Source organism: Squalius cephalus (assembly GCF_949319135.1).
Source record: "Squalius cephalus genome assembly, chromosome: 17".
NCBI classification, from domain to species: Eukaryota; Metazoa; Chordata; class Actinopteri; order Cypriniformes; family Leuciscidae; genus Squalius; species Squalius cephalus.
In genome coordinates, this window is record NC_137138.1 from 29,814,211 (window position 1) to 30,102,568 (window position 288,358).

A 288,358-nucleotide genomic window follows, 5' to 3' on the forward strand; every position below is an offset into this window, starting at 1 on the left:
CCAATGCAGTCGGAGGTCGCCCAGGCCTCCGTTAAAGCATGCCCTTTGTACGTGGCCCCTCAGTCGATGTTAATGGACCTCTTTCTCGGGGCTGTGACCCGGAGAAACAAAAGGACTGAACACAGACTGAGGGTTTGACTGCAGGCTGGGGTGATCTGTTGTCACACCGGGTATGCGGCTCGGCCACGGTCACCTCGGGACTCGACCTTAAGCCAGTGCTGGTCTCCATATGGAGGAAGCCATGTGGCTGCATCTACCATATGCCCCAGGAGCCTCTGAAAATGTTTTCAGTGGGACCCTTTCTCACTTCTGTGTAGCACCGACCATCTTCTTGAAGAGGCATGTTGGATCGAGTCCATCTCCTTACTGGAAAAGAGATACTCAGCCAGTGGGCGAGATTACTCTCTCCCAGCCGACCTGAAGACCCAACTGGCTATGGAGCACTCGAAGGGTAGGACTCTGTACTTGATACTTAGAACCCTCGAATGCACACACAGGATGGCCCGTGGTGCGGAAGGGCTAGAGATCTGTGATCAAGTACATGCCATTCAGGTTGAACGCTGCAGACCAAAGGCGAGACGCCTGACTGTGTAGTAACTTGGACGGGGGCTTTCGAAAAAGGGCCCATTTCAAGTGACACAGGGTCAAGTCACGACCCACCTCGTACTAGGTACATGAAGGACGAGTTCCTTAAAAACTGGCCTTCATATCGGCTGCAGGGAGCGGCACTATCGTGTCCTTCGACATGCGCGCACAAGACAGGAGCACTGCTCAACACTAGGTGTGATGAACATCACTGATTTTTCAGGAACACGTCTGCTCAACACCTAGTGTGATAATTATCACTGAACTTGAGCGGGCGTCGGCTATCATGAGTCTGATAGTCACAAACTGGTCCAGACTGGTTGGGAAGCTCTTTCGCCTCTACAAACCAGGCACAGGAGACCACAGACATACCTGAGGTGGGGCAGCGAGGTGAAAGACAGAGATGTGAGTGTGCAGTGCAACACTTACCTGTCTCCACCGGGTCCTCAAACCGCACCAAGCTGCCGGCTGGCAACCAAGAGGGGGCTGAGGGGTGCAAGGCTATCCAGACCCAGGAATAGAGAAGTTTGCTCTTTTTCTGAAAATGTGGGTACCGCTGGCCCAGTTTTTTACAGGAGCCAACGGAGGAACAGACCAACACAAAACAAAAAACTCCAACCGGCTCTCCACCGGCTGGAGGGAGTGGATCGTTGGCCACTCCAAGAGCAACTTTTCCATCCCTGGTTGGCCCATCCAGATTCAGCGTTTACGCTGTCGCTTACCACCTGACTTGGCAGCGCCTGTAATGGGCTGGGCAGCCCTCCTGCGGCCGGCTCCACGTCGAGACCTGGGTGGAGGCTGCTGCGATGGTCCGACGTGAGCGGAGGCAGCCGCAGGGGGACGCCCTCGGCGATGGGCAGGCGGAGGATCTGCCCCCGGCGGACGGATGAAGGCAGCAGCGGGCCGCCGGGGCAGGATGTGTCGGGTGACCTCCGTCTGCACCTGGGCGGCGGAGAGCTGTTGGGCACAGCTTTCCACCCTGTCGCCGAACAACCCAATCTGGGAAACTGGGGAGTCCAGGAACCGAACCTTGTCCGCATCCACCATCTCAACCAGGCTGAGCCAACGATGGCACTCCTGGACCACTAGGGTGGACATCTCTAGACCAACTGTGCACGCTGCAACGCTCGTGCCAGTGAGGGCGAGGTCAGCAGCAGTGTGGAGCTCACTCATGAGCGCACGGTCTAGACTACCCTCGTGCATGTCCATGAGTGTCTTGGCCTGGCCTGCAACAACGCCATGGCATGCAAAGAGGAGGCAGCTTGCCCGCAAGCTCTGTAAGCTCTGACCATCAAACCTGACGCGAGCTCACAGGCCTGCGAGGGGAGACAAGGATCCCCCATAAGCAGCGGCCGTTGGACACAGGTGCACCTGTTGTCGCAACAGACCGCTCCACTGGAGGGATAGCCTCATAATCCTTCACCATTCCTCCCTCAAGGGTAGCGAGGGGGGAAGAACCACTCAGGCAGTTTTCAGCAGTAAAAGGTGCCATCCACGACCTAGTAAGCTCTCCATACACTTCGTGAAAGTTCTGGATCCGGCTCAAGCAACGTTACACTCCCAGAGGGAGACAATGCAGTCGAGTCATCATCTCCAGAGGCCAGCTCACCCTCTGATGCTACAATCGGCGTCCTGTCCTCTGGGGGAGCCCCAGGTGAAACGGCCGGTCCACCCATCACGGATGGAGCAGCACGCTCCATGGGGGACTCCACCGGCTGCGGTGGAAGGGAGGAGTGAGGAGCCCACAGGGAATGGTTACCGGGCGAGACATCCAACATTGTCACTGATCCTCCTGTCACCCACCCCACGCGGCACCCGAAGGCGGGGTGTGGTAATGGGGACTCACGCTTCGCGGACAAAGGTGAGTCTCGACCTCAACACCGTTACAGAGAGACAGGGAACGAATGCATCCAGAAACATCTTTTTCTTTCTTTCTTTCTTTCTTTCTTTCTTTTATATTATTTATTTATTTATTTTGAAAAAGATGTAAATGCACCATGTTGCTCTTTTAGGAAACGTCACCAGTGCCTGAGCACAGAGGGAATGACTGCGGCAACACTGAGTCAGTGAACTGAAACAGTGAAGCACTCACTTCTCGCCCTCTAACCAACCGTCAAACACACAAACAAATAGAAATTTGTTGCTGTTAAAACAGCAGTTAAGAGCTCAAGAAGCTCATGATCACCGCTGCACTCACGCTGTAGAAACACCAACACTGGGAGGTCTTCCCGTCAGAACACAGACACACTCGCTTGCTGTGTAAACAGTAGTAACTTCAGAGACATCCGATCGGCTCCGAAGCGAAAGGCAACTGGTGCGAGCGTCCACGTCCGTGTTTATACCCTCGCGGCGGGGCGGAGCGTGTAATCACGCACGCCAATGTTGAATTGGCTTGATTAAATAGTAGTACGAAGAAGACAGGCTCACTAGGCGTAATCCCCATTCAGTCGACATTGACTACGTCTGACGTTCTCGACTGAAACTGGCACACCCTAGGAAACTGGGCAACACAGGGAAAACAGAACCACACAGAAACAGAAAAAAACTGAGATAAACTAATGCAGAACAACTGCGGCAACATTTCCAAGACTTAATGACTGTATGAACTATGATAACTTCATTTCATCAATCTGCATAGACTGTGTTATTCTTACTGTTGTCTTGTCAAGTTTTGTGGCTCCGCAAAACTCAGCCAGTCCTCCAGCCTCGCCGGATGTCTACAGCTCTTGGCCAGGGAGTCCCTGTGAGGTTGAGCCTCCAGCCTCTGTACTCTTCGCTCCATCTTGGCCTGTCGTCCTGTCGGCTTCGCCTTGGATCTTCCCGCCTGTCCTCCATCACTCCGGCTCCACCTCAGCCCTCGGGTACTCTGGCTTCGCCTCTGACACTTTTCGCCGTGGCATCACTGAGGTCTCCAGTGCCAGCGATGTTGCTCGTTTCCATCGGCTCTCCATCTGTGCCTGTGGATCCATCGACCTCATCTACGTCGGTCGTCCCCCAGTTGTTGTCAGCCTTTACACCATCTTGGCTCCTCCGTCCCTCTACTACGTCATGGACGGTTGACACTGGGGAGCTCTGGGTCTGTGCCATCGGGCTGTTCCCATCATCGCCGCCAGGTGATAGTCATAATCCTCACATCCCTCCTCTGTCACCATCTCCTGTCACCACCCCTTCGCCACCTCCTTGCCCACCTCTTAAACCCCCTCAATCCGTTCCTCTGCCATCTTTTTGTTACGCCGCAAGGTCGTGCCTTGCCGGAGGGGGGTGTATTGTTACAATTATGTTCAGTTTCTTTTAGTTTGTGGACTTTGAGTTTGTATTTTATCAGATCCTGTTTTCCTATGTTCATTTTCCCGCTCCTCCTTTGTTACCATGGTCACCGTCATTATGAGTTTATTTGGTTCAGCTGTGTGTGATTAATTACCTTGTTTGTCAAGTCAAGTCAAGTCAAGTTTATTTATATAGCGCTTTTCACAACATAGGTTGTATCAAAGCAGCTTCACAGTAATAAATTAAAACAATACATCAATGTTTGTTTCTAGTGGAACGTCCACGTTTGGTAATGCTGATCAATGGTATCGTTGATTGATTAATTCAATTAAATATCCCCAAATATCCCCAACTGAGCAAGCCAAAGGCAACAGTGGCAAGGAACCGAAAAACTCCATCAGGTGACCTAATGGAGAAAAAAAAAAACCTTGGGAGAACCCGGGCTCAGTCGGGGGCCAGTTCTCCTCTGGCGTTTATGAACTAGAGACCGGATTTAACTGTAAGATTAAAAGTATTATATAAATGCCTGGCTGAAGAGATGCGTCTTTAATCTAGTTTTAAACTGGGAGAGCGAGTCTGAGCAACGAACAGTATCCGGAAGACTATTCCAGAGTTTTGGAGCTAAATGTGAAAATGCTCTCCCTCCTTTGGTGGATCTGGATATCCTAGGTATGACCAAAAGCCTCGAATTTAGTGATCTTAAAGAGCGCGATGGATTATAGGGCGATAGAAGATCGGTTAAATAGACTGGAGCTAAGCCGTTTAGGGCTTTATAAGTCAGTAGCAATACCTTGTAATTAATACGTGACTTTATAGGTAACCAATGTAGAGATGATAAAATTGGTGTTATATGATCATATTTTCTTGATCTAGTAAGAACTCTAGCGGCGGCATTTTGGACTAACTGTAGCTTGTTTATTGAGGATGCAGGACAACCAGCTAATAAAGCATTACAGTAATCTAGTCTCGAGGTCATGAATGCATGAACTAACTTTTCTGCATCAGAAACTGATAGCATGTTACGTAGCTTAGCAATGTTTCTAAGGTGGAAAAAGGCTGTTTTTGAAACATATGAAATATGATTTTCAAAAGACAGGTTGCAGTCTAGTATAACACCCAGGTCTTTTACTGTAGAGGATGAAGTAACAGGACATCCTACTATGTTAAAGTTGTATTGTGAGAGGTTTTGTGGGTGGTTTTTTGAACCGATAAGTATTATCTCTGTCTTGTCTGGATTCAATAAAAGGAAATTGCGCGTCATCCAATCTTTTATATCTTTAACACACTCTGTCAATTTGGATAATTTAGCGTTTTCATCCGGCCGTGATGAAATATATATTTGAGTGTCATCAGCATAACAATGGAAACTAATTCCATGTTTCCTTATAATATTTCCAAGTGGCAGCATATATATTGAGAATAATAGAGGGCCTAAGACAGATCCCTGCGGCACTCCATAGTTTACTGTAGTTATGATCGATTTTTCTCCATTTAAATAAACAAAATGGTAGCGGTCAGATAAATATGATCTAAACCAGCTTAATGCTTGTCCTTGAACACCAGTATAATTTTGTAGTCGATCTAAGAGTATTGTATGATCTATAGTATCGAACGCAGCACTAAGATCAAGTAAAACTAGTATTGAGATACAGCCTTGGTCAGAAGCTAAAAGTAAATCATTTGTGATTTTAACGAGCGCAGTTTCAGTGCTATGATGCGGCCTGAACCCAGACTGAAACTTTTCATAGATGTCATTTTCTTGCAAGAAAGAGCCCAGTTGAGAGGACACAACTTTTTCTAGTATTTTAGACATAAAGGTAGATTTGAAATGGGTCTATAATTTGCTAGATTATGTGGATCTAATTGTGGTTTCTTAATGAGAGGTTTTATAACTGCCAGTTTAAATGTTCTTGGAACATAACCTAATGTGGCATTAAGAGGAGTTACTAAGGATCTAATGTAATGACTACGCCACCTGGGAATTCTCAACCCAGGAAAACCAACCTAAGAATTAGGCTGCACAGATTTATTCCCTTAACAGGACAAGAGACGTGGATGAATAAATAATTACTTTTTTTATTAGAGGACACAGGTGTAATAATTCAAGACAAGGACAAGACAAGGACAATTGTTCAAAATAATACTTCCACGATAAGTTACACGAACTTCACAACATAAATACAAAATAAATACATTAAACCAAAAACACAACTCAAATAATCAGACAACAGGACTGAGTGAGGCCAGCAGGGGGGACACTCAATGAGCACTACAACACTCCGTAAGTAACACCAAAAATGCAAAAGAAAAACCAAAGCAATAACCACATCAGTATCACCTTCACACCGGTGCACATCCACAGCACAAAAATAATCAAGTCAAGCCCCGCCCCTTTGCTCTTGGACACTCAACTCCTAACGAAATCAAAAACAGAATATACAGAGAATAATTACATACAGTTCACAGTAGAAACAGATACAAAATAACAAAATAACTAAACAATGAACCTTAGAAAGAAAACAATAACCAAACACACAACACTCTCCTTGTAAACATTCACACACTCGCACGTTGCCTACACACACACACACACGCACACACACACACACACGCACAAACACGCTAAAACTGCAGGGCGGCGATATTCCTCCTGTCAACCTGCATACGCCATTAAAGCACTAACAGTTTCTTGTTCGGCCGCAGCCAGAGTGGAATGAAATTGACGCGAATCCTTTCGTTTTAATATAGTTGAGACAGCAGCAAAACAGCAGCGCTCCGTAATCAACGAGCGAACGTCGGGTAACCCCAGCAACGGAATCCTCCCCGCTACTCGGCAGAATACGCTGCGCTTCTGAAACGACAACTTTAATTAAAAGACATATCAGAGCATGACGCACATATACAAATAACCTGCATACTTGGGGTACGAGGAATCCCAGTCACGGCAGTCCGAAGTGCCCATAAATCAACGTGCACGCTGTAACATAAAACACAAGGCATTTCAATTTACCCACTGCCCTATAAGGGAAGGAATGACGCTACAAACGACCGCGTTCCTACCTGTGAAGAGGCTGCAAACACATCAACCATGGGAGACAGTACTCGTTCTCCTATATGCCATGGGACCACACAAACAATTTTCCCGCATGCCTCTTCACAGCATGCGGAACCGGAAAAGCAAGGAAGCTTCGTGACGGGACTCAATACAGGGCAGGTATATATATGCTCCGCCTTTAGCTGTGATAGGTTTAATAAATAAACCTGAAGCAACCAATAGTAGCCTGAAGTCAAACACCTATACTGCCACACTAATGATAAAGATGAGTTAATAATATTGAGGAGAGGCTCTTCCACTACAGGTAACACTTCTTTCAATAGTTTAGTTGGCATAGGATCTAATAAACATGTTGTTGTTTTAGATGAAATGATAAGTTTATTTAACTCTTTTTGTTCTATAGTTGTAAAGCACTGTAATTGTTCTTGCGGGGTGATAATTGAGGCCGAATTATAAGGCGCGATTGAGGATTGAACGTTTACAATTGTGGTTCTGATGTTTTCTATTTTCTCAGTGAAGAACTTCATGAAATCATTACTACTAAACTGTAACAGAATATTTTGTTCAGGAGACATCTGTTTATTTGTTAGTCTAGCGACGGTGTTAAATAAGAACCTAGGATTGTTATGGTTGTTTTCTATTAGATTGCGGAGATGTTCAACCCTGGCCTCTTTTAGGGCCTTTTTATAACGTGACATACTGTCTTTCCATGCGATTCTAAAGACCTCTAAGTTAGTTTTTTTCCATTTACGCTCTAAATTACGGGTTTCTCTCTTTAGAACATGCGTAGTATTGTTGTACCATGGTGCTTTACTTTTCTCTCTGACCTTTTTTAGTCTAATGGGTGCAACAATATCCAATGTACCAGAGAGAATGGTGCTCATAGTGCTAGTTAATTCCTCAAGTTCATCTGTTTGTTTGGGTTCACTGAGCAGCTGAGACAAATCAGATAAGCTATTTGAAAAATGATCTATGGTGGATGGAAGGATTGTTCTGCCTAATCGATAACGCGGCGCAGCATGATATATTACAGGGGTACGTAATATGCAAGTTACCATGTAATGGTCAGTGACATCTTCACTTTGTGGAATTTTATCTATATCGGTTGGATCGGTTCCATGTGATATAATTAAATCGAGTGTATGATTAAAACGATGAGTTGGTCCGGTAACGTTTTGCTTAATCCCAAAGGAATTTAATAAATCTGTAAACGCAGCCCCTAGCGCATCATTTGAATTATCTACGTGGATATTAAAGTCTCCAACAATTAATGCTTTATCGAAATTAACTAATAGGTCTGAGAGAAAATCTGCAAACTCTTTTAGGAAATCCGCGTAAGGCCCAGGCGGTCTATATACGGTAGCCAAGGCTAGAGATAATAGGGATGTTTTTCTAACATCTAAGAGCGTAACATTTAGTACAAGTGTCACAGGTCGGGGTGGAGCGCCAGCGGGCCGCCCACCCCTTCGCTTGCGTGCCGCCCCTGAGGAGCCGGCCGTGGACACAAAGGAAATGGCGGACACAGCATTCAAAATAAATATACTCTTTATTAAATAATAAAAACAATGTTAAAAGTCTCTTCAGTTCAGGTTCTCTTCATGTATCTCTTCGCATTTCTCAGCACCTTCGGACAGAGAGAGGAATGGACATAATCCACAGCTTCCGTGTTCTCTTCAGCGTTCTCTTCGCGTTTCTCAGCACCTTCGGACAGAGAGAGGAATGGACATAATCCACAGCTTCCGCATTCTCTTCAGCGTTCTCTTCGCGTTTCTCAGCACCTTCGGACAGAGAGAGGAATGGACATAATCCACAGCTTCCGCATTCTCTTCAGCGTTCTCTTCGCGTTTCTCAGCACCTTCGGACAGAGAGAGGAATGGACATAATCCACAGCTTCCGCATTCTCTTCAGCGTTCTCTTCGCGTTTCTCAGCACCTTCAGACAGAGAGAGGAATGAACATAATTCACAGCTTCCGCGTTCTCTTCTTCAGCGTTCTCTTCGCATTTCTCGGCACAGCATTAGCAGGCTCTTCACTGGACTCAGACAGAGAGAGGAATAGACACGTGTAACTCACAGCATTAGCAGGCTCTTCACTGGACTCAGACAGAGGGAGGAATAGACACGTGTAACTCACAGCATTAGCAGGCTCTTCACTGGACTCAGACAGAGGGAGGAATAGACACGTGTAACTCACAGCATTAGCAGGCTCCTCACTGGACTCAGACAGAGAGAGGAATAGACACGTGTAACTCACAGCATCAACAGGCTCTTCACTGGAGCCAGACAGAGGGAGGAATAGACACGTGTAACTCACAGCATTAGCAGGCTCTTCAAGCATTAGCAGGCTCCTCACTGGACTCAGACAGAGGGAGGAATAGACACGTGTAACTCACAGCATTAGCAGGCTCCTCAAGCATTAGCAGGCTCTTCACTGGACTCAGACAGAGGGAGGAATGGACAGCTGTGATTGCGAGTGAACAGCAGAAACAATTCCCACACTCACATTTCCACCACACCCTGTAAGGTTTCACTCGTGCTCATTTCCACAATAAAACTGCAACTCAACAGACCCACAGTGCACCAAGGCCTCCGCCCGCAATCCAGCCGAAGTTCTCTCTGGCTCTCTCATCTGTCTCTCTCATCTGTCTCTCTCGTCTGTCTCTCTCTCTCTCGTCCTCTCTCTCCCGCGGCCTCCCGCCACGGCCGCTCACGTACTGCACGCCTCACCTCTCCTCGTCCCGGGGAAGAACCACCCTCACTTTCTCTTCCTCTGACTTTTTATACTCTCATGAGCTAGTGTGGCCCCATTCAAACGCTCAGCGCAAATTACCCACACCTGCTGTCAATCCGCCACTAGGTTACCATAGCGACAGGCACTCACCCAGGCTTTGGGACGGTGTTTCGCTTCCCAAATCTCAGCGGGGACATTTCTCTAGCAGGGATAGTCCCGGGCTTATTTGTCACCCCGTGACACAAGTACTTCAAACGAAATAAACTTATAGCCCGTTTTCTGAGTAACATTGAGAATATCTCTATAGATTGTTGCAACACCGCCGCCACGACCAATCAGACGGGGTTCGTGTTTATAGGAGTATCCTGATGGAGTAGACTGTTTGTATCTGTACTTAAGTTCCGTTTTCTTCTCTGTTCATTGTTTGTTGTTGTTCGTGTATAGCACATTGTCTGGCATGTTGGCTTGACATTCTGAGTTTGTAATAAATCATATGTTATTTTATGATCATCTTCGACTTCTGTGGATTTGAGCGTTACAACCTGCACATGACCACATTAACACCGTCTGAGCAGGCCTGCAGCAAGCCAGGGCTGCGCCTCAGATTTAGTTCTGGCCAGTTCCCACTCTCCGCCTCCACCTGCTAAGTCCCCCTCAGTCCCCCTCAGTCCCCCTCAAGAACACTGCTCAAATCCTTGTGTTACTGTATGTCCATGGTTGGATTTGCATCGCTTTCAAACGCTACACTGAAATAGTTTGATCAATGTTCCCCCATAGATGCCACAAATTAAATGATTATTATGTTGGTTGAGAAGCCAACATATTATACTATTTAAATTTTTATAATTATTATTATTCCCTCTTCTTCTGAGACTTCTTTTTTTTTTTTTTTTTTTTGACTGCTACTCCTCTGAGAGATTTGACTCTTATTGACGGAAATTTCCTTCATTTTCGAGAAAACTCTTCCCACGTTATTGACAGAATTTTTCTGGCCTTCCGTGTTTTCACTGTTATACAGTAGGGGGCGCTATTATACATCTTCTGAAAGAGTACTGAATCTTCTGATCAAAACATGTTCGAGGAAGATGCAGAAAAAAGTGATATCATATTTAATCATAAGCATATGTAAAATAATATGATCACCAACATTAAACAGCATATAAATCAAAACTGCCTAATGTTACTGAATGAAATTTTGACCCAGGAAGAGCTATAGGACTGTGCAAGCTTTGGGGGTATTGATCGACTCAATCTACTCCCTCTATGTTTTGAACATTGTCCGATCTGGAGGTAGTCTTTGACAAAAACGTGATTTTCTCAGCTTTTTGCTCAAAATGTTTTTTTTTTTTTTTTTTTTTTTATGAAACTTGAAATGTGTTGATAAAAAAAATGCATTAAGCTAGAATAAAACTTCTTTTTGTTTGTTTGTATGTTTTTAAAGCAGAGCTTTGTTATTTCTATTGATATATTGCATGTACAGATCTAGAGGCCATGACATTTTTGTGAAAATTATCAAAAACGCAGGCGGTCGCAGGCAACTTTTAAAAAAAATGCTGGCGGGGAAAGAGTTAATACTTCAAGCACTAAACAGTTTTTTTTTTTTTTATTGTACAAGTAAGTAAATCACCATTCTAAACTAACACGCTGCTTCCTTGTAGCTCACACTCTACAAACAATAACTTGCACATCACGTACAGTTCGCGCGCACAGATCATTCACAGAACAAGCTCGGAATGTGAACCCAGAGTACTTCCCCTGTATCCTTGGTTTGGATAAGAACAGATAAGAGTGAGGAGTTGGGGTGGGAAACTTCATATGTCAGAGCAATAGCCTTGTGGACAGGGCTATGATGTGCCGCAGCAGTGCTTAAGGTTACCTGAGTTTGAGTCCTGCTCAAGGTTTAAGCTTCTCAAGCCAACAAAGTTTGCTCACCAACTTTAGCGTCTAGTGTAACTATAATTGCGTAGCTCGCTTTATCCTACGGCAACAGCCATTTGTACACATACCACATGCTGTTTCAACAAAATGCATCGTCCTGGGCTTCCGTAACATCTCTTCTAGAGTCTGTAGGTCGGTTGATCACTCCACCACATCCTGTTCGCAAATAAGCTCTCTAATTATGTCTTGCCCGGTTACAAATCAAGTTATATTTACAACCTAATGAGCCATATTTTAATGATCTGAAACGCAAGTAACTTTGTGGGCGGATCTCTCCCAATCTAAAATGGGTTGTTCTGAAGTAGCTACATTAGTTTAGTTTAGTTTTAGTTTTACCTTTATTGTCATTGCATGGTATACAACGAAATTTGACATCTCTCATAGAAAAACAAACTGTATTCATCCCATTACTCATAGGTGTGGTTTGGGCGTAACGTGCAATAAACCAATCAGAGCATCATCTCACATTCCCTTTAAAAGCAGGTGTGCTTGTTCCATGGCGGATTGCTATTATAGTGGCGGATTTGCAAGGCGCACGCCAGGAGCGGTTCACAGCCGAGGAGACCGACGTTCTCGTCAGGGCCGTAAAAGACAGAGAAGTGACATTGTATGGGGATTGGAGAAACCCACCCAAATTAGCTCCGGTTTAACAGGCATATTATAATTTTGGTAAATGTGTAAGCTAGATTTATGCCTATTTTTTCACATCTTCATGGACACCACGATGATTACGCTCGTGTGGAATATTTTTCCTTGTAATTATGTATGGTTTGCAAAAATGTGAACTGCTGGATCTGTGTAGATGAGAGAAGCAAACTGTATGTGCGTTGTGCACATGTTACATTATGGCCAAGCATGCGCCCTTAAAATAGCACCTGAATAACGTGCCACTGACTTTAGACTAGGTTTTTCCTGGTCTGTGGCAGAATTGTTCTCTGGAACTGCAAAATAGGACCAAGGAACGTTTGCGCCGGAACACGCCTCCTCTTTTCGCTGAACCATCCCAGGAGCGCAAGTTCATTCCCTAATTTACCGACGTGCGTCTGTGCAAGGAAAAGTCCTTTGTGCGTCAGGTGCAAAATAGGAATGATACATGCGTCGGTGTACAAAGTCAATTGCGCTGGGTGCAAGATAGGGCCCAATAAGTTAATTTACTTAATCCCGTTTATTCCAAACCCTCAGTCTCATGCTTAATTTCACATTTTGCTGGGGTTTTTTTCTCCCAGAAAGCAACATAGTGTTGGCCCAGATCCGGCCCACATCTGGTACGCGTGGAATCCACATGTACCAGATGTGGCCCGGATCTGGGCTGACATCTTGTTGACACATGTTGCTGTCTGGGCTGGCTGCTGTCCGATGTTCATTTAGCTTTTTTGGGGAGTACTCAGAGCCTTCCTCTCTGACAGCACGCGTAATATGCACACTTTATCATATCTGATCTGATTACATGTATGTGCAAACTTATTTAAAGTTCGATAGTGGCATGTTCATGTAACCTTAACCCATCCAAACATTCACTCCACCACCCCAACGCCTCTCTCTTGGCTGGTTCCTATCTAATCAAAGGATGGGGGAGTTCTCTGGGTTCGGGCCAAATTCCGAGCTCGGAGCCTTCCCCTCGGACAGCATGCCAAATATGCATACATTATCATGTATGATCTGAATACATGTACTTGCAAACTCGTGATTTTTTGGGTGAACTTTAACTTACGTGTTCTGAACACAGTACATCCCTTTAAATGTCACAGGAATTTCCCATGCCAATTTTACACCTGGAATTCCAATTTTCTTGTTATGATCAGATCTCAATGTCTTTTCACCATATGTCACATGAGAATAAAAGAATTACAGTCCATCTGCCTTGCATGTAAAGACACATGAGCAGTAGAGTGATCTTTTTGGCCTCATCCTTATGTTCTCATCATTAGAGCGATACTATGTGATCACTAAAAAGAGAAGCAATTGACATCTGCCTAATTAACAATATGCCCAAGAACACTGTAATTGCACAGCGAACATAGCCAATGATTAACCCCTTAGGTGCCCAGGCCTGTCATCATACTAGTTGTACCCTTGTACATTAGTGTGCATATAGATCAGTCAGTACTACACACACACACACTATCCAATTAGCTTCAGCTGATAGGCCTTAAAATAGACATGGAGGAGGTATTTCACGGACCACTTGCTCCTAGGCTCTGGATTCGTGAATGGACTCATCCTCAGTGAAGTGGTGACATTTCTTGGCTGATTGCAATCAATATGGGTGACCTCTCAGAAAAAAGAAAGCTCAACGCTCAACTGACTCACTTAGTACCCCATGACAGTTGGATGCTTATCAGGCTGCATCCAAAACGGTTTCTTAAACACGCAGCGGATGTGGAATTGGAGTTCCATTGGAGCAAATACCCTGTCAAGTGGCACACAATGATGCATGATTGATATGAACACCCCTAGCTTTACACTGGTGAGTCAACAACTGTTAGACCCCCACTGGATGATAGATCTATCAACATTATGTGACATTGAGTTTCTCTTAATCTTGGCTATGAGAAAGAGCAATGAGCACTGCAATAGAGTGTCCTTGTTAAAATTTTGTGAACATGAGTCTTGCGTAAATTTCTATAATTTACAAAACAAATCTATATTTTATATTTTGTTTATATTTGTAGCAGATTCTTACTTACCAAGGTACGAACAGCATTTCCGAACATTTCAAATAAAGGGTTGAAGAATATTGCAGCACACAAAATAATTTATAGTCAGCCATCTTTGTTTTGTGCTAAGAAAAAAAAGGATCACTTGACAGAGCCAATATAAGAGTAAACACAATGAAATACTTGACTATAAGAACAACTTGCCTCTGTTGGAACCATATGGACAAAAAAAAAAAAAAAGATGAACATTTTTTTTTTATTAAAAAATATGTGAAAGTATGGTACTTTTATTTCTTATTCTGAAAGACAACATTTAAAAAAGAATTAATGTTTAGTTTCTTTGTTTTGCATTTCTAAACAGAGTTATATCAAATGTTGTAACTCCGTTGATTATATTAGTCAAATGGAATGGAAACACATATGGAAAATATTAGCCACTTTTCCACCATCAGGCCAAACCGTTCTTGTTGCTTAACCATTCCTGTCAGAATGAGAGTCGTAGATCCAAGTGCAGGCAAGCAGTTTATTGAAGACAGGTTAAAACAGAGATAATACTCAAAACACCACGTATAACAGGCGTGCGACCAGGATACACATTCACATGAGAGGATGAGTGATATGAATAAACCCAGAGCGGATGCCAAACTGGAACTGGATGAAGAGAACTCCAAACGATCTCCAGAAGTCTGGAAACACAGGCGAGATCGATCCTATTCCATTATTCCTAGCTGCAGAAATAACTCCGCTAGGAAACTCAGACACAGGAACTAGGTGAGAGAACACAGACAAGAGTGACAAGAGTGATGACCCGACACCCAGCAATAATCACTCCCGCTAGATATAGGCAGCTAACAACAGAAGTAACTAGCTGGGAGGGGAGGGAAACCAGCCCGGTCAGTACCCGCCTAGCGGGTCAGAAAGTCTTAGGTGACCAGGGAGGGACGGGAGGGCTGAGCCAGGGTGGAGCAGGCAGTCCATCGGGCGGCCAGGGCGGAGACAGCCCCTTGGGCGACCACGGCAGAGAAACAGACACCGGCTCAGAAACAGGAACAGACACCGTCTCAGGCACAGGATCAGACACCGTCTCAGGCATAGGAACAGACACTGTCTCCACAGCAGCGTGCGCGGAGACCGCCTTCACAGCAACGTGCGCATGAACCCCCTTCACAGCAGCGGGCGCATGAACCCCCTTCACAGCAGCGGGCGCGGGGACCGCCTTCACAGCAGCATCATTATGATCTAGCCCAGGGATGGGCAACTTCGGTCCTGGAGGGCCATTGTCCTACAGAGTTTAGCTCCAACCCTGAAAAAATCACCTGCCTGTAATTTTCTAGTAATCCTGAGGACCTTGATTAGCTTGTTCAGGTGTGTTTGATTAGGGTTGAAGCTAAACTCTGTAGGACAGTGGCCCTCCAGGACTGAAGTTGCCCATCCCTGATCTAGCCCCACAAACATGGTTCAAAAGAATTGGGCAAAACCCCCCACCTCAAAGCCATCCTGACGAAGAGAAGTGAGACCACGATGACGAGCCATTCTCTCTCGCATGTTAGCAGGTGGCAGGATCTTGATGCTCATTCTGCTGAGTCCTGAACTGGCCCGTACATTCTGCAATTTCGCCATGCTGGCTGGATCTATTTATGGTCGGGTCGTTCTGTCAGAATGAGAGTCGTAGATCCAAGTGCAAGCAAGCAGTTTATTGAAGACAGGTTAAAACAGGGATAATACTCAAAACACCACGTATAAAAGGCGTGCGACCAGGATACACATTCACATGAGAGGATGAGTGATATGAATAAACCCAGCGCCGATGCCAAACTGGAACTGGATGAAGAGAACTCCAAACGATCTCCAGAAGTCTGGAAATACAGACGAGATCGATCCTATTCCATTATTCCTAGCTGCGGAAATAACTCCACTAGGAAACTCAGACACAGGAACTACTGTAGGTGAGAGAACACAGACAAGAGTGACGACCTGACACCCAGCAATAATCACTCCCGCTAGATATAGGCAGCTAACAACAGAAGTAACTAGCTGCAGCTGCGGACTAATTAAGTGATCAGCTGGTTACTAAGCAACAAACAAGCACTACACACTCAAAGCCCGCACCCACAACAACCAGCAGATACACAAAATGAACACATGGATCGATGAAACGTGACTATTCCATTCTGTACCGATCTGGCCCAGCCTGTAGGGAAATGGTTTTTCACTGTGGGGCTGATAACAGAGCTTGTTGGAATGTAAATTCATCAGCCATTGCCTTGGTAATACAAGAGTTTACAGACGGTATGAGTTGTAAATAGTGGCCACATTATGGAGGATGATCAGATATTTCTATTCATTTTATAATTAACTTGTTTTTACTTCCCTCAAATAGCATGCTTGGCCAGCTACAGAGAAACCCATGCACAATTAATGCAAGTCACCCTGGACTAAAGCCTTTAAATGTGTTCATGAAATCATTTACATTAAAATGAATAGAAAAGCACGTGTTTGAGGCATTTGTTATTACTTGTTCTGTCGGAGAAAGGACACTAAAGAGTTCATAAGAAAGTACTATCATAAATGATTCATTATGAAATACCAGCTTGAAACAATGTGATTCAAGTGTAAACCAAACATATAATACAATACCTCAAAACCAAAGTTGTATTTGTTAAACACATCAATACTTCAAACAGCGCTGTTGCAAAAAAAAAAAAATAGTGACTGGGTTGTGCTGATTCTAGAATTGGATCTAGAACACTCAGTGATCTGTTGTGATATAGAACCTCTCTAGATAAAGCCGTTCTTTCACATTGAACGTCTGACAGATAGAGAGTGCTGTACCAACAGTGTTTACAATAAAGGCCTTTCCATGGTCTTTAATGCATTCTCCCAGTTGCCTCGGGCAGTGAAAAGGGATTCTAAATGTTTCCAGAGCGCTGCTCCAGTGATTAAGTCAAACGCAGCACTGCTCAGCCAGCACTCAGAGGGGAAGAAGAGGAATAAGATGGAGGGGAAAACAGAAGAGGAGGGTAGGGGGATTCTCTGTGTGCCCCCTTTGCTACGTCATCACAGCTTTCTTCTCTCGCTTGCTCCCCTCTTTCTCTCTCTCGATTCGCTCAGCTGCACTGCCTAAGGTATTGCACTCTGGCAGTTAATTCCTTTATTTATGGTTTCGTCTTGCATTTCCTGAATTGCATCAACAGGAAGTGTAGTGTCAAACTATGCCTGCATCCAATGCCGTGCAAACCATCTTGCATGTTATGTTTTCCTTTGAATCACACTGCATAGAAACGCTGAGTATAGGAAGGGGGGATTGGGCGGTACTGAGTTTCCTTTTCTGTTTTCCTTTTTAATCGACTCCACCCTTCTTAATTCTTAAATACAATCTAAGTGTGCTTTGAACGTCAGAGCTTTCAGAATTGTACAATACTTCTGGCGCTATTGTTCTGCCTCTGCCTCATTCTCAGCAACCCCCCCCCACCACCACCACCACCACCACCACCACCCTCCTCCACCCTCCACCCTCCACCCTCCACCCTTGCCTGTGTGTACTGAATACAAGCTGCAAGCAGTCACGCAGCTGTTTCCATGGCAATATCTATCTGCAAGAAAGATTCATTAACCCTCTCTCACAGGCATTCCTCGCCGAGAGCCCACACTGTCTATGGCCAAAGCAGGGGCGCTGCTATTTACAACAGGCTGTGTTACATTACAGACACACATATGTCATCTTCTTCATGTGTTTTCTTCAAGTGTTTCTGTATACAAATGAAACACTTTGTGCACGCATTTCATTTGTGTGAAAATATGTGGTAGGGTTTCCATGGTTGCTGATTTATTAATATCCACCAGGTTTACTGTACTCTGAATACACTGAATGTTATTGAAGAAAATGATATTTGGAGTGGGGGGAGAGAAAGCCATTGCTGCTCAAAAGAGTTTTTTTTTTTTTTTTCTCAGCCTTATTGTGTGGAGGAAATCAATTAGAAAAGGCTACAAATTGTAATGCTACCAGCTGAAAAAGATACAAGAAAGAATGTAAAATGTTTTTTTAGATTAGTCAGGACTCAGATTGTACCAAAACTGTTCTTGAAAGCAAAAAAAAAAAAAGGAAATTAACTGATGTTACTATGCAGAAATAAACAAAATTACTAAAATGACAAAATGTATTTATTCACTAATTTATTAAAAACTTAATTTCTGTGGTTTCATGCTCTCAGTAGTCACTAATTCACCACATACAAAACATATTATGGTTGACACAAACCTTTTTGTTGCGTGCGAACATGCTTGTAGTGTTGTCTGGGTCACATTTTCTGTGGTTTTGTTTTGTATATGATTTTTGAGGATTAAGGCATGGTATCTGTCTTATTTTAATCAAGTGATGAATGGATATGCACACAATATTAATGATTGGACGCACATTTTCCCTTCAACTGTAACCCTCTCAAAACAGATGTTCCACCCTTTTTTTGGGATTGTGACCTATGCTACCTGTTAAGAACTGTGTAGACAAATATTGTTTCATAGGCAAGAGATATACAGAGTGATCACAATTAAAAGAGAGTTTTCTGGTCAGATAATAACATTACAATCATTACAACAGAATTTAGATTTATGATATACATTGGGCTATTGGTTGTGAAGGAAGCATAAATATAAACACAAATGTGTCTACATTGAACAGATACTGTAAAAACAGGCACACATTTTCATAATGTGCATGTTTCATACATGTGTCACGATTCTAAAATGGAGGACCCAGATGCAGAATGAGCGGGTGGTGATATTAACAATAAAAGACACAGCACAAGAATAGTGAGGCAGGAACAAAGTCCAAACAATAGGGGCAGGACACAATGGGAGAACTGGCTGGTCAGGGTTGAGACAGCAAAGATGTGACAGCCAATGATGGAGACAAGGCAGCCGCTCAGAGAACCAGGGGCTTGACAGTTGGTGATGAGACTAGACGTAGCACCAGACTAGCTGCCAGGCCGGGAGAGTCAATGACCAGGGGTAGAACAGGATACAGGGCAGGAATCAACACAAGACAACACACAAGACAAGACAGCAAGAGATAAACAGAAACAAGAGTAAAATAAAAACTGGCAAAACTGTGACTAGGGAAAATACAAATGAACTATAATACTGAAGTTAAAAAAAATAAAAATAAGAAATAAACACCTTATCTTTCAGACAAGACAAAAACAAAAGTAATTCTAGAAATAAATACTGGACCTAAAAACAAAGGAAATTAAAAACAAAACTGCAAACTTGCAGTAGAAACTAGAGAAAAAAAAAAAAAAAACCGAGAGAAAAAAAAATACGGTTAGGGGGAACTGGAACAAAAGACTTGACCTTGACTAGAGTAAAAACACAGGAACAAGGGAAACTTTAATTATCAAAAGAAAATGATCAAACAAGGAAACCTAAATCTAGCACTGACTGACAAGATCTGCAAGCAATGCATGCACACAATGAACGCACACAACAAACCAGCAAAGACATGAGGGAAAGGAGCACGATATAAGGGGAACAGAGCACATGAGGATCAGGTGAACACAATCAAGCAAACAAGGACTAGACAAGAGGCTTGTTCGACTTCATACCACGCTGTGCAGACCGAAGTAGTGCATGCTGGTTAGAAATTGTGTCCGACTTGAGACAGCGCCAACACCACGTGACTTTGACGTATGCCATCAAAATACTACGAGAGTGATTTGAGAGCAGCCGGCTGATTCATTCTGCGCAGCTTCTCCAGAGCGATGTCGAACACACCCAAGGGCTGAATCCCTATACCCTCAAATAGGGCATTATTTGAGAGGACAGCCATTTGTAGTGGTGTCCGAAACCATAGTGGACGTTATCGAGTGAACTCATTCTATACCACATTGCACCACAACAACGAGTGTATAGCCAATGTGCACTCAACGGTAGTCCGAATTCACTCACTCGTTTTCATTCACTCTTCAAGTGAACCGTATTAGTGGACTAACGTAGGGAATAGTGATTTAACGTTTAGGGGGGCGATTTCGGATTCAACCAAGGACTGAACAAGGAGGCGGGACGAGAGTAGCACATGGCCAAGACAAACAAAGACTGAGCCATGTGCTTGCTTAAGCACAAGACAAACAAATATTCATGAGTTCACACTTACATATAATGAAGTAGAGTAAGAGTTATGCGTATTTGTTGTGCTGTCCAGGGGGAGGGCTCCGAACGCTGAATTTTGGCCCGAACCCAGTGTACTCCCCCCGGTTGTGATAAGAATAGTTAGGACTACAAGTGAGGAGATGGGGCGCTGGAGGGATGCTAATAAACTGTCAACGAACTGAGGTAAGTCTGCTGTCGTTAATTGAGTTGATTGACTTAATGCGCTCCTCTCATGTTAATCAGTTTAATTATCTGAACGTGCTCCTCCCAAACTTTGTTAATAAAACATCATAACATTAAACAAAGACAAAACAGACAAGACTGCCAGGGCAGGACCCAGACAACATGTGCATGTTTTTTCTTTCATATGGACTTGCAGGTTCTGAAAAAATGCTGGGTTGATGATTAGATATTCATACAGTTTGTTTTACATTATTCAAGGCATGAAGAGAATTACTTAAATATCAACACCTATTCAAAACAATGTCTAACAAATGGGAATGAATGATTGTTGTGTGATGTTTTCCTCATAGATGAGTTACTAATTATCTTACTAAATGAGATAAAACAGAAATTATTCAATTTGTCAATTTTCTAATTCTTCTAAATCCATATAATATCTTGTTAACACTTTATTTTTATGGTCCCTTTTGAACATTCTGTTGACTATAACTTTGCAACTACATGTCAACTAACTCTCATTAGAGTATTAGTAGACTGTCTTCTTAATATCTGCCAACTCTTTATTGTGATGATCCTCCAACACACATTCTATTGACTATAAGTAACTTTGCAACTACATGTAGTTGCAAAGTTACTTATAGTCAAAAGAATGTGTTAAAGGGACCATCAAAATAAAGTGAACCCAATATCTTTAGGAATTGGCTGGAATTTATCAACGACGTCAAACAACATTGGAATTTGCGTGTCTCATGAGTGATGATCATTGACAAAAAAAAATATATATTTTGAGGTAAAATGACCCTTGATGATATTCACAAGGCCACTGAATTTGAACATGATGACTGCAGTAGGAACACTTCATCTTACGGCCACCCGTATCCCATAATGTATGAAGGGAAGGGGGTTGTGGGATTGGCCCTAGAAAACAGATGAATGAAATCCTTGCAGAAAGTCGTCAGCAAGATGATACGAGAGTAACGTCTCGAACATTCATCAGTTTTACAACCATTGATTTTCACATGCCGCAAGCTCTCCTGCTGTGACGCTTCCCATCAAGGTGAGACTCTTATATCGGGATGTATTTTTCAACCTTGTGACTTTGCTGTAGTCCTGGAACGCTCTGTTCCTTCTTGAGGCAAGAGGGGAAACAATTATTTTTTTTTTATATTAAGAGCAGTTTGGCCAGCTGTAGAAAAAAAAAAAAAAAAAACCTAACAAAAAAACTAAAATGTTAATGAGGATGAGTTTACAGATTAGATTTTTTAATTGGCTACAAATTGGAGAACCCTACAGCTAACTTAACTGATGTTTAAGCCACAAAATAAGGGAAATTCTGTCCTTAGTCAGTAAATTATTCACACACATCGTTTCAAACCAGTACAACTACTTCTGTGCAAAGTAAAAGTTTTGTTTTGTTTTGTCCATACTATAGAAGTCAATGGTAACCAAATCTTGTCATTTTTTTTTATATATATGTGCAGTATATGACGGGGGGGGGGGGGGGAACATATTTTTGAAGAAAAAAAAACCTAAAAAACAATTACCCAAGATTTGGTTAGATGTTAGAACTCTTAGTTACCATGAAGTCAAAATTGACAATTCATATTTGTTTGGAAAGCCGCAATGTTTACTATAGATGATTTACATTTTGTGTAATAAAAAAAATAAACAAATAAATAACTCCATTCCCCCTTGCAATGATATTACTCAGATGAGATTACAGCAATTAGCAAATGATCCAATCAATTCCAGATGACGGGAGGTCCTGCCCTACAACAAACATTAAACAATGTAACACCAATGTCCAATGGTGTCCAAATAAAATGTATTATTTTACAGTAAGGTCTCATTTGTTAGCATTAGTTAATGTATTAACAGATAATGAGCAATATATTTTACAGCATTGCAAACCTTATTGTAAAGTGTTACCGAAAGAAATTGAACACTTTTTTTACTCTGACCTTTGATATTAGAAGTATTCTTCCACAACTTTTTGTATTTTTCGCAGCTTTTTGTAAATTGGTTTTCAGCTTCCTTTGGCAGTCTGTGTGTCCTGAGGCTCTAGGGGCCCGTGGCAGTCCAAGGCCCCAGGGCAATGGTCCCACTCTCCCAGTCTATAATCCAGCCCCGGTGAAAAGTCTTATTTGATTGATTTACTGATAAACTGGTCAAGGAAAGACTGATTTACATGGCTAACAAACACCTGACTTACAGGCAACCTGGTTTTCTAATCAATAGCTTAATTGATCTTTAACAGTTGTAATATCTTTAAGGAAATATGAATCTGTACAGCAACCACCCGTATATTATGCCAACATTTGGTATTGTCTTGGTTGTGTGGTAGCACATGAAACCCTAGTTTATTAAAAACAATAAAACACATTTTATTGGAACTTTTGCACTTCTGTATTCTTATTTAGACACAAATATTTGTGAGCAATGAACAAAGAAATGAGTATATACAAAGAGCAGACAAGTGGCTTGAAGGCAGCAATGCATAAAGCATGTGATATTATTTATATTTAAGAAGTGAGAGTGACCTAGTAACTTGCATGCCTTATGCAACATGTGTGTGTATAAATACGTGCACGTGTTGAGAAATACATATTATTCTCAAATTCTAAATGCTTTTACCTTAAGAGTACATTGCACCTCAGGAATCCAATATTTCTGGATGAACATAGAGAGGGAATGGACTGTCTACTGGAATCATTACTCCAGTCTTGTGTCACACACACATCACATCCTTCAGAAATCATTCTAATATGCTGATTTGGTGCTCAAGTAACATTACTCATGAGTTTTGGAAACTGTGATACTTTTTCAGTATTTTCTGTATCTTTGATGATATCTAGAAAGATCAAAAGAACAGCATACAGGTAGAGGCATATAGAATTTGAGAATAATATGTATTTATGTTGAGAGTGCACAGACACTTATTTATACACACACACACACACACACACACACACACACACACACACACACACACACACACACTGCATAAGACGTGTGTATAGTAGTATGTAAAAGTCTTTACTGTCCTTGTTTTACCATCTATTTTATAAAAATTTTACCAAAAAAATCCTACTGACCCCAAACTTTTGAAAAGTAGTGTATTTTGAATAGTAACAAAATCAAATTATTGCTGGCAATATGAAATTTAGCAATTTTGGAATATCACAACAATTGATATTTTAATAATTTTAATGCACCATTTATTTATGAAATGGCCATGTACATATACAGTATAAAAATGACTTTTTACAGTATTAATCTAATTAATATAATATAATCAAATAATAGAGTCAGTTCTGTTAGATGAAATCAGAAACGACTCTAATATATTTATTTCGTAATTATTTTCTGCAAATGTGACTTTATTGGATAATGTTAAGTCACATATTTAGGCCTTGTCTGAGAAAACGTACATTTAGGTCTGGCTTTATGCTGGTATGTAATACACACTTTTCATGATCTAATCAATTCCAGGTCGATAAAATCAAGTCATGTCCTAATAAACTATGAAATGCATCAAATTGTGATAGTAAAGTTGGTTGCATTTAGCAGTTCGCAGTGACTTTGATGTGGGAACATTTGATGTAAGAAAGTTTTAGACATCCCTTACATTATACAGAGTTTCATGACCTGCATTTCTGGTCTGTTTTTCAATCAAATCTTTTTTATTTGCACATTTTGCACCTCTAAGTGTGAAGGAATGATGCAGTGTCTTTTTGTATTCTGCAGACTTTAAACATTCACTCTGAACTGTGTCACACTCAAGCAAAGTTTGAAATAATTGGTGTAAGCACAAATAAAGTGCTCAATAGCGCATTTTTAGAATTCAGCAACGGAAACAGAAAGAATGTCTATCTAAGCCATTTCAGGACTGCATTCCTACAGATAAAGCAATACATCATGATGTAAACCTCACACAGAGGGGGTGGGGTGGGGGGGACTTAATTAGCCTTCCACAACACAACTGAGTGACATTTTTAATAAGAGAATTTGCAACAAACAAATTCAAGTGCTGTTGCACTTCCAAAGTGCATGTGTTCAAGTATGCTTTCCAAAGCGCATTTTTGAATGAGTCAGCACTGGTGAAATTGCTGTAGCTATTCGAATTTACCTCATGATTGCCTTCAAGTTTCGAGATATTTAAATTGAGACAGATACACGTTTTATTTTCACAGCCTCCCCTGAGACAACATGCAACAAAAAGTAAAGTGCATAAAAAATCTATGACTAATGATAGCTGATTATGGCTACCCAACATTTAATAGCCTCACTATACGGTGTGAAGAAGGGTTATAGTGGATTTGTGGATTTTAGAAAATAAACTAGTACAGTTTGTCAACTAACAATGGCCAACAATTGGACATACACCACAGGAGAATGTTGTCCTTTTTTTATTTATGAAATGCATGGACAACATCTGAAATTATGTAATACAGTATGCTTGATAATATTCTGTAGTGGAAATGTCATTTAATTTGAAATATTTTTTTTTTGATAAACTATTTAAAAAGACCCCTTGAAAGTAATTGCATAGGACTGAAGTTTGGCGATTGAATGTTTTGTTGGGGCAAGGGTAAACATTTTTAAAATCTTTCAAAATAAATGATGATGGTATGGTAGCAAAAACAAATGGGTAACATTTTATTTTGATGGTCCACTGTTTTCAAAAACGCGCACTTTTGAACGCTGTTGTCATGCAAATGAATGGCCTTATGTTTTGGAACGACATGAGGGTGAGTAGCCTATTTAATGACCGAAATTTCTTTTTTTTTTTGGGTGAACTAATCCTTTAATATCTGCTGACACTTTATTTCGATATAGTCTTTGGCTACAAGTAATTTTGCAACTACGTCAACTTATTCTACTTACCCGAACCCTAACAGTCTACTAATACTCTAATGAGGGTTAGACATGTAGTTGACAAGTTACTTATAACACGTAGAATGTCTAAAGAGGACCATTGAAATAGTGTAACCAAAAAATGTGAAATTTCTATAATTTATCATTTTTTTCTATCTATCTATCTATCTATCTATCTATCTATCTATCTATCTATCTATCTATCGAGAAGATGATGACGGTGATGATCATCAGTCTACTGAAACTGATTTCAGTTGCATTTACAAATAAAAAAGAAGCCATCATAAAATCTGGTCTCTTGTGCCTGCAGCCATGTTTCTTCTATTGCTTGACTGTAGAGCAATTTAGATTCAAATAACTACGCATACAGTGGTGTCAAAGGAGCACTGTCATTTCCATTGTCATTATCCCAGTGGTCTTTAATATCATAGCTGTCATTCTAATTCATTAAAGCATCTAATGGCGTTCGGACAGCCTGGAGCTCTCTCTAAAGTACCTTACTTTAATGAGATGACTGCAAAGATGTCTTGCATCCAACTTGAAGTTGGATAGAGGGTGAAGCTTAGAAGTAACTAGGAAATTTGTCTCAATGACCTTCTTACTCTCTACATTCACTTGAAAGAGGTCTGTCAAGGTTTGCACCATTTTACCAGAGAATGCACTTATACTAGAGTAGGCTCATTCGACCCTTGGGTCAATGGCAATAGCAGGACTTTACTTGTACAAACATGCCTCCATTAGCTAATCATATGATACATTTGCTCCTTAACTTTCAAATGCAGAGGCTGACTAATGCATATTCATCATGAAACACATGTGCATTTGGGTGATGATACCTAGACCTAAAATGACCATTTTGAGGGCATTATCACATTGTAATTGCCATAATTTATAATTCATAATCTGCTCATTTAATGTGTGCTGATTTAAAGCATTTTATGTTGTTCCTTGTTCCTTTATCTCAGTTTAAAATTAAGAGACAACTATACGTTAGTTGTCAGTGAATTGATTTTCCTGATGCAGTTAGTTCACATGAAATAAAATAAAAATATTTTTTAAAGTTACTTTTGTGTTATATATTTTTTTCATAAATAATTGTAACCAAAGTTAAAATGCATTACAATATTTGATTGTTTATCATGTGTTTAATGTATTATTCTTTCTTAAAGGTGTGTTCAATTATTAGATAAGAATTATAATGTATTATACCTGTAGTTACAGGCATCCATGAGACTATAATGCATTATAAGGTGCATAATTAATGTATTAAAACTACTTTTATAATGCATTATACATAAAGGCTTTAAGTAAATTGTTACCAAAGTAAGTAGTAATGCTACTTACGTTACTTTTGCGTTACTTTTTCTCACCTGAGCTGGGTTTGCTTGTTTGGTTCATAATAAAAACAAAAATAAAAAGTTCTAATTTTGGCAAATATAAAGGTCCTTTCACACCAAAAGTGATATTAATAAGCCTCAGGCAGAAGGAAATACACATTCAGTCCTGTACAGTAGAGGGCGCAGCTCAAACAAACCTTTTAGCTGTGCAGCCATTCTGGATTGCAGAAGAATAGGATGCAGGAGAGGAAAGTTCTACGGTGCGTCCGAAATTGTGTGCTGTCTGAGTAGGTACTACATTTGAATTTTATTCTGAGTAATTTGAAGAAGTACGAAAACTTCTTTCGTACTCCACACAGATCATAAACCGTTGAAATTGGTTGAGAAATGTAAGTGTTATTGTGTTTTTTGTTGTGAAAAACAAAACAAAAAACACAGCTCCCAGTTTTGTCTTGCATGGACCAACATGACGAACTCGTTGATATATTGCAGAAACGGTCCAAAGATGCCAATGGGGCATCTGTGTATTTTATATGTCTATGACTACAACAACCATCATACTTACACAGCACACACCTCAATCCCAATTTCTCTCCACAAGAGGACATGAGAGCTGTCAATCAATAAATGGGAAAACAAAATAATTTGCGTTGCGTTTTTGAAAAAAGTAACTCAGATATTTTGATGTTAATTTAAAAGTAATGCGTTACTTGACTCGTTACTTGAAAAAGTAATCTGTTTAAGCAACTTGCGTTACTTGTTATGCATTACCCCCGACACTGGAAATAAGTGAATGAACTCAGCCATGAAATCCTAAATAAGGAACAACAACAATATAATACAATTCGATGAGTTTTATAACATACAACTCATCCGTCCTTTGGGATGAGACGTTAAACCGAGGTCCTGACTCTCTGTGGTCATTAAAAATCTAGGAGTCATTAAAAAAGATTAGGGGTTTAACCCAGGCATTCTGGCCAAATTTGCCCATTGGCCCCCATCCATCATGGCCTTCTAAACATCCCCATATATATACTGATTGGCTTCTTCATCACTCTGTCTCCTCTACACCAATAAGCTGGTGTGTGGTGGGTTGTTGAGGAGATTCCCCCCTTCAATGTAAAGTGCTTTGAGTGCTGAGAAAATCGCTATATAAATGTAATGAATTATTATTATTACTATTAATTCAGTTGAAATAAGAGGTGAAATAGCATTAGAGCAAGCTAATAAATAAATAAATAATAAAATGAAATATGAAATAACTAAATGAAACAGTTTGTCAGGTTTATGTTAATTTTGTTTGTGTTTTAGTTCTGTATTCACTAGTTAGTTTTCTTGGTTTCATGTTACGCACCTGTTTCAGTTTCTCTTGATTAGCTTCCCCTGTGTATTTAAGTCCAGAGTTTGGTTCTGTTCTTGGTCCGGTAATGTCTTGTCTTATGCTGCCCTTGGTTATTCGTGTGAGTTCTGGATTATTGTGTTTCATTTGATTAAAAGACTGCCAAAAATCCATTCTACTGCTCATCCTTACCTTAACGTGTCAATTTAGGCAAGCAATCTATTTTTTAATAATGCCAAGTTGTCCAAGTGAATTGCTAAAACCTAAAACAGAAGGATGTTTGTCATGGCGGGTGAAATGAAAGGAAGCGGAAGGTTGTTTCACTCGTTTTCCCACACTTCTCCACTGGAATTTCCTCTCCAGAACATTAAGCACAACAACAATGGACCAATGCACATTCAGCCCAAGTGAATGCCATGGAACATAAGCAGAAAACTAGTTTTAAAAGACAAAAGACGCTTGTAAAAGGTGTCCAGAACAGGTCGCACATACTGTATATATTGGTCTTTTACTTTTTCTACATGATCACTGGGGACTGTTCCAAAATGAAAACAAACCAGATTTAACTTTCAGTTTTTAGGTACAGTATTATGATGTTCTGCCATAATGATGAAAAAAAAGTATCATACAGATGTTATTTAAACAACAATTGCTAGCCCATTTCGTCTTTTAGTGCTGCATGTACTGTAAAATTGCTACATAGGACCTTGTCTATGGTCCTGAAGCCACACTTCCTCAGCTGAGCAAACATGATACTGTCCATGGTCCTAAACTTACTCTTCAGTCATAGCCCTCAGCAAATGTGCATCTGATGGAGCTTTCTTTCAAAGAAGACAATAATGAGCTGTCAAGCAGTATAAACTTAGTTGGATTTATATTTATTGTGATACATGAAAGAGCACTAAGGTTTTAATATTCTCAGAAAAGACAGTTCATTAGGATACCATATACCCAAGTCACTGGCTTGACCACAACCAAGCACACATCTGAATCCACTCCACATTACACCCAGTAAACATATGATGTAAAGTCAGAGGGTGTTACTGATATGGCTTGTAATGCCTCATTAAGCTAATCTTGTAAAGCACAGCTGAACTGCTGCAGATAGTGCTGACGGCCGTCGGTCTCTTCCCTTTAAATCAATGTTCCTCACGTTTGAGCGGGGACCGTAAAAGCACTAAATGGGGATTGAGGATGTCCACATCACCATTGGGGCCCTCCTGTCCAGGAGATGCAACAGAGAAGCTCCTTTAAATGTGCCACCGAAACACCACTGCTCTGCATCACTGCTAGCATGGTTGCCTAGCAACTAGACAGCAGCAGATGCCTGCATCCCTCATCTACTACGAGTAAAAATACATGGGAAAAATCACACCACTTATATATTTGTGCAATATGTAAAATGATTTTTATAATTTCATTTGTACCTTAATCTTGATATAACATCGCAACCTGCATGTTGGCGTGTGCGAAAAAGTGGCACTGATTTCAAAATCTTATTTGTCCGTCATTATTTACTTTTTTTTTTTTTTTTTTTTTTTTTTTTTTCGTTTCTGAGTTTGTGTTTGTGTTTTTGAGGGTGTGTTGAGCTGAAGAATGTGGAAGAAATGCATGAAAATGCGCCGGTATACTCTCGCAGCATTTTAATAGGTTGCAGCGCGCGAGCCGACAAGTACAGACGTCATTCCTCCGCGAGACAAGCGCGTGGACAGACTGCCTTTCCTCTTTAGTTCGCTTTCGCTTTTATTTTTTCAACAAACACCGGCATTTCATTCAGCACATTCAAAAAGGGACCATGTCTTTTACTCTTCTTTTGAAATCCAAGCGTGTACGACGGAGATTTCTGTTCCAGTCTTGATTATTTTTTACGATTCCTGGAGGTGTTATTGCAATTGAAGTGTGTCATCATTTGCTCTGAACAAGGGCAGGAACATGCTCGGGGATTCAATCGAGAGATAAGGGGGGTTTTCCAGTAGGCTAGACAAAGCTTGGACATTTGCAAGCGTTTTATTGAGATACATACGTTTTTTTTCACCCCGCTTCTGCTTCATATAAGGTTGTACTATGGACTACAAGCTCTGACGTCTGCATCAGATATTCTCTGCTGCATTTCTTTAAATGTGCATCTTTTCTCCCCAGTGACTTTGAGAGGAATATCTCGACCATCAGCAGTAGGGGATGCAGATTTAATTTTTTTTGTTTTCTTCGCCTCCAACCTTTATAGCTGAGGGGGGGAAATAAATAAAAATATCACTTACTGTGGAGCACCCCCCTCTTTGAAGGAGCATCTCTGGAGCCATGGCTTGCCCACAGCTTTGGACCTGGAAATTGCGACGACAGGTGTAGAAGAAGATTGATTCTCTTCCATTTTTTTTTTTTTTTTTTTTTTTTTTTTTTCATCATCATCTTATCTTTATTTATTTTTCTCCATGTTTTGGTTGAAGAAGACTTTCCAGCACTTTCCCAGAAGTCCAGTCGAAGCTGAGAGAGATGTCTGATCTTCTGGTTTTGATCGAGGGGGTCTCTGACCTGCACGGATTTCCATAGCTGAAGAAAAAAAACAACTGGGACCCATTAAACATTTTCTGTATTTTTTATTTATTTTTTATTTATTTATTTTTATTTTATTTTGCGGGGCCATCACACATGTGTGCATTGGTGCTTTGATCTCTGTCGTTCATTTGGCCTTTTTTCCCTCCCATCCCCTTCTGTTGGATTCTTTTGGATTATTTATTTTTTGGGGGGTTTGTTTGTTTGTTTGTTTGTTTTTGTTTTGCTTTGCTTTTTTGTTTGTTTGTTTGTTTGTTTTACATCAGTTTGGAGCACAGGCGGTTGGATTACTGAAACTGAATAAACGGATTTGTGGAAATGTTGGGTCCTCAAGAAGACAAATTATGTGGAATTGTTTCTGCTCTGGCGGCTTTGTCCTTTGTCTGCTTTGTACAAAGGTAAGAAAATTCTAAATATTGGAAATGATGACTATTGGATTGGATGAATGAGCCCACTTTTTGGGCAAATCCCAACAGACACTCACATGATTCACTGATAGGGATATAGCGTACAAAATGTTTAATTTCCTATGCCATTATTTTTATTTTTATTTTTTTTTACCTGAATAAACTGTCAAATTATGTGTGTGCAGTGTCTAACAGAGAGAGAGAGAGAGAGAGAGAGAGAGAGTGAGAGAGAGAGAGAGAGAGAGAGAGAGAGAGAGAGAGAGAGAGAGAGAATCATAGGCTATGTGTGAGAAACATGGTTATTTCAATTCTGCAGCGCATATAGGCCTGTTATTGAAAACCAACAATTTTTCTTTAGAATCTGTCATGTCTTTTGTTTGTCAATTATATATTATTCTCCTTTGAAAATCATAATAAAAAAATAAATAATAATTTCCCTGTCCAGTTAAACAGTAAATGATTTAATTATTAACTAATTGAATATATATATATATATATATATATATATATATATATATATATATATATATATATATATATTTCTAAATACTCATACTGCATTCTCCATCCACTTGGCCCAGTGATTTAACAGTGACATCTCGGTATTCTGGCATCAATTAAAATCAGGGCATGATGACAGAGCTATGTTTTGAATCACTTTTAACCAAAATGTTGTAACAACCTTCGGTTTCATCTGTAACAATATATATATATATATATATATATATATATCTTTATGCAATGATCCACTGAGTGAAATATAGCCTACATTTACAAATGATCAGTGCTTTTCTTCTGATCCACCCCCACCCATACCACCATGTCACTGGCGTTAGAAGAGATCCATCATCACTCAGCCAATAAGAATAAAAACGACGACGCCTATTAGTCAATAATGGTTAATGACATGTGTTCGCTGGTGATCATTGAGATGCGACGTGGATTTGAAGCCTCTGAGGCCGAAGACACATATATCTTTTCTCCATCTCATACTGTGTATGCGTAAACACCTGTGAGACAAATGACAAGCCTTGTTATATGTTAAACACTGCTGTCTTTACTCATCGCATGTCGTGATAATTATGATTTTCTTTAAATCTAATTGAAATCAACAGTGGTGGCTTAAAACCCAATGCCTTCCATTTTGAAGTTATACTATTTTCATTTCAAGTGCAGTGTGCATGGCTGAGGTATGGAATTTTCAAATGCATTAGTTTGAAGCCACATAAGCTTTTTCATGTGCAAATTATTAGTTGTCAAACACTAACATATGCCTCTAAACAGGGGTTTTGAACCTTTATAGACCTACAGGTTCAACAAGGGACTCCCAACACTTTCAATGTATTCATTTTCATGAATAATTTTAACATTATCAAACATAATTACACACACTGAGACAACAATTCATAATATGTAGATACATTTTTTCTTCATTTTTAAAGGTAACACTACATATTTTTCGTAAGCAGACATGTCCATAACGTGTAACGTTATACTACATTGAAAACTATTTTATTTATAAATTAGTATGCATACAGCCTTAATGACCACATATTAGTTGAGGCTGTGTAGAATATTTGCTCTTTTCAAAATGTGTCTGTCATACAACAATATTATCTACAATGAACTAGTGAAGGCCAAATTGTAAAAATGTGAACCTAAATTTTAAAATGTCTTCATATAAATTTGATCCTAAAATCTTGATGTTGCTTGAAAAAAGGAATATGTTATGCGTCAACTACCCATCTGTTGACAGAGCCTCAGGGGCCCCAGGACCCCGAGTCAAAAAACCCTGGCTCTGGACTGCATGTTTGAACCAGATAAACCCAGTCATGCCAGTTGTCAAAGTTACATGTTGACCTGACCACCCCCATATGACAGTATGATGTTTGAGTGTTTTTGTTATAGTCTCAGCAACAGGACACAGTCGTGCACAGTCATTATTAGATGTTTCTGTTTAAGATCCAATTGCGCTTTCAGTAACACTTTATGTTCTGTAAAACAATAAATTATTCAATCACATAGATTTATGTTAATGATTATGTGGTGGTTATATTGATCTAAAGATAAGTCTCTTCGGATTGGCAATTACGCCAAACATTCTCAGTCTGTCTGAATGAAAACAAAATGCTACATTGCTAATAAACAATCAAGGATATATGATTCAATTACATCATATGAATGAACAAATTTGCTATAAGCTGTATATTTGGTTTAGCTGAATTTTGACAAAAAGCGCTCTCAATTCTCTCTCTTGCAGCACCTCCACCGGAAATACCGGAATATCTGTGGCCAAGACGACAGTGGACAAATTGCTGAAGGGGTATGACATCCGTCTCCGGCCAGACTTCGGAGGTACACATGATCCTTTCTTAAAAACGTATTCCTATACTCTCACCAGTCAGTCGCTATCAGAGAAATCACTTATCTGGAGTCTAGTGATAAACATTATCAGTACTGCAGTACTGTATGTGTATAGAAAATATAGTTCTATGTTTTCCGCATTGCACATCTGATCATAAATCTCCTGTGTAGGAAGGTTTTCAAAACTTGCTGGTTTGTTGCTCATGATCTCATGTAAAGATGGAATATAAAGTGACTGTTTGAAGGCAGATATTTTCAAGAAATTGCTGAAACATCTCATGGTTTAATAGCATCAATTTCAAGGTTAGGCAAAGAAAACAAGGAGCTGTTTGGGATGGAAAGGCACTTTGTACTCTTGGATCCCGTATTTATTTATTTATTTTCCCCTGGACCCCTCCTTTCCTATAAAAAGTTGTGTGGGTACAGTTTTCACAAAGGCTGAGCACACAGTTTTAGGTTGCAGCTCATGGTCCATATTTCTGCACACGTTCACATTGTTGAAGGACAACGAGATGCTTTTCGAACCACAAAGTCGGGGGGAAATTTTGTTTCACCACAACTAGAAGTTGGCTTGTCTGGCTATTCATCACAAGCATTCTGTTTGACCCTGATAATGCAAAAAGACTATAAATTTGCTACAGAATGTACTTTTCAATTCAGCTTTGCAGCTCTCCTTCATCTATCTACTTGTATGTCAATGTTTGCCACTATTTAAATATCATATGTGTATTATTTATGTTTTTTGTCAATATTTGATAGATTCCCTCAAACTGTATTCATGTTTTTACCATAGACTTGCCTTTTTGGCCTTTTGGAATTTGCTGGTAGAGATGACAAGTCCGATATAGAATTCCTCTGATTTGCTGCATTTCAGGACACATTGACCAATTGACCGTTCGCAAAGACCCGCCCCCTTTAGTTACTGTTGCTATGTCCGACAAGCCACGCTGCTCTCACGCCACACCATGTTCTCACGCAGTGAAAAATACATCGCGGAGCAGAGAGGACACTAACAACGCACTGACAATGTACTGACAGACAGGACAGACCAGGTTACTTTTGATATAAAACAAAGTCTCACCTTTCAAATTTGGTCATTTTTTTAAAAGAAATTTAAACAATAAATAACGGTTTGTGGCTCTTCAATGTGTCTGACAGATCGCTGTAGAGCCTAAGTTAAAGCTGCTCATGAACTGATCATCTCTTCCTTCTAGTTAATTTATAACATCAAATAAACATGAATGAACATAGGAAGGAATGTTGTTTTTACCGCAGAAAGATGTCAGTACACACCGTTTTTCAAGTTCAAATCCTCCGACGTTTATCTACTAACTCTCCTGACTGCTTTGTCCGACAAAAATGGCGGATTCGGCGGATGGCGGATTATGATTGGTCAGATCGCCTGTCAATCAAACTCCCTGCGAAGGGTCAATTGGAGATCATTTACATGTTCTCTATTTTCTTCAACACCATTTTTACACCACACAAAGGATTTTTGAATCGTTTCACCAGGAGTGATGGCCCCTCCACAGAGCACTGATACAGCGCTGCACGTTTGTATTGGGAGCAGCATCCGCTCTGATGCAGGCCAGGGAACTGTAGTCTATCACATACTGATAATTCTATCATCAGTCAGAGCCCAAGTCTCTTGACACAACTGCTGACCAACTTCAGCTTTGGAGCACCGTGCATTTTAATTGGACCCAGACCGCAGCTACGCTAGCCAGAGAGAGAGAGAGAGAGAGAGAGAGAGAGGAGAGAGGGGAGAGGGGAGAGGGGGTGGGGTGGGGTGGGGTGGGGTGGGGGGGGGGGGGGGGGGGGGGTGAAGAGGGCAGAGAGGAGAGAGATGGAGAGAAAGAAAGAGGCCAGTTAGGTTGTCGGGAAACCAGGCTGCCCTAAAAGAGCTTCATCTCTCTGGCCGGCTAGAGGGATAGCCGCGGGGCTTGGCCGTGGTGTATTTGTGTGTGTGTGTGTGTGTGTGTGTGTGCATCCCAAGTCACATCACAACACACATGAAGGCAAAGCCTCCTCACACACACATGAATTCACGCAAAAACTGTTGCGCAACAGTATTGCTGCGCAAAAAAACCCAAATAATAATGCCATTAACAAAATATCCACAAGCAAGTTTAATGAACCTCTAAATGTACTGAAATTGCATTGCACATTGCGTTTTTTAAAGGCATTGTCATTCTTTTTTGTGCAAATGTCTTATTATAGATTGCACCTTCCAATTTGCTGACAAAATTAACACTGAAAATGCCAAATTTCAATTCCATTTAGCAGGCTTGATATATAGATTTGGTGCTCAAAATTTTTTGTTTAAATATCATAAAGGTACTGATTATTAAATGGTTATACAGTTTGGATATCTAGTTGACTTCCATGTGCCTCAAACAAAACTGACTATTATTAAAGTGCATATATTTTGCTCATTTAAATGAATTATTTTATGTTATTTATTTATTTAGTTTTTTTTTTTTTTTTTGGGGGGGGGGGGGGTCTGCTTGAATATATTTACATGATTTAAAGTTCAAAAATACATTGCCATTTTTCTCAGTCTCTATGGTTTCATTGCTCAGATCACAGTTGAAATTCTCAAAACTACTTGATCAAACTCCACATCATATAGTCACTTGTGCACATCATAAAAGCAATTTATCATTCTTTTGAACAAACTTCCAGTGCTTTGGTACGTTCATGCAATTGATTATGTACAATTGTCAGCTGTTTCCTACATTATCAATTCCTTATATCATGTTGATCATAATACATTATACTCTGTTCAATAGTATTATCCCTCAAAACATCTAGGCATTCGTTATTTGCGCAAGTCATTAAATGCAAAATGGTTGAACTAGTTGTCATATTCTGTCAAGCATATTTTCTATACATTTCTATTAGATTTTTTTTTTGTTTTAATGTGTCCTGAATTGATGAACTGCACAGATGAATCTTGAATTGAACTAATAAAGGGGAATGTAACGCATTAGATCAACCAGCTCAGAGGTGCATATCTGGTAGACAGAGAACAACACTGGTACAAATTCTGATAATAGAAGAACAACAGAGAAATGAACAGGGTCAACAGCCGGAGAAGAGGAGTATAAGGATGCTTGGAGGAAGGGTAGAGGCAAAACAGTTGAAGAGTTAGAAAAGGCCAATGACGTACTGTACTGTAGGCACATTTCCGATAAAATAAAGGCCACTATTGTGTACTATGTTCTCAATCATGGCGTTTCAATGGCAGAGGCTGGTCGAGCGGGGCAGCCAAATGTTGAGAGAACAACCGTGTCCTCGATCATTCAAACGTTCCTTAGACAGAACAGAACAGGTATGTAATCCAACAATGTGCACTCTTCTGTAATACTGTGCACTTACTGTAATGCTGTAATGCTTTATGTTACAGTAGTCCACTCACATTTTACATACAGTAAATAAACTTATACAGATACACGCATATATTATAGAGATACATACATGTCTCTTTCTTTGACATTTTACTGTAATTTGTTGTCAGAGAAACAGTAAAAGCGAAACAGACCTGTCTCTTGCTATCAATATCTTATATACGCTAAATTTGTACAGTTGAAATTAATCTTTGCCATACACAAAAAGTGCCGCCTTGTGCATTTTCAGTTAGTCATCAAAACCATCATCAGGAAATACTGTCAGAGTATTCACTGTTATTAACAACATGGCTAAGCATTTTGACTATCTTGTTTGTGACCAATGACGCAAGGACTTATTCTGATGGCACTGATAATGTTCATTGACATAAATTGATGAGCTATTGATTTGTTACAGGCTTTTGTAGGTAATCCATTGTGTGGTGACTGGTTTGCATAGTTACGGATGATACGAGGAAATTAACCAAAGCGACTGAGAAAAGCTGTATTTTCTCATACTATACATTGTATAGTCTGTATCTGTATAGTACAAAATAGTGTTGTTGTTTTTTTACTTTAAAGGGATAGTTCACCCAAAAATGAAAATTTTGTCATCAATTACTCACCAATTACTCTCAAACCTGATTGAGTTTCTTTATGTTTAACAAAAAAGAAGATATTTTAAAAATGTTGGTGACCAAACAGTTGACTGTAGCCATTGACTTTCATAGTATTTTTTCCTACTATGGGAGTTAATGGCTACCGTCAACTGTTTGATTTCCAACATTCTTTAAAATATATATATATATTTTTTTTTTATTCAACAGAGGAAAGGAACTCATACGGGTTTGGAACGACATGAGGGCGAGTAAATGATAACAACATTTTCATTTTTGGGTGAACTATCCCTTTAAATCATGTGAATGTATTCTAGCAGACCCACCCACATCCATCCATGTATTTGTTAGTTCCAGTCTTCCTATTGTAGCCATTCTCACCCTGTTAGGGTTCATTGTCTCAGCAGCAGTAGATGATGAGTCATTTTATTCAGCCTTGCTTTACACTCGACTTTGTTGCCCTTCATGTTAGCGTTATAGTTATTGGCTTTGGCTCCAGCTCTCAACAAGTAGCCCATGGGTGTGCTGTACGGTCTGAGAAAGCAACCTGTCTGAGCAGAACTCAAATCAGACTCAGCTTGAGTGGAATACAAAACCCTGCTGCTTTGCTGTCTACTGCCTTGTTTCTTAGGCAATAGCCTGAGTCCTGACTGAAATTTTACTAATACTTGATTTGAAACTCGTTGTAGGCAGCAACGCAGTGAAGCGTAAAAGACTTGTGACTCACAATTGAAGTCAGTATAAAATTAACATATTGCCAAAGCAATGTTTATGTTTACATGATTCCTTTACACTGTAAACATAATACATGGTGCAGACAAATCTTGTGTGACACAGTCCACTTTCAACCACAAAAAAAATCTGTACATTTGTTAATGAAAAAACTATTTAACTATTTAAATGTATCTGTTTATAATCTGAATTTGTATCTACTCGTTTCACAGTATTTTCTTTGCAAGTGTCAATAGTATAGTTAGATGTTATTCATATTTATTGCAAATAGTGGCAGATACTATTTGCTCTTCATTTGTTATAGTACATTATAAAACTGTATGTAATAACATTCAACGTTTATTATTATATGTATTAAAATCATAAATTGATGCTGACTTATTAGGATCTTACATCGCTATCCCTACATATACCCCTAACCATATTGAAAATTCTGATCGGTAAAGGTGTCCTCGCAGGTCCAGGTTTGTAGTAACATATTTGCACACATTGCGGTCAATGTGTTAGCCCGTCCAGTCAACATCAGGACACCACATCCAGTTTCAATTATAGGTCTATTAAAATATGTAATGAACTTTATATCCACTTTTCAAATGTTTCCTTAATTTTTGCTTAACTCGTTCTCCACCATTGACGAAAATGTCCGTCATTTGTGAGAAAACGCATTGACAGAATTGACTTTTCACTGTTATACGCTAGGGGGCGCTATCACGAATCTTCTGAAAGAGTACTGAATCTCCTGATCAAAACAGATGTGAAGAAGATGCAGAAACAAGTGAGATCTCTGCATGCATTAGGGGTGTTGATGGATTTACTCCATTTTGATCATCATTCTGAATATGATCCAGATGTACTCTTTGTTAAAAACTTGATTTTCTCAGCTTTTTTGCTTAAAATGTAGCTTTTTTATGAAACTTACCAACATTCAATTGTTGATTAAAAAAGAATGCATGAAGCTAGAATAAAACAGATTTTTATTTTATTTTTGTTTAAAAGCTGAGGGTATGTTCCTTCTTTTGATATGTTGCATGTCCAGGAATTCATACAACAAAATATTCTGGGGGCCATGAAAAGGGAGAAGAATGGGAATCGGAAAATGGTGGATTCAAACTCGAGCCGTTGCATAAAAAGTTTGTCTTTTGTCATTTTGTCTGGCTTAAATAGACAGTACTGGGCGGAGTTAGTGTAATAAGATGCCTCTGCCAACAAGATGGGCTATTTATGTATTTATTTAACATAAACCAGTGAGAGATACAAAGACTTGGATAAATGAAAACTTAAAATAGTGGAAGACAGAAACATTACAAATATGTTGAATAACTGGTCCATAGAAAGTTGGACATATAATACAGGATATAAATTAATATTGTAACATTGTTGCACAACCATCTTGTTTCCATGCCACTTGCTTTCTGCATAGTAATGGACTATTTTTCTTAGTGAAACTTAAAATATTTTCAATTCAGAACAATATTTAATGTATTTCCATGTATTTATTTATTAGATAAGCAGCCGTATAATAAGTGAGATAATGCACAACCAGTTGGTCATTGAATGTAACTCAAATGAAACTTCAGGGTTATAACGAACCTGTTGCAAATCCTGATCACCCTGTCTGGGTTTATTTCGCGATCGTGGCCAGCCGGCTGTACATGATCTCTTATGTATAAACCTGCTAAGAGTGTAAATATCCCAGTGGAAAAATGACAATGGAAAATGATCATTTTGCTCCATTCAAATGAAACCGAATTCCCCATTGTCTAGAAGAGGAAGACACAGGATTAATTACAGCCTGTGCTGGCCTTATTTACAACCTCAATAATCAGGGCAGCCTCTGAAGGTCTCTGAAGACCTTGAATTTACGAGATTGCTGTTTCTCATTTCAAGTCATCCTCTCTAACAAAGGATACCTTCATGTTCGCAGGTCTGGTTGAGTCTGGATATGTTGCCGGGGCCTGTTTATGTGCTGCCCATAAAAAACATGCTGAAAGTTTAATCAACAGAATGGAACATGAATACAGTTGCCTAGATACGCAACATGTCACACCCGAGGCCATAAATCAACTACATGTTTTTTTTTTTTTTTTTGTTTTTTTTGCAACAGAAAGTCTTCTTTTTTTTTTTTATAATTATTATTATTATTAACAGTTATTCACAGTATGCAAGTAAAATTACTCAAAAACTGATCTTCCTAGGGATCCTCATTATAATGTTAAGATAATTATTAACATAAAAAAAGGGATAGATCAACCCCCCCCCCCCCCCCCAAAAAAAAAAAAAAAAAAATATATATATATATATATATATATATATATATATATATATATATATATATATATTAAAATCTTTAAAATATCTTTGTTTGTGTTGGACAGAAGAAATAAACCCATACATGTTTAGAACAACTTGAGGGTGCGTAAGTGAGGACAACATTTTCATTTTTGGGTGAACTATTAACCCTTGTATGGTGTTCGGGTCTGTTGGACCCGTTTTCATTTTTTATCAAAAGAAAAATGATACAATTAATTATTTTTTCAAACTGAGACTCATTGGCCTTGGCTCATTTTCTGTGAGGAGTATATATCAGAACACATTTTCAATGAAAACACACTGTACACCCCCCCTACACATTTATATTACACACAGGATGTTCGGGTCCACTGGACCTGGGGCTAATAAAAGTGTGGAAATTGTAGGTCCTGTGTACCTTTACTCTGTCCTCCTCCTGTCAGGGCTTGCTGTTAGTGTGTGTATGTTCTTGTACATGGTTTATGAGGACACAAATGTGTATAATGACATGGGTATTACAACGTAAACATGGTTTATGACGACATCTGTGTCATCATACTAAAACATACTAAATGGTGTTTTTTGAAATTCAAAAAATGGCAAAAGTTGTCTGTGATTGGTAGGTTTAGGGGTAGGTTTAGGGGATAGATTATACAGTTTGTACATTAGAAAAACCATTACGCCAATGGAGAGTGACCGTACACCACATATCCAAGTGAGTGTGTGTGTGTGTGCATGTGTGTGTGTGTGGGTGGGTGTGGGTGTGTGTTTTGTGTGTGTCTGTGTGTGTGTTGTGGGTGTGTGTGTTGTGGGTGTGTGTATGTGTGTGCATGAGTGTGTGTGTGCGTGCGTGTGAGAGAGAGATTGTGTGTAAGTGTGAAAGAGTGCAAGAGTGAGTTTTGTGTTTCTACTCCTGCCGTTACCACACGAGGTTGCAATTCTTAAATGTGATCTAACAAAGGTAAAGAGAAAATATTAACCATATATGCTGTTTATATTGCTTGTAATTGGGATGAAGTAAACATCTGTTGAGTATTTTAATATAACATTTTTGATTGTGTTGAATTAAAAACCCCAAAATGCAGCGGGTCCACCAGACCCACGAACACTGGCTGAGTAACAAAAATATGAACACCACACAAGGGTTAAGGTGAACCCACTTGGTTGTGTAGCTCTGTAACACATATATATGTGTGAAAATGAAACACAATTACGTTCACATACCAGGGTCACACTTCTCTCATCCTTAAATATGTGTGAGCACAAACAAAATATTTACCTGTGTGTGTTTACATTACATAAGCAGTTCATGTTTTCCGGCACCCCTCCAGACATACATTTATGTAGCACTTAAGTAGCCCTCATCTCAGTATGTAATTTCATATTCACATCTATTGTCCATGAAATATGGTCAAAGTGTGCTGTTGAATGTACTGATAAGCATTTATAAAAAAAATGTAAATATATAATTTCATTGTAATGTCATTGTCAAACTTGCATGTCATGTATTCAAATATATTGGTACATTTGTAATGATGAGGTTGCCATGTATATCAAATAACAATGTAATATCAAATAACACACTACAGATAAAATTAATATCAAGTACTTCACATCTGCTTTTGTATGTTGATCAACACATCAACATAAGTGTACTTCATTAAAGCATGGCAAAAGACTATTAGATTATAATGATTTAAAATGTACTTTAACGTAAAACTTTTCATTTGATATTATTACAAATTGTACTTTAAAAGTGTACTTGAGTTTGTTAAGAAACAGTCATGAATGTACTCTCCTTTAAGTACACTTAAATGGCCTTTTATTTCATTAATATTATAATATATGTGAGTATTTTTTTTTATTTATACTTTTAAGATTTGAAGTAAACTAAAAGTGCACATTTAATATAATTTGTCAAAACAGTTGTCGTTTTTTTCTTCGCAAAGGATAGTTCACCCAAAAATTTAAATTCTGTGATCATTTACTTACTCCTTGCCACTGTCGCCTTTGGCCTTTGGCCTTTGACCTTTGGCTTGCTTAGTTGGGGACACTTAATATTCAACAATATTATTGATCTGCCTGCATTGACACCATTAAATGAGAACTGAACTAAGTTGGACGATGACATCACTGTTCACCAGAGTGGCTATATTTATATATACAGTGAGGAAAATAAGTATTTGAACACCCTGCTATTTTGCAAGTTCTCCCACTTAGAAATGATGAATAATTTCTGTTGTAAGTTATTTATTAATAAGTATAATATTATTTATTATATGTACGTTAAGTTATTAATTTAGTTAATTTATCTATATTAGAGATTGGCATGGAGTACTTTCCATAAGATCATCTCTCAATGCAAATCAAACTAGCTATTAGGCTAACTGAAATAAAACCATGCCAATCTCTAGGTATGGTGAAGGCTATGTGATGATGTGGGGCTATTTTAATTCCAAAGGCCAAGGGAACTTTATCAGGATGCATAGTATCCTGGATCCATGAAGAAACTGGCCTTTAAAAATAAAAATCTGCCTGCCTCTATGGGAATTTAACATAGGGGTGTCCAAACTTATGCACCCTGTATTTTAAGGAAAAACATTTATTTATTTACCATACATTATTCATTCACAAAGAAAATTGGTGTCCTTAAAGGTTGGATTTTTCCTAATTTTTTTAAATTAAGGCATTAAGTTTAATTTCCAAAAGATTATTTTTTATTCCTCTTTTTAGTCAACTTTAGCATGGGTGTCTAAACTTATGCATAGCACTGTAAGTATTTGAACACCCTGCTATTTTGCAAGTTCTCCCACTTGGAAATCATGGAGGGGTCTGAAATTGTCATCGTAGGTGCATGTCCACTGTGAGAGACATAATCTAAAAAAAAAAATCCAGAAATCACAATGTATGATTTTTTAACTATTTATTTGTATGATACAGCTGCAAATAAGTATTTGAACACCTGAGAAAATCAATGTTAATATTTGGTACAGTAGCCTTTGTTTGCAATTACAGAGGTCAAACGTTTCCTGTAGTTTTTCACCAGGTTTGCACACACTGCAGGAGGGATTTTGGCCCACTCCTCCACACAGATCTTCTCTAGATCAGTCAGGTTTCTGGGCTGTCGCTGAGAAACACGGAGTTTGAGCTCCCTCCAAAGATTCTCTATTGGGTTTAGGTCTGGAGACTGGCTAGGCCACGCCAGAACCTTGATATGCTTCTTACAGAGCCACTCCTTGGTTATCCTGGCTGTGTGCTTCGGGTCATTGTCATGTTGGAAGACCCAGCCTCGACCCATCTTCAATGCTCTAACTGAGGGAAGGAGGTTGTTCCCCAAAATCTCGCAATACATGGCCCCGGTCATCCTCTCCTTAATACAGTGCAGTCGCCCTGTCCCATGTGCAGAAAAACACCCCCAAAGCATGATGCTACCACCCCCATGCTTCACAGTAGGGATGGTGTTCTTGGGATGGTACTCATCATTCTTCTTCCTCCAAACACGTTTAGTGGAATTATGACCAAAAAGTTCTATTTTGGTCTCATCTGACCACATGACTTTCTCCCATGACTCCTCTGGATCATCCAAATGGTCATTGGCAAACTTAAGACGGGCCTTGACATGTGCTGGTTTAAGCAGGGGAACCTTCCGTGCCATGCATGATTTCAAACCATGACGTCTTAGTGTATTACCAACAGTAACCTTGGAAACGGTGGTCCCAGCTCTTTTCAGGTCATTGACCAGCTCCTCCCGTGTAGTTCTGGGCTGATTTCTCACCTTTCTTAGGATCATTGAGACCCCACGAGGTGAGATCTTGCATGGAGCCCCAGTCCGAGGGAGATTGACAGTCATGTTTAGCTTCTTCCATTTTCTAATGATTGCTCCAACAGTGGACCTTTTTTCACCAAGCTGCTTGGCAATTTCCCCGTAGCCCTTTCCAGCCTTGTGGAGGTGTACAATTTTGTCTCTAGTGTCTTTGGACAGCTCTTTGGTCTTCTTACTGATTGTATGGGGTGGACAGGTGTCTTTATGCAGCTAACGACCTCAAACAGGTGCATATAATTTAGGATAATAAATGGAGTGGAGGTGGACATTTTAAAGGCAGACTAACAGGTCTTTGAGGGTCAGAATTCTATCTGATAGACAGGTGTTCAAATACTTATTTGCAGCTGTATCATACAAATAAATAGTTTTTTTTTTTTTTTAGATTATGTCTCTCACAGTGGACATGCACCTACGATGACAATTTCAGACCCCTCCATGATTTCCAAGTGGGAGAACTTGCAAAATAGCAGGGTGTTCAAATACTTATTTTCCTCACTGTATATATATATATATATATATATATATATATATATATATATATAGATATATAGATAGATAGATAGATAAATTAACTAAATTAATAACTTAACGTACATATAATAAATAATATTATACTTATTAATAAATAACTTACAACAGAAATTATCCATCACTGAACTATACTTAAGCTGGACTATGACACTATTTTTTTTCTAGATCTGCTGCACAGCAGAAACAAACTTTGTTGCATTATTTTCCTGTTATCACTGTAAAGCTGCTTTGAAAATATCTGTATTGTAAAGAGCGCTATTTAAATAAAGATGACTTGACTCTCATTTTTATTTCTAACCATATGACTTTTTTTTTTTTTTTTTCGTGAAACGCTATAAAATAATTTTAAAGAATTGTAAACTGGTTGCTTTGAGACTTTCAAGATTGGAATGCTCAAGCACCATAAATGTATCGTAAAAGCAGTCCACATGATTTGTGCTACACTATGTCCCAAGTCTTCAAAAGCCATACAATATCTTTGTCTGATGAAGAGACAAAAACTGAAATTATGTCATGAAAATCTTGCCTTCTACCGCAGCTCTCAAATTTCATTTACATTTATGTATATTCAAATATGTTTTTTCTCGTGACTGATCACAATGCACCAGTGTTAATATGTGTGTATATATACGATATAAAACCCACATCAGATTACTGTTTTTAACACTATGCTGGATTACCTCTCTCTGTCGTCCTGGTACTGAAGCTTTGTATGAACAAGAGGGGTGTCCTGCTCCCTGAAGAATAAGGCCTATAGTCTAAGAGAGAGACCATTGAAACGAAACTATGAACAAAAGGCCACTAATTACATTATCTTTGAGGACCTCACCATTTTTCCCAAGATGTAAGTGGCCCCCATGGACTGCAGGAAATCTAATAAAAAGCAGTGGCCTGTAAATTGTAGCAGTAAGTGTTTTTCCTGTGCTGGGTTATCGGCATCTCCTTCAACTTTAGTACTGTGGGCAATGTTTTAAAAGCTTTCAGATCAACACTTTGTAAATTACATTGGAATTTAAAGAAATGTCATGAAAATATATCAGATGTGCTGTAACTATGTAATGAACATGTAATAGAAAACATTTCTAAAGCATGTATAGCTGCTCGGTATCATAATGCTGAGTAAATAGCCATTTTATGCAACTCCAGCTTTCTCCTTAACCAAAACTGAATCACAACCATTTAGAAAAATAAATAAATAAATAAATAAATAAATAATAATATTTAGATTAGATTAACAGGGCATATTCTTTTATAGTGCTCAATAATGTGTCAAGCTTTAGAAGCAAACATATAGGGTTCCTAACTCAAGTGCTATATGCCACCACATCTCATAAGTACATTTACATCGCAGGGCCGATATATAATCCAAATGGTTGCCAAGTCTTAGACAAATAGCAGTGCAGAGTAGCCAGAGGGCAGACCATCTCGTTAGCAGTGTGATTTACTGTCCCTGGCCTTAGACCACTGTGTATGTGTGTGTGTTTGATGATATGTATTCACTCTGATGGAACGTACAAGCTGACACTTCTCCTTCAAGCTTAATGTATTGCTGTGCATTACATGCAACTGTCATGGACGAGGTGCTTTAGATAAATCTTAACTTGGGAGGATGTATATGTCTGTACGCTGTCTTAACGCTGGACAGTATGTTACTGTGATGTACCATTTTCTGAGGCTCTCAGGGACTTTTCTCAGAAAACCATGTAAAGCTGGTCTGCGATATGATGTCAGATGCAATTTCACCAAGTTGTGGTTACTTAGCAATACAATGATTTCTTTACTTTTTCCATTTACTATCTCTCACATCTGTACAAGCTTAAAAAAATGGAGTAGTCAAACAGAGGTTATTCTGGGGGTGGGGCATCAGGAATGTGTCACAGCATATTCAAGGGGCTCCATTAAAATGCCAGGAAAATGGACAAACGTGCCTGCTGTGTTTGATTTGGGCATGGAAGGCAGGTTCAAAGAGTCAATGGCCAGTAGCAGAGCTCCCCCGACCTTATGAAGGGGAACCGCTCTGAAGGGATTTTGTACTAGATGTGCAAATGAGAAAACCTGGCCACCAACTATCTCCCATCCATCCAGTTTGAGCCCCTCACCCTGGAGACAGCACTTTACAGTAAATCTGGCTGTCATCGCCTCTGAAATGGGTTTTATGGTCTCAGATCCCACCGTTAACAAAGCTTGAAATGGTGGCGACACATCCGTAAAGCTGTGAACATGTACTCTTTTCCCTTAAGAGTGAGTCTAGGCCTTTGGTTCCCTTTCGAATGGGAATTCGCACTGCATCTGAAAAATATGCTATGGGGAACACCGCATAGCTTCTTGTCAGACACAGTGTCTCGTTCCCCTTCTCAGGGAACCATGGGTACGTTCGTAACCGAGACATTTTTCCTCGTGTCTTGATATTAAACCAGGCTAGAGTTACCACATAGATGCAATTCTGTTCTCTGCAGGCAAACTACATTTTTAGTGGTGTTTTCTAAGACAAGCATCACTACTGTTATTGCTCATTCTTAGGGTTAGTAATCTGAATAAACCTCAAACCTTAAAGATGCATTGATTATTGCTTTGCATAACCAGCTCCAGATTATTGCTTTGCATAACCAGCTCCATAAGTATGGCTTTTCTGATGTAGTATTTATCAGTAGTGTAGTACAGAACTGCACGGTCTCACAATAAAAGAGCTCAAAGAATTGTAGAAGCAAGCTATAATGGCAACGCAATGTAATGTCAATTAGCAACTATTTTTGGTGAATTGGTGGCTAAAACATAGGAATTTGTAGGATCTCTTTCATATGTTTTTGTACAATCTGCTTGTACCCAAGTGACTGTTTGTTTCGGGGCTTACTTTTCCCCCTAATAATCGTATAGGTACATTTTTGTATGAATTCACATCGTACGAGTCCATACGAAAATGCCACCTCGTAAAATAGTAACACCTGTAAGATCGGATTGAAAATGGCATGGCTGCTTCAGCAAATGCATTATTATCTCATTTATGCATTTTTGAAACACTCGGTTAGGCTTTGGGTAAGATTTAGTGTATTTGGTACATTATTTTCAAACATGATATAGAATTAACTTGGCACCACTCACCGGACATTTCATCTGCAATATCTCAGACTTTAAGAGAGAACTGAAAACCCATCTCTTCCTTAAATGCTATTCTTGATTTTGTGGATGATTTTGTGTGTAATGGCGTATTGCTGGATTGATTATTCGCTTGTTCTCTTCTACTTTATTGCTGTATTTTTTCCATTGTTGTATTGTGAAATGTCCTTGAGTTGGCAGAAAGGTGCTATATAAAATGAACATATTATACAACAACAAAAAACATTGCCAGAGTCATGATCATCTGTTTCTGACTGAACTGAACACACTTTTAGTGCCACTCACTTTAACTTTGAAGGTGTCATGAAGCATGGACATGTTTTTCCAATTGAGACTGGGTTGCAGTTCTTTCTCACATGGAGCACAAAAGAAGATATTTTGAGACACATTCTTCAAAACATCTCCCTTTGTGTTCCAGAGATGAAAGAAAGTCATACAGGTTTGAAATGACATGAAGACTCCATGAATCCCTTTAATAAGCAACCAGATGCTCCATGTAGAATAAAAATGTCTTTAATAGGCTACCGATTTGACTGAGTGTCTCCTGAGTGTAAATATATTCTTAAAAAATATTATTTTTAGTAATGATTTAATGAGGGAAAAATGAAGATGTTACCTCAAACCATGCGGCTCGTTGGATATCTGACTTATTTCTGCCTGGTGGATATGGTTGGGTCAAAACGATGGTGAATGACACGAATGAACGGCTTTTTTTATTGAAAAAAAATAATCATCTTAAAGTTGAACAATATATTACAATTTTAAAGTATGCTTAAATATATAAATATAAGTAAAACACAACAAATTTACATAAATTCACAATAACAGTTACAGTACTAATAACAGCAAAGTAGTCTGTATTCTTGGTACGCTACAAACCAGCTTTAAATTTTCAGCAATTCTTTTGTAGAAATATGACAACATTTTTGCCTTCTCTGGCAAAATACGACACCTCTCCGGACTTATTGCATGTCCTGCACAAGGTGAGCGTTATTTTAGAACGTATCACCTTAAATGCTGTGACGCAAAACCCCTTGTGGAAGAATAACGCCGTCATGTTTACAACCGCGACAATGAGCACTCATCAGGATCAACTGAATGCTGGATGTGAAGTTTGCGGCTCTATTGTTACAGTAAACTTGCGCAACGTTCTTGAATGAATCATTTATTAGATGTAAGCAGGTCTGTTATTGTAGGGACATCGACTTCACATTTTCACACTAAACACACTAAACACACTAAACTAAACTTGGAACGATCTGTGATTGGTTGCGTTACATGTCAGTCAGTCCTTGGCTGATATTTTTTATTCTTACATGTAAGTGAATGTATTTTGTCATTTAAGAAACCTTTATAATGATCATCATATATGTTAGTTGATCTAACGCACATTGTTCGCCATGTTAGTACGCCCTGCAGTTCAGAGTATTGTATCTATTGGATTTAGCCTACAACACGACAATTCATTCACTTCTCCCGAAATACATAAAAGTAAGTGACCGGTGAAATGTGAGAAGAACAGAGAAAATTTTATAGTTACCTAGCTAGTACCTACAATGTGTATCTAAATACGTCATCAATTTATAATTGAAAGGATTGTTATTGCCGATTCCATAGACATCAGTGTGTATTTTACAAACTATAAATGTATTGTTTTGCTACTTATGAGTATTTAAATGTCTGAAACCTAAAATAAACCTTATGTGGTTGAAAACACTGAATAGTTGTGATATATGACAGCACTGAGCGCGTCTGTCTCTGGCTCAGCGCCAGCCAACGTGCAAACGTAGATTTGAATTTAGCGGTTGATGATCATGCAATGCACTGAACGTTCTAATCACACCGGTGTGATCAATCGTACGCGTTAAAGGGTAAACTAGCGATCACATGCGGTAATGATGCTTCTTACGTCCGTTTTGGATAACCAGAGGGCAAATATTTCAACTGACAGCTGAGGCATTTATGTGGCACCGAAATGATGCACCGAAATCTGCATTTTGATTCGGTCCGGTTACATACTCGTTACTTGGGTACCAGTTCCATATCGGTACCGGTTTCGGTACCCAACCCTACTGGTGGACAATAAGGGGCCATTTTCGCAACATCATTTTCAACTAAAAACTGATTTTTTCAAAATGTTTTTGGTCGTTCATTTACACGACAATAGTGTTATGAGGGCCGGAAAATGCAAACTTTTTAAAACGGATTTCAAAGTGCAAATCTTTGAAAACAGTACCGTTTTTGTCTCTGTGTAAACTACAAAAACGCAAATTTGTGAATTGGTGACATCATGTGCATGGGCATTACGTGTTCAGTCTATAGGTGCAAAGTGATTCTTTACAAAGTGACATCGCCAACTACTGGCCAGGCATGTAAAGTATAATACAGTGCTTTAATCCCTGTGAAAGGGGATCGTTTTTACAATGTTCTCATCTTTACGCGAAACATGCAAAGGAAAAACTTTGATTTAATGTACCCTAAATCTAGCAAAACAATTCCATAGACCTAATCTGAAGGAGAGACACAAGAGACCAGCATGTCATATATATTTGGGATGGGCTTTTTTGATTTAAGCCACTAAGCAATCACCTACTGTAGCAGTAGCATAAAAACAACACAGTGCAGAGAGAAAAGTTGAAACACTCTGATATGTTGAACATTACATCATGTTGCTGCAGTGGGTTTGCTCCCACCTATGGTTTAGGTTGTCATGGACACCAGTGCATTCTCTAAATAGTTTGCACTAACTGCTAACACACTGCCATCTTGCAGACACTTGCCTTCATGAGGTCAGACTAGAGTCAGATGGCAAGAGAGGCTTCAGTTTTTGATGGAAAGTCTTCGAAAGAAGACTGGGTGGAAGTCTTAACCCTTTTGGTGCCTACAAGCACACTGGTGTGATTAGAACATTCAGTGCTATTGTGCCTGTGGTTTGGCACATGACCAGCTTTTTTTGTGTTGCCATGGAAATAATGAGGTGATACATTTTAAAATTAGGTTCACCTTAAAAAAGCACACTCTGGGGGCCTTTAGTTAGAACATTTTTGTGTGAAAATTGGTGGTTGGTAACCGGCCATTAATGTCTGCGATTAATTATTTTAAAATTCTGTGCTAAATGTCATTCGGTATTGTTTTGAACAACTGCCTCTGGTAGGATCAGTACAACTGCAGTGGCCAATCACCTGATAAACACAGTCACCAGTTATTAAATAAATAATGTTACAGTTTTTGAAAGATTGTTTGGCATGTGCTCTCATTCACAGTGATCATACAGGAGACACCTATTGTAATCTGTTGTCTTGTAGAAAGTAAATGATAAACAATTTATAGAGTGAATGACAGACATTTTTTATTTTAATTTATATATTTATTTTATGTATTTATTTTTAATTTGGGGGAGAAATATGGCTGGGAAAGGTTAAGAATAACCCTATAATTATGATTATTATGATTATTATTATTATTAGTAGTAGTAGTAGTAGTAGTAGTAGTATTAGTAGTTGTAGTAGTATTTGTGTCCACATTATGCCCATGTGGCCTGGGTATATTACATGAGAAAGTCAGCTCATCCTGGGAAAAGAGATACAATTAATAAAATGCAATGACCCCCCAACTGTTAAGCTATGAGTTTGATAAACCCGCATGACTCAAAGTGTTCTGTGACCACACTGTGCCTCACAGGGGACACACTCCCATATCCAAGGACAACTGCTCACCGCAAAATCTCCCCTAATTGCTGACATCTTTCCCAGCTGGCATAAAGTCTCTTAATTAATAATGAATACACCTACAATGCTTCAGCTAGTTTCCCTATTAATTAACTTGACTCCTGCAAGCAGCCACACGGTTTCTCTCCCATGTCCCGACGCTTTAAAGAAAAGGAGCTTTTTAGGCATGTGTGGGCTGAAAGAGCATCAACGCTGGATGCGAAAGTAGCGCGCATTCAGCACAAAAGTGTGGCATTGTCAGAGCTGGGCGATAAATGGACGAGCAGAGCACGGATGATCTCTATCCCGATGAGCAGAGAATGTCTTCTGATTTATGGGGGAAAGAGCCGGTCGAAGAGAAAATGCTTGAGGAGGCTGTTCCTTTTGCTTTATCTCATGCTGCAGTCCTCTTTTTACTAGATGAACATGCTATGTGTGTGTGTGTTAGGCAGTTATGCTTGAAAGGAGAATAAGGAGACCTATTAGCAGGCACGTAACCACAGAAAGCACACTTCATTGTTCACCAACAAACTGCATGTTTGACGAGACTCACTGCAGGTGAAGGCGCATCACAATAACACTCATCCCCACGGGACCCTGTTCGCACCCCCGGTGATGGATGGGGAAGACTAGTCCTTGGGAATCAGAAGGGATCAGTCAAGGACAGGATACGGCCCTGTGATCGTTTCAGATAAATACACAGTGAAAGACATGTCATTTACCGCAGGGCCTGAGATGGATGCGTCTGGCTCAGTGGCCAGGAAGCATGTTTAAAAACCCATTTCATTATTATACTTCTACAGAGCCTTTGGGAACCATTGACCTTCCGGGTGCATTTAGAACAACTGACACACCGATGACACTAAATGTACACTAGTGTTGCCATCCATCCGGTTTTAAGTCGGACGGTCCAGTTTTGAAATAACGTGTGCCTACCAGCTCAGCCTTGAGCTGTATACTCATTTGTCCTCTTAATATCATCATCATTTTATACATTATCCAATGGTATATGATTAATAAATAAATAATAGGTTACACTTTATTTCAATGATCCCCTTTATACACTTTAACTATAAATAACTTTGCAACTACATGTCAAAGACCAGTAATTAAAGTAGTATTGTTTGTAGACTATAGGTTAGGGTTCGGGTAAGTAGAATAAGTTGACATGTAGTTGCAAAGTTCCCTTTCGTTCAGTCAATACTTGGTGCCGAGGGCGCCCTCTCGCCCAGCCCCAGCAGCAGCCTCCACCCGCGCCACACCATGGAGGTGGCCGCAGGAAGGCGGCCCAGACGGCGCTCCTGAGACGGGCTGCTCAGAGATGGCAATCAGTTCTTTTCAGGAGATGGTAGAAGGACTACTCCTTACTCGGTATGGAAATCGACTCGGTTGCCATGTGAGTGCAGCTTATGAGCGAGTGTGCGCATTCACTGCTGACTTGCCTGAGACAGTTCGAGGGCAAGAGTGCAGTTCCACTGAAGTTATTTCAGAGGCTCCTGGGGCATATGTCACCCGCAGCCGCACCGCTCCTATTGCTTCATATGAGACTGCTTCAGCACTGGCCTTGTGATTGAGTCCCGAGGTGGGCATGGCAACCGGGTACCAGTTACTCCAGCCTGCTGTCAGACCTTCACCCCGTGGACGAACATCAGCTTTCTATGGGCCGGTGTGCCCTTAGAACAAGTTTCCAGTCATGTTGTTGTGTCAACAGATGCCTCCACCATGGGCTGGGGTGCCATGTGCAATGGACATGCTGCCACGGGCTCCTGGATAGGACCTCAGCGCCTTTGGCATGTCAATTGCCTCGAGTTGCTGGCGGTACGTTTGGCTCTGCACCGCTTCCGTGCATTGCTCAAGGATCAACATGTACTAGTCCGTTCAGACAATACCGTGACAGTGGCGTACATCAACCGACAAGGTGGTCTGCGCTCTTGCCGTATGTCGCAACTCGTTGACACTACATTGTCTTTCTGCAAATGTTTCTCCTGGCTTTGCAATCCTGTATTGGGGTCAGAAGAAGACGTTTAGAACACATTTGTGCTGCTAGTCTGGATTACTATAGACGGAGGTTACGTTGGAGAAGAAGTTCGACAATAACCCCGCCCCCAGCCCCCGACGTAAGCATGATGTGGTAATAGAACGGTTCTAGTCCAGCAAAGAGTTGGTGCCGCTCTGGAACCAATTTTCCTGGCCGAGAACCGGTTCTTTGGCTGTCGAAACACAAAGAACTGATTCGCGAGTAGGCACCAGCTCCGAACCGGCACAGCACTGCCTTGGTGGAAAAGGGGTAACAGTTTCAGCCACTTCCTGGAGAATGGAGACTCGGTTCAGCTGATTTGGGAACAGTTCGGCGACGCACAGGTAGATATGTTTGCCTCCCACAACTCTTCCCATTGCAGCCTGTTTTACTCCCTGACTGAGGACACACTCGGTACGGATGCTCTGGTGCACATCTGGCCTTGGGGCCTCCGCAAGTATGCGTTTCCCCCAGTGAGCCTTCTTGCACGGACTCTGTGCAAGATCAGGGAGGACGAGGAGCAGGTCATTCTGGTTGTGCCTCATTGGCCCACCCGGACCTGGTTCTCCGAACTAGTACTCCTTACGACAGCACCTCCCGGGCCAATTTCTCTGAGGAAGGACCTCCTTTCCTAGAGACAAAGCACCCTCTGCAACCTATGGAACCTACATGTGTGGCTTCTGGACAGGACGAGGCAGGTTTGAGTACCCTACCACCTCCGGTGGTGGCTACCATCACTTCTGCTTGAGCCTTGTCCAATCGACACTACTATGCGTTGATGTGGAATCTCTTTGTCACCTGGTGCTCTTCTCGCCGAGAAGACCCCAGAAAATGCCCGATCAGTGTCGTGCTTTCCTTCCTGCAAGATGGGTTGGAGCGAAGGCTGTCTCCCTCCACCCTCAAAGTGTATGTTGCCGCTATCGCCAACTCTCACGTGATCCTGAGACCCCGGCCTGGATACGTGCCCAAGGTTCCCACCACTCCGTTCAGAGATCAGGTGGTGAACCTGCAAGCGCTGCCCTCAGAGGAGGCACCTTCCGTGCTTACGTAGACAGAACGCAGTGTTCAGGACCTCAGACCAGCTCTTTGTCTGTTATGATGGGAAGCTGAAGGGAAAGGCTCTCTCCAAGTAAAGGTTGTCTCACTGGATAGTGGACGCCATTGGAGACATTACGTCCCTCTGCCACAACCGCTTTACCACTGGAATTGCGAGTTCAGTCTCTGCTCCTCAGAGAGGAAAAATAATGCGAGATTGCCACCGCTCCTCCTTTTATACCCACGCGGTGGAGCGGAGTCGTGGCATGCAAATTCCGCAGACCCAAGGCATTTTCATGCCATTGGCTCATTTTCTAAAACTCAAAGGTGATAGGCTTCTAAGCGAAACCCCCATTTCGTCATTCACTGACGTAACATCTCCGTTCCCTCCTCAGGGAACGAGGGTTACATACGTAACCGAGACGTTACTTATAGTCAGTAGAGTGTCTGTTGGGGGAACATTAAAATAAATTCAGATGAATCAATAGCCACTTAGAACAATAAGAAACGGTTCCATTTATATTTCCATTTGAGCTTGGTTCAGCACGGCACGATTACAAACCATTCTCGCGCCGGAATTCTATTCTATTGCATGTAGTGACGTCGCCACTGAGGATTGGTAAATTGTCTATTGCCTAGCTATCAGTTTCTCTGTAGCTGGCCAAGCGTGCTATTTGAGCGAAGTAAACACAAGTTAATAACAAATTTAAAATAAATATCTGAACATCCTCCATAACGTGGTGGCTATGTACGTTTGTAAATGCTTGCATTACAGATTTGTAAATGGCATTTGCTAATGCTGAATAGTTTAAAACAAATGCCGGAATGCAAAAATCCAAAATCTGAAATTTTTCCGGAGCAGGATCCGGAAGGATTCGGCTCAAATTAGCACTGGACACGTCACATGACTATGATGGCTGTAGTATGTCCGCATTTTATATTTATACTACACACATTCATTTACTATGGATGTACTTTTAGACTGTGGTGAAGTGATTTCTTCAAAAGAAGTGCCTATTCAGAGAGTAGGAAATGGCTGCCATCATGGTGTTTCGTTCCTCAATGATTCAGTTGTTTTGAACGAATCTGATGATTCTGAGCTATTTATAAAGACAGCCACTTTCTTCATTCCTTAATCAATCAGCCATTTTAAACAGTTGGTGGAATGAATCAACCAATAACTCACTCATTAAGATAGTGACTTGCCGCCACCTACTGGTGGTTTTAGTTTCATATATAAAGTATTTGCACTGCACTGTAAATGCATTCATGGCATCTCTGAGCTGCATATATCAGCCTCTGTAAATACATCTAAATGCCACTGCACTTGCAGCTTCTGTGTCACCTCTGCAGTGCAAAAATGGATTTTATTGAGACTGATTTGATTGTAACAGCCATATAGTGTCTTATAATTCTAATTGAAAACGAATAAGGATTTAAGGATTTTTAAGAAAGGGGATGCAAGGTTTGAAAGTTGGCCTTAAAAATGCCATTGGAAATCAATTTAAGGGGGCAAATGTTGCTCCTTAATGCTTATAGGTTTTGAATTATATTTCAGTTTTTATCCTGGCTTCACTGAATCCTATGAAGTATTCTCCTAATCGGTGTTGGAAATGGCCACGTCACTGAATACTGACACTATCTCTGATCCCAGCTTGATATGCAGATATTCATATTTTCACAAAAAGTGTAACACTGTGGCACTGCGACTGTATATTAACCGTATGTGTCCCTACACAGCAGCACTGGCTCAAAGTCATAGAATGATAAATGTAAGCAGTTATCATGAACAGCATTGTGCTTTAGTTGGTGAAGGATTATTTTCTGGGTTTTATATATATATATATATATATATATCCCAGAAAAAAACCCTGAAGATATACTGTAGGCTGACGCAGTTCAGCTAGGTGTTTCTTCTTGCTGATGTGTATTTCTGCAAATGTGCCATATGGCTGCTTGCTGAGTTTCCTAAAACTTGCAGAACTGTACACATTCATCTCTTTGTTCTGGCCTCTGAGTTTGAAGAGCACTTTAATTCATCAAAGACTGTCAGTGTCACATGGCTCTTTTGTTAGCCACGGACACACAAATTACCCACACCAAATGTGTGTTAATGTTGAAGTACTATTAATTAAAGAAAATAATTGTAACTATTTTGATTATTCTCATATACAACTTGACAAACAGTGTCACAGCAATGATTAAATAACAGTAAGAATCTTTGCATGATGCATACATTAATAACTGCAATTTTAAACGCTTCTATCGATGCAGGTGACACTTTCTATGAATAAGGTACAAAATAGGGCCTGAAATGATTTGAGCTGTTTTATTGTTTTTATTGTTACTAAAATATTGGTCCATAGTTTAAAACTCTGATTTGTGTGACTTGGTTCTACCAATATTCATTAAATTAAATTAAAATAAGAAAAATAATTAAGCTGTCAGGGTTCAGCAGAAAATGTGGAACAAAAATATGACATCATTATTATTTATTTTTTTCATACTTTAAACAAGTTATGGTATTGCTTGATATTTTATGTGCTTAAAAGTAGCTGCTTTTAATGTTAGGTTAATTTGATGTTACTTCTAACAAAATTCTCATAATTCTAACAAAAAATGCACACAGTTCTTGTGTTGGTAAGATTATGGAAAGTTCCAAAAATCCATGGAAAGTGTCAGGTATTGGATAACTACAGTAGATAAATTAATCTATTTATTTTTCTAAACTGATCAAAAATGGTAGGCCTATTATTTACATATAAATATGGAAATTGGTCTTATCATCTAAATCGATCGTATTATTCAATTGGGATTATCAATCTAATTAATATAAATCTCATACCGGGTGTCCTCTATTTAGTGTTAGTGTTCTTTTTTTAGTGTAGGTGTTTCCAATTGACTATTTCAGCTTATTAATAAATAAGTTGTTAGTTCTGACTCACCACATCCAGAGACTTTTTTAAATGTCAACGCTGTGTTAATAACTACAAATGTCAGGTAGAGCAACATATAAATATTCTCCTTTCATTCTGGCACATGCTAACGCTTCATGTTTTAAACATGTGGCTTAAACATCTATTAGTATGTTTATCCACTCCTCAGTGTTCCATCCATCTCAAATGATTTAACAGAGTCGCCGTATATGTTCCTCATCTGAGAAAGGGACACGATGCCAACATTTGGCCATTCATGAGAGGCAAAAATGAAGCATATTGAATACAATGTATGAAAAGCACCGTGTCTCTCGTTGCAATGTTAGAGTGACAATGCTGCCTTGTTGCTATGGAACCCCTCTGTTGCTAAGCAATGAGTTGATGATTAGAATTTTGAATCAGGAGGAAGAGTGGTATTTTCTTCGCCACTCTGTTTCTCCATGTATGGTGCTGTGCGTGACTGTGTTGATGAAAGGCATGTGGGCCTGTCCTTACTCTAATTTATATGCATTTGCTTTTTTCCACCATGGATTAAGCAATCATGTACTTATACAAATGCTTTTAGCTTCATCAATATAGCATTTAATTGATATTTGCCCAGAACACCTAAGAATTATACAGGAAATGATCAATAGATAAAATATATTCTACTACAATGCACTGATGTCTTGTCTTTAGAATAAAACAGAATGCTTCACAGCAAATGCAGAAGATGAAATAGCCCTGCAGGAACCTGTAGTGTCAGTAGAGGGAGCTCTAGGGCACCTCACATAATCACACCTTCGGAACAGGACTCCTGACCTGTGTGTATGTATTTGTTTAGCTCAAACTGAGATGTAGTTATATTATGCTCTGTTATGCAGTGAAAGCTCATCAACTTCTAAGCTAATTGGGGCAATAAATCCTTGGCAATCCACTGTTATGCCGAAGACTTGCAGCTATACATCATCCGGATCGACTGCTATGAGTTTCCTTCACCCCCCCACTAGTAAGCACTTTCAGCTCTCTCCTAAGGAAAGAGGTTCAACACAAACACAAGGCATTACCGTCATCATTACCTGCAGGAGAGATACATTGCTGTGTCAGTGAAAACCTGCTTAGGGAAAAAGCGGTGGCCCACGAGAATTCATCCCGGGACGCAGTATCCTTGGCACTTGTGTTCCGTCAGAACTGCTATTTTTGCTGTTTCCACCGGGGTTTTTTTTGTTGTTGTTTTTTGTTTTTTGCTGTGTTGGGCCCAGGGTCCTTGTGATCTGCCCACAGTTTTGCAAAACAAAGGCATTGGAGGAGCAAAGTGGTCCTCTGAATGGAGTAAGTGTCTCGAGAGATGCCACCTGCCTTACATTTGTCATTTAAATATGTACACAGATGATTGTGCCATCTGCTAGTGCAGTCGGAGAGGAAAAAATGGGTGGAAACACACTAAATTCTTGAAGTGGTTGGTGGTGGGTTTTAGGAAGGGGGATGAATTCAATGAAAAGCGCAAATTAATTCTAAATGACAGGGTATTCTAAAGGAGCAATGGCACAAAGAGCCATATTGAACAATTGACAGCTACTAATTGAAATGATCTGCCATTTTGTGCTTTGTGTGTTTCTTTAGAAAAGCAGCATCCTTTGCCTTGTGCAAGACGCAAGTGTCAGAATATGCAGTAGAAAAAAAAATCCTTATGAGTGGCCTTGTTTCTTTTTATTGTCAAATCGGATGAGAACGAGTTTGTACAAAACCAAAAGATTGTGTGGCATAATTTAAAAAAAGTTGCCAGCCACCGCCAGCATTTTTGATCATTTTCACAAAATTTTCATGGCCCCCAGGATATTTTGCTGTATGAATATCTGAACATACAATATATCAAAAGAAAAAAACAGAGCCTCTGCTTTTAAACATATATATATATATATATATATATATATATATATATATATATATATATATATATATATTTTGATCAAAAAAGCTGAGAAAAACATGTTTTTGTCAAAGCCTACATCTGGATCTTATTCAAACCGATGATCAAAACATAGATGGAGTAGATCGAGTCCATCAACACCCTCAAAGATTCACAGTGCTATACCTCATCCTGGGCGGCATTTCATTCAGTAACATTAGGTAGTTTTGATTTATATGCTGTTTGATGTTGATTTACATATGCATCTGCTTACATATGCTATCGCTAGTTTCTTCTTCCTTTTTATTGATATTTTACATAGTATAATAATAACAGCAATTTCAAAAACAGATTAAGATGAAATCAATTCTCGTTTTTCAAAAGGTTCCCCGTCCGTCATTGGCGGGGAAAGAGTAAAAAAAGTAAAATCAGGGCACTTACAGCAAAAGTGAAAGGGGCTATTAAAATACTCACTGTTTTAGTATTATAACAACCTGACTTAAACAGTATGCATATAAACATGATTTTAGTGTGAAAAAAGGCTTAATAATATTTCCTGTCAAAACTACCATTCAATTTTTTAACTTTGTTTTCACAACTAAAACAGAATTTAACACAACTAAAACACAAACACAACTTAAACACAACTATCCATCCATCCATCCATCTTCTTCTGCTTATCCGGGGCCGGGTCGCGGGGGCAGCAGTCTAAGCAGAGACACCCAGACTTCCCTCTCCCTAGACACTTCCTCCAGCTCTTCCGGGGGAATACTGAGACGTTCCCAGGCCAGCCGGGAGACATGATCCCTCCAGCGTGTCCTAGGTCTTCCTCGGGTTCTCTTCAGCCACCTGTATCCGGGATCTTGTCCTTTCGGTCATGACCCACAGCTCATGACCATAGGTGAGAGTAGGAACGTAGATCGACCGGTAAATCGAGAGCTTCACGTTGCAGTGCAGCTCCTTCTTCACCACGACAGACCGGTACATTGACTGCATTACTGCAGAAGCTGCATCGATCCATCTGTCAATCTCCCGTTCCATCCTTCCCTCACTCATGAACAAGATCCCCAGATATTTGAACTCCTCCACCCGAGGCAGGAACTCTCCACCAACCTGAAGTGGGCAAACCACCCTTTGCCGACTAAGAACCATGCCCTCGGACTTGGAGGTGCTGATTCTCATCCCAGCCACTTCACCCTCAGCTGCAAACCATCCCAGTGCACGCTGGAGGTCCTGGTCTGATGAGGACAACAGGACAACATTATCCACAAAAAGCAGAGACGAAATTGTGTGGTCCCCAAACTGGAGACTCTCCGGCCCCTGGCTGCGCCTAGAAATTCTGTCCATAAAAATGATGAACGGAACCGGTGACAAAGGTGACATCCCTGCCGGAGTCCAACATGCACCGGGAACAAGTCTGACTTACTGCTGGCAATGCGAACCAAGCTACTGCTCCGGGCGAACAGGCACCGGACAGCCCTTAACAGAGGTCCCCGGACCCCATACTCCCAGAGGACCCTCCACAGGATGCCGTGAGGGACACAGTCAAATGCCATCTCCAAATCCACAAAGCACATGTGGATTGGTTGGGAAAACTCCCGTGAACCCTCCAGCAGCCTGGAAAGGGTATAGAGCTGGTCCAGTGTTCCACGACCGGGACGAAACCCGCACTGTTCCTCCTGAATCCGAGGTTCTAAACACAACTAAATGATGGTAATTATGGTTTAAACCACTTTACAGCTCAAATAATACACAAGTTTTGAGGGAAGAATTATTGTGTTTTTTTATAAAATTATAAAACAAGATTCACATTTCTGCTCCACATTCTCACTTCCAATGTAAATGTTTTATCAAACAGTATGCTACCAATGCAGAGTCTATCTTTAAAGCTGAAGTGTAATTTCTGCATCACTTTCAAAATCAAGGATTGGATTCAGATACATTTCATGAACTTTTCTTGTCTTCTATTGTTAGGACAAACAGATTCAAACAGGACAAAAAGTATTTTAACATGAAGAAAAATGGCATACTTCAGCTTTAAAACACATTTTTGCGTTGCATGAACTGTTTGTAATATTTCTGACTTTGCTTAGTCTACCTTTTTTGTAGTGCCGTGGGACTTACCAACAATGTAAACATGAAAACAAAATTATTTATTATACGTTTCTAAAACCGCATCAGGACACTGGCTGGTTGCTTGCTGGCTTTCTACAAAAGTCTCACAATGTGCATGTGTCTTTCAATGAGATCATTTTAAAGTTCAACCCAGGTGTCACTCAAATCTTACAGGACTGTGCAAGGTTCAATACAATTTAAGCTCTATGAGCACATATTGTGACATGCTGTGGATTACAGCTGACAATAATTTTAACTCGTTTGTCAGTTTGTAAAAACAAGCAAAAATTGAGCTTACGCTAATACACTTGTCAGGGACAAGACACTGTACCAGGATAAACCATAATACACAATGTTACAAAATTGTAACCACAAAACCTAAACATTTAGGACCTGGTTTCACAGACAGTGCTTAAATTAAGGCAAGATTAAGCCTTAGTTCAATTAGGGCATTTAAGTAGCTTTTATAAATGTGCCTAGGAAAAAACATTACTGGTGTGCATCTTAAGAAAAATCAGTGGCACTGACATATTTTAAGAAAGGTCAGTGCAAGTTGCTTTCAGTTAATACAGCTCAAACATGCATTAGTCTAGGCTTAAGCCTTCTGTGTGAAACCAGGGGTAGTATGTGTTAAGACAAATGTAATAAAATCAATGCCTGCTTCCACCTTATAGTAAAAAGTTAACTGAGAGATATTTAAGAGATTAAAATAAATATAGTCACATCGTGAGATATGAAATTGCAATTATGAGATACAAAGACGCAGATATGAAAAATAAAGTCCCGGTTTTTAGATATTACATTTACTATTACTTTTTATTTATTTGATTTTTTTACAGGCTTCCATATAAATATTGCCTACTAACCTTCTAAATGTCATGTCAAGTCACATTTATTTATATAGCACTTTATACAATAAAGCAGCTTCACAGTAATAAACAGGAAAACAAGTGTTGATGAATCAAAATTCATCATGAAACATTCACTTTTAGCTGTAAAACAGCTCTACAGAAGGCAATACTGTCATTTTTCAGCACAAGTCAGTTCAGTGTTGATTCAGTTTAGTTCAATAACTGTCAGTGTTGCAGTTCATCAATTATGAAACGTGTTCAATTCAGATATGCAAAGTTATACTTTATTTAACTCTCTACACCTTATAAATGACCAGTAACTCCTCTCATGAGCATGCAAAACCAGTATTACCAGGATCCACCTCGATTGAAATCGCTTTCCAGGAGCAGGGCAGTCAGAGTACTGGCGACATGTGAGAAGTAAGGAAAAGTGAGGGCTTGCAGTACGCTACAGATTAAAGTTTAGAAGTGCTACCGGCCTCCTTCGAGCACTTCCTCCCCAAATTTTGACTCCCCTGCTTCTGATTGGTTCATTCGGTGGGGAGGCTGCCCCCTGAGTGGTCCCTATCTCTAAAGCCCACCACCCACACCTAAACCTGATCCTACTCTCATAGGAAAATGCAGGGGAGTCGGAATCTCACGGGGAGTCGGAATTAGATACCACACCGGAACTTTCTTTTAAGCTGTGGGAGCACAAGTGTTCATAAGGAAGATGGCTGACATTCACAGCACTTCCTAATGATCAGAGTAGTAGGAGAGCAGGCCGAAACACACTTTCACTCTAAGAGTCTCGGACACAGGTAAATGAAAGCTTTAGGATAAGTTCTGCCAGGAAGACTCAATTACTACGTCACTTATTACCTTCACATCTATCCGATCATGTCCTAATACTTGCTTTATAAAAGATCGTTACTTACATCTGTTTGAGTTCGCAGACGCTGACACAATTACCTCCACCCTCCCCACCACCACCAGGATGGTCCTGTCCATAACTCCCGGGGGGTTGGCTGCGCCCCTGCCTTCGTCTTCAGGCAGGAAATGCAGATCCGCTACTGCTCGGATTATGCACTATGGACACTACGCCAAAGAACTTTATAAATAATTGCTTGCTGGGCTGTCAATAAATTAATACTTTGTTACATCATTCTATCTCCCGAGTCTTTCTGGTAGAAGTGGTTTTATTTTGAGCTGTGGCATTGAAGCTGAGGGAGAGTGTATCCGGGGCACCTTTCTCCAATGTTCCTTAGTTTCATGGAATTCCGGGTTAAAAATATGTAACGGCAGGAGCGTGCGGGTGATTTCAGGCTTCGCTGTTTTACAACTAGCCAATGAATGTACTTTGACATCTCCTGGGAAAATTCTTGCTGGTTGCCTTCACAAAGCGCACAGGAAAATGGCTCCATTTTTCCCTTTTCTCCACGAGCGGCGTTTCTCTCGCTCTTTGGTTTTTATGAGGTGGGGTGAGAGATTAACGGAACTGCAGGCATTTAAGGAGTGAGGCGGAATGACATGCAAACATGTCAGCAGTGAAAAGATGGGGGTGAAAAAAGTACCACTGCACAAAGAAGATGGAGATGATACACAGAGAGATGGAAGACTGCACTCTCAGTCAAGTGCTCAGTTAGTAAATATTTCAAAACTGCAGTCAAAAGAATGATGTTTTTTTTTAGTGGGTCTGGATGGCATCTTAGAGATATTTTAAGACAGCACAGAAGATGGATGCCAAACAAAGGAAATGTCAGAAGGTACCGTGTAAAATAATCGTAAAGGGACAGACAAATGTACGATAGCAGAACAAAATTGAAGTCATAATGAATTGAGGTAAATAGACCATTTTTGTGAACTGAATTAACTGATTCTCTTGAATCAGACATTCCGTTTCTCTCAAGTACTGTGTGTCTAAGAGAACTAAAGTGGATGTCAAATTTTTTAGTATTGTGTTCTTCTAAGATCTTCTTGGTTTTATTGTGCATGATTTATTGGTCCAAATATATACTTTTTTGACTTTGTATTGAAATACTTTCTCTGAAATGATTCTTCTTTTCCGCTGATTTTGACACTTTTTTTTGTTGTTGTTAACTTTTGGATAACGTTAACCAGCTCTCATTCAGGTGTTTTCTTGGCCCTCATGGCTAAGAATACTAAATGTCACACCTGGTATGTTCTGCTCATAACCACGTTTCTGTATGTTTTATGGAACTAAAGAAATATTGACATGCACTGCAACAGCAGCCAATTTAGAGTGTCATGGTGTAAATGCTTGTCTCTGAAAATCTTAGCTAGCACAGTACAGTGGCTGAAACAAACTCGCTCTGCTATAGAAAATATATATTTTAAAATACTATATTATTAAATTTAAGTTGGTATGCTTTTCCATATTTACTTGCAAATGGTTAAACATTAACATTTTGAGTTGATTGATTAAAAGAGAAGTATTATTATCCACACTTGAGTCTGCATAAAGATATTATATCATAAAAGTGATTTAATTGATTTTTTTTTAATGCTTTATGGTTTCCATCCGCTTATAGCTTCTTTTACTCTCTCAGTTTTAGTACCTGACAAGTGTTTTTGTTGACTAGAAATGAAACCTAAAGTTCATTTTAATCTAAATTTTGTACTGATTGTAAATGATTTCCAAAGCAGCAAACAAGTGAAGTAATCTGACTAACTCCTCACCATCAAGGCAAATGCCATACTACTTTTAGTAGAAGTTTAAAACGTAAAACCTCAGATAACTGAGCATAATTAATAATAAACAATTCACAACTTCTATATGAACTTAGTAAAGGAAGGCACTTAAAATAGTGATTTTATTTGGGAGAAATGCTTTGGCTAAATAGTGAATTTCATGAGCTATTTTCATGTATTTCCTCTTTGTAGCTATTTGGTTTAGGCTTTATCCAGTTTTTGGTGCTTATGTAACACAAGGCGTTCTCACTTGCAAATTCGCCAATGTTTACAAGGTTGTTTTTCTCATAAATGTCTCAGTCTCAGACAGCACACCCACCGTCTGTTCACTGACCGTCTGATGCATATTGCAAAGTTTTTTGGGGGGCTTTTTTTTTTTTTTTTTTTTTTTTTTTTTGATCTACCAAGATCACTTTACTCTGATTGGTGAGCTTTACAGAACTTCCCGTAGTAAAGGCACAGGATTAGGTCTGTCTGGAAACAAAGATTGTTTGTGTTTACAAGTGTCCGGTTTTATACAATGAATATATCATTAAATAATCAGTGGATTTGATAAAGTTCGCCAGGTTCAAATGTACCCAGAGATTTGTTGGAAGATTTGTTAGATATAGAAGTGTATGTCTGTGAAAAAGTCTCCAGTTTTTACATTTCAATTTTTGTTTTTGTTCCTCAAATAGGCATCATAGATAAACCTCTGATGATGTTGTGGTACAATGATGTTGTAATTAACTGAACTTTTTTCTCTCTCTCTTTGTCTTTTCTGTAGGTCCTCCGGTCATCGTGGGAATGAGTATAAATATTGCCAGTATTGACTCCATTTCAGAAGTCAACATGGTTAGTAACACTAATTTGGCATTACTTTTATTATTAATGTTAATGTTGCTGATTGTTGTTAGACTCTCAAAAAGCTGAACATCATGAATTGATCAATAATATTTTAATTAGTATGGATAATCAATCAATTATCTTAAATTCTTAAGAAATGTTTAATTAGGAAAAACATCCAAATTAAGATAATTAAAAAAATTATTGGGGCTGACAAGTAAAGCACTAAATAAACAGAGTATTTAGTACTCTAATTAAGTTAGTATATTGTTTGGAAAAACTAAAAACATGTTGCTTTGTTTCTTGGATTTTCCTGTTTTTATAAAGTATATTTCTAGTATATATAGTATTTTTTGAATAACTAATTAACACGTTTAACATCCTAAGTTTGCCTATTATGAACAGTTTAGCTTTGGTTCCTGAGAAACACACTGTGTTTAAAAGCTGTTCTATTGAGTCTTCATGATGTTCAGTAAGGAAATGATCAGTATGCATGATTATGTATAACTGCGGTCATGACCAATTATGTAGCACCAGTAGACCTTTTGGCTTTGGACCATCACCTCAAGTTAAACACCAACCTGGAGCCCTTAAAAAGCAGTTTACTTAAAGAGCAGTCATCTAAATTTCTGCTGACAACTCCCTATACATACTTACTGTGGAGTCCCCATGCAGACTTACTGCATTCATCATTTCTTCATGCAGAGTCAGGGACTTTGGTTTTATTAGTGCCTCGGCTTCAATGACTGCGGCCTGAATCCATAAAGTACCCCAGAGAAGAAGTGCTGGACCTGGAACCGTTTCCCTCGGGTTACTGTCGGATAATAATGATTTGACAGCAGGAAATATGATCCTAGATTAGATTTCGTATTGAGAAACTTGAGAATACACCTAGAAAAAAAAACTGCCTGCTTGGTCTTAACAACTGCTTTTTGGTCCTAAGCAGAGTTCGAGTCCTAAATTAATTTAAGACAGAACCTTCTTTTTTGCAAACATACTTCGTAAAAATGTCACTGCAGACATTCTTTACAACTCAAATGTACTCACTCTGCTCTGCACTTACTACAGCTAAACAAATATGCACAAGTCAACCTGCCATACCAAACAAGACCACAGAACACTCCGTTTAGATCCATTCAGAATTACTAAACACACCAAAATACCAATGAAAAATAAAAACATCCTAATTGTGTGGAAACCCAGCGATCTGAAGGAGGGTCGATGTCATCAGTGAACAGTTCCTCTGTCAGAACAAGCAATCATGTCTATGTTTTGATTGTTTGTTGCCCATGTGTACATAAACACCACTGATTTAAATGTTTTCCAGTGTAGCAACAGCTGTTTACCACTGTAGCTCAGCTCAGCAAAGTGCTGTTGAAGTATTTGTCCCTTTGGATTTACCACCAGAACTTTATACAGTCTGCCACTGATGCAAAAAATGCCAGCTGCTTTCCGAATGTTTTTATTTTATTTTTATTTTTTTAAAGGAGCCCTATTATATCACTTTTTACAAGATGTAAAATAAGTTTCTGATGTCCCCAGAAGTTTTAGCTCAAAATACCCCACAGATATTTTTTATAACATGTTGAAATTGCCTATTTTTGGGGGTAAGACAAAACACAACTTTTTTGTGTGTATGCCTTTAAATGCAAATGAGCTGCTGCTCCCAGCCCCTGTCAAGAAGCAAAAGCTCATGCCACAACAAAACAGGACAATCTCACACACTGAAACTGTCAGTAGTATTGTTCAGCCTTATATGTTCGAACCGGAGTCGGACAATGATGCCAACAGAGCAACAGGAGATAGAAAAGGTATAGTTTAGTTGAACTTGTATAGTTTAGTTTAACTTGTGTTGTCATCTCGCTTTTATCCACTATTAGTACAAGCCTGGAGTAGTGGACCCCGTCCGAATGATGGCCAAAACTTTACTGATGAGTTTTATGAACTTTATTGTACATCACAAAAAAGATGAAGCAAATGTTTTCACTCCAGAAATCACCGTACGAGCTGAATAAAACACAGTAGAAGAAGTGCGCATTAAAGTCTCATCCATAAACTCTCTCTCTCCTTTTCATTATCATCAACATAAACAGTGAATTACTCAAAAACACTTGTTACAACTAACAGTAAAAACATATAAAGACATTATGCCTTTTCAGGGGGTGCTTAATACACTGGTAAACTATATTGTATTACCTTCAAAAATAAAACTAATCCACTGCGTCTTCAACGGCTCTGATGTCGGGAGTACACGAAGACTGTTACTCTTACATCCAACAACAAAACACCTGAGTTGCTTACAAGACATTCTTGTCGCTACAGCTGCTCTGGCCTGGAGAAAATGGCGGACAATGTACAACTCGCTCAGGGTGGGGTCTATGCGGCAGAGTCCATCAGAGTTGCTCTACTATCTACGTAAAAACCGGATGCAAATTGTAACAGCTTGCTGGATGACACAGTTTCAGACTCAGACAGCCCATAACAAACTGGCAGCATATTTTATTCTCAGCTTTTCTGAGCTGGCTGACAAACCAGAAACCAAACTAAATGCAAAAAAAAAGTTTTAAAAAAGTGAAAAGTTCATCCGATGTCCCCTTTAAGAGACCAGCAGCAATGAGAAATTCACGATATAGTAAGTGTGACTAATGGGAAAGTAAATTATACATCATACATAGCATTTTTCTGTCATAATTTAGCAATTATTAGGAGGGAAACCCAAGGCCACATCAACTCTATGGGTGGACTTGTGTGTGGTTCGCAACCTTAAGACCTTCTGTGTAAACTAGATGGCCGAACTTATGGCACTTCTGGGGACTTAAGTTCCTAGAGGCCCCTGAGGCATGCAGTCATCACAGGCAGCAGTCTTCACCTGACTAAAATAAACCCATTCTAGCAGATGTGTGAACAGAAGACACTGTGCTCAGAATACATTAGCTCCTTGTTTTTTCAGAAACAATTTCACATTTTTTCCCCCAGAAAAAGTCGTTACTAAGCGGTTCTTTCAAATGGGTACTTTGAAGAGTATTAAGCGAGATCATTTTACAGCTCTGACATTTCTCACTGTCCAGTTTTGCCTCTGAGAAAAAAACGGTTGATGAGACGTTCAAAAGGGATTTGAAAATTGTCTACTGGTTAAATATATGCTTTATTCAAGTGTTCCTAGGAAGTCCCTAGAACTCGTTATTATGCTGTGATGTGTGTTTGAGTGATTTTGGGCATATATATATATATATATATATATATATATATACATATATATACATACATATATATATATATATATATATATATATATATATATATATATATATATATATATATATATATATATATACATATTATGGCAAGCCGTTCAGGAAATAATTATATTTATAATATGAAGTCTGAATATATAGAATGAAAGTCTGAATATATAGAATGGAAGTCTGAATATATAGAATGAAAGTCTGAATAAATATAGAATGAATGTCTGAATATATAAAATGAAAGTCTGAATATATATAGAATGAATGTCTGAATATATAGAATGAAAGTCTGAATATATATATATAGAATGAAAGTCTGAATATATATATAGAATGAATGTCTGAATATATAAAATGAAAGTCTGAATATATAAAACGAATGTCTGAATATATGGAATGAAAGTCTGAATATATATAGAATGAAAGTCTGAATATATATATATAGAATGAAAGTCTGAATATATATAGAATGAAAGTCTGAATATATAAAACGAATGTCTGAATATATGGAATGAAAATCTGATGTTATCAGCGCCATCTTGTGTTATTCATCTACTATTTTTTATACACATTTTGAACAATGAGCGAGTCCGCACGAAATTTAGTAGCAGCAATTTTAAGTAACGATCGTCTAATTAACACCCTGGCGAAGGCGTGTACGGGCCAAAATACTGGCAACCGTACTCCACTTCGTTCTACTGATGAAGAAATGAATTCGCTATTTCATCGCGGAAGAGCGAATGCGGTGAATTCATAAGATTCGTAAATTCCTTCGAGAATGATGCATAATGTTCTTTCAGCAACATTTTGTTGAACATGACTGCCCATAAGCGCTAAGAATGTTGCAAGAATGGAAATATGATCCTCGAGATGACGTGATGTAGACTCTAAATTGTTTATGTTGTTTGGAGTATGACCAACTGTTGCAAAAAAGTCTTGTAGCTCACCAAAGTATTGGAAAATTTCAGGGAATGACATTTTTAAATGAATCACAATTCAAAAGGCTAAAACAAGCTACACATTATTCAGTGAGAATTGTCAAATGTACACTTTCTTTTCACATATTCACACTTTCACATACATTTAGACTTTCATTCTATATATATTCAGACTTGCATTCTATATATTCAGACTTTCATTCTATATATATATATATATATATATATATATATATTCAGACTTTCATTCTATATATATTCAGACTTTCATTCTATATATTCAGACTTTCATTCTATATATATTCATACTTTCATTCTATATATTCAGACTTTCATTCTCTATATATATATATATATTCAGACTTTCATTCTATATATATTCAGACTTTCATTCTATATATTCAGTCTTTCATTCTATATATATATTCAGACTTTCATTCTATATATATTCATACTTTCATTCTATATATTCAGACTTTCATTCTATATATATTCAGACTTTCATTCTATATATTCAGACTTTCATTCTATATATTCAGACATTCATTCTATATATATTCAGACTTTCATTCTATATATTCAGACTTTCATTCTATATATATTCAGACTTTCATTCTATATATATTCAGACTTTCATTCTATATATATATTCAGACATTCGTTTTATATATTCAGACTTTCATTCTATATATTCAGACTTCATATTATAAATATAATTATTTCCTGAATGGCTTGCCATAATATATACATATATATATATATATATACATATACATATATATTAGAGGTGGGCATAGATTAAATTTTTTTTAATCTAGATTAATCTAGATTAATTTTGAAATTAATCTAGATTAATCTAGATTAAAATGGCTCATTTGAATTCTGCCGAAGGCATTCAGAATATGTGTGCTACCCAAATAATGACTATAAAAGGAAGTCTTTGAGAACGGGTTTCTCAAGCCAGGTGGCGCATTAGACCAGGGGCTCATCCCCTGTTTCCAAAATGCATCACAAACTGCTTGAGAAAGCTGTTCTACTCATAGACTGTAAAAGGTTACTACTTTACTGTTACCGTCCGTAAGCAACATTAGGTAGGCCTATGTTATTATCAACTACTATAGGATATCAATTAGGGATGGGCGATATGGCCTAAAATCCATATTGTGATATACAATGCAGCCTCTTGCAGACCCTGCTAAACAACTGCTAAATGTTTTTTTTTTTTTTGTTTTTTTTTTTTGAAAGGGTGTATGTAGTTTTGAGAACATATATTGTGCAAAACTGTAAGTATACAACATAATTTTGCAGATAAATAAAATTTAAGTACACTAGCTGCAGATACTTGAGTAGGTCTAATGTTTATTATGGCTTGGAGCTTATGAAACCCCAAATTTAAAATTAGAATATTGTCTAACTGATGTCTTTTCAGTTAAAAAGAAACACAACAACGATTCTTAAAATTGGGTGCTTTTAATAAAAAGAGATTATGTGCTACACCACTCACTAAGATATATTGGGAATAATACGCGCTGGTATTCAGTGATATGTTTCGTTTTGAATTTGAGGTGGTAGAACGGATCACACTGGATCGTGTGTTAACTTACCGAACTGTTACACCTAGGGTGACCACCTGCTAATAAGCCCAAGGGGGGACAAGGGGTATGTTTCTGAGGGACAATGTGGGACACTGCCTGGCGCGGAGGTGCCCCCACCCCACGGGCAGACTCACTGATAGTGGTTTACCCATTTCTAGCACATACCACCGTACATGGTAATAATGCCCTATTCCCCTAAACATGAGTAATTGCTGATGTATGCTCATGAATAGGCCAACCAATGTGTATTTTTTTTCTAAATAAAGATTCATAATATTTTGAACATTCAATGAATTGACAGATGTACTTCCACTTAAGATTTACTATTTAATTTTATTTATTTTTCATTACAATTAATTCACTTTAAATAAATTATAATATAAAATTATAGGATTAACAGGAATTGTAGTTGCTCAACACCACAGGAACAGTAAAAAAAAAAAAAAGTATTTAAAAAAAATACGATTGACATCGTATTCCCCTCCGATGTCCGATTGAGAAGGACGTTTTGCAAAGGTCACAAAAAGCCCTCTCGGTATCCCCCTCAACACCTTTCAGACACAAATATTAATTTTCCCAGTCTTTCTTGTACCCACACCTTCTCTTTTTAATTGATGATGACGGTGCCTCTCAGTCTCTTTCTCGAATTTTTCGAATTGGAAAGCGCGCATCTAAAAGTTCCTTCCTTCCCAGTGTGTCTGGTATGCGCGTGTGTGCGCTGTCATGACAACAACGAAAAAGTTGACAACAACCTAGTCAGCAGTTCAACTGAGGGGTGGGTGTGGCAACAATAGCGTGCTGAAATGTCAAGTAATGTTCGTTTGTCTGCTTGGGGCTCGAGGATATAGAGCGACCAACTTTTTTTTGAGCAAGCATAGATTATGCGTGACACGGTCTCAATTTGCGGGACGCATGAATTGGGCTTCAAACGCTGTGCGCGCACGCGCTACGCGGGACGGGTGGTCACCCTAGTTACACCACACAGTCTACGTCGGACGGCTTAAATCCGAACCAAGTCCAAATAATGGATGTTGCACCGATCTTTTTCACCAGCTTTCACTTTCAGCCGTGTTTACTTAAGATGACGACGAATATGATGCGTTGCGGCCGGGTGTTCCTCGCGGCCGCGGGTAGATTGCGTCATCATAGCTTGTGTAGCTTGAGCCAGCTCCCAACCCAACTTGGAGAATAGATTAACGGCGATATTTTTTTTATCGCGCGATAAGAGTCTCGCGTTAACGCACCGATAACGGCCCACCACTAATATACATATATATATACATATTGTGACGTTTTGAGGTTTTTGAGTTCTGTTTTATGAATCTGTTTCTATGTTTTCAGTTTCTGTGATCCGTTTTCCCCTGTCTTTTGTGATTTTGGTTTAGTCCTGTTTTCCCCGGTCTGTTTAATTAGTTCATTTGTGTCAGCTGTGTCTTGTTAATCATCCTGTTTGCCTGTGTATATATACCCCAGTGTTTTACTCAGTCTTGGTCTGTCGTCGTCAGATTATGGTTGTCTTTGTATGGTTAATGTTTGATTTCCTGGAGTTTTGTCTTTTGATTTTGTAATCTGAAACCATTTCAGTTCTAATAAATAAATACTTTGTTTTTGAATTACTTAAACCTCGTCTCAGCATCCTGCCTGCATCAACCCTGACAGAACGACAGACCACAACAAAAAAGAAAATGTGCTGGGATCAACTCACAGGGATAATTAAGGAGAGCCACGACCTGCTGGAGTATACGGTGAAGTTCAGTGATATGGCTAAAGACTGGAATGTATGTGATGAAACCATTATCACAGCATATATGATCGGTGCTGTAAGCGTCGATCCTCGTCCACTCCCCGATTTCTCGGGGTTGAGCTGGAGGGAAGCTGTTGCCATCTGCTGGGAAAGTTTTACCCCCCAGTACGCCTCACATCCAGCCAACCCAACCGATTCAGTTCCAGTGCCAGTTCCAGTGCCTGAGCCGTTGGTGCCAGTTCCAAGTCTTGTTCCGAAGCCTGTTCCGAGCCCAGCACATTTTAAAAAGATCACCTGGCCCAGAGCACAAACTTATTTCTAATAGTGCTGATCTTGGGTCTAAAATGTTTGACCCACCTTGGGTATCCGTTCGGAGAGCACGCAAGTTTTTTCCACATACCACCAGATCTACTGATCCTCTCATCAGCCCAGCCGAACCTGAGCCTGAGCCGGTGGCATCTGTTCCTGAGCCTGAGCCGGTGACGTCTGTTCCTGAGCCTGAGCCGGTGGCGTCTGTTCCTGAGCCTTTGGCGTCTGTTCCTGAGCCTGAGCCGGTGGTGCCAGTTCCAGTGCCTGAGTCGGTGGTGCCAGTTCCAGAGCCTAAACCGGTGGCGTCTGTTCCTGAGCCTGAGCCGGTGGCGTTTGTTCCTGAGCCTGAGCCGGTGGCGTTTGTTCCTGAGCCTGAGCAGGTGGCGTCTGTTCCTGAGCCTGAGCAGGTGGCGTCTGTTCCTGAGCCTGAGCCGGTGGCGTCTGTTCCTGAGCCCGAGCCGGTGGTATCTGTTCCTGAGCCTGAGCCGGTGACGTCTGTTCCTGAGCCTGAGCCTTTGGCGTCTGTTCCTGAGCCGGTGGCGTCTGTTCCTGAGCCTGAGCCGGTGGTGCCAGTTCCAGTGCCTGAGTCGGTGGTGCCAGTTCCAGAGCCTAAACCGGTGGCGTCTGTTCCTGAGCCTGAGCCGGTGGCGTCTGTTCCTGAGCCTGAGCCGGTGGCGTCTGTTCCTGAGCCTGAGCCGGTGGCGTTTGTTCCTGAGCCTGAGCCTGAGCCGGTGGCGTCTGTTCCTGTGCCTGAGCCTGAGCCGGTGGCGTCTGTTCCTGAGCCTGAGCCGGTGGCGTCTGTTCCTGAGCCCGAGCCGGTGGCGTCTGTTCCTGAGCCCGAGCCGGTGGTATCTGTTCCTGAATCTGAGCCAGTGATGTTTGTTCCTGTGTCTGAGCCGGTGGTATCTGTTCCTGAGCCCGAACCAGTGATGTCTGTTCCTGAGTCTGAGCCGGTGGTGTCTGTTCCTGAGACTGAGATGGTGATGTCTGTTCCTGAGCCCGAGCCGGTGGTGTCTGTTCCTGAGTCTGAGCCGGTGGTGTCTGTTCCTGAGCCCGAGCCGGTGGTGTCTGTTCCTGAACCTGAGCTGGTGGTGTCTGTTCCAGAGCAAGAGCCAGAACCTGTCAATTTCCCCATTAAAATTTTGGGGGGGCGCATACCTGCTAGGGGAACAGCGGAGGGTTCTCTGACGCGGTTCCCAATACCACCATGGCCACCTGAAAAAATAGCTCCACCATGGCCGCCTGAAGGGTCATCTCCACCATGGCCACCTGAAGGGTCATCTCCACCATGGCCACCCGAAAGGTCATCTCCACCATGGCCACCTGAAGGGTCATCTCCACCATGGCCACCCGAAGGGTCATCTCCACCATGGCCACCCGAAGGGTCATCTCCACCATGGCCACCCGAAAGGTCATCTCCACCATGGCCACCTGAAGGGTCATCTCCACCATGGCCACGTCCACAGCCTGCTCCACCATGGCCACGTCCACAGCCTGCTCCATCATGGCCACGACCACAGCATGTTCCGCCCTGGTCTCCTGACCAACCTGCATCCGTCTGGATCGTCCTGGAGTCTAGGATGCCCACCCTCCCACCCTTTTGGATGTTTTATACGGCGCGAGGACGCGCCTTTGGGGAGGGGGGAGGTACTGTGACGTTTTGAGGTTTTTGAGTTCTGTTTTATGAATCTGTTTCTATGTTTTCAGTTTCTGTGATCCGTTTTCCCCTGTCTTTTGTGATTTTGGTTTAGTCCTGTTTTCCCCGGTCTGTTCAATTAGTTCATTTGTGTCAGCTGTGTCTTTGTTAATCATCCTGTTTGCCTGTGTATATATACCCCAGTGTTTTACTCAGTCTTGGTCTGTCGTCGTCAGATTATGGTTGTCTTTGTATGGTTAATGTTTGATTTCCTGGAGTTTTGTCTTTTGATTTTGTAATCTGAAACCATTTCAGTTCTAATAAATAAATACTTTGTTTTTGAATTACTTAAACCTCGTCTCAGCATCCTGCCTGCATCAACCCTGACATATATATATATGTGTGTGTATATATAAAATTATGAAAATTGTGAAAAATAAAATTATATATATAAAATTGTGAAAAATTGTGAAAAATAAAATTATATATATACATATACATATATATATATATAATTTTATTTTTCACTTCAGGCCAAAGAGTGCTCCCATTGTAATTACTAAAAAGCTGTCACTCATCTCAATTCATTGGGATTTCACAAAGTACAAAATAATCAATGAAGATGTCTACATTGCTTAATGAATCTCTTACTTTGTGTCTACATTTGTACAAAAAAACTCAAATGCTTAACTCAACAAAAAAAAAGAAGAAAAAAAAAAAGAAATGTCCCTTTTTATAAGGGCCTTATCTTACACCCGACGCAATGCAGCGCAAAGCGCGACGCAAGTGTTTTTTGCTAGTTTCAGTCCAACGCAGTTATCATTTTCACATCCTGCGCCACGTTGTTTAAATAGCAAATGCATTTGCGCCCATTTGTGCGCCCATGGGTGTGCTGGTCTTAAAACGAGGTGTGTTCTGTAAAAGATTATTATTGTGTACATAAAGATATGGTGGAATCCGGCTTGTCCTGTAGATGGTCTGCTTGGGCACTTTTACCTCGCACACGAGCTTAAATTAGTCCACCCCGCAAGATTACTGTTATGTAAATGAACCTCGTCTGAAAGGCAAAGGGGCAGGTGTTGCTGTAATTTATAGTAATATTTTCAGAATTACTAAGAAGTCTAGTTTAAAAAATTATTATTTTGAAGTGTTGGTGCTTAGTGTAGCAATATATAGTGTAAATGATAAATTACATTTGAGATTTGTGCTGGCTACTGTATACAGGCCACCAGGGCACCATACAGACTTTATCAAAGAATTTGCTGACTTTCTATCAGAGTTAGTACTGGCTGCAGATAAAGGCCTAATTGTTGGTGATTTTAATATACATGTAGATGACGAAAAAGATGCATTGGGATTGGCATTTAAAGACATTTTTAACTCTATTGGAGTTAGACAACACGTGTCAGGACATACTCATTGTCGTAATCATACTCTAGATCTAATATTATCACACGGAATCAATGTTGATGCCATTGAAATTCTGCAGCAGAGCGATGACATCTCAGATCATTATCTAGTCTCATGTAAACTTCACTTAAATTTAGCCAAGGCTGCAAAGCCGACTCCGTGTTACAAATATGTTAGACATATCACTTCTGCCACTAAAGATTGCTTTATTAATAATCTTCCTGATCAGTTTCATCATCTCAGCATCCCGGATAGCTTAGAAGAACTTGATGTTGCGACAGAAACTTTTAACTCTCTCTTTTCCAGCACTTTAGACACAGTTCCTCCGTTGCACTTAAAGAAGATTAAAGAAAATAGTCCAATGCTGTGGTACAACGAGCACACTCGAGCCCTTAAGAGAGCAGCCAGAAAAATGAAGCGCAACTGGAAGAAAACAAAACTAGAGTTATTTCACATTTCATGGAAAGAGAGCACGATTGCATACAGAGAGGCCTTAAAAGAAGCTAGATCTGCTTATTTTTCAACCCTATTAGTAGAAAATAAACAAAACCCTAGGTATTTATTTGAAACAGTGGCTAAACTAACAAAAAACAAAGCTTCAAGCCCAGAAGTTTCTTAGCAGCACAGCAGTAATGACTTTATGAACTTCTTCACTTATAAGATTAATAATATCAGGGAGAAAATTATAACCATGCAACTGTCTACTACAGTATCGCATCAGGCAGTGCATTGTAGTCTCCCTAAGGAAAAATCTGATTCATTCATTGCTATAGAAGAGGAAGAATTCGCTAAACTCGTTAAATCATCTAAATCGACAACATGTATGTTAGACCCTATACCGACTAAGCTACTGAAAGAGATGCTTCCAGAGGTCATATAACCTCTTCTTAACCCCCTGGGGTCGGCTATCGCGCCGGCGCGATAGGCTTGTTTTTTTCCGTATGAGTGCAAAAAAATTAAATAAATAAATAAATAAATTTTTATCTTATATGCTTGTGTTATACATCAATCGATCCTGTTTGGTGTGTATTTTTTTTGTGTATGCTCATAATAAAAACAAAGTGTTGTGCTTTTCGCGAAATAAAGAAAAATAAACATGATGCGAGTTCTGCCTACTCTCCGTCAGTGAAGTCAATTCTGAAACGCGTCCGAAAATGAACTGTAACTCAGCGAATACTCAGTCAAACAGGCATACAGACACACAGGCATGAAGCTTGAATTATCTTCTTTTAAATGAAGTAATTTTTATAAAAAACAAATATTCACAGTTTATATAATATGTATGTAAAGAGAGAGATGTCAGTCGTTCTCATCTCAGCTAATTAAGTTTTAATGTGACTCCGCCTACGGAGACCGCGCGCTATTCAAACGCAAATGTGAGGCGATCCATACAAACATGTGAAACGCCCACATCAGCTGGATAAGGCCGGTGAAACACTGGATGCGTGGCGTAAGCGTCTCAGCTGCGTGGCGTGTCCGTTTTTATTTCGGCTCCCATGTTAACAGTTTAGAGTTTGCACACTGCCTGTGTGAGACGCGCGTCTCAGGCGCGGCACGAGCCGCGTGGAAAACGCGTGCATTCTAGAAATAGAACCGACGCCTATTTTTCACGCGACACGCAAGCGTCTTGGAAGCGTTTCCATGCAAAATTGAATAGGAAAATCTGTTTATTTGTCATTTTGACACGAATACATATTAATAAATGTCCTTTTGATGTTTAAAAGTGTCTAGGTTTTGACATAAATGCAAATATAAATGTAATTTTACAAAATATGATCGATTTTCAAATACTGTTGTATTGAATGAACAGCTTTTAGCAAACTCTATTGCTATACTGAGATGAGGAATATATACTGTATGTGTTTTGTCAAAAATAAAGTCATCAACTAACTAATAAATCCTTTACTTTGAAATACATATGATAAAATGTATACTTTAGTTTTGAAAGACGTTGACTAGTTTTGAAAAGATTATAAAGTATGTATGTGCATGCATATATATATGTGTGTGTGTATATATGAAGAGTTCAGATGCAAAAGCCTCTAAATGCCATCTGAAATTTTCTCCTAGAATGATCATTTTTATGAAGCTTGTATATTTAAGTTAGCTATAGGTGACACACCTGAATGAATGGCTCATTAAGTATGCAGGGACGTAGTCTCACCAGGTGTGAACTACTAAATATGCATGATGCTGTTGGAGCGTTTACGCCCCATCCGCATATTGGCTTTCCAGACTAAAAGTGTTTCACAAAACTAAAATCAATGTATCGTTTTATGTGAATGATTAGGCAGGATGATTTTCATATCATTTTGAAGAAAAAACTCTAGGCGATGACATCCATTAGTCAAAAGTCTTATTGCCACATATTTAGTATGTGTTTTGTGGCCTTATTTCAGAAACTTTAATTTTTAGTTTTTTCGATAACCATGCATAAACATTATTCTCTCAAAAATGAAAACATGTACATACATGTGGCTCACATACTATGGAAGTCCTGTTTGTGCTATATAGAGTGAATTTACACCTTTGCCATTAATATGTTTATAAGCAACTGAAAAAAGCACAAATGTCAGGGCATGTCAGAACATCTCAAGGACCCCAAAAACACCCCAGACCCCAGAGGGTTAATATCATTAATTCATCTTTGTCATTAGGATACGTACCAAAAACTTCTAAGCTGGCTATGATTAAAGTTGATCCTACAGAATTAGTCAATTACAGGCCAATCTCGAATCTACCTTTTCTGTCAAAGATACAGTACTAGAAAAGGCGGTATCATCACAACTATGTTTCTTTTTAGAAAGAAATGATATCTTCGAGGATTTTCAGTCAGGATTTAAACCGTACCATAGTACTGAGACTGCTCTCATTAGAGTTACAAATGATTTATCATCTGATCGTGGTTGTATCTCACTATTAGTGTTACTCGATCTTAGTGCTGAATTTGATACTATTGACCACAACATTCTTTTAAATAGACTCGAAAATTATGTTGCCATTAGTGGAATTGCATTAGCATGGTTTAAATCATACTTATCTGACCGTTATCAGTTTGTAGCAGTAAATGAAGAAATGTCTTATCGATCAAAAGTTCAGTATGGCGTAGCACAAGGCTTAGTACTAGGGCCGTTGCTTTTCACTCTGTACATGCTACCCTTGGGAGATATCATTAGGAAGCATGGAATTAGTTTTCACTGTTATGCTGATGATACTCAGCTCTATATTTCTTCACGCCCTGACGAAACTTACCAATTCACAAAATTAATGGAATGCATAGCTGATATAAAAAATTGGATGACTAGTAATTTCCTACTACTTAATTCTGAAAAAACAGAGATTCTAATTATTGGACAAAAAACTTCCTCACATAATAACCTAGAATACTGTCTAACACTTGATGGCTGCTCTGTCAAGTCTTCGTCGTCGGTTAGGAACCTGGGGGTGCTCTCTTTGATACCAATCTTTCATTTGAAAGTCACGTGTCTAGTATCTGTAAAACCGCATTTTTCCATCTTAAAAATATATCTAAATTACATCATATGCTCTCATTGACAAATGCGGAACAATTAGTTAATGCGTTCATGACATCAAGGCTAGATTATTGTAATGCTCTTATGGGTGGTTTCCCTGCACGCTTAATAAACAAATTACAGCTGGTCCAAAACGCAGCAGCTCGAGTTCTTACCAGAACCAGGAAGTATGACCATCTTAGCCCTGTTCTGTTAACACTGCATTGGCTCTCCTATTAAACATTGTATACATTTTTCAATATTGCTGATTACTTACTTCCTGTAACGGTCATCAGCTGGAGTGCCCTATTCACTCACAACTACATTTCCCATAATTCAATTCCTGGACTCATCATCCCTGATTATCACATTCACCTGTGTCTCATTATATTGTTTAGTTCACCCCATATAAGCATGGTTCACCTCATCATTCCATGCGACGTCTTCTGTTATGAACTGGTCCGAGACACAAAGGTTGAGGATCCAAATGCAGTTTATAACAGAAGACTTCGTAATCCTCATAATCAGTGATGATGAGTCCGGGCAGTGAATTATGGGAAATGTAGATGTGAGTGAATAATGATAGTCTGATGTGGAGTGCCCTCAGGTGGCTCTCAAGGGCACTCCAGCTGATGACCGTTACACTTCTGGTTCGCGTGGCTACGCGGAAGCGATAAAAATTCTGTATTATAAATTTTAAGGCCAGACAAGTAGTTTGTTGAGGGTTGGTTTGTAGGGAAGGACTACACGCCTGCTCACATATATTCAAACATGCATACCCATAGACTGAACTCGTAATACACGTGCACACCATCAGCATTCTCACGGGTTCGCATTTTTTTAAGTTTGCGCAGAAAGAACTTAAGTGTTTTCTGTTTAAAATGGTGTCGTGTTAGCGGCCCCTAAGTTAATAACTAATGTTCGTTGCGACGGAAGTTAATCAATCAAAACTAACTTTAGCTGGACAATAACTTTATTCTAGAGCTGCTATAAAGCCAAAACAATCTCTGTTACTTTATTTTCCTATTATCAATGTAAAGCCGCTTTGGAACAATCTACATTGTTAACAGCGCTATATAAATGAAGATGACTTGACTTGACGAGCAGTTCCGTTTGCGCTCTGGAGACGGCTTCGGTCTTTCCACTATCAAATTCCGTCATGTAAATAGCAAATCTGACATGGCGCGAGCGCAACTGGCATTTAAAGGGAATTGGAGATGAGACTCTGATTGGTTTAACGCATATAAATCCCAAAACACACCCATTACTCATTATGAGAATGGGGACAACCCTTTTAGACCATGCGCCTGGCGTGCTGACCATTTTTCCCGTCGTTAAACTAGCAAAAGTGGATTCGGACACACCCTAAGTGAACTTGCGCCGTGCGCTTTAGACCATGCGCTTAGATCGTTAAAATAGGGCCCTAACAGTTTATAGGCGGTAGACAATTAAGCTCACTGTTTCAATAACTTAGGACATTAAAGAGACCTTTCCACTGAATCTAAAATACACCAGAAGAATGATGGCCAGGGTCCCCCATGTTCACCTGTGTAAACATGCAATAGTCCTGCTGCAAGGAGGCATGAGGCCTGCAGATATGGCCAGAGCAATGCAATGTTCATAATGTAAGACTACAGTGCTAAGGTAGACAGGATGGTTAGCTGACTGTCCTTGCAGTGCCAAACCATGTGTAACTGTATGTCCCCCCAGATGTGTTCGAGAACTTTCAAGTGCCATGGTGGAAGAGTGGGGTAACATCTCACAACAGGAACTGGCAAATCTGGTGCAGATGATGAGAATGAGATGCACTTTAATCACAGAATCATTATTCCATTTCTGTTTGTCAAATGTCAGTGAAACTTCTTCAGTTTATGTCTCAGTTGATAAATATTTTTATGTTCATTCAAATATAACATAAAAAGAAACTTGAGGATGTTTCTTTTTTGCAGAGTATATTTTCAGGCTCTATTTGGTACCTTGTTTGTGGAAAGTGTATTTTATTTAACAGAGCTATTAGAAAAAGAGAAACAAAAGGATAGATATCAGAGACAAAAAGCAAGAGAGAATGTGGAGAGAGACACCGAGATCTGATGCTATGTTTTCTTCCAACTGCAATACCTCCATATGGGGCCACTGGAGAATTTCCATCCTTTTCCAGGCAGAATATTTATTTGTTCAAAGTATTCACTCAAGTGTGAGGTTGTTTTCCTTTACTTTTTTCCACATTCATGTGATGTACATCTGAGAGTAACGTATTACTGACGAAGAAAATATGTAGGGTGTGGTTATTGGTTGTATGCATTAATTTTTGATTGGATTTTGAGATGTAGCCGTTGCTCTAAAAAAGTGGAGGCAGATGAAAGCGAGCTTGCAGGGGCAAGTAGACCAAATGATTGGAGAAGCCCTGCATACTGTATGTAAACAGAGAGAAGTTTTCAGCATAATGTCCAGCATAAAAAGGGTGAATTTCCCCTCATCTAGGGTTACTGTAAACCTGGTTCCCTTAGAAGGGGAACAAGGCACTGCATCTTGGTTACCAGTGTTTGAGGCACGTGTAAACAAACAGCAATAATCATTGGGAGATGGCAGTCCTTGCGTCACATGCGTATAATGCCCGTGAGTATAAAAGGGTGTCTGAGTTACATATCATCAACACTTTTGTCTGAGGGAGATGCGCAGGCAGGTCCGAGGTATGGCAATGAGACATAGCATGTCATCCCCCTTCTCAGGCAACCAGGGTTACAGTCTAAACCTGAGATGTTTCCTTTCGAAGTGGAACTATGATGCTGTGTCTTGGTATTGATGCTATTGGGAACCAATATCCATTACGGCATGCTGTGGGAATGCCTGCCTCCCAAGGCTGTGAATATTCACAAACATAGTGAGCATAACATAAATCGACTATGGATTACCCAGTCGGAGTCAGAAGCAAGTCAACCCAGCTATGTCAGGCTTATCTCACTAGAATTTGACAAGGCTCATAGGGAGCAGCCTACTGCGGGGGAGCTTCTACTCCATTTTAACACATCTACTCATCAGTTTTAACCCTCTGGGGACCAAGCTGTTTTTGGGGTCCTTGAGATGTTCTGACATGCCTTGATATTTGTGCTTTTTTCAGTTATTTATAAACATGTTAATGGCAAAGGTGTAAATTCACTCTATATAGCACAAACAGGGCTACCATAATATGCGAGCAACGTGCATGTAGATGTTTGTATTTTTAAGAGAATAATGTTTATGCGTGGTTATTGGAAAAAAATAAAATGAAAGTTGCTGATTTAAGAACACAAAACACATAATAAATATGTGTCCACAAGACTTTTGACTAATTGATGTTGTCCCTTTGAGTTCTAGCTTCAAAATTATATGAAAATCATCCTGCCTGATTGTTCACATGAAACACTACATTGATTTAAACATTGTAAAACAGTTTTTTTGTCAGAAGAGGTTTATGCGTGGGAGTGGTAATGGGTCATCAATATTAATGAGATTCAGACCAGAGGTGTGACATAGACGCTCCCCCAAGTGTTAATGGGCCATCAGTGAGGCAGCCTGAACAAAGAATGAGGAGATTCAAATGTTTTGTTTTTCAATCTGTTTTATTGTAATTTTGTAAAAACAAAAGTAAAGGCAGGTATCTCACAGTAAATGCTTATGCCCCGTTGATGCGGGCTCTAAGCAAATCAAATGTGACCATATATTACATATATGTGACCTTTTATATTAACATTACCAATCAATAATTGTTATATTGTGCATGCATAACAACACATTTGTTGCAAAGCCACACAGGCACATATAGGCTACATTTGTATCATCAGTATAAGTATATAAACAAAATGTAACTAACATCTGTAAAATAGTAGGTAAATATGTACTTACTCTTTTTGATTTTTGTTGCTGCGTGTCCTCGTTGCAGTGGAAGGCGAGAGTGAACAAGCTACATTCCTTTTAAAAAAAGTTACAAAACATATGTAACATCAACCAATCTCCAAAAATAAATAATAAAGTCATACAGGCTCATATTATTAACACTAAGTATAAACAAAATTGAACTAACACCTGTAAAATAGTGGGTAAATATGTACTTACTCTTTCTGATATCTGACTGTGTTGCTAAGCGCACTCCGAGTTGCAGGCAGAGGTAGTGATGAAGCTACATTCCTTTTAAAAAAGTTGAAGAATATTATTACATAAATATAACTATAGTAGCATTAGTCTATAATGAATTACTGATGTAAATAATTTTAGACGCGTGCAATAAGCCTATATGCGTGTCAATGGGCCATTACCGGAGAGGCACACCGCAAACATTAGCCTAACACATTTGTGCACTTCATTAACTGGGTATATTTACACATTTCAGCACATTTACACACATTTACAACTGATATTTGCGAGCATGCATCGTTAATGATAATGAGGCAGCATTTATATAGTCAAAATATAATCTAAACACCTACTTTCTAAAATAATTTCTAAATTCTATCTTTCATACATAATGATCTAAACATATCATTTAGGCTACACATACAAATACAAATTTCCTAACCAAGGGGTGTAGCATATGTACACAAAAAACAAAACAAAACATTTTTAACGTTGAAATGGTACGAGATATTAAATTCATGGTATAGATATGCACTTTCATTAGATCGTGTTGAATAGGTAGATATAAAATGTCAGTACTCTGGATGGCAAGTCCACCCAGTATAATATGTAAGCTCATGTTTTGAATAGCTTGTCAATTAATGCAAGTAAGAATAAATACTTACTCATCCGAAATTCTATCCACGGCTGGATCAAGTCGCTCTTCAAAATACAAACGGTCGTCATCAGAGTAGTCGCGCTCCTCTTCTGATGAAAATCTGGACTCTTCGTCGCTAGTATCCAGGACGAACTGAAGGGCTTCCGCACCGGTGTACCGTGTCATCTTCCCAACGCGCAGGTGACGAAATGAAACTTGAAGCGTTTAATGCATTTGCTTGGCGGCGTTTACCTGTTTTGCATAGATGGCTTAGCACATTATCTTGTGAATAGCGCGCTCCGTGAGTAGGCGTGAACGAATTAAAGTCAATGAGCTCGTAATGAGCTCGACTGGAATCGCTCTCTTTTTATACAGATTACAGAAGCTGATAATATTTGTTTTTTATATAAATGACTTCATTTAACAGATGCGATCTCAAGCTTTATGCCCGTGGGTCTGTTTGCCTGTTTGACTGAATTTTCACGGAGTTATAGATCATTTTCGAACGCGTTTCAAATGGGAGTTTACTGACAGAGAGAAGGCAGAAATCGCATCATGTTAAAGTTTCTTTATTTGTCAAAAAGCAAAACACTTTATTTTTATTGTGAGTATACAGAAAAAAAATAGAAACTGAACAGGATCGATTGATGTATAACACGAAAATTAAAGATCAAAATTAACAGAGCATTTTGTGTTTATTTTTCATTGCTAAAAAAAAAAACTAGCAAAACGCGCCGGTGCGTTTTTGGTCCCCAGAGGGTTAACCACTGATCATCTCTATGGAAGCACCCCACCAAAGGGGAGCATATATCCCTTCCTCAAGACTCAACAACAGTTGGGACCCTGCTCTACCTTAAGGGGTACTTGAGCAGCCTGCCAAAGGGAGCATGCAAGGTGCTAAAAACCTCAGTAATTAGCACCTCCCTTTGGTATTTCCACTCATCCAAGGGAGATAATACATTTGTACCCTTTACTCAGAAAAGGGAGGCAAATGGAAGTAGGACATAATGCAGTTTGCCCAATATCTCTCAATACCCAGGCTCTAAACACCAAGGCACATGGAAGCCTAGGCCCTACTTAAAGAGCCCAATTTAACTGGGGGTGAGCAGCTCATACCCTGCCTTGAGTCAAGGCACTCTACCTAAGACCCGTTAAAGCTAGCACTTCATCTTTTTTATTTTGGCAATAGACCATAGTATGCAACAGATAAAAGGAGGGACGCCCCACAGGCGAACTTCCTCTAATTATTAGCATTGTTAACCCTTTCACACGTAAGTTTAAAATATTCTGGCTGACCCCCCCAGCGTGAGTTTTTCAAGGCGACCGTTATTTAGAACGTGTCACTTTATGGTTTCCATGGTGACGCGTCATTGCTTGTCACATGACACACTGCAGCAACAACAGCGCTAAATGAATGATGATCTGCTTTTATGTCAGTTTTCCTTTCTTATTCAAAATATTCACACATTTGTTAGCTATGGCATGAAATATCTGATATTCCAATTGTCAAATATATGCAAGTGGAAGTGTTTTGTTGTTTAAACACCTTTATAATGATTGCGTTAGTTGAGCTGTATGCGCGATGGGCGCCGCCATGTTAGTTTGTGCCGCAGATGCAGTTCAGAGAATCGGATCTGTTGGATTTACAACACGTGAATTCATCCACATCTCAAGAAATACATAAAAGTAAATGGCTGGTGAACTGGGAGAAGAATAGAGTAAACTTTAAAGTTACTTACACAATGTGTACCTGATATGAATAAAACGTGTCTAATTATAATGGAAAGGATTATTATTGCCTCTTCCATAGACATCAGTGTGTATTTTGTATTGTATTGCAATACATTGTAAATTTATTGTTTTTTTAGTACTTATGTGAATTTCTATGTCTGAAACCTAAAATAAACATTATGTGGTTGAAAACACTGAAAAGTTGTGATATATGACAGCTCTGAGTGCCTGTCTCTGGCTCAGTGCCAGCCAACGCGCAAAAGCACATTTGAATTCAGCAGTTGATCACGTGATGCACTGCCCGTTCTAATCACACCGTGTGATCGTATGCTCCAGGGACCAGCCTAGACTGATCACACCAGTGTGATCGTACATGCGAAAGGGTTAAACCAGGGGCTATAGTAGAGCACCCATCAAAACACCCATCCAAAGGGGAGCATACATCCCTACTTCAAAACTCAACAGTACCTCTGCCACCAGTTGGGGGGCCACGTACAATGGGCATGCAGCTTTCGGTCTGTGGACGGGGCCTCAGCTGCATTGGCATATCAATTGCCTCGAGTTGCTAGCAATACGTCTTGTTTTCAGCCGCTTCAAGGTGCTGCATCTGAGGTCGCTTCATGACATTCACATCCCTGGCGAGCTCAGTCGTACAGCCGACGAGCTCTCATGACTGCTTACGCTTCCGGGATAGTGGCGACTCCATTCCCAGGTGGTCCAGCTGATTTGGAGGCGCTTCGGGACCGCACAGGTAGATCTGTTTGCCTCACCGGACACGTCACATTGCCAGTTGTTCTTCTCCCTGACTGACGGAACCCTCGGCACATATGCATTGGCACGCAGCTGGCCCCGGAGCCTACGCAAGTATGCGTTTCCCCCAGTGAGCCTTATTGCACAGACCTTGTGCAGAGTCAGGAAGGACGTGGAGCAGGTCCTGTTAGTGGCCCCCTATTGGCCCAACCGGACCTGGTTCCCAGAACTAGTACTCCTCGATACAGTCCCTCCCTAGCCCATTCCTCTGAGGAAGGACCTGTTTTCTCAGAGACAGGCACCTTATGGCACCTGCGTCCAGGCCTCTGGAAACTCCATGTCTGGTCCCTGGATGAGACACTGAGGTTCTAGGTGACCAGCCCCAGGTGGTGGTAGACACCATCACTTCCACTAGAGCACCCTCTATGAGGCGCCTCTATGCATTGAAGTGGAACCTATTCGTTGAGTGGTGTTCTTACCGATGGGAAGACCCCCGAAGATGCCCGATCAGAGTTGTGCTTTCTTTCCTGCAAAATGGGTTGGAGCAAAAACTGTCTCTCTCCACCCTCAAAGTGTATGTCACCGCTATTGCCTCGCATCACAATGCAGTTGAAGGTAAGCCATTGGGAAAGCATGACCTGATCGTCAGGTTCCTGAGGGGGGCAAGGAGACTAAATTGCCTCGTCCCCACTCTATACCCTCTTAGGACCTGTCTCTGGTGCTCAGCACACTGCAGAGACCTCCCTTCGAGCCGCTGCCGTCAGCAGAGCTAAAGATCCTGTCACTAAAGACAGTGCTCCTGATGGCGCTGGCTTCTATCAAGAGTGTAGGGGACCTGCAAGCATTTTCGGTCGACGAATCGTGCCTAGAGTTCGGGCCGGGTGACAACCATGCTGTACTGAGACCCCTGGCCTGGCTATGTGCCCAAGGTTCCTACCACTCCTTTCAGAGACCAGGTAGTGAACCTGCAAGCTTGAAGGAGGCAGACCCAGCCCTGGCTTTTCTCTGTCCCGTCCGCTCCTTGCGGTTATACGTGGACAGAACGCAAAGCTTTAGGACCTCAGACCAGCTCTTTGTCTGTCTGTTAGCAGAATGGAAAGGCTGTCTCCAAGCAGAGGTTAGCCCACTGGATAGTGGATGCAATTGTCTTGGTGTATCAATCCCAAGACATGCCTTGCCCATTCGGATTGCGAGCGCACTCAACTAGAAGTGTTGCTTCCTCCTGGGCATTGGCTCAAGGCGCCTTGCTGACAGATATATATAGAGCTGCGGCGACACCCAACACGTTCGCTAGATTCTATAGCCTTCGTGTAGAGCTGGTATCTTCCCGTATACCAAGTGGCCAGTAGCGCAGGGAACCCGCTCAAGTGTCGGCTTGCTACGCCATTCTCGCCTGGTCGGCTAGATACGTGTGTCTATTTGCTCCAGTGTGTTCCCCAGAGACGGCTAACCCTGTTGAGTTCCTTCGTCACTCCTACGGCAGTCAGACATTGCAAAGCATCTGACACCAGGCCAAACACTCATATGCACTGAGGAACCTGTGCTAGACTGGACGTCTATATGTAGTGGTCCCTGCGGCGACCCCATATGTGTATTTTCCATGGTACAGCTACCCTATCGGCTAGCCAGTGTTTTTCCCTTGGCAGAGCCCGCTCTGCCATCTCTGCCGGTGTGCTTCCCCTCTAGGATCAGGCTGGAACCACCCCAGAGACTTCCATATGTCTTACTACCCTCCTTGGCTAGGCCATATGTGTATTCTCCACAGGTTACCTCCCTTTGGGCAGGTCGTGGCTTCCGCAGCATTCTCCTTCCCCTGGGAAGGGCACGCTTTCCCAGTGTTATCCAATGTTCTCACTGCGTGGGTCTTGCAGAACATCAGTGGCCAGGACTCCCCGCATAAGCTTCTGCCCCAAACTATGGGAGAGAAGTGAGGCTTATGCAGGGCACTGGAAGGGCCAACAACATGGCGTGTTGGTAGGGCTACCATTCAAGTCGGATCCCTCTGACGAACGTAGGAGTGACCGACATGAAAGGGAATGTCTCGGTTACGAATGGTAACCCACGTTCCCTGAAAGAGGGAATGGAGATGTTCGTTCCGTCGCCATGTTTTTGTACCATCGCTGCAGACAGCTGGGTCCCTGGCTCGGCTCCTCAGCGAAAACCAAAGATGCTTTGCACCTTCTGCTCATTATATACCCGCGCTGCGTGATAGAAGCAGCTGGCGCAATTATCACATGCCAATGTGCATTGGCTCGTTTACTTTCTCTCGAAGTGTAGATTGGTCTCTCTGCGAAGATCCCATTCAAGTCAGATCCCTCCGACGAACGTCTCCATTCCCTCTTTCAAGGAACATGGGTTACCATATGTAACCAAGACGTTTTTACCTGTGTTTAGGTTACTGTTTTTTTTTTTTTTTTTTTTTTTTTTTTTACATATAGATTCACAATATCATATCATTTGACAGTGGTAGTAAGTAGCCAGCATGGTTTTACCTGTGGTTACCAAGTCAGTCTCACTGTCAGAATATTTTAATTTAAGCCTGTAATAATATAATAATTATAAATGAAATAATTGTTGCCAATAGCTATGAGCTTGTATAATTCATATATTTGTTCCAAGCAGAGGTGGACAGTAACAAAGTACATTTACTTGAGTACTGTACTTAAGTATACTTTTTGAGTATCTGTACTTAACTTGAGTATTATTTTTTTCTGGAAACATTTTACTTTAACTTCATTACATTTGAAAGACAAATATCGTACTCCACTACATTTCTGTCAAGGTCCTTGAGTAGAAAGTAGTAATGTCAGTTAGGGGGTGATTTTGGTTGCAGGGCTTGCATTTTGGTTGGAAATCAAAGTCGAGTTGACGTCAGAACCCGACTGATGTTGGTTTCTGACGTCAACACGATTTTCATTTTCAACCACAATACAACGTCTGTCCAACGCTGGAGATTAACATCAATCTGACGTTGGATTCTGACATCAATCTGATTTTCATTTTCAATGTTGGGTTTGGTCTTCTAAATGCAAATTGTGTCATTGTTTTGGAGCACACTAGCTTATAACAGGAAGGCTAAAATATTCATACTAAAAGCCAAAAAACTTTAAACGGCACTATTTGAGGGAACAGCCATTTGGGTGTCCGAAACCATTGTGGACGTTATTGAGTGCACTTATTCAATCTCACATTCAATCCCACTACTGGAACTGTGTTCTAGAAATAAATTTGATATTGATATGAGGGTAGGTAGGCAGGCATATATTCAGAGGCATAAGGTACTGTAAGTATTACATACAACAATGCAACAATAATAAAACAATGCAATGACATTTACTTTTTACTTTTGATACTTAAGTACTTTTAAAAACAAGTACTTCTGTACTTTTACTTGTAATGGAGTAATATTCGACCAGTAGTATCTGTACTTTCACTCAAGTAAGGAAGTTGTGTACTTTGTCCACCTCTGGTTCCAAGTAAAATAGTTGTACACAGCTGTACATTATTAAGTTGGGTATCACTTTTCCAAGTAAATACAGTACTTTTACTTTTTAGGGTTGTTTATCTTATTTATTGAAACTGTTATGTGTTTCATAATTTGTTTATGATTATTTATTTATCAGTCATCAACTGTACAAAATATATGAAATTGCCCTTTGGAATATTTTATTGCTTCTATTACAGTTTGTAAACAGGGGCCTTGCCATGTGGATAAATATGAAGTCAAACTCTTTGCTAACCATTTCCTTAAATCATCCAGCACAACTAAATGTAGGCTTATTACATTATATTAGTTTCTGTGCAGAATGCTGTATTATTAGAGATGCCGTTCCAGTTTTCAGTTAGCGTTGAAGCAGTGATGAGTCATATCAGTGGATCTTTAGAGTGGCCTCCTTAGCCAATCGTATTTGCCCTACATCCAAAAGTCACTTCTCAAATGGACCTAATCCTATCAAAGCAGTATTTTTGCTGCTTAATTAATATCAAAATTGGTACACATCTTAATCCATTTTATAATGTTTGCATTACCTTCTCATTCAATAAAAAATGTTTTATAATGAGTTTGCCGTCCTAGATGTTACAATGCTGTCAAACCAGATCAAACAAATATTGAGGCATAAAGTTTCTTATTTATTATCCTAAAATTTATTTGAAACATAATACTCAATTAGGGGTGGTGTTATGAAATAAAAATTTATAATTATCGAGTAAGAGTAAATACAGTCAGAGTAAATTGGATCAAAATCAATGACATGACGAAATGTTGACTAAATTGAAAGTACATTTTCTTTGAAAGGAAAAATCTGACTGAAAATAACAATATTAATAAGTACTTTGAATACACCTTAATTCTCAATCTCAGACTATTTCTGTGCTCTTTGCAGGATTACACCATCACCATGTATTTCCAACAAAGCTGGAGGGACAAACGGTTGGCCTACGCTGAGATGGCTTTGAATCTCACTTTGGACAACCGTGTGGCTGATCAGTTATGGCTCCCAGATACCTACTTCCTGAATGACAAGAAGTCTTTCCTGCACGGTGTGACGGTGAAGAACCGAATGATTCGGCTCCACCCAGATGGCACTGTTCTTTATGGACTGAGGTAAATGCCACTGCCTCTGTAACATCACTGCTACCTATGTGTATTGTGCTGTATAATGTCAGATTTTCCAATAACACTGCAAACCATAGTCTTGTAACCATAGTCAAACCAAGTCCACATGAAATCAGAAATGACCCTTAGCACACATTACTAGTCATGTGGTGAACAATTAATCCATGACAATTACATTTGTCACAATACTGATGTTAAGTCGGTCACACCTCTCACTTCACACAGACTTTAAGATGATTGTAATCAGCTGAAAGTAATGAATAGGTTTCATTCACTCAGTCCAAGCTCAATAATTGCCTGATTCACTGTCATTTAGCCTGAACTTTGCAGCCATATTGTCTTACATCATTCTTGTATTTATTGTTGATATCAGTATCAAAGTTCTTAGTTTAACTTTAATTAAAAGTTAAACTTTATGTCACACTTGCTATCACAGTGAGGACAAGGTTAGCTATGGGAAAGCTTCTATTTGGGGTGTGTGAAAGATATGTGTTAATGGTTCACAGCACTGACAGACTGTGTTGAAAATGAAGGCGCTAATGATATTGGGTGGAAAGTGTGAGGAAGCTTTTGATTTACAGCACCGCTTCAAACTTCGTTATTGATTTGGCCAAAGTAAGGTGGTCCCTTACTTTCAGAAAACATAAAACTGCATATAGCAAATTAGTCACGACTGTTTCCTGAAACTGTAACATGGTGGCACGTTGCAATATATGAATGTCCATCATTTGTGAGAAAGACATTTACGAAATTTTTCGGCTTTCCGTGTTTTCACTGTTATACGGTAGGGGGCGCTATCACAAATCTTCTGAAAGAGTACTGAATCTCATTAGCAAAACACATATGACAAAGATGCGGAAAAACAAGCAATATAATATGTAATCATATGCATATGTAAAATTGCGCGATCATCAACATCAAACAGCATATAAATCAAAACTGCCCAATGTTACTGAATGAAATGTCGACCCAGGACGAGCTATAGGACTGTCCAACCTTAGTGTTGATGGACTCGATCTACTCCATCTGTTTTTATCATCGTTCTGAATCCGATCCTGATGTAGTCTTTGACAAAAATGTGAATTTCTCACCTTTTTGCTCAAAATGTTGCTTTTTTAATGAATCTTACTCACATTCAAGTTTTGATTAAAAAATAATGCATGAATGATTTTTTTGTTTGTTGTTGTTTAAAAGCAGAGGGACTGTTCTTTTGACATTTTGCATGTTCAGATATTCATACAACAAAAATATTCTGGGGACCATATACATTTTTGTGCAAATTATCAAAAATGTTGGCGCCTTTTAAAAAAAACGCTGGTGGGAAAAGGCTAATTAGTCGATTCAAGATCGCCATTAATGTCAGATTTTTATAGTTAATTTACACAAAACAACAAAGCCATTCATTTTTTTTTTTTAAATCTGGTTTACATGCAATATGTAAATAGAGATACATTAAATATACATAGTTATTTGTAACCTGATGGCTACATAGGAAAAAATGCTGGACACATCAAAGCAAACCTTCCAAATCCATTTGTCCTGTTGGATGTGTAGCACAAGCACACATAAAACCGTCACCTACTCTTCGCACCATCCAGTGTAGACAGCATTTTAATGGGTTCTGTTTGCTTTTGATGCACCATATTGTGCTGCTCACGTCCAGTGTAGACGCAGTGTAATAATCTAAAATTCAGTAAATTTATTAAATTAACAACAACAACAAAAAAATTCTCTGAACTTTTCAGCTAGATGGAGCACAATGGAACAAACTGAGACAAGTTTTGAAGGTTTGACTATTGTCAGCTCAACACACAGGGCCCTATTTTAATGATCTAATGCTGCGTTCACACCAAACGCGAAAATGCGTCTGGCGCGAGTGATTTCAATGTTAAGTCAATGGTAAGACGCGTTTACGCGCGTCTGGAGGTCTTGCGGCGCGAATGAGGCGTTTAGCGCGGCGCGGTAGACGCGAATTCGCCTCATTCGCGCGTCTAGTTCGCGCGAATGACGCGAATTGAGCGTCTGGCGCGTTTCGCGCGTCAAGCGCGAATTGTGCTTTTTGTGCATCACGCGTTTGACGCGAATTCGCGTCTGCCGCCCGAGTTGAAAAATCTGAACTTCTGCGTCAATTCGCGCCGCGTTAACCAATCAGGAGCCTGCCTGCTTGCTACTGTCACGTGGTGAACTGACAGTTTAATGTTATTTTATGTTTGGCCTCAATAAATTATTTAGTAATATGACTAAAATGCACAACAAAACAAATCTTTCACATAAAAACTCGATTTCAATATGAGAGATAGCCTACTCATTTGTATTGAATGCTATTTATTCCATATCTATTCTAGATTAGCCTATATGAAGCTTTATTAATCTAATGTAAAGACACCAAACACAATTAAGTGTATAAAAACTTTTCAAAAAAATCACAGGACAGGTTTCACTTTTGGAGGCTGGCTCCATTTATTATCAAAACAAAAATAAATGACAGATTAGGTGCGGGAGAGGGTGAACCTCGCGCCGGACTGTACAGCGCGGGCTCGTCATGCAGAGACCACTCGAGGCCGAGGCTTTATACGGCCTACGCTGTCCTCGTCAGCGTCCTCACCGTTAGGTCCACCAAACCTACCTCCTGGAGCAAATTGTGAAACTCCTGAAACCCTCCGGAGGTTTTGGTGGACCCGAGTACAGCGACGATGTCCCCTACGCAGCTGTTTGCTCTCCAGAGCATATAAGAGCGGTGACTCTCTCGATTAATGCTAATGCTAATGCTCGATAAACATCTAAAAAAGATGGCCGCCAACAGCTTTCGAAACTTTCGCCCCCGGACTTCACCTTTGACGCGCGAGACGCGCGTAAATTTTTTGATTTGCACACAAAGTGGTCACGCGTATAACTAGACGCGGCAGGCGCGAATTTTGACGCATTTTCGCGTTTGGTGTGAACGCAGCATAAGCGCATGGTCTAAAGCGCACAGCGCAAGTGCACTTAGGGCGTGTCCGAATCAACTTTTGCTAGTTTTTGGTTTGTTCTTATTCTCTTAATGAGTAATGGGTGTGTTTTGGGCATAATGTTCAGTAAACCAATCAGAGTCTCATCTCCCATTCCCTTTAAATGCAAAACGTGACGCAATGGCCAAAAGCTGTTACGGTGACAGATAAAATATCAACACTACAGAGACTAAAAGTTAAAAAAATTAAAATAATCTTGCTTGGTTGCTGGACGTCTAGTGAAATAGTCAACTATCTTAACTCACCCCCAAATCTCCTCTAAACGGTTACACATAAGATGGAACGTCTACAAACTGTTGTCTCAGATGGCGTCCTCTTTTGGACAAACAAAGGCATGGGTATAAAAATAAACACTCTCCCTCCTGACTCTGCTATGCATTAACCCAGAGCTGATCCGGCAAGGCAGAGAGTACACTCTTCGTGCTCCTCTCAATCAAACTATCAATAATGAAAGATGACAAACTGTTTCCTCTTCCAAGAGGCTCTGGCACAGGTGGAATCGAGGAATAAGCAGTGAGGCCACAGGTTGGTTGCTTTTTCCCCCCAGAGGGTCTCTCAAACATGCACCGCTGTGGAGAATTTAAATAAGGTGAACTCCAGCTTGGATGTTTGCAGTATCGATATGTCCACTTTTTTATAATGTCTTAAGATGGACCTTTGCTGGCTGTAAATTATTAATGAGTCAGGGCTGTTGTTAATGTTTAATTATCATATCATGCCCTGTCGTGTCTAAAAAGGGATTTCGAATTAATGTGCCTTAGTCAGCTTTAGTAGAGCTACAGTATGTATGCAAAACATCCTCCATATGACCCACAAATGCATAGATTTGCAAATATGCAGAGGTTGGTGCTTTATGGGGATTTGAAGGAGAATGTTAATGCTCATATTGAATGGTTTTAAGAAGTGTGTTGAAAGGAAAGAATTTTATAGAATGTTAACACTGAGCATCTAAGGTATTGTTATGAGGCAGTTTAGAAAGGACAGAGAGGAGGATCTAAATGCAGTGACTATTTTATTAAAACAAAACAACAAAAGAGCACACAGAACATCCATGTAGGACAACACCAGACAAAGAACATGAGAAACACTGGGGTGTATACAAGGAGCGAACAGGGTGAACAATCAGGAACTAATCAACAAGAAAAACTACAAAGGACTACAAAACATGGCACTAGGACAGGAAATACAACAAAAGTCCTGACAAGACATGGAGACTATATGGCAGGTATAGCTGACTGTTTACTCTACATTTCAAAGAAAGCATGGTGAAATAATGAGGAAAAAAGAATGACATGAAATGAAATGAAGAACACAAACAAGCAGCTGTTATTACAAAATATATGATATAGATATACAGTTTTGCTCGACTGCTAATACACAATTCATGAAACAATTCACCATTTTCTCACAACTATAAACACAATCTCATAACTACACATAAACTTGCACAAACCTCAAATTGTCATATCAAAATCAAATATTTTAGTCAAACATATATTGTCTTTTGTCCGAATTAAACTTTGGCTTCAGATGACACACAAAAACAAATAAACAGACTACTTTCCTGCCCAGTGAGATCAATTCTCTTATTCAGGAATCATTTTGCAGCTTACATTATACAACATTAATGAATGAATGCAGATACCGTAAAATACAACAATGTGCTTTAGGGAAAATTTATTTTAGTTACATAACTGTAAAGTGATCTTACAGTAGATGAAAAGTGAAAAGAAAAGTTCAAATACCAACTAATTGAATATGAACGGTATGCAACACAATACAGTATACTCTCAATTACAGAAATAAATAAATAAATTCAGCAGCCTCTGCACCTTCGGCCTTATTTTATTACCATATACAGCAGTGGTGTAGTCCCAACAACAAAAAAGTGCTTTACTATTACCCAGTCGCTTTGGACAGGCTTTATAGTTTCCTGGTTCATGACGTCACCCGCCTCTGACATTCCGTCACACCATTGGACTGATTTTACATGTGCTTCAAGACGTCATCACGCGAAGCGTTCCCTTAGCGTCAAACAACACAGCGCCTGTTATGACTGTTATGACTGAGGGAACGCCCTCTTCAGGGAACCGAGGTTACAGTCATAACTGAGACGATTTCTATCAAGCTGTTATATATTAATTTTATTCTTATTTTAATTTTTTTCTTATTATTATTTTATATGCATTAGCATATGATACAGGTTAGAAAGGATATAAACATTTTAAAATTTGTTTGTGTTTACAAACTCAAGGATGAATCTAAATAATTTTGTGAAAATCTACAGTACATAGAGCGAGTTTTGAACTCAGAACATCTTTAAGTTTAAGTTTAGTTTAGAAATGTGTGGTGTCATAAGTTGTTCTGTGTTTACATCAATCATAATATAATGGTTGTGGCAGGTTTATATTTGCCATATGGCTACTGAATGTTTTGCATTCAGAAACCAGAGGAAGAAATTTGATGATGAGTGGAAAAGAGTGAAATAAATGTTCTCAGCAGACGAAAACTTGACTTTCCCCATCCCTTGTCACTGGCTTGTTCAGTACTTCTTTTGAAGCAAATGTGACACGATTCCCATAAGTAGAGTTGAGCAGAGACGTGTCCTAAAGCTCACATTTTCTCTCTGTTCCTCAACTCATTCAAAAATAAATATTCACATTTCAACCGTAAGCATAGTGAATAATTGAAAACGCCACAACATTGTGTAGCCTATTATTGTAAGAACTGCCGAATCTTATAATATTTATAAGAGCTTTGACCAATATTATTTGTATTTACCATATGCAGAATTATTTAACATTACTGATAAACTAATTCCTTTGAAAATACTGTATACTGTTAAAGACAGATATAGATATTTGTCCATTTGAGTCCTTTTAAAAAAAATAAAATAAACAGTTGATCTGGTTTCATAAAATCACTTGCATATACATTTCAGAGTACATTATTTTGTAATGCTCAGTTATCACTAATAGTCATCATCTGATTTCATAAGTCTAGCTGTAGTCTTGCTAGCCATGCAATGGACTGGCCATCCATCCAGCTTGTTTCCCTTCCCACAGCCCGAGCATCCCAGCGATAGCACTTAGGACAAGATGGACAATTTGGATAATTAATGGAAGGATGTTTTTTTTTTATGCTTGTCAATAAGTGGTTAAGGCATCTTCCAATCTGTCATCATCTTATAAATCTAGTTCATAGAGTGAAAACTATGCTCTTTGTTGCCTCATTATGGGAACTGCTCTATAGAGTTGACTGCTCTATCATTCATTATACTTACAACATGTGAAAACTCAATCATTTTCGCCCTTGTTTCTTTTTGGCCTACCCTTACACACATTGCAGCCTTTATTTCATCTACACAAAGTCGCTAAGATTTAACATCGTAAATGTAATTACGAAAATGTGCTGCAACACACTCAACTCATTTGTAACGCAAGATATTTTACTGCACCGCGTTGGATTGATGGAAATTGAATGTTGTGCATACCCTGACAGAAGGCCCTTGATAAACACACAAATTACATATAGGTTGGACACAGAATGTGAGTGAAGTGAAGCCTTTTTTATATAGCACTTTACTATGTACTACTGAACACACAAAGCGCTTTACAATCATATCAGAGGGTCTCTCCTCAACCACAACCGATGTACAGCATCCACTTGGATGATGCAACGGCAGATTCATAACATCGGCGCTAGTGCGCTCTCCATACACCAGCTATAGGTTTGGGAGGAGAGTGATAGAGCAATTCAAAAGAATGAGTATTATTAGGAAGACATGATTGATATAGGCCAATGGAGGTAATCTTGGCCAGGCCACTGGGGTTACACCCCTACTCTTTATGAGAAGTGCCATGGGATTTTTAATAACCAAAGAGAGTCAGATCCTCAGTTTAATGTCTCATCCGATGGGCGGTGCTTTTTTCAGTATTGTGTCCCCATTACTATACTGGGGCGTTAGGACCCACACAGACCACAGGGTGAGCACCCCCTACTGGCCTCACTTACACCTCTTCCAGCAGCAACCTAGTTTTCCCAGTAGGTCTCCAATCCAGGGGTGCGTTTCCTGTACAACTACGTTTCTCGCTGCTTAACTACAATAGTACGATGCATCGTTGAAGAAATCAACTTGCTAGTCATGATTGTTTACCGAAACCATATTGTCGCAAAGTGGTCGTTCAACCACGTTGGTTTATGACTTCACACACTTGGAGTAATAACAGACATGACATCTTACGCACTAGAGCACATTCACATATGCGCACTCTTCAAAAACGGTGCTTTAAAGGGGTCATGGACTGGACTATTTTATTATTTTATGTTTCCTGGGGTGCCCTTATAATGTTAGTATGATTTTAACATCAAAAATGGTCATAATTTATAAATAAAAGGCATTTTTACAAGCCTGATTTTAGCCTCTGATTTGAACGCACTGTTTTAAGGGGTGTGTCTGTCGTGAGACTTCAGTGTAAATGCCCACTGCTGTGATTGGCTGACATGTTTGCATATGAAATAGCTAGTATTACATGTGGAACTCTCTCTAAAACTTTTACTACGTTTTTACTATTACAGCTATCAAGATTAAGGAATCGTGAAAAGTATTGATCATAATGATCTATTCCCATCACATGCAAGGTAGCAGTGATGAGCATTGAGCAGATGACAGACAGTCTGTTGATCGCGTATGAAAATATCTTATCATTGCAACGCAATTTCGGCACTCTCACAAATGCTTTCACCAGAGGTGTAAAGTCCAGGGGTCAGAAAGTAAAAGTCCTGCCATATATTTATTACACCCATGAACTCAGCCAGCTGATTTCACTAATTAGTTCTATCTCTTGGCTGAAAAACAGTGTTAATTAGCAAATCCAGGTGACTGGAACAATAGCTACTGAGGAGGACTTTTAGGGTGCTTTCACACTGGCAGTTTAGTTCGGAACGGGGCACGGTTCGAATAAAAAAATCGCTAATGTGAACGCTGTCATGCGGACCCGGGTGCGCACTGGGGTACCGAACCCGAGACTACCTGAAGGAGGTGGTCAGAGTTCGGTTGCTCCTGAACCGTGCCGCGGTTCGCGTGAATATGAAAGCAACACGGACTCGGGTGCGCACTTGTTCAGGAAGTAAAGTGACCTGCGCATGCGTTTTAGCTGATTATGATGTATTTAGTTAAATAAAACACATGTAAGGGATGATAGTGTTGATTATTTACCTTGGATACAAGCGACAGTGAGCCTGCAGTGTATTCGCACATAGGAATCAGGACAACAAATTAATGGAAATCCACTGTCTCCTCAAAAGAGTTTGTTTGCAAGCAGCAGAAAACCACCTTATGTGTCTCACACACACACACACACACACACACACACACACACACACAGTAAATCTGTGTTGTTCACTCAGCTGTGCATAATAGCACCAAATTAATAAAAAACACAATATATTGACACGCGTTCTGTTTTCTAACATGCGCCGTGCACGTTTGCGATGATGTAAGATGCACACAAACGCACTAGGGTTCGATAGAATCAAGTTGAGTGTGAAACCAGACCAACGCTGCGGGGGGCGCCAGGAACAAACGCACTCGGGCTCGGACCGCAGCAAACGAGCCCAGTGTGAAAGCAGCCTAACTTTCTGAACCTGGACTTTACACCTCTGGCTTTCACCAAATAACAATGCAAACACAATATAAATACAGTAAGAGCTTTGTTGTACTGTACATTATAACAGCGTCATGATTTTGTGATGATTGATTTCAACTAGTTTTGGCAAGTGTCCAGATAAACTCGCACTGTTTGATTGACAGTTTGGGCAATTGGAAAGGGAGCGTTCTTTGATCGCTTTCTTTATGTAATTTAATCATAGTTTAAATAAGATTATTTTCATCCTACTAAGAGAAACGACGTGAAGTTGATTGTTTAGTTACTGGCTTGATTTACTGATGCTTAAACAGTATTAAATGATATTTTGAGAGATAACCTGCTGAACTTGAATAATTATATCAGAAATCACTGATCACAGATCAGGCATTAGAATAAACATGACTACTTACATGTTTGTGGCGGTGCTGGCAGATCCATATCGTAAAAGTCTGTTTGCAAAGCCTGCACCGAATTCAATCCACAGTGAAATACACCAAATACAAACAAATAATGCACTGCTGAGACATTCACATTGTTGGGAAACCCCTTTTTTTTTGCTCAAGATAAGGATTTATTGAGTCCACATGTCATGCAAACAAGAAACTATGCTTCTAACCACAGGTCGAGAGCTGTCATTCCAACCACAGAACTTTGCGATGCTGTTTGCGAATGTTCATTATAACTAAGTTTTCGGGAAACACAGACTTGTTGAACTATGCTGATAACGCCGGAACTTGCAAACATATTTGGCTAACGATGCTTTTGGGAAACGCACCCCAAATGACCCTGCTTAGCTGCAGTGGGCAACCAGTCTCGGGCTACAGGGTGACATGGCTGTGGTGCACTTATTGCTGCTGCTGATCAGTCCATTCAGTCATGTCCGACTTTTGGCGACCTTATGGTCAAATATTCTCCAAGCTGTCGTGTCAAGCAGTGCTTCTTTCAATTGTTTAATTTTCATATTGGTGTCTGTTAAGCCAGTGAGTTCTTTGCCATCCCCTCCTTCTGGTTCCACTGACCATCCCCAACATTACTGATTTCTCTAGCGAGTTTGCATGCATACCATGGCCAAAATAACACAGTTGTTGTCTACTTATTTCAGCTTCTAGTGACATCCCTGGTTTTATGCGTTACAGAACTATTTGTTTTCCTGGCTGTCCCTGGTATTCGCAACGGTTTCCCTCAGCACCACATTTCAAATGCATCGATTTTGGTTGACATGCAGACACTACCACACTGTAAAAAAAAAAAAAAAAAAGTTGTGTCAACTTAAAAAAAATAAGGCAACTTATCGCAAGTTCTTTTTTGAGTAAACTCCACAAGCGTACTCGGTTACTAACGCAACCTCGGTTCTCTCTAGTAGAGGGAACGAGTACTGCGTAAGAGTACCTTACGCTCGGGGAAAATCCTTTTTCTGCGAGATACTGAAGCCAAAAATTATCCTTAATTTTGTAATAATGTAAAACGCGTTGCGGCAGCATACAGACATAGGCTAGACGGCTCTCGCGCCTATTGGCTGTTCTGCAGCAACTGCAGCAGCCTATCGAGCGAGGCCTGGCCCGCCGAAACAGGCGTGGCTTAGGCCTATAAATACAGCTCGCAGGCAGCTGATATCCGGTTTTTCATCTTAGAAGCAAACCAGAGCGTATGCATGCACGGCAAGATACGCAGTACTCGTTCCCTCTACTAGAGAGAACCGAGGTTACGTTAGTAACCGAGTACGTTCTCTTACAAGAGGTCTCTCGTACTGCGTAAGAGTATCTTACGCTAGGGGACCCAATGCAAGACGCCGTGCGTGCTGGGATCTGACACCAAAGACCCAAGGGCGAAAACCCGGGGTTCATATAGTGCACAATCACCCAGGGAACTCACAGGGAGTCCGGGAAGAGGGAGGGGCGAAGCCGCGCTCTTCCTCATATAGCAGCGTCACTTAGACCCGGATTACATCATACAGACAGGGTGGGGTACGGCCTGAACTGATGGGGAAACGCGGGTCTTATACAGTTTGCCCATAGCATTTTTTAAATTTTTTTTTACGGTCGATCAGTGAGCTGTGCTCAGTAGAAACAGCATTCTGAACCGATAGCATCAGTACAGATAATACTGGTCATTTAGACCGACAGCAGCCTGGCCTGTAGGGCGGGAACCTCTAGGTTATAAAACCTTATAAATGTAGACGGGGAGGCCCAGCCTGCCGCCATACATATATCTTGCAAGGCAATCCCACTCGACCAGGCCCACGATGAAGCCATGCTTCTCGTGGAGTGCGCTCTGACACCCAGCGGGCATTGCACAATAGCGTCAACTATCCATCTGGATAGGCTTTGTTTCGACGCGGCTAGTCCCTTAGAACGCCCGCTGAACGAAACAAAGAGCTGCTCTGTCTGCCTGAAGACAGAAGAGTGAGACACATAAGCTCTTAATGCCCTGACTGGGCAAAAGGAAGCTCGCGTCTCCTTCCTCATCAGAGACCGGTAGGGCTGACAAGAAAATGACCTGTGCCCTAAACGGAGTGTTGAGGGATTTTGGAACATAACCGTGCCTAGGTTTGAGTATAACTCTTGAGTCATTAGGCCCAAACTCCATGCACGTCGCACTTACTGTAAGTCCCCTATGCGCTTCACTGAAGCGAGAGCCAGAAGAAACACCGTCTTGAAAGACAGGTGTTTAAGATCAATCGTCTGCAAAGGCTCGAATGGGCCACCTTTCATGGCTTCCAGCACCGTAGAAAGGTCCCATACAGGGACTGAGGGAGGTCTGGGAGGATTCAGTCTCTTAGCTACTCTGAGGAAGCGGATAACTAAATCGTTCCTTCCTATTGACTGACCAAGCGTTGTTCTCGAGAACGCTGCTATAGCCGCCACATAAACTTTGAGCGTGGAAGGGGTCCTGCCCTTATCCAACAGCTCCTGTAGGAAGGAGAGTACCTCCGTCACCCCACAGTCTGGGGGTGACACGCCACGAGCTGCGCACCAGCCGGAAAACACTGACCATTTTGAGGAGTAGAGACGTCGCGTAGACGGAGCTCTAGCCTGCGTGATCGTGTTTAACACTCCCTTTGGGAGATCAGCGGGTACCCGTTGATGGCCCAAACATGAAGGGACCACAGCTCTGGGTGAGGATGCCAAATTGAGCCGTAGGCCTGAGAGAGGAGGTCTCTCCTCACTGGCACTGGCCATGGGGCAGTGCTCGCTAGCTCCATCATAACTGGGAACCAGGGTTGGTTTTTCCAGAACGGTGCTACGAGCAGCACTGAGCATCCTTCTTCCCTGATCCGCTCTATCACCTGAGGCAGGAGAGAGACGGGGGGAAAAGCATAGAGCGGGCGGCGGGGCCATACATGTGGCGGGGCCATACGGCGGAGCCCTGGCACGTGAGCTGCTCTCAGCGAGAGCAGGTTGCGCTGAGCCCACACCAGGAGGCGTTCTGCTAGCTTGTGCAGGTTCCGGGACCTGAGGCCGCCCTGGCGATTTATGTAGGACACCACAGACATGTTGTCCAAGCGGACCAGGACGTGGTGTCCTCTTATTTGGGGACAAAAAAACGCGTCAGCGCGTTGTCTACTGCCAACATTTCGAGGCAGTTTATGTGCAGAAGCTTCTCCCGTTCTGACCATAGGCCGAAGAATGGTCTGCCCTCGAGCAGCGCTCCCCATCCCGAGGTGGATGCGTCCGTAGACACCACCCTCACCCTCACCCTCGCCCAATTGACTCTGAGACCCAGATTCTCGAGGTGATCGAGTAAAATGGTCCTGTGCTCTACGAGCTCCGAGTGAGATTGAGCTAGAATCAGCCAATCGTCCAAGTAGTTCAATACTCGCATGCCCTGTAGTCTGAGGGGTGCTAGCGCTGCATCCATGCACATCGTAAATGTACGGGGTGCTAGGGATAAGCCGAACGGCAGGACTGTGTACTGATATGCCTGGCCCTCGAAGGCGAATCTCAAAAATCGCCTGTGACGTGACGCTATCTGTATTTGAAAATACGCGTCTTTCAGATCTATTGACACAAACCAATCTCCTCGGCGAATCTGTGCGAGGATTTTTCTGGTCGTGAGCATTCTGAACTGTCGCTTCGCAAGCACCCTGTTCAGTTGCCTTAGATCTAGTATGGGTCTGAGACCCCCTTCTTTTTTCGGTACCAGGAAGTATCTGCTGTATAGCCCTCCTTCGCTCTGAGCTTGAGAGAGAGGCTCTATGGCCCCTTTGCTCAATAGTTTCACAAATTCGGCTCGAAGTAGATGTGCTACTTCTGTTTTCACCGTGGTTTCGACGCGCGCCGTATAGCGGCGAGGTCGTCGGCGAAACTGCAGCGAATAGCCTCTTTTTATAATGTCTAGCACCCACTTCGAAACCCCGGGTAGCCTTGCCCATGCATCTGCACGAATAGCTAGGGGTTGAATGCGAAGCGCGCTCCGTTCGTTCAACGACAGAGGGGCTTCGGTGTGCTGTAACATAAGCAACGCGCTCATGACATTTGAGGCAGGGGGCGCGCTGACAACAGCGGGCAGATTGCCCGTGCTCGACTCCTCTGCGGTGGTCAACCGAGAGGGGGAGGGCTGGGCGAGTCCCGTAGGAACTGTCATGTCTATGTGTGGATGTGGGCCCGGGATAGCGGGCACATTTACAACACTGAGAGCATTGTCCGCCTGAGCAGAGCGAATGCACGTTGGTTTCGTTTTTACAGAAACCTTGAGACATGCAGAACGTAGTGTTTGTGGGCACTGGGTAGTGGGCACATTTACCACGTTTAATGCACAATCGATCTGAGTCGATTTTATGTGCGCGAGCCCTGTGTGACGGGCTGTGCTTGTGTGTAGGAATGGGCACTGGGCAGTGGGCATTTTGTCTACACATATAACACCATCGGCCGTGGCCGGGACACCAGAAAATACACTCTTTTTGGGATTTATCTGGGTAGCCGTGAAAAACGGCATTTGTGTGCAGGCAAGCGGGCAGTGGAACCGGCTTGTTGACTGCGAAAAACACTGGACCAGTCACATTTCTTGGAACTGGACGAGCGATGAGTTTTGGTGGAAGTCCGGCCGCAGCGGGACTTGAACACCATCGTTTCCCTAGGCGTGCTAGGACGACTTCGGGGCCTCGGGCTTCACCACAATCCTAGGCCGTGGACCACGCAGGGCGGGGCGGCGGCTGGATGAGCGAGAGCGCGGTCTCGCGCTTCGGGCCTGTCGGCGCTGCGAAGTGGCGGCGGTGGGCGGAGGCTGAGGCTGTGAGCTCTGAGCAGACGGTTTCGCACGGCCTGCTGCAGAACTTGAGCGCTTCGGAAGGAAGTGCTTCATGGCCTGTGATGCTTTCTGTATCTCGGTGAATCTTTCCGCGAAAACCTTGACGGAAGATCCAAAGAGGCCAGCAGGAGAAAGCGGAGCGTCGAGGAAAGCGACGCGCTCGGACTCAGACATCTCGGAGAGCGTTAGCCACAGGTGTCTCTCAGTCACGGTGAGAGAGGCCATGCTCCGTCCTATGGCCTGTGCAGCAGACTTAGTAGCGCGGAGAGCGAGGTCCGTAGCACTTCTTAAGTCTGGCACGCAGATTGCATCTGGTCCTTTCTCGTCCAGCTTTCGGAGGAGATCGGCCTGGAAAATATGCAGTGTGGCCATGGTGTGCAGCGCTGACGCAGCCTGCCCGACGGCGGAGAAAGCGCAGCGCAGCTGGGTTGACGTCATGCGGCAAGCTTTCGAGGGTAGTGCCAGCTTAGCGCGCCGTCCAGCGGAGGGCGGGCATAAGTGGGCTGCTATCGCCTCTTCAACCGGCGGCAGCGAGTGGAAGTGCAGTGCAGTGCAGTGAAAAATGCCAGGCGAGTCCTCAGAGTCGCCATGGGCAATAGCTCGCAATGAGGGCAGCCGCCGTCAGCGAGCGCGAGAGCTGCATGCTCCTCACCCAGGCAGGAAACGCAGATAACGTGGCGGTCCCCGTCGCTGAGTGTGGCTCTGCACGAGCCGCAGGAAGGCATCTTAAAAAAGACGCTACTCTTTTAGGAAGTGTGTGTCGCGGCAGCGAACACACACACAGCACAGAGAGTAAAAGGATATAAGCGCCGGATAGCGCAGCAGGAAGGCGATTGAAGGCGGCGCGGCCAGCGACTTCAGTGACGACTCGTCCCGCTGAAAGGCTTCCTCAGACGGCGCGGCTTCTCTCCGGATCTAGCGATGCGTGTGCTTCGCTTGAAGGATGAAAAAACCTGATATCAGCTGCCTGCGAGCTGTATTTATAGGCCTAAGCCACGCCTGTTTCGGCGGGACGTGACGCAGCGGGCGCGAAGCACCCTCATTGGGTCTGACGTCACGCCAGGCCTCGCTCGATAGGCTGCTGCATTTGCCGCAGAACAGCCAATAGGCGCGCGAGCCGTCTTGCCTATGTCTGTATGTATGCTGCCGCAACGTGTTTTACATTATTACAAAATTAAGGATAATTTTTGGAAAAAGGATTTTCCCCGAGCGTAAGATACTCTTTCGCAGTACGAGAGTCCTCTCGTAAGAGAACAGGGACTGAAGTCCACGCAACTCAAAAGATCATAAGTTGCCTCAACATAAATAGTCATGTTTAGCTAATGAATAACAGAACAAAATATTTTTAGTTGGCTGAACACAAATGGGCCTGAATACAAATGGGCCTATTTTTTTATTTATTATTTAAACAGTTTGTGTCCGATGCACAACAATGGCATTATCGTAGCAAGTCTTGAATTTGTTAACTCAATGCATGGTACTTACCAATGCATTTAAAAAAAAAGAAGATAAAAAGAAATTAAAAAGAAGATATTCTGAAGAATGCTGGTAACTAAACAATTGACGGTAGCCTTAAAATACTGCGGCAGTCAATTGCTACTATCAAATGTTTGGTAGTAACATTCTTCACTATAATATCTTTTGTGTTCAGCAGAAGAAATAAACTCATGATTCATGTTTAGAACAACATGAGGGTGAGTAAATGATGACAGAATTTTCATTTTTGGATGAACTATTCCTTTAAAGCTAAGGTTGAAACCAATTAATACTTAACATTAATCAATACATTGACAGAGCAGTATTGTTTTTTTAGTTTGTTTTTTTAGTCATTAACTATAAAAGAAACAGTGTCCAGTGGAGGAATGTCACACAAATTTTCCCATGACATTTACAAAATGGCTTTGTCTATTTAGCTAAATTTAAACTTCAGTGACTGCACTCTTGCAGAGAAGGTACCTCCAAGATCCATGAAAATCTCCTGAATTACTTTGAAAGTATACTTCAGTTCTTTTGGATAATCCATATTCAGTGCATTCATGAGTCCGAACAAGCGTATGCTGCTGGTAGATCTGTAATGTCCTCAAGAACAATGGCCTCTTCCAGTATTAGTTGGTCAGAGTTGGTAGTGATGTAACAGCGGCATCTTCGGCCACAGTAAGGATTCCGATCTCTACATCTTTGGTGCCGTGGTCTAAAGGATCAGTATCCTGGGAGAATAATTCATGAGATAGGGGTATTAATTGAAGTGTAAATTTAAAAATAACAACAACAACAACATTATTATTATTGATGTTGTTGTGTAAATAACCTGAATACATGTAAAACATACATAGTTTAAAAAATGACCAAGAAATGAAAATGAAAATGGTCATTTACCAGACACATCCTGAGTAAACTAGTTTTCATGCTGGAAAAGTGGCAATCCCTCAAGATCTGTTGTTTTCTGATGTGTGGTAATGTCACTCACCTAAAAAGAAAGGAAAAAAAAAATATATATTTTTTTTAAATCTGCAGATGCACTCAATAGATCCCTTCAATATAGGGATCTCTACTGCTTTGGGAGTTAAAGGTACAGCACACCCAAAAATGATAATTCTGTCATCTTTTACTCTTCCTCATGTATATCCAAATCCATATGACTTGGTCCACAACAAAGTTTTTTTAAAGAATGTACAGATTGCTCTTTTACATACAGTGGCATCAAAAAAGTAAATCATATGTAAAATCATAAAATTTGTCAACAAAACATGCACTGTTTCCCAATTGACAACTGAATGAAAAACAGACTGATGTCATAATTAGGTTTATGATATTGATAACTGATATTATAAAGTTATTTACTGACTATTTTCCTCTCTATATGTGTTCATTCAAAGTAGATTATCATGGTCGACGTTACAGATACACGAAAACTCCATGGAGATCTGTAAAAAAACGAGTCAATTGGAATCACCACAAAGTTTTACTACTATAAGTATTCCTAAAATGTTCTAAATCTTTAGAAATAATAATTAAAATAATAATTAATATTGACAGATGCTATTAAATGGTTTACCTCATCCTTTAGAAAAAGTGCAGGTGGCAGGCAAGTGTCTATTTTGATGTTTCTGCGCAAGTTCAGCAGACAGTGGTTCGGGTTTGTTCCGATCAGAGCTTGTGAGCGGAGAGCGCATTTCTGAATACCCCGCTCCGCTCACTCTCCGCAGGGTCGCTCGCTCAACCCAGAATGGCCTGCTGGTTCGAAAACATGTGGAATAAGGGCTGCCTTCGACTAATTTTTTTTTCTAGTCGACTTGTAGTTGTTCATTTAAGCCATTTGTGGACAAATCGCCCCTTTATATTAATTTAATTAGGCTACTTAAATAGGCTGGTACAGAATAATAAGCGTTATGACCGCATGCACGCATAAAGCTTGCCACAATGAACCGGTTAAAGTAATGATTATGAATGTGTCTAAATTAGCAAGGAGACATTTATTTGTTTAGTAATAAATTGGTGTTTTCTGTGTCGCTGCAAAGAGAAATGCACATTTCATATGGATAATCAGAGAGTAGCCTATTTATTTTGAATAGCCTATTATGGTTTGAATATTTTAGTTTAAAAGTAGACATTTCAAGCTTTCTGTAATAGATAGTCGATATTTCTCAAATCTGTGAGGCACAAGCTGAGTTTCGGCGCCCTCCAGTTCACGTGAAATGCAAGTTGTGCTGCATGGCGCCTTATTACATTGCCTGCTATATATTTGCTTCTTATTTAATAAATACGGGCAATTTGTTGATAAAACATTGATCAAAATTAAGATACAATTTATACAAAACGAAAATCTTTTAAAAAGAGTTTTCTACAAAACAAAACTTAATGAAGTCGTCAAAATCATGTTTTACCAAAAACAGCGCTGTTGCTAGGAGGGCGCCAGCGCCTCTGCCTCGCGAGTGGATGATAGCCCTGAAGACGCCTAGCAATGGTATACCTTTAGTGGTAGTATACCTTTAGTTAAGTTATATCTTAAGAGTCTTCGTAGCGCGCTAAGAGTAACGTTATCGGAAAATGCAGCCCAGGTATGATGCGTAATGGAGATTCCAAAGCGCTCTTCTTTGGTCAGAACCATGGAGAGCGATCGTGGATATAGGTCGTCCTATGCACCGAAACTTTTAACAATGCAACAACAATTTTGCACCCCAACCCCCCCGTTCCGTATTTCTATTTCAGAAAGTTGGCAACCCTACCAGCTGCAGACAGAGACCTGACCGCCGAGTAGCTGAAGTCTCAAACTGCGCATGCGTTCAGGGTTCAAACTGCACACGCGCTAACTAAAAACGTGAACTTCAATGAAAACTAAAACAATTTAGTTTGAACAACAAAACATTGTACGTTCTCATCATTTAAGTAACGAATTTGTTGAATCAACTTAGTATGATGCATGAACACTTCCAATAAAAATATCTCCGTTCATTTGACTGTTTTATGTTTATTTGGAGAACTTTGAGTGAGTTGGCTTTTTTTGCTAACCTGGTACAGTATTGCACCTTCAATGCAGTGTTATTAGTTCTTTGAAATGCAAGCCATGGTAAAAGAGCTTAAAGGCTTGTTGAAGCTAAAATAGCATGGTTGCCTCAGCAAATTGGGTTCTCTTACGAGAGGTTCTCTCGTATTGCGTAAGTTGCTTACGCTATGGGTAAAGTCATCTTTTCTCGAGATCTGAAGCCAAAAAATTATCCTTATTTTGTATTTATTGTCAACGCAGTGCGGCAGCCAGCAGACCATAGCAGGCTGTATAAGCGTGCTCGTTGCCTGTCCTGAGGCAACTGCAGCAGCCTACCGGTGAGCCCTGCGTGACGTCGCGCCCTCCACGCGTCACAGCCCGCCAGAATGGGTGTGGCTTAGCGTATATTAGGAAGGGCTCAACAGGCTGAACTCTGATTTTCATCTCTTCAGCTAAACTCTCTGCATCGCTGGATCTTTGAGAGAAGCCGCCACCGTCGAAACAAGTGACAGAGCAAGCCTTCGCTGTCTGCGAGCCGCCGTATTCAAGCACCGAGAGCACGCGCACTGCGCCCGCGCCTCCGAGTCAGGTTCTCGAGCCCACAGAGTGCGGCAATCGGAACCCGGAGGCCTTTCTGCCCCTAGCTGTACATGCAAAAGCATGGGAAGCTATTCCAGGCATGTCAGAATGGGTGCTGAGCACAGTAAAGCAGGGCTATTTGTTGCAGTTCGCTCGCCGTCCCCCGTGCTTTCGAGAATGAACCGAGACGAGAGTGAATGGGGAAGTAACACACCTACTTCGTGCAGAAATAGCGAAACTTCTGTGCAAAGGGGCCATAGAACCGGTACCTCCTTCTCTGAGCGAGTCAGGCTTTTACAGCCGTTACTTCCTCGTGCCCAAGAAGGACGGAGCTCTCAGACCGATCCTAGATCTGAGATATTTGAACAAAGCTCTTATGAGAAGACCGTTCAAAATGCTCACAACCAGAAAGAGAGCCGCGCATGTACCGGGCCACGAGAATGTCGGCCCAGACAGACTGTCCAGGGACAACTTCCCCCCGGGAGAATGGTCCCTGCACCCTCAGACAGTCCAGTCGCTGTGGCGCCTTTTCGGCAAAGCAGAAGTCAACCTTTTTGCGTCAAAAGACAATGCTCATTGCCCGAGGTTCCTCTCGAAGAGCGAGGACGCGCTGGCCCAAACCTGGCCCAGCTGCCCACTGTATGCTTTCCCTCCGATCTCGCTGTTACCATAGGTAATCAAGAGGATCAGGGAAACGCGCCACTCAGTGCTCCTCATAGCCCCGCGATGGGAGAACCAAACCTGGTTCCCAGAGCTGGTGAGGCTGTCGCACGTAGCCCCATGGCCGATCCCAGTGAGGAAAGATCTTCTCTCTCAAGCCGGTGGATCGATTTGACATCCCCATCCAGAGCGCTGGTCTCTGCATGCGTGGATAAGCAACGGATACCTGTTGCCTTGCCAGAAGGGGTCGTGAATACGATCACACAGTCTAGAGCTCCTTCTACGAGAAGACTCTACGCGTCTAAATGGTCAGTGTTCTCCAAATGGTGCACTAAAAAGAGCCTGGACCCACGCACGTGTGGGGTTTCATGGGTGCTTTCCTTCCTTCAAGAGCTGTTGGACAAGGGCAGGTCCCCTTCCACGCTCAAAGTGTATGTGGCGGCTATTGCAGCGTTCGCGGAGTCGACGCGCAGCTGTGCAATAGGAAGGAACAAGCTCATCATCCGCTTCCTTAGAGGAGCCAGGAGGATGAATCCCCTGCGGCCCCCTTCGGTTCCGATTTGGGATCTTTCTTTGGTCCTAGAGGCCCTGAAAGTGTATCCCTTTGAACCGTTAGAATCCGTGGACCTAAAGTACCTCTCGCTCAAAACCGTTTTTCTGATAGCTCTGTCATCAGTAAAACGTGTGGGGGATCTACACGCGCTATCTGTTAGCCCTGCATGTCTCGAGTTTGGACATAGCCTGTCCAGATGGATAGTGGACACTATCACAGCAGCTTATGCGCCCAAACACCTGCAGTGCCCTATGGGCGTCAGGGCCCTTTCAACTAGAGGCATGGCTTCGTCGTGGGCTTGGTCCAGTGGGATTTCTATTCACGACATTTGTATGGCGGCAGGCTGGGCCTCCCCCTCTACATTCGTTAGGTTTTATAACCTGGAAGTTCCCGCCTTGCAGGCTAAACTTTTATCAGTCTAGGTGATGTGTATGTTCTGTCCAGTTGTTCATGTGCAGGCTACTCTCACGTGACTACTAGCTCTTCTGGTCGAGCTGCACGAAGGGGTGATATTCTCTATACATAGACCGGCGGAGCCGCTCTTTATTTCCCTATGATGTGCTTATGTACTTGTGCTGGCCGCGTTGCTGGCCGCCTGTTCTCCACACGTTTATACATAGACCGGCGGAGCCGCTCTGTATTCCTATGAAGTGCTTATTACATGTGCTGGTCCGCATTGCTGACTGCCTGTTTCCCACATTTGTGTTCCCCGGGCTTTCCCTGGGACTCATGCAGTGGATGCTCGGCGCGCACGGCATTGACAAGGGGTTCCCGTAGCGTAAACAACTTACGCAATATGAGAGAACCTCTCGTAAGAGAACGTACTCGGTTACCTAACGTAACCTCGGTTCTCTCTAGAAGTGGGAACGAGTATTGCGTAATCTGCCGTGCTCGCGCCACGAGCTTATTCGCTTCAGTCAATGAAAACCAGAGTTCAGCCTGTTGAGCCCTTCCTAATATACGCTAAGCCACACCCATTCTGGCGGGCTGTGACACGTGGAGGGCGCAAAGCGCCCTCAATGGGCGTGACGTCACGCAGGGCTCACCGGTAGGCTGCTGCAGTTGCCGCAGGACAGCCAATGAGCACGCTTATACAGCCTGCTATGGTCTGCTGACTGCCGCACTGCGTTGACAATAAATACAAAATTAAGGATAATTTTTTGGCTTCAGATCTCGAGAAAAGATGACTTTACCCGTAGCGTCTCTCTTCTAGAGAGAACCGAGGTTATATTAGGTAACCGAGTACGTTTTATCTCATGTTTGCTTTTGTTACACTATCGGTTAGGTTTAGGGCAGGGTTTAGTGTAGGTGGTTATTTTCAAATGTGATAGAGCATTAACCTTTTAGCACCACTGAACTGGACATTTAATTTCCAAACTTACACGATAAGTTCAACAAATGTAATAGCTACAACTAAAACTGAGCATACTTTTAGTTTCACTCACTAGACATTTCACTTTGAAACTGTCACAAAATGTGTAAGAACCAACGTAATATCATTTTGCAGAAATGACGATTTGGCAATTTGTGCAGAACCATCGACTTTTTGTGTGCGAGTGGTTGGGGTAGACCGTCCAAAATTGTACAAAATATAAATATTTAGCCTTCTGTTAAAATTACTTTTACTGATCGACTGAGCGTTAGGTTTGCTGTACAACGATGAGATAAGGTGCAGCTTTCCTTGCTGTGTCAGTGCTTATATGCTTTAATTTTTTTGTTTCTATGAGCAACAAAATATGTGGAAGACTGAATGATGGGGGACTTATAGGCGTAATATTCTTAATATTCAAGAATAGCGACAGTAAATGCGTTAATGTACAGTATGTTCTTGCTTCGATAAATCAAAAGTAGGCTACCAAGTGGTGCCCCCTCAAATATACTAAGTGCATGATGCCTCTGAACACTGTAATAGCCAATTAGGATCCAGGACTAGAACCATCTGTTTTATAATGTGTATTATTCAACACATTCATAATCATTAATAATTTCTTAAGAACCAAGAGGTTCTTTAGCTCTGAAATAGTTAAAGTCCCCCGTGGTGAAAATCAATCTTTTAATGTTGTCTATATGTATGTGGTGTTTTAATGTGTTTTAAGACAAACCATGTGCAAATTCATGTGTCAACACCATTGCTGAACATTTTCTCCTTAAACGTGTAGTGAACCAAAGACAAAGTCTTTGAAAGAACCAAAGTCTCAAAAACACGGTTTGAAATCGCTGGTGTTTCTGACATCACAAACTACCTTGTAACCAATCAGGGGTGCGTTTCCCATACAACGACGTAACTTGATGCTTCACTACCAAAGTACTATGCATCGTTGAAGAAATCAGCTAGCTAGTCACGACTGTTTCCTGTTTCAAAAATGGTGCTTAAAATCTCTTGATGAACTGAAAGACGTAAATGACATTTGTATGTATTCTAAATAAAAGACACATGTTGTAATGAATGTCAGCTTGCTTATTTTGCTCAAGATACGAATTTATTAAGTCCACATGTCATGCAATCTAGAAACTGTGCTTCTAACCACAGCTTTTGTGAACTTAACTTTGCGATGCTGTTTGTGAATGTTCGTTAGAACTATGGTTTCGGGAAACACAGACTTGTTAAACTAAGATGATAACGACGGAACTTGCGACAATAGTTGGCTAATGATGCTTTTGGGAAATGCACCCCTGGTCAATGTGTGATAGTGCGTTAGTGGAGGCAGGCCTAATTTGTATATGCATAGAACCGCGTATACTAAATGAGGCTAGGGTTACATTCAAGCTATTTTAAGGCATGAAGTTTTTTGTTTTTTTTTCAAGGAAAAAAAGCTTAAAAATGTCATTTTGGTGATCAAAGGTGAGTTTTAAGAGATAAAATGATTGACTAAAGGGTACTTTAACATTTCAAAATAAGATATACAGCATGCGTCTTTCTTTTTTTTATATATAATTTTCTTTTATCATATTTTTACAGGACATTACAAGAATATTAAAAACAAGCAATATATCTGAGTCCAAGTGGGGGAAATAACAAAAACAAGAGACTTCAAACACCATTTGCCTATAATGATTGCATTTCCCCCCTTTTTTCTTTTCTCTTAGAATAAGAGAATAGATGGCAAACATTACTCATGACTCAGATATTCACATGGCACAGTCAAGGCTAAGCTATGATTTCCTAAAGGTTACCAAGATAACGGTGTCTCTCATTCTTTCTCCACTCTTTTTTTCTATTCTCCTTTCCCTGTTTTCTTGCTGTTCTTTTTCCAGAATAACCACTACAGCAGCCTGCATGATGGACCTGAGACGGTACCCCCTCGACGAACAGAACTGCACCCTGGAGATTGAGAGCTGTAAGTGAAAGGAAATGTGAACACACACACACACACACACACACACACACACACACACACACACACACACACACACTGCATATGTTAAAAACACTGGCATGTTTTAGAGGATATAATATGCCAAACAAGCATATCAGGTACCAGAATATTATGACAAATAACAGATTTTTTTTTTTTTTTTTTTTTTTTTTTTTGCTGAACTAATGTTTTAGAGTCTTCTCTAAATAAAATCACAAAAATATTAAATAAAACTCAGAGTTTTAGAGATATCCTAAGATATAAATACAACATGGTAAGACGTGTCTTTAGCTCCATTGCATTTCTAAACAGAACCAAGGTCAATTTCCTTTTTTTGTCATAAAATATTTAATGGAAATAAATTTCAAATAACTTTACAATACATTTAAGCTTTATACCTTAATATACCTCCGCTATTTTGTTATGACAGTATGTGATTCTGACTGGAGGACAACAAACTTCCAAGTACCTTCTTTCAAATGAGACTACAATTATGCGCGTAGTGCCAAGACTGGTAACACTTTGTTGTTAGCACTTAGCTTTCATTAATAAAGCATTAACAAACATTATATAATGTTTAACAGATCATTAGTTAATATATATTCAAATAGCTACAATATGAGATAATGTGCTTTTAAATGTTAACTGATTATCTTGATTTTAAACGTTATAACCACAAACAGGTAGTATTATAATGTATTGTAACTGCTGTTATGATTATTTATCAGATGGTACAACATATTATAAGGTTGTTTGTAAACATTTGAAAGCATTTTAACTTAAAAAAAGATTTTTTATTTATTTTATTTTTTTAGAGGACAATGCATTATAACCCCAGATGAAGCCTGCATTTATAATGCATCGTAAGTGTATTCTTAGTGAATTATAATGCCTAAATAATGCCTTATAAACAACCTTATAATGTGTTGTGTCATCTCATGAATAATCATAACAACAGTAATGATACTTACATACTTAACCTCAATTCAAATATGATCATTCATGTAATGACATTTATACTACGGGGCAGTTGAATGCTTGAATCTGATCAATTGTTCTAAGGTGTCCAATTATTTTCAGGGAAACGCACAGGTAAAGTAGTTCCATGCAGGTCTTGACTGCATTACAGTTCCATATCACTTCGCCAAATAATTTCAATAATTTCAGCAAAAGAATGAAAGCCCACAACGACACTGACCAAGCAAATAAATATAGTATACAATAGGATAAAAAATTATTTCCATGTTTTTTTGCCACAAAATTTCGCCGCTCTCTCCCACTCAAATGCACATACATACAGTATCTCTGCTCTGACGATTTTAGCAGTAAAATAGTTTAACAACTTAAAAGCTAAATGAGATTTCTCACTAGCAATGTAATAACGGCACTGTTCTTGGAGCAGATACACGTACAGTTTCACTACAATTTATAGTTTATACTATTATTAAAAGAAACGCTGGAGCCGAACACTGTTGAGAGACACACAGACTCAGATAATTCATTCACGCTTGATAACTAACTCTCTCTCTCTCTCTCTCTCTCTCTCTCTCTCTCTCTCTCTAATAACTGCATTAATAACTGTGTCAGTCTGCTATCAGTGGCTCAAGCCTCTGTTACTAGCTCTAAAACGACGTTTTGGAATTAGCAACGGAGGCTTGGGATTAGATGTGTAAGAAATTAGTTCTACACAAAAGAGCCTTTTAGGGACAAAAACCTGACAAATTTCTTGAAATGCATCATCTGAACAATGTTTTGAGGTGTGGTAACCTTATTATAAGAGGAATAATTGACTCCTGGCCGTTGAATTATTACAAAAATAATGCTTCATTGAATTATTACAAAAATAATGCTTCACATAATGCTCCGATTTCGTGTTGTGGCCGCATTACCACATCAGGTGTGCATTATTTTTTGGAATAATTCAACAGTCCTCCGTCAATTATTGCTTACTTTGTAATCATTCAAATCCACATTAATAAACAAGCTGTTAATTAGTGTATCATTTGTAGATATAAAGTAAGTCAATAAGTTCATTAGCAAACATTTGCAAGCACATTATCTTATATTTGTAGCTATACCTATTGTAGCTATTTAACAGGTTAAAATAACACATTTTCAGCAATGAATAGTACTAGTATAATAATCCAATCTTCAAAAGTAACAAGTTCCCCTACACTGCACAAATGCCAACTCTTACTCACATTCTGACCACATCACCTTGAAGAAAAATCGTGAACTCGTCCAGCTCATCAATTTCACTTTTGCTTCTTATCTCTGTCACACTCCACAGATACCTAATGTAAGCAAACATAATCATTAAGGCCATTTAAAGCAATCATCCATATCTGCCGTCCTGCCCACTCTGTCTTTAAGTGTCAGTAGTGATAAATGCTCTTGGAGGGGTTTGACACTGAGGGCTCATGGCACAATTGACAGAAGTAGGTAAGATTGAAAGTGTTTGCTGGTTTATCAATGAGGTGCCCTGCACTATCGATCAGTCAGTCGTACCAGGATGTTGTGCCCTGTCCATCACGGGTACATCAGTGGAGCTACAATGATTACGCCATGTACATTGTTTCATGCTTTCTGTTTATCACTTGAGCAGATCAATGCGTCAGTTGCTACCTGCTGAGGCGTGAGCATTTTTTTAGATCTGCTTGTATAAACACTTCTGTACTTTTGGAACATTAACGTTTGCTCTTCCAATAACTGAATTCCTTTGGTGTCACTAACCACACTGTGGGCCTCATTCATGAAACATTTTTGTAAACATTCATAATACCATTCCTATATAAATTTTACACAATCAATATAGAAAGTGTTTGTCAATACATAAATTGTTTGTAAAACCATTCTTATGTAAATTGTTGCTTTAATTGTTTAAACATAAAACTTTTCTTATGTAAATTGTCTCGTTTAATACAAAAATACTGTCCAGAAAACCTTTTTGCCCCCATCTAGTGCCTAAATGTTGTACTTAACAGAAGAAATGCCGGTGTACATTTTCAGTAAAATTATTCTTAAATAATCTTTTTTTTATTTTATTTTTTTACTTTTCATTATATGATACTGAGCTGCCACATTATAGTACATATTAGCGGTTGAACAGTTTCATCAGTTTAATCAGTTTAGCAGTGTCATGATTCTGCCTTGTCTCTGATTTCCCCTGGTCTTGAGGCAGGATCATGACAGGCCCATGTTTTGTGTGTAAGCACATGGCCATTTGTTTGGCTGTGTGCTTGCGTTGTCTCGTCATGTACCCCGCCCCCTTGTTATCTCATCTTGTTATCATTATTGTATCATCGCCGTCACCTGTTTCCCTCATTAGTTTTTCCCTATTTAATCCCCTTGTGTTTTCTGTCCTGTGTCGGTTCATTGTGAATACTGCTGTGATGTTACTCTGTGAATCTTGCCTGTGCTATTATTTCATGTGAGTCATTGCAAAATAGTTCCTGTGAGTATCCTGTCTTCGTTACGAGTCCTGTGAAGATCCTGTTTGTGTATTTGCTGTTAGTTAGTGTCTAGACTTCTGTCAAGTTTATAGTCTAGTTAGTATCCTCAGTCTTGTCTTGTTTTACCCCATTGTGGGCTTTATTTTCCCCTTTTTGCCTATAATAAATCGTGTTTAGTGTACTTTGTCTGCGCCTGGGTTCTCCTTCCTCATCATCATAACAGAATGAACCGACCAAAGCAGAACCCTGCAGACAGTTTGTCTTCCCCTGTTGATCAACCTTTGGCTCTTCTGGAAGATTGGTGGCTCAGAGCCGTTTCTGACTCGAAGAGGGGCAAGCTCCCGTTTCCTCCTCAGGGAGAACTGCCATTGAGGGAGTATGCTCAAGTCGTAGAAAAGAGGAGGTTTTTCTTACCTGACGATCTCCTTAATCGTTACCTCATCGCGGGTCTCAATGATCCCCCTCCACTGGCAGAGCGGGAGAAGCTGGTCCGCCGCTCGTTCCGGGATATGGTGCTCTGCTTATCACGGAGGTCATCGCAGGGTTCCTCCTTGTCGTCTTCCCCTGGTATGCTGCCCGGGATCCCGGAGGGTTGCATTCTCGCTGTTGCTTCGCTGGGGGACCAAGCTCACTCCTCTTCTACGCCCGAGACACCCACCGCGTCTGTTAGCCTCTGCGGAAAGCGAGGAAGACGCTTATCGTGGGAATCTGCCTCAGAGTCCTCTTCGACGGAGTCTACCCTTCCTGGGCTTGTCTTCCCAACTCCTGCTACAGACCCCACGGAGATTCTTCAACCGGCCGCTAGTCCAGCTACGGATTCCGCTCCGCGACCAAGGAGAAAGAGGAGGAGAAGGGGAGCCTCTAGTTCTTCATCTCAGGCTGCCCATTGCGCTGTTCCAGAGCCCGCTCCTGCAAGCGCTGTTCCAGAGCCCGCTCCTGCAAGCGCTGTTCCAGAGCCCGCTCCTGCAAGCGCTGTTCCAGAGCCCGCTCCTGCAAGCGCTGTTCCAGAGCCCGCTCCTGCAAGCGCTGTTCCAGAGCCCGCTCCTGCAAGCGCTGTTCCAGAGCCCGCTCCTGCAAGCGCTGTTCCAGAGCCCGCTCCTGCAAGCGCTGTTCCAGAGCCCGCTCCTGCAAGCGCTGTTCCAGAGCCCGCTCCTGCAAGCGCTGTTCCAGAGCCCGCTCCTGCAAGCGCTGTTCCAGAGCCCGCTCCTGCAAGCGCTGTTCCAGAGCCCGCTCCTGCAAGCGCTGTTCCAGAGCCCGCTCCTGCAAGCGCTGTTCCCGAGCCCGCAGTCGTGTGTGCTGTAGAGAGAGCAGCGGCCGATTCAGCTGCTGAAGCTCTTGCGGTCGGTTTCTGCTTCTCAAAAGATGCCTGTCCTCGTTGTTGCTGACGCATTGTCTCAATACTTAAAACGTCTTGTCCAAATCCTTGAAGTCCCCGCCATGTCTTGTCCTGAGTCTGTGAGCGCCGTACCCCAGTCAGCTGCCGAGAGCGCCGTACCCCAGTCAGCTGCAGCCAGTGTTGATCTGAGGCCAGCCACTCAGAGCGCTGTTCCTAAGTCAGCCACCGCTTGCACTGTCCCAGCAGATGTGTCCAGTCCTGTCCCAGCAGATGTGTCCAGTCCTGTCCCAGCAGATGTGTCCAGTCCTGTCCCAGCAGATGTGTCCAGTCCTGTCCCAGCAGATGTGTCCAGTCCTGTCCCAGCAGATGTGTCCAGTCCTGTCCCAGCTGACAGGAGGATGTCTGTGTCCAGTCCTGTCCCAACTAATGTGTCCAGCCCTGTCCCAGCTGACTGGAGGATGTCTGTGTCCAGCCCTGTCCCAGCTAATGTGTCCAGCCCTGTCCCAGCTGACAGGAGGATGTCTGTGTCCAGTCCTGTCCCAACTAATGTGTCCAGCCCTGTCCCAGCTGACTGGAGGATGTCTGTGTCCAGCCCTGTCCCAGCTAATGTGTCCAGCCCTGTCCCAGCTAATGTGTCCAGCCCTGTCCCAGCTAATGTGTCCAGCCCCGTACCAGCTGTCACCCGACCTCTGTTTGTTTCCCCGGACACCCCTGTCACCACTTCACCCCGGTCTGTTTCCCCTAAGACTGTTCCTCGTGTTTCCCCATCCAAGTCTGCCCGGACCCCTCGTCCTCAGCCAGCATCCTGTCCACCCAAGACCACAGTCCCATCCACACACCCTGGACATTCCCCCATGAACTGTGTTGTCTCCACCTCCTCTGCCTTGTCTGTTGTTTTTGATTTTTCACCCCAACCCTGCTATTGTTTATTCATGTTTGCCGTTGTTGGTTTTTGTCATGTTTTGTTGGTTTGTGTCCATGTCTCAGTCCGTCATGTCACGTGTTTAGTGTTCCCTTAGGGAGCGTCTGGAAGCCGCTCCTTAAGGGAGGGGTTCTGTCATGATTCTGCCTTGTCTCTGATTTTCCCTGGTCTTGAGGCAGGATCATGACAGGCCCATGTTTTGTGTGTAAGCACATGGCCATTTGTTTGGCTGTGTGCTTGCGTTGTCTCGTCATGTACCCCGCCCCCTTGTTATCTCATCTTGTTATCATTATTGTATCATCGCCGTCACCTGTTTCCCTCATTAGTTTTTCCCTATTTAATCCCCTTATGTTTTCTGTCCTGTGTCGGTTCATTGTGAATACTGCTGTGATGTTACTCTGTGAATCTTGCCTGTGCTATTATTTCATGTGAGTCATTGCAAAATAGTTCCTGTGAGTATCCTGTCTTCGTTACGAGTCCTGTGAAGATCCTGTTTGTGTATTTGCTGTTAGTTAGTGTCTAGACTTCTGTCAAGTTTATAGTCTAGTTAGTATCCTCAGTCTTGTCTTGTTTTACCCCATTGTGGGCTTTATTTTCCCCTTTTTGCCTATAATAAATCGTGTTTAGTGTACTTTGTCTGCGTCTGGGTTCTCCTTCCTCATCATAACAAGCAGGCTGAACATGAGTCATTAACAGATGAGTTCAAATCAAACTTGGGGATACAAGAAATAATAGTATGAATTTTATCAACAAGAAACCTTGTTAAGCCAAGGTTGCGTCCTTAATTTAGGTTTCTTCATTTTAAATGGTCACAGTCTTTAAATGGAGCAACTGAGTCCAAAACATTGCCACACAGAGTGTTAAAATAATAAAGTTGATCATCAACAGACATCTCTGAGAAGGAAGACACAGTAGGGCAAACATCCCTAACAAAAGCATCTTCAATCTGTTTAGATGTAACAGAATTAACAGACCGGATTGGACGACCACGGGACTTGACATTAACCTTTGAAGTATTGAGTACAGTGTTAAACAATACTGGCTTATGATCTGATAGACAGATTTCATCAATCTCTATATTACTGACAGTACTGTAAAACCTACTGAAATGACCAAATCAAGAGTATGGGCTTGTTTATGCGTAGACTATGTGACAGACAAAGTGAGATTAAACGAGTCAATAATTTGAAGAAATTCATTAACAAAAGGATGAGAGGGACAACACACATGTATATTAAAATCACCTAGAATTAATAGTTTGTCATAAGGTACCAGAGCAGAAAGATCTTATTATAATAGGGAGGTCGATAAATCAAGGCACAGAGAAGGGCATTTTCTGGACTTATCTTACTGTAAGTACTTGAACTTCAAAACTGCTAAATTGTCCACTGATAATAAACAACACTTAAAACTGTTCTTATAAATTGTAGCAACCCCCCCCACCACGACCCGATGTCCAAGAAGAACTGACTAAATTACAGTAATCAGGTGCCGATTCAGCAAAGAGGGCCAAGTTCATCACAATTTAGCCAAGTTTTAGTTATAAACATAAAATCCATATCACATGTTGAAAAGAAGTCATTAATTAATAATGTTTTATTTGAAATCGATCTTGGTTCCGTAGATTGAGTCAGTGATGCTGAGCATCTGTGAAGGAGCGTGATCAAGATTTCTGAGGTTGCTGAAGTTTACCCCAGCCTGGGGGCTTGATCTTAAAAAAGCTAGATCCGGTAACAATCTGTACACCATATCCAAATGCTGTGGCCAGAGAGGTACGAGGCATGAAGGTCTTAACTCAGATGTATTAAAATAAAAAAAGTAATCCATCGTTAGAGACGTAGGCGAGAGAGGTAGCAGAGAGAGATTCCAATGGTTCAACGCGATTGCGACAAACTCTCCTTAACCGCACCATAGTACCGCCACGCTTCCCGTGTCTTCTCGCCGTTTCCTTCTGTGCAAAGAACAGCCTGGGACTCGACAAATGTCCAATGGAAGTCGGGCTAGGAACGGAGGATTAGAAGATCCGCGTTCTCGTTCATCATAACCCTTACGGCAGAAAGAATGAATCCACAGCCAAAGTATGAATGTCAAGAAGAAATTGGAGATCATATGTAATTAAAGATGTAGCATTATGTGCTGACAAGCACATAAACAACACAGTTACGAACAGAAACAGCGGGTGGCAGCAAGTGAAATGCTGAAGTTCACTATTTTACAACAAACTATTTCTTGCAGTAATCTCTCCTCATTAGCTATGTTTTCTATCCAAAGTTGCGATTTATGCGCAAAACTGAAAATTGCATAAAACATTCACGAATAAAGCACTGTTTACATACACGCATACAAAATGAACAACATCATCACTTCCTGATGAACTAGTGCTGAATATTACTAAATGTAATTTGCTACAGTATATAATAAATTACTTGCACCTCAGAGCATGCAAACGAAACACAATAATGGTATCCCAAAATGTGCATAAAAATAGGTGGATGGAAACATAATAATGTGACAGCTTGTCAAAGAGGAAAAAGGAAGCACACTAAACACTCATCAAACACAAATGTGTGATGAAACTGAGCGCAGCGACCCTCTAGATAACGAACAGCAGAACCATTTACTTTTGCAATTAAAAGTGCTGATAACGACACATAACGCAGACCAATTTACACATCACTAAAACACAAATCACATTTTTGTCTCCATTGATCAAGCAAATTAACTAATTTGTTCAGCACCTTCTGGTAGGTTGTGCAGTATCACTTCACAAATCGGCATGCTTGCTAGATGTAAAATTGCTGTTGTCCAGTGCAATGGTTGTATCTATAAATTAAATACTATGTAAACATTCATTACACTGTCTACCATCTCTACAGATGGGTACACCACAGATGACATCGTGTTCTTCTGGCAAGGAGGGGACAATGCTGTAACTGGTGTGGACAAACTGGAATTGCCTCAGTTCTCCATTGTGGAGCTACGTCTTGTGTCCAGGGAAGTGAGGTTTACCACAGGTATGGATGATTCACTTATGTGCAAAACGGCCCACTTTCAAAGCAACTTACATTGCAATCAAGGTATACATTTTATCAGTCTATCTATTACCTAGGAATTTATCCCATTGCTAGTGTCATGCTATGGTAAACGTGATTTCACCATGTACAACATCTTTGTTGATCCTGGAACAACATTCCAATCAATCAATCAATCAGTGTTATTCACCAATCATTTCCCTTTGATTTTAGAGATAACTTATGGGTAGGGTTTGGTTTAGGGATAGGGATAGGGCTAAGATAAAATTTTCTAACAGGAATGTTGTTCCAGGATCAACAAAATATGTTGATCCAGGAACATGTCTGTCTTGGCAAAAGGCATGGTGACCGTCATGCTATATTTCAAATAATGAACAATAAGGTTAATGATCTGTGTTAGCAGTTGGGGTTTCTCTAGCTCAGCTGATGTTCACACTGAGGTTTCTTTTTTCTCCTGAGAGCCTCCTATGTGAACACAGCTTGGAGCTTAAATGCTGGAAAAATTTGTAGTAATATAAGGCCACTAATATAGTCCACTTGAATTGAATGAAAACGAGTGAGTGAATTCGGACACTGGGTGTGCCAAAAGGGATGCAGCTTATTGCTGTTTAATAATCATTTGAAACTTAGAAAAACTGGCAGCTCCAATAATAATGGAAAGATTTATCTTGAACTCTGTCATGGAAACTAGCTTATAAACCTTAATTAAACAATTTAATCAATTAAAAATACATTCATACCTGTATGATATGCTTTAGCCACATTGGACCAGCGGTTTAGAAAATGAATGGATGAGTGATTCACTGGTCGTTCATTGATCTCAGAAAGCATTATCTGTGAACAAAAATTGTGATGTCACATTATTTATCATGTGACTGTTTGCCTGGGGGAAGGAGGAGGATAAAGACTGTATACAGACAAAGATGCAAAAAAGAACATGAGTTCAGAACAGAAAAAACTGCTGTTCTGTGGATGATGGAATTATTTACAAAAGGACAGAAAACAAATTAAAAAGCAGGCAATTTGCTTGGCAATTACATTAAATGTTATTTGTCTATATGGGACTGTTTGGAATGTGTGTGAAAGCAGAGAACAAGGGAAGATCTGGCTGTTTGAACAAAATCATGCAATTCCAGAACAATTACTGGAACTTTTTCAGAATCTCTGTATGAAGAGACCATATTAGATGATACAATGTATTTTCAACAATTCAACAATGTGGATCTCAATTGCAGGGAGATCATTACATTTACAATAAATAATAAAAAATAATAAAAAAAAATAACTGATCAAACTATTTTTAACATTTATGCTGTGTTCCCTGTGACCTAGTTTAGCTGTCTGGTTAATTAGTCGTTATTTTCACCTGTCGCTTCATCAATTATCTCATTAGTTCCCTTTGTTTGCTCTATGTATTTAAACCCTGTGTTCTCCCTCATTCTCTTTTCGTTCTCGTCAATATTAAGTTGTTTTTTGTGTTAGTTTTGTGTTGACACTATAGTTCTATAGCTCTATGTAAGTCAAAAACAGTGATGAACAATGTTTAATTACATTTTTGGCTTTTAATGTGTGATTAATTTTAATGAATCGTTGCATTCTGACAGTTCATGGAAATCAAGCAGTTCACACAAAGTGGCGTATCATTTTATTGGGTTAAGGAACGGTCACATACCGCTGCATGGCAAAATTTCATGAATGAAATCAGTCACTCCAAAAGGAATCTGTGAGATGGGGAGTTCCGAGAAGGATTTTGCTCAAATTCAACATATGTGTGAGCTGTTAACATCTCTCTGCTATTAATAAACATTGGATCTTTTTTGCCTGTGACATTTTGTGACCGCACCTTTACAAAACTAATTTAATTGCACTGCTTAAATTAATTTAAAAAATGCGTCTATCATTTTAAGTGCATTTGCCCTTGTGTGCTCTTGTTTATTTCATGGAGAAATCCATGGTGAGGTGTCCAAACAAGTGTGAAAAATAAGTGCTGTTGTTGATTCATCAGTTTTTTGCAAGCTGTGATTGGCGTTGGGTGCCACTCATATTCAAATGCTATTTAAGTTACAGCCTGAAGTTATTTCCCTTTCTCTTTGATACAATTGCACCTGAAAGGCTTCCAAAGGAATTTGTTCCATTGCATCTTTATCTGAAAATTTTTCATTTAGGCCTAAATGCAGGGAGATTGGAACCGCAAGGAAATAACACATATATTTATTTCACATCAAAAAATAGCCATTGCAACAATTTGAATAATCAGTACATTGAATAAGTCAATAAATCATACCACACATTACATTTAGCTGCATAGTTTTTAAATGGGCACATACAGGCTAATCTTGGAAAGGCGTCTTGAAACATGCTGCTAACAGTTTTCCTAAACCGCTCACCAGATTTTACACATTTACTGGACAAGCTCTTCAGTTACGTATTGTCCCCCCCCCCCCCCCCTCCCTCCCCCTAAATGAAAAAAAAAAAAAAAAAGACACTGCAGGTTTTGTGACAATTCTCAAAGGGACGTAGACGTTGGCTGCTGAGAAGGGGGTTTCAGAAAAATCTGCCATGTTTGCGACTTTCTGCCATGTTTAATTGGAATGGAACTAGTCCCTGGGAAGGAATCCATTGCTTTGGGGAAATTAAATGCTCCATCTGAACAAATGGGAAAATGACTATCTGTTGTCAAAGTGCAGACTTTGACAATTGCAAATTGTAGATCTATTTTTCCTGTGCTTGCTCTTTTGTGTTCCCGCTTACATGTTGACATCTCTTTTTTCGGTTTCTGCTATGTACTTGTGTCTCCCCAGGTTCATACCCTCGGCTGTCGTTGAGTTTCCGCATCAAAAGAAACATTGGCTATTTTATCCTGCAGACTTACATGCCCTCCATCCTGATCACAATCTTGTCCTGGGTCTCCTTCTGGATTAACTATGATGCCTCTGCTGCTCGTGTGGCCCTGGGTAACCTTCAGATTTTGTTTAAAAAGCACCCTGTTTTTACAGGATATGAATCCCATAGAATTTTAGTATAGAGAACTGGACTATTCTATTTAGGACATAAAGTTTTGTGAAACTACGTCCATTTCTTTTTTCTAAGGCTAAAAAGGTTAAGTCTTCAGTTGGCTTATTAAAAACAAACAAAAAAATGTTTTGTTATGTCATGATTAAAATGTAGTCACTTAGCGTTCTAAAAGAAACCATAACAGTATACTGCCATGTCTCATAATCATGTAATTATGTAAATAAAAATAGTAATAATTCGGGCATGGCTTTTTTTCCAAAAAGAAAAAAAGGTTAGCACTTTAGGGTCCAATTCTCACTATTAACTAGTTGCTTATTAGCATGCATAGTACTAGGATGGCTATTTATTAGTACTTGTATATTAATGCCTTATTCAACATGACCACATTCTACATTCCTTAATCCTACCTTAACTTAACAAGTACCTTATTAACTATAAGCAAGCAGTTATTAGGAATAGTCGTAGTTAATAGGGAGAATTTGACCCTAATCTAAAGTGTGACCAAAAAAATTAGGGGCATGATGTCCATGACGTGACACTGTTTATTCAAATGACTAACAATCTTCCTTGCAGGTGTAACTACGGTGCTCACTATGACAACCATCAACACCCACTTGAGGGAGACCCTCCCAAAGATCCCCTATGTGAAAGCCATCGATGTCTACCTCATGGGCTGCTTCGTCTTTGTTTTCCTGGCCCTGCTCGAATATGCCTTTGTAAACTATGTGTTCTTTGGACGGGGACCCCAGCAGCAGAAAAAGATCAACGAAAAGCTGAACAAAGCCAACAACGAGCGTCCCCGCTATGAGGAGAAGCGTCTAAGGGAACAGGTATGCAGGATCTCTTGTAAACCATTTCTAACGGTTACACAGTTCATTTTTGTTCTAATTAAAACCTAATTTAATTGAATTTAATAAGCATTGACAATGTTCATGCATGTCTAAATCAATACGGATTTACTTAGTTTGTAAGCAGAACAACTTTACTCATCAAAATAACTATTGCCTGAATGAATCACATCACTGCTAAAACAAACATTCAATAGCCCATTAACCATCACTTTACTTAATCAGTGACGTATTTAATTTGATTGAAGTTGCATTTCATTATTAAGAGAGGTTCCTCTTGCTTGGAAATTTACAAATTACATTGTCATTATGTTATCAGATTCTAGTCTGCTTTATTGCCACAGGCTTCTCTTTCAATAGAAGTACCGTGATGTATCAAGAGATAGACTTAGATTCATTTTTCCCTCCTCAAAATGTGTCAGCCATTTTCATACTTAACAACTGTGTTCTAAGCTCAGTTACTAAAATAGTTTTACTGAATTTAGGCATTTGTGTCTGTCTTTTATGCAGGCTCTTTCTTTTTCACCCTTATATTTATGCACTTTTGTATTCTTCGAAAAATTGTTGCTTGATTGTCAGAGTTTATATGGGCATTTTAACGTTCTCTTCATTTTTTTTCTTTCACATTGCAAGGACTCCATTTCAGCGCCGTTTCAAAGCAACACCCTCAGGTCATATACACAGCGAAGAAATCTGTATCTCGAGGAACAAAGAAAAGTCGGGGTACATGCATTTAGAAATCATATCAGCTGAAACAGTGGAAATTTAGAATGAGGAGTTGATGAAATATTGTCATTAACTACTGTGCGTGTGTGTGTGTGTGTATGTGTGTGTGTGTGTGTCAGCCATCGCCTTTTGAATGACGTCTTGTAATCTTCCCAATTGAAGTTTGTTATAACTGTCACATCACATCATCGTTGCATCTGCATGAAAGGTTGAATGGAAGTAAATGCTATTTGAAACAGTTTAGGGCTATCCGCTTCCTGTGGCTGCTCATGACCACCCCTCTCTGTCTTTTATTGCCTCAAGGTGGATGCTTACGGAAACATTCTTCTCACCACTTTGGAGATGAACAATGAAGTGATGCCATCCGACGTAGGCAGCAGCGTCAGTGACTCACGGAACTCTGTCATGTCCTTTGACAGCTCCGGAGTGCAGTTCCGCAAGCCCATGGCTTCGCGGGACGGGTTCAGCCACCACTCGTTGGACCGTAGCGCCATGCGCAGTCGTGCCAACTGCAGGCTAAGGAGGCGCTCGTCCAAGCTGAAGCTCAAAATCCCCAACTTGACGGATGTTAGCACCATTGACAAGTGGTCCCGGGTCATTTTTCCTATCACTTTTGGATTCTTCAACCTTATCTATTGGTTGTATTATGTGAATTGATATGCGTTCCCCTAGGAAACATGGGCCATATTTTGAGAGCACATTGAATTGGCTTTGATACAATTGGAAAATATGTGTACACATATAAAGTTGATACATATGTATATGCATATTTCTATATATTATATTTCTATATACACATGCGTGTGTAAAATCTAAAGGACTTTTCTGGTGTAAAAAAAAAAAAAAAAAACCTTATTATATAGAATGACTTGAATGTTTAAGAATAATACAAGAGAAACATTTCAAGTATTTGAATTTCTTTTCCTTCTGAAACAAACAAATAACAAGCATCAGTCCCTTGTTCGAGGGTACGGAACTAAAGACTGCATGATATTTTCCCTAAAAGAAAAGATCGCAAGAGAAAAAGGACACATCTGAACGTCTCATCGGCTTTTTATTGATACTGTAATCAGCCTCTCGTAACCGCAGCTCATGAAATCAGAAATGCTTGAGCATTTCGGGGAGAGTCAACTGAGTAGGACCCCAGACCCGATCCACTTCTTTCCCCATCCTCACGGAATTGTCCGTTTCTACACTGTACAGCAACCTCTTTTGCAATTATGTGTCATTCCTTGATTTTGCAAGTGACAAGCATTCTCTTTATCGGACCTCAGCTCTGGTCAATGGTTTACACTGGACGGCCATTTTGAGTTTTAACCAGTGCATCCTGCCCAGTGTCAGTACATTTCATTTTCTCTCTTCTCTCTTTTGCAGATCATCTTTTCTTTCATTTTTGGGCTATAATCATATTTTTGGAGGGCGACACCTAAACATGTTCTAGAGGTAGTTCATTAATAGATAATAAGCCACTAGTATGCTTCATTCATCAATAATTTAAGAAAATGAAAAAAAGAGAGAGTACATTCATTCATTCAGTAGCCTTATTGCCATGGTCAGGTAGTATTGGTGTTCTTTCTTTACTCTTGTTCCTAGTGCATTTCATCTGTTCTATTGATACAGTATTCATGAACATCTTGTAGAGCTTTGTGTTGTTTGGAATGGAGGGAAACCCTTAGTGAGCTGTGACGTTTCTTTAGAACTTGGATTTGAAGTTAGTCCATCAACTATGTGAAAAATGTAAAAAATAAGGAAAGAAAAGAAAAGATTATTGTGTATTCAACAGGGGATGTGACCATGTTTTTATCTGTTTCATGTTTAAGTCAACCACTCTGACCATAGTGTGACCTGATATTGTATATATTCAGTCATTGTAGTGAACCATCCCAAGAATGATATACTCTGATGTTTTTAGTTTCTCTAAAATGTGCCTGTCTGAAACCTGAAGGATGTGTCCTCAGTTCATCAATCAGTGAAAGAGGGCCAGATGACCCTTGATCTTTGACCTTTCACTTTAAGCACTGCAGACCCACCCACAGCTCTGACGTTTTGCATCTTGGGATTGAATCTCAAAGATGAATGACATCAGCATAATCAGGAAAAAAAATGCTTCTGAGTCTTTTCGGGGCAAAATGACATGTACGATAAAAGCCATGAACTGAAGTGACAACCAAAAAGGCCTATAATCCATTTCTATTTTTACCATTTACCTCTGATTCACCCACCACCAGTTCTTTTGGGCTTTGCCTCATTATGATTCACATCAGCTTCATTGATCTTTCTCTATCTCCAGGTGACCACAAACTCAGATTCATATGTCAATTCATCTACCATCCATATTCATTCAAATCTTATTTCTGGTAGTCTCTAGTCTCAGAGTAGATCGATGAGTAGAAGCATCCCAACAAATGCTTCTCAAAGCAATGTTGGATCAGTTCTAGAAGATGTGGATGAGAACTGAACTGCTGAATAACTGGGCAAGGGGACATTTAAAAGCGAGGAGGGTCTGGTGGTGCCTTGGGAACGTGAGAGCCCTAGACTTGCTTGAGTTTCTTGATGAGGATATTCTGAGCAGGCCTCAGACCTCAGGGCTTAACAAAGTCCCTTGGCTCTCGATCCCCACACCAGACCTCTCAACAGTCTTATAGGTGTGAACCAACCACCAGATCACCAAAAGATCACTCATTCCATGGAGAAAAAATGGAATAAGAGGAAATAGGAGGCTGTACCTCAATGTACTTGCAAAGTCCTATGTTACATAGAAGCATGTTTGAGGGATGTCCACTTATTGTGTTATTATTTGTTATTGTGAGCACGACCATAACACCTGTGCAAGGGAGCCAGTACTCTCAAGTGCAAAGCGAGACATGCACAGATGCATGCACAGTGTAGCAATTAAGTTAAGCGCAAATCTGCACTAAAAGAGGATGGAGGTCGTAGTGCTTTTCGTGAGTAACTCTAGTTACCATGAGTGTTATGGGGGTGCCTTGGCCAATTACAGCTCTCAGTTGGCATTCAAGATGCTGCAATGCTTTGCCAAATGAAGGTTCAAAGGCAGAGTATTTAGTTACTGATTTGGTATCGCTAGTATACTCATTTAATCTATACTGTTTAGATATGAATTTACAATGTAGACCAGACCATTTAAGCTACAATATAAATCCACCATTACTAGTGCAGTGTTGTAGAAAAGTTTAGCGATTTGAAGTTGAAAATGCCAGCTCCACCATTAGCCAACATTTCTCTTATTGTATTTAAGGGAACCAGATCAGTTAGAAGGAAGATTTTTGCGCTGCCTTTGACACATTGGAAAAGGTGGGATATACAGTACATTGTTTCATTTGAGTGCCAACCACTATTAACTGGTAGAACTGTACAATTTAAATGATGTTGATATATTTTTGTATTAGATATTACTGCTCTAAGTTATCAATCAGTGTTAATAGGCGCTCTAATTTTTCCCTTTGAGCGACCAATAATAGAGCAAAAAAATGCATACAGTATATCATAATCATAACCTATGGTTAGGTATTTTATTCATGAGAATAATTAGAAATTCTTTGAAGTAGTTAGTACAATGCACATAAGTTAGCGCCCATTTACTACATAGCTTCATACATTTCTAGTAGACTTGCTGGCACTATGCAGTCTTTCTTACTAATGATCAGTTTATTGTTCCACATGGGTAACCTGAATCACTATTGGTCCATGCGTCCTGACCAATCACGATAGGCAAGGGTTGAATATTTCAATAGAGAGGGGATTAGCAACATGCTAATGCAGCCATACTGTGCCACTGAGACATGCTGGATGTTGAATTTTGTTCAAGTGGATATTGTGTTGATCATCAACATGTTCTTGTAGCACCAGCACTCTGTTTATTCACAGTGAGCTTACGGCTAAAACAGCTTTTTGGAAAGATTCTGGTTTGTGGGCATTTGTCCCTGCAAGATTTGCCTTAACAAGATCACTAAGCATTTTCATGAAATATTAATGAGCAATACAATGCAACTACAACAAAGTTCATGAGAGAGTGATTCTCTTTCAACCCAATTCAAGCCTTAAACATGGTTAAAGATCATTATAAGTTGATCATTGGACATTTGGGGTACAATTCAGTTATCAGTTTTAGAACCTTAAAGGATAATATAGTGACAAATTAGTTCCCTCAAATGTCTCACCCAGGTACTTTGGCAATGTTTCCACTGCTTAACCTCAGAACCACAAAGTGTAGAACCAAATATTTCCTGGTTTAGGATTACATTGTCTTTTCATTTATCAGACCTCAGTGTAATAAAATAAAATAGGTAATTGTGGCTTTATTTCTCATAATAGCATCTTTATTTCTCACTTTTAAATGTACGCCTAAATATAAAGATTTTTATTCTCTTAATTGCACATTTATATCTAACATCATTTATAATTTAGCGTAATTGCAACTTTTATCTTACCATTTCAACTTGATTTTCTGTAATTGTGTCTTTATTTATCATAATTGCAACTATGTCTCAAAATTATGATATTACTTCTTGTAGCCTAACTGGGCAATCAAAGACTAATTTCCATAATTGCAACTTTATTTCTTGTACTGTAATTGCATCTCAATGTCTCTCCCATACACACAAGTTATTTTAGCGTTTTATCCAAGAAATGTGGTTCTGTGTTTTGTGAGTGGAAACATGGCTAGTGTAGTAGTTCACATCAGAATGGCAAGTAGCAAAACACAATTTTCCTAGAAACTGGACACAGCCTAACTGCTAATTTATTTATAGTTAGCCTGCTTGACCAGTTTGCTAAGTCTGCAACCTACTGCTATATAAACACACTAACAGCTGTATTGGAAAAAATGTTTTATACTTATAAGTTGCTGTTCTGAAAATACATTCTTAGCTGGGTAACTACACTCTCACTTATGTTTCACTATCTGAGGTAGTTGGTGCATGCAACAAATCATTCTAGCATTTTAGATTTTATTTGAAAATTTACTGTTTCATCATAGTGCTAGGATAGATTAATTGTTGTTAAAAACCAATTTGCCAGTTTACAAGGGTCATTTGGTGAAAACACTCAGATAAATGTAGCAGCACTAGGTTAGAGAGGGTGATAGTATTCATGGCCATCCATGTTGAATTTGCTTTTTTTTTTCTTTCTTTTTTTTTCTTATTAAAATAATTTAGTTTTTGTAAACTTAATTTCAAAATCACATGGAGACTGAATCTGCATGGGTAGTTATTTTTTATTCATACAACTTTTGTTGTGTTTTTTGTTGTGTATTTGTTTTGTATGATATGAATTTGTCTATCGAAGAATGTGTCGAATGGGTTTCAATTTGTGACAGAAATTGCTGCTAATTACCTCTTTTAGCGAGTGAAGAGCAAAACAGGGTTCAGTTGGGACCATTTTAAGATGCATGCATAATTTATAGCATTTGGCCATTATTTGCCACCTTAAAACTGTGTTTGAAAAGAAATGGGCCCTTCATGTCTATATTTGTAACACACTCTCTGAAGAATAGTGGCTCAGACATAGATACACTGTTATGACACACAAAAACGACAAGACTCCATCTATTAAGATGGACGTTATATAATGGAAATTTAGAACAACCAAGAGATTTTAGATCAGAATTGTTTAAAGGTAGCATACTCTTGAGCACGGATGGGATTGTTGGCCTTTTTTGGAGAATGTGACTCATCGTAATACTAATGATTTCTTGAGTGTAATTTGATATCTGGTTAGGGGACAGGGGATGCATTTTCCTTTTGCCTTGCACTTTGCTTCAGTTTTAGACAAATATATTGTCTGTTATTGTTTATTGTTCTTTTTTTTTAAGGGGGGGGGGGGGGGGGGGGGTGCTAATGTGTTCTGATGACAATGGAGGACATAATTATCTACGCACTTCACACAAATCACCCCATATGCTCACTTCCACATTTTCATTCCATTAACATAACTCAACAAATCATCGAATAGCTTTTACTCGAGTACATTGTTTTTGTCTTTTGCTACATCCATCCATGAAGCAGGAGAAAAGGAAGTACAAAAACTGTTGAACTGATTTTAATGTGAATTTTTCTTGCCTCTTGTGTATATGTGTAATTACATGTGAATTGTATTGTAAATATGATATCTTTCACTTATATTTCTTAATGCATGAACAAAACAGGGCAGTTGGTAATAACAGCTAGCCTCAATGCTACTGGCATGGACAGCTTTTGCAGCACCGGCATAACTTCTGCAAACAAAACCTATCTCTGAAAAAAAAAAAAAAAAAAAGAAGAGGAGAAAAACTCACAAAAAGATACCGGTTTTGTTTTGCATGTCTTACGTTTTCAGAAAGGTTTATTTTCATAATTTGTTTTCTATTCTAAAATTGGCGATTCATATCACCCTCACATACAAGGGAAGGAAGCTTTTTGCTTCTTCTTGTACACAGAGATCGAACCAAACACTGTAAATCTTAAATTAAATATAGAAAATAAAAAAAGACAAATACTATCTATATTAGAAAAGGAGAATTACGGAGAAAATGATTCATGGAATTCATCATAAAAAATATGCGAAGAATATGCACATTTTCATCCTCTCTTGCTTTTTTTTAATATATATATCACATAGAATTGAGAGTAGATACACCTATTAAGCCATTAGTTCAAAGTAGACTAGACCTGCTTACATCTTGTTGAACAAAACAGCAAGTTAAAGTCTCATGCCATGAGAATGCACGACTGGCAAAGCAAATTCTCAGAGTTTGTTAAAATGTATAGGCCAGTAACTTTGCTGTGCTGATTTTCTTTGCACCAGGATAGCGTTACCGATAAAGCGAATTATAACACATAAACACAGCACACACAAGTTAAGTACTAACCTAAAGTGAAAATCCTCAAAAAATAAAAATAAATACAAATTGGCAAATATCTAGGGCAACCACTTCATACCTAATTTGAGAGTTCAGTCGCTATTTATACTGTTTTGTTTCATTTCTAGTTGCCTGTATTTGTTGTATTCTTTAAATGAATGGTTAACTCTTATTGTTGATGTTTTCTCATAGAAAGGAAATATATTTCTACTTTACATCCTGCCCTGAAAGTAAAATGCATTCTGTTTTTGTGTTGTACTGGTTTTGTTCTCATTTAAGGTTTGATTCTGTTGAACTATTGAGGTGTGATGATTTATGACGATCCATTTGGGAGTATGATTTGTCTTCATGAAATCAACATTTGTAAAGTAAAAGGTTGTATTTTCTTCTTTATTTTTTTCCCCTTTTCTTTATTTTATTTTTGTCAGTGCCAATTAATGTAATGGTGTCGGTCAGCTTTTCTAGGTGTTTGAGCAAAATGTGTTTTTTACTAATACAAGATGTTACAGTATGTGGTACAAAAAAGGGTTCTAAGTAACCAACTGACTTTTTACAAATAAAGGCTTATACAGTAAAGAACGACAACGCTGAAGTCTTTTTTATTTGCCATTTGTGGACTAACGGTTGCATTTATTTTCTTTTGGCTGTTGGTCTAAACGAATTAGTCCCCAAATGGTAAATCATGTATGTTTTTAGAACATGATGTAAGTAGAGACATTCAAAGTATTATAACAAACGTACTGCAGGTCTTCACATTGTCATTTTCTTTCCTTTTCCTTTTTTTTTTTTTTAAAGGGCTGCAGAGGAGAATATATATATATATATAGTGAAGACCATAGTAATGTCTTATATAACCACTTTAAATTTGATTTAATTTTGATTTGATTGCTCTAAATTAACACGATGTCGATATTTCATGCTTTGAATATCACGATTATCGTCAATACCGGTATATTGCGACACCCCTAATACACACACACATATATATATATATATGAACATAACATAAACATATATATATATATATATATATACATATATACATATATATATATATATATATATACATATATACACACACACATATATAGTGAAGACCATAGTAATGTCTTATATAACCACTTTAAATTTGATTATAATCATGATTACATTACCAAAGATACACCTCGCGCCAAACCCTTGGTCTTGAATAAAGTACCATCAGAACCCCAGCTGGAAGAGTGTAATCTTTGCCCCATAACAACATTAGTCTGGATTATCATATTTACCAAAATTCTGTAAGAGAATCAAAAGAAAAGAAATACATTAGGGCTCCCATCTGCCATAAAGAGCAGTCTAACTTGCATTGATGAGAAACTAAAACAGTTGCATCACTTTGTAGAAACTGGGAGACAAAACACAATGAAAGACAGCATAAAGTAGCCATCTGCAATGCAGTGAACAAAGACTGTCCTTTTATTTCACTCCTCCATTCTTTGTGAAATCTGCAGTTTAACATTGATTTTTGGAGTTCCTCTTTACTATTTTAGCACTCTACATTGTTAATATATTAATAGTCTATATAGTGAGTTCTTAATTCATTATCCCTGTAATTAACTAAATTGTTATTGTTTAATTAGCTCAAATGTAAAGAGTTGGAACATGTTTGTTATGCTTTGTTAACTTAAATAGTTCTCACTTTAGATTAGGTCACGGAGAATCGTAAAATTTACATTAATTACAGTTTTTTTTTCAATTGCTTACACACTAAAATTAAAACTTTTCCACAATTAGCAAAACCTTACACTCAAGGAGCAAAACACCGGCCTAGATTTGCACAACTGTAAGCACATTGTCAGCTTCACACTTTTTTGCAAAACATTACACACAGTGATTTGCAAAACACTAAACACACTTGTATGCATTTGACACAGAAATTTATCATGATGTAATTTCCTTGCAACTTCAAAGCAAAGGCTTTGGCATGAACCAATTGGTTAAACACAGCCACCAGGTGTCCACACACACTGGTGCTTAATTGTAGACACACCAATCAGGTGTAAGCACTATAAAAAGGCAACAGGTAAGTTCACCTGTCTTCAACAAAAATGGACGGTGTCAGAGGAAGAGAGAGAGTGCGGATGAGAGGGGGAATCCGGAGAGAACAAGTTGGAGGAAGAGGCCAAGGTAGAGGAAGAGGGAGAGGAAGAGGAAAAGGAAGACCTCGAGGAGGGGTAGGACAAGCACAAAGAAGAAGACAACCAAATCTGTGTAACGAAATTCGTGCTACAATTGTGGACCATGTAATAAACCACAGACTAACACTGAGGGAGGCTGGACTTAGAGTACAGCCTAACCTAAGCAGGTTCACGGTGGCAGCAATAGTTTGGACATTTCGTCAAGAGCACAGGTGAGAAACGTATATTCTGTCAACAGAAAATCCATAGCTTACTGCATGTACTATATCAACAGTTGTGGTATCTATTCCTGTATCATTTTACAGTAAAGCTACATGTGTTTTGTTTGGCCAACATAGGATTGAACGTCGAGAACACCAAGGAGGGAGGGGCCCCATATTGACACAGGAGTAAGAGAGAGGGATCATAAACCTCGTTTTGGCCAATAATGCAATCAGACTTAGAGAAATTCAAGCCCAAATTGTCAATGATCACCCAATTTTCAATAATGTCCAACAGGTCTCTCTGTCAACAATAGCCTGTATCCTTAAAAAAACATTAAGTTCTGATGAAACAACTGTATAAAGTGCCATTTGAAAGAAATCCAGACAGGGTGAAAGTCCTGCGGCGTGAATATGTGGTGGTACATTTTGTTCACTGACTGTAGTATTGTGTACTGCACACATAACCTTTTTACTGTACATGTAATTTTACTGTGTAGCAGACCTACAGTATAGTGATCTACACAATGTGAGTTTTGCAAATGGATGCGGAGGAAGTCCCGCATAAGTTTATATACATTGATGAGGCTGGATTTAACCTGACAACAGTGAGAAGAAGGGGAAGAAACATCATTGGCCACAAGTCTATTGTCAATGTACCAGGGCAACATGGGGGTAACATTACCCTTTGTGCTGCCATTACACAGAATAGGGTCCTCCACCGCCATGCCAACTTGGGTCCTTACAAAACTGACCTCATTCTTACATTTTTAGACAGATTACACAGTATTATAACAGCAGCAAACCAAAGGGACCAAATGCAATACATTGTCGTCTGGGACAATGTAGCTTTCCATCGTTCATCCCTATGTCCAGATGCCCCTCATTCAAGCTATGGAGGAAGCATGTGATCAAATTGAAGCAACATCCATACAAGGGTGGATTCGTCACTCCAAAAGATTCTTCCCACGTTGCCTTGCAAATGAAAATATAGCCTGTGATGTTGCCCTGTGGCCAGATCCAGCTAGGCGGAGAGATGATTAGTTTTTTTTTTTATTCTGTACTGAACTGGATATGTAATTTATGTTACAGTATTACTGTAAGCTTACAGTACAATGGTACATTCAGTAATACTGTATGAAAACTGGAAATTTTTTGTTATGAATGTTTTGTTGAAATGTTCAGTATTGACTGACTTGAGTACATTACAGTTTTTCTCAATTGCTAAAACACACTTTCTGAAACCTTGCTCCATTTTCTGAAAACAAACACAAAACCTCATCTTCAAGCACTATTTACAAAACCTCTGACTCCTCTTGCAAAATGAAACTTTTGCCTCAAAACAGTTTTACCTGTGTTAAAAATCAAACACTGCTCTCAAATCATAAACAAAGTGACCAAAATGATATACACTATCAAGCAGTCAGTAAACAATACACCAAAAAATAGAAAACACGTTGTTCAAAACATATAGTTCCAGGGAGAAGCAAATTTTTTATCTCCGTCATTGTCTTTTGATGAACAAAAACATGTTCTATCATTAGCTCAAAATTGATCAGAAATTACTACTCTGCTTTGCTCTTTGCAATGTTTACCCTGTACCCTGAATCTCACAAACTTGTCCTTTGTCTCTGTGATACTGTAATTCTTGTTCTTTCTTGATATGAACCTGCAACCAGTCAAAATCTATTGAGCAGTCAGTACTGTTAACAAATGGAAAGCACAATGTTCAGGGCCATACAATTTGTTCATTGTACAGTATACAGCCTACAATGCACTGTACTACAGTATACAATACTAACATGGACAAAAATCAAAGGAGTAAACATGTGATCAATGTGCTTCTTCTTGTCTTTGGGCTGGGTCAGGCCAGGCCAGAGCACTTCGTCGACATCACAAGCAATATTGTCCATCCTCCTTTCTTGCCCTCCTCCTCCCCCTCCTCATTCTCCTCCTCCTCCTCGCCCACCTCGCATACGGACTCGTCCTTGTCCTCTCACATTGTTTCTTCTATCCATTCTCAGACTTTCTCCTTCCCACCTTCAACAACCTGTTTGCTCTCTGAACTGGCGTATATTGGTTGTGTCACATCATTTGAAACAGGTTAAATCAGTTTTGAGTGGTTGTGTTCAATCAATGGCATGTGTTCTCTATTTGTATTGTTGCCACTTGTGTTTACCAGTATGGATGACATATGCATTAGAGTGCAGAATGTGTTTTGAGAATGAGAATGTGTTTAGAGTTTTGCTGAAAAGTCTAAGTGAGATCTGCAAATTGTGTTTTACCATGTGAAATGGTTTAAGGTACTGACAACAGACTGCACAATTAGCTAAATGAGTTCAGGCAACTGAGAACTTTGTTCAGCCAATGAGTTTTAGTGTTTTAGCAATTGAGAAAAACTGTAAAATAAATAAATATTTTCATTAGTCTGCACAAATGGTGTCGTGGTGTTGGTGAATTTATTTTTACACTTTCTCTGTGTAAATGCTAAAAGTGTTTTAGGTTGAGGACAGGAGTGTTTAACTGATTCAAACAGAATCAGAATACAATATAAGACATTGTATAGTTTTGACAAAAGCAAATGGTCTGAGGTGTTGTGCTACTTTGGTGTAGTGTTGTGCTAATTGTGTGAAGGGGTTTGAAAAACCGGGCCCTGTTTTCAAAATTGTGCTTAAGCAATTGAAAAAAAAAAAAAACTTTAATATACATAATTGCATTAGTATCAAATGTTTCTTAAACCAATTAATATGCCAATACTGTATGTTTTTGTGTCTATGCAAATGTAAGTAAATGCACGTGTGGTAGAATAATTACATGCAAATACTCATGAGATGAAAATACATCAGTTAGAATATAGTATGGAGTAAAAAAAAATATTTCTATGGTAAGTCCCCATTAAACATGGAAACCTGTGTGTGTGTGTGTGTGTGTGTGTGTGTGTGTGTGTGTGTGTGTGTGTGTGTGTGTGTGTGTGTGTGTGTGTGTGTGTGTGTGTGTGTTTAATGTATTTGTAAACATTTTAAGGAACACTGAATATGAATGCAATTCATTTCCAAAAAAGGTTGGTTTAAAGCACATAATTAATGACATTTTCCCGTTTTCTGTGACCTAATCTAAACCTAGAACTATTTACTCCTGATAACCAATTAACAATTTCTTTATTACTGGTTTAAAATACTTGTGGCGAACAGGACGAGTCAGAGGGCCGTGAGAGAATGGCGCGAGGCTGGTGGCATGATTGATAATGAGCGACACCGGCGCGACGCACTGGTCTCTCTCGCTCTTCACTGTCATCGCTCCTCCTTTTATGCTTCCACTCCTCCCTGAGAGATACGAGACCGGTGTGTTTCACAGGGGTGCTCATCAGAAATCTGCACCAGTTCAGCACCAGATCCGACCCGTCACCCGTGATAATATCAAAATTAAATCTTGCACCTGCCCAGACCCGTTAATATTTGGCCCGTTACCCGACCCGTGCCCGGGATAAATCACACACAAGCTAAAATCATTCCAATTAAAGTGCTTTATTTTTTATATCGCACCTCTCACAACATTACAATAGCCTCATGAATGGGCTAATGAAACAGGCTAAAGTGCGCTTTGTTTTGCGCCATTCAAGTAGCCTACCATCGGCACCTAAATAGGCTACCTCCAGTTCACGCGCCGGCGCCTCCGTGTCCTGATTATATTGCCTGCTATATAGCTCTTATTTATTAAATCCAGGAAACTGGTTGATGAAACATTGATTAAAATTAAGATATAATTAATACGAAACGAAATTCACTTTAAAGAAAGGCTTTCTACAAAAACAAACTTAATAAAGTGGTCAAAATCATGTCTGCCCACTCCATTTGTCTCCCGATATTCGGGATCATCTTATCTTATTCATGCTTTTCACTTTTCATATAATCAACATGAAATTTAAAAAAATATATATTATTTTATTTAAACATGAAACTAAATTGTTTTTTAATGGCTGGGCTACAACACATAGGCCTATTAGCCTGCTCTACAGTACAGAGAAATTTAATGTCGGAGCGTTGCCGGTGAGCATGTGGGGGAGAGAGATTTTCGATCAATCATTGATTATTATTTTGCTTGATATGCCAATTCTTAATATTTGGTGTTTTAAATGCCTGTTTGAGATCTCTGTGAAAGTTTTAATTGTAGGTTTGTGGCTCTGAGTGTCGCGATTTCGGTTTCATTTCGCATTTAGCATCCCTTATAAACTGACGCCACGGGGTTTTATTTAAAAGAAAGAGCGTAGCCTACGTTTGTATGTAGGCCTATATATGGGCAATTTATATACATAATACTTACTAAAATATAATTAATCATTAATCATTTTATTGCATTTGTATTAGTTGTTTGAAGAGTAAAACAAAAAAATCGGTCGGTCTTAACGCAAGTTTACAACCGGCAAGTCGGTCGAACTAAAAGGGGAAAAAAAATGAATTGGGTCGGTCCTAAATTGACAGGGTCGGTCGGGTTACGGGCAAACAAGAATATTTTTAAGAATGGCCTGAATAAAACACATATTTTCGTATGTGTAATGGTAATTTAGACATACAAATATTGCACATATTTTTCATCCGCTACCCGCCTGCAAGGAGTTCATTATCCGCCCGCATCCCCGCCCATGAATTTTAGGAATGTCACAATCCACCCGTTTTAGCCACTTTTATGCGGGTATCCGACCCGTTGCAGGACTCTACCTGCAGGCATTTTCGGTTGACGAAGCGTGTCTGGAATTCAGGCCGGCTAACTCTCACGTGATCCTGAGACCCCGGCCTGGATATGTGCCCAAGGATCCCACCACTCCCTTTCGAGACCAGGTGGTGAACCTGCAAGTGCTGCCCTCGGAGGAGGCAGACCCAGCCTTGGCACTGCTCTGTCCAGTACTTGTCCGTGCTTATGTAGACAGAACGCAGTGTTCAGGACCTCAGACCAGCTCTTGTCTGTTATGGTGGGAAGCTGAAGGGAAAGGCTCTCTCCAAGCAAAGGTTGTCTCACTGGTTAGTGGACACCATTGCTTTGGCTACCAGCAGCAAGGTCGATGGTGCCCCCTTGGTGTGAAGGCTCACTCCACTCGGAGTGTGGCCTCCTCTTGGGCTCTAGCGCATGGTGCCTCGCTAACAGACATCTGCAGAGCTGCAGGCTAGGCGACACCTAACACATTCGCGAGATTCTACAATCTCGAGTGGAGCCAGTTTCTTCTCATGTACTCGCTTCAACCAACCAGCACGGGATACGTGCTATATTCTGCTCAGTTGAGCCTCCTGCAGTCCCTGAGTTCCTCCAGCATTGTTGACGTCAACACCAGAGTTATGCCACCGACAGCTTTCGCACTTGGCTAGGTGCCTCCATGTGCATGGTTCCCCCTCTGGACGACCCCCACATGTGTATTTCCACTTTAAGCCTCTCTGAGCATGTGTCTTTCCCTTGGCAAGCCACCTTGCCACCCCTAGGGTTGAAATATTCCACCTGCGGCTGGACAGCCCAGTGATACTCCATACAGCCCCTCCGGGTCGTATGTGTATTCCAAGTCCCCCCCTTCGGGCTGGCACTGATTGCATATTTCCGCTGAGATATGTTTCCCAGTGTACCTTGGTATTCCTGTGTTAAGTAGGAGTCCTTCGTCCGTGCCAGTCTCACGACAGGGAGCTCAGTGCACTGGAAGACAGCCGAGGTGGCGTGATTAGACTGGGAACCCCATTCGTCACCACTGACGTAACTCGTAGTGACCACGAAAGGGAACATCTCGGTTACGTATGTAACCCTCGTTCCCTGAGTGGGAACGGAGACGTTACGTCTCCCTGCCACTTCCGCTGTACCGCTGGAACGCCGGAGTTCAGTCTCGGCTCCTCAGCGAAGAAACATATCTGCATGTTGCCAGCATACTTCCTTATATACCCACTACGTGGGGCGGACTTAGGGCTATTTCAAGGGCTGTTTGAGGCACTATTTTATAGCTTATTCATGGACAGGGCCATTAGACATTACTAGAGAATCTCTTAAACGTTATCCATGTCAGTACGATTTCACCTCACAGACACTGAATACTGTACATGCAGAGATTGGGAATCCCACACTTGGCCAGGTCTCTCTTGTAAAAGAGTCTATTTTATGTATTTATTTATTTTATTTTTTATCTCAGTGGGACTTCCTGGTAAAATAAAATGAAACAATTAAATTAAATTAAATTAAATTAAATTAAATTAAATTAAATTAAATTAAATTAAATTAAATTAAACATTTGCAGTTCTGCCCCTGAGCAGAACATGGTTTCTCCCTATCTTGTGTATTCTTATGTGTGTATTCTTGTGTATTGGTATACATGACCGATGTGTAAAGCACAAGGCTATCCCTGAAGAACACTGTATTCAAGAAACTAAGATGTATATAACTACTCTTTCTCGAGACTTTGTTCCTTAAATGTAGCTATCTTCTTTTCATGTCCATGTAGTTAACCAGTGACGCATTAATGGGAGGGAGGGGGTGCAAGACAGAGAAAAAGAAAGATACTGTATAGAACCTTGAGGGAAATACAGAGTTGTTGTTTTTTGTGCTCCATCTTGCCTTAGTAAACTTTGAAAATGTTCCCAGCGGAGGAGAGGCACTTATGGGGCTGGAAGTACAGAGATCTGTTGGGAAGATGGAAGCAGAGCACTGAACTAGATCAGCGAAATGTGCTGGCCATTTCCTTGTTCTATTGTCAGCACTCCATAAAAAAACATCAAATATTGAAAAGGTGCATTAACATGGGCCAGAAATTGATGGCTGCTCCGGTGAGGGGTAAAAAATCAGATGAAAACAGTAAAAAGAGGTGGAAGATGCCATATTCGCTCTACTGCTGGTTTCTGTGAATTGTGGACAGTTTTCTCCATCTTGAAAAGTAGAGGTCTGTCAGGTTTGGTATGTCAAAATAAGTAGAAATACTGTTTAATTTTAATTTATTTGTTTATTTGTTTTTATTGGTAGCATTAATATAGATGGATACTTGATAAATAAACAATAATCAAATTGTGTTTTCTTAAAAATGAATGTACTATTCCAAACATGAAACGGAATTGCAAAGATTGTGATAGTTTTCAAACACATTTTCCCCAAACTGTTCCTATCTTCCATTACTCTGGTAAACTTATAAATATTATGAATCAGAATGCAGTTTTTTCTTTAGAAGTTATTGCTGGCCATGTAAAACCTAATTTTACTTTGAAAGTGATGCAAAACATGCAGGAAACAACATTTTGCAGAAATATTGCCACATGCATGTTTTTCCTAATAAGCATGGGTTGATTTAAAGATATTCTCTGAATACATATGTTGAAGTCGGCATGAAACGGAAGTTGTGATGGTCTTTTCTGTCGTATTGTGGCGTATTTCCTAGTGAAATGGCTTCTGGAATGAATGTAGGGCGGGACTGGATTTCGGCCTCAGGAATTGACTGGATCGAAGGAAGTTGGGCGTTGCTACCTAAATGCAGATCTGAATGCCAGTTTACAGTCAGTTATTGAGGATATTTAGTCCCACCCTCCATCGAGACATATGTCATGAAGAGAACAAATGTCGTTTTAAGGAGGTTAACATTGAATTGTTAACTTCGATTTTGATTTCGAGTGCACATGTATTTAAAAAAAAAAAGATGTGCACGGATAAATAATTTATAATAAACACTGCAACATTGCAAAAAAAACCTTTAAAAATGACTTTAAAAATGTTTCTTAAAGGTAGGCAAGTAAAGTCAAAACATAGGATGCAGTTTTCCTAAAGCAAATGTTAAGAAATCATGAAGATGTTCTCATTATATGTTTTAAGTTGTTTACTTGTAAATGTAACTAATGAACAATAATTCATGTAATTAAATAATGAAAAAAAAAAAAAAAAACAGAAATCATTAATACAAATAGTTGGGAAATGTTAGAAATATCCACAGCTGGGTGAACTGGGTGAACGGGTGAACTTGACTCAAATCTCAACTTTAAAAATATGGACAACAGCTGCTGATAAGGTCTCCAAGTATATTGCGCAAAGCAATGTTCAGGACTCAGTTTGAACACCTCAACACTTTATCCGATTTCTTTATTTTTTATTTTTATTTTTTATTGTTTTTTATAAATGTTTTATCATTCCTGTGACTGTTTTTCTGGTGACTTATCTGTCCATTTTGTACCCCATTGTAAAGAGACCGCGGGGTGGGGTGGGGTGGGAGGGATTGGTAGATGGGTTGTGGTTTGTTGTGTTTCTTTTTGGCATGTTTATTGTCAAAAATTGAAAATCTAATAAAAATTTATTTTTTTTTAAATGTAAAAAAATATTTGGGAAAAAAATGCTACTTACTACATATTAGCAAACCACTGCAACAATATTTTTTTGTATGATTCCAACCTGCTATGACCAATACCATGTACAGTAAATGGCTGAGATATAGATTTTAACAAATCAAAATTACTATTCATGACCTAATGCAAACATTTTCAAACATTTCACTAATTGGTACAGTAAACAAGTGTCTCTGAATATATTTGATATGTGATCATTTATAAATCAGTGTATAACTGATTATGAGCATGCACACTGAAAAAGCAAATGCATGACATATAAGGAATTATAAAAATGATATAACTGTAACTATAACTGTTCTTATAATGCAGTTTAGGGGCCCTATCTTATACCCGGCGCAATGCAGGGCCAAGCGCAACGCAAGGGTTTTTTGCTAGTTTCAGTCTGACGCAGTTATCATTTTCACGTCCTGCGCCACGTTGTTTAAATAGCAAATGCATTTGTGCGCCCATGGTGTTGGTTTGAAAACGAGGTGTGTTCTGGTGCATTTTTGGCGCGTTGCTATTTTGAGGCAACAGAAATTGACCAACTGAAACCTGGTCTTATTTTTTTTTATTTAGTAATGTGCGCCTATTGGCGGGTCCACAATGCGCGTACATTCTGCTTATTAAACACACAGGGAAGCACAGCAGCACACAAACATACCAAATGTTTAAAATAAAAAGGATTACAATGTAAAAGATTATTGTTGTGTATATAAAGATATGGTGGAATCTGGCTTGTCCCGTAGATGGTCTGCTTGCGCACTTTTACCTCGCACATGAGCAGTTCCGTTTGCGCTCTGGAGACGGTTTTGGTCTTTCCACTATCAAATTCCGTCATGTAAATAGCGAATCTGCCATGGCGCGACCGCAACTGGCATTTAAAGGGAATGGAAGATGAGACTCTGATTGGTTTACCGCATGTAAATCCCAAAACAAACCAATTACTCATTAAGAGAATAGGGGCAACCCTTTTAGACCATGCGCCTGGCGCACCGACTATTTTTCCCATCGTTAAACTAGCAAAAGTGGATTCAGACACGCCCTAATTGAACTTGCACTGTGCGCTTTAGACCATGCGCTTAGATCGTTAAAATAGGGCCCTAGGTCTTAATGAGTCTTTGTAAATATATTTATAGAATAGTAATACTTACTTATAAATAAGTATAAATGGGGCTATAATTCATTATAAACATGGTCTTCATTGAAAGTTTTAACAAAATATATTTTGATGAAGTCTCAGGACCAAAAAAAATGTTCGTCCAATTATTGCATTTTGTCCGAATACGATACGATGTCCTACCTGCCTGTCAACATATGTATTTGCATACCTCCGCTCACCCTGCTCGCGCAGACATCACACGTCATGCGCGTTCTGTAAGGCTATGCAGAGTTTTAGACAGACAGTCACTGAGTGCCACAAAGAAACAGCAACCGCCTTTTACAGTTCCTCCTGAAACAAAACAACGAACATGCTGCGTTCACGCCATGTTGTAACCATAATTACGAGATGTCAACCGGTGGCGTTCTACTCAGAGCTGTTCATATCCTCAGACTCAGATTTATGTGTTTCAGTGGCAACATTATCGACACCAAAATGAATCTGCTGAAGTCAGGTGATACAGGTCAGTGCTCTGTAAGTATTTTATGTTCATTATTATGTTATGTGCTTTGAGACATAAATGAAAGCTGTCTCGTGATGCTTTGCAGACTCTGCTGTGTGCGTTCATGTGTTTTGGAGGAGGCGTGGCTTTGGAGACGGAGGGTGGGATCTTATGCTTTCAAACCTAGCTTGCAGCCTCTCATAAATTGCTTACCCTACCTTTAATTATTTTTTTTAAGAATGTTTGGATTTTTTGATGGAAAAGAAGAAACATATTCGGATGATCAGTGGGTTTTGTAAATGACTAATAAACATGTTCTGTTTCATACAATTTTGAGATTTTCTGCATCTCATTTGGTTTTGTGTATTGTTACTTCATTCTGCATACACATGCTTTATCAGCCACTGGCCATCTGTTCTCCAAATACAGTATCTGGAAAATCCACTATCCATCAAGAACTAGTGTTGTGATGACAGACAATTCATGGAAAAGCATATGGTGTTGTTAGCACAAGTACTGATATTTCACTCGATGTTCACAGCTTTTGCTAACATATAATATATGTTAACATAATGTTGTGCCTTTACCATTTTGAATTCAAGTAATGGTGTCTGCTCAAAATGTAAAAGAGAGGATGAAGATTTACTTTGGGCAGTATGACTAAAATTATGTGCCTTTGAGGTTGTCCCACATATCTCCAATGCACACATTACACGCATGCATAAATGCACACACACACACACACACACACACACACACACGTCCATGCACTCTCACACAAACTGTAGTCAGGGATGAATAGATGAGGAATGCGTCTGATAAAATATTAAGACTTGGTGCTCTTTTATCTATTTCAAATGACCACTGATGCACAAGTGAATCTATTTTTCTCTTTCTATCTACCTCCACTTCTGTCCACACATACTTATTTGTTCATTTTTATTTCCAATTCACAAATGATCCTCCAAAAATGTCTGCCAATCGCTTCATGTGAAACATGATTGCACTAAAGGAGACTAATGATTTATAGTAATGCCATGGTAATTTCATTGTATGATTCAAACAAACATGCATTTCCTTGTGGATTGCATGCAGGCATACAGATGCCTTTGCTTTTATTTGACAAAGGAGCAGAAAAGGGATTCATTAGATGTGTAGCACAGTTTCAACAGGAACACTGGCACAAATCATCAATAAAACACTGATTTTAATTTTTTTGCTTTACACATTGCTTTGGCATGTCACTCGTGTTTGTGACACGCAATGGCACAGCATAAGGAGAGCGAATATGGCTGGAATATAATCACAGCTAATGTCTAGCCTGGTTTCTCTGGAGAACAGGAAATGTGAGCCATTTTGTTGACTGAGGCACACACGTCTTTGTCATCACTTGGCTCCAACTCCCTGCAGCTCTGGCTACAGATGGTTGAATCTGTTTTTTTAATCAACACCACCCTCTATTGGCAAGAACAGTCATACTGCAACTCATTTTTTTTATTTTTCTTAACACATTGATTTTAAGACTGCCTACTGTAAAAACTAGAGAATGCTCAAATGGATGCGCAAGGGGCAAATATATCACCCCCCCCCCCCCCCCCCCAAAAAAAAAAAAAAACATTTCCTTATTCTTATTGGTTAATGAATGACTACGAAAAGTGTGTTGCAGCAAAGGTTCGTTATTTTGGTCACAGTAAGACAAAGCATAACTTTGGCAAAGAGTTTTCTTCCCTGTGTTGATTTATTTCCTGTTTAAACAGGAAGTTTGACTTGGGCAGTTTGAATAGCTTTGCTTTTGAACAATGATTTGAGACTTGTTGGAGGAAGCTGGTATTATGGGGTGAGAAAATTCAGGTGATTTTTTTGTTTTGTTTTTTTGTGTCCCTGAATGCTGATCAGTCAATATACTCGTTTCAATTTTCTGGAGAATAAAAAATAAAAATAAAACATTAATGATCTGCTCATTTGTTTTAGGCTAAAATTGACACTAGCATAGAGACTGCTTCAAAGCTAATATCTATGGATTAAACCATACAAGTCAAAACTTGATTTCATGAGGAATGATGCCATCATCAGAGGCATTTATTGTGTGTGATGTGAGAACATTTTTAGCAAAATATCTAAGGGGTGTTTTAGAGGGATTTATTAAATAAAGCATGCTGCAGTGCTCTGAGTGCTTTTGGGGGTAGACAAAGGGCATGTCATGACACGTTAACCCAGTTCATTCTTGTGCTTGTTTCGTAACTTGTGAGCATGTTGCTCTATCTCCTATAATATTCACAGCAGAGATGGCAATGGCTGGCATCACCAGAAAACAACACATTATTATAATGATCAGACTTCCAGATCATATATCTCTGCTATTCCTTTCTCCAAAAGCCAAAGATTTGTCTTTATTTACTCAAATAACTTATAAATTATGTAATAAATACAAAACACTTTCAGGTTAAATGCATAGAAAAAATAAATCTGTTATGGTAAGAATGATGGAAGACCAGGGCGGAATGCAGTTAACAGTCTTTAATGAAGAAAGGAAATAGTCCTCAATAAATGAACACAAATCACAGGCTTAAGTAAGAGCCAGAACAGAAACTGCCAGACGACTGGTACATAGGAAAACAGCATCAACCTCCACGGGGACAGAGGCAGGAACCCAGAGAAGCACTCTGCCAGTCAGGAGATGTGAGACAGCAGATAGGGCAAGCAGCAGTGAGCAGGCACAGAACAGGTACTCTGCAAACAGGCACAGCTGGATAATTCACAGTCTGATGGCAGTATTACTCACAGTAGAATTAAAGGTTTCTTTATCCACGAACTAGACAGAACAGGACAGGACAGGACTGGACAAGATTTGAGAGCTGACGTTTCTCACGAGAGGTCATAGAATAATCCGACAACCGGACAGGGTTAGGAAGAGAGAATAAGAAGCAGAAACAATCAAGAGGTAAAAGGGAACAGGTGAGAAGTAACGAGCGGAGGAGTGGACGTGTGTGCGTGATTGTGTGTGTGAGTGAGAAACAGCTGAAAGAGATAATGAGCGGAGAAATGGATGTGTGTGTGTAATAGTGTGTGCGAGTGAGAGTGTGACCACAAGAGGGAGACAAAGAAAAGAGGAAGAGAGACCAGGATCATGACAGTACCCCTTCCTCAACGAGCGCCACCTGGCGCTGCTGAGGACAACTGGCGAGACCGGAGGAAATCATCGATGAGCGAGGGATCCAGGACGTCCCGGGAGGGAACCCAGCTTCTCTCCTCAGGACCATACCCCTCCCAGTCGACGAGATATTGATGGCCGCGTCCCCGACGGCGCATGTCGAGAATCCGGCGAACCCTGTAGATGGGGGTATCATCGACAAGACAAGGGGCAGAAACTGGACAAGAGGGGGTACGAACGACTGGCTTGATACAGGAGACATGAAACACGGGATGTACTCGGCGTAAATTAGGCGGAAGGTGAAGACTTACTGCGACAGGACTAATGACCTTAACTATGCGGAATGGTCCAACAAAGCGGGGAGATAACTTACGTGATTCGGAACGGAGAGGTAAATTTGAAGTGGACAACCAGACTCTGACCGCAAACGTAGCGAGGGCTCTTAATTCTGCGCTTATTGGCCGCAACAGTCATGCGTCTTCTAGCTCGACAGAGAGCAGATCGCGCTCTCCTCCAGGTGCGTCTGCAACGGCTAATAAAAGCTTGCACTGACGGAACATTAGACTCGGAGTCTTGGGACGTAAATAACGGAGGCTGATAGCCAAGACAGCAATGAAAGGGCGAAAGACCAGTAGCCGAAGAGGGGAGCGAATTATGGGCATATTCCGCCCAGGAAAGTTGCTGTGACCAAGATGCGGGATTCTGATGGGTGAGACTACGAAGCATACGCGCGACTATCTGATTGGACCGTTCTGCTTGGCCGTTCGTCTGGGGATGGAACCCGGACGAGAGACTAACGGTTGACCCAATCAAGCGACAAAACTCCTTCCAGAATTGAGAAGAAAATTGGGGGCCTCTATCAGACACTATATCAGTAGGTAAACCATGAAGTTTAAAAACATGATCAACCATGATCTGGGCGGTCTCCTTGGCAGAGGGGAGCTTAGCGAGCGGAATAAAATGGGCCGATTTAGAAAAACGATCCACCACGGTCAGAATTACGGTGTTACCCTCCGAGGGAGGAAGCCCGGTGATAAAGTCGAGAGCTAAGTGAGACCACGGTCGAGTGGGGACCGGTAACGGACGAAGTAAACCGGCTGGAGGAGAGTTGCCAGCCTTAGTTTGCGCGCACGTAACGCAGGAGGCATTAAACCGTCGTACGTCTCGTTCCAAAGAAGACCACCAAAAGCGCTGACGGATAAAAGCAAGGGTGCCCCAGACGCCGGGATGGGCAGTCAATTTAGAGGTGTGTCCCCATTGAAGGACAGCTCGACGCGCGGATACAGGAACAAAAAGGAGCCCCTTAGGACAGTTGCGCGGGACTATGACTCGAGAAAGAGAACGCTTAACCAGCTTCTCTATTCCCCAGACGGTCGTGCCAACAATATGACCCTGGGGAATAATCTCCTCAGGCTCAGAGGGCGAAGAGGAGTCAAAAAGACGAGATAGCGCGTCAGGCTTGACGTTCTTGGTACCCGGGCGAAACGAGATGGTAAAATCGAAACGGGTAAAAAATAGAGCCCAACGGGCTTGACGAGCGTTTAATCTCTTGGCCTTGCGGATATATTCTAGGTTTCGGTGATCTGTCCAGACTATAAAAGGAACGGGAGCTCCTTCTAGCCACTGTCGCCATTCGCCTAACGCTAGACGGATGGCGAGCAGTTCGCGGTTGCCCACGTCGTAATTGCGCTCAGCAGGGGAGAGACGGTGAGAGAAAAAAGCGCAGGGGTGTATCTTTCCGTCAGCGGCGGAACGCTGGGAAAGGATAGCCCCGACTCCCACTTCAGAGGCGTCGACCTCGACTATAAATTGTTTAGTGAAGTCAGGGGTAAGAAGGATAGGCGCGGTAGTAAAAAGAGACCTTAGAACGTCAAACGCGGACTGCGCAGCTTCTGACCACTTAAACTGGGATTTGACTGAGGTCAGAGCAGAAAGAGGAGCGGCCACCTGACTGAAATTTCGTATAAAACGACGATAAAAATTAGCAAACCCGAGAAAACGTTGTAACGCGAGGCGAGAGTCGGGCACGGGCCAGTCAGTGACCGCCTGGACCTTAGCTGGGTCCATACTGATCCCCTCTGCCGAGATGACTGAACCAAGAAACGTAACAGAGAGGGCGTGGAAAGAACACTTCTCGGCCTTAACATAAAGTCGATTCTCCAAAAGACGTTGAAGGACACGACGAACATGTTGGACGTGCACCTGGAGTGATGGCGAAAAGATCAGAATGTCGTCGAGGTAGACGAACACAAAGACGTTGAGCATGTCCCGTAGGACGTCATTGACTAAGGCTTGAAAGACCGCGGGGGCGTTTACCAATCCGAAAGGAAGAACCCGGTATTCAAAGTGCCCTAGGGGCGTATTAAACGCGGTCTTCCATTCATCCCCCTCCTTTATACGTACTAGATGGTAGGCGTTGCGTAAATCGAGCGTAGTGAAAACCCTTGCTCCCTGCAAGACTTCGAAGGCAGATGACATCAGAGGTAGAGGATAACGATTCTTGACTGTGATATCATTTAAACCCCGATAGTCTATGCAGGGACGCAGGGAACCGTCTTTCTTTTTAACAAAGAAAAAACCGGCTCCCGCTGGAGACGAGGAGGGAACGATGGTACCGGCATTAAGCGAGTCAGAAAGGTACTTCTCGAGCGCCTCCCGCTCGGGAGCGGATAACGAATATAGTCTTCCCCGGGGGGGCGTGGTTCCCGGGAGAAGATCAATACTGCAGTCATAGGGACGATGAGGGGGGAGAGAAGTGGCCCGGGAACGGCTGAACACCTCCCGCAAATCGTGATACTCCTCCGGTACTCCAGACAAATCACCTGGCTCCTCCTGAAAAACAGTCACAGAAGAGACAGGAGGCACAGCAGAAGACAAACAATCAACATGACAAGACAATTTCCAAGACAAAATAGATCCCTCCGCCCAGTTAATCTGGGGGTTGTGGTGAACTAACCACGGGTGGCCTAAAACCACTGGAGTGAAAGGGGAATGAAAAATAAAAAAAGAAATAGTCTCTCTATGATTTCCTGAAACAGTAAGAGTCAATGGAGAAGTCTTTCTCTGTACCCTAGGAAGGGAACTGCCATCTAGGGCGAACAGGGGGGTGGAGTCCTGTAAATCTAAGAGAGGAATACCTTGTTCTAAAGCCCAAGTCTCGTCAACGAAGTTTCCCTCCGCCCCTGAGTCAATCAAAGCAGCACAGGAAACTGATGATCCCAGCCAGCGGAGGTGAACGGGAAGAGAAGTGCAGGATTTAGACGGAGAGACCCATGATGTAGCGCTCGCCAGCAACCCTCCGCCTACTGACGAGCGCTGGCTTTTACTGGGCACCTGGAGACAAAATGATCAGCGGCAGCACAGTACATGCAAAGGCGATTCATAACCCTGCGTTGGCGTTCCCGTGTAGAAATACGAAGCCCCCCTAGTTGCATCGGCTCGGAATCAGCGGCAGGTGGCAGTGGCGGCTGGGTCGTTGTGGAGGCGGGAAGTAACGAAGCCTCCATTCTGCGAGCCCTTCGTCGCATGTCAAAGCGTCGCTCGATGCGGAGAGCCAGCTCGACCAGGGAATCGAAATTGTCAGGAACCTCTCGGACAAAGACCTCGTCCTTAATCTCAGCGTTCAAACCCTCGAGGAAGCGAGCAATGAGTGCCGGACCGTTCCATCCACTCGTTGTGGCCAGGGTTCGGAATTCTATAGAAAAATCGGTAACTGACCTCTTCCCCTGGCGCAAGGTGGATAGGAGGCGGGATGCTTCGTCACCGTGTGCAGACCTGTCAAAGACTCGGATCATCTTCTCCTTAAAAAGGGCAAAGTTGAAGACACAGTCCTCCTCTGCCTCCCAGTTAGCTGCTGCCCACTCTCGAGCTCGTCCATTGAGAAGAGAAATCACATAAGCCACCTTAGATCGATCCTTGGCATAAGTTGACGGCTGGAGGGAAAATACAACCTCGCATTGGGTGAGGAAAGCTCGACACTGTAAAGGCTCACCAGAGTAGCACGGCGGGTTGTTAATGCGTGGCTCAGAAGAGTCGCGCTGTCCAGCTGAAGCTGTGGTCTCATGACGATAGTGATGGAACTGTTGGGTTAGATCCGAGAGCTGGGCGGTAAGAGAGTCAACGGCACGTCTCGCGGCAGCTAAATCCTCTTCATGCTTTCCCAACAGAGCACCCTGGAGCTCAACAGCGCTGTGAAGAGGATTGCCACTTGCCTGGTCCATCTCTGGTCGGATTATTCTGTTATGGTAAGAATGATGGAAGACCAGGGCGGAATGCAGTTAACAGTCTTTAATGAAGAAAGGAAATAGTCCTCAATAAATGAACACAAATCACAGGCTTAAGTAAGAGCCAGAACAGAAACTGCCAGACGACTGGTACATAGGAAAACAGCATCAACCTCCACGGGGACAGAGGCAGGAACCCAGAGAAGCACTCTGCCAGTCAGGAGATGTGAGACAGCAGATAGGGCGAGCAGCAGTGAGCAGGCACAGAACAGGTACTCTGCAAACAGGCACAGCTGGATAATTCACAGTCTGATGGCAGTATTACTCACAGTAGAATTAAAGGTTTCTTTATCCACGAACTAGACAGAACAGGACAGGACAGGACTGGACAAGATTTGAGAGCTGACGTTTCTCACGAGAGGTCATAGAATAATCCGACAACCGGACAGGGTTAGGAAGAGAGAATAAGAAGCAGAAACAATCAAGAGGTAAAAGGGAACAGGTGAGAAGTAACGAGCGGAGGAGTGGACGTGTGTGCGTGATTGTGTGTGTGAGTGAGAAACAGCTGAAAGAGATACTGAGCGGAGAAATGGATGTGTGTGTGTAATAGTGTGTGCGAGTGAGAGTGTGACCACAAGAGGGAGACAAAGAAAAGAGGAAGAGAGACCAGGATCATGACAAAATCAGTCACTTGTGTAGAGAATATTTCAATCTTTCCAAAAGTATTTCAGTAAAATGTATCTCAATAAGCCGACCAAGCAATAATGCTAGCTTTATCAAGAACCACTAATTATTTAGTTAATATTGACAGCAGCATGAAAACCACTGATGACCACCAAGCAAAGTTTGTGTGTGTGTGTGTTTCATTGTCAATTATGTAAAAAAAAAAAAAAAAGGAAGGAAGGAAGGAAGGAAGGGGGAAAAAAATTATCTGCTCGATCTTCCAAATCAAGAGCTTCAACAAGGGAGACCAAAGTCTACCTGCCACTGCTTTAGTTTAATGTATGAGATGTGATACAAGATATATCAGCTAATATTAACTGGGAGTCTCCTGTACTGTTATCAGGCTCCCAAGAGGATTTTTTTCATTTGCATTTGTAAACTGCTCTTGCGTTATACACATGATTCATTAATACATTTATCACACACTGGTGCTTAGAGCCTGGAGTGCAAACAAGTAAAGGTTCAATCACAGTAGTTTTTGTGTTCCATTTATATCATGGTTCACACTAACCAATCTTTCTTGAGAAGAACAGATTTGTCATTAACCAGGCTTTCTGTGCACCTGTGCAACCCACACTTCCAATCTCATCTTCTTGACACCAATTAGATTTGGATATGTCATAACACAGAGGTTCACTTAATTTCTCCACCCCACATTGTGAAGGTTTACTCAGTGTGTACAATAAAAAAAAAATGTGAAAAGTACAATAGTTTGTTTGTTATCAGTTTAGTCATATTGTGTTTGTCTATAATTGTCTTAAATTAAGATCAGATCAGATTTGTGAGTAAGCAATGCATAAATCTCGACATTTTCAAAGGGTTCACAAACTTATTCTTGAGACTTAAAAAATACATACACATTCCCAATGGATAAATAGCCTACTCCTCTGTTGCAGGAAAGTGTAGTATATTGTATTATTTTGAATCTATTGTTATTTGTTATTAATCATTAGCTATGTTTCCATCACCATGTTATTATGCACATTTTAAAGTACCACATCAGAAACGAGTGATAGAAACCTTGTCACTTAATTCCCAAAAGTTTTTTACACTCGCTTGAGTTGGGTTTTGACTTGTGCGAAAAAGAGTTAATGAGAATAATGGGAGATGGAAACGCATTTGCCGAATAAATTCTGACGTAGCGAACATTAAACCCATGTGACTAATTGTGATGGTGTTTTATTTACTGTTGGTTACTATTTTACCAATAATCCCATCATCCGCTCGAACAACCTGATGGAAACGCACCTAATTCGGATTTGTTTGTTTGTTTTTCTTTTTTTGCGAAGCTTGAAAAGATTTGCTTCACGTGTGAATGGAAACCCAGCTATTAAATCGAAAAGCCAGATAGCCTGGAGTGGCATCATGTCCTGTTGCACATATTCGTTGTGGGGTCAGAAGTATTATCTTCTATATATAAGGCCTATAAACCCTTAAACTTCAAGGCTTTTAAAACCAAAACTTTCGAACAAGGAATTTTAATGCCAACATTCAAAATTTGTCAAAGGGATACATCACCGATTAGCATTAAGCTTTGTATCAGTAGAAACCCAGTAGTATTTTCGAATGACTGTGCTTCCCTCCCTCATGTCCCCCTGAGACAAGAGATTTCTGTATTGTGTGTCTGGAAAAAAAAACTCAGATGACGCAAAAATCGTCATTTTGCATCATCAGAGGCCTTTTTGGCCAGAGGCTAGAGACCACAGCCAGTAGGAGGAGCTTGTTCCGCATGTTTTCAACCCGTCCATAGGGGGATCTCACGATAAAACGGCTTTTCAGTTTCGAGTCAACTAGTAGCCTAGTTGTATCATCTCTTCCGATACTGCCCTCTGTAACCGGTAGGCGTGGCTTGGGAGTGGCCTCGTAGGGCAGCGAAGCAAGTGCATTCTGGGAGTTGTTGTCTTTCATCCACATGAGTCAAAAATACATTTTCTGGCTTTTCTCAGTCTAGAAGGCACCAACTTCTAAAATAATTGAACATTTCTACTACATAAATGACCCAATTTAAATACACATTCATCTTGGAATATCCCTTTAAGTCACCTTTATTTTATAGCGCTTTATTCAATACAAATTGTTTCAAAGCAGATTTATAGTGATCAACGGGATAAATAAATGATTCAATTATGCAAACATAGTTCAATTTGGCTGTAAAGCAGCTCTAAAAAAAAGTATCATTGTTCACCTGAAGTCAGTTCAGTGTTGATTCAGTTCCATTGTAAAGATCATTAATTATTAAATTGAGTTAAATTCGGTTATAAAGCAGCACTGTAGAAAACGATGTCATCGTAGTTCAACTCAGTTCAGTTCTCACACAGCAGCGTCAGTACAGTCAGATCAATAATATTGTTGAATAAGTGTCCCCAACTAAGGTTACGTCTACATTAATCCGGATACATTTGAAAACGCCGTTTTCGTTTATAAACGCTCTCCGTCCACACTAGCGTTTTCAGGCGTTTTCGGGCGTTTCAGTGTGGATGAGAAACTTTTGAAAAACGCCTGAAAACGCTAAATTCACCTTACTGCGCATGCGTAAAACCCCACAAAAGATCACTGATATGATTCAGATGGAAAAATAAATAATGAAGTTATCGTGCAATTCTTCTGACAGGATCATTTTATTTAGTAAAATATCTCCATTCACCAGGTCACACGCAGTCACCATGTTTGGTTTAAAATGCTAAAACTGCTCTCATGTATTGGCCAGGACAGCAAATGTGAGTAAATTCTGTCATCTTTGCAGGACTGTGATATGAAGAGTGTGCAATGTAGAATATGTTTAGCAACAGTGTGAAAGCGAATAGCACATAACAGGCACAATACTGGTATACACATGAATATCTAATTGGTACAATATGCGTCACATGACTAAATTTACGTCATCGTTTTTAAACACCACCGGTTTCACAATCCACACTACAACGTGAAAACGGCGTTTTCAAATGTATCCACTTTGGAGAGCGTTTTCAAAAAGCTTCGTTTTCATTAATAAAAACGCCGTCTCAGTGTGGATGGAAGGCCAAAACGGAGAGAAAAATATACGTTTTCAAACGAAAACGTATTAGTGTGGACATGGCCTAAGCAAGCCCGAAGCGACAGTGGCACTTGATAGAATGAAAAAAAAAAAAAAAAAAAAAAAAATTCTGAGAAACCAGACTCAGTCAGGGGACCAGTTCTCCTCTGGCAAAATGAAGCAACGTGGTGTAGTTTGATTCTAGGCTGCATCAAGTCAGAAGTCAGATTGTGGAATGGTATCTTTCAAAATATATGTTATCTAGTTCTTTCTGCTTGAAGATCGGATTCATCACGCCAGTATGGAGATGAAGCTAGCCAATGGGGTCTTGTCTGGTTCTTGTGGTCTTTGCTGAGGATCTATGCTCATAGCTGTGGTGTCAATCAGGGGATTGTCTAGTTGACATGGTCTCTGCTGACATTCAGGGCAGTGTTTTGGTTGTGTCTAGGTGCAGGTCCACCATCTGATCTGGATATGGACCGGATGTTCTTACGATGTTACAAATAAGCCTAACAATACTTTAACGGATTTGAATTTATAGAAATATAATAGTGTTTTATGTGTATGCAAGTTTAAAGAGAGTGCGTCTGCCTCCCAAACAATGCTAGGAAGACTGTTCCAGAGTTTGGCCGATAAATAGGAAGCGGATTTTGATATTCTAGGTATTATCAACTGGCTAGAATTTTGAGATAGCAATAGACTTGAATATGTAATAGATGTGACTATGTAAGATCTTAAAATGTATGCGATATTTAATAGGGTGCCAATACAGTGTTGACAGAACCGGGCTAATGCAGTCATACTTCCTAGTTAAGAACTCTAGCGTTTTGGACCAGATGGAGTTAATTTATTTAGCCTGCAGGGTAACCACCCAGTAGAGCATTACAATAATCTAGCCTTGAGGTCACTAAAATAACTCTTTTGCATCTGACATTGAGAGCATATGTTGTAATTTAGATATATTTTTAAAATGGAAAACTATGCATACTGATTGTGATACGTTAAAATATATGCTCTAAGTATTAAATGGGTTAACATCTCTTTCTATCTCTCTCATAGACACACATTAAGAGAGATAAAAGCTGCATTTACTACGAAAAGATAAATGTAGTGCTAGGTTTAAAGGTTAGAATTTTTTTTTGTTCATGTTTTAACAGGCTGGCAATCCAAAGGAGCCATGCAGCTACACCACATGGCTCTGTGAGTTAATGTGACTAACCTTTGTGGATGTGATGTCTAATAAAATTTGATATTGTCGTTCCGGTGTTTTTGTTTTCCCACATTCTTTGCATGTAGCCGATTTTACATGTTAATAAACCCAAATGTGAGAATATATTGCACTGATGTCCAGTTCCAGGACATAACTGCACCATTTTACCGTTTCTACCGTTTAAATTGAGCAGCATGTCAAAACAACAGAGCAGTACACGCCAGAAGCATGATCAAAATGAAGCAATGATCTTTTGATGCTACATCCTCTTATTAATATTTGTATCTGTCAAACGGACTTTATTCAAGCCCTTTCCTCACTGTGCGCGCTGCTTATCTCCTCCACTTAAGAAGTAAAACGTCACATGCTGCAGATGAAGTGGTTATTTATCAACAGTAGCATAAACATGGTAAGCAGCAAAATATGATGTTTTATTAACTCTTTCTAGGGATGGGCACATCGATGCTGTAGTATCGATATATCGATACTCACAAGCTACTTAACTGGTATCGATACCTCTACAAAAAGAGGTATTATATTTTATTATTAAATTAAATTATTATTATATTAATAATTTCTGTTAAAAAGTATTTTGGTACTTCTGTTTAATGTTTGTGTTAAATAGAAAACACCCCTCCCTGACATATTTAGCTGGCCCGTGAGAGAAGCGAGCGACATGCCCTGTACACAACACGCATCGCACAGTTGCACACTTCTGCATAAACAGAATGGCACTATGGCAGAAAGAAAGCGTAGCGTGGTGTGGTGCTACTTTTCAGGATGCAATATTGGTGACAAGTTTCACACAGCAGCAACACAAGCAGCCTCTTTAAACATTTAAAAACAACACACCCTGAAACTTATAAAGAGGCTGAACAAAAACAAGCTGCCCACAGTGCCCAGTCTCCTGCTTCACCCTTTGTCCAACAAAAGACGTTGCAGGAGAGTTTTCAGGGAGGCAGACCCCATCCAGGTACTACAGAGTGCACAGTCATTAGTTATTACCTCTGTCCTGTATCTCCTTCTCTCTCTTTCGTTAGGCTACATTAGGGTAAAAACATATGTATATAATTATAGGCTATGCATATCCTTCTAACATTATATATATACACTACCGGTCAAAAGTTTTAGATCGGTAAGATTTTTAATGTTTTTAAAAGAACTCTCTTCTGCTCACCAAGGCTGCATTTATTTGATTAAAAATACAAACAAAAACAGTCATATTGTGAAATATTATTACAATTTAAAACAGCTGTTTTCTATGGGGCGCCGTTTGTAAAGCGACTCACGCTGAAAATAACAGCAACACTTTGTCACATTTAGCTTCAAACAATGTTTAAAAAACTGGTATGAATTTTTGACGGTCACTTTTTAGCACATTTACAGCAATATTTGTCAACTTAGAGATATTTTAAATAGTTAAATCTAAATATTAAATGTTACACCTAAATGTTAAATGTTAAATCTAAATGCTAAATCTAAATCTAAATCTAAATCTAAATGTTAAATCTAAATCTAAATCTAAATGTTAAATCTAAATCTAAATGTTATACAAATAAATCAATACTTTTATTCATCAAGGATGAGTTAAACTGATCAAAAGTTACAGTAAAGACATTTATAATGTTAGAAAATATTCTATTTTAAATAAATGCTGTTCTTTTGAACTTTCTATTCATCAAATAATTTTGAAAAAAAAAATACACAACTGTTTTCAACATTGAAAATAATAATGAATGTTTCTGAGCATAAAATCAGCATATTAGAATGATTTCTGAATAATCATGTGACACTGAAGACTGGAGTAATGATGTTGAAAATTCAGCTTTCATCTGAGGAATAAATTACATTTTAAAATACATTAAAATAGAAAACAGTCATTTTAAATTGTCATAATATCTCACAATAATATAGTTTTTTAAATAAAATAAATGCAGCCTTGGTGAGCAGAAGAGAGTTCTTTTAAAAACATAAAAAAATCTTACCGATCTAAAACTTTTGGCCAGTAGTATATATATATATATATATATATATATATATATATATATATATATATATATATATATATATATATATATATATATATATTATACACACATACACATACTGTCACGGATACACCCTTGTCAGCACCAGACATCCTCACTCCGCCCACTCGTTCACAATCCCCTGAGTTCTGATTGTCTGCACCTGCCTTCACCACCTGTTTGCACTCTGCACCCATGATCTCAAGCACTACTTATGTTCAGCACTTCCATCAGTTCACTGTCTGGTCTTGTCGATACCACACTGACTTACCCGACTCTCTACCTGCGAACTGAACTGAACTGAACTGAACTGAACTGAACTGAACTGAACTGAACTGAACTGGCTTGTCTACCTACCTGTTCATCATCTGATCCCCTTCCAGTCTCTCTGGTTCCTTGTCTCGCCTGGTTGATCATCCTGTCTGGTCTTCACTCTGTCTCTCCGGTTCGCCTTCCTGTCTGGTCATCATCCTGTCTCTCCGGTTCATCGTTCATTCCTGTGTTCAGATAAGAGACTCAGTCAGATGTAACAACTGAGACCAAATCAGACACAATTATTTGGCATATGTACCATAAAAATCTTCACACCCCACTCTGGAATCTGTGGTCCCATCTTCCCCCAAACAGGGCAAGAAGGTCTTCTCGTTACCATGGCCACGATCAGATGAGTTGGTTTTATGGGTGTAAAGGAATGTGACCAGGTGCTCGAAAGAGAGAAAGACAATGGGAAGACAGAAACAATCCTTAATACAGACTTTTGCTGCATTAATCAGAGACGAACAGATCTAGAAATGAACATGCATCCCAGAAACTGTGTGAAGGATTATTGACTGTCCTGTGTACTATTATGTATATATACTATGGTATGTATTTTATTATACCACCAATGGTCAATGTAACCTTACTGTATCATGTCTCCTATCTAATTAATCCTCATTTAATGACTCACACTTTGATGTACATCACCTTCTCTTAGAATTCAGTGTGGATTTGTTATATCTATATGAGTATTAATGAACAGAAGAGTACTTGAGACAGCGTCATAAATCTTTCCCACAAAGGAAACTCCCGCCAGAAATTCCCCCTTTCTGATTGGTTTAAGGCCGCCTGCAAGGTGTTTAGGTGCAAGGTAAGCTTTAAAAGGCCGTTCCGTTATCCCTGCCTCTCTTCTTAGCTCGTCTCATGCGGCTACAACACTGCTTCTGCTGATACTGGGGGGGGGGACAGTAGAAGGCCTGATCACCGCCTGCCATGCCTTCATGCTCCCAAAAGGGAGTCAGACGGCCTCTTCTTCGATCCAGAAAACTGCAACCTCACCATTACTGAAGGGCAACGATCGACTGCATCATACCTTCTCCACCCAGCAGAGAAGAAAACGACTGCAACTTTACAGCGAAACGACTGTACAGTGATTTTTGACACTCACGGACCCATCAACGGACTCAATTTTCAACCACTTCAAGAATTGTATCCATGCAAGTATCAATTTAATGAGGTGCTCTGAAATAAGCTGATGGTTCTTTTCATACTTGCACTGTAAATAGATCTTTTCCATAGTTCTATTTCCTGCTTCCAGTTCCATAACACTCACCACTTTACCTATGTATGCATGTATGTTTGTTTGTTTGTTTGTTTAGTTTAGTTATGTTTGTGATTTAGTTAATAAAACTTGTGCACAATTATGCATTTGGTTTCTGATCCTCTGCTTGCATACAAAGTCCCTTTTACGATCTTGATCTTGTTACATGCTCTAAGTGCTGTACAAGCTAATAAATAATTATTTTTCAGTGACCATGAAAGATACACTTTTCTTAGAATAAATGAATAATCAAAGAGTTCGTTGGAACTGATTAATTGATTGTAATATTAAGTTAGATTACCTCAAAGTTAATCTAATTAACTGACCCAAATATTAACAATTAATCATAATTGGTAATTATGGGTTATTAATATTTCCCCTTTGAGCTAATATTGTTACAGTTTGGTGGAGAATCGTAGGCATCGTATTAAACATTGTATGCAAGAGACAGTAATCAATCATGTTGTCCCATGTTTTTATTAACATTGTATATATGCACGTACAAGTTTCTGATAAAATCAGCAAAACTATAGCTTGAATATGCCTTCCTACGAACGGCAGAAAGTTTCTCAACGCTATAATGCATGTTTAAATCGTACGATAATAAACTCCTGATATTAGCGAAGCAATCCTAATTTCAGTTTTAAATCGAGCGTAAGCCTTCTCTGACGAAGAAATCTCAAATTAGCCGCACGTATAAATGGTTCCTGATATTAGCGACGCAATCCTAATTTCAGTTCTAAATCGAGCGTAAGCCTTCTCTGACGAAGAAATCTCAGATTAGCCGCACGTATAGATGGTACCAGAACAAATTAATCTGAGATGGGCGAAGGAATCCCCATTTTCAGCATTTTTGAAGGTGGTTGAGCGATGCTCCTCAGTCACCGATTAAGGCCTTATTATTATTCGTTACGTCATTGTATTCATATTAAACCGCTGAACTGCTCATATGAAACAATCATGTCGAATTAGTGGTATAAATGCTAACCTAGCTAACTAGTAATTTGCCATTGTCTGTAAAGGGATTGTGCTGTTTTGATTTGTGAAAGAGTTGCACCACTTGCATGCAACTTCATGTGTTAAAACTGGAGTTCTCAATGCAAACCTTCATCGCAACCTGAACGCTGCTCTGTTCGATTTGTGTTGTTGGTTGGCATGGGTCTCTTAGCAACACATGACACCGGGAAGTGCGAGCAGGCACTTTGACAATCTGATAACAGCACAAAACCTCACAGACCCTTGTGTAAAGCTTGCTCTGTAACAACCCTACACACATACAAGTTAAAAGCCCTTTACCTCGACTGATAGCTTTTAGCGCCGACTAAAATTTAGACACGTGCGAGCGTAAAGTGTAACCTTTAAACCAAAGACTATAGACTTTGGACCATGGCCCTTGAAACAAAGGGATAGTGATTTGAACACGAGTAACAAGAGTCAAAGCTCCTCGAGGCGCCCTCGCTGGCGACCCCTGCTGGTCAGAACCGTGTAAGTAGAGAAAACTCAACTCAATGAAACACCTTTCACAAACCAATCGCAAAGGTTTGATCAAAGGTGTAAGCAAGTAATAGCAACGCACAAACTATCTAATACATTTTACTATGAGGTGTCTTGCAAGGCACAATAACTTAGTAAACGGTAGGGCTCGTTTTATGAAAGCTTGGTCAATCAGACCAATAATAGACTATTAAATTCACCTCTTCTTTTTATCAAATGCGTCATTAAATGTGTATGAATCTACACTGCTCAATAAAATAAAGGGAACACTTTTTAATCAGAGAATAGCATCAAGTCAGTTAAACTCCTGGGATATTGATCTGGTCAGTTAAGTAACAGAGGGGGTTGGTAATCAGTTTCAGCTGCTTTAGTGTTAATGAAATTAACAGCAGGTGCACTAGATGGGCAACAGTGAGACAACCCCCAAAACAGGAATGGTTTTACAGGTGGAGGCCACTGACATTTTTTCCCTACTCATCTTTTTGGACTGTTTTTCACCAGTTTTGCATTTGGCTAGGGTCAGTGTCACTACTGGTAACATGAGGCGATACCTGGACCCTACAGAGGTTGCGCAGGCAGTCCAGCTCCTTCAGGATGGCTCATCAATACGTGCCATTGCCAGAAGGTTTGCTGTGTCTCCCAGCACAGTCTCAAGAGCATGGAGGAGATTCCAGGAAGAAAGACAGCTACTCTAGGAGAGCTGGACAGGGCCGTAGAAGGTCCTTAACCCATCAGCAGGACCGGTATCTGCTCCTTTGTGCGAGGAGGAACATGATGAGCACTGCCAGAGCCCTACAAAATGACCTCCAGCAGGCCACTGGTGTGAATGTCTCTGACCAAACAATCAGAAACAGACTTCATGAGGGTGGCCTGAGGGCCCGACGTTCTCTAGTGGGCCCTGTGCTCACTGCCCAGCACCAGGGAGCTCGATTGGCATTTCCCATTGAACACCAGAATTGGCAGGTCCGCCACTGGTGCCCTGTGGCTTTCACAAATGAGAGCAGGTTCACCCTGAGCACGTGACAGACAGGAAAGGGTCTGGAGAAGCCGTGGAGAATGTTATGCTGCCTGTAACATCGTTCAGCATGACCGGTTTGGTGGTGGGTCAGTGATGGTCTGGGGAGGCATATCCATGGAGGGACGCACAGACCTCTGCAGGCTAGACAATGGCACCCTGACTGCCATTAGGTATCGGGATGAAATCCTTGGATCCATTGTCAGACCCTATGCTGGTGCAGTGGGTCCTGGGTTCCTCCTGGTGCACAACAATGCCCGGCCTCATGTGGCGAGAGCATGCAGGCAGTTCCTGGAGGATGAAGGAATGATACCATTGAAGGGCCACCATGCTCACCTGATCTACATCCAATAGAACACCTATGGGACATTGTGTTTCGGTCCATCTGACATCACCTGGTTGCACCTCAGACTGTCCAGGAGCTCAGTGATGCGCTGGTCCAGATCTGGGAGGAAATACCCCAGGACACCATCCGTCGTCTCATTAGGAGCATGCCCCGACGTTGTCAGGCATGCATACAAGCACGTGGGGGCCATACAAACTACTGAGTACCATTTTGAGTTGCTGCAATGAAATTTCAGCAAAATTGACAAGCCTGCTGCATCATTTTTTCACTTCGATTTCCGGGGTGTCTTTGAATTCAATCCTCTGTAGGTTGATCATTTTCATTTCCATCAAACGATGTGGCATCCTTTCGTTCATAACACATTACCCAGTCCATATTAGTATAGATATCCAGCATGATATTTTTCCCCATTGAGATCTGATGTGTTTTCAAAGTGTTCCTTTAATTTTTTTGAGCAGTGTATAAAAGTGATACAAGATCACATAGAAATCAAATACGCACTGGTTCACGAACCGTTGAAATTTAGAATGATTTCGAAACAGCTATGACGCGCAACGAAGCCCGTTTACTGAAATCCCGTGACTTTAGCAGTCTGATACACGATCAGAATCACTGATTTGAGACAAATGATTCACACTGGTTTCAGAGCTTCACGAAGCATGTCTCATAGGCGGTTTAAACTACTCCGTCCTCTCTCTCTCTCTCTCTCTCTCTGTCTGTCTGTCTCTCTCTCTCTCTCTCTCTCTCGACCCCCTCCCCTTTTGGTTTCACTTTTAGTTGAAACCCAGATACCTTGGTTTTTATTTGTGTTTCATTTATTTTGACTTAAGTCTACCCCTATTTTATTTTGTGTATTTACACCTGTTGAGCCTGAATATTCCTATTCAGTTAAGTTGAATTTAATTAAATTTGAAGTTTAATTAAATCAATTTGCTTATTCAATTTCCCTTTTAGTTACCAGAGCTATTAGGGCACTCCCTGTTTACTCTTTATTTAGATTTTATTTCAATTTATATACTTTGTTTCAGCCTGAATTTCCATATTCAGCTAAATAAAGTTTAACTAAATTTGAAATTTAATTAAATCAATTGTTTCCCTTTCCTTTTAGTTTTGGAGCTATAAGGACATTCTACCTTATACCTTATCTTAGATATTTACTATCAACATCTTCCCTCTCTCTATAGGATTACAGTAGTTTTAGCAACTGTTGTTTCCGTAACTACCCAGGTCATTAGTACCCTTCCTGTCTGTGCTTTACCCCTCCTCACTCCTTAGCACCAAGCTAAGTACATGAAGTACGGTTAACGTAAACGCACAGTAGGCCCCAGACAGAATGGGAGACACTTCCCGCTGTTTCTTCTTCTTTTGACCTTGATGTTTGATGTGTCCCTGCTAGCTTAGTCACAGCAGCTTAACCCATACATGACACCTGTTTACCTATGTCTCCTAGCTAAACTTAAATAGGTAAAACACTCCATACTTCCCTTTCCTTTCTGATTTCTTTGTTTCTATTTTGGTTTTGCTCTATTTGTTACTCTCGTAGTATAACACGTGAAAAGAACCATCAGTTTTTGATTAATAGTTTTACGACATGTAAAAGCCCAGTCATCAGTCGACGTTGAAGCTCGTCAACTAAGATACTCAAAACATTTTTGTTGTGTGTGCTCACCAACACTAAATTTTAGCTGCACCACCCACATCAGCTATTCACATCTTACATTGCCCACATAGCTGTTCTCCCACAGAGCTTACCACCTCTGTAGAAACTTGCATTTGCCTTTGCCACTCCTCTCTTGTGTTCCCACAAGTATGCCAGTAGGCCTCAGACATCCAGCCCTGCCACCCACAAGGACCACCTGGAGACCGGCAGAGAAGCGTCCTCGACATCCTTCAGCCTGAAGAAGACAATGACCTGCCGAGGCAGAGAAGGGAACCGTTAGACGACAACGAAAGCGGACGTCGGACACCCAGCATGAGCCACCAAGAACTGACCAGCATCATCTTCTCCTTGGCCACGCTCCCACAGGCCTCAAACAGGAGGTAAATGAACTAAAGCTGCCAGCCACAGGACCCCACAAGAAAGATGTATCCTGCTAAACTTCACATCAGCCGCATAAGCTCCCCCAGCCCTGCACAAAGAGGGGAGGAGCCAAACCCTTGGCTTGACATTCACCTGCCAGTGTCCTGAGAGCCTCTGCAGGTGCAGAGGAAAAGGTTTAATTCCGACAAACCCTGAAACGGCACATGAAGTGATACTAAAAGATCTCCAGCGAATGGTCAGTAACATCCCTGCCTTTACACCAGAGCTTGCAGGAGACCACGACGTCCACGCCTACCTGCGAGACATTGACTTTCACCTGCAGTCTTTGATGAGTGTGCACCATCAAGATAGACTCTATCTGATCTGGATCACATCCAGCCCAGAGGTGTGAAGCTTTCTGGCTCGGCAGCCAGAAAACATCCAGTCTGACTACCAGCAGCTGGAACAAGCCATCATAATAGGATTCTCAGACTTAAGAGTCTGAATGCAGACTGGGCACTGCCCAGACACCAAACAGACCTAAAAGTGCCTGTGCTACTACCACAGACTCCGAACGAGCTTACCCTGGAGCTTGCAACGAATCTGTGACAGAGGAAAACACCAGCTCCAAGAACCATTTCTTCCAAAACCAGTTAGTCACCATTTCTGGCCGCTCCATGCAATGCCCACTCAACGATGCGTGACTTGACGCAGAATGCCTTTAACACACGAGGCCTCCTCAGAAAGGGTTCCTAAACCCCATTGACTCTGAACTGCAAAGATCAGAAGGCACACAGCACGACCATAATGCAAGCCGCTGCTACAAAGTTCATAGTCAGCATAGGACATAGAACTTTTAAAGTAGATGAAAATGTGTGCTCAAAAGAAGCAGGAAGCTGCATTAGTAAAATTTGAATTTTACTGATTTAAAGAAATCTTGAATGCATATGTAAGCCCCACGTGCCAACAGACTATGCACTGCTTTCGAACTATACAGACAATTGCCACCATCTGGTTGAAATTGGCACTGCTGCATATTAGTTTCCATGACAATGACTTGTTACAGGAAATACTAACCTCAAATAGGGCATGCGTCACCCTGACGCCAGACAGTAAGCAAACCACCTGAGCTGCGTAAACTAACATGACTTAGCGCCCCTTCGTTTAAACTACTGTTATCCTAAAAGTGCGCATTTGATCATCCCGATCCAAATAGGACGCAACATGCGATACGCATTTTGATCACTGGTTACTTGCTTGTTTAAATGCAGATAAAACGATATCTGGAATTGACATCTCTACTAAAAGTGAAAAAGTCTTAGTATCGGTAATTTCAGCATTAAAGCATAAGTCTGTTTGACAAAGGAAGCTCAACTCAGCGGCATGCTGTACCGGTATTTATTATTCTGCTTGATTGGAGAAATCCAAAGTGCAGCATCTGTTTCTGACGAAGAAATCTCAGTACAGTGTTATATACACATAGACTTGGGTGATGCCCCCTTTCTGCAATGTAAAGGCCTAACCAATTACTGTTAGATTGATGTTATTCATCTAAATGTTGGCTGCATCTACAAGCAGAGCTACCTAGTGATCAAAATTGTTCCATTCGCTGAAAAGTCAATATTTATGCATAAGATGGACGTAACCTTGTATGCTTAGACAAGCTTCGACTTACAGCAAATCTATTTCCTTAGCTTTTAAAAAAGTAGAAGTTGTTTAAAGTAAAGGAAATAGTTACTCGAGTAAAATTGACAAATGCCAAACCACATTTGCATTTTACTGAATGTAACATCAAGTTTTTGGAACATGTATAAATCATTTAAAATGTGCATACATTCTTCATAGACTGTTGAATTGCTCTGACATGGTTCCCATGACAACGACTTGTCACAGGAAGTGCAAACTCATAACGTCATATTGTAAACAAACCAGCCTAGATGGCTAAGCTAACCTAACCTAGCGTCCATTCAGCTTAGGCTAAGCTAAATAATAACTGCTACAGTTAGCGGTTAGCATCATTTACTTGAAGCCTTTAACTACAGCTTGTGCTGTGCACAGTGCAAAGTGATCTAAAATACTTTTCATTTAACCCCAGTTAGGGTTCTGATTTTTCACTTTCTCTTTCCTTATTTTCAATTCTTCCCAGCTGAATTTCACCGCCACTAGTTTAGGAGTAGTTCTTGCTGTCGGCTAAATTTGCAGTTACCTTGTAAATTAAATCTAAACTTAATTACATTTAAACTGTGTAGCTAGAGAAGAATTATTATAGTAATGAGAATTTTCATCAGCATGTTGACTAAACTTTTGTAAGGACACACCCACAGGGACCGTGTGTCTTGAACACACAGCAGCTGTGACCCACTATGGAGTCTGGTCCAAGCAAATTAAAAGTTTAGCCACTCGTGCTATTGATCATTCCCAATTTCAGATCATTCCTGCTGTTTTGATCACTTACTTAAGCCCTTTTTATTTTATTTTACTTTGATGATAATAGCCATCAGCTATTCACTTGTCTATTCTTTCATTTATTTGTTTTATTTACATTTCCCTTCTTGTTCTAATGTGGTTCCAGTTCCCATAGGGCCCAGAAAGAAACCAGACACACCTTTATTTGTGATTGTTATTTTCAACAAGTGCACTCATTTTTATGACCCTGCAACAAAAGTAATCTCAACGATTACTAGGGCATAACTAGAGTCCTGAGGATTGATAATAAGCATAATCTGAATAGGAAAACTGTCATTTTTCCACCTATCCTTCACTTCGTCAAGCCCGTTGTGAACCACCAGTTAAGTCCAGAGAGATAATTTTGCCATAAGAACCATCTTAACCCTCTGGGGTCTGAGCTGTTTTCTGGGCCCTGGAGGTGTTCTGACATGCTCTGACATTTGTGCTTATTTCTGTTACTTGTGACATTTTCATGGCTAAAGTCTAATTACACTGTATTCAGCACAAACTCTGCTACAATAATATATCAGCAGCATGTGTGTAAAAGTTTGTAGTTTTGAGATAATGACATTTATGCATGGTTTGTGAAAATACAAAAAAAAAATTCTCACTGAAATAAGGTCATGAAACCCATACTGATTATTTCTTCACTAGACTTTTGAAAATTGTATGACGTAGCCTAGAATATTTGCTCTAAAACTATGTGAAAATCACCCTGACTGCTCATTCAGATAAGACAATATATTGATTTAAAAATTTTACGACGTGTTTTGTGTGACAAAGCTTTATGCGGGAGCTCATTAATATGTAAGCACCTGAGAAAGACAAAGACCCTCCCCTAACGGCCCTATTAGGAGCTATCAGGCCCTATCATTCTGAGCAACCTTGCACAAAGAATGAGGAGATTTAAAAAAGAATGGCTTTTAGATTGTTTGATTTATTTACAACACAACATAATCCAAAGATACACAACAAATGACAAAAAAAAGCACTCATTGAAACCAATGATCCAAAGACAGAGACCTTTGTGCCATTCCTAAAAACATTGTACATACCTTTCATTTCCAAGGTGTTTGATTTTCACTTTACCAGGTTCATGTACAGAGACTCATGTGAATGTTGAAGTCAGCAGGAGTGGCATCTGGGCCCTGAAAAAAAAAAAAAAGTGAACATACTGATATTAAGAGAAAGGCCTGCACGATTTTGGGAATACATTTTAGATTTTTCTGGTTAAAATTGCTTTTTAAAATTCACAGAATACACACACACACACACACACACAAATGTTTTCAACAATATATAATATAATGAACACCAGGTTTGTTGTGCCTTGTAGGCATAGGCTATGCCCAGTGCTGCATAAAATAATAATAACAATAACCATAGCAGCCTATAAATCTTCCAAATTATTTCAGTAACAAGCTAGAGAAAAATATATTGATTATCATGTTACTTCAAATGTTTCCATTCGTTATGATGATATGAAATGAGATAATAGTAAAAACATGAAGCCGTTTGCTGCGTTTTGCTTTTCGAATGTATCAAATATGATACATTCAAACGCGATCGCGCTCAAATATAAAACATTATGGTTACCATATACATATCTACGTTTGAGCAGATATCCACAAACACAGTAACAGTAAACACGGGTCTAAATATTATAATATTCACTATATATCTAGCAACAGTTCAACTGCAATGTGAAATTTATGCAACAATAACAAACTAATATGTAAGAATTTCTTACCTTACATCTTTCTTGTCTTCAAATCGCATTCTTCTTCTTCTAAGGTAGCCTAAATCCAATGTAAGCTCACGGTGCGCCTTTCAAACTCGACGAAAAGCAGAGAATTGTGAAGTGTTTTGGTGTTTTGTTTTTGAGGTAATGAGCGCGTTCGCGTTCCATGTGGAGATTTGCATGTGAATATCTTTTGTGCGAGTGAGCGTGTTCAAATAAAAAATAATTAGGAAGCGTTTGAGAAGCTGGACATCTTGTTGGTTTTATACAAATTACTTAAACAGAGAATATTTGTTTTCAGTTTGAATCCGATCATTTAAAAGTACACACTTAAATGTTTCTAAAGGTATATGGCTCATAAATTTGTGACAAGTATTCGCTGAGTTTTGTTTCAGTTTATAGACGTGCTCAAGAAAAAAAAGTTCACCGCGACGGACAGGCAGAACGCACACCCTGTTTATTTTCTTTATTTTACAAAAGCACAATGTTTTGATTTTTTATTGTAAGTGGACACATACAAAAGTAGACATATCACAGATACTTTTTTTATATTTCTTTTTTCTGTATGACCATAAATGACGGAGTAATTTAAGTTTATAGTTCTACAATGTGAAGAAAATCCAGCAAAACGCGCGGGCGCGTTTGCCGACCTCAGAGGGTTAAGTCATTTATTGCCTCTCGGCTTATGCCCTTTCCAGAAAATATTCTCGGAACCACACAAGTCTTAGCCTCCTAGCATCCACAGCTAAGATGATAAGGATACAAGACACACTTGACAAGCTAGCTACACATGAAACACCTAGCTTTATGCTGCATACCTAGCCAACCTATCAAACCTTAGCTCTGAACTCTTTAGGGTCATGCATTAGTCTCTCACCACTAGTGTGCCAAAAATGTCGCAGATCCTCTGCTTAACCTGACCATAACCAGACAGGAGACTGAAAGGACTGACAAGCCATCGCGAGGAACACTGTTCCACCCATGACTACAAACATCCTACGGCACCAGAGCCAAACGTAACTGCACCATGAGAAAAGAGGACCAACAACCCACGACCCAAGCCAGAGTTACAGCCACACCGAGCTGAGCAAGATTATCATCTCCGTACTCCACCTTATGGGTATGAAACAGAAGGTAAAGAACCTCACATAACAGATCACAGCGTCCCACAAGGAGCGGACCTGTGCTCAAAGCCTCACACACCAGCTAGAGACTGAGGTTCAAACCAGATTCAACGCAGCTGGACTGAGCATGCCCAGGACCAGCACAGAACTGTCACCATGGCAACAACCCAGGTACCAGCCAAGCCCCTTGGAGAAGCAGCATGGAGGACAGCACCCTCCACCAGCAAACACCACAGGATGACCGACGGCCGTCAACGACAGCATCCTCCTCCACAATGACAGCATCCTCCTCCACACCACTCATACAGGTGTCAATCGGAGGCTCCACAAGGACAGCTGAACACATCTGATTCACAGCTACAGGAGCTGCTGACACACGCAAACCAGCTCCCTGAACAGGACTTACCCAAGGAGTCCTGTAAAGTACAAGCTTCCAACTCCTTGCCTACCCCAGCTTAGGGAAGCTCACATCGGTACCGCCATAAGGACGGAGCAACACTTCAATCCTTCAGACTTCTCGTGACTGAGAGGTTAACAACTACCTTCTGACCTCCTGCCACCAGCACTAGGTCGGCCTGAAAACCTTCAGAATGACAGGTGACACTCTGTCAAGGCACCTGCTGCACCAACTCAAAGACCTGTACTTGGCTACTGTGTACATCATCTGATGAAACGACCACCGCTCCAGGAAACACAAGCAACCAGAGGCCACCATGGCCTTCCAGCCTTGTATGACAGAGGTGTGTCTGATCTTTCTGCACTTTCAACGTCGTTCGTGGTTGTCCTTGAGAGGGACAACAACAATCGAAAGGGGGGAATCTGTAACAACTGAGACCAAATCAAGGCAAGGCAAGTTTATTTATATAGCACATTTCATACACAATGGCAATTCAAAGTGCTTTACATAGAAGAAATTAAAAGAATAAAAATAAATAAGAATAATTAAAACAGTTTAGAAAAATAAAATAAAATACAGTACAGTACAAACAGTCGGACGAACAGCGGCACAGTGCTCATTCAGTAAATGCATAGCTAAACAGATGTGTTTTGAGTCTGGATTTGAATGTGACTACTGTAGGAGCACATCTGATCTCCTCTGGAAGCTGGTTCCAGCTGCAGCTGGCATAATAGCTAAAAGCAGACTCGCCATGCTTAGAGTGAACCCTTGGTATTTCTAGCTGATATGATCCTAATGATCTGAGTGATCTGTTGGGTTTATATTCAGTGAGCATATCTGCAATGTATTGAGGTCCTAGGCCATTGAATGATTTATATACCAGTAATAATACTTTAAAATCGATCCTAAATCTAACTGGGAGCCAGTGTAAAGACCTGAGGACTGGTGTGATATGTTCATATTTTCTGGTTCTGCTCAGAATCCTGGCGGCAGCGTTCTGTATGAGCTGCAACTGTCTTATGGTCTTTTTGGGAAGGCCAGTGAGGAGTCCATTACAATAATCCACCCTGCTGGTGATGAAAGCATGAACAAATTTCTCTAAGTGTTGTCTGGAAACAAAGCATCTAATTCTTGCAATATTTTTTTCAGATGATAGTATGCTGATTTAGTTATTGCTTTGACATGACTACTGAAACTAAGGTCTGACTCTAGTGTCACACCAAGATTCCTGACTTGATGTTTAGTTGTTTGACCCCTAGAGTGAAGGTATGCCTTCACCTTGAGAACTTCATCTTTGTTTCCAAATGCAATGACTTCAGTTCTGTCTTTGTTTAATTGAAGAAAGTTTTGACACATCCAACTGTTGACTTCATCAATGCATTGGCACAGGGAGTCAATGGGGCTGTAATCGTTACGCGATAGGGCTAAGTAAATCTGTGTGTCGTCTGCATAGCTGTGGTAAGCAATTTGGTTCTTTCTCATTATTTGGCTCATTGGGAGCATATACAGGTTGAACAGGAGTGGCGCAAGAATTGAGCCTTGAGGGACTCCGCATGTCATGGATGTCCACTCAGACTTATGGTCTCCTATACTCACATAATAACCTCTCCCATCTAAGTATGACCTGAACCATTTTAGGACTATCCCAGAACTATCCCCACCCAGTTTTCCAGCCTGTCAAGAACTATGTTATGATCGACAGTGTCAAATGCAGCACTGAGGTCGAGTAGTACCACCAGCTGATAATTTTCCTGAATCAGTATTTAAGCGAATATCGTTAATTATCTTTATGAGTGCTGTCTCTGTGCTGTGGTGCGGTCGGAAACCAGATTGAAAATTGTCAAAGTATCCATTCGAGCTTAAGAATTTGTTCAGCTGATTGAAGACAACTTTTTCAATGATATTGCCTATGAAAGGAATATTTGAGATCGGTCTATAGTAGGGGTGACCCCGAATAGTCGAAGATTCGATGCTTCGATTGGAGGAGCCTGATTCGACTACCGATCTCACGGTCGAATCTTCGCAGAGGTGTTATGAAACGAGGATCATGCCACTTTGGCTATATGAGGGCACTCAATGTCTGATTTCACATAGAACTACCGGTTTTCTGTCAATACGTTAATATTCAGCCTATTATGAAAATGCTGTATATAAAAATGTGCAAAGAAAGAAGCTTTTAATAAATATTTTTTAACGTGCGTGAATAAATCCAAACACCCCGTGACATATTTAAGTTTCACTTTCAATCCGTGACCGACAGAGGAGCGTCTTGGCGGTGTGAATGTACACCATCAGAAAGGATATTCTCCAAGGCTGGATTTAGCATCAGGAAAACCATGATCGCACTTCTGCCGGCCAACGTTAACAAGTTGGTTTTCCACGGGACATTCTAAATACTTAACGTGAAAAAAGCTTTTAAAACACTTAAAAGGCACTTTAACGTGGCTTAATGCATGTACACAGTAGGCTACACACTTTATTAAGAAACCATACTATGTGCAGATAAGCAGATGAACCCAGAATATGAACGCAATGCGTTCCTCCTATAGTAAAGCGTTTTCATATTTAAATTGAACTATTTTAGGAGATTAAGCCGTAAACGCTTTTCACGTTTTAGAATGTATTTTATCCGTGCGCACAAAAAGACTCCAACGGACACAGACAGAGTAAAAGACTGGATTTTTTCTCTCGATCAGGTAGGGTACAAGTTATTTCAAAACTTTTCAGCCGGTTCTAATCAGATTTTTGGATGCTGTGAACATTTTTAGCTAAAAAGACTGCCACTCCAGTTTAGCATACACTCACCTAAAGGATTATTAGGAACACCATACTAATACTGTGTTTGACCCCCTTTCGCCTTCAGAACTGCCTTAATTCTACGTGATTCAACAAGGTGCTGAAAGCATTCTTTAGAAATGTTGGCCCATATTGATAGGATAGCATCTTGCAGTTGATGGAGATCCAGGGCATGAAGCTCCCGTTCCACCACATCCCAAAGATGCTCTATTGGGTTGAGATCTGGTGACTGTGGGGGCCATTTTAGTACAGTGAACTCATTGTCATGTTCAAGAAACCAATTTGAAATGATTCGAACTTTGTGACATTTTGCATTATCCTGCTGGAAGTAGCCATCAGAGGATGGGTACATGGTGGTCATAAAGGGATGGACATGGTCAGAAACAATGCTCAGGTAGGCCGTGGCATTTAAACGATGCCCAATTGGCACTAAGGGGCCTAAAGTGTGCCAAGAAAACATCCCCCACACCATTACACCACCACCACCAGCCTGCACAGTGGTAACAAGGCATGATGGATCCATGTTCTCATTCTGTTTACGCCAAATTCTGACTCTACCATCTGAATGTCTCAACAGAAATCGAGACTCATCAGACCAGGCAACATTTTTCCAGTCTTCAACTGTCCAATTTTGGTGAGCTCGTGCAAATTGTAGCCTCTTTTTCCTATTTGTAGTGGAGATGAGTGGTACCCAGTGGGGTCTTCTGCTGTTGTAGCCCATCCGCCTCAAGGTTGTTCGTGTTGTGGCTTCACAAATGCTTTGCTGCATACCTCGGTTGTAACGAGTGGTTATTTCAGTCAAAGTTGCTCTTCTATCAGCTTGAATCAGTCGGCCCATTCTCCTCTGACCTCTAGCATCAACAAGGCATTTTCGCCCACAGGACTGCCGCATACTGGATGTTTTTCCCTTTTCACACCATTCTTTGTAAACCCTAGAAATGGTTGTGTGTGAAAATCCCAGTAACTGAGCAGATTGTGAAATACTCAGACCGGCCCGTCTGGCACCAACAACCATGCCACGCTCAAAATTGCTTAAATCACCTTTCTTTCCCATTCTGACATTCAGTTTGGAGTTCAGGAGATTGTCTTGACCAGGACCACACCCCTAAATGCATTGAAGCAACTGCCATGTGATTGGTTGATTAGATAATTGCATTAATGAGAAATTGAACAGGTGTTCCTAATAATCCTTTAGGTGAGTGTATATTGTTGTTTCTGCAGTTAAAAAGACAAAGTTGAAAATTCTGGCTACTATCGTTATTTTAATAATTTCTTTATTTTAATTTTATTTATTGATCTGTCAGTGTTATCTAATCTAACTATTTGTGGCTTGTGTTTTGAATATGTTCCCCTGCACTTTAGGCATTTTGCACACATTTGCTCCTCATCTTGTGACTTTATACGTGACTTGTGATGGATTTATTTTGTTTTGTATTTTTATTTATTAGAAAGGTATATTCTGTTCTAATTTAATTTAGTAAATGAATTGTTTATTTTTTCGGTGCATGATGCATCGATGTTGTGCTGTAGCCTACTTAGAGCCTGCTTGCACAGGTAATTTAGCCGATTTAATTTTATTTGCATGTGAATGTAAATCCTGTCTGCAGTGTGGCCTTTCTGGAGTTATTTATGTTATTTCTTAGTTTTATTGATCCAAAATGTTTTTATACATTTTATTCTATATCTTTGTGTGATTTTCTGTACATCGAGGCTTTGAAATGTTAATACACATGATTCGACTATTAGTCGACTATAGGCAAGACTTGACGATTCTGACGATGGATTTTCATAGTCGGGGACACCCCTAAAACACACACACACACACACACACACACACACACACACACACGGCTCAGGAGGAGACATACATGCATGCATATACATACATACATACAAACACACACACACACACACACACACGCTACATCTATAAATATCTTATAGCACATAACAATCTGCAATTGTGAATGGTAAACAAAAAACAGAAAAAGCATAACAATCAGCATCGCCTGACCAGAAAGTCCCCGGAAACAACCAATATGCAATTAGCCTACAGTTTTTTTTAATTGCTTTGGCACAGTTTCCACAAGCAAGTGTTAAATTTTCAAAACTCACGGCAAATCTATCTATCTATCTATCTATCTATCTATCTATCTATCTATCTATCTATCTACTGTATCTATCTATCTATCTGTCTGTCACCTTTTTTAAACTGTTATTTAAAAAAGGTGGTCTGCTATATTTCACAAAAGAAGCCCATTTGTGCGGTCGTTGGCGTTATACGAAAAGGACATTCTGAATATGAGTCTACTGTAAAATGCGGATTGATCATTGCAGGGTTATTCCAGACGCCTCCCGGTGCTATTCGTATTGGAATTGTATAATCACAGATTATGAACAGATGTTTTACACAACAAGGATATATTCCCATTGGGTTGTTGGGTTTTCATGTTTTATGGGAACTTTAGACCTAATGATTTTTATACTTAAACTGTGTTATCCCCTTAGCTAACTCTAATTTAACAGTTATGGGTCATCTACGGACATATTATCATGGTACAGTTCAATTTATTATTGATTTTTATTTTCACTTCCCTTTTATCCAAACAGGATATGAAATGATCAAAAAGTACACAGACCTACTTGGAGTGTTATGTTTGTTTTTAATCCCAGTATCCATTTAATAAAATATTAGTTGGATAATCGGTTATCGGCATGTACGATCAAACTAAATATCGGTATCGGTAAAATCCACTATCGGTCGACTTCTAATATACAGCATGTATTTTATCTAGTAATTATCTAAAAAAATATTGATAAGCTATTTAAATGTAAAACTGTATCATTTTATTTGACTGTTTATTTGAAATTGTATTTGCAATTGCGTTTTCAATTTGTGGACGCATAAAATGTGACATAATCCAAATGCAATTGCAAATCGCGCATTACCGTTTGCAATTTTGTTTACGCAAACGCACAATGACTCCCAAATTTCAAATGGAAAAGCGAAGTCTGTTTGCAACTGTGTTTCCCATTTCTTACGAGTTATGACCCTTTCACATTTAAATAGCAATTTCAATTACCATGTCTGCTTTTTCACTTTCTCAGCATTGCGTATGTAGCCAGCCAAAACTCAAATGGAATCACAATTCCCATAGTATTTTCATTTCCGATGCCTTACACGGAAACCTGTCAATCAGTGTCAAGGGTTGGATTATGCTATGAGGCGTGTTTGTGTTGGGAAGTGACCACGTGTTTGTGTTGGGAAATGAAAATTGATTATGTACAATTTTCATTTAATCTTGTAATGGAGAAGTCAATCTTTCAGCTGTTGCTGCAGCTCTAGAACAATCAACATCAGACGTGTCTCAAGTCAAGTCAAGTCATCTTCATTTATATAGCGCTTTTAACAATGTAGATTGTTTCAAAGCAGCTTTACAGAGATAAACGTATAATTTAAGGTAACAGAGAATGTTTTGGCTTTATAGCGGTTCTTTAATAAAGTTATTTTACAGCTAAAGTTAGTTTTGATTGATTCGCTTCCGTCGCAACGATCATTTGTTATTAAATTAGGGGCCGCTAAGACGACACCATTCTCTTTACACAGACTTTAAACGCGAACCTGTGAGAAACGCTGATGGCGTTCACATGCGCATTAAGAATTGGTTCTATAGTTATGTGCGTTTGAATATATATGTGCAGGTTTGTTATTCCCTACAAACCAAGCCTAAACAAATTACTGGTGTTTCCTTATAGTTTTGATTAAGAATTTTATTTTATTTTATCAATTCGGGGTAGATACGCAAATTGAGTTTTCCCGACGACGCTTTATCTGGAGAGTGGTAAAGGGATCCTCCATAGGGAGAGACTAGTTGGCACTTCAGCACTGCGTTGTCATCGGGTCCAGGCGAAGGGCCTTCGTCAGATCTGGATACGGCCTGGATCCGGCAGGCTGCAGGAAGACCTCGGGATAAACAAAGACACTAAAATTAGCGTAGATGCCATTCTTCTCATGATGTAACAAGTACATCAGGATTTATGGGAAGTGTTCCCGGTTCCAGCTGACCTAATCTATGCAGCCTAACACTGAATTATAGAAGTCTATAATGTATTATGTGAATGCTATGTCAAAGAGATGTGTCTTTAATCTGGCTTTGAACTGACAGAGTGTGTCTGCTTCCCGGACAATGTTAGGAAGACTGTTCCAAAGTTTTGGTGCTAAATAGGAGAAGGATCTACCGCCAGCAGTCGATTTTGATATTCTAGGTATTATCAACTGGCCGGAATTTTGAGATCGCAATAGACGTGAAGGACTATAATGCATTAAGAGCTCGCTCAAGTACTGCGGAGCTAAACCATTTAGTGCTTTGTAAGTCATCAGCAATATTTTAAAATTGATGCGATGTTTAATAGGGAGCCAGTGCAGTTTTGACAGAACTGGGTTAATATGGTCATACTTCCTGGTTCTGGTAAGAACTCGAGCTGCTGCGTTTTGAACCAGCTGTAGTTTGTTTATTAAGCGTGCAGGGCAACCACCCAGTAGAGCATTACAATAATCTAGCCTTGATGTCATGAAAGCATGAACTAATTGTTCCGCATTTGTCAATGAGAGCATATGACGTAATTTAGATATATTTTTAAGATGGAAAAATGCGGTTTTACAGATACTAGACACGTGACTTTCAAATGAAAGATTGGTATCAAAGAGCACACCCAGGTTCCTAACCGACGACGAAGACTTAACCCTCTGAGGTCTGAGCTGTTTTCTGGGCCCTGGAGGTGTTCTGACATGCTCTGACATTTCTGGTTATTTCTGTTACTTGTGACATTTTCATGGCTAAAGTCTAATTAAACTGTATTCAGCACAAACTCTGCTACAACAATATATCAACAGCATGTATGTAAAAGTTTGTAGTTTTGAGATAATGACATTTATGCGTGGTTTGTGAAAATACAAAAAAAAATTCTCACTGAAATAAGGCCATGAAACCCATACTGATTATTTCTTCACAAGACTTTTGAAAATTGTATCACGTAGCCTAGAATATTTGCTCCAAAACAATGTGAAAATCACCCTGACTGCTCATTCAGAGAAGACAATATATTGATTTAAAAATTTTACGACGTGTTTTGTGTTAGAAAGCCTTATGCGGCAGCTCATTAATATGTAAGCTTTTCTCACCTGAGAAAGACAAAGAACCTCCCCAACGGCCCTATTAGGAGCTATCCTAATATAGCTCCTAATAGCCCTGTCATTCTGAGCAACCTTGCACAATACTGTAAATGAGGAGATTTAAAAAAGAATGGCTTTTAAATTGTTTGGATTTATTTACAACACAACATAACCCAAAGATACACAACAAATGCCAAAAAAAACACTTCAAAGACAGACCTTTGTGCCATTCCTAAAAACATTATACATACCTTTAATTTCCAAGGTGTTTGATTTTCACTTTACCATGTTCATGTTCCAGAGACTCATGTGAATGTTGAAGTCGGCAGGACTCAGTGGCATCTGGGCCCTGAAAAAAAAGTGAACATACTGATATCAAGAGAAAGGCCTGCACGATTTTGGAAATAAATATTAGATTTTTCTGGTTAAAATTGCTTTTTAAAGTTCACAAAATACACACACACACACAAATGTTTCCAACAATATATAATATAATGAACACAAGGTTTGTTGTGTCTTGTAGGCATAAGCTATGCGCAGTGCTGGGTAAAATAATAATAACAATAGATAGCAGTATAAATCTTCCAAAATATTTCAGTAACAACCAAGCTAGAGAAAAATATATTGATTATCATGTTACTTCAAATGTTTCCATTCGTTATGATGATATGAAATGAGATAATAGTAAAAACATGAAGCCGTTTGGTGCGTTTTGCTTTTCAAATGTTCAAATGATACATTCAAACGCGATCGCGCTGCAAAATCTGATACATTCAAACGCGATCGCGCTCAAATATAAAACATTATGGTTACCATACATATCTACGTTTGACCAGATATCCACAAACACAGTAGGCTTAACAGTAAACACGGGTCTAAATATTATAATATTCCCCATATATCTAGCAACAGTTCAACTGCAATGTGACATTTATGCAACAATAACAAACTAATATGTAAAAATTTCTTACCTTAAATCTTTATTGTCTTCAAATCGCGTTCTTCTTCTTCTGAGGTAGCCTAAATCCAATGTAAGCTCTGGCGCGTCTTTCAAACACAGTAAGGAGTAAGTTACGAAGTCTCTGCTTCTTTGTTTTGAGGTGATGAGGGCGTTTACATGTCTGCGTTTCTCCGCATGGATCATTTGCATGTCAATCGCTCGTGCGCTCGTAGGCGTGTTCAAATTAAATTTAATGAGGACGCGTTTGAGAAACTGTACATGCCGCTGCTTTCGTATGGATTACTTAAAAATAGAATATTTGTTTTTTATATTATTTACATACGTTGTATAGACATGCGTTTCAAGTCTGTGTGACAAACATTCGCTGAGTTACAGGTCATTTTCTGTCGCGTTTCAGAATGAGTTTCACATTGAGAGAGACGGCAGAACGCGCATCATGTTTATTTTCTTTGTTTTACGGAAAACACAACATTTTGTTTTTATTATGAGTGTACACGAATAAAAGAAGACATTTAACAGCTTTGAATGATGTACAACACAAGTATGTAAAATCAAAATCAACAGAGTATTTTGCACTGATAAAAAAAAAAAATGAGTAGATCACGCCGGCGTGATTGCCGACCTCAGGGGGTTAATAGAGCAGCCATCAAGTGTTAGACAGTATTCTAGGTTATTACGTGAGGAAGTTTTTTCTCCATCCATCGAGTGCTCCTTCCCCTGTGATGATATGCACAAGAACTGACAGTCAGGGTGAGGATTCTTTATTATTTTATTTATATAATAGTTAATGATCTAATTCGCATAATATATAGCTTGACCAATAACCATACGTCTTTCTCGGACCTGTAAAATGCGTCCGGTCGGGATTTTGAAGCTGGCTATAAAGGTCCCATAATTGACATTTTGGCGTGTACATATGTTGTGCATTTGCTACTGAACACCAGTTGTCATGTATTAATGTGTTCCTACCTGATTATTCTGTAATAATACATTTATAAATACATAACCTGCTTTCTTTTTTCTATGGGGGGCACTGCGTAAATGAGACCACCAGACATGCTTTGCTTCTCTTAACCAGAAACATCAATAACTTAAGTTCATTCCCAAACTCTGTTAAACTGATAATAATTTAACCGAACATGTTTCATAAGACTGTTTGACAGCTGGGTTATATTACATGCATTATTATTATTACAAAATATTTACTGTGTTCAAAAATGAAAGTTATTTTCTTCCTTTAAATGTTTCCAAGGTGCACGTAGTGAAGTGAGCAGATTGTTCGCCCCATATGCACAATCACGAGTGGGTTTATGGAAGAGGTCATGCAGTTCATCTCTGCCAGCAAATAAATCGAAGACCATAACATACACCCACAGATTGTTTTGCTTGTCTAAAAGAAGCGACTGAGATTCCAAACCCATCTGAGGTGAACCTGGAGAAATTGTTTTCCCTGGTAACATTGTGAAATAAAATAGTTCTATCATATAGAATGTCAATGCAGAATTACTTTTCTACTCACAAGATTTTAAATTAAATTTTTTAAAAGACATGCTGTACACATTTTTTTTGCCTTTCAATAAATATTGTCAGCCAGAGGATTTTACAGATTACCCCTATAAACAGTTTCCGAAGCTCAAAGATGCTGGAGGCTATGAACTTCTTAAGACTCGAGGTGCCACCCGCTCATAGTCATTGTAGATAATCCCTTGTTCTAACAAAGGATGCTCGGCAGAGTACTTGAGCAACAGTACCCTTGGCATAGGAGTTAGCATGATTTTCATCAGACCTCTTCAGAAAGATCTAAGCTTAGTGGTATGTAAACTGCATAAATAAAGCATGGAAAATGCCTGTTAAGATTTGCCATGTCTGACTTTTTTTTGCCAATCAGGACAAGGGCCACAAGTACCTTGTTTGTACTGCCAAGAAAGAAATTCTGTTGCTGAAATGCAGAAACATGTAGACCAAAGTGAAATATAAGTGATGCATGTAAAACTTTCTAACTAAACAATAGAATGTTAAAAAATACTAAGAGTAATAGAGTTTTATTTAAGTAGATGAGTTCTACCTTCCTTTTGTCTACATTTATTGTCATTTTCTTTTTTTAAAAATCAGGTTGGAGGGAGGGGCATTCCAAATCTCATAGGCGAGACAGCTCGCGCGCCCATTGGCTGCCCTGCGGCAACTGCAGCAGCCTATCGAGAGAGGCCCCTCGTGACGTCAGATCCACTGCGTCACGTCCTGCCGAAACGGGTGTGGCTTGGGCCTATAAATATGGCTCGACAAGCTGTAGAATCAGATTTTTCATCTCTTCAGCGAAGCTCATGCATCGCTGGATCCCGAGAGGAAGAAGCCGCGCCATCAGAAAAAGCCTTCTGCAGGACGAGCCTTTGCATCTGAAGCCACTGGTCGACAACTCGCTGCCTTCAGTCGCCATTCCTGCTACGCTATCCGGCGTATTATATCCTTTTCTCTGCTATTGTGTGTTCGCCGCTGCGACACACTCTTCTAAAAGAGAAATTTCCTATGAGGCATTGTTTCAAATGCCTATGAGGCATTGTTTCAAATGCCTCGCACACTCCTGCTCTCTCTCTCCCTCTATTCGAGCCGCGCAAACTGCGCCGTTCACAAGGGATGTCAGAAGCGGACGGTCACGGGGATAGCTTTCTCGCTCTCTCCCTCTGTTCGCGCCGCTCAAGCTGTGCCGTTCACAAGGGATGTCAGAAGCGGACGGTCACGGGGCTAGTTTTCTTTACGTTACAAGAAAGCTAACCCGCCCTTGCGCCCCGTTCGCGCACGTCACTCACTGGCGAAAGGAGAAAAGAGAGTGTTTTATTCCCGCCGAGGCCGGACCAACCTCCATTTCTCACACATTTCTCAGTCCCCTCTTAAGTTCAGGCGACTGGAAATATCAATATTGCAGCAAACGAGCCTGTTATAATACATGCACGCCTGCAAACAAACGCCGACTCAAAACATGATGACGCTCTCTCTTCCCGCTCTCTCTCCCTTTGCTCGTGCCGCGCAAACTGCGCCGTTCACAGGGGATGTCAGAAGCGGACGGTCACTGGGCTAGCTTTCTTTACGTTACAAGAAAGCTACCCCGCCCTCGCGCCCCATTCGCGTGCATCACTCTCCGGCAAAAGGAGGAAAGAGTGTGTTTTTAGTCCTGCCGAGGCCGGACCAACCTCCATTTCTCACACATTTCTCAGTCCCCTCTTAAGTTCAGGCAATTGGAAATATCAATATTGCAGTAAACAAGCCTGTTATAGTACATGCACGCCTGCAAACAAACGCCGTCACAAGACATGATGACGCTCTCTGGCTATTCGCCTATTACGACCCCTCTTCCCGCTCTCTCTCTTTGCTTGAGCCGCGCAGAGTGCGCCGTTCACAAGGGATGTCAGAGCGGACGGTCACAAGCAATGTTCAGCACCCCGCGTGCCTCACTCACCGGCGAAGGGAGGAGAAAGACTGTTTTTAGTCCCGCCGAGGCCGAAACAACCTCTAATTCTCACACATTTCTCAATCCCCTCTTAAGTTCAGGCAGCTGGAAATGTTAATATTGCAGTAAACGAGCCTGTTATAATACACACACGCCTGCAAACAAACGCCGACACAAAACATGACGCTCTCTTATATGCTCGCTCTAACTGAAAGCTTATGTGTTTTCCCCCTGTGGCTCAGTGGCGAAATCCTAGGCTTTCGCGCCAGAGACCCGTGTTCGAATCCTGGCTCTGGCGGCAGATAAAAATTATGCCGATTCACTCACAGACATGACAAGCCCTACGGGGTTCGCCCCGCTCTCTCTCTCTCAGCAAACCGCCATAGGAGAGTCGAGCGCGGGCAGGCTGCCCGCTGTGATCAGCGCGCCCCCCCGCCTCGAATGCTGCAAGCACAGCGTTTATGTTTCAGCATACCGATGCTCTCCGGTCGCCACCATGTCGCGACCAGAGCCCAGATCTCATTCAACCCCTAGCTATTCATGCAAGTGCATGGGCAAAGCTCCCCAGGGTATCAGAACGGGTGCTGAACATTATAAAATGAGGCTATTCGCTACAGTTCGCTCGACACCCCCGCTGTTACACGGCGCAAATCGAAACTACGCTGAAAAGGGAAGTAGCACATCTATTTCGAGCCGAAATAGCGAAACTGTTGAGCAAAGGGGCCATAGAGCCTTTATCTCAAGCTCAGAGCGAAGGGGGCCTATACAGCAGATCTTTTCTGGTACCGAAAAAAGACGGGGGTCTCAGACCCATTCTAGATCTAAGACAGCTGAACAAAGTGCTTTCGAAACACCGGTTCAGAATGCTCACAACCAGGAAAATCCTCTCGCAAATTCGCCAAGGGGACTGGTTTATGTCAATAGAGCTGAAGGACGTGTATTTCCAAATACAAATAGCGTCACGTCACAGGCAATTTTTGAGATTCGCCTTCGAGGGCCAGGCATAACAATACACAGTCCTGCCGTTTGGCCTGTCCCTAGCACCTCGTACATTCACGATGTGCATGGACGCGGCACTTGCACCCCTGAAACTTCGGGGTATGCGAGTTTTGAATTACTTGGACGATTGGCTGATTCTAGCTCGATCACACTCAGAGCTCATAGAACACAGGACCATATTACTCGAACATCTCGAGAATCTAGGTCTCAAAGTCAATTGGGCAAATAGTTCACTGTCTCCCAGTCAGAGAATATCTTTTCTGGGCACAGAACTGGACTTGCTGTCTATGACAGCACAGCTATCGCCACGGCGCAGACTGAACATTCAGCGCATGACGGAATCTGGTATCCTTCCGCTGCGGCACTATAGTCCCGCTCAGACAGTTTCAGAAAATGCTGGGTCTCATGGCCTCAGCATCATCAGTACTCCAGTTGGGCCTGCTTCGCATGCGCCCACTGCAGTTCTGGCTAAAAGCATGAGTACCGCGTCGAGCGTGGACTTTCCAGTCTGTTCCACCTCAAGGTCGATCAGAAATGCGTCTCACCTCTGAAACCTTGGAGAGAGACCGATTGGTACCGGTTAGGTGTACTTCCTCGAGTGTGAAGGTGGTGTCTACGGACGCCTCCACCTCGGAATGGGGAGCGCTGCTCGAGGGCAGACCGTTCTTCGGCCAGTGGTCAGAACGGAAAAAGCTTCTACACATAAACTGCTTGGAAATGATGGCAGTCGACAACGCGCTGAGGCGTTTTTGTCCCCAGATAAAAGGACACCACGTTTTGGTCCGTTCGGACAACATGTCGGTGGTAGCCTATATAAATCGCCAAGGAGGTATCAGGTCCTGAAACCTCTACAGGTTGACGGAGCGCCTCCTGGTCTGGGCTCAGCACAATCTGCGCTCGCTGAGAGCAGCGCACGTGCCAGGCCACCTGAATGTGGGACCAGACAGACTGTCCAGGAACAATGTTCCGGCAGGAGAATGGTCTCTACACCCACAGACAGTCCAACTGCTGTGGAAGACATTCGGCAGAGCGAAGTTAGACCTGTTTGCGTCTCAGGAAAACACTCACTGTCCGGAGTTTTTCTCCAGGAGCAGGGATGCGCGGGCCCATGTCTGGCCCCGCTGCCTGCTCTATGCTTTTCCCCCCATCACGCTCCTACCTCAGGTATTAGAGCGAATCAGGGAAAATGGATGCTCAGTGCTACTTGTGGCTCCGTTCTGGACGAACCAAGCTTGGTTTCCGGTTCTGGTGCAGCTGACGAGCACTGCCCCATGGCCGATACCAGACCAAGGCCTCGATCTGGCATCCTCGCCCAGAGCTTTCGTCCCTACATGCATGGGCCATCAACGGGTACCTGCTAACCACCCGGTGGGAGTGTTAAACACGATCACGCAGGCTACAGCCCCGTCTACTAGACGGCTCTATTCCTCGAAATGGTCTGTGTTCTCTAGCTGGTGCACAGCTCGTGGCTTTTCACCCTCAGTCTGTGGGGTGACGGAGGTTCTCTCCTTCCTGCAAGAGCTACTGGATAAGGGCAGAACCCCATCCACGCTCAAGGTTTACGTGGCGGCCATAGCAGCGTTCACTAACCAACGCTTGGCCAGTCACTTGGAAGGAACGATCTGGTCATTCGCTTCCTTAGAGGAGCTAAGAGGCTGAATCCTCCCAGACCTCCCTCAGTTCCCATGTGGGACCTTTCTACGGTTTTGGAAGCCATGCAAGGTGCCCCATTCGAGCCAATCCAATCAATAGATATCAAACACTTGTCTTTCAAGACAGTGTTTCTTCTGGCTCTCGCTTCAGTAAAGCGTATAGCCCTCATGTGGTCTTCGGGTCATTTTGACCCGGAGAAGATTTTCTTTTTCCCAAAAATACTAGTTAATGTTATTGCATTGGACTGAAACTTAGTGACTTGGTTCCCAAAGGGTATAACTACTTCTCAAATGTTTTTTGAAAATTTTCGTACTTTTTTAGGGGGGGTTTTGTTACCTTGTTACACTTGTGGTCTTCCCGGGTCAAAATGACCCGCCTATAAAAAATAGCTTATAAATCACTCATTATACCATATTTTCACCAAATCTTGGATTCAATCTTTTTGTCAACTTGTTCTCGTTCAATTAGGACTGGTTTTGTATTTTCATTTGCATCTGATTAATCGTGGGCCTCATTTATCTGAGAGTAGGCATCTCATTTTTTGAGTACATTTTTTTACATTTTTTTATAATTTTGGGATTTTTTTTTTTTTTTTTTGGAAAATTGGTACTGTTGATCACACTAGTCTACTTTAATGTTTCACCGGGAATTTTGTTTTGAAAAACTTTTATTTTGTAAAAAATGGTACATAGTCACACTTGTGGTCTTCCCGGGTCAAAATGACCCGCCTATAAAAAATAGCTTATAAATCACTCATTATACCATATTTTCACCCAATCTTGGATTCAATCTTTTTGTCAACTTGTTCTCTTTCAATTAGGACTGGTTTTGTATTTCCATTTGCATCTGATTAATCGTGGGCCTCATTTATCTGAGAGTAGGCATCTCATTTTTTGAGTAAAAAAAAATATATTTTTGAATAATTTTTGGAAAAATAAAATAAAATCAGAAGAAAATTGGCACTGTTGATCACACTAGTCTACTTTAATTTTTCACCAGGAATTTTGTTTTGAAAAACTTTTATTTTGTACAATATGGCACAGAGTTACACTTGTGGTGTTCCACTGGGCCATTGAGGGCCATTGTGGGCCATTGTTTCAATGGGCCATTGAAAGTGAATGGGAGAGACCAATGCAAACAATGAATGGAACAACACAAAATAGGTATCATTTTAAAGTTTAGAATCTCAGCTTTTTAATGCATCTAATCACTTTGATCAACTCCTAAGGAGAGCTGAGTTATCACTCTAAAACTGAGTGTTCCCCCGCAGGCGCCACCTAGCTGCGAAATAAATAATCATAATATTTTTCAAAACTATTACCTTGATCAACTTAAAATAGGTGTCATTTGAAAGCTTAGAGTCTGAAATTTACAATGAATGTAGCCAATTTGATGAACTCCTAAGTAGTGCTGAGTTATTTGCTGATAAATAGAAAAAAACTAATTCATAATTTATAAACTACTTTTTTGTACTACATTCAGCAATATGTCAAATACATCATACAGCTCAGATAGTCCTGTGTCATATGTCATTTGAAAGGTCTCAATTAGTAGAATACAGCAAGCACAATTGTTTCAGGCGTTTTACTAAACTTGAGCTAGGTTTTTCTAAAAGAAGCCCTTCAAGAGACCCATGTGTAAACCATATATGGATGATGGAATTTTAGACACATTTCTGCTCGTAACTTCATGAAACATGCTCCGATTGTGGAAAATGACACATCATTATTTACAGCAGATGCTTACAATTAAAATGAGTCCAAACTCAACATAATCCATCACTCAGAACTAAAGATATTCCTCATGGAGTTCTAACACAAAAAATACTACAGACAGACAGACTCACATAGCCAAGCAAGGTAGCTTAGACTTGGCCTTTTTACTCGTGACTTCATGAAACATACATCGATCATGAAAAATGACACAACGTTATTTACAGCAGGAGCTCACGATTAAAAAGAGCCCAAACTCAATATATTCCATCAATAAGATCTAAAGATATTCCTCATGGCGTTCTAACACAAAAAATACCACAGACGCACCTAGCCAAGTATATACTCATGAAGCTCTCACGTTTGGTTTTTGCTCATAAATTCACGAAGCATGCACAGATCGTAGAAAAATGTACATCATTATTTTCAGTAGACTATCACAATTAAAAAGAGCCCAAACTCAGCATAATCCATCACTCAGATCTAAAGATATTCCTAATGGAGTTGTAACACACGAACCCCCACAGGCGCTCACAGAGCCTTGAATATAGATGTAGCCTAGCACTTATGTCGCGTTTTAACTCGTAACTCAATGAAGCATGCATAAATTGTGGAAAATGGCACATCATTATTTACATGAGATTGTTAAGATTAAAAAGAGCCCAAACTCACCTTAATCCATCACATGCTCATATGTGTACATAAACAATGAACATGCTCCTGAAAATGTTTCAGTCTCTCCTATTCACTTTCAATGGCCCATTGAAACAATGGCCCTCAATGGCCCAGTGGAACACCGCAAGTGTAATTCTGTGCCATTTTGTACAAAATAAAAGTTTTTCAAAACAAAATTCCTGGTGAAAAATTAAAGTAGACTAGTGTGATCAACAGTGCCAATTTTCTTCAGATTTTATTTAATATTTCCAAAATTATTCAAAAATAATGTTTTTTTTTACTCAAAAAATGAGATGCCTACTCTCAAATAAATGAGGCCTATGGTTAATCAGATGCAAATAGAAATATAAAACCAGTCCTTATTGAAAGAGAACAAGTTGACAAAAAGATTGAATCCAAGATTGGGTGAAAATATGGTATAATGAGTGATTTATAAGCTATTTTTTATAGGCGGGTCATTTTGACCCGGGAAGACCACAAGTGTGACAATGTGCCATTTTGTACAAAATAAAAGTTTTTCAAAACAAAATTCCTGGTGAAATATTAAAGTAGACTAGTGTGATAAACAGTGCCAATTTTCTTCTGATTTCATTTAATATTTCCAAAATTATTCAAAAATAATGTTTTTTTTGCTCAAAAAATTTGATCCCTACTGTCAAATAAATGAGGCCTACGATTAATTAGATGCAAATAGAAATATAAAACCAGTCCTTATTGAAAGAGAACAAGTTGACAAAAAGATTGAATTCAAGATTGGGTGAAAATATGGTATAATGAGTGATTTATAAGCTATTTTTTATAGGCGGGTCATTTTGACCCGGGAAGACCACAAGTGTGACAATGTGCCATTTTGTACAAAATAAAAGTTTTTCAAAACAAAATTCCTGGTGAAATATTAAAGTAGACTAGTGTGATAAACAGTGCCAATTTTCTTCAGATTTCATTTAATATTTCCAAAATTATTCAAAAATAATGTTTTTTTTACTCAAAAAATTTGATCCCTACTGTCAAATAAATGAGGCCTACGATTAATCAGATGCAAATAGAAATATAAAACCAGTCCTAATCGAAAGAGAACAAGTTGACAAAAAGATTGAATCCAAGATTGGGTGAAAATATGGTATAATGAGTGATTTATAAGCTATTTTTTATAGGCGGGTCATTTTGACCCGGGAAGACCACAGGTGTTATAGGGTTTTGAACACCACATGAGGGATAGGGGACTTGCAAGCGCTCTCAGTGAGCACGACGTGTATGGAATTTGGGCCAAATGACTCAAGTCATACTCAAACCAAGGCACGGGTACGTTCTTAAATCCCTCAACACACCGTTTAGGGCTCAGGTGATTTCCCTGTCGGCCCTGTCGGTCTCTAATGAGGAGAAGGACGCGAGCTTCCTTTGCCCGGTCAGGGCATTAAGGGCTTATGTGTCTCGCTCGACTGTCTTCAGACAGACAGAGCAGCTCTTTGTTTCATTCAACGGACGTTCTAAGGGACTAGCTGTGTCGAAACAGAGTCTATCCAGGTGGATAGTTGATGCTATACCGCTGGCTTACACTTCTAAGGGCCTGCAGTGCCCGTTAGGTGTCAGAGCGCACTCCACAAGAGGCATGGCCTCGTCGTGGGCTTGGTCTAGTGGGATTGCCTTGCAAGATATCTGTATGGCGGCAGGCTGGGCCTCCCCATCTACATTTATAAGGTTTATAACCTAGAGGTTCCCGCCTTGCAGGCCATGCTGCTTTCAGTCTAAAAATCAGTACTGTCTGCGTTTTTCGCCCTGACTGTGTGGAACACTATTGATATAATTTGCTCCTTATAGGACGCTACTTATTACAGGAATGATGCTGTTCCAGCCCCTCTTTCCTGGACTCTCTGCGAGTCCCTGATGATCATGCACTATATGAGCCCCGGGCACTTGCCCTTGGGACTGCGTATCTTTGCCGTGCATGCATCGCGCTCTGGTTCGCTTCGGCGATGAAAAACTAGATTCTACAGCCTGTCGAGCCATATTTATAGGCCCAAGCCACGCCCGTTTCGGCGGGACGTGACGCAGTGGGCGCGAAGCGCCCTCATTGGATCTGACGTCACGAGGGGCCTCTCTCGATAGGCTGCTGCAGTTGCCGCAGGGCAGCCAATGGGCGCGCGAGCTGTCTCGCCTATGTCTGCATGCTGCTGAAAATGAATTCAAAATTAAGGATAATTTTTGGCTTCAATATCTGGCGGAAAAGAGGTTTTCCCCTAGTGTAAGATATTACGCAGTACTCGTTCCCTCTGCTAGAGAGAACCGAGGTTACGTTAGTAACCGAGTACGTTATTTTCTCTATATCAGAGCATAGCTAGAAAAAAACCTCTCAAAATATGACAATGTCAAAAGTCTTGTGAATAGTGACTACCAGGTTATAATTTTATTTATTTATTGTTTTCCTTTCTTCTCAGAGTGGAAAGTTGAGCCAAACTTGTTTCAGTCAGCACTTAAAGGGTACATAACATGCACAGTTTCACCTAATCTCATGTTAATCTTGAGTACCTATAGAGTAGTAGTGCATCCTTAATATCTCAAAAAAGTGTTTAGTTTTATTAAATTTATAAAAGAAAAATACAGCTTTCCGATTCTCTCCGGAAAAAGCCGAGGTCCTGGAGGCGGAGCTATAGAGTCAAGCGTAGCTGCTAGCTTTCCAGCAAAAGACAGAAATCTGATCCAGTTGTACTTACATGAATGGGGTCTTTTATCACTGGGACCGCTCCACGTTTTAATAGCAAACGATTTGCAAATCCAGCGTCGACCTGAGCCTTGTTAATAAAACATTCGTCACTGAAATGGCCAGAACACACAACCGCACTTCCTACACTCCGTTGCTGCCCCGGAAAAACAAACTGCATCCACTGTTCCTGTAACACTGGGTTCTTTGGAAAGCTGGACACGGTAAGCTTTCCCTCACATCCAAAAACACACTTTTTTGGAGACATTCTTGAACAAATCCTATGCAGCGCTGGCTGCCGATGATTTCCTGTTGAAGCGCGTTGATGTGCGCGGTCTCGTTCTCCTCTGGTCGACGTGCGCGCGGGCGAGCTTTTCCGAGAGAAATGCTCATATAAGGAGTTCCACTCTGGTCTACGTCATTAAATTCACGGTCGAAAAAAAACCAGCCGAAACTTGTACCAACCCGGAAGTAAGATTTTCAGCACAGAAATTCTCCGTTATTCGTCCAAAATATTTTTTTAAAACTTTGCCCATGTTTAACATGAGAATCCATCTCTTTAACACTGTAAACAACTCTGAAAACATGAAACACCATGGTACCCCCCCCTTTAAATACAGAAGGGGACTTTTGGAAAGGGTTGAAAGTCTATCTGCTGAAAATCTAACTGCAGGACTGAACCTATGCAGCAGTACACAGGAAAGAGAAAGAGAAATGTTTACTTTCTATAAATCACAACCTGGCAACTGGGCTCGTCCATTTTTCATCATACTCGGGTAAAATGAATAGTTTTCTTTAGATATAAACATGTTTTATATTGTGGATACACTGCATGGATATTAATATTCTTTCCGTTACCTCAGGTGATGCAGCCAATATTAACCAACTGCAGAACCATACGTCATAGCAGTGTGAGGATGACAGCACCAGCCTAACAGTCTGATGCCGGAAGTGGGCGGGGTAAAAGCATCTAAGGGGTGGAGATGGGTAGGTTTAGGGGTGGGTTTAGGGATCAGGGGGTGGAGATGGGTAGGTTTAGGGGTGGGTTTAGGGGTCAGGTGGTGGAGATGGGTAGGTTTAGGTATGGTATATGTAAGGTGGATATGTATGGTATGCGGTTCCAGCATCAGACTGTTAGGCTGGTTCTGTCGTCCTCACACTGCTATGACGTATGGTTCTGCGGTTCTGCAGTCAGACCTATCTCGATGCAGCAATTGGAGATGGTGTGAAACTCTACTTTCTATCCCAGGTTATTTCACGGGTGTAGTTTGGGTTTGCCCTAGATTTTGGTAAGTAATTGAAATCTAAAACATTAAGTAATTAAAGGGATGGTTTAGCCAAAATGCATATTCTTTCAGTACTCTCTGTCACTTTGATTTAAATGTATGAATGTTTTTATCATAACAAAAGAACATTGATTGGTTTTGAGTAATTTCTAAAATAATTAAAAAAAATTGGGTGCAATATCTATTTACATTTTTTTCATTTTAAATGGAATTACACATGACAAAACTTGTAAAAAATGGTTACCTTCGAACTTGTATTGAGCTTAAAAAAAGTGTTCTATTTTCTCACTTTAGACAACTGTGGCAAAACTTTATTTTTCTCTGGTCAAGAAGACCATTTGGTGCCATCAACCTCCCGAACTCTGCTGGATAGTGACCTGTTCCACATTGTTGGACGAATGATTGGCCTTTCATTCATTAATGGTGGTCCCTTATTGACTGAACTTAGCCCTGCTATGTTTGTAATAATAACTGGACAAATGAACGAGACAGTCATAATTGAACTGGAAGATTGCCCTGACACAGATGTAATTGACATTGTCCATCTGGTTTGTCCAACATAAAATCTGCCTCTGATCATTGTTTTGTGCAAGTAAAAATGACTGTGAAAATTAGAATATTTTAACTTTTTTAATATTGTTTGCTAAATTTGATTTTATTACAGCTTCAAAGACCAAATACTCTTTCTGATGATGAGCGTGCAAAAGTGAATGACCTGGCTGTCAGTTGGGATCTGCCTCAGGTCACTGTGGAAAACAGACTGTGGCTAGCCCAAAGCCTTCTTCACCATGCTGTAAGTTTAACCTTTTTAAAACATCTTTTTTATTTTAAACCATTTTTGTTATTATTTATGAAAGGCTGCAACAATTAAATACTTCAGGTCATTGGCCGGCGAGAGAAACAGATGCAGCAGTTGAAAAAAGGACTGAAGGATACTGGAGTTTTTGCGCATGGTCAAGGAACAACCTGCTCTCATTGAAGTCCTATTCCCATGATCATCTTCCATGACAATTGATGCACAGGTAATGTACCATGAAATTTAAGTCAACACTTTTACCATACATTTTCCTCCCTGTCCCAAAGAGGGTTAAACATGAAAAAAGGACTTAAATATTGATCTGTTTCTTAACCACACCTATCATATCACTTTTGAACAGAGGTGTAAAGTCCAAGTTCAGAAAGTAAAAGTCCTCAGTATTTTGTTCCAATCACCTGGATTTGCTAATTAGCACCGTTTTTCAGCCAGGAGACAGAACTAATTAGTGAAATCAGCCGGCTGAGTTCATGGGTGGAATAAACATAAATTTAAAAACAGAATTGTTGTAGATTGCTTGTATTCCTCATTTATGTGGATTTTGGAACTTAACTTGTTAGTCTTTCACTTGCATTGTATGATCCTAAAAACAGAAACATTCTTAATCTTTAGCAAAGACAGTGACTAAATTGTAAGAGACTTTACATTTTTTGGTGAATTATCGCTTCTAAGTTCTACTTGCTGATTTCAAGAGTGTTCACAGTGTAATGCTATATAGTTTTGTAGCATCAATTCCAGGGTGTAGTCTTATAGTACCAGTAGTGGCTGGCTACCATTTGTCACGGTTTCCAGTCAATCACTACATTTCCCATCATCCTCCCTGGCCCTCACCTGCATGCACTTTCCAATCACAGATCACCATCACCTGTCACCAATCATCATCCAGCACTATTTAACACATCCCTCAGCAGTTCACCGGGGTCTAGTCTCTTCTTTGATTAGTACTATGACAAGCGTTACAATCAACTCACCTGAGATACTGCTCACCCGAGTGACCGTCATTCCCGATTACTTACCTGAAGTTCCGATCTTCCCGTCATCGCTGATCTTCATCACACCGGTTCATCTCGTCCTCATTCCTGCAACGCCATTCATTCTGTTCAGCTAAGTCCTCATCATCGCATCTGCATTATCTCCCTACATCGCTCACCCTCTGCACTATAAATAGACTTGTTGATATTCACCACAACCTTGTCTGCCATCTTCTGATTGTGACACCAGTACTGCATCAACTTATTTTGTGACATTATACTAGATGATCCTGGAAAAAGTAATATGGCCAAACCCTGACAGTGATGAGAAGAACTTCGGTCTGGAAACATGCTGCAGAATCACATCCTATTTGTGGCAAAACATTGAACAAGGTAAACATTTTGATTCTCTATTTGTACATGTTTAATATTGCATTTTTAAGATGTAATTTGCTGGTTTGTGTGGTTATTTCATTGTAAGACGACATGAAGATGTCTTGTATGAAAATGTCATGTCAGTGTTAATGTCACATTTATTCAATTAGCATATAAACTAAAACTTATGTTAAAAATAAACTGGTACACCAGAAGATCTGAAAAATCTTGAGTTTTGGGTTGGCTGGACAAGCCTACCACAGGAAGTGTCATCTGATGTCAGAATGCCAACTGCCTCAACATGCAGGGAGACACTTGAAATCCCACTGCTTTACAGCCATTATGAAGAATTCACCGCTGATCTAAATGCAGCTGTGTCCAGCAACAGCTTTAGGTTTGGTTTAGTTTAAAATGAATATTACTTAAACCCTCAGGTTGTCTTTGGGGTCTGTTTGGAATTTGTCATGGAATTTTTGTGACCTGTTACATTATCTGTCTAAACACACACACACACAAAAAAAAAAAAAAAAAAAAAAACGGTTTAAGTTGTTCTGAAGGTATGTAAAAAAAATATTGTTTTTATAAAACAAACAAAAAGTTTGTTTTTAAATAAAATGATTACACCACAAATGTAAAGTGGAACAAACATTCTCTCACACACACACATCCACAGGTTTAACTGCAACATACAGCATTTTTATTGAATTTCACAAATAGAGAACACTCATATGAAGGGATGAGACCTAGCACACAAGCATACACACAGATGTGGACTGAATTTTTATAAAATCAACCATGAATACAGATCTGAAGGGGTCATACATAACACTGACACACACAATTCTGTAATTAAAGACATTGCACAAGCATATTTGGGTGAGCAGTTCATCTATCCCAATAAACAAGTTACCTGTTGCAACGTTTCACAGTAAGCATCCACTGCTTCTGTAAAAAGAACATTTGGATTGGGTAGGGTATCCATCTCTGCAGCAGTCAACTCTCTCTGTAGTTGTGCTTGTGGGACTGCAACTCCCATTTCATTACTGCATGATGGTCCTTCCCAGTCTATTCCGAAGTCTTCATTCACCTTGCAAAAATTACATTTTTTAAAATGACAAACATTATTGCATCACAAAATGCCATATCTACATGTACCTGGTCTAGATCATCAGCAGTTTGAAATGTTGTCCACAACTGTAGAGGGGATTGGGTACCCGTGGTCCTTAATTTGTGGTTATTCCAAGCCTACTGGAAAAGATTAAGATGCCTTTGCGACTGAGGCAGGAAAATCCAGTGCAGTGCATATAGGTGCACCTCATGGATCCAGCAAACTCTCAGTCTCCATTCCATAGAACAGGCAGTAAACAGGTCTAAGATCTGTTCATAGACATCCCTCCATAACCTTTCAATCCTATAGAGACAACATTACAACAATTTTCAAGCTTCTTCATTAAATCTATCTATCTAAACTTTTTCTCCCACCCACACAAAGCACCTTTGATTGTTGACACCTCTTCCAGTTATGTGTGAGTTGCGGTTCTCTCCCCTATGTGACACCATGAATTGTGCCACTTCAATGTTCTCCAAGCCCTTGTCTGAGCGCACTCGAGAGGGGAGTCCAAAGTTCTGAACTGCTCCAATAAAACTGTCAACAACAGTTGATGCCCGGTTATTTGTCGCAGAACTTCGGTAAACAATTAAGCGTCTAAAGCCGTCAATGCCTCCATGAATGACAAACCCCCACCTAAATAAAAGATCAGGGGCCGTATTCACAAAGCATTTTATCTTACCACTAGGAGTACTCCTAAATCACACTAAAAGATTTCAGCTAGGAGTTTTCTCTTAAAAGTTATTCACAACGCCTTTCAGACCAACTCTTAGTAAAGAAAAATGACAACTCCTAAACTAAGAGTGAGTCTTCGTTGCTATGGATGACGTCATTACTCATGCACGAGCTTGACTGAAGTGACCACCTTGATTGGCTAATGACTGTAACGCGGGAATGATTCCAAACACCTCCCCACGATGATGAGTGACAGGTGACAGGTCTGAGAATGCGTGCGCTACACAAGTAGTGCGAAGGACGGAAGATGATGAATAACTGAATAAATAGCCTAAATGAATAAAGAGTAAGGCAAAACAAATAGCCTAGTAGCCTAATGAAACATATGGATTGATGCAATATCTTTGCAACATTATTGAATTAATCTGTCACTATATGCCTCTGCCTACGTTTGCAAAGAGAAGAACATTTTAATTTGATTCACAATGAAACGTTACAATTAGTTTACATGCAATGAGTAGCCTAGTTTTGGTTGTTGTTGGTGGCGTTATTGCATCCCTAGTTATGCCTACAATGCAAAATTGTTCCCTCGCGATTGGAAGCTCCTGTAGCCGCCGCATACGCATTTCAAAACATCGCAACGTGAAATGCCACAAAAAGCGGTTTGTGAATAGGTCTTCGTGACTTAGGAGTCCTCTCGACTTCTTTTAAGCTGTCCCAGGCTTAGGTGCTACTTTTAGGGCTAAAGTGCTTTGTGAATTACTCTTAGTCAAAAAAATTAGGAGTCCTAAAGTTACGAGTGACACGCCCATTATTTTTAGGAGTTGCTCCTAAATTCGCCAGTTAGGAGCTACTTTTAGCCTTAAAATTCTTTGTGAATACGGCCCCTGATACACAAAAGAAAAGATTACATTTGTGAATCCCTCCCTTCCACCTCTATCCTCCCATGTCAGGGTTTTTCCTGCATTTAAATTATTAGGTGGCCACCCAAATGAAATGTCTTATCACTTGAGCAAATTCAGACATCCATTTTTAAAACATCCCCTTCCATGCTATTTTTCTTCCGATATTTGTGTTGTTATATTATGTTTTACACTTACAAAACCAAACATTCCAAAAGTTTGTACTGGATAGCATGGTGGGGATCAGTTTACTGGTGCTATCTGCTGGATGACAGAGCAAAAGTATTCTTTAACATTTTTTTTAGCATAATCAACCTTTATGGAAGTAATTATTTATTACTATATTAAAATATTCTAACTGTACCAGTTAGGACTAAAATATTTGTTTCCTCTGCCTTGAGTGAGGGCCAACTTGTTTACTTAATGATTGTAGTTTCTTATGAATGTAGGTTTTCTTATGGAAAATATTAAGGCAAAGAAGGCCAGGGCCCGTATCCCTAAAGATTCTGAGAATCCTCTCAGAGAGCTCCTAACTTAACCTAAAAATTCCTTGCCAGGAGTTTTAGCTTAGAAGTGATTCCAGAACATTTTCAGTGAACTCTGAGCAAGGAATGGATGGAAAATCCTATCTTAGTGAGGAGGTGTGGTTGACCCCGTTGCTAGGTATGAGTCATCATTTCAAAAGCCGTGATTGGTTGATCCTACAAGTTTGATGAAAATGAACTTTTGGTGATAATGAGCAAAGGATGTACCCTCAAATCAATAAACATAATTATACACTCTAATCTTATGCAGACTGTAATTGTAAATAATATTTCACATTCAAGAAAATATCTGGAAAATGAATAGTAAGCTGTAGGGGTTATTGCCTAACATTAGAATCTAAAATATGTGAAAACTTAAGCTCATTACACCCTGTTCAAATAATGATTTGTGTCTTATTTGCTCATATTAATATCCTAGCTGGCATATTTTGTACTTTCACTCCCATATGGACCCCATTGAAAACAAGATGGCCTATCTCAAGGGGCTGTCCTTAATGAAGTAGAAATTGCAACGTTACAACTCAGTGTGGTCTTAACGAGGGTAACACGGCTCAGCTTTTATCAATGTCTGTGATTGCTGGCTGGTCTATTTATGAAGGCTTGTTAACAAATATCCTACAAACACAGAAAATGGAGAAAAATCCTCTGTTGGCCATTTTGTGCAGCTGCTTAGGGGAACTCCTAAGCCACTAAAAGTCCTCTTCCCTGCTCTTAGCAGATCTCGCCTTAGGAGCCCTTTTAAGCGCTAGGAATCTTGAGGAATAGCTTTTATATTAACTGGGATTTTCGTGTCACTTTTAGGGGAAATTCTAAGAAAACGTCATGACTCTGAGAATTTTCTTAGAATTTGGCCGCTAGGAGCCACTTTTGGCACAAAAATTCTTTAGGGATACGGGCCCAGGTTATTTTTCCTACTGCCAGAGAGCATGAAAACAGAAAATATTTTAAAGAGGAAGACTGAAAAGTTTGTAAATCATAGATATCCATGATTTTAAGCCCCTCGTTCTACTTTATTTGCTTTCGATGTAAACACAAATTGTATTAAGGTAAGTTAAGACCATCCAAAATCATTTGTCACCCAGGGAAAACACTGTGAAATTTATCATAGTTGCACAATTAGTATATTTGCCTAAGTTTAGACTCCAAATACCTTATTAGTTTGTGGTTTCCGTCTATATGCCACATTGCATTTGGTCCTGAGACAGAGTATTGACAGCGATGACGTGTGCATATTGATAACACTCTCAGCTGAGTTCCCAGTGGATCGACTCTTCGGACTGACTCGCACACCCTTGAAACTTAAAAGAAAAAAAAAGGCAAAATATGTTTCTTTACATCAATATATCAATTAAAACTTAATTAAATTTTTTGGTTTTGATTCTGTAATTTACTAGCAAATTCAACACATTCTGGTATTTAAGCATTTAACCAATAAAACGTCTCGGTTCATACGTAACCGAGACGTTCCCTTTCAGTCGGGCATGTTCGATGCAGTCGACATGTCGACTGATTGGGATCCCTACTAAGATGCCACTAGTGCTGCCACCTTCCAGTACCTAGACAAGCCTCCTGATCTTCCCAATTTGGAATAGGACAGCGTTTACGCCCGTTTCACACATACTCCGTTTGCAGTGCGTATGCGGTGCGTATTTTTTTCCGTACCCATGTTAACAGGTTAGAGCTTTCACACTGCACGTGGTTGCAGTCCATCGATCCGTTCCAGTTGCGGTGCATATTTTTGCTGTGCTGCAAACGCTGAATTAAAGTGACAGCGCATGTTTCGTGGTCAAAATGAACACAGATTGACCAGAAAATGTAGCAATTTCACCATAAATGCGTTTAATTTAATAAAATGTAGTAATCTCACCATAAATGTATTTAATGAAATACTAGGTCTACTTTTTTTCAGTCATCTTTTTACTTTAAGACCGGGGTAAAGCAAGGAAAACTACAATTTACCTCAACAAGGCGACACTTGTCTCATTCGTGGAGGTGGAAAAACAAGTTCTTTGTGACATGCAAGATTTATTGTATTAAAATTTAAATGCAAAAGAAAAGGCATGAGAGTTGGCTGTTTTTGTCAATTTTAAGTTTTAATTTAAAATTTGTGCAATATTAATATAAGTACATGGTTAAATATTTGACCACTTGCTTGAGCAACTTAAGTAGAAGTAATGCATGGAATAATAGGCAGTACGTTGTTTAAATTGTGTTTAAACGTGCATACATCCATTAAAGAGTGTATTGTGTACAAAGAGAATCGTAATGCTGACAACTTTTTTTTAATAAAAGTTGCTGCATAACTGCTGTATTTGAAATAAAAATAGTAAGTATGTGTTTGTGGTACAGCCGCGGATCAGTTATGCACTGCAAATGCAGCATATGTGAAAGCACTATAGCGCGTGCTACTCCTGCACCACATACTCACCGCAACACGCACCGCATATGCACTGCAAATGGAGTATGTGTGAAACTGGCGTTAGGCCAGGAAGTCACTGCTGTTCCACAGGACCACTGGGAAACCTTTCGTTGGAAGGCAAAACTGCGGAAGCCACATCCTGCCCGAAGGAGGTAACGTGGAGAAACACATATGGACTGAGCGACTTAGCGAGCAGTACAACATATGGCATGTCACTGAGGTGCCAACACCGATGGGGTGAGGAGGAACTCAGCAGGGTTCGAAAAGGGAACTCAACTGGAGCAAAAAGGCACACTTATCCAGTCCAAAGGAAGGGAATGGTGCAGCAAGCCGACACTAAAAAGGTGAAGCTGGCTTCATGTAAAGGGAGCCCACGGAAACCACCGGCTTGACACATGGGCTAATTTCTTAGCGAATGTGTTGGTGTCGCCCAGCCCACAGCTCTTAATCTGTCAGTGAGGCACTTGTGTCAACGCCCAGGAAGGAGCTACACTCTGTTTTTGGAAGAGCTCACTACCCAGGTGGGCACGGTGCACCTTGGGAATTTCACCAAGATGATGGCAACACTAATCTTTTAGTGGGCCAACCTCTGCATGGAAATCGCCTTCCATTCTGCTGGTTTCTGAAACAGACGAGAGCTGGAGAGGTCTTTGCATTCTGTCCTGTGACTTTGCATTCTGTCCTGAATAACCGCAAGGCGGGAGGAACAGAGAAAGGTCAGGGTTGGGTCTGCCTCCTCTGGGGCAGCACTTGCAGACTCACCACCTGGTCCCATTTTAAGGGAGAGGTAAGAACCCTGGGCACATATCCAGGCCAGGGTCTCACATTAGTGAGAGTTAGCCGGCCTGAACCCAGGCACGATTCATTGACCGAAAATGTGTGCAGGTCCCCTACCTTCTTGATAAAGCAAGCAAGCAGGAGAACTGTTTCATTAAAAAACGATTTTAAACTCAACTACCTGTAGTACTCAGGGGAGGTCTCAGAGTGCAGTAGCACTGGAGATTGGTCCCAAGAAGTTATAGAGGGGGCAGAAGGAAGATTTCATCTCCTTGCACCACTCAGGAACCTGACGACCTGACGGTGTACTTCCTATATCTCAACCGCATCCTGATGTGCTTTAAGGACAAGATCATTTTGAGGGTGGAGCGGAACAACCACGCTCTGACCCATCTTCTGATCGAACACTCTTGAGGGTCCTCTTGTGAGAAGAACGCAAACAATGAACAGGTTCTACTTCAGATCCTAAGCAAGCCTCAACTTTAGAGGGAGCTCTCGCAGAAGTAATAGTATCTACGTTCTTTCAGAGGTAGATCGCTGAATCACCACAACGCAACCTGCATTTCTCCGGTTCGGTGCGGGTGTCAATGGTGCCCCATCCCTGAGAGTCAGGAAGGCTGTCTAGGGAACGAGGTCCTAGTTGGGCCATTACAGGGCAACTAAAAGTACCTGCTCCTTCTTACCTGACTTAACACAGTGATGTGCAAGAGGGCTCACTGGGGAATTAACGCATTTTGCGTAGGCCCGCTGTCCGCTGTAAGCCGGTGTCTCCGTGTTTAACCCCCTGAGGTCGGCGGTATCGCCGGCGATACCAGCTCGCTTTTTTTGTATCAGTGTAAAAGAAACTCATAAATACTCTGTTGACTTTGATTTTCCATAGGAGTTTCATACATCAATCGATTCTGTTAAATGTGTATTATTTTTGTGTATACTCACAATAAAAACAAAGTGTTGTGCTTTTTGCCAAATAAAGAAAAATAAACGTGATGCGAGTTCTGCCTTCTCTCTGTCAGTGTAGTCCATTCTGAAACGCGCCCGAAAATGAACAATAACTCAGCGAATACTCAGTCAAACAGGCATACAGACACACAGGCATGAAGCTTGAATTCTCTTCTTTTAAATGAAGTAATTTATATAAAAAACAAATATTCTCATCTTGTGAAATCTGTATTAAAAGAGAGCGATTCCAGTCAAGCTCATTACAGCTGATTCAGATGTAGTGTGACTCCGCCCACGGAGAGCGCACGCTATTCAAACGCAAATGGCTGAGGCAATCCGCGCAATCCTGTGAACGCCCCCATATCAGCTCGAGAAACACAAGTTTATTCAGATCATTACTTGTTTACACCGTCTCGCAGCGCTGTGAGGAATAATAATAATGGAAAATGTACCTCAGAAGTGCGGGTATATCGAGGAGCGAGCTGAGGAATACTGTAAGTTTTTTTCCTTCTCACGTGAATCGGGTTTACCACAGCTCGCAAAAGACAGTTTAATTTTAAATTGCGTGTGTGAATGAATGATGATGTTTTAGCAAACTGTATTGCTATACTGAGATGAGTAAAAATCGACTGAAATATGTTGAAATAAAATGTAGGCTATTTGTATAAGCAATACGTATTAAACTGCAAATTAACATTTATATGCCCTAATATTTCATAAAAACAACGTTACAGTCAGGCGAAATATGAAACAACATTTTGTTGACTAGATTTGAGTACAGTTTTTACTGTAGAATATACTGCCACATCAAATAAGCTTTTGTTTAGCAATTTCTATATATATATAAAATACTATTTTTGTCAAAAATAAAGTCATCAACTAAGATGTTAGCTGTTCCAATGTTGGCTATATTCAAACTAATGAATACATAGATAAAATGTAGGCCTATAATCATTTTTTTTTTTTACAAAAAAAGAGTACACTTGAAATATTGTTGAAATTGTAATTATTGTTGTAATTGTAACCTTTTTAATAAAATAGCAAAACATATTTACAAGATAGATGTAAGCAAAATCTTAAATGGTCAATATAAGTCTTCTTCTAAATATATCTTTTGTCCTTGCATTGTGGCTCAGTCAGTGTCACACCTGAATGCATGGCTCATTATGCAGAGTCATTATGCAGAGTGGGTGGGACATTGTATTCTAAGGTGTAAACCACTCCTCGTTCACGCCCCCTCGCATATTGGCTTTCCAAGCAAAACCTGTTTTACATCAATTTAAATCAATGTATTGTTTTATGTGAACGATAAAGCAAGACTATTTTCACATAATTTTGAAGCCAGAACTCGAAGGAAGAACATCCATTAGTCAAAAGTCTTATTGACACATATTTATTATGAGTTTTGTGGTCTTATTTCAGCAACTTTCATTTTTATTTTTTTCAATAACCACTTATAAGCATTATTCTCTTAAAAATTAAAAAAATATACATGCATGGTGATCACATATTTTAGTAGCCCTGTTTGTGCTATATAGAGTGAATTTACACCTTTGCCATTAACATGTTTATAAATAACTGAAAAAAGTACAAATGTCAGAGCATGTCAGAACACCTCCAGGGCCCAGAAAACCGCTCAGACTCCAGAGGGTAAAGGGAGTAAACAACTAGCAAGGGGACAAGATCAGAGCGGCAACAGATGTAACTGAGTGGCCCCGACGATATCCCGGACAGCTGGTTTTTAAATCAACATTAATTTCAAATACTTAAGTCTTGACAGAAAGTAGCACATTTTGTCCCCCTTTTTTCTCTTGCTTGGCTTCTTCCTCTTGTTCATTTTCTTCTTTTTCTTTCTTTCCAATGATGATTCTTAAGAAGAAGAGTTCCATGTCTCTTGCTATTATGTATTAAGAAAATACAGTACATCCAGAAATGTTACTCCTAATTTACTCATCTTTTACCCTCATACCATCCGAGATGTATACAACTTTCCCTCTTTAGATGAACAGAAACAAAGGTTTTTAGAAAAATAAATAATCTCTGGGAATACATATAATGCAAGCTCATGGGTTCCTAAAGGCTGAAGCATCAAACAGCACACACTGCAATAACTACAGTCATTTTAGCTTCCCTGTCGGTGCCTTTCAGGAAAAAAATGAGCGATGTAAATACTATTGAAATCAGTAGCACGTTATTTATAGAGCTCTACCAAGTGCAGATCTCTGTCACAGTTTTGAGGAAACAGCTGAAAACTCGTCTCTAAACTCGTGAGCACTTAACTGTAGCCTCCTAAAAAAACTATTCTATTTTACTACCTCTTTCACTATTCCTTTGTCTATGCTCTTACTATTTCTTAATCCCTCCTTTATTGTAGCTTGTACTATCCTGAACGATGGCTAAAACATTGTATTACTAGCGTTTCACATGTTTATTGCCTCTTTAAGATTAATTGATTAATTTTTATAAAAGTGTCTGCTAAATGAATAAATGTAAATTTAACTGATATGACCATTTTGAAATGTTGATGTCAGAATGGCACTTCATGTGCCCAGAGTAAAAAGATACATGAGTGAAGCAATGATGCTCAGAGAGAAATAAGCAATCCTGTAGTGTCTCCTAATGTTCAGACAGGACAACTACAGCTCCACAGTTTCTGGGATATCAATACTTTGTGTAAAAAAAGGATTGATAATGTACAATATTTTTTTGGGGGGAAAGGGTATCATTAATTAAAAGTATTACATTAAATATTTAGTTGAATAATGACAGATATATCAAATAACACAATCTTAGTCTAAGAGATTCTTCTGAATTACATTACATAGGCTACAGGCCTATATTTTTAGTTGTAGGATATCATAACAGTAGTAGACTATTCTGATTGAATGATTCTCCTTAGTTGGAGTGTAGGTTATGATGAATAATATATGAGATACACTTGTAATTTAGGGAAATATTACATAAAAATTACCTGAATTTTAATAATTATTAAATTTAATGATGAAAACATGTCACTGTGGGCCTTCTTGCCCAGTTATATCGGGGAATGAACCTCACTTTAACTTTTCAACCATAAACTTATGGTTGAGCCACTGTAGTCACTTGGACTATTTTAAACAATGTCTTTACTAACTTTCTGGGCCGGCAAGTTTCAATTACGGAGAAACCTATGGAGGAGTGAGACAGCTCTCAGATTTAATCAAAAATATCTTAATTTGTGTTCCGAAGAAGATGAACGAAAGTCTTACGGGGGTTGGAACAACATGAGTAATTACTGACAGAATTTTCATTTTTTGGGTGAACTAACCCTTTAAATTGGAACGTATTGTCCACACTAGAGGCTTAGTAACTACTAGCTAGTTTGTAACTAACTCTGCTTAATTCCGTTGCACCATTTGTTCATAAGGCAGAACGTAGCTAGAAGGTCGTAAAATCTCCGTAAAGTAATGCTTAGTCGCATAATATGATGTAGGCTCGATGATCCAATAGCAGCCTTCAAATATGTGAGCAGAAGTTGTTTAAATGTTGGGAATTTCAGTTTATCCTTCATTCTAACTTCTTTTGCCTCGCTTAACTAACAGTAAAAATATCATACTTAATCATCATGAATAACATAAGTGTTTTTATATGTAAATAACATTTAGAAACTGTATTTGAAATTAAATTATTATTATTATTATTATTATTATTATTATTATTATTATTATTATTATTAAGGAAAAATCAATAAGTACTGATACAAAAAAAAAAACCATAATAAACAACATTTATTGAGTATGAATGATTTTATTTAACATGCACAGCACGGACCGATGGGACAGATGCACACAGCGACGCTGTAGGATGGGTTCGTGTTGAGGAGCCGCTAGCAAAGTAATCTATTCATATAATGTTCTCTCTCCTAAAATGTAAGTGAATGTAAATATCATCATTATCATATATGTCTAAAGAATTTAAGTCTGTCAGGTAAAAAAGAGCTTATAGATGCAGTTCAATCTGTCTTTATCTCAACCGTTACTCCTGATCAGAGGCTTCCGTAAATATTTAGTTTATACATAGTTACGCTTCAACTAAGTTTAACGGTGCAAAGCAAAAATATTTAGTAGTGCGTAAGTTGTATCTTAGTCTCCATTTACATCAAAACTAAGCTAAGTTGTAACTTGCATACAGTTGGTGCAACCGGCCCCTGGACTTTACATGCATTTTAACGTCATGTGTCATGTGTCTTGTTTGTCAGGTGTGTATAAGCCAGAGCCGCTGGGTGACGTGGTGGGCGCTGCTGTCCTCAGGAATACTCTTCCTCTACCACTTTGTATTCCTCCAGGGCCTTGGAATGGTACGACAATCAATCGCTATTGCTGAATCCAGAAAAGCATACTACTCTTACTGTTTCTGCCTTATCTTTGAATGGCAGAAATACAAAGAGTTGTATGGTAGCTTTTGTAAAATCTGGAATACTATCTTACTACTTACTGAATACTTGCCTTACATAGACACAACTGCATGCTTCCCACTGTTTTTAAGTAAGTGAAACAGCTGACATTTTTCCACAACATTCCACTACATTGTCACATGACCTTATCACATTCTGTGTTTAATTCAACAAGTGGTTATTTAGCATTTTTAATTCAATATTGTGTAAAAATGTCAACTTCTGGCCGTCTAATCAAATAACATTTCAATTCATCACTTCAAGTGGAATATCAAGTCAGATGCATTGTGGGACACAATATTCAATTCAGTATGCCCTGTTGTTTACTGCTCATTTTAATTTACTTGTCAACTCGACAAGGCCTTCACAGGGGAGAGTCTAGTTTATTATACCTTATATATTTCTGTAAAATAGACTCATACATACAAGTCACAATGTGCATCCAGTGAAAGCTTTACCCCACATACTGTGGCTAAACCAGGGTTAGTATTCTCATATAGTAAATAGGTTTGTTCTAATTTGTGCAGATGATGTTTGGAATTCATTCTTCACTGAACTTGAGTGCTATCTGTAGCCCTCACCCATTTACCCAGTTACCAGGACAACCACACTGGCCCTAGTAACCAAGTTGGTTTCCATGGGAACTATTGTAGTCTCTTCATGTGTCAGGAATTAGAAAACAGAAGAAAATATTGCCCAAGTGCACAGGACAAGTGACTTCCACTCTTACAGAAACTGAAGTGTTTTGTACAGTATTTTTTTTTTTCAGTTTCTATTAACGCATATTTAAGGAAGCGGCCGGTGATAGATGATATTTACACTAAGGCTGTGTCTCTGCCAAAGCGCTTTTAGCCAGCTAAAAGCTGAGTTCATGTCTCAGCCAGAAGGACTGCCCAGGTTTCTGCTCCACCAGCACTGCCCTGGTGGTTCCCATCTTCAGTGACTTCACCACAACCACCTGATTCTCCATGGTGTGGTCCTTCACCCCATGATCCAGGCCCGCCAGTGCTCCACGGTTCAAGACCGTCTCTGCTCCATCATCCAGGTCCAGTTCCCCTTCACAGGCATGGCCCTCCATCCCTCCCCCTGGACCACCTCCACTCCACCACCCTCCTGATCCTTATGGTGTTTTGATGTTTTGTTTGGCTGTCTGGAGCCACCCATAGAGGAGGGGAGGGGTCCTGTTTTTTGGGGGGTTTTGTTTCATATTTCATGTCTTTTTTGTTGTAATTTGGTTCAGGTTTGGTTTCTTTGTCAGGTGATTCCATTGCCCTCATGTGATCTTGTCATTAGAGGTCGACCAATAGTGGATTTTACCGATATTTAGGTTTGACCGTACATGCCGATAACCGATTATTCAACCGAATTTTTTTAAAATGGATACTGGATTAAAAACAAACATAACACTCCAAGTAAAACAGTGCCGAACTGAAATGTGCTAAATGAAATAAATATATAAATATGAATATATTAAAATGAGAAGTTCTACAGAATGAACTCTACAGAAAATAATTTAAACATTAAAATATTACAGGTCAAATGTGTGTTTCTTTAGCTATAACCTAGAAACATAGCCTATGTAAATTTCATAGGTAACACTTTGCAAGTCCAATTGGTTAACAAGGATGTATTAGCTAGCTTTCATGAACTATATGCATTGTGATATACTTTTTTACTCCATGTTTAATATTTGAGCAATACAATTGTACCTTGATCATTCATGTTAGTTCATTAGTACATTAACTAAGGTAATAACAGATTGGGCCCTATTTTAACGATCTACGCGCATGGTCTAAAGCGCAACGCGCAAGTTCAATTAGTCCAAATCCACTTTTGCTAGTTTAACGACGCGAAAAATGGTTGGCGCGCCAGGCGCATGGTCTAAAAGGGTTGTCCCTATTCTCTTAATGAGTATTGGGTGTGTTTTCTCATCTCCCATTTCCTTTCAATTCCTGTTGCGCTCGCGCCATGGCAGATTCGCTATTTACATAATAGACGAAATTTGATAGTGGAAAGACCGAACGTGTCTCCAGAGCGCAAACGGAACTGCTCGTGTGTGAGGTAAAAGTGCACAAGCAGACCATCTATGGGACAAGCCGGATTCCACCATATCTTTATGTACATGTCACAGGCCGGGGCGGCCTTCCCTCCCCTTCTAAACGTACCACCTCGAGGAGTTACCCAGAGACACCAAAGACCAGACAAGATACTTATCAAAAACTTGTATTTTATTTAGTTAAAATAAGTCCAATCTCAAACTAAAATCCACTGGCTGATCCTCCTCTCGCTTCTACCAGGTTGCGTGGGAAGTTCGCACAACAATCCCTCTTCGGACAGGCAGAAGCAGACAATGGAGCAGACACTGGTAAGGGTTCGAACAACAGTTCCTCTTCGGCCGGCAGTAAGTAATGGAACAGACACAGGTAAAGATTCGCACAGCAACTTCTCTTCGGCCAAAGGTAAGTAGTGGAGCAGACACAGGTAAGGATTCGCACAGCGGTTCCTCTTCAGCCCGACATACGTAGTGGGACAGACACTGGCAAGGATTCACACAACAACTCCTCTTCGGCCGGAGGTGAGTAATGGAGCAGACGCTGCTAAGGATTCGCACAGCGGTTCCTCTTCAGCCCGACATACGTAGTGGGACAGACACTGGCAAGGATTCACACAACAACTCCTCTTCGGCCGGAGGTGAGTAATGGAGCAGACGCTGCTAAGGATTCGGCCGGAGGTGAGTAATGGAACAGGCACTGGCAAGGATTCACACAGCAACTCCTCTTCGGCCGGAGGTGAGTAATGGAGCAGACACTGCTAAGGATTCGGCCAGAGGTGAGTAATGGAACAGGCACTGGCAAGGATTCACACAGCAACTCCTCTTCGGCCAGACCTAAGTAGTGGGGCAGACACTGGCAGGAAATTGACAACAAGGGAAAGGGTCACTCACAGGACAGCATCAACCATTTGAGTGTCACCTCTGTTTGGGGTAGGGGGAAGGATAGGGCAGGGGATCATCCGACGCAGTATAATGGTCCGTCGTAAATGGCAGCCGGGGGCTCTCTTGCTCTCCCTCCTGTAGGACACCCCTGATGGTGGGACGGACGCTAGTACGGATTCGCACAGCAATTCCCCTTCAGCCGGAGGTAGGTGTTGCGGCAGGCACTGGTAGGAATTTGACAACAAGGGAAGGGGTTACTCTTCTCACAGGACAGCATCAATCATTTGAGTGTCACCTCTTTTTGGGATAGGGGGGAGGATAGGGCAGGGGATCATCCGACGCAATGTAGTAGTCCGTCGCAGATGGCAACCGGGGGCTCTCTCGTTCCCTCCACGAGACACACCCGCTAGCTGGGGGCCACTCTCCTTCCACAAGCTGACGATAGTTGAAATGCAGCGACGGACAGTAACTTCCCCACAGAACCGTGACGGCCGCCTCCGCTGCCAGAGGACAATTTCTCTACGTTCACAGGACAACCGTGGTGAGTACAGGATTTAACAATCAACAACTGGGTATTCTTACCACGGAGCAGTGACGGCAGCATTCGATGGTAGAGGGCAGTTTCTCTATGTTCACAGAACCACAGTGATGAGTATAGGTTTCAACAGTTAACAGCTGGGCCTTCTTTCCACAAGGCAGTAATCACAGCCTTCATTGGCAAAGAGCAGTTTCTCTATGTTCACAGAACAAACAGTGGTGAGTACAGGTTTCAACAACCAACAGCTGGATCTTCTTACCACAGAACGGTGATGGCAGCATTCATTGGCAGAGGGCAATTTCTCTATGTTCACAGAACAGTGGTGAGTACAGATTTCAACAGTCAACAGCTGGGCCTTCTTTCCACAGGACAGTAGTGTCAGCATTCAATGGCAAAGAGCAGTTCCTCTATGTTCACAGAACAACAATGGTGAGTACAGATTTCAACAATCAACAGCTGGGTCTTCTTACCACAGAGCGGTGATGGCAGCATTCAATGGCAGAGAGCAATTTCTCTATGTTCACAGAACAACAATGGTGAGTACAGGTTTCAACAATCAACAGCTGGGTCTTCTTACCACAGAGCGGTGATGGCAACATTCAATGGCAGAGGGCAATTTCTCTATGTTCACAGAACAACAGTGGTGAGTACAGACTTCAACAGTCAACAACTTGGTCTTCTCCCCACGGGACAGCAGTGGCAGCATTCAATGGCAAAGAGCAAGTTCTCTATGTTCACAGAACAACAGTGATGAGTACAGGATTGAACAGTCAACAACGGGGTCTTCTTACCACAGAACAGCGATACATCGATCTCTCATAAATCCTCTTCAACTCAGACAGGATGAAGCTGCATTCCTGTACGGCATATGCTCAACACACAGCAGTTAATTAATTTCAGTTTGATCTTCGAGGCCCACGAGTATGCCAACTGGGGAACGGGCAGACATAAAATTACAGTTTCCACACCAGTGCACAATTCAGTCACTTCAAATGATCACACGTGTTCACTTCACATTAGGCACTGCAACTCACATCAACTCACAGTGAATAAGGTCTCTTCTCGTGGTCCCAGCCGACTCTCTCCGCTCAACTGACAAACTGTACATCCAATGCTGTATAAGTGGTTGACTATGGAAACACAACTGACATTGAAAGACTTCCAAACAAACCTCACTGAACGCCAGGGCGGCCTCACCGAATCATAGCGGGTAGCAGGCACTACAGGCATTAACTTCCTATTAGAACTGGCAGATAACACTTATCTGTTCGATGAGATAACACAGTTCGATCATACCGCTGCTCTCCAGCTCTTCCTTCTGTACGCAGTCTTTCCCGCCCTTTAACGATCTGCCCTCTCGTGTACTGCTCGACGTGATCAGCAGATCATCAACAAAAGATTTCCTCCAGTCTGCATCAGCCCCAAAGATTTCGCTCCAAAGTCTCTTCGCCCTCAGATACTTCATACCAACGATTACCACGCTAAGATGCTTCCCCCGCTGCACATCAACCGGATCCTTTTATAATCCCCCTCACAAATCCATATCCCTCGTTGCTCAATCTCTGCTCATCGCCCAGCTGCCGCTCATTCCCTCATTAGCAAGCTCCGTCAGACTGTTTACACGGGAAGACCCAGAACCGTTCTGGTGTTACATTTAACTCGCTCCCTCCGGAAACAAGGATGGAGAAAGACAGTTCCGCTTAATCGTCACCCTGTGACATCCACAACAATAATCTTTTACATATTAATCCTTTTAATTTTATTATTTGGCATGTTTGTGTGCTGCTGTGCGTCCCTGTGTGTTTATTAAGCAGAATGTACGCGCATTGTGGACCCGCCTATAGGCGCACATTACTAACGCGTTCTTTAAATAAAAAAAATAAATATTGCGCCATTGACTTTAGACCAGGTGTCAGTTGGTCAATGGCGCAGTCTATTTCTGTTGCCTCAAATAGCAACGTGCCAACAATGCGCCAGAACACACCTCGGTTTAAGACCAGCACGCCCATGGGCGCACAAATGGGTGCACAAATGGGCGCAAATGCATTTGCTATTTAAACATGATAATGATAATGACGTGAAAATGATAACTGCGTCGGACTGAAACTAACAAAAAACACTTACATCGCGCTTGGCGCTGCATTGCACCGGGTGAGAGATAGGGCCCATAAAAAAAAAATTAAAACCCAATTTAAAATATATTAGTAAATGTTGAAATTAACAAACTAACAATGAATAATACTTCAACGACATTTATTAACCTTAGTTAATGCTAAAAATGTAATCTTATTGTAAAGTGTTCCATATAAATCCAAAGAGTCGTGCTTAAAGATTAAAATTAAGCTACATAAATGTAGACCTATATTACATGTATAGTCTCTCACTTTATTTGCTTCTATTTTAGAACACTTGATGATTATCTAATCAAAATAACTATGTATTGTAGTAATAAAATAAAATTAAAAAAATTAAAGGGATATTTCACCGCTGGAAAGATGAATGTGTATTTAAATTGGGTCCTTTATGTAGTAGAAATGTTAAATTATTTTAGAAGTTGGTGCCTTCTAGACTGAGAAAAGCCAGAAAATGTATTTTTGGCTTATGTGGATGAAAGACAACAACACCCAGAATGCACTTGCTTCGCTGCCCTACGAGGCCACTCCCAAGCCACGCCTACCGGTTACAGAGGGCAGTATCGGAAGAAGTGATACAACTAGGCTACTAGTTGACTCGAAATTGAAAAGACGCCATTTTATCGTGAGATCCCCCTATGGACGGGTTGAAAACATGCTGAACTAGCTCCTACTACTGGTTGTAGTCTCTAGCCTCTGGCCAAAAAAGCCTCTACACACAATACAGAAATCTCTCGTCTCTGGGGGACATGAGGGAGGGAAGCACAGTCATTCGAAAATATTACCGGGTTTCTACTGATACAAAGCTTAATGCTAATCAGTGAAGTATCCCTTTAAATCGAATGCGTTTCTGATTTGTTTATGTCGGCTACATGAACATATCAATGTTGAGAAAGCAATCACGTCACTTTAAATATGAAACTTTGCTGGCTAATGAATGCATAAAAGTGACGAGCTGGATATAAACGAATGCAAATAGATGGTAACAATTGCGACATAAAACATTTGGATCAGGTTTGCGTGCGTTTTTGTCACATTGTTTTAACTGCTTGAGGTAGCCACTACTAATGTTATTCCTCTCAGACTCGACGGCAAACATACTTCTGTTCTTTCTCTGCTAATGCAGCATCTAGTCAACAAATGAATTACTTTATAATGATATGGCAATATGTACTTTAGTGTTCTGGTGGTGGTGATTTGCACAAGGACAGTGAAAGAATTCACATTTGAATTCATTCATGTCTGTCAAAAATTGACAGTATGTCAATGTGCATGTTAATAAAACTTAATTTATTGATTGCATGTGTATTTCTATTTGGTAACACCAAAATGATTTGTAATAACAACTGGATTGAATTTGTAATAACAACTGATTTTTGTTTTGTTTTAATATTGTACATAATGAAATGAACAAATGTCCACACAAACACATTCACAGACTGTCAAAAAACTACGGAGCCCCCCTAGTCCCACTTTGTCAAAAAAAATAATTATAACTATCTCGTGGCCTCAAGATAGTAACTTGTGGCCTCAAGATAGTAACTCGTGGCCTCAAGATAGTAACTCGTGGCCTCAAGATACTATCTCGTGGCCTCAAGATACTATCTCGTGGCCTCAAGATACTATCTCGTGGCCTCAAGATAGTAAAGTGTCTGACACATGGACCCTTTGTTATTAAACTGGACCCTGTAGTGCAGTACTTCACATTCTGTGCAATATTCTCTGTTTTAATATTTAGTGTGCAATATAGTTTGCTGCAGTTCTGCTTCTATTTATTTACTAGTACTGTAAATCTTGTAAATCTTGTAGGCTGCATATCCATAGTCCTTTATAATTCTTCTTCATATTTTATAGCCTATTTTTATAGTTTTTACATGTATATACTTGTTTATTTACCAACTTCTATTATTATTTATATTCCTTTAAATGTCTTGATGTGCACATCAACTGTGACACAAGAATTGTCCCCCGGGTTATCAATAGCATCAATAAAGATCAATAAAGTATTTCTGATTCTGATTTTAAGTTAGCCTACAGTGGAGTGTGCAGACTGGTTCATTAATTATTGAAGTGTTTCACATTTTGGTAGTTTTGAATGTAAGAAAAGCATGTGTCCGTGTAGCCTACGAAAAAACGTCAGCAGAGGGCGTTCTAGGCTTAGGTCACGGTACCTCCTTCTGGCTGTATTTCCATATGTGTATTTCCCGGTATTTCCCATTTGACGGCAAGGAGCTGTAGAAGAACAGCAGATGAATCATTGTGACGGCTTTAATTAGCACGGTGAACATTTAGTTAGATGGCAAATTAGATTTACTACAAGATTTACAGTACTAGTAAATAAATAGAAGCAGAACTGCAGCAAACTATATTGCACACTAAATATAAAAACAGAGAATATTGCACAGAATGTGAAGTATTGCACTACAGGGTCCAGTTTAATAACAAAGGGTCCATGTGTCAGACACTTTACTATCTTGAGGCCACGAGATACTATCTTGAGGCCACGAGATACTATCTTGAGGCCACGAGTTACTATCTTAAGGCCACGAGTTACTATCTTGAGGCCACGAGATACTATCTTGAGGCCACGAGATACTATCTTGAGGCCACGAGATACTATCTTGAGGCCACGAGATAGTTATAATTAAATTTTTTGACAAAGTGGGACTAGGGGGGCTCCGTAAAAAAAAAAAAAAAAAAAAAAAAAAAAAACATTTTCTCCAGGCTTCTTGGGAATTAATAACAGAGCTCGCAAACAACTTTGTCATTTTGTGTTAGCTCTTAACCTTAGCAATCAATCTTTTTCTGAAAAGGGAAACAGCGAATTAAAATGACATGTGAGGATAGGGGAAGCTTCAATTATTGTACAGATGAATGTATCTTGTGCCGGTTCAGTGTGGCTTAGCTATTTTCTGAATGATATCATACCCACCGTCTTCATTAAGTGGCTGCCATTTAAATCAGTGGGTGCTAAAATGGATTGTCAACAGATGGTGAAAGGATATGACTGTTAACACAGTTGCTTAGTAACACAATCAGCCTCTGAAATGAGAGCCAATGGCTCCTTTGCATTTTTCAATGGAAGGTGAGAGTACAATTGGTTACCATCATGCACAAAAAGCTTGTGTGAATTGAAATCTCTGGTACTACTACATATGTAGTACAATTATCTGCAGTGACTTAATTGAATGAAACACAACCTAAGAATTATTTTTGTTTTTAGAACCATGTTATAGGTAGCCATCAGGTGACAGAATGGAGAAAAAAAACCTTGTGAGAAACTAGGGCCAGTTCTCCTCTTGGCCAACAAACGAACAGTGTATGATTATGATTTAGGCAGCATTCTAGGTCAGAAGTCAGATTGGATTGGAACATTCAGAATATTATCCAGTTTCATCTGGTTGGAGATCACAATGTACAGAAAGCAGAATGTGTAAAGTATAAACATTAAAGAAAATAATTGAATGAGAATATGACAAAGCACTCTGTGTGTGTGTGTGTGTGTGTGTGTGTGTAAGTATATATACATACATCACACACACTCACACACTCACACACACACACACAGTGCTTTGTCATATTCTCATTCAATTATTTTCTTTAATGTTTGTACTTTACACATTCTGTACATTGCTTTCTGTACTATGCAAGATGACCAGCAGATGGCGCCATAGAAAAATAATTTGAAATGATACATTGATTGTGATATCTATATAACGGAATACTATTCCACTTTCTTTGATTTATTTTTTTTTTTTATCTTTTATAATCTTTTATAATAGTTTTTTATTTTTTTTATTTTTTATTTTTTTTACCAATGCCACATCATATAAATAATAATCCTTAACCATTGTCATAATAATGCTTATGAGCACTTGTCTTGTATAACATGAAACCAATAAATCAGGAATATTTTTGTTTCTGCTTCTTTACAAAAAGCCAAAATAACAGATGGGCTGAAGGGCAGTTCTGGACCTCCATACTATAATTTTCACACTAAAATCTTTCTTTCTTTCTTTCTTTCTTTCTTTAATTTTAATGTACTTTTTAAAAATATATTATATTATACATTCAAGCTTCAGAAAAGGAAATAAACACACCATAAAAGTGGTCCATACAAGCTATATATTAACTGTGAGAAAAAGACCAAAATTGACACGAAAACTTCAATACCCGTTCTTTATAATTTCTTAATAATTTTAATAATAATACAATAATTCTTTATAATTTTCTTATAAGTTCTTTATAAACGGCTGCTTAGGGCCTTGGCCTGTTTCTGGTCGCTCTCCTGCCCCTCCTCCTCTCTTTCAGGCCTAATTGCTGGCACATGGGAAGCTGGTGTTTAAATAGGAGCTCCTCCGCTGCATTGATCTCTTCCTGCTCTGGTCTGGTGGCTAAAGGCTCGAACTCTGCTCTGTTGGCCTGTCTGGGTCCACGCCTCGCAAGGGACGCCAGGACTTCACACAGATGCACATTTAAGTTTGTCTTTTATTTTTACACTCAACACTTGCACCCACACACACAACACATCCATGCACCTGCCCTACACAACTGACACTGACATTCACACCCCATTGTTGGTTCTGTTGTTTAAATTTAGATAGACAATAAACTTATGTTTTGTACCGTTTGCTCGTGGCATGGTCTCCTATCTATTGTTATGGCCCTGAGTCAGTCATAACAGTTATATCACTAGTAAAGTTGCAGTAGGACTGCATTGTTTGTGGAATGTGCTTTACTGCGGAAAAAAGCGTGAAAATCTCTAATAGCTGCAAAGTACTAGTCACCGCAGGTCGCAAAAAAAACTACATTCAAGATTACACTAAAAACTTAATTGTAATTTAATACATATGTATTTTTTTACCATTATTCATCAAAAAGCATTATATCATCATCATTAGGCACATATCATAGTTATATTTATATATAGGCCTAACCAATAAGTTACTATTTATTAGTTATCTATAAACAATATACAACATAACACAATATTTCTAATTAACTTATTCATTTTCAGTTTATTCATTAAAATGCATAATATCAGCTTAATTTGCATGCATGCAGTTATAATAATCATTACAATTCAAGTCTTATCATAACTGGTAAAACCTGAAAGCCAAAATAAAATAAAAAACCTTAGGTATTTTTTACTTTATACAATATCACTCAATATTACTATTAAATACTATTGGAAATGCGGTAAATGAGTCCTACCTGTCACGACATTTTATATAACACTTTTATAAAATACAATTTTTATTATAGAAAAATCTACATATCATTCCCAACAAAAGATTTGTTTAGCGTAAAACATTTTGAAGATTAGCGGACAGGCAGTCAATTTGATTAAATGATGAGCTATTTCCTCACAAAAGCGGTTCATGCAGTGTAGTGAAGCCTCTTCTCGATTGACATCTATTAAAAAAAAAGAAAAGAAAAAAAAGGCCTCCGGTCTCCTGTCATACGTACCCCCTTTCATCACAAGTCCTGAAAAGTGAAGCCAAAGCGTCTTAATTTACCCCCAGGTGGTTGGCACTTGTATAGGTCAAATATTTATCTAAAGATGTTTTCTTACGAGAGATTCTCTCGTACTGCGTAGAATACGCTAGGGGAAAATCCTTTTCCACGAGAATACTGAAGCCAAAAAATTATTATTTAATTTTGTATTAATGTAAAACGCGTTGCTGCAGCATACAGGCATAGGCGAGACAGCTCGCGTGCCTATTGGCTGGTCTGCTGGCAACTGCTTGAGCCTATCGAGCGAGACCTAGAGTGACGTCATACCCAATGCGTCACGTCCCGCCGAAACGGGCGTGGCTTAGGTCTATAAATATCGCTCGCGGGCTCATATCTCTGATTTTTTATCCTTCAGCGAAGCAACTCACATCGCTGGATCCGAGAAGAAGCCGCGCTGTTGAAGAAGCATCTCAGCGGGACGAGTCGAGAAGCTGCTGGCCGCGCCGCCTTCATCGCCTTCCTGCTGCGCTATCCAGCGCTTATATCCTTTTCTCTGCACTGTGTGTGTTCGCCGGCGCGACACACACTGACTAAAAGAGCTCGCGTCTTTTTAAAGATGCCTTCCTCCGGCTCGTGCAGAGCCACACTCAGCGACGGGGACCGCCATGTGATTTGCGTTTCCTGCCTGGGTGAAGAACACGCAGCTCTCGCGCTCGCTGACGGCGGCTGCCCTCACTGCGAGCTGTTGCCCATAGCGACTCTGAGGACTCGCTTGGCATTTTTCAACGAGACTGCGCCCACACCTGCTGTAGTGCAGCGCCGTAAAAAGCGCCGCGCTCAACGAATCCCGGAACCTTCTCCCAGCCGCCAAAGCTCGCCGGTGCGCCCGCCTGCTTCACCGGCTTCATCAGTTTCGCTTCCTGACGGACAACGGCCGCGGTATGCCGCCGCTTCCGTCGACGGCGCGGATGAGATTGACGCGATGCTGCGAGAAGGGGATTCCTGCTCTCTCCTGGCATCAGGCAGTGAAGGCTGGGCGAGCTCTGAGGATCTCGCGCCCCCTGCCCGTGCTTCGACGGGAAAGAGAGCGAGCATTGAGGCGGAGCTCATTCGCATACTCACTCAGGCCACGGCGAGCCTCGGCCTCGATTGGGTTACGCCTGAGCAGCCTGCTCACAACCGGCTGGACGGCTACTTCCTGCCCGGGGAGCGCACTTCGCCTGCATCCAAGCCAGCGCCCTGAGCTTCACGAAGAAGTCGCTAAGTCTTGGAGCTCCCCTTTTTCGGCCAGGACACGATCTTCTGTTTCTGATCTTCTGATCTGCTGTCGACGACGCCAAGAACAGAGGATACCACTCCCTGCCGCCGGTCGAAGAGGCTATTGCAGCGCACTTATGCCCGCCCTCCGCTGGACGGCGTGCTAAGATGGCGCTGCCCTCAAAAGCCTGCCGCACGACGTCATCCCTGCTCCGCCGCGCTTTCTCCGCCGCTGGGCAGGCCGCGTCAGCGTTGCACACCATGGCCACGCTCCAGATTTACCAGGCTGATCTCCTCCGCAAGCTGGACGAAAAAGGACCTGACGCAATCTGCGTGCCAGACCTGAGGAGCGCTACAGACCTCGCTCTCCGCGCTACCAAGTCTGCGGCACAGGCCATAGGACGGAGCATGGCCTCGCTCACCGTGTCTGAGAGACATCTCTGGCTAACGCTCTCGGACATGTCTGAGTCGGAGCGCACCGCGTTCCTCGACGCGCCGCTTTCCCCTGCCGGCCTCTTCGGAACCTCGGTCAAAGACTTCACCGACAGGTTCGCTGAGGTACAGAAAGCGACCCAGGCCATGAAGCACTTCACAAGGAAGCGCTCCAGCTCTGCAGCAGGCCGTGCGAAACCGTCTGCTCAGAGCTCACAGCCTAAGCCTCCGCCCACCACCTCCTCTTCACAACGCCGCCAGACCCAGAGCTCGAGACCGCGCTCTCGCTCTTCCGGCCGCCGCCCCGTCCCGCGTGGCCCAAGGCCAAAGATTGCGTTAAAGCCAGAGGCCCCGAAGTCGTCCTAGCACGCCTAGGAAAGCGACGGTGTCCAAGTCACGCTGCGGCCGGACTTCCACCAAAGCTTGCCGCTCGTCCAGTTCCAAGAAATGTGACTGGTCCAGCGTATTTAGCAGCCAACAAGCCGGTTCCATTGCCCGCTTGCCTGCACACAAAAGCCGTTTTTATGGCTACCCAGATAAATCCCTTAAAGAGTGTATTTTCTGGTGTCCCGGCCACGGCCGATGGTGTTTCATGTGTAGAAAAAATGCCAACTACTCAGTGCCCATTCTTACACACAAGCACAGCCCCTCACACAGGGCTCGCGCACATAAAATCGACTCAGATCGATTGCGCATTAAACGTAGCAAAGGTGCCCACGACCCAGTGCCCACAAACGCTACTTCCTACATGTCTCACGGTTTCTGTAAAAACGAAACCAGTATGCAGGCGCTCTGCTCAGGCGAGCGATGCTATAAAGGTGGTAAATGTGCCCGCTACCCTGCGCCCACGTCCACACACAGACATGACAGTTCCAATGGAACTCGCCCAGCCCTCCCCCTCTCGGTTAACCACCACAGAGGAGTCGAGCGCGGGCATTCTGCCCGCTGTTATCAGCGCGCCCCCTGCCTCAGATGTCATGAGCTTATGTCACAGCTCACCGAAGATGCTGTATCGCGAGCCGATCAGAGCGCGCTTCGCACCCAGCCCCTAGCTACCCGTGCAGATGCGTGGGCGAAACTTCCCGGGGTTTCGAAATGGGTGCTAAACATCATAAAAGAAGGCTATTCGCTACAGTTTCGCCAACGCCCTCGCCGCCACATGGCGCGCGTTGAGACCACGGTAGAATCGAAAGTAGCACATCTACTTCGAGCCGAAATTCTGAAACTACTGAGCAAAGGGGCTATAGAACCCTTATCTCAAGCTCAAAGCGAAGGGGGGCTTTACAGCAGATACTTCCTGGTACCCAAGAAAGACGGGGGTCTCAGACCCATACTAGATCTGCGGCAACTGAACAGAGCGCTTATGAAACGTCAGTTCAGGATGCTCACGACCAGAAAAATCCTCGCGCATATTCACCGAGGGGACTGGTTTGTGTCAATAGATCTAAAGGACGCGTATTTTCAAATACAGATAGCGTCACGTCACAGGCGATTTTTGAGATTCGCCTTCGAGGGCCAGGCATATCAGTACACAGTCCTGCCTTTCGGCTTGTCCCTGGCACCCCGTACATTTACGAAGTGCATGAACGCAGTGCTCGTACCCCTCAGACTCCGGGGCATACGAGTGCTGAACTATTTGGACGACTGGCTGATTCTAGCCCAATCTCACTCAGAGATCGTGGAGCACAGAACCATTTTACTCGATCACCTCGAGAATCTCGGTCTCACAGTAAACTGGGAAAAGAGTTTGCTATTCCCCAGACAGATTATATCTTTTCTGGGAATAGAACTGAACTCGCTGTCAATGACAGCACGCCTGTCATCTCAGCGCACACTGGACATTCAGCGCGCAGTCGGCTCCTTTCGCTGCGGCGCTGTAGTCCCTCTCAAGAAATTTCAAAGGATGCTAGGTCTGATGGCCTCAGCATCATCAGTTCTCCAGTTGGGCCTGCTGCGCATGTGCCCACTGCAGTTCTGGCTCAGAGAGAGAGTGCCTCACAGAGCGTGGGCCTCCGGTCGGCTTCGCCTCAAGGTCAATCAAGCGTGCATTGCAGCTTTGAACCCTTGGGGGGCAAAAGACTGGTACCATTCAGGTGTAAGCCTGGGGACTTCCTCGAGACTGATGGTGGTGTCCACGGACGCATCCGCCTCAGGATGGGGAGCGCTGCTCGAGGGCAGACCGTTCTTTGGCCAATGGTCAAAACGGGAGAAGCTCCTTCATATAAATTGCCTTGAGATGTTAGCAGTGAGCAAAGCGCTCACGCGCTTTCGTCCCCTGATAAAGGGGTACCACGTCCTAGTACGTTCAGACAACGTGTCGGTGGTATCCTACATAAATCGCCAGGGCGGCCTCAGGTCCCTGACCCTGTACAGGCTAACCAGACGCCTCCTGATATGGGCTCGCAGCAACCTGCTCTCGCTGAAAGCAGCGCACGTGCCAGGGCTCCTGAATATAGGACCAGACAGACTGTCCAGGAACCACGTTCCGACAGGAGAATGGTCTTTGCACCCACAGACAGTACAGCTGCTGTGGAAGAAATTCGGCAGAGCAGAAGTAGACCTGTTCGCGTCTCAGGAAAACGCTCACTGTCCAATTTTTTTCTCGAAAAGCAAGGACGCGCTGACCCACATGTGGCCTCGCCGTCCTCTCTACGCTTTTCCCCCTGTCTCCCTCCTGACCCAGGTGGTAGAACGGATCAGGGAAGAAGGATGTTCAGTGCTGCTCTGGACGAGCCAACCTTGGTTCCCAGTTGTGATGCAGTTAGCAAGCACCGCCCCATGGCCAGTGCCTCTGAGGAAGGATGTCCTTTCTCAAGCCAACGGCTCGATCTGGCATCCTCACCCAGAGCTGTGGTCCCTTCACGTGTGGACCATCAATGGGTACCCGCTGACCTCCCACAGGGAGTGTTAAACACAATCACGCAGGCCAGAGCTCCGTCTACGCGACATCTCTACGCCTCCAAATGGTCGGTGTTTTCTGGCTGGTGCACAGCTCGTGGCGTGTCACCCCTGAATTGCGGAGTGACGGAGGTTCTCTCCTTCCTACAGGAGCTGCTGGATAAGGGCAGGTCCCCTTCCATGCTCAAAGTCTACGTGGCGGCCATAGCAGTGTTCTCTACGACAACGCTTGGCCAGTCTATAGGAAGGAACGATTTAGTCATTCGCTTCCTTAGAGGAGCTAAGAGACTGAATCCTCCCAGACCTCCCACAGTCCCTATATGGGACCTTTCTACGGTACTGGAAGCCATGAAAGGTCATCCGTTTGAGCCCTTGCAGAAGATTGATCTTAAACACCTGTCGTTCAAGACGGCGTTTCTTCTGGCTCTCGCTTCAGTGAAGCGCATAGGGGACTTACACGCGCTCTCAGTGAGCGCGACGTGCATGGAATTTGGGCCTAATGACTTTAGGGTTATACTCAAACCTAAGCACGGTTATGTTCCTAAATCCCTCAATACACCGTTTAGGGCACAGGTCATTTCCCTGTCTGCCCTACCGGTCACTGAAGGAAATGAGGATGAAAGCTTCCTCTGCCCAGTCAGGGCATTAAGAGCTTATGTGTCTCGCTCGTCTGCCTTCAGACAGTCGGAGCAGCTCTTTGTTTCATTCAGCGGGCGTTCTAAGGGACTAGCCGCTTCAAAACAGAGCCTATCCAGATGGATAGTGGACGCAATAGCGCTAGCTTACACAACCAAGGGCATGCAATGCCCATTGGGTATCAGGGCGCGCTCCACGAGAAGCATGGCTTCATCGTGGGCCTGGTCAAGTGGGATTGCCTTGCAAGATATTTGTATGGCGGCAGGCTGGGCCTCTCCATCTACATTTATAAGGTTTTACAACCTAGAGGTTCCCGCACTACAAGCCAGGCTACTGTCGGTCTAGTACGGCCAAATCTCTTAAACTGACACTGCCAGTCTTAAGTTATACGGCTATTGTGAATAGCAGTGCTGCTCTAAGCTGCCATATGCGGAAGATAGTGGCTAAACCCCTCTTCTTCCAGGATTCCCTGTGAGTCCCCTAGGTGATTGTGCACTATACGAACTCCGGGCTGTCGCCCTTTGAGTCTATGGTGTCAGATCCCAGCACACACGGCGTTTTACATTAGGTTCCCCTAGCGTATTCTACGCAGTACGAGAGAATCTCTCGTAAGAGAACGTACTCGGTTACTAACGTAACCTCAGTTCTCTCTAGAGAGAGGAACGAGTACTGCGTATCCTGCCGTGCATGCACGCGCTCTGGTTGCTTCACTGTGAAAAATCAGAGATATGAGCCCGCGAGCGATATTTATAGACCTAAGCCACGCCCGTTTCGGCGGGACGTGACGCAGAGGGCGCGAAGCGCCCTCATTGGGTATGACGTCACTCTAGGTCTCGCTCGATAGGCTCAAGCAGTTGCCAGCAGACCAGCCAATAGGCGCGCGAGCTGTTTCGTAAAGGGTTCTTTAGGGTTTTCATGTAAAGTTTGTAACACACTTTGGTTAAAATTCCTCATTGGATGTGTAAAACAACACGCCTTCTCAAAAACAGCTCTGTTCATAGCGACCCGTTTCGGTGCATATCTCTTTAAATGATAATGAGCAGCTGCTCAATCCACCCCTCTCTTCCATGGGGCGTGTCAACACAAAACACATAAAGTGCTGCCTTGGTGGACATAATACAAATGGCTGAGGGTGGAAATATGCTAATACAGGACAGTCTGACAGTGGTCGTGGGCGGAGCATGAGCAATATGATGTCATATTGCTTAGAAAATTCAAATGGCTTGATTATTGAGAGTGCTTAGGCTTTTTGAGGATAAAAAAAAAAAAGGAGCGAATGGATTTTTTTCATTGTATGGTGGTTGTGTCCACAAACTGCAAAGACACAGTTATATGCAAACACCATATAAAAGTGAATTTTGCATATGATGACCCCTTTAAGTGTTCGTTTTTTTGAAATACCGTAAAACTTCAAATAATAGCCGAGTCCCAAATAGACGCCTGTCTCTTTTACACGCCTGGTGTGGCTACAGGTTTGGATAAATAAAGGCCGGTCTCAAATAGAGGCCAGTTCTATGGAGCAGATTGCGCACGCAAGTGATCCCTGCGCATCTGGGCGGGAGCTGTTAGTGCAAGCAAGGCAGGCAGAGAGAGGTAGCGCCGTGTCGCATCCATGACAACTCGATGTATCACACACCGGATGAGAAGCGCCGTGTCACGTCTATGACAACTCGAGGTATCGCACACCGGACGCGCATTTTGTCAGTTTATGGCCAGCAATATTGTTATGTTTAAGGATATTATGGAATTAAGATCATGTCTGTACTATGTTATGATTGTACTGTACAATTAAATACAATCGTTTCTTAGTCTGCAGTCTGAACGCTTTACCTCAGAGCGTCCGTTAAATGAATGAATTGAGAATATCAACTGAAAATCCGATAACATCAGCAATTTTCATTCAACCAGCTGATTTCTGTAAATGAATGTAAAACTAAATGTATATTGCAGCACAGGGTGAAGTCTCAACACTAAATTAAAGGCCTGTCTCATATAGACGCCTGTCTCAAATACAAGCCGGTGCAGTTCGGCGATTTGGGAAAATAAAAGCCCGGGCTATTATTTGAAGTTTTACGGTAAGTTTGGTCTTAGTTTTTTGATGCTATAAAAACAGGAGTGTGACGTCATGATTGACAGTTGTGATTGACAGCTTCTCTGACCGAAGTAGTCAGTGGCTACGTTTACATGCACAACTTTTGTTTCAATCGGACTGAATTCATTCTGATTGATGAATCTGAATGTACTGTTTACATGAACATAAATATGTGATTGGGTTGATGTGTGTGTTTATATGTCACAAGCTTCAAATTGAAATAGATTTTTTGACATGCGCACACTGCACGTATATACAGAGTTTCCTGCTTTTTGTGCATAATAGCTATTCTCCTTTATTGGTTCTTTATTTGTTTTAAACAACATACTTAATATTTATCCATTTCTGGTCATAATTTGAAGACAATGAGCATATGAACTGTTGAGCCATGCTGCTTATATTTATCACGCAGTAAAAATGCCCAAAACCAGTCGTCTGTGAATGAGAATCCGAAACAAGGACTGTTGGGACGTTGCTCTGCTTCACTTTACAGAGGCTGAGTGAAAGGAGAATTTTAGAATGACGAGACACTCATTTATATGATACTTTATTCATACATCATTACGCCATTTCAACGCTATTTCAACGTCATTGCACATGTGCAGTCATTTCAGTTTCGGTTTTCAATCCGATCAAGTGTTTACATGTTCTCTCGATTGGATTAGAAAAGGAATAAACCACCCCTTACAATCTGATTGAAATTCCGTTTGAGCTCAATTGGATCGATTAAGGTGTTTACATAAAGGCTTTTCAGTCCGATTGAGCCGTCAATCCGATTACTAACGGATTATTTGGTTGCATGTAAATGTAGCCACTTAGGCACCAACAGACTTTTTGGGGGATTTTCAAGTGGAGATTAGAGCTTCAACTTTAATTCCTACATTTCCATAACTGTTTATTTCACACCGACATAATGAGGAGTTCTGCAGGAAACTGTACTAACCATTTCTGCGGGAGTGTGGGTGGGGCCTTGATAACGTGGCTCCACTTCACGTTTACTTCTACACAGACTCGGGTCCCGCGTTCACTACTGCGCAGAATCAGGTCCCAAATCAGCGCAAGATGTCAGCAGCTTCACTTTTCTTCAAAGGAAGAGAGTGAAGGAGCATTGTCCATCTTTTTTTACAGTCTATTGTACCGCCACAGTGTTAGCATTAGCTGTTGCGCTTTTTTGTCTAAAGGTTGCAGGCTTGTCTTCTAGTGGCTTTGGTGTAACTGTACAACTCGATGCACATTTGCATCACAAAACACAGAGGCAGAGTTACACTCACAGGACATTTACATTTAATCATTTAGCAGACGCTTTTATCCAAAGCGACTTACAAATGAGGAGAGCAATAGAAGCAGTTAAACTAACAATAGGACAACAATATGTGAGTGCTGTGACCCTTCCCAGTTTAGTCTAATGCTGTATATGTTTTTTTTTTTTAACAGATAGAGTGGAAGAGAAGAGAAAAGAAAGTGTTATTTTTAGTGGATCAAGTGTTGCCGAAAAATGTGTCTTCAGTCGTTTCTTGAAAATGGCTATGAACTCAACAACTTGGGTTGAGTTAGGCAGGTCATTCCATCAGCAGGGAACAGTCAAGGTACAGGTCTGTGAAAGTGATTTTGTGCCTCTTTGAGATGGCACCACGAGGCGACATTCACTTGCAGAACACAAGCTTCTGGATGGTACATAAGTCTGGAGTAATGAGTTTAGGTAAAAGGGTGTAGAGCCAGTGGTTGTTCTGGAAGCAAGCATCAGTGCCTTGAATTTGATGTGAGCAGCAACTGGCAACCAGTGCAATATTGTGAGGAGAGGTGTGACATCTGCTCTCTTCGACTCGTTAAAGACCACTCTAGCTGCAGCATTCTGGATCAGTTGCAGAGGTTTGACAGTGCAAGCTGGAAGACCTGCCAAGAGAGCAATACAATAGTCCAGTCTGGATAGAACAAGCACTTGGACAAGGAGTTGTGTAGCATGCTCTTATAGGAAGGGCTTGATCCTCCTAATGTTGTATAAGGCAAATCTGCAGGACCGGGCAGATCTAGCAATGTGGTCTGTGAAGTTCAATTGATGACCAATCACAACTCCAAAGTTTCTGGCTGACCTTGGTGGAGTTATGGATGACGAACCTAGCTGAGTGGAGAAGTTGTGGTGTAGTGTTGGGTTGGCTGAGACCACAAGCAGCTCTGTCTTCGCAAGGTTTAGTTGAAGGTGGTGGTCCTTCATTCAGCAAGAAATGTCTGTCTGTCAGGCAGGCTGAGATGCGAGCAGCTACCGTCGGATCCTATGGCTTGAATGAGAGGTAGTGTTGTGTGTTGTCAACAGAGTAGTGATAGGAAAATACATGTTTCTGAATGACAGATCCTAGTGATGCCATGTAGATGGAGAAGAGCAATGGTCCAAGCACTGAGCCCTGAGGCACCCCAGTAGCTAGATGTTGCGATATAGACACCTCACTCCTCCACGACACCCTGATGGACCTAACTGAGAGGTAAGACTTGAACCATTGGAGTGCGGTTCTCGGGATGCCCTTCGTCTTTAGGATTGACAGGAGGAGCTGGTGGTTAACCGTGTCAAACGCAGCAGACAGATCCAGCAGGATGAGAACTGAGGATTTGGAAGCTGCTCTTGTCTCAGAGCTTCAATAACTGAGAGCAGGGCAGTTTCAATTGAGTGTCCACTTTTGAAACCAGACTGGTTGTTGTCCAAGAGGAAGTCAAAGTCAGAAGAATTGTTAATTTTGTTGTGATAGTAAGTCATTTTAGCAGTAGAGATATTAGCAGAGAAGGAAGAGAGGAGGGATTGATAAAGATCAAGATCAGTAGGATCTTTCCATTTGCGCCACTTCCTCTCTGCAGACCTCTGCAGACCAGAGTTTAGAAAGATGTTCGCGGAGAACATCAGATAACCAGTGGGCAGAGGATGTAGCGTGGGCTGGCCTGGATGAAAGAGGGCAGAAGTTGTCCAAGCACAATGTTAGAGTGGGGAAAGAAGAGTATTGGTTGCTAGTATCCAGTGTTGAGAGCTGTTTAGAGTGAGGAAGTGTGGATGAGACCAAAGAGGATAGGCGGGAGGGTGAGATTGAGGGTAGTTTCGGCGCAAGTTGACCTGTGGATGAGTGTGTGTTATGTTCTGAGGCAGGTTGAGGTTAAGAGTGAGGAGGAAGTGATCTGAGGTGTGCAATGGAGTGGCACGTGTAAATAAGGACCAATTGATTACCTGATTTGTGAGTAGCCGCAGTACATGTAGATACTCATTTGAGGTTGAATGAGGCAAGCAGAGTGTGGAAATCAGCAGCATGAGGCTTTTCTAGGTGGATGTTGAAGTCTCCAAGAACTATGAGAGGAGTATCATCCTCAGGAAAGGATGAAAGTAGCACATCCAACTGACCTGAGGGATGATAAACATCTACAAAATGGATTTTGATAGGACTGGTTATAGTAATTGAATTAGATTCAAATAAGCTGTTGTCACACAGATGGTAAAGGATAAAATTTCCAATCGTTGGAGATGAGCAGACCAGTACCTCCAACCATTCCAGTCAGGCAAGGAGTGTGTGAGAAAGTGATGTTAGTGGAGAGGGCAGCAGGTGTGGCAGTTTCCTCTGGTCTGATTCAGATCTTAGTCATGGCCAATAGGCTGAGATCTGAATGACTAGAAATAGATGTAATGAAATCAGACAGCTTTGTTTACAGTAGACTGGCAATTCCAGAGGAAAAGAAAGTAATGTACTAGAAGACACTGGAAAAGTATGCAGGTTGTTAGGATTGCCCTGCCTCCTACGTGTGACGTTAGATTTATGCATCTTAGTGTTTGCGAGTGTTCAGGATTCCACTTGTAAAGAAATGAATAGGTTGTTGGTTAATTTTTGTTGGAAGAATAAACACCACCATCTTAAAAAATCTGTATAGCTGGGAAGAAATCTGAAGAAGGATTTGAAATGTTGGATTAACCTATTTCTCAAATCACATAAAAGAGGTTAAATTACTAGGTTTTTTACTAAATTACTAAATTACTAGAGCTGCCCTGAAAGAGGACATCCGTGTTTAATGCCTCTTTTAACAAATACTGTGCTACTCAAACCACCTCCAATCTTGATCATTACAGAGGCCTTATTATACAACTTTATCTAGGAAATCATTTTTTTTCCAAACCCAAAAGCTTCTAGAACCTTAAAAAGATATGCATGCCCAACACGGTCAAAGGCTTTTTCCTCATCAATAGATGATAACTCAATATCGCAATTATTATCAGTCAATCAGATCTCTTATTAAAAACAAATTATCCATAATTGTATGACCTGGAATATAATGTTTGTTCACCACAATATGTAAATAATTCTTAAGCATATTAGCTAAACATTTAAATATTATTTTATAATCTAAACACAGTAAAGATACTGGTCTCCAATTTTCCAACAATCACAGATTTCCTTTTTTTTTTGGAAGTAGAGATAACACAGCTCTTTGACAACTAGTTGGAAGTGTTCCTCTTTCAAAACATTTACAAATTACTTCATAAAAGTCTCTACCTAAAATACAAATAGCTATCCGATCACAGAAAACGGATGAAGTGGCCATGGGTCTCTGTTTAAGAACGCCGGCTCGCAGCTGCAGGTTCCGCTGTTTTAGAGCACCGCAGGGCATATCTTCAAGTCTACCGAACGTCCAGTTTCACTGCCACAAGTTGATCTTCTTGTAATAAAGATCTCATCGAGGACAAACAAACTGTATTTTTGTATTTTCATTGCATTTTTAATTTATAAAAAGTTAAAGAAATAATGAATTTCAATATAAAAATATTAATGATTAATCGATAGTCGATCATTAATTCTCCCGACGATCGACTAAGAAAATTTAATCGAATGCCCATCCCTAGTCCTAGTACTGAGCCTTGTGGTACGCCATACTGAACTTGTGATCGATGAGACATCAGTAGTAATAGGATATACCATGTGTCAAAATGATTGATGGCTTCCGGTTGTCATTGACCTTTCCGGTCGCCCTTCCGGCCTGTATTGTTATGGATTGACCTATTGACCCTTCCTATCCCTTCGATAATGTGGTTTTGACAGTTAGTTTTGACCTATTGACCCTGCCTATCCCTTCGATCATGTGTTTTGACAGGTTGGCCTTCCGGCGTCTTTCCGGCATATGTTGTTATGGTTTGCCCTATTGACCTTGCTTTGATCATGTGTTTTTGACAGAAGTTTTTACCCTATTTGAACCTTTTTAGCCCTAGATCATGTGATTTGACAGAAAGTTTGAAGGCGCTGTTATATAGATGTGTCAGTATCTTCTCCGCATTCCAGAGCCCATTGTGGGCCCCTTTGGAAAAGTGAGAGGAAAAAGACTGTTTTTCCTGAATGCCTCACCAGCCAGAGTAGTGTGTCACACAAAACATTATATCCTTTATATTCTATCCTTTATATAATTTATATAATATAAATTATATAATCTAAAGTTGAAAACATACTGTTCTTTAAAAGTATACATGAAATGCTTATAAAATAAATATCTTATTGATCCAATTGTTTTTGATAAACAAGAGAATAAAAATCATATTACATAAAACATTCCGTTCTTTATAAGGGTATAAATTAAAATAATATCTTGCTAATTTAACTAAAGTTGAAAACATACTGTTCTTTAAAAGTATAAATGATATGGTTATAAAATAATATCTTGCTAATTTAACTAAAGTTGAAAAACATTCTATTCTTTAAAACAAAGTATATAAATTAATTGCTTATAATATAATATAAAATCACAGAGTGGTTCTCTCTTACAGCACCACCTGACCTGACGGTCTCCGACTCCTAGGGTTTATTCAGCGATCAGAATGAGACATTGTGTTAGGGCTAAATTTATTTCAAAGTTTAAATGATATCTTTATAAAATGTTTTTTTATTTTTATTTTTTATTTTTATTAAATGTAATACATTATTAAAAGTCGTAATAATGTTTTTAAATTCAATACATTATTAAAAGTCTTAATAAAAAAGTCTCTCAAACAGAGACCCCCGTGACATCCCCCTCCTTCTGCTCCTCCGCATTCAAAAGGTAACAGTGATACTGTGAAGTGAATCTCACACTAACAAAAGTTAAAAAACATTCTGTTCTTTAAAAGTATATAAATGAAATGGTTATATAAAATATCTACTGAAACCAATTGTTTTAGATAAACAAAAATAATAAAATCCATCTTACATAAAACATTCTATACTTTAAAAGTATATAAATTATATAATATAATATAAAATCACAGAGTGGTTCTTTCTCTCCCTCTCTCTCTCTCTCTCTCTCTCTCTCTCTCTCTCTCTCTCTCTCTCTCTCTCTCTCTCTCTCTCATTTAAAAGCATAACCTTAAAAGTTTAAATTAGATCTTTTAAAATTAAAAGACTGTTTAAATTAAATCTTTATAGTTTGAATACATTTGTATCTTCTATTTATCTTTTAGAAGACTTATGTATGATATAAATGCTTCAATTTAACCCATTGTATTATTTTTACTAAACAATGTCTGTTCAAAAAACTTTAGATTGTAGAAAAACTGTACTTAGTCGTCTTAAATCTCATTTATATGAAAAGATTCAATCGGCATTTTCCATAGCTATAATGAATTTTGTACCGTACACCTAAACACAGAAAACTACATTTGTACATTTTCAAAATGAAATAAATAAATAAATAAATAAATAATTTAATATCATTTTGTGCACACACACGGTTCTAAAAAATTAACTAATCTCTATTTTAAATTAAATTATTATTAATAACATATGTTGCTAAAATGTAAACAAAGTTTTAGCTAAATAAATATATAAATAAAAACACCTTACAGCCCCAGATCCTTCAGAGATAAACCACAGTGTGAACTGAAGCTTCAGGAAACAGGGTATCAGACCAGATGAATCTCGGGGGACAATGTCACAGTAAATCTAGTCTGCTAACGCCTTTCCAGAGTACATCCAGAGTTTATACTAAATTCATTTAAAAGCATTACCTTAAAAGTTTAAATCAAATCTTTAAAGTTTTATTAAAATCATATCTTCTATGTATCTTCTTAGAAGACTTATGTATTATTTTTACTAAACAGCGTCTGTTCAAAAACTTTAGATGGTTGAAAAACTGTGCTTGGGCATCTTAGATCTTATTTATAAATATTTCAAACAGTATTTTTGTCCATACAACATGTTGTCAAAGTTTTGTTGTTGTGTTGTTTTTAAGAAATCCGAGGACTCCACATTGCTCTTATTTAGACTAAGTTGTATCATTTGGAAAATCACTGACACGGCATAAGTAAAGTTGGTCTTGAGCGAATATTTAATTTTACTCGTCTTAATTCAAAGTATAAGTATAAGATCGTATAAGATAATTTTTACTTGCATCTCCCGAACTATCCTTAATCAGTGTGGAAACACACAGGGTGAAACCCTTTTCTGAGAATATCGGTTATCTACTCAAATTATATGTAGAAGTGTAAATCGGTGTTTAAAATCTGTCTGGTGGCCGCATGAATAGACTTTGGGGAGAGCTGATGATACTATCTATAGCAGGAAGCATGCCCTTTGACCTCCTCGATTGTGTTTTTTTTTTTTTTTTTTTTTTTGTTAAAGACCCTACTACAAGTTAGTTCTCCCAAAAGAATTTCTCCCATCTACTCACTTTTTCAAATGCGTGTTGCAACTGCGGTAGCCATAATGTGTCAAGAAGCTATGACAACATGGCTTCCAATAGCACATCATTGAGTTTAACGATACATGTTCTACTGTTATGGCAGCTATATAATGATTTACACAACCAAGCAATGAAAAAAGCTTGTAATTTAGACCATACCTTTGACTTACCTGTCGAGAAGAAAGCAGGCACCTACAGCGTCCCTCTTTCTCCTTCATTAGCTCTTTCCACCTGGGAAAAGCTATCCCGATATTTATTTACATACCGATAAATAAAATTTTAGCTTTTTGGCGATGAGGATTCCTTCTCCCGTGGCTCGGCATAAGTATGATCCTGCATTATATTGTCCCGCGCAGTGCAGCCTTTCAAATGTGGCGGGGGAGTATTATTGCCTCCCATATGGTCTAGCGGTTAGGATTCCTGGTTTTCATACAGGCTGCCCGGGATTGCGACTCATGGTATGGAAAGTCAATTTTTTTTTACATTGTCAACAAAATTCAAGTTATTCAATAATCATTTTTAGTAATTTATAGTCTTAGAGGCCTACACAAACTGCAGAAACAAGCAGAAGATATGTAAAAACTCATAAATGCTGTTTCAGTACTGAATCATTTTCACAAATACAATTATATAGAATTCAGAAAATTTCACTATGGAATATTTACTTTATCTATCATAATTTCAATTTAGTACATCATCATTTAAACTTTTCATCTCATAATTATGACGCATAGTCAATTTTAATTTCAACTTTTTGTTATAATTATTACTTAATTCAGAATTACAATTTTTGTCAATTACGCCTTTTTAATGTAACACTATTTTGATGGTCCTTTTGAATGTGCTGATGACTATACTAGTGTTGATGATGAAACGTGTTGAGTTAGGCTAGCGCTTTTTGTCCCTCTCTGGTATTATAGTGTTTCAAGATGGCGGAACGACACCGAAGCCTCCTTGGACTTACCCGCCCCATGTAAATAAAGATAAGAAATGTTTCGCTTACGAGGATAAGTCAGATCATTGGCAGAGGTCATTTTACACCCATGAGGACATATTTTATGAATACAGACAATGATTTTAGCTAATAAAATACAATTTTTTCACCGAGCGAATCTACACATGAGAGGCCTTCAGAAGTCATAACTTCAGGGGTCAACGGCTTAGGCCCGTTGGTTTAGGTATTTGTAAAAATCAAATACTGTATTACACTTTTCAAAGTTACAATAAAAAGACCTGTTGTGTTCTGACACAAGGCCATTAACTTGTTTTTATAAATGTATTTTGCTTATTTCTACAAATATCAACCTGAAAAATGAAAATCAGAAAAAAAACGAAAAAATACAACTAAACCATGATAATGTTTAGTTTAGATGTTGATGACTAAGCTTCTGGCATATAGTGCAACCACGCAACAAGAAATCTAATATTGGTGTAATCTTTGCGAGGTCTCACTCACGACACACAACTTTGTAAATAAAATAAAATAAAATATTATGGAAGTCATTGTACTGTAATTTAACCATATTTTATTGATTAATATTATGGCTTCATGTTGATTTAAAGTTTTTAATTGTTATTAACTAATACCTTTATCTTTTAACATTCGGCACAAAATGAAAGAGATGTATTATTTAAAAAAAAAAAAAAAGGAATGTTCACAATCACTATGTGTCAAAAACAGTATGTGTGTAAATAGTTGTGCAAAGTTCCACACCCTATGGACTAACTTTAAAAAACAAAACAAAATACACATAAATATATATATAACATACACAAATCATTTCTTAACTAAGCAACTCTTTCTTAAATTATCAGACACTCACCGCACTGATGTTAACATCACCATATATTGTGTTTTCTACCATGATTGTAGTAACTATTGTCCCACCATTCTTCTGGGCAATTGTTAAGTTAAGCTGATTAGGGTTCTGAATTAATGGCTGTCCGAATGATGTAGAAATATTATGCTGTCGTCGTTGTGGAAGGTTGTTAGGCTGTTGAACGTCACCATCTGTTAAAAAATTTGCAATTAAATACACAACCAAAACCATGTAAACATTATAGTAAAGCTTATTGAAGATTGAGAAACATATGGACTACTAACAAAGTAAATTATACATCTTTCCTACGTTTCCTTTGATGCGCATTCTTTTTTCAGATTTTTTTCACTATGGACTTGATCCTTTTTAATGCTGTTTTCTCTCCATATTTATTCTGTAGTTCCTCTACTGTGTCTTCCAACCTCCATGTTGTTCTTCTCCAGCTGGGCTAACCAAAGACAAACAGTTAGAAGAATAAAATGTATGTACAATAGCAAAAATAAAGTTGGTCATTAGTTGTTAGGGTTAGATACACCTGTAGACACATTCATACACCCGTTCGCCTGTTTTCATTTAGCATACACCAGAGTTCAATCATTCACTTTTTCAAAGGCCGAAAGATTGCGCGGTCAAAATTTCTCTTTTTAACATAAGAGTTAAAAAATTTACATGAGTCACAACGCATTGCATTATGCACCTGACCTGCCGGCTGATGAAGTATTTACTACATCAAGAAAACATGAATACAACACACTAGTGCAGGGCCATATGTTGCAAAATAAAGTGTTTGGAACATTTCATATAGATTTTTGCAAATTATGTTTTTTGACTTCTTCAGACCCTATAGTTTGCAAAACTACCTGTTTCCGATTTTTTCCCGGGCTGCACAGGCCCAAAATCCAAGATGGCGGACATATCACCAAAAATTGCAAATAATCGCCTTTTTAAACATTTCAAATGGATATATGTTAGGTATATCATTACATACATTTTCTAATTAACTGATTGACTTGGGTAATAAATATGACCATGGGTAACATGAATTATCATGATTATCAACCAATGATGGGTGTAACCACCATTATGCTATTTATTGGCATACCCGGAAAAACGCATTGACTGATTAAAAGTTTCCTTCATATAACCTAATAATCATTTTAATTAAAATAATGTTCTGCGCTCACCACAATAATTCTGTTAACAATCAGATGACATGGAAAATTATTGGGGAGAATGGATTACATGAAGCCAATGGAAAGATGGGAAAGATAGCCAGCCTTTGTTACTAGGAAACAAAATGAAACTTTTGAGCTTTTGCAGGAAGAGGGAAATTATTTTTCCAGCCTGGGCAACTGGTGTTTTTTTACTTGCTAGGACCCCACTGAATACAAAACAACCTGTTTCCAATTTTTTTCTTCATTTTTAGTGCCAAAATTCAAGATGGCAGACAATATGCAGACAAATCACATAAAATAAAATATATAATATTTTCCCTTCTATAAAGGCTTTAAAATGGTAAACTTTTGATGAATGTATTCCTAATAAGGCAGACAAGTGAGACAGACTATTTTCAAAATATTTATTGGATCATTTGCCAAAAAATTGGGTGAAAAAAATAGAAACATTGGAAAAAATGGGAAAAAAAATCTGCATTTTGTTTCATTATTGAAGAGTTCAACAAAACAATCAGCCATTGTCACTCAAGTATTTATCCTCATCATTCTCACTGTTACTGTCACTGTCTGACTTTTCAATATTGGTGCATGTCTCCTCAGAGCCCTCACACCTGCAAAGTTGCGTGCATGGTAAGTTGTTGCTCTTGCAAGAACACCTTCTACTGCATTGGCTGGCAAGACAAGAGCACTTCACAAGCTCCACAACAGCCTCTGGTGCTGGTGGAAGTTTTGACAGGACAGGAGCCCATTGCCCATCATCAATTTGCCTCCATCCCAGTGATAGTGCGTCAAGAATCTTTGGAGCAGGCACTGCATCTTGTGCCCAAACATTTGCTTGCCAGTGTGCTCTCAGAATGTGCTCTCTAACTGCTCCTGAAGTGGGACATAGTTTTCCCACTCCCTGGTTGGGTTTTAGAGTTTTAAACATGTTCCACCGAAGGGCTTTAGCTGTTTCATAACCAGGTTTGAAGAGCTGACACATGAATTTCTCACATCCAGCTAACACGTCTGGAGATGGATGAAGACCTACACCAAGCCTACAAAGTGCATTAATGACATCATCGTCTGTCTCCATGAATGACTTGAAACAAGAAACCTTTCCTTTCCCACGGATATGGCCTGTGGTATCGCAACATGTGAGTGCATTTGAAAAAATTTGCACTCAAATTTGATTTGTCCTACAGACAAAATGAATGGAGGTCAATGGGACATGTTCACGTGGCCTTACCCTGTTAATTTACTGTAACAACTACAATGCTACTCTCAATACACATGAGACATCTTCAGTGGGGAGAACACGTATTTGATACACTGCAGATTTTTTCAGGTTTTCCCACTTACAAAGCATGTAGAAATCTGTATTTTTATCATAGTTACACTTCAACAGTGAGTGACAGAATCTAAAACAAAAATCCAGAAAATCACATTGTATGATTTTTAAGTAATTAATTTGCATTTTTTTGCATGACATAAGTATTTGTACAAGTATACTACATCAGAAAAGCAGAACTTAATTTTTGGTTCAGAAACCTTTGTTTGCAATTACAGAGATCATACGTTTCCTGTAGTTCTTGACCAGGTTTGCACACACTGCGGCAGGGATTTTGGCCCACTCCTCCATACAGACCTTCTCCAGATCCTTCAGGTTTTTGGGCTGTTGCTGGGCAATACAGACTTTCAGCTCCCTCCAAAGATTTTGTATTGGGTTCAGGTCTGGAGACTGGCTAGGCCACTTCAGGACCTTGAGATGCTTCTTATGGAGCCACTCCTCAGTTGCCCTGGCTGTGTGTTTCGGGTCGTTGTCATGCTGGAAGACCCAGCCACGACCCATCTTCAGTGCTCTTACTGAGGGAAGGAGGTTGTTGGCCAAGATCTCGCGATACATGGCCCCATCCATCCTCCCCTCAATACGGTGCAGTCGTCCTGTACCCTTTGCAGAAAAGCATCCCCAAAGAATGATGTTTCCACCTCCATGCTTCACAGTTGAGATGGTGTTCTTGGGGTTGTACTCACCCTTCTTCCTCCAAACACGGCAAGTGGAGTTTAGACCAAAAAGCTCTATTTTTGTCTCATCAGACCACATGACCTTTTCCCATTCCTCTTCTGGATCATCCAGATGATCATTGGCAAACTTCAGACGGGACTGGACATGCGCTGGCTTGAGCAGGTGGGGACCTTGCGTGCGCTGCAGGATTTTAATCCATGACGGCGTAGTGTGTCACTAATGGTTTTCTTTGAGACTGTGGTCCCAGCTCTCTTCAGGTCATTGACCAGGTCCTGCCGTGTAGTTCTGGGCTGATCCCTCACCTTCCTCATGATCATTGATGCCCCACGAGGTGAGATCTTGCATGGTGCCCCAGACTGAGGGAGATTGACCGTCATCTTGAACTTCTTCCATTTTCTAATAATTGCGCCCAGCCGAGCATCCCAGCCTTGTGCAGGTCTACAATTTTATCCCTGATGTCCTTACACAGTTCTCTGGTCTTGGCCATTGTGGAGAGGTTGGAGTCTGTTGGATTGAGTGTGTGGACAGGTGTCTTTTATACAGGTAATGAGTGGAGAACAGGAGTGCTTCTTAAAGAAAAACTAACAGGTATGTGAGAGCCGGAATTCTTACTGGTTGGTAGGTGATCAAATACTAATGTCATGCAATAAAATGCAAATTAATTATTTAAAAATCATACAATGTGGTTTTCTGGATTTTTGTTTTAGATTCCGTCTCTCACAGTTGAAGTGTACCTATGATAAAAATTACAGACCTCTGCATGCTTTGTAAGAAGGAAAACCTGCAAAATCGCCAGTGTATCAAATACTTGTTCTCCCCACTGTAGGCTATACTCTGAATATGACATTGTCCATTCTAGAATACTGTTGATGTTAAGCTTAATAGCTTAGCTAAAATTGATAGCTAACTGTGGTTAGCAAACTGTTGCTAGCTAACGTTAGCTAGATGTAATGAGCACCAAATACCTATAAATATGAGTTAAATGACTTATGATAAATAAGTATACAAATACACAACTACAGATATGATAGAAATATGTAATAATACATACCCAACACAGAAAGATCACCTCAAACAGAAAGATCACCTCAGTTTTCTTGAGCTGTAGTATTATTTACCTCAGATCTCCATGGCGACCATTGAGCACTGTTAACCACTTTATCCAACAAAAACAGATGTGCGGTGGCACCCCTAAATCATCATGTACTGGAAAAATATTTTGCATGTGTTGTTTCTACATATATTGGAACACTTTTAGCACCCAGCCATATCAAAATTCAAGAATTGTGTTTTTTGATGCACCCTAATATATATATATATATATTTGTCTTTTATATTTGTTTCTCGGCAGGACAATGTCCAAATGTAATCTAATTTATATTTTCAAAAAATGTAAAAAGAGTTCTTTCAAATGATACCTACCTTTTCACTCTCCTTGCTACAGTTTTGGAGTTATGATTATATCGCTTTTATATAGTTTGGAGCATAATTTGTTGTGTGTTTGTGTGTGTGGGTGTGTGTGTGGGGGGTTGTCATATTTCCACTCTTGATGTTTTAGAGTGTCACCCCTTTATTGCTGTGCACTTTTTTTCTGCACAGTGGCTGATTTGTAGTTCCCTTTCAAGGGAACTCGCGTTGCGTCGAGTTTGACGCTATGGGAACGCTTTGCGTGATGACGTCTTGAAGCACATGTAAAATCAGTCCAATGGTGTGGCGGAACGTCAGAGGCGGGTGACGTCACGTACCAGGAAACTATAAAGGCCGGCCCGAAACAGAAAACGAAAGCTTTCTGAGTCTTCAGTTGCGCTCTGTGTTGAAATCTGTCATATTTGGTGTTGTCTGTCTATTTCTATTATATTCAGTATGGCGAGCAAGCAGCAGTTTAGAGTGTGTGTCCATCCCTGCCCGCGTTATTTAACGGGAGGTGACACACACACTCTTTGTGTTGTTTGTTTGGGAGAGGAGCATGCCCGGTCAGCACTCGAGGGTGGTGACTGTGTGCATTGCGTTGCGCTTCCACTGCGTACGCTCCGATCCCGTCTGGATCGGTTCAATCCCGATCACGTTCCCCAGGGCTCGGGTCCCGCCGCTGCCGAGGCACGGCGTCGATCTCAGACCTGGGGTTCACAGATGGATTTATCAGTGGATGTTGAGACGGGCTCTGCCTTATCTCAGCATCCTTCTGATAGATCCAGTGCCTCTCATCAGGGTGTGGAAGCACGCGTTGCGGTTTCTTCCACCCCGATGGAGGCACCAGTACTGCAATTGTCCAGCTCTGAGGAGTTGGACGTTGTTAGTATTGACGCTGAGGCTGAGGATTCGCCACCTCAGTCTCATGCGTTTGAGGAATTGCTCGATGTGATTACTAGAGCAGTTGACAGATTGTCTATTGAGTGGCCAGAGGATAGGCAGGACGTTCGTTCAAAAAGCAAGCTTGACAAACGCTTCCTGCCATCTCGTGAGCAGCCTCACTCCTCTAAAAAGAGCGCTGAGCACCGTGCCACTCAGAAACAGAGCGTTTCCTCTCGTGCTCCCCCACAAAGACCGCGGGGACACGGAGGGCGCGCTCAAACCCAGCAGTCTTCGAGGGGTAAAACGGATCTGCGGACCGTTATTACTGCCAAGAAGGCTGCTGGGAAGAAGTCCTGACGTCCGAGGGCTCAGGACAAATTAGGGTAGTCCCCCCCGAAGCAGAGCGGTCAACACCTCTTTTTACGGTGCCCGTCTCTCTTCGGTGCCCTCAGGGGACCGTTCTGCCAACCCTGCCACCTCCGGTGTTACAGGGCGCAGCGGTCTCCGGCGAGCACATATCTCAAGGACCACCCGGAAACGTAGTGGCCTCGGGATGCCCGCCCCCTCTGAGGAGGGTGTTAGAGCAGTCTGTTCGGTCGTTCCCTGCCGGTGCGCCGTTACAGGGCGACGAATTGACTACTCAACAACAACAAAATCCAGAAACCAGTCTCGAGAGGCTGGTACCTCTAGTAGAATCTTTGACAGCGTGGAAGCTACTGTCAAATGTTTCTCGTTGGGTCCTGCAGACCGTGGAAAAAGGGTATCAGATACAATTCAAGAAACGCCCACCTCGGTTTATGGGGGTCCTGCCCACAGTGGTGGGCCCCGAGCAGGTTCTGGTTATGGAACAGGAAGTAAACACTCTGTTAGAGAAAGGGGCCATAGAATATGTACCTCCCTCCAACAGGGAAACCGGGTTTTACAGCCGGTACTTCATAGTTCCAAAAAAGGACGGGGGATTGCGTCCCATTTTAGATCTTCGAGTTCTGAACGAGTCAGTCATGCAGCTCAAGTTCAAAATGTTAACATTGAGACAAATCGTGCCACAGATCAGGTCCGAGGACTGGTTTGTCACGATAGATCTCAAGGACGCATATTTCCATATTTCCATCCGTCCGTGTCATTGGAAGTTCCTGAGGTTTGCTTTCGGGGGCAAAGCATACCAATATCGAGTACTTCCATTCGGCCTAGCTTTATCACCCCGCACTTTCACCAAATGCATGGATGCAGCTCTGGCGCCCCTGCGCCTCCAGGGTATTCGCATCATGAACTACATCGACGATTGGTTGATTTTAGCTCAGTCGCATCAGTTGGCGGTTCAACATCGAGATGTTGTTCTCGCCCACATGAAAGAGTTGGGGTTACGGCTGAACGCCAAGAAGAGTGTGCTTTCTCCAGTCCAGAGGACCACTTTTTTAGGCGTGGTTTGGGATTCTGTGTCGATGCAGGCGCGCCTGTCACCGCCATGTATAGAGTCCATCCTTGCAGCTGTGAAAAGTGTAAAGCTAGGGCAGCTACTCACTGTCAAACAGTTCCAGAGACTGTTGGGTCTCATGGCAGCAGCTTCCAACGTGATACCTTTTGGACTGCTGCACATGAGGCCCCTGCAGTGGTGGCTCAGGACCAGGGGGTTTTCCCCGAGGGGCAACCCATTTCGCACAATCAAGGTCACGCGGCGATGCTTACGTGCCCTGATTATGTGGAAGAAACCTTGGTTCCTGTCCCAGGGCCCAGTGTTGGGAGCTCCTTGTCGTCGCAAACTGCTAACGACGGATGCTTCCCTCACGGGTTGGGGAGCGATCCTGGAGGGTCGCTCATCTCAAGGTCTGTGGGAAGACCATCATCGTTCCTGGCATATCAATCGCCTAGAGATGTTAGCTGTCTTCCGGGCTCTGAGGAGCTTCATCACAGATCTCAGGGGACACCATGTGTTAGTGCATACGGACAACACGTCGGTAGTTGCCTATATCAACCACCAAGGGGGTTTGCGCTCGCACCCATTATCCAATCTGGCACGCCATATCCTCTTGTGGTCCCAGGGGAAGTTGCTGTCACTCAGGGCAGCCTACATCCCCGGGGTCCAGAATATAGGAGCAGACACTCTGTCGAGACAGGGGCCGAGGCCCGGGGAATGGAGGCTCCACCCCGAGGTGGTGGAGCTGATATGGAGGGAGTTTGGCCAAGCACAAGTGGATCTGTTTGCGTCTCGAGAGACGTCTCACTGTCCACTTTGGTTCTCCCTCACACATCCAGCTCCTCTCGGACTGGATGCCATGGTACAGGCGTGGCCGAGGCTACGTCTGTACGCTTTTCCCCCAGTTGCTCTGCTCCCGGGAGTTCTGGAGAGAGTTCGCAGGGACCGGGTTTGCCTGCTTCTTATAGCCCCGCGGTGGCCGGGCAGAGTATGGTTTCCCGATCTTGTGTCCCTCCTCGACGGGCATCCTCTGGAGCTTCCTGTCAGGAGGGACCTTCTGTCCCAAGCAGGGGGCTCAATTTTCCACCCCCGCCCAGAACTGTGGAACCTGTGGGCTTGGCCTCTGAGGGGGCCCAGCTCATAGATTCAGGTCTCTCAACTGAGGTTGTTGAGACCATTCTGCAGTCCAGAGCTCCCTCCACGAGGAAACTTTATGCCCTGAAGTGGAGAGTGTTCACTTCTTGGTGTAGTGACCGTCGGTTGGACCCAGTTAACTGCCCAATTGGTACAGTGCTGGAGTTCCTGCAGGACCGGTTCACGGCAGGTCTGACCGCGTCCACTTTAAAGGTTTATGTGGCGGCCATAGGTGCTTACCACATTCCTTTGGGTGGAATGTCTGTGGGGAAAGACCCTTTAATATCTCGTTTCCTTCGTGGCACTTGGAGGCTGAGGCCTGCAGTTCGCTCTAGGGTGCCACCTTGGGACTTGTCCATTGCTCTACAAGGCCTGTCCCTGGCCCCCTTTGAGCCCATTGAGGAGGTTCCTGAGAAGTTTCTAACTCTGAAAGCTCTTTTCCTTCTGGCTATTTCTTCTCTTAAGAGAATAGGGGATCTGCAAGCATTGTCGGTTGCTCCGTCATGCTTAGAGTTTGCTCCGGGTATGGTTAAAGCCTTTCTTCATCCAAGACCGGGTTATATCCCCAAGGTCCCCACTAATGTGGTTAGACCTATTGTTCTGCAGGCCTTTTGTCCTCCTCATTTTCAGAATGCGGACCAGGAGGCTAATAATTTGCTTTGCCCAGTTCGGGCGTTAGATGCCTATGTCCACAGAGCTGCCCTGTGGCGCAAAAGTGATCAGTTGTTTGTATGCTTTGGGTCCCCTAACAAAGGAGGTCCGGTGTCTAAGCAAAGGATGAGCAAGTGGGTGGTCGAGGCTATCTCACTTGCTTATGAGGCGGTTGGACAGCCTTCTCCTTTGGCTGTCCGGTCGCACTCTACGAGGAGTATGGTGGCCTCTAAGGCCCTTATTTCAGGAGTGTCGTTACAGGATGTTTGTGATGCGGCAGGCTGGTCCTCACCGCACACTTTCGTCAGGTTCTACTCTCTGGATCTAGACTCTGCTCCAGGGTCTCATGTTTTGTCTTCCTAGTGCTGCTCACCAGATTTCACACAGGACAGACACTTGTAGCTATGGAGGCGTTGGTATAGACGTTCCCATAGCGTCAAACTCGACGCAACGTGAGTTCCCTTGAAAGGGAACGCCTCGGTTACGACTGTAACCTCGGTTCCCTGAAGAGGGAACGAGCGTTGCGTCACCTTGCCATATCTCCTTCATGCCTGTCAGCACGACTTCAGACTTTACGAAGCTTTCGTTTTCTGTTTCGGGCCGGCTTTTATAGTTTCCTGGTACGTGACGTCACCCGCCTCTGACGTTCCGCCACACCATTGGACTGATTTTACATGTGCTTCAAGACGTCATCACGCAAAGCGTTCCCATAGCGTCAAACTCGACGCAACGCTCGTTCCCTCTTCAGGGAACAGAGGTTACAGTCGTAACCGAGGCGTTTGTACCACCAAAAGTTTCTTTGAGTTTTCGTATTTTTTCGTATTTCCCATTCATTTCCTATGTCGGTCATTTTTGACCGGCAGGAAGCTAAGTGTGACTATTTTTTTTCCGACCCTTTAACATATCCGAATCATGTCCATGATTTTTTTGTGTGTTCACATAGCTAATACAACAAAAGTTACCAAGTGTCATCCCATTCCGATGAAGCAAAAAAAAAATTACAAATGAAAAATGTAAAAGTTTTCGTCCGTTTTTGACCGAAGAAGCCCAGAGAGGTTATTAACTAGTGAAAATGTAAATGCTGATATCAAGAATTAGCATTGTTACTAGTGGAAATGTAATTCCTGATATCAAAAATTGCCATTGTTACTAGTAGAAATCTAATTTCTGATATCAATAGCTATCGTTTTAACTAGTGAAAATTGAATTGTTGATTTCAAGAATTCATATCCTGGAAATGAATAAAAGTTAAAACGGCTTGCCATACTGAGAAGACATGCACCAATATTGAAAAGTCAGACAGTGACAGTGAGAGTGATGAGGATAAATACTTGAGTGACAATGACTGACTGTTTTGTTGAACTCTTCAATAATGAAACAAAATGCAATTTTTTTTTCTTCATTTTTTTCAGATTTTTTTTTTTCATTTTTTCCATTTTTTATTTTTTATTTTTCCAATTTTTTGGCAAACGATCCAATAAATATTTTTAAAATAGTCTGGGTCTCACTTGTCTGCCTTATTAGGAATACATTCATCAAAAAGTTTACCATTTTAAAGCCTTCATAGAAGTGAAAAGATTATATATTTTATTTTCTGTGATTTTTCTGTATATATTGTCTGCCATCTTGAATTTTGGCACTAAAAATGAAGAAAAAAATTGGAAACAGGTTGTTTTGTATTCAGTGGGGTCCTAGCAAGTAAAAAAAACACCAGTTGCAAAAATCTATATGAACCGTTCCTAAAATAACACAATTCCCCACACTTGGATGAATACATTTATTAGATTTATTTAATAATATTACCAGTTCCATATTATCTTTATTAAAAAATAAGACAATAAATGAATTTATTTTTTAAATTTGACTGCATTCTTTACTTTTTGATTTATGAATTATAACAGACTGATGGGAAAAAACATTATTTTGCTGTTACTTTTTTAAAATTTGTTTTATTATTCAACTATTTCTTTCTTTTTGTTAGTTTTTATTAGTTGTAATTTTATATAAACATTTAACTTTTAAAATAAAGGTTTTACAACAACATCACCATCTTCTGTTATATTTGGGTCTCCATGCTCATCTACTGTACAGTATATGATATTGGTGAAGGGGGCCCCGCATGAATATATTTTTTAGGGGGCCCCCCGAATTCTCTAGCTACGGCCCTGTTCACATCGCATCGTAAGCGCATAATATCACCTGCTCAAGTACGTCTTGACGAGTTTCTTCTGTATTAAACAGCGAATCTTCTCAGTCAGATCGTCGCAAGATCTCAGGAATCCTCTCACACTGCTCGTGTTCACGCGCTCCATCGCTAACGATTCAAACTTCCATAAAGCGCGCCAAAACAGCAGCGCGGAGATGTGACGTCACGTGTCGAGCCCTGCTCGTAAAAAGCACATCTTTACATTTCTTCTGAAACAACAATTTTTAACATCACTAGCGCAACACTTATCGTATTGCCGGGTGTGATTGTAATGTTTTGTATGGCGTTTTCTTTACACTCTCCCCGGATATCTGTTTCCTACAGTTAGTTGTAATGTTAGTGAACTCTAGGTCTTCTCTTTGTTCATATAAGACAGTATTCGCATGAATTGGCTTGATAAAATTATGTTTTAAACCATCATCTTCACTTGAGACATTTACATTATATTATATACCGTCCTATATACCGTTATACCGTCCTAGTTTTTAAATAGCGCTAAAATGTATATTTTAACCCTTTATGCGGATATGCCGCACAAGGTTCTCTGTTCTCTGGTTCTATGTTTTTAAAAATAAAGACAAGGATGCCTCTTTCTATATGCGACCCTCAAAATCTGTGCATACAACAAAACACGTGTAGGTGTACGATGATTTATCAGAAAATTACTTTTGTTTGAAGAAAAGCTTAAATCAGCTGGTGCTTGATAACTATTGAAGTTATATTGAAGTTATGAATTCGGTAATGATGCGATATGGATATCACGTTTTAATTTTAACTCAATACTCTAAAGGTCTATGAACTTTAACATCTTGTTGGTCAAATTAACTTAAAGCCTGCGCAAAATTATTCTTAAAGCACATTAACTTAAAGCATGCACATCCTAGCTACTTTCTAAATGTGTGTTACAGAACTTATGGTGAACAATTCACCCATATGTTTTAAACGTGTAATGTTTAAACTGATTTTGTTACTGGATTAAGTGAAAATAATAAACTTCTCCTTTGTTTTTATTCATCAAGTTAAATGTAAAAACTGTTGTTACTTGGATGATGAATATCTTCGTTTTATGATAGGAAAGTACGGACAGCGCCTTTGACCAATCCTCTACATATGGGGCACTTGCGCAGAGAAGGCGCACATTCTTTGCACACAACTAGGTGACCACAGGGGATGAAGACAATGTTCACTTCATTATCCATGCAAACTTTGCATGTGCGCTCCTCTTGAAGTCTTCTTAACTGTTCCTCCATAGACAAGTCTGAAAGATCTTGACTCGGGTATGCTGCTTCATTTGTCTGGGCCGTCAGGCCACACTCAAATTCCATCTCTAAAGCAGACTTCACCACAGGATTGTTCTCTTGTTCTCTCACAAATTCTCTTGAGTCGCTGTCTCCATTAGTCAATAGCTGTTCAAATAGTCTTGGAAATCTTGCTTGAATCTGATGAACAAACTCTTGGCCCTTTTCTTGCAAGAGGTATTCACATCTTGGAAACCACTTGGCATGTTCTACCCATGGATCATCACCAGACTCCCAACATCCGAGTCCACCATCGCAACAAAAGCACTTCACGTCATCATTACGACCAACATAGTAAAAACCAGCCTTAGCCAATTGGTCTGGTCGAACAGTTATTCTTGAGGGCCAGTAGACAAATGTGAGCAACCTTTCTTCACACTGTTGCATTGCCGATACATTGGAAAGGCTAGATAAAGGTACATTATCTGCACGGTCACCTTGAACGAAGCGGCATTTGGGGTAATGCCTCTGGTGTTCTGATACTGCACGATCTCCCGGTTCCCAGTTGCTAAGCTGGCCTCCACAACTGAAGCAAGCCACTCTGTCGCCCTGGCCAAGGTAGTAGAAACCAGCTTTGGCAAGCTCGGCCGGAGCTACTGGTGCAAGAGTCCAATTCTGAAAGGTGTCAAGGCGTTCCTGTTCCCGACGCATGCCAGGATTGTGACAAGCCGGAGGGCGCTGGTGAGACATATCCTGGTGAGACATCCATGTAAGCCACCCGCTCCTCCGTTTGGCCTGAAACGGATGCCGTGGTGGTCGATGTTACGGCTGTCACAGGGGCGGAAAGAGGATGGCTACGTTGCGAAGCGGGGGAAAAGGCACTTTTGATGAAGGCTCTGGATGAAGACATAAAAATGTGACCACTCAAGCCCTTCTCTCTGCCGGACATCCCATGACTAGTGTCTAGTCGTCCGAACACATAATCTTATTAAACTTATTAAATACCCTCTATGATCCAGGACCCGATGCTAAGAACAAAATCAAATTTTGTTCAACACCACAAAATGTAATTTTTTCTGTTCTGTACACAGCGGGCAATTTAGTTGTATCATTTGAAAAATCACCACACAATTTCAGGTATTCACATCTTGGAAATGGTTGCCGCCTCGGGAATACGGTAATTAAAATGCAGAAAACAAATATTTAAATATTTAATCTTTTAAATCATGTAGTATTTTTTATTATTCTAAATATTATTATTTTTATGTATACTATTTTTATGAGCTCAGACATTTTTTTTTAACCAGAAATGTTTTTATTTCAACATTATACTTTCATACATTGAAGTAGTGAAGAAAATGATAGACCGGCATTACGTACATAAAGTAAAACAACATTTACAGATGGTCTAACCAGAATAGAAAATCTCTGCAGGTGATCATGTTTTTCTCTAGGCTATAGTTGACCAGAATTTCAACTATTTCACCAACGTCTGTTTTTGCATTTTTTGACACCAGTGACACACAGAGATCCGTTACAAATGTCCATATAGCGAGTATCTCTTTGACTCCGAATTCGTCACTACATGCTCTCAACACATCCAGAACTTTTCTGAGGATCACGCCGATCGGCTCTTTGCCGTTAAAAAACATGGGCGTTACATCAGTCCATGACTTTATCAAGCCTCTTACGACAACCATTTCATTTTTAGCGCAATTTTCCACCGGACAAATTGCGATTGTTAACTCATGATTTCTGTTCTGTGCGTCTGTGCGCACCAATCTTGCACTTCTATCTACTCCTCAACCAGACCACCTAGAGACTTCGGGTTTTCGGCATTATGTTAAGGAAGGTCTAATCTCGGGAACGCACACAAAAAAATCCAGGAAAAGATTTACTATCTCTTAGTGTTGTGATCCCATGAGGTGAGAAAATTGCGCTAAAACACTCACTGAGTTTTTATTACTTGTTTAACCCCCTGAGGTCGGCTATCGCGCCGGCGCGATAGGCTCGTTTTTTTTCGTATGAGTGCAAAAAAAAAAAAAAAAAAAAAAAAATATTTTTTATCTTATATGCTTGTGTTATACATCAATCGATCCTGTTTAGTGTGTATTTTTTTTGTGTATGCTCATAATAAAAACAAAGTGTTGTGCTTTTCGCCAAATAAAGAAAAATAAACATGATGCGAGTTCTGCCTACTCTCCGTCAGTGAAGTCAATTCTGAAACGCGTCCGAAAATGAACTGTAACTCAGCGAATACTCAGTCAAACAGGCATACAGTCACACAGGCATGAAGCTTGAATTATCTTCTTTCAAATGAAGTAATTTTTATAAAAAACAAATATTCACAGTTTATATAATATGTATGTAAAGAGAGAGATGTCAGTCGTTCTCATCTCAGCTAATTAAGTTTTAATGTGACTCCGCCTACGGAGACCGCGCTATTCAAACGCAAATGTGAGGCAATCCATACAAACCTGTGAAACGCCCACTTCCGCTGGATAAGGCCGGTGAAACACTGGATGCGTGGCGTAAGCGTCTCAGCTGCGTGGCGTGTCCGTTTTTATTTCGGCTCCCATCCATGTTAACAGTTTAGAGTTTGCATACTGCCTGTGTGAGACGCGCGTCTCAGGCGCGGCACGAGCCGCGTGGAAAACGCGTGCATTCTAGAAATAGAACCGACGCCTATTTTTCACGCGACACGCAAGCGTCTTGGAAGCGTTTCCATGCAAAATTGAATAGGAAAATCTGTTTATTTGTCATTTTGACACGAATACATATTAATAAATGTCCTTTTGATGTTTAAAAGTGTCTAGGTTTTGACATAAATGCAAATATAAATGTAATTTTACAAAATATGATCGATTTTCAAATACTGCTGTATTGAATGAACAGCTTTTAGCAAACTCTATTGCTATACTGAGATGAGGAATATATACTGTATGTGTTTTGTCAAAAATAAGTCATCAACTAACTAATGAATCCTTTACTTTGAAATACGTATGATAAAATGTATACTTTAGTTTTGAAAGACGTTGACTAGTTTTGAAAAGATTATAAAGTATGTATGTGCATGCATATATATATGTGTGTGTGTATATATGAAGAGTTCAGATGCAAAAGCCTCTAAATGCCATCTGAAATTTTCTCCTAGAATGATCATTTTTATGAAGCTTGTATATTTAAGTTAGCTATAGGTGACACGTCACCTGAATGAATGGCTCATTAAGTATGCAGGGACGTAGTCTCACCAGGTGTGAACTACTACATATGCATGATGCTGTTGGAGCGTTTACGCCCCATCCGCATATTGGCTTTCCAAACTAAAAGTGTTTCACAAAACTAAAATCAATGTATCGTTTTTTTGTGGATGATTAGGCAGGATGATTTTCATATCATTTTGAAGAAAAAACACTAGGCGATGAAATCCATTAGTCAAAAGTCTTATTGCCACATATTTAGTATGTGTTTTGTGGCCTTATTTCAGAAACTTTAGTTTTTAGTTTTTTCAATAACCACGCATAAACATTATTCTCTCAAAAATGCAGACATGTACATTCTTGTTGCTCACATATTATGGTAGCCCTGTTTGTGCTAAATAGTGTGTAATTTTTTTTTGCCATTAATATGTTTATAAGCAACTGAAAAAAGCACAAATGTCAGGGCATGTCAGAACATCTCAAGGACCCCAAAAACACCCCAGACCCCAGAGGGTTAAATTTGTCACACGTTTGCTATCCTGCGCACAATCGTTTTTCATACCACACGCAGCGTCGATAATCCTGTGCATCAAGCCAACCATTTGGTCTCTAAAATGATCTTTAAACATACTGTCTAGCATGTCTCTTAAACGACAGTCTTTGCCCGTGGCGCATTCACACGCCGGATGATACTTGTGCCCCACATCGCCAGAACTGGACGGGGAGTCGCTCTCCATCAGGTTTTGCGACGCCATTTTTTCAACTTTTCAAATTTTTTCACATTTTCCTGGAATGTTCCTGGAGTCCTTGCGGCACAATTATTCAAGCCTTGTGTTTTTGGGTCGGACGTTTGCGTCAGGTTCAGGCAAAAAGGACTTTCAACTTTTGTTGCAGTAGCACAGCAGTCCGCGGCTAGTAGAGCTAGAGTAGAGCTAGAGCGTGCGATGTCCTGAAATATTTATCAGGACAACAGCTCAGCCCACCCTGTTGTGTAGGATGCACGGGGGCTGTCATCAGGAAAGCCGTAAATAACTATGTAAATTAAAGCCACATTGCATCAGAAGTAGCGTCATGGAAAAGTTATGCATATGCCGCCAGAGAGACGTTTATTATTTTCACTCAATCCAGTAACAAAATCTGTTTAAACATATGGGTGAATTGTTCACCATAAGTTCTGTAACACACATTTAGAAAGTAGCTAGGATGCGCATGCTTTAAGTTAATGTGCTTTAAGAATAATTTTGCGCAGGCTTTAAGTTAATTTGACCAACAAGATGTTAAAGTTCATAGACCTTTAGAGTATTGAGTTAAAATTAAAACGTGATATCCATATCGCATCATTACCGAATTCATAACTTCAATATAACTTCAATAGTTATCAAGCACCAGCTGATTTAAGTTTTTCTTCAAACAAAAGTAATTTTCTGATAAATCATCGTACACCTACACGTGTTTTGTTGTATGCACAGATTTTGAGGGTCGCTTATAGAAAGAGGCATCCTTGTCTTTATTTTTAAAAACATAGAACCAGAGAACAGAGAACCTTGTGCGGCATATCCGCATAAAGGGTTAAAATATACATTTTAGCGCTATTTAAAAACTAGGACGGTATAACGGTATATAGGACGGTATATAATATAATGTAAATGTCTCAAGTGAAGATGATGGTTTAACCCTCTGGGCGCCACGGTCGAGTTTACTCGACAAGATGCGGCACTGAATAAAACGGCCGATTTTGTCAAATAGGGTGTCAAATTTCGTTCGACCTCCCCTCCACTAGTTGGCAGACATGTCATACTTCATCCCCGACTCAAAAAAAAGTCATGCTTCTATACAAAATCTTCGAGCTAGAGTGCATTGAATCAGTGCGAACAAAAGCGGAGCTAGTGTGCGAGTGAGCCATTTTATCAGAGCAATATTGTCAACGTCAGCGAGTATTTGCATTAGATTATTATTATTATTATTATTATCTAATGGCATCAATAAAGCTTACCCGCAATGAAGTGTTGGGTCTTCTATTCGCGGACCCTAATTCTGAAGGGGAATAACGTTATCTGCCTTCAGAAAATGACGGTGATTCTGAAAGTGAAAGTATAGCCCTACACCAAGCACAAACGGTGAATCCTTTGCCCAATATAACGTTAGATGGTCCTTTGCCCAATGTCAGTGGTGGGAACAATGTTTCCCGGGGTCGGAGTGTTCATCGCGAAGTTAGCAGGCGTGTTAGTGTTGTGGGGAACGAGGCGGCCGCGGGAGATTTTTTACCGCGCTAGCCATGGTGACCGTGTGCCTCTCCGCAATCGCGGCGACAGTATTGTGGTGGAGACTTTGTCTAATGCCACTGGGTATGTTAGACGAGGTCGAAGTATTCATAGGACAGTTAGGGGGCAACGTGGAGGCAGGGTGGGGAGTCGCAATGACAATGACAGTAGTCCGAGCTGTGCACACTCGGCGCGCACGCGAGGCAGATCTGGCCGCGCCCGCGCTGCTGCTCGTAGCAGGAGAAGAGGCGATGTGACACGGGGCAGAGGGGCTATTATGCATAGTCTATCGCAAGACCACACCATGAAACACTACAAGAAATGTCACCTGGATGAATAGGGAGTCATTATCTCTACAGCAAAAGCCCTGCAACAATTGTTGTTGTCTGCCATTTATTACACTGTTGATTTACTATCTATTTCCCTGACCATTTAGTAGTGTACAATATGTGTTCTTTTTTGTGTGTTCATGTCCTTGTGATGTGTGCATCTTTGTCAGCTAAAAAAAAACAACAACCAAATAAACAACAAAAAACATAAAAATTCTATAATCCAAGATGACCGCCACCATATGACGTCATAATATGCAAATTAGATGGGAAAATGTAATCCCTACATAAACTTTGGGTCATCCTTAATATTTCTCTAATTTACAGAAAGTCTCTATCTTTTATCACTTTTAAGATATAGCCTTTTGAAATTAAGATGTCAAAATCGAACGTTTTAGGAAAAAACCTCTGGCGCCTAAAGGGTTAAAACATAATTTTATCAAATCAAGCCAATTCATGCGAATACTGTCGTATATGAACAAAGAGAAGACCTAGAGTTCACTAACATTACAACTAACTGTAGGAAACAGATATCCGGGGAGAGCGTAAAGAAAACGCCATACAAAACATTACAATCAGATTGGCATGGAGTACTTTCCATAAGATCATCTCTCAATGCAAATCAAACTAGCTATTAGGCTAACTGAAATAAAACCATGCCAATCTCCAGGTATGGTGAAGGCTATGTGATGATGTGGGGCTATTTTAATTCCAAAGGCCAAGGGGACTTTATCAGGATGCATAGTATCCTGGATCCATGAAGTAACTGGCCTTTAAAAATAAAAATCTGCCTGCCTCTATGGGAATTTAACATAGGGGTGTCCAAACTTATGCACCCTGTATTTTAAGGAAGAACATGTATTTATTTACCATACATTATTCATTCACAAAGAAAATTGGTGTCCTTAAAGGTTGGATTTTTCCTCATTTTTTAAATTAAGGCATTAAGTTCAATTTCCAAAAGATGATTTTTTATTCCTCTTTTTAATCAACTTTAGCATGGGTGTCTAAACTTATGCATAGCACTGTATATATTTATTTATGTGTATTTTGTTTTGTTTTTTAAAGTTAGTCCATAGGGTGTGGAACTTTGCACAACTATTTACACACATACTGTTTTTGACACATAGTGATTGTGAACATTCCTTTTTTTTTTTTTCAAATAATACATCTCTTTCATTTTGTGCCGGATGTAAAAAGATAAAGGTATTAGTTAATAACAATTAAAAACTTTAAATCAACATGAAGCCATAATATTAACCAATAAAATATGGTTAAATTACAGTATTACAGTGACTTCCATAATATTTTATTTTATTTACAAAGTTGTGTGTCGTGAGTGAGACCTCGCAAAGATTACACCAATATTAGATTTCTTGTTGCGTGGTTGCACTATATGCCAGAAGCTTAGTCATCAACATCTAAACTAAACATTATCATGGTTTAGTTGTATTTTAAAACACTGTTTTTTTTTTCGTTTTTTTTTCTGATTTTCATTTTTCAGGTTGATATTTGTAGAAATAAGCAAAATACATTTATAAAAACAAGTTAATGGCCTTGTGTCAGAACACAACAGGTCTTTTTATTGTAACTTTGAAAAGTGTAATACAGTATTTGATTTTTACAAATACCAAAACCAACGGGCCTAAGCCGTTGACCCCTGAAGTTATGACTTCTGAAGGCCTCTCATGTGTAGATTCGCTCAGTGAAAATTTTTTATTTTATTAGCTAAAATCATTGTCTGTATTCATAAAATATGTCCTCATGGGTGTAAAATGACCTCTGCCAATGATCTGACTTATCCTCGTAAGCGAAACATTTCTTATCTTTATTTACATGGGGTGGGTAAGTCCAAGGAGGCTTCCGTGTCGTTCCGCCATCTTGAAACACTATAATACCAGAGAGGGACAAAAAGCGCTAGCCTAACTCAACACGTTTCATCATCAACACTAGTATAGTCATCAGCACATTCAAAAGGACCATCAAAATAGTGTTACATTAAAAAGGCGTAATTGACAAAAATTGTAATTCTGAATTAAGTAATAATTATAACAAAAAGTTGAAATTAAAATTGACTATGCGTCATAATTATGAGATGAAAAGTTTAAATGATGATGTACTAAATTGAAATTATGATAGATAAAGTAAATATTCCATAGTGAAATTTTCTGAATTCTATATAATTGTGAAAATGATTCAGTACTGAAACAGCATTTATGAGTTTTTACATATATTCTGCTTTTTTCTGCAGTTCGTGTAGGCCTCTAAGACTATAAATTACTAAAAATGATTATTGAATAACTTGAATTTTGTTGACAATGTAAAAAAAAAATTGACTTTCCATACCATGAGTCGAAATCCCGGGCAGCCTGGATGAAAACCAGGAATCCTAACCGCTAGACCATATGGGAGGCAATGATACTGCCCCGGCACATTTGAAAGGCTGCACTGCACAGTACATTATAATGCAGGATCATACTTATGCCGAGCCTCGGGAGAAGGAATCCTCATCGCCAAAAAGCTAAAATTTAATTTAGTGATTTATCATTTATACTATATATTTTTACATTAAGTACTAACACTTCAAAAGAATTATATTTAAAACTTGATTTCTTAGTGGTTTTGAAAATATTACTATAAATTACAGCAACTCCTCCCCCTTTGCGTTTCAGACGAGGCTCATGTTTATAACAATAATCTTGCGGGGTGGACTCATTTAAAGTAATGCAATCGTTTGGTTTTAGCCAGGTTTCTTTCAAACACAGCACATCTAGGTTATTATCTGAAATAATATCATTAACAATGAGTGCTTTTGAAGTAAGCGATCGAATATTCAGCAACCCAAGCTTTAGCATTTGCTCGTCTGTAGAGACGAGCTGTTTTTTATTTGTTGAACATCAATTAAATTTTTAACCTTAGATGGGTTTAAACGTTTTTTGGATTTCCAAATCCGGGGAACAGACACAGTCTCTATATGATGATAGCTAGGTGAAAGAGGCTCTATGTGATGGGATTTATCTGACCTGGGTGACGCGAGGCCGCTAGCAGACGGTCGGTTAAGCCAGTCTGTCTGCTTCCTGACCTGAGCCCCAGATTGTCATGTTTGAGCTCTAAGACTATGTGCCATATTACTAGAGAGAAGAGCAGCACCATCCCAGGAGGGATGAATACCATCTCTTTTCAACAGGTCAGGTTTGCCCCAAAAACTTTTCCAATTGTCTATAAATTCTATATTATTAAGTGGACACCACTTAGACAGCCAACCGTTAAGAGAACACAATCTACTAACTATCTCATCACTCCTGGTGAGAACAGGAAGGGGGCCAGAGCAAATTACAGTGCTTGACATCGTACTTGCGAGTTCACACACCTCTTTAATATTAATTTTGGTGATCTCCAACTGGCGGAGTCGAACATCATTTGTGCCGACGTGGATAATGATCTTAGAGAATTTACGATTAGCATTAGCCAGCACTTTTAAATTTGCTTTGATGTCAGGCGCTCTGGCTCCCGGCAAACATGTGACTATGGTGGCTGGTGTCTCTATTTTCACGTTCCGTGTAATAGAATCGCCAATAACTAGGGCACAATCAACAGAACTCTCAGTGGGTGTTTCACTGAGCGGGGCAAATCGATTTGTTATGGAGGGCGGAACGGAAGAGTGGTTTTTTGATCCGCGACTAGAGCGATCCCTCACTGTCACCCATTTGCCTGGCTGCGCAGGCACTAATTCAGCTGGAACCGAATCATGTAAAGAGTTCACTATGCTAGGCGCATCCAAAGCACTTGAAGCTCTAGCACTCTTACTAACCTCAATTAAAGTTTGGATGTGTGTCTCTAGTTCTGAAATCTTCTCCGTTAGCCTAACTGTCTCCTTGCATTTATCACATATAAATCCTATATTGCCAACAGAGAAGGCTATGCTAAACATGTGACATGAAGTGCAGGTGACAATAACAGGACAAGACATTACTCACCGTGTTTGTTGAGTGATTCTTACTCACCTGAGCTTTTTATGAACTCAAAGGCGCGGGCGCGCGAGAGAAAAATAAATAAATAAAAATAGCTGAGCGCATGAGTGGCGCGTTAACAGGCTAGCGAATTACTAGCATGTTGTGCTAGTAGTAACGGAAGCTAGCGATGTCAGGTTAATCTGAGATGTTGGGTAAGCTGTATTTAGTAGTAGTATAAACAACTAGAAATTGTAGTAAATGATGGTTCAAAACAAGGAAATACGAGGCTAAGACAGAGCTTACACCACCGAAGCAAACACACTCACAGCAGGCAGCGAGGCAGATAGGAGAAATCGATCAGCGATCAGATCAGCGATCATGCGATCATGCAGCGAACAGATTCATGATTCATGATTATATTGTTTTCTTTCTTGCTAACATATATTCTGTCTAGTCTATCACCAGTAACAGAAAAATCTAACATCTTAATCCATGTGTACTGTTTAATCATCTGGTTTCTATCCCTCCACACATCCATTAACTCAAACTCTTTTGTTAAATTTAGAAGTGCATGACTTAACTGTGGGTGAGACTCTTCTCCATTTCTATCTAATACAAAATTAGTTGTACAATTCCAGTCCCCATCCATTATCACACAAAAATCATCATTTTGTTGTCTCAATGCATTTTGCAATTTTCTAAAAAGTTCTACACGACCTGGCCCTTTATTAGGAGCATAAACATTAATGAATGGGGTTCGCAGTCTAATCACGTCACCTCGGCTGTCTTCCAGTGCCCTGCGTAAGTCTGAGCTCCCTGTCGTGAGACTAGCATGGGCGAAGGACTTCTACTTAACACAGGAATACCAAGGTACACTGGGAAGCATATCTCAGTGGAAATATGCAACACAATGCCTGCCCGAAGGGAGGACTTACAGAATACAGATTTGACCCATGAGCGGGCTGCATATGGAGAACACTGGGGCATCCAGCCCGCAGGGTAGAATCTTTCAACCCCAGGGGTGGCAAGGTGGCTTGCCAAGGGAAAGACACATGCTCAGAGAGGCTTACAGTGGAAATACACATGTGGGGGTCGCCCAAGGGGGTGGGAACCATGCACATGGAGGCACTTAGCCAACACGAATGCTGCCACAGGCATAACTCTGGTGTTGAGGTCAACAGTGCTGGAGGAACTCAGGGCTTCCGGAGAAACTCACCTGAGGAGAATATCGCACGTATGCAGTCCGAGGAGTGGAATGGCGAGCAAGCAAATACACCTGAGCAGATCCTAGTTACCAGCTACTTGAAGCGAGTACACGAGTGGACACTGGCTCCACTTGGAGATTGTAGAATCTCGCAAATGTGTTAGGTGTCGCCCAGCCTGCAGCTCTGCAGATGTCTGTTAGCGAGGCGCCATGCGCTAGAGCCAAAGAGGAGACCACACTCTGGAGTCTGCCCGAACCCCAAGGGGACATGGTCGACCTTGCTGCTGGCATGCCAAAGCAATGGCATCCACTATCGAGACATGGCTAAGCCGAATGCCTGCCTCTCGAAAGCAAACTGTAGAAACAGTCTGTGTCGAGGACGAATGGAGACATGAAAGTACGCGTCCTTCAGGTCGGTCGCTGCAAACCAATCCAATGGACGAACACATTCTAAAATGCGTTTCGCTGTCAACATCTTGAACGGAGCCTGTGAAGGGATCAGTTCAAGATGCGCAGGTCCAGGATTGGCCGTAACCCACTGGTCTTCTTGGGTACAATGAAGTAGGGGCTGTAGAAGCCGGACTTCATTTCGGCTGGAGGGACAGTCTCGATCGCACCCTTCGCCAGTAGGGTGGTGACCGCCGCACGCATGACAGGGGCATTGCCACCAACCATGGTGTAACCGACTCCCTGGAAGCGGGGAGGAGATTGTGAGAACTGAATCGCATAGCCGAGCCTGATGGTTCTCGCGAGCCAGCGGGACAGATTGGGAAGCTCCAAAAACTGAACCATCGGGGTCATGTGAACCACAGACGTACCCACGATGGGGCAGCGAGGCGGAATGCCATGGTCATATGCCTCGTCCTGACAGAGGAGGCCAGGGAATGATGAGCGTTCCACGGGGACTTGCTCTGACAGGGGTCTGACGACAGAGGGGGGCGAAAGTTGCGGAGCGTCTGCGGCCTCTGAGGGCTCAGAGATGGGGATGTCAGTTCCTTGGAATAGGAGATTCTCCCTCGGCCCTACACCGGGGGAAGGAGTGGGCCTGCAACCATTTCCTGGAAAGAACCGCAACCCATCTCTGAGCTGCCTGTAATGGGGACGCCGCATCACCTGCCGTTCGGCAGGCTGCGGGGCTGGTACGGGCTGGGTCACTTTCCTGCGACTGCCTTCCTGCGACTACCTCCACGGCACGGCCCGGGTGAAGGCTACTGCTACCCCCGAAGGAGGAAGCCTCAGATTACCCTGGCCACCAGCCAAAGTATCCCCTCTCGTGGAGAGAATAAATTCATTGAGGAGGTCATTGAGTCTCGATCGCAACAATGCGATGGTCATGTTCCCGCAATGAAAACATGATGCATCCATGAATGCTGCCTGAGTGTGATTTAAGCCCAAACACGCCAGGCAGCGTTCGTGCCCATCAGCAGAATTTATCTGTCTACCACACCCAGAAATACACGGGCGAGATATCTTTAAAAAGATGCGCCGCGTGCAGCTCTTTTAGAGAGGATAAAACTCAACAGCAGTGCTGAAGCGCTCAGGGAGAAACACACAGTTGTTGGCAGATCACTGCACAGACCAGCAGCAGGAATGAGATCTCGCTGGAACACGCCGTCACACCAATACAGCTGAAGAGTCGCTCGTCTCGTATCTAGAACTCGTAGACGGCTTGCAGTGGAGAGGAGGGAAGAAAACACTCGGCTCCGAAGCAAAAACATAATGCAAATGCCAGCGTCTCTCCTTTTATGCCCACGGGGTGGGGCGGAGCTGTGCTACGGAAATTCCGCAGACCCATGGCATTTCCTTGCCATTGGCTTGTTTTGTAAGAACTCGAAGGGATAGGCTTTCTAAGCGAAACCCCATTCGTCAGTCACTGACATAACTCGGAGTGACTGAACGAAAGGGAACTGAAGTTTCAAACTTTTTCAAATCAGAAAAAAATTCCTTACATCAACAGGTTTTCCAAAAGTCTCATCCATGAAATTGTTTATTTCTTCCAATAGATATACTTGATCACCGGTAATTTGCGAGACATCAGATATGTCAGAGAAATCAGATTGAACACTCTCATTATCATCACCATCCTCATTACCCATTTCCTTATCAGTTTCCAACACTGCCTGTGGTGAAGAAGGAAAAACATCTCCACTTTCAGCCTTAGTTTCTACTTCTTCACTACTTTCCATGTTCATCTGGCCTTCTATCCTTATCTCATCCACAGCTTCAATTTGCTCCAGAACCGGTTTACTAAGAACTTTTTCATCACTTACAACAGGTTTACCATTTACATATTCAACACCTTTCTGAATTTGAACATTACCAGAACTATGTCCGTTCTGATTATCACTATTAGACACTTGAGCATCAGTAACAGCTCCTTCCTGTCGGGGATTAAATCTTTTCTCAATGCGATTCTCATTATATAGCGACTTAGCTTCACCACTAACTACAAGTGCACTAGTTCTACCAGAAATACTCGGGAGATAGAATGATGTATCAAAGCATTAATTTATTGATAGCCCAGCAAGCAATTATTTATAAAGTTCTTTGGCATAGGCCCCGTCCGTAGTGCATAATCCGAGGGTAGCGGATCTGCATTTCCTGCCTGAAGACGAAGGCAGGGGCGCAGCCTACCCCCCGGGAGGTATGGACAGGACCATCCTGGTGGTGGTGGGGAGGGTGGAGGTAATTGTTGCGTCAGCATCTGCGAACTCAAACATGTGTAAGCATTGCCGTAGAAACCGGGGGGACGTGTCCCCCTCAATATTGGAAAATGCTGCATGTGTCCCACCCAAAAATTAGCCTATACCGCAGGGACAAAAACTGTACATTTGGAACTTTTATTTTGAAAGCGCAACAAAGAACAGGGTTTTACCTGCTTAGAGAATTATGAGGCGGCCGCCTCCGTCAAATTTTGTGCCACCTCCGGCTCTCGACAAAACTCAGACAGACAGTCATATGCTCAGATACACTTTTCCCACCGTGACAGTTCTGTTGCGGGTTCCCGGCCTGTGTCCATTCTCAAGCCATATAGTTTGCCGATAGCGCTGCGCGGATTGCGGATAATCCGCAGGTCGGGCGGGCCAAGTAATAAAAACATTCCATTCCAATTAATCGAGGGTGGATGACAGATAAATCATTATAATGTGTTGATTTTAAATAAAGACACGGAACTCTCATCATGGTAAAACGCAATGAACAAGCGTCACTCTTTTACTTTCGTTTTCAACGTAACTCTTCAGGGAAAACCAATCAAGGAAAACATATCAGGGCTCGACATTAACGCTTGTCCTTGATTTTGAAGGGACAAGTGAAAGAGAATTTAAAATATTTTAATTAATAATCTCATTTAAAACAGTTGTATTTTTTCAATGTAAATTATTTAATTTGATTGGTTGTCTTATTATTCTAATTGAATGTATTGATGAAATTTAAGAATTTGAAATGAAAGATGGAGCCCTTTATAAAGGTAAAAATATTCTGATAAGAGTGTTTTCCAACAGTGATTTAATGAAACATTGACAATTTAAGTTTGAAAGGGAGTAAAGCCTCTGTTTAGGCTATTAAGGAAATGTAATTTTGCCTAAAGAAGAACTTTTATTTTAAATAAATGTTATTTTTAAATCAGCCTACTTCAGTGTGATATTTTACCATATTATCATGCTTAACACTGAGAATTTGAATAATTGTAATGTGATGATCAGATGCAGATATCTAAATCAAAGAATATCATAGGTTCGGGCGGTTGGCGAGTGGATTATTATTTATTTTTTTTAACTGCAGATTAATGAATTTATCTTTAAAATGTTCAAAATTTTCTCATGGGGGGGCATGCCCCCGGACCCCCCCAGAGGTACAGAGTTTTTTTACATAGCCGGCAATCGATATCTCTGTGTTACATGTCAAAAAATTGCCACTCTCCTTTCTGCCCACAATTACAGGGGGGCTTGTACACTTTTATGTTTCCCAACTCCAATATTTGTCTAACAATAAACAGATTGGATGATTGTGTTTATTTATTTGCTGTTTGTGATTCCATACATGTTGTACCACGTCACCATACTGTATGTTACTATTATGGTGGTGGGATGGACGTTGATTCATAGTGGCCAATATGTCCCCCCCAATGTCAAAGTCATTCCTACGCCCCTGTGTGTAAGTACCGATCTTTCATACAGCAAGTATTAGGACATGATTGGATAGATGTGAAGGTAATAAGTGACATAGTAATTAAGTCTTCCTGGCAGAACTTATGTTAAAGCTTTAATTTCTACCAGAAAGACTCGGGAGATAGAATGATGTAACTAAGCATTAATTTACTGACAGCCCACCAAGCATTTATTTATAAAGTTCTTTGGCGTAGGCCCCGTCCAAGTGCATAATCCGAGGTAATATGAATAGAGGAGCGTGATTTGAAGTTCTAGGGTGGATTTTAAGAATTTTAATCATAGATGTGAAGGGACAAAAAAAAAGTGTTAGGGTGACGCCGGAGCCTTGAGCGTCATTCTTGGAGTGCGTAAGAGAGTGACGAAATTAGGTGAAAAGCGTAGATCGGAAAAGGAAATACCACGGGCAGAATCAAATGTATTAGTTTCTGAGGTGAATTCCCCTGGACGCACAAAACCGTAAAATGCAGATAAGAACACTGCTTCTAGTAGAATGTTAATATAAGTGGAAAAGAGGCCGTTGCGGATGTAAATGGCAATGTAATAGGTAGGCGTTTATCTGGAGGTGCTAGAGGATTTAGCTACCCAGATAGCAAGATAGCATGTAACCATTGAAACAATGTTGAGTCAGTGTTGATGCGTCAACGCTGATTACATTGAAATGACGTTAGAAAGCGATGTTGCTTTAGCATTACTCTTGCACCCTCGGTTAATATTGAAATAATGTTCAGATTTCAACCACAAACCAATAGTGTTAATATTGCTTCAACATTACAAAGTGATGTTTCAACGTCACTTTTGCACCCTCAGTTAATGGTGAAGCAATGTTGAGATTTCAACCAAAAATCAACGGTAATAGTATTGATTCAACATAACAGAGTGATATTTTATCAACATCACTTTTGCACCCTCAGTTAATGTTGAAACTGTTGAACAAAAAATCAATAGTAATGCTACTGAATCAGCATTACACTATGATTGATTCTACATCACCGATGCTGAATCAATACTGAAATTAACAAAAATAATAAATGGTAATATTGAATCAACGTTACACTAAGATGTTGAATCTACATCACTGCTGTTGAATCAACTCTGAAATTAACAGAAATAATCAATGGTAATATTGTTGAATCAACGTTACACTGTGATATTGAATCTACATCACTGCTGTTGAATCAACACTGAAATTAACTAAAATAATCAATGGTAATATTGTTGAATCAGCGTTACACTATGATGTTGAATCTACATCACTGCTGTTGAATTAACACTGAAATTAACAGAAATAATCTTTGGTAATATGGTTTGATTAATGTTACAATGTGATGTTGATTCTAAATACATTTTGTTGAAACACTGAAAATACAACTAAAAAGGAATGTCAAACAATGTTGCCACCAAGTTAATGTTGAAACAACATTAATATTTCAACTACACTTCAATGATGTGTCAACAAATTCCTGACCATTTAAAAATTTGGCAAAAACCTTTTAAAATATAAATGACACCTTTCCAGCAGTTGAGTCAATTTATTTTATTCAATCAATCAATGACAAAAATATATTAAAAGATCATTCTTTAAAAAAGAAAGGGAGAGAAATGGGAAAAAAGCATTTCAACCTTTAAAAATAAAATTGGCTTCAGAAGTCTGATGTCATAACTACAGCTGGTCCAACAGTTCAGGTTTTTAATCAGACTACTGACTCTTTTCCTTTGGGTTCTCTGACATCTGAAAAAGAAAGCATGATGTTACTCAAGAGCAAGTCAATTCAGTTGCCACATTCAAGAATGTTAATAAAACAATATGATTCACTTTAAAAAAAAAAAAAAAAAAAAGTTGCTGAACAAAATATTCTAACTACGATTAAAGTATTGTTAAATTCTGTTTATTTAATCTATTTTTCTAAAATCCAGTAATGCTTCAATATCAAAAGAAAGCACTATGGCAGGGGTGTCCAATTTTATCTCCAGCCCAAATTAAACACACCTGAGGCAGCTAATCAAGCTAATCAAGGTCATTAGGATCAATGAACACTTCCAGGCAGGTGTTGGAGCTAAACTCTTCATGAAGAGGAACAAACACCTCTGAGCTGTAGACATTAATTATATCTCAGTTCATTTTCTGTGAAACTACATAGCATTCAAGTAACAAGTTTATCTTGTAGAATAAAAGAGCTTAAGTTTTTTTCAATGAAAATTTCTTTAAAGGGATGGATCAGCCCGAAATGAAAAATTCTGTCATCATTTACTCACCCTCAAGTTGTTCCAAACCTGTATGAGTTTCTTTCTTCTGTTGAACACAAAATAAGATATTTTAAAGAATGTTGGTAACCAGAAAGTTGACGGTGGCCATTGATTTCCATAGTAGAAAATAAATACCATGCATGGCTACCATCAACTGTCTGGATGCCAACATTCTTCACTCTATCTTCTTTTGTGTGCAGTAGAAGAAAGAAATTCATACAGGTTTGGAACAACTTGAGCGTGAATAAATGATGACAGAATTTTCATTTCGGGCTGAACTATCCCTTTGAAGCTGCAGATTCACCTTATGTAGACCTTAATCTCTTTAAATATCACAAAATAGCCATGTCAGTCACTTTCTTAATAAACACAAGATGTTTTTTGTTATTGTGTTTCAGTGGAAACAAGCTAAACTGAATGGAAATCAGTTACATTTCTCAAATTTAATACATATTCAGGAATATGAATGATTACCTGATTAAGCAGTGATAAGTGATAACAACTCGGTGTACAGATGGTACCCAACCAGAATGCCTATTACCGCCGCGCCATCCGCCGCGGCGAAATCACCGCGGCGAAAATAAACCAGCCGCATTTCAAAGTCGTTCCCGAAATGACCGCCAGGTGGCACAAAGGGACATTGTGCAAAACAGCAGCAATAGCCGTATTTTAAAATGTAAGTGGGTTAAATATAAAACCCTAAGCCTGATAGGCATATTTTTCATATATATAAATAGGCCTATTAGGCTACAACAGAATAGAACCAAAGATAGAATCAATTTTAGAACTGAAAAAATAGAATCAAAAGTTAAAAATAGAGACGATATTAGGAGCAATGACGCTGAATATTTTTACTATTCTATTGAGGAATTAGATAAATGAAGAGCTCCCGTGAGCGATACAATTGCATAGTAATTTATAGTGATTTCAAAAGCAGTCCTTAAAAAAAAATACATGGAGTAGTGTGGTATAATTTTTCAGAGATTACGCGGAACGGGTTTTAGTTAAGATCATGGTTTCAATGCCCTTAATGTATAGGCTAGGCTACTGCTTTAAAAAAATGTCACAACGCGTTTTGAGATCGTTTTGAATTAAACATTGAAGTTTAAAATGTAGTGTTTTGGCACACCAGGCCGAGTGGCATTACGCATTGTTCAAAAATCAAGTTTTATTCTGACATGTTGAATTGGCGTTAGAATTTTTTTTTAGATTTATTAGATTTAGATTTTAGATTTCGTTAGATTTATTTTTCTCATAACAGCTAAAATAACTTAATATATGCCTTGTCTTAATATGACCTACTTAATATAGGCAATAGGCATATAGGAAATATATACCAGACCTCTTGGAACTTTAATTGAATACATAGCGTTGGTGAAGCATACTGAAATTACATCCCTACAAATTTATTAGGCCCTACTGAAAATAAATGTATCGAATTTAAGCAAAGTAGCCTAAATATTAAGACTGTAAGCCCTTTGCTTTTTACTTAGCCTATAAAGGACTCTTGTAGCCGAATTTGTGTTAATTTAATTTGTAGAGGATTTTTTTAACTCAAACATTAACACTGAAATAAATTAAACTAAACTATTGTAATTTTTTTGGCACACGACGACGAGTGGCGCTATGCATTGTTCCAAAGCCAGGTTTTTTTCTGGCATGTTGAATTAGTGTTCGACAAACGCGGCGGCGCGTTCATTTGAATGAAGACACACTGGAACGTTAGGCCATGTCGCAACGAGTGAATCGTGGCCGAGTGGTTGAACTTACGTTACGATCATTTAGATGACACGGTTTCGAATCCCGAACTAACTTGGACTACTGATATTTTTATATTAGCCTATTAATGCATTTTATAGTCTATTGTTGATGCAGAGAGATTTGTCTAGTTCTAAAACATAGTTTTTTGCTTATAGCCTATTTACAAAATAAAATCACCATGCATTTCCATTTTACAATAAGCAACAAATAGCCTATTATACAATGACTTTACTTCTGTAACCTATAATGATTCCAATCGTAATTTCAAAAGCAGTTCTGTTAATATATATATATATATATATATATATATATATATATATATGACTTTTAAACGACAAACAATAAAATCAGAACCAGTATTTGCGTTCATGGTTCCAGTGGCAGTAATGCATCCACGGCTTTTCAAAATGTCACAAAGCGTTTTGAGATTGTTTTGAATGAAATATTGAAGTTTATAATGAAGTGTTTTGGCAAACCACGACGAGTGGCAAACTCTTTGTTTTGTTTTGCAAACTCAGCTAGCCTGTGGGGGGTTTGGAGAAGGCAATAGTTGCTTTATCGTGGGGGTGCAGGACAGAGGTGTTAATGTTCCGTCTTTCATATGGAGAGTGTCGGAGCCAGCCTGATGAGCAGGCAAAGGCAAAATTCTTTTAAGGATTAATCTCAAAATCTCCAAAAGTCCATAGCCTATGTACAGTAGGCCCTATATCTTATTAAATTATATATTGTAGTTTTATTGATTGTATTTAAAGGTTTTCCACACACAATTTCAATTTAGCAGATACAGAGCTCTTTAATTCGCGACCCACCTCGTTTTATTGTGAGGTGAATTCAGCAAGGCATGTTGTATCTTTGAAGGAACAAAAGCTATTTGTTACAGTTTTTTCTTTCGTGATTTGTGTGGATGACACACAGCGACATATACAGTATTATCAGCTGTATGGTGTTTTTTTACGCTGAAAGACCCGCCGCGCGCAGTGAGGGAGACCAAACTTACTAAAAAAATATCCAGAGAGAGACAAAGAAAAACGCCTGTTCTTAATTTATGTTGCTTTGAACTTTTTTCGTTTTGTACCGTTTTAATTTTTTTATTTAGCTGCAATTTCTTTGACAATAGAAATTTAAAATGTTGCAAGAATAAGATTGTGTTTCTTATTTTGCATCACAAAGGGAATAAACTCTATCGATGCAACCCTGTTTAAATAAATAAACTGTTCCGACACTTTATTCATACCTTGAAATGTGCGATGGGTTTTCAAACTTAATTAATTTTCTTTTTCTTTTACATTTTCATTGTTTATTTTTTAATTGAAAGCAATACTGTATTGAAAGTATTTGTCTGATTTGTTCGATCTGTTTTGAAAAATGTCTTCCGTTGCTATGGCCGGGTATCACTGTCAGTCATCTCAATCTCGTGAATGATTCACACACAAATTTCTTTTTAGCAGATTAAAGACGAGCTTCATCATCTTAATTTTCTGGTGCAATCGGCTGACAGTCTTCCTCATCAGATGTGTCGTCTTTGCAGCGGCTCAACTGGAATGTAGCAAATTTATGTTGTAAATTGATAATTAAACAAGATGATTGACTTTAATAAACAGATGCATATTTAAGCATCAAGAATGGAAAAACACAAACACTGTCGGCTACACTGAGATTCGATCTCAGATCGTTTGAAGCTCTAAGAGGCTATTGTTAATGCATTGACCACAGAGCTATCGTCTGAATAGCCTAGGTCTACTATTTTCTCTGTTTTAAAAGTTTGTTATATTCTTTTTTTATTTGCTTATGTTTTTTAACATTAGCAATTTACTGTCTCGAAATTATGTGTCGAAAAAATTATAAAAAAAAGTGTTTTTACAAGACCTTGTGCTGTTTATTTATTATTATTATTATTATTATTATGCAGATGTTAATTTAGCCATTCTGTTGGATAAAAATTGTCCCTAATGTAAAATGGAAATTAATGGTAATTTTATTTTATAAATATAAAATATTTAATATAGGCTATAGGAGAAAAAAACAATATGGTGTAGCAATATTTTAGAACTATCAAATCTCTCTGCATTAATAATAAAAAAGTAGCCCATGTTTGTTCGGGATTAGAACCCGTGTCATCTGAATTATTGAAACGTAAGTTATAGTCTACCACTCGGCCACGAATTTGTTTTGTTTTAGTTTGTTTGAAATGTATTTTTACATATTTTGCTTTCATTAATGTTAACCAATTCTGTTGTAGCATAATAGGCCTATATTTTTTCCATAAAAGTTTGTTTTATTCTCTGCTTTGTTTGTTTATATTTTTACATATTCAATCAGTCTCATTTTTGTTCAAATAATGAAAAACGGTTGTTGTTTTTTTACAAGATCTTGCGCCAAGGTTTTTTTTTTTTTTTTTTAAATAAACAGATAGGAAATTTACCTTTTAAAATGCCGCAGTTGCTGCTGTTTTGCCCTGTCACTTGCGGCACCCGGTATAGCCTAGTCATTTCGCGAACGACTTTGAAATTCGACTGGTTTATTTTTGCTGCGGCAGTAATAGGCATTGTGGTTGATTATTTATTAAAGAATTCAATTGATACAACATGTAAGCCTATTTAATTCTGAATATAACAAAGAATGCTTAAACCGACTAACATCGGTTAGTAACTGCAAGTCCTGAAAATGTTTTAATTTTACGGTAAATTATTTTAATTTATTTCACTGTTATGTTTCAGTTAATAAATCTACAAACACATTAAAATAACACAAAGTAAATGACAAGTAACCTATTGACATAACCTTTCTAAATTATAGAAAAACTGGGCACACAATGTTACCGTGTGTCTACTTTGTTTAAATTTAATGAATTTGAATTCGTTTAACCACAATATTTATCTTGAATTTATCTGTGACCTCAGCTCAGATTACTGCCGCGGCAGATTACGTCATAAAGAGAATAAACTGACACTTTTCAAAGTCTGTGATTACAGCGCCACTCAGCGGTAAAAGGCAGCAAATACACATCCCAATTTTGCCGCCGCGGGAACGGCGGCGGTAAAAGTCTCATTCTGGTTGGGCACCATCTGTATAATCAATGTCAGCATTATCAGGAGGGTGCTTCTTTTTTTTGTTTTATTGTCCATCTTCATCTGCCTTCACTCCTACTAAAGGAGCAATGTGCTCTGCATGCAAGCACTGATGGATGCAAGACATGGGATATGTTTGCAGTGTAACTTTCTTGCTCATGTTCATGTCTCCTGCACTTCAAGAAATGTGTTAAATGACGTTATAACTTTGTTCAGGAAATTCGTAATAAACTTTACTAAAGCAATGTGCATTTTTTAAGAATGTAGATGCACCATTGTTTGAAACTGTGCTAGAGAAGTCATGTAAGTATGTCAGGTGCTTCAAGAAACAAGACTTCTGTGTAGGATGCACCTATGTTTTCTCTTTAAAGGGATAGTTCAGGATTTTAGACATGAATCTCTATAGCTTCCCCATAAGCAGTGTGGTGCATTGACCATGACTTACCCCCGACAGCGTCCTGTGAGCCGAGCTCCGGTCCAGTTTTGGTCAAGATGAAATTAGTCCGGCAAGATTGCTGGGGTCACGGCAATAAAGCTTTTTTCTTCTCAAATCAATATGTGTTCAAAAGAGTGATATATTTGCGTCACTAAAACGTTGTCTATGGAGAGGTCAGACCTCGTAATGGCTTGGCACTATTTTCTCCCCTGTCATATCACTGCGCGCTGCCGCTACCTACAGCCAGCTGCGAGCTGCGCAGGCGCACACCACTTTTTCAGTTGTTCGGCAGTGTTTACAGCAGTGTTTACGTGCTCAGAACAGCTACACGAACGAGCTAACATAGCTACTGCAGCAGCTGTGGCTCCAGCTTCAACTTGTTCAACTTCTCTGTCCATCCTCTCTCTTTCTGTCCTTTCTAACTCCATCTGGCGTAACTCGTCATCTGTGTATTCAGGTTCGTAAAGATATCCTTTTGGCTGTGTGTCGAAGTCAATGTTGTCATCGTCGCTGCTGTAGTCAGACATGTTATCGTTCTCTTTACGAGCTGTAAACAAAGTGACACGTGCGCGGCTCCCAGCTGGCTGTAGGTAGCGGCAGCGCGCAGTGATATGACGGGGAAGAAAATAGTGCCAAGCCATTACGAGGTCTGACCTCTCCATAGACAACGGTTTTGTGCTGCAAATATATCACTCTTTTGAACACATATTGATTTGAGAAGAAAAAAGCTTTATTGCCGTGACCCCAGCAAACTTGCCGGACTAATTTCATCTTGACCAAAACTGGACCGGAGCTCGGCTCACAGGACGCTGTCGGGGGTAAGTCATGGTCAATGCACCACACTGCTTATGGGGAAGCTATAGAGATTCATGTCTAAAATCCTGAACTATCCCTTTAACCCTCTGGGGTCTGAGCTGTTTTCTGGGCCCTGGAGGTGTTCTGACATGCTCTGACATTTGTGGTTATTTCTGTTCCTTGTGACATTTTCATGGCTAAAGTCTAATTACACTGTATTCAGCACAAACTCTGCTACAATAATATATCAGCAGCATGTATGTAAAAGTTTGTAGTTTTGAGATAATGACATTTATGCGTGGTTTGTGAAAATACAAAAAAAAATTCTCACTGAAATAAGGCCATGAAACCCATACTGATTATTTCTTCACAAGACTTTTGAAAATTGTATGACGTAGCCTAGAATATTTGCTCTAAAACTATGTGAAAATCACCCTCACTTCTCATTCAGAGAAGACAATATATTGATTTAAAATTTTTACGACGTGTTTTGTGTGAGAAAGCTTTATGCGGAGGTCATTAATATGTAAGCTTTTCACACCTGAGAAAGACAAAGACCCTCCCCTAACGGCCCTATTTGGAGCTATCAGGCCCGGTCATTCTGAGCAACCTTTCACAAAGAATGAGGAGATTTAAAAAAGAATGGCTTTTAGATTGTTTGGATTTATTTACAACAAAACATAATCCAAAGATACACAACAAATGACAAAAAAGCACTTATTGAAAACAATGATCCAAAGACAGAGACCTTTGTGCCATTCCTAAAAACATTGTACATACCTTTCATTTCCAAGGTGTTTAATTTTCACTTCACCATGTTCATGTACAGAGACTCGTGTGAATGTTGAAGTCAGCAGGACTCAGTGGCATCTGGGCCCTGAAAGAAAAAAAAAAGTGAACATACTGATATCAAGAGAAAGGCTTGCACGATTTTTGGGAATAAATTTTAGATTTTTCTGGTTTAAATTGCTTTTTAAAATTCACAGAATACACACACACACAAATGTTTCCAACAATATATAATATAATGAACACCAGGTTTGTTGTGCCTTGTAGGCATAGGCTATGCGCAGTGCTGCATAAAATAATAACAATAACCTATAGCAGCCTATAAATCTTCCAAAAGATTTCAGTAACAACTAAGCTAGAGAAAAATATATTGATTATCATGTTACTTCAAATGTTTCCATTCGTTATGATGATATGAAATTAGATAATAGTAAAACCATGAAGCCGTTTGGTGCGTATTGCTTTTCAAACGCGATCGCGATCCAAAATGTGATACATTCAAACGCGATCGCACTCAAATATAAAACATTATGGTTACCATATAGACTACATATCTACGTTTGAGCAGACAACCACAAACACAGTAACAGTAAGGTCTAAATATGATAATATTCACCATATATCTAGCAACAGTTCAACTGCAATGTGAAATTTATGCAACAATAAAAAACTAATATGTAAGAATTTCTTACCTCTTTCTTGTCTTTCTTGTCTTCTTTCTTGTCTTTCTTTCTTCTCACATCTTTCTTGTCTTCAAATCGCGTTCTTCTTCTTCTGATGTAGCCTAAATCCAACGTAAGCTCACGGCGCGTCTTTCAAACTCGAGGAAAAGCAGAGACTTGTGAAGTGTTTTGGTGTTTTGTTTTTGAGGTAATGAGCGCGTTCGCGTTCCATGTGGAAATTTGCATGTGAATCTCTTTTGCGCGAGTGGGCGTGGTCAAATTAAAAATAATAAGGAAGCGTTTGAGAAGCTGGACATCTTGTTGGTTTTATACAAATTACTTAAAAAGAGAATATTTGTTTTCAGTTTGAATCCGATCATTTAAAAGTACACACTTAAATGTTTATAAAGGTATATGGCTCATAAATGTGTGACAAGTATTCGCTGAGTTTTGTTTCAGTTTATAGACGTGCTCAAGAAAAAAAGTTCACCGCGACGGAGAAGCAGAACGCACACCCTGTTTATTTTCTTTATTTTACAAAAGCACAATGTTTTGATTTGATTGTAAGTGGACACATACAAAAGTAGAAATATCACAGATTCTTTTTTTATATTTCTTTTTTCTGTATGACCATAAATGACGGAGAAATTTAAGTTTATAGTGCTACAATGTGAAGAAAATCCAGCAAAACGCGCGGGTGTGTTTGCCAACCTCAGAGGGTTAATGAGGAAGCATTAGACTACTGCAGGGTTCACCAATCTTGGTCCTGGAGGGCCGCTGTCCTGCAGAGTTTAGCTCCAACCAGCTCCAACACACCTGTTTGAAAGTTTCTAGTATGCCTAGTGAGACCTTGATTAGGTGGTTCAGGTGTGTTTAATTGGGGTTGGAGCTAAACTCTGCAGGACAGCGGCCCTCCAGGACCGAGATTGGTGAACCCTGGACTACTGAGAAGTGCGCATGCAAAACCAAAATGGGCGTTTACCAATCAGTGGCCAATTTCAAACTACAATAAATGTTTTTCAACCATTTTTCTACAGACTTGCTAAACCACCCCACCCCTAAACCAAGCCCCTAGTGGATTAGAGCAAATCAGGTAAAGCGGTTGAAAATGCCCATTGTGGTTTGAAAATGCCCCACTGATAGAGAAACACCCACTAGTGCTCTGCAGAGATACATGCCTGAATGATCTTGTGCTCATAAACTACAAATAACTGTTAGTTCAATGTCACTGTCTCCACCCATGTCTTTCCATTGGCTTTCATCAAAATTTCAAGGCTGATCCAACACACTTTAAACACTGAAATGTCAATCTCAACCAAAATTATGGTTTGGATCAAAACTCAACATTGTATCAATGTCCCCATGCTATCTGTGCGATTTATTTCAACACTTTACTTACTTTGAAAATTAATGAATGTTAGTAGAGATCTGGACAAATGTATTGGGTTTCTAAATGTATAACTGTCGTTTTTTATTGAAAAGAGAATTTCATTATTTGTATTTGGGTCTGAAATGATACACACATACGCAAACAAAGTGTTGGTGGACTTTTTGGGGTTTTTTGTATTTTTTTTTTTTTTTTTTCATATTTGAGATGTCTATAAAAGTGTTTTTTCCAATGTGTCTGTGTAAGGGAAAACAAATCATAAATGGCTGCATTTTATGTGTTTTCTGAGAGCGTCGCTCTGACGATGAGAACTGTGTACTTTGACCCCTGAAGTTCAAGGTGCAGGGGGTGGGGTGAAAGAATAAAAAAAAGAACGCAGTTTCCTGCTGCGCACATGGACATTTTGAGTGGCAACTCGGTGACAAAACTTTGAGCGAGTGTAGCCTGTGGATTTGAGGTGCTCTCTTTTCCCTTTCTCTTCTCCCTCTTTCTCCGCCTCTCGCTCACTTTCACTCTTGGTGCGTTCAAGTCATCTCGTATAGATCGTATTTACGAGTTGAACGCACTTGAACGCCACCGCAATGTCGTAAATACCAGTGGGGAGCTCGGGATTTTCTCTAAGCTCCGATCTTTACGAGTTGGGGGCGTGTCAGTGATTAACATGGCGGAATACACAATACGTAAAGGTATTTAGCCGTGATATTGTCAGGCTTTTCTATTAACAGCTCAGTTAGCTAATCGCCAACACAGAATATGATAGTATTATAATATAACAATGCAACATGTAATGATGTGTTGGCAGTGGCTTCATAAATTAATTAAAAACATAAAAATACAAAGTACACCTGATGCACATTTCTTTGTTCTTCATTTTCTAGAACAAGAGTTTAAGAACCTTACTGTATTTTTGTGTAATTAATTAATAGAAAGTACTCCGCCATTTTGCTCAGACGAAAGTGACTTGAACGCACATGTTGTTATAAGCACGACTTCCCACCTCGTACGTACGAACTTCCCAGGAGGACTTGAACGCACCATCTTTCCCGTATTGCTACGTCACCTAATGTGGGTGGGAGAGGTTGGCCATTAAGCGCAGGCAGGTGTATAGGCACCTGGGGTCCTCATGCCGGTAGCCATTCACTGTAGCTAGCTACTGACGCGTTGGAGTGCAGCAGTGTTTCTGGGTGCTGTTTGTAGTGCAAGGTATGTCCAAACCATCTGTTGTTGTATGACTATAATGGTTATTTGGGTTCAGTGCACTAAGGGAGGTTTTAATGTTTTCTTGATGGGCTAAGGTGTTACCGAGTGATTGCCAACGGCGCTACTGTTTTGTGTGTTTGTGCACGCGTTTCCAAAACATGTTGGGAATGCCTAGAGTGACAAGCGTAGAGAAGGTACACTTTTTCTATCTGTTTTAGCGTATCTCTGTTGGTTTATTGCGTTAATTGTAATGAGGCTCCGTTGTTATGTTCGCCAGCGTTCAGTGACCCTGGTGAACGCGTGAAGCACGGAACACTGTCTACTCACCCAATCGCTAGATTGCAAAAAGGTATCTCTTAGGAGCACTCAACTGGGTCTCTTGTTTCCTTTCTGTTTGTTTGTTTGTTTGTTTCTATAGAGGCTACAGCAATCAGATTGTCGGCTGCTGTTCTCTTGAATGTGTTTGAATGTGTATGTATGTGCAGGTGCTGTTTTTTTTTAGACACTTTTCCGTTTGATTTATTGATTTATTTATTTTTTTTCTTTTCTTTTACCACTAGCCGGCGGGCTGTAAGAGATTTGTGTTAGTGAACTGATGGTGGCCACCGGCTAGCGGTTTCTTCTCTTTGTTTGTCTTCCCCCATTCCCTATTAATAGCCTCTGTGTGGATTGGGCCCATATTGAATAGATTAGCCTAACGGGTTCTAGTCTGGTTTCCTTAGAGTGTTTCACCCATTTGGAACCGATGTGTGCAGTGTAATGCTGTGAAGTGTGCATCTGTTGTAATAGCTCAACGAGCAATGTTGCCGTGGTGTGTAAGCTGAGTTTGTAGTGTTTGTTCTATTCTAAAGTGGTGTGCATTAGCTCACGTGTGGTATCGAAACTTAGGCCTGGTTAAGCTTATATTCTGGTGGCTCATCCAATTATGGCTTATCCCTATGTTAAATGATTAATTTGTGTGTTATTTATTGACTACCTAAAGCGACTCATTTTTAACTAAGATAAAATAAAGATTGTATCTTTTTACTTTGCTAAACCAAGCCTGTGCGTGTTTCTTTATAAAAGAGTCCCCTTGCTCTCACCAGTCTTGTCCAAGGGGTGGCGTAGTCAGTACTGCCATCGCCCTACCAGGGGGCAACACGAGAATGGTGTGAATTGGGAAAGTGTCACAAATCACTTTGCAGCACGGGGAAAAAAAAGGAACATTGCAAGAGAGTTCGGTGAGAGACTGCACATTTCTTTTTCGTGTGAGTCATGGAGGAGATCTAGCACGAGGATCCCACGTGAGAGAACCTGTGAGTTTTGATTTGATTTGTTAGTTTTAGATTATGAAATAACCCGGAAGAATATTCCAGTGTTTATTTTCTCAAGTTCTGTGTTGCAGTTTGAGTTATAATAAGTTGTCTAATTCGTTTGAAATCTGGAAGAATATACGTGTTTATTTGGTTAAGTTTGGGTAAAAGGATCGCAGTGGTCTATGTAGTTGAGAGTTCATGCCAAGTGTGTTTTATCGTCTTTGAACGGAGAGATCGTCGAAAACGGGAGATCTGTGTGGATTTTTGCGGATGCATCTAACCAGTTCGCTGGAGGAGTTTAGCCTGGGTTTCCCCATGCTGCCATGTGCGCAGCGCGATTTTATTCACGCTGCTAGGCAGCCTGGAGACCATGGACCAGATTTTCCCCTCAAAAAGGGAACCAATCACAGAACGGGGAGGGAGCAGCAAGACGATGACGACGTCTATGCGACACACCGAAGCAGTTTGTTTATATCTATGGATCCAACATGGCATCAGACACGAAGTTACCTTTGGATGCAGCCTTAGATAGTGTTCTAAGTAGTTTAGAACGCAAGTTTATTTCGTCGTCTTCCTCGTCGAATTTCTCTCGCTCTACATACGTCATCTGGTATAATTGAAACGATTGGCTATTAGCAGGCGCATTTGATAGACATTCGTAGCGCCCAATAAACGGCTCTGGGCATTCGTAAACCACGCCTCAAATACGAGAAAATCAACATGTTGTTCCCAGACCACGTCTCAATGAGAAGAGGTCTGACGTTAGCCAGGCTAGGAGGAGTTCATCTAGATCCACTCAACGTCATTGTGGGTTGCGTCACGGATGCTGTTTATCATCTCGTCTGGGAGCGAGGATTAGAGATTACTATTCTACACTTGGAATTCTTGTTTTCCTGATTAGTGAGTACCCTGGTTTTGCATCAAAGAGCTCCAACTAGCGCGCCATCTGTGTACTGAAAATCCCAGCTGGGTAAAACTTATGGTATTACATTGACATTTTTATTTTCTTTCCTTTTCTGGGGTTATGGTGATTATTGGGAATCATTGCAGTTGTGTTGTGACTTTGTGAATTTAATTATTTGGTCATTCAAAGAGAAACAAAAGAGGAAAAGATTTTTATTTTTTATTATTACTTCCGCATAGAAAAACATAAATCTGACACTATCAAGTGAAGATCTGAGATCTGGGTTATCGTTGTCAATACTGTTACTGAAGGGAAATGTGCCTTTACCAGGGTAGTGGGTAAATTTGAAAACCCCTAGACAGATTCCTACCTTGTGAGCCACAAGATTCTACCCGGTGGGAGGGCTACATTTTGTAGGGGCTCGTCCGGGATTAGTCAGATTATTCAGATTGTGTTTCAGACACAGTGAATTTGTGTGTTCTAAAAAGAAAAAAATGTGTGAATTTTTTTTGGAAGTGATTTGTGTGTATACTGTGTTTCTTTAAGATTTCTGTGGAGAGAGCTTTAATGCTTAACAGTCATAAACTGTTTTCTGAGCACATACTGTTGAGGATTCCTGAACAAAATAGAGGTTAGTGAGATTATTGATTGGTGCAGAGAGAAAGGTGTTGAGCTGGACAGAGTTATCATTCTGAGCAACGTACCTGCAGATTGTAAAGACAGAGTAGTTTATGAAGTGCTGGATGCTGCTCTGGGAATGAGGAAATGCAAAGTGCTTGATCGCCTCTTTGATAAGACTAAGCGACTGCAGTGTCTTCTGATTGAGACAGTCAGCAAGGTTTCTGAGATGTCTATACCTGCGGAGCTGGGAGAGGTACCTGGTACACGCAGGTTGTGCATGTCGCAGCTGAAGCACCTAAACACAGTAGGGAAGATGAGTTCCAGACTAAGCTGATGTCTTTTCTTCAAGCGGAGGGAAAGTCGCTATCTGACATTCCAAGTTTGTCTTCCTCTACACCTATGCTTGACACTAAGCTTGCTGATGCCATAAACTCCCTTGTTCAAACATGTCATGTGGCTTCATCTGAGGAGAGAGTGGGATATAGGAAACTCTGGTTTCATTCCCACTCCCCATGGAGAGGATGAGTATGAGGTCTGGGTGGAGCAGACTACTCACATTCTGGAAGAGTGGCAATGTTCTGATAATGTCAAGAAGCAGAGACTAGTAGAGTGTCTCAGAGATCCTGCAGCAGACATTTTAAGGTTCGAAAAGACTGGTAACCCATCTGCTACTTTCAGTGACTACCTCAGTGCGTTAGAGTCAGCGTTTGGCACCACTGAGGATGCAGCTGATTTGATGTTAAAATTTAGGAGCACTTACCAGAGTGAGGGAGAGAAGCTCTCAGCCTACATAATGAGGTTGGATAAGATGCTACACAGTATGCTGAGGAAAAGAGGCATTGAGTTCCCTGCAATGAATCGTCTTCGAATGCAGCAAATAGTTAGAGGTGCTCTTTCAAGTGATTTGGTGGCAATGTGTGAGGATGACCCATAAGCTGTGTGCCCCTCCTTCCTTCAATGAGCTAATGAAAGAGGTGCGAGAAGAAGAGAGTATGTTGAAACAGAGAAGCTCAGTGCATACAAATGTAGCTGTGTCTGGGGTGCCCCTGCAAAGAATGAGTCTTCTGGTAACACCAATCTGGCCAATTCAGAAGTAGAAATGCTGAGGAGGGAGATTAGAGGGTTGAATAACGAGGTGTCTCATTTGTCAGCTGTGGCTAAAGAACCAGTGACTTACGCCGCCTTGACACTGGCAGTTGAAATCAGCTCCGATACGACTACGAAACGACCGGAAGTCATTCATTTCCTATGGAGATTCGCAGACCGCATGCGAATGGGTCCGAACGCGTGCGGTGCGAAAAAAATCATGTCCGGTGGTCATCCGGATGCGTTCAAAAAATTGAACTCTTGCGAAAGGCTACGGACGGTTCCTATCCGACAATTCCAGCGGAAGTTTAGCGTTGCTATGGTACTGATAAACAAACCTGAATTCTTAACTTTTAATAAAATAAATAATGATTTTATAATGATAAGTTGTCATGTCATTTTTTTATTTTCATGATTAGGGCAGTTAATACAATTAAAATGAATAATTAAATATTGTGGCCCCCCGCTCATTCACAAAATTCCGGCTCATTCACAAAATTCCATGATGGCAAATCGTCGGCTGGTCAATGCTCTTGCTGTTGCTCTCCTATACTGGAGACGCAAGCAGAAAAAGAAGAGATCTGTGTGGGTGAAATACTATCTGGCGGAGAGGAACCAATACGGGGAGTTTCACCATCTGGTGGGTGAGCTGCGTCTGAACAACGGTGAGGATTTTAGGGAGTATTTCAGGGTGTCGCTCTGTCAGTTTGACGAAATCCTCCACCGTGTTGGTCCACGGATCAAAAGAATCAACACCCGGCTTCGGAGATGTATTTGTCCGGCAGAACGCCTAGCCATCTGTCTCTGGTGAGTTTCTAGCCTGTCTCTATCCCCATGATATTACATATCACATAGATCACATCATTATAGATAATAGGCATATTGTCTCAGCGTTTTTTTTCTTTTTCTATGCATAGCCCAGTATTTTGTAGCCTACAAAGACCAACTGTTTTTTTTTGTTTTGTTTTTTGTTTTGTTTTTGCCCAACTTAACCAATTAAAACCACACAGAACTGATTACATGATGGAATTGTATAAATGGGAAAATAATTTGACTTTTTCATCATCGTCATTTGGTTATTTCAATATTATTATAGTCTATTTTGTTAACTGTATTTCTATGAAGCTAAAACCTATTGCATTTTCTTTTCGCCCTTAAACATGATAAGACGTCCTTGTGTATCTAGAAAGGTGTCCGCCAAATAAATGTATGTATTATTATTGTTATTTTTAATATTATATTTATTATTAATATTTTAATTATGTTCTTTCAGACACCTGGCGACTGGTGACTCCTACCACTCCCTCTCCTACCGCTTCCGAGTGGGCTGGAGCACTGTGTCTCTCATTGTGCCTGAGGTGGCCAAGGCTATCTGGGAGGAGCTAGTGAATGTGTACATGCCTGTGCCAAAGGAGAGTGATTGGCAGGATATAGCAGAGCAGTTCCGGGTTAACCGTGACTTCCCCAATTGCATAGGGGCCATTGATGGGAAGCATGTGAGGATCGTGGCACCACCCAATTCAGGCTCCCTTTTTTTTTATTATAAGGGGACCTTCTCCATCGTGCTCCTTGTGGTTGTCGATGCCAACCTCTGCTTCCGCATTATTGATGTGGGTGCCTATGGTCGCGGGAGTGATGGAGGCACACTGAGGGAGTCTGCCTTTGGTCGCGCTCTCCAGGAAGGCACCTTGGGAGTCCCACCAGATGCCATCATCCCTGGAGCAGAGGATCTCGGGCCACTTCCTCACACCTTTGTGGGGGACGAAGCCTTTCCGTTGCGGTCTTGGTAGGCAAACTAGGCACTGCCTAGTTAACATACACCTTCTGTCAAAATTATGAGATTGACAGGTAATCCATGTGTCAAGAAAACAGTGTCTCTGATTTACAGTGCCAAACTGACTGGTCAGTGGTTGTCAAATATGTTAAGATATATCTCACCCCAGATCAATTTTATGACATTTTTTGAATCCTGGGTATCTGGCTCCTTCCAGTCTGTTGGGGGTAAACTGTTGCTGATTGTATTTTCCTTTGATTGTTGGGGGTGAAATTCACCCAAGCAAGTATTACGTAATGTTGACACCCTGAGTCTCAAAATCTTTGCTGTTTGTCTCAAAATCTTTGAGTCTCAAAATCTTTGCAAAAGGGTAGCCTATATGTTGATTGAGTCAAAATATTTGAGTCAAGACATTCAGGAATACCATTACACCGACACCACACTGGTTATATTCATTAAAATAACATGTCTGGGGATGTTCTTTTTAAGAACTGTGTGTCAGTGTGTGTGTGTGTGTGTGTGTTGCAAAACAACAAATTACATATTTTACTTCAAAATTCTGAGTAAAATAAGACGCATAGGGATTTTAAACGTTCAAACATTTATACATTTGTTTGCCACAAAAAGCAATGAAAGTTGTCTCGTTTCTTTATATAAAACTTTTACTTGATTTTATTCTTTAAAACAGACTGATGACCAGCATCTTTTATTAGTACTGTAGCCGAGCAGTTTCCTCACATGAGTAAAACACAATTTTCACTTTTCAAATGTATGACTGAACCTTTTTTTCTTTTGACAAACCTACATTTCAAATAATAACTGAGGTGTGTAACAACCACAAGGGATACATGTTGCTTCCTAAGTTTTGGGTACAGTGCAAACATGCAATACTCAATAAATCTAATCTTAGTGTAATCTTTGTGAGGTCAGAACACAAAACGTTGTGTTGAGTGATCCAGACAAAGCTTCATGCTAGAAAATATCATGGAAGTCACTAGCACTTCAACATCCAGCCCAAAATTAAAGATATGAGCTTAGGATGTTTCGACTATTACCATCTTCTTTGCCCCCCCCCCCCCCCCCCCCCCCCCCAAAAAGAAAGGGGTAATATCAAGGTTGTATCAAAGCGACACAATATATAGTTAGATATTTGTGTGTGTGTAAATAGTTGTGTAAATAATGTGTATTTTTACATGCCAACATATTGTCAGGGGTATGTCACACCGCTGTGATGCAAAGTTTCACACTCTTGAATAACTTTCGGACATAATCTTTATACAGTTACTGTATGTGTGTCCAAAACATCTGTAAAATCCAAAAGACCAAATCAGTAAGAAAAGAGGGCTATGCATTGAAAAGTAACATTTATAATAAACAGCCTACACAAAATCCATTCGTGAGCAATTGTGAAAGTTTGTAAATTGTAAGTTTTGTAAGTGATGTTTTTATCACTCCACTAGTGTTAGTCACTTTATTCAGATAGTACTATTTTGTTTGTTGGACTCTTCTTTGAGAACTGTCAACATTCAGTGTTTATAGGAATAAATGCAAATTAAGAATTTAAGTTTAGAGTTTAGAGTTGAATTGGAACAGTTTTTGTTCCGCATGTTTAACAGTGCTAGTGTTCTTGGCCTCATCAAAGTTCACACAAGTCACAACGTTTTCATTGTAGTGTGTTTCATTGTTCCAAAGTTCCATTGTTCCAATGTAGCATGTAACAGTTTGGAGACTTTTTTTTTTCATGCTACTTTGATTTTGTTTGCACTTTTCCTGAAACAAACTGTTTTAGAAACTGTTAACCGTGTGATTGCACTGTTGTGTGTGTGTGTGTGTGTGTGTGTGTTTTCCTTACACTTTGAAAAACAACTTTGAAAAACAACTGTTTCCTCTAATCTGCTGTAATTTTAGTGAGCTCTAGGTGTTCTCGGCTTCTCTTTGTTCAAATAAGACAGTGCTCCCATGAATTTTGGGGTGGTGTGTGGATATAGAATGCGGCACATGGAACTCTTAAATATTTAATCTAATAAAACATCTATGTAGTGTTTTTAAAAACACCGTAAAACAAAGGTACAGTATGAAGACATCTTTCTATCAGAGACCTTCACAGTCTATGGTGTAAAACAAAATACAGTGCATCAGTGTACATTCTACAACTCTAGTGTTACAATGGCTACTCCAAAATCTGCTTAAACATCTAGAGTGATGTGTGTAATAGAGGTCTTCACGGGTCCAAAAATTCATGCCCAAACCCGAAAGAGACCCGTAATCTGCTACAACGAACCGACCCGGACCCGTCTATTATTTCAAAAGCTGGACCCAGACCCGTGCAGATCCGAGAAATGCCTAACCGGACCCGACCTGGACCCGTCTACTGTATTATTTGAAAGCTGGACCCGAAACCGCCGGGAAGACACAGACCCGACTGGACCCGATTGTCACATATTCCACCTTAAACTGCTATTACAAGTCAATAAACCTGTTGCGAAAAATTCAACTTTTTGTCTTACCTAATTTAAGGAGCCGTGGTAGCGTAGTAGTCTCCTCTCCCTTCCTTGTAACGTTAACGTTAAGTTACCTGACTGGCTGTGATCATGCATTACAATCCTCCGACAAGAAAGTTATCCATGTCATTCCTCTCGTTATTCCAAGTCCAAGCTTAATCCACTTATTATTTCAGCTTCAAAAGTCCACTTGATGTCACGGTGACGGATGACAAATGCAACTTTGCACATGTAACTTACTGTTTTCTAAATTCTGACTCGAGTTAACTCGCATAATAACTTTGACTGTTTGCCCTTTTGAACTAACGTTATAATAACGGTTGCTCGTTCAGTGCCATGGCCGCTGACGTTATTTATTTGCTATCATCTCCGTGCTCTCTGCTCTGCATCGAGTCTGAATCTGACCACTAAAACTTTAAGATTAAACAAGACGGTTAATTTATATTGTAAAATCTAAAGTGCGGTTTGGTGGTCCCTCACTGAAGCTCTGGTAACTGGTTGCCATAGAAACATGACACGCGCTTGAGACTGCACATGCGCGCTAGCTGGATCAACCTAAAATATTCTTTTTAACGCAATTTATTTTGAGTGTCCTAATTTTACAAGTTGCAAGTTACAAAAAAACACAAGCAGTGTCTAATCACGACCAGGTTTTCTCCGAGTCTGATCTGATGACTCCGATCGCACGGGTATTACACACAATGTTAAACAGACCAGGGACCCGAAGTAATAGATTCGGACCCGACCCGGACCCGGCTGATCATTTAAAATATAGACCCGAACCCGTACGGGTCCCGGGCCGGGTCCCGGGCCGGGTCCCGGGCCGGGTCCCGGGTCGACGGGTCTCGGGTTCACTGTGAAGACCTCTAGTGTGTAACACCGACAAGAACAGCAACATCTGAACAGGACTAAACATTTAACAAGCTTAAACAGATGAAGACCTTCACTATCCCTGCCAGAAAATTAGTTTGACAAAGTTTCTCCATGAAGATGATGATTTTGTGAAACAGGACTTTCTGATGTCTGATGATCGTGTAGGAAGATTTGTGTTTGAAAAGGGGTCACACACATACAGTCAAACTCTATGCTATGGAACCTTACGAAGATTATACGTCGAATATGGTTATCTGCTTTTGACTGCTTTTGACTGCCATAGACCTGGCATTTTTCTACACCCCAAAATAATTGGAGATTTTATTGGTATTGGTGTAAAAAAAAATTTTTTACTTTTTCAACTGGGATGGCACAACAGCCAATGTGTGGTACTTGTCAAAGCAGCGATGAGTCTGACTCTGGAATAGGCCAGTAATGTTCATACTTGCGTTGCATTGCGTTGCGTTGCATTCAGATATCGACTACTTTTGACAGACAAAATTCCAGCCACCAGAAACACTAGCCTAACTGATAACACTAACTGGCTGGAATTTTGTCGAAGTGACTGGAACCTATCCATTGGGATACGTTTGCTTCCCGGTGGGCAGATACTTTCTGCTTCAACCAATCGCTACTGCTTGGTCGTGACGTATGTTACGCGCTGGAATGCACCGTTTGAGTTCAACGTCATCTCTTTCAGCCCGCCCTAGCTTAGACTAGCTTACCATCCAGCAACCAGCATAATTTTTCTTAAACCTTGTAGTTCAAGGTTTAAACTACAACTAAAATCATCTAAAACTGTGAAAAAGGTATTTGATTAAAAAAAAAATCTTGGTGAAAAAACCTGAAACTCCCTTAACCTGTTAAGCTGCAACGCCACTTTTGAAAAATCCCCAGAAATGACATACCCAAACTTAAACAGATACAGTTCATGAACCCTTTGCACTAAAAGCACAAGTATGTTCTCATTTGAAAGCTGACACCTGGCAGTTTATTGTAAATGTAGAATTAATTATTGTCATAATGAAAAAAATTGTTATAAAAAGCTTCAAAGTTTTGTAAAGTTATTAGAAATTAATTTTTATGAAACATCCTCATGAAAATAAAATTGAAGTTGGCACTGTAGCAATCTAGAAATGCACTACAGCTAAAGCCACATGTCTAAACATTTTATGTTTAAAATCTGAAGATAATAAGTCCAAAACTCTGTATTTAGTTACATGTTTTTCAAGACCATGTCAAATGACTTTATTCTGATTTGACGCTAAAATGCTGCTGATGTTTAGTCATCTTCTAAGTCATCCATTCAGTTTTATTGTCTCTATTGTTTTGTGGTGCAAACGAGCCCAATTCAGTCTCAGTCTCCCCCTGCACACATTCACACCTCTCCAGCCTGGTTATGGCTCGAAATATGCATTTCTTTTGTCTGCATTATAGCTACTAACGACTGGCTATTCACAGGCTATTCATAGGGTTTCAATCCCTAATTTCTTTTATCAAAGTTCTTACTTAACATTTAAAAACTGGATCAAATGTCCTGCTTGAATAATGAAACATTTCAGTAAGCATATTTAGAAAAAAATCATAAAAGGATAACTGCTATATGTGGCAGGTGCACCTAGAGCTAGCTAGCATGTTAGCTTAGCACACCATCAATACACGACAATTTATGAGATTAAAACCATGTTTGTGCTTCAAACTTAATTTATAACACAAGTCGAGTGTTTTAAATAATCTTCTGTGATATAATTT

At 40.6% G+C, this 288,358-nt stretch overlaps 2 protein-coding genes and 2 long non-coding RNA genes across 4 annotated transcripts; 2 read left to right on the forward strand and 2 right to left on the reverse strand.

Moving 5' to 3' along the window:
• Positions 1-5,909: 5,909 nt before the first annotated feature.
• LOC307145077 lies at positions 5,910-7,059 on the reverse strand. Its single transcript, XR_013818886.1, has 3 exons — positions 6,913-7,059; positions 6,771-6,829; positions 5,910-6,703 (listed from the first exon to the last, which is right to left on the reverse strand). It is a non-coding gene; the product is annotated as an uncharacterized lncRNA (long non-coding RNA).
• A 23,685-nt stretch (positions 7,060-30,744) lies between these two features.
• gabrb4 (gamma-aminobutyric acid type A receptor subunit beta4) lies at positions 30,745-136,516 on the forward strand. The gene is made up of 10 exons (XM_079847022.1): positions 30,745-31,060; positions 33,330-33,424; positions 65,935-66,002; positions 91,996-92,216; positions 115,662-115,744; positions 124,349-124,486; positions 127,306-127,458; positions 128,093-128,349; positions 129,001-129,090; positions 129,397-136,516. Exons 1-10 carry the CDS (start codon positions 30,981-30,983, stop codon positions 129,748-129,750), a joined length of 1,539 nt encoding a protein of 512 aa, XP_079703148.1. The 5' UTR covers positions 30,745-30,980; the 3' UTR covers positions 129,751-136,516.
• Positions 136,517-249,920: 113,404 nt separating this feature from the next.
• Positions 249,921-250,821, reverse strand: LOC307174516 (putative inhibitor of apoptosis; the record flags this gene model as incomplete). The annotated part of the gene is made up of 1 exon (XM_079898381.1): positions 249,921-250,821. Exon 1 carries the CDS (start codon positions 250,803-250,805, stop codon positions 249,921-249,923), a length of 885 nt encoding a protein of 294 aa, XP_079754507.1. The 5' UTR covers positions 250,806-250,821.
• Positions 250,822-277,423: 26,602 nt separating this feature from the next.
• LOC307145097 lies at positions 277,424-278,539 on the forward strand. Its single transcript, XR_013818896.1, has 4 exons — positions 277,424-277,555; positions 277,648-277,746; positions 277,830-277,901; positions 277,971-278,539. It is a non-coding gene; the product is annotated as an uncharacterized lncRNA (long non-coding RNA).
• The last annotated feature ends 9,819 nt before the right edge of the window (positions 278,540-288,358 follow it).

Bases quoted from the DNA above. Each gene is read 5' to 3' on its own strand.
- gabrb4 (XM_079847022.1), top strand. From the start codon at position 30,981: ATGTTGGGTCCTCAAGAAGACAAATTATGTGGAATTGTTTCTGCTCTG. The intron at 33,425-65,934 runs GTACACATGATC...TCTTTTCTGTAG, and splicing joins TCTCCGGCCAGACTTCGGAG to GTCCTCCGGTCATCGTGGGA. The intron at 129,091-129,396 runs GTACATGCATTT...TATTGCCTCAAG, and splicing joins AGGAACAAAGAAAAGTCGGG to GTGGATGCTTACGGAAACAT.